The 279,899-nt window shown below is 50.6% G+C and overlaps 13 protein-coding genes, 1 long non-coding RNA gene, 1 other non-coding gene and 1 pseudogene across 30 annotated transcripts; 8 read left to right on the forward strand and 8 right to left on the reverse strand.

Moving 5' to 3' along the window:
* Positions 1-16,039: 16,039 nt before the first annotated feature.
* LOC118982101 (28S ribosomal protein S35, mitochondrial-like) lies at positions 16,040-19,948 on the forward strand (annotated as a pseudogene).
* Positions 19,949-45,914: 25,966 nt separating this feature from the next.
* On the reverse strand, positions 45,915-48,135 carry ERICH4 (glutamate rich 4). Its single transcript, XM_037038957.1, has 2 exons — positions 47,699-48,135; positions 45,915-46,637 (listed from the first exon to the last, which is right to left on the reverse strand). The coding sequence occupies exons 1-2, from the start codon at positions 48,008-48,010 to the stop codon at positions 46,410-46,412; spliced, it is 540 nt and encodes a 179-aa protein (XP_036894852.1). The 5' UTR covers positions 48,011-48,135; the 3' UTR covers positions 45,915-46,409.
* Positions 48,136-50,293: 2,158 nt separating this feature from the next.
* DMAC2 (distal membrane arm assembly component 2) lies at positions 50,294-56,043 on the forward strand. 5 transcript variants are annotated; one of them, XM_037038994.1, is made up of 5 exons: positions 50,294-50,333; positions 51,721-51,917; positions 53,555-53,635; positions 54,574-54,710; positions 54,814-56,043. In XM_037038994.1, the coding sequence occupies exons 1-5, from the start codon at positions 50,316-50,318 to the stop codon at positions 55,152-55,154; spliced, it is 774 nt and encodes a 257-aa protein (XP_036894889.1). In that variant the 5' UTR covers positions 50,294-50,315; the 3' UTR covers positions 55,155-56,043. The 5 variants fall into 5 exon arrangements, with proteins under 5 accessions (XP_036894889.1, XP_036894892.1, XP_036894891.1 ...); XM_037038997.1 differs by having other exon boundaries at positions 54,574-54,714; positions 54,978-55,101; XM_037038995.1 differs by lacking the exon at positions 50,294-50,333 and adding an exon at positions 50,628-50,741.
* Positions 56,044-58,401: 2,358 nt separating this feature from the next.
* Positions 58,402-60,294, forward strand: B3GNT8 (UDP-GlcNAc:betaGal beta-1,3-N-acetylglucosaminyltransferase 8). Its single transcript, XM_037039002.1, has one exon. The coding sequence runs from the start codon at positions 58,913-58,915 to the stop codon at positions 60,104-60,106; it is 1,194 nt and encodes a 397-aa protein (XP_036894897.1). The 5' UTR covers positions 58,402-58,912; the 3' UTR covers positions 60,107-60,294.
* A 390-nt stretch (positions 60,295-60,684) lies between these two features.
* Positions 60,685-80,831, reverse strand: BCKDHA (branched chain keto acid dehydrogenase E1 subunit alpha). 3 transcript variants are annotated; one of them, XM_037039001.1, is made up of 11 exons: positions 80,693-80,776; positions 78,325-78,418; positions 71,653-71,835; positions 71,450-71,536; positions 70,044-70,235; positions 66,625-66,733; positions 64,460-64,621; positions 62,591-62,797; positions 62,251-62,392; positions 61,926-62,097; positions 60,685-61,211 (listed from the first exon to the last, which is right to left on the reverse strand). In XM_037039001.1, exons 3-11 carry the CDS (start codon positions 71,695-71,697, stop codon positions 61,041-61,043), a joined length of 1,287 nt encoding a protein of 428 aa, XP_036894896.1. In that variant the 5' UTR covers positions 71,698-71,835; positions 78,325-78,418; positions 80,693-80,776; the 3' UTR covers positions 60,685-61,040. The 3 variants fall into 3 exon arrangements, with proteins under 3 accessions (XP_036894896.1, XP_036894894.1, XP_036894895.1); XM_037038999.1 differs by lacking the exon at positions 78,325-78,418 and having other exon boundaries at positions 80,693-80,831; XM_037039000.1 differs by lacking the exons at positions 70,044-70,235; positions 78,325-78,418 and having other exon boundaries at positions 80,693-80,827.
* LOC118982103 (U2 spliceosomal RNA) lies at positions 68,329-68,519 on the reverse strand. Its single transcript, XR_005065482.1, has one exon. It is a non-coding gene; the product is annotated as a U2 spliceosomal RNA (small nuclear RNA).
* A 386-nt stretch (positions 80,832-81,217) lies between the features above and the next one.
* On the forward strand, positions 81,218-90,731 carry EXOSC5 (exosome component 5). The gene is made up of 6 exons (XM_037039007.1): positions 81,218-81,433; positions 85,323-85,436; positions 86,524-86,645; positions 88,111-88,251; positions 89,270-89,359; positions 90,362-90,731. The coding sequence occupies exons 1-6, from the start codon at positions 81,298-81,300 to the stop codon at positions 90,452-90,454; spliced, it is 696 nt and encodes a 231-aa protein (XP_036894902.1). The 5' UTR covers positions 81,218-81,297; the 3' UTR covers positions 90,455-90,731.
* TMEM91 (transmembrane protein 91) lies at positions 88,408-96,675 on the reverse strand. Of its 4 annotated transcripts, XR_005065480.1 has the most exons (5): positions 96,497-96,675; positions 95,257-95,495; positions 93,373-93,519; positions 89,614-89,698; positions 88,408-88,781 (listed from the first exon to the last, which is right to left on the reverse strand). XR_005065480.1 is itself a non-coding variant. In XM_037039006.1 (4 exons), the coding sequence occupies exons 2-4, from the start codon at positions 95,464-95,466 to the stop codon at positions 89,669-89,671; spliced, it is 387 nt and encodes a 128-aa protein (XP_036894901.1). In that variant the 5' UTR covers positions 95,467-95,495; positions 96,497-96,675; the 3' UTR covers positions 89,367-89,668. The 4 variants fall into 4 exon arrangements, 3 of the variants coding, with proteins under 3 accessions (XP_036894901.1, XP_036894899.1, XP_036894898.1); XM_037039006.1 differs by lacking the exon at positions 88,408-88,781 and having other exon boundaries at positions 89,367-89,698; XM_037039004.1 differs by lacking the exons at positions 88,408-88,781; positions 89,614-89,698 and adding an exon at positions 90,776-91,203.
* An 8,932-nt stretch (positions 96,676-105,607) lies between these two features.
* B9D2 (B9 domain containing 2) lies at positions 105,608-112,259 on the forward strand. Its single transcript, XM_037039013.1, has 4 exons — positions 105,608-105,785; positions 106,257-106,348; positions 109,647-109,772; positions 111,653-112,259. Exons 2-4 carry the CDS (start codon positions 106,261-106,263, stop codon positions 111,964-111,966), a joined length of 528 nt encoding a protein of 175 aa, XP_036894908.1. The 5' UTR covers positions 105,608-105,785; positions 106,257-106,260; the 3' UTR covers positions 111,967-112,259.
* Positions 112,260-112,757: 498 nt separating this feature from the next.
* On the forward strand, positions 112,758-127,833 carry TGFB1 (transforming growth factor beta 1). The gene is made up of 7 exons (XM_037038959.1): positions 112,758-114,010; positions 116,974-117,134; positions 118,441-118,558; positions 120,091-120,168; positions 120,315-120,462; positions 126,895-127,048; positions 127,551-127,833. The coding sequence occupies exons 1-7, from the start codon at positions 113,653-113,655 to the stop codon at positions 127,707-127,709; spliced, it is 1,176 nt and encodes a 391-aa protein (XP_036894854.1). The 5' UTR covers positions 112,758-113,652; the 3' UTR covers positions 127,710-127,833.
* A 4,841-nt stretch (positions 127,834-132,674) lies between these two features.
* On the reverse strand, positions 132,675-142,719 carry CCDC97 (coiled-coil domain containing 97). Of its 2 annotated transcripts, XR_005065476.1 has the most exons (6): positions 142,451-142,719; positions 138,795-139,250; positions 137,015-137,293; positions 136,398-136,527; positions 134,116-134,686; positions 133,866-133,878 (listed from the first exon to the last, which is right to left on the reverse strand). XR_005065476.1 is itself a non-coding variant. In XM_037038958.1 (5 exons), exons 1-5 carry the CDS (start codon positions 142,494-142,496, stop codon positions 134,566-134,568), a joined length of 1,032 nt encoding a protein of 343 aa, XP_036894853.1. In that variant the 5' UTR covers positions 142,497-142,719; the 3' UTR covers positions 132,675-134,565. The 2 variants fall into 2 exon arrangements, 1 of the variants encoding a protein (XP_036894853.1); XM_037038958.1 differs by having other exon boundaries at positions 132,675-134,686.
* Positions 142,720-145,061: 2,342 nt separating this feature from the next.
* Positions 145,062-180,473, reverse strand: HNRNPUL1 (heterogeneous nuclear ribonucleoprotein U like 1). Of its 2 annotated transcripts, none has more exons than XM_037039019.1 (15): positions 179,954-180,473; positions 176,121-176,243; positions 173,837-173,993; positions 171,783-171,856; positions 170,355-170,494; positions 168,703-168,802; positions 166,817-166,929; positions 161,540-161,806; positions 159,325-159,447; positions 159,093-159,221; positions 150,279-150,447; positions 149,431-149,715; positions 148,122-148,411; positions 146,863-147,054; positions 145,062-146,334 (listed from the first exon to the last, which is right to left on the reverse strand). In XM_037039019.1, exons 1-15 carry the CDS (start codon positions 180,216-180,218, stop codon positions 146,218-146,220), a joined length of 2,544 nt encoding a protein of 847 aa, XP_036894914.1. In that variant the 5' UTR covers positions 180,219-180,473; the 3' UTR covers positions 145,062-146,217. The 2 variants fall into 2 exon arrangements, with proteins under 2 accessions (XP_036894914.1, XP_036894916.1); XM_037039021.1 differs by having other exon boundaries at positions 180,060-180,147.
* LOC118982092 (uncharacterized) lies at positions 175,511-183,516 on the forward strand. The gene is made up of 3 exons (XR_005065481.1): positions 175,511-175,521; positions 181,158-181,161; positions 183,463-183,516. It is a non-coding gene; the product is annotated as an uncharacterized LOC118982092 (long non-coding RNA).
* On the reverse strand, positions 182,583-211,468 carry AXL (AXL receptor tyrosine kinase). Of its 5 annotated transcripts, none has more exons than XM_037039014.1 (20): positions 211,410-211,468; positions 208,065-208,287; positions 207,635-207,735; positions 206,928-207,104; positions 201,735-201,815; positions 201,480-201,595; positions 198,901-199,111; positions 198,459-198,598; positions 197,663-197,813; positions 197,427-197,453; positions 195,501-195,633; positions 195,110-195,201; positions 193,214-193,309; positions 192,993-193,070; positions 191,313-191,405; positions 190,806-190,927; positions 190,083-190,192; positions 186,900-187,059; positions 186,364-186,500; positions 182,583-184,368 (listed from the first exon to the last, which is right to left on the reverse strand). In XM_037039014.1, exons 1-20 carry the CDS (start codon positions 211,432-211,434, stop codon positions 184,017-184,019), a joined length of 2,625 nt encoding a protein of 874 aa, XP_036894909.1. In that variant the 5' UTR covers positions 211,435-211,468; the 3' UTR covers positions 182,583-184,016. The 5 variants fall into 5 exon arrangements, with proteins under 5 accessions (XP_036894909.1, XP_036894911.1, XP_036894913.1 ...); XM_037039016.1 differs by lacking the exon at positions 211,410-211,468 and adding an exon at positions 209,453-209,809; XM_037039018.1 differs by lacking the exons at positions 197,427-197,453; positions 211,410-211,468 and adding an exon at positions 209,453-209,809.
* Positions 211,469-220,419: 8,951 nt separating this feature from the next.
* Positions 220,420-231,241, reverse strand: CYP2S1 (cytochrome P450 family 2 subfamily S member 1). Its single transcript, XM_037039011.1, is given in 10 exon segments — positions 220,420-221,630; positions 221,714-221,855; positions 223,591-223,778; positions 224,826-224,967; positions 226,453-226,632; positions 226,782-226,942; positions 227,358-227,432; positions 227,435-227,506; positions 229,527-229,692; positions 230,725-231,241. Coding segments are annotated over 10 exon segments (1,485 nt in total). The 5' UTR covers positions 230,902-231,241; the 3' UTR covers positions 220,420-221,448.
* Positions 231,242-234,632: 3,391 nt separating this feature from the next.
* LOC118982102 (ras-related protein Rab-18-like) lies at positions 234,633-247,006 on the forward strand. The gene is given in 4 exon segments (XM_037039031.1): positions 234,633-234,702; positions 246,280-246,374; positions 246,377-246,730; positions 246,788-247,006. Coding segments are annotated over 4 exon segments (738 nt in total).
* Positions 247,007-279,899: the final 32,893 nt, after the last annotated feature.

Consider the following 279,899-nt stretch of genomic DNA (forward strand, 5'->3'; position numbering starts at 1 on the left):
CCGCTTCCCCTTCTGGTACCTCTATAATTCAGATGTTGGAACATTTAAAGATGTCCTGGAGGTTCCTAAGCTTCTCCTCATTTTTTTGAATTCTTGTTTCTTCCTTCCTTTCTGTTTGGTTGCTTCTTTCTTCCTTCTGGTTCACTCCCTTGATTTGAGTCCCAGTTTCCTTTCCATCACTATTGGTTTCTTGAGCATTTCCCTTCATTTCAATCAGTTTAACCTTCATATATTCCTTTAATTTGTGGCTAAAATCAACCAATTCTGTGAGCATCCTGATCACCAGTATTTTGAAGTGTGCATCTGAAAGGCTGGCTATTTCTTGGTTGCTTAGAGTTATTGGCTCTGGGGCTTTGAGTTCTTCTTGAGCCATAATGTTTTGGTCTGTTCATGCCTGTTACATACGAGGACTGGAGCCCTAGGTGTTCACCAAGGCGGGGCAACTCAGTCACTGGGTTATGATGCTGTATGTGGGAGCGGGGTCAAAGAGGGGCAATGGCAGTCCCCTCTGCTGCTTCCTGCAAGCCGCTGGGGCCTACGTGGTCTGTCTCACTGCTTACTCCTTCACCTGGTTTATCAGTCTGGCTGAATGGTTTGTTGTTGTTGGACTTCTGTATAGTTCAATTTTCTGTGTGTTGGTTGCGTTTTTGTTACTAAAACTTTGCTGTCTTTAAACTTGGTTGTGGGAGGAGGCACAGTGTTTCCACCTACGCCTCCATCTTGGCCAGAATTCTTTTATTTTCATTTTTAAGTATATTTTATTGGAATTGCCGGGTCAAAAGGCACGCTCATTTTTAGTTTTCTTAGAAAATTGACCCAGCAATTCCACTGTTAGGAGTATATCCTAAGAACCCTGAAACACCAATCCAAAAGAACCTATGCACCCCAATGTTCATAGCAGCACAATTTATGATAGCCAAGAGTTGGAAGCAACCTAGATGCCCATTGGTAAATGACTGGATCAAAAAGCTATGGTACATTTACACAATGGAATTCTATGCTGCAGAAAGGAAGAAGGAGCTCCTACCCTTTGCAACATCATGGATGGAACTGGAAAGCATTATGCTGAGCGAAATAAGCCAGGCTGTGAAAGACAAATACCATATGATATCACCATTAACAGGAACCTAAAGAACAAAACAAACAAGCAAGCAAAATATGACCAGTGACACTCAAATACGGAACAGGCTGATAGGGTCCAAAGGGGAGAGGGGAGAGAATCATAGGGGAAAGGGGGATGGACTCACATAAACAAGTATAAAGGACACATGGACAATAACTAAGGTGGGGGGCAGAAATGGGAGGGAGGTGGGGAGCACTGGGGGGTGGGAAGGGCTGGGAATATAAGACAGAAAACTGTACTTGAACAAGAATTAAATAAAAATAAAAAATTTTTAAAGTATATTTTATTGAATATGCTATTACAGTTGTCCCATATTTTTCTCCCATTTATCTTTCTCTGCCTGGTACACCCATTCCCTCCCACATTCCCCCTGCCCTTAGTTTATATCCATGGGTTGTAAATATAAGTTCTTTCATGTAGCCTTCTCCTATAGGCTTCTTAATGGCTTCCCCATTTCCTTGACTACTCTTAACCTCCCCCTGTCTATTCTGTACCTACCATTTATACTTCTTATTTCATGTACCTTTTACCTCATTTCCCCCCTTCCCACTCCCTGTTGATAACCCTCCATGTGATCTTCATTTCTGTGGTTCTGTTCTTCTCCTACTTGTTTTTCTCAGATTGTTTTTTTTACCCTCAGTGGTTGATAGTTTTGAGTTTGTCATTTTACTGTTCATAATTTTGATCTTCTTTTTTTTAGTTATTAAATGTTAAGCCCCTTTAACATTTAATATAGTAAGTGCTCTGTGATGATGAACTCCTTTAACTTGATTTTATTTTGAAAGCATTTTATCTGCCCTTCCATTCTAAATAAAAAACTTCGGTGGATAGAGTGATCTTGGATGTAGGTCCTTGCCTTTCCTGACTTTCAATACTTCTTTCCAGCCCCTGCTTGCCTATAAGTTTTCCTTTGAGGAATCAATTAATGGTGTTTTGGGAACTCCTTTGTAAATAACTAATTTTTTTTTCTCGTGCTGCTTTTAAGATTCCTTATCTTTGATCTTGGGTGATGTAATTAGGATGTGCCTTGATGTGTACTTCCTTTAGTTCAACTTCTTGGAGACTCTCCGAGCTTCCTGGACTTCCTTGAAGTCTATTTTCTTGGCCAGATTGGGGGACTTCTCCTTCATTATTTGTTCAAATAAGTCTTCGATTTCTTGCTCTTTCTTTTCTTCTTCTTCTGGAACTCCTATGATTAGGATGATGGAACATTAAAGTTGTCCTGGAGGTTCCTAAGCCTCTCCTCATTTTTTTGAATTCTTAGTTCTTCATTCTGTTCTGATTGAATGTTTATTTCTTTCTTCTGGTCCAAAGCATTGATTTGAGTCCTGGTTTCCTTCCCTTCACTGTTGGTTCCCTGTGCATTTTCTTTTATTTCATTTTTCATAGCCTTCACTTTTTCCTCTATTTTGTGACCATACTCAACCAATTCTGTGAGCATCCTGATTAGCAATATTTTGAACTCTGCATCTGATAGGTTGGCTATGTCTTTGTCATTTAGTGATATATTTTCTGGAGCTTTGATCTGTTCTTTTACTTGGGCCAAATTCTTTAGCCTCAATGCCCCTGTTATGTATTAGGGGGCAGAGCCTTGAATATTCACCAGGGTAGAGCAACCCAGGTGGCTGTTTTGTGGCACTGGGGGGGGGGCCCAAGAGGGAACAGTGCCACTGGTTCAGCTCTCTGTTAGCTGTCAGTCGCTTCTGCCACTACCCACAAGCAAGTTGGGCCCTTCTGGTTTTGATTCCTGGGAGCGCAGGTTAGTGTACATTTTAAGGACTCTGCGGGTCACTCCAACAAACTCACCTGTGAGACTGGGGGTTTCTCCCGCTGCCTCAACTCCCATAGATATTTTTTGGTCAGATGTTTTGAGACTTTATTTCCCTGCCCTGGAAACCTGGATTGTGTAGGCTGTCTCTCTCCCCAGTTGTTCCTCCTGGTTTATCTGCTCACAAATGTGGAACCGCCTGCTCCTCCAGCCACTGCCTTGCCATGAGTCCTCTCTGCCTAGATGCCTGTCTCTGCCCCTCCCACCAGTCTGGATGAATGTTTCTTCTTTAACTCCTTGGTTGTCAGACTTCCATACAGTTTGATTTTCTGTCAGTTTTGGTAGTTTTTCATTTTTAAATTAGTTGTTGTCCATATTTTGGTTGTGTGAGTAGGCACAGTGTATCTACCTATGCCTCCGTCTTGTCCACATGGATTCATTTTTCAAGTTGACTTTGGTCCCCAGTAATGCAATGGGGCTTATTGGCCACAACACAACCATTGCCTTTTACGACATTTATCAGTTAACTAGAGTTCCGACCAAGATGGAGGTGTTGGTAGAAACCCTTTGCTACCTCACACAACCAAAAGGAGGATAACAACTAATCTAAAATCAATTAACAACCAAAAGTGCCAGAAAATCAAACTGCATGGAACTCCACCAATTAAGGAAATAAAGAAAAAATTGACCAGAACCAACCAGATCCGTAAGGCGGCAGACCACAATGGCCGATTCAGAAAAACCTCAGCTATGCAGCAGACCATGGGGGCAGGGTTGGGTACAAAATTCAGTGGGCTGCGCTAGAGGGGCTGACTTAAGGGGAAAACGGAGACTTGTAGCTGTGGGCTACGGCTGGGGTCGCTGTGGTGGGAGATACTCCCAGTATCACACAAGAGTTGGTTGAAAAGTGCACTGGAGAGCTTCCATCCAAGATGGAGGCATAGGTGGAAACACTGTGCCCCCTCCCACAAATAAATTTAAAGACAGCTAAGTTTGAGAAACAAAGACACAGCCAAAACAGTGAAAATTGAACTGTATGGAAGTCCGACAACAACGATCCACTCAGCCAAACTGGTAAGAGGGGCAGAGTCGGCAGTGGAGCGGGTCGGGCTGGAAAGATCATTTGGTCTGACTGACCCAGGAGCAGAGGCAGAGGCGGTTGGTGGATCCCAGGTGTGGGGAGGCGACGGGCGGACCCAGTGAGGGCGCAGGGCGGCTGGCTGACTGTGGTCACACATTAGCGCACAGATAAACCAAGCAAAAGAGCAAACACTGAGACAGACCCTGCAGGCTAGGGCCCCAGCAATGGGAATTAGAGCCTGAAAGCACCAACAGGAAAGACTTTCTTGGGGTCGAGGGGCCAGGAGAGGCTCCCAGGTCCACGGAGAGTTCATTGGAGAGACCCACAGGGTCCTGGAGAGTACATGGGCCCACACACCCAGGAACCAGTACCAGAGGAGCCCAATTTGCTTTTGGGAAGATGCAGAGGGGCAGAAATCTGAGACAGCAGAGCGGAGCAAAGCGTCATTTTTTTTCCCTCTCTGACCTCGCCCCCACATACGGTGTCACAACCCAATGACTGAGTTGCCCCGCCTTGTTGAACACCTAGGGCTGCACTCCTCATATGTAACAGGCATGAACAGACCAAAACATTATGGCTCAAGAAGAACTCAAAGCCCCAGAGCCAATAACTCTAAGCAACCAAGAAATAGCCAGCCTTTCAGATGCACACTTCAAAATACTGGTGATCAGGATGCTCACAGAATTGGTTGATTTTAGCCACAAATTAAAGGAATATATGAAGGTTAAACTGATTGAAATGAAGGGAAATGCTCAAGAAACCAATAGTGATGGAAAGGAAACTGGGACTCAAATCAAGGGAGTGGACCAGAAGGAAGAAAGAAGCAACCAAACAAAAAGGAAGGAAGAAACAAGAATTCAAAAAAATGAGGAGAAGCTTAGGAACCTCCAGGACATCTTCAAACGTTCCAACATCCGAATTATAGGGGTACCAGAAGGGGAAGCGGAAGAGCAACACGGGGAAAACTTATTGGAACAACCAATAAAGGAGAACTTCTCCAGTCTGGCAAAGGAAATAGACTTCCAGGAAACCCAGGAAACTCAGAGAGTCCCAAAGGTGCTGGACCCAAGAAGGAACACACCAAGGCACATCATAATTACATTAGCCAAGATTAAAATGAAGGGGAGAATCCTAGAAGCAGCAAGAGATAAGGGGTCAGTCACCTACAAAGGAGTGCCCATCAGACTGTCATTGGATTTCTCAAAAGAGACCATACAGGCAAGAAGGAGCTGGAAAGAAGTATTCCAAGTCATGAAATCCAAAGACCCACAACCAAGATTGCTCTATGTGGCAAAACTTTCTTTTTTAAAAAATATATTTTATTGATTATGCCATTACAGTTGTTCTATTTCCCCCTTCATTCCCCTCCACCCGCACACTCCCTCCCCCACTACTCTCCCCCCTTTAGTTTATAACCACGTGTCTCAAGTTCTTTAGATTCTATATTTCCCCCACTATTCTTGCCCTCCCCCCTATCTATTTTCTACCTACCATCTATGCTATTTTCTGTGCCTTCTCCCCCCTTCTCCTCCTCCCACCCCCCTGTTTCTAACCCTCCATGTGTTCTTCATTTCTATGGTTCCACTCCTGATCTAGCTGTCCTCTTGGTTTGCTTTTGTTTTAGGTGTGGTTGTTAATAACTGTGTGTTTGCTGTCCTTTCACTGTTCATATTTTTCATCTTCTTTTTCTTATATAAGTCCCTTTAGCATTTCATATAATAAGGGCTTGGTGATGATGAACTCCTTGAACTTGACCTTATCTGAGAAGCACTTTATCTGTCCTTCCATTCTAAATGAAAGTTTTGCTGGATAAAGCAATCTTGGCTGTAGGTCTTTGGATTTCATGACTTGGAATACTTCTTTCCAGCCCCTTCTTGCCTGTAAGGTCTCTTTTGAGAAATCCGCTGACAGTCTGATGGGTACTCCTTTGTAGGTGACTGTCCCCTTATCCCTTGCTGCTTCTAGGATTCTCTCCTTCATTTTAGTCTTGGCTAATGTAATTATGATGTGCCTTGGTGTGTTCCTTCTTGGGTCCAACTTCTTTGGGACTCTCTGAGCTTCCTGGATTTCCTGGAAGTCTATTTCCTTTGCCAGACTGGGGAAGTTCTCCTTTATTATTTGTTCAAATACATTTTCCACTCGTGGCTGTTTCTTTCCCCCTTCTGGTACCCCTATAATCCGGATGTTGGAACGTTTAAAGATGTCCTGGAGGTTCCTAAGCCTCTCCTCATTGTTTTGAATTCTCATTTCTTCATTCCTTTCTGGTCGGATGTTTCATTCTTCCTTCTGGTTCATTCCATTGATTTGAGTCCCAGTTTCCTTTCCATCGCTATTGGTTTCCTGGACATCTCCCTTCATTTCAATTAGTTTAGCCTTCATATGTTCCTCCAATTTGTGACTGTAATCTACCAATTCTGTGAGCATCCTGATAAATAGTGTCTTAAATTGGGCTTCTGAGAGGCTGGCAATCTGTTGGCTGCTTAGCGTTATTGGCTCTGGGACTTTGAGTTCTTCTTGAGCCATCTTTTGGGCTGTTCGTGCCTGTTAAGTAGCAGGATCAGAGCCCTAGGTTTTCACCAGAGCCGGGCAACTCAGTCACTGGGTTGTGACCTTGTATGTGGGGGCGGGGTCAAAGAGGGACAATGGCTTCCCTCTGCCGCCTGCCGCCTCGACCCCCACCGGCACCGCAGCCACCACCGTCACCAGGCCCACGCGTTTCCTTCCACTGCACGCGAGTGTGCCACCGCTGTAGCCCTCCACCACTGGGTTCGCCCCCTGGGGCCTTCGTGGTCCGTCTCACCGTGTGCGAATGTGTGACCTTGGTCAGTCTGCCCCGCACCCCGACTGGTTCCGTCCGGGCTGCCTGCACGCCTAGGTCGGGGGATCTGTCCTGCCCAACCCAGCTCCGCTGCTGGCTCCATCTCTCTTACTGTCCCCATTGAACGGTTCGTAGCTGTCGGACTTCCGTATAATTCTGTTTTCTGGTCTTTGGGTGTGTCCTAGTTCTCCAAAACTTTTGTTGTATTAAAACTTGGTTGTGGGAGAAGGCACAGTGTTTCCACCTATGCCTCCATCTTGGCGGAAGTCCCAAAACTTTCATTTAGAATGGAAGGGCAGATAAAGTGCTTCTCAGATAAGATCAAATTCAAGGAGTTCATCATCACCAAGCCCTTATTCTATGAAACGTTAAAGGGACTTATCTAAGAAAAAGAAGATAAAAATATGAATAGTGAAAGGACAGCAAACTCACAGTTATTTACAACCACACCAAAAACAAAAGCAAACCAAGAGGACAGCTAGATCAGGAGCAGAACCATAGAAATGAAGATCACATGGAGGGTTAGCAACAGGGGAGTGGGAGGAGGAGAAGGGGGGAGAAGGTACAGAGAATAAGTACCATAGACGGTAGGGAGAAAATACACAGGGGGGAGGGCAGGAATACTATGGGAAATATAGAAACTAAAGAACTTGTGACACATGGTCATGAACAAAAGTGGGAAGGGGTGGGGGAGGGGTGTGCAGGGTGGAGGGGAGTGAAGGGGTAATGGGACAACTGTAATGGCATAATCAATAAAATATATATATTTTTAAAAGTGCACTAGAGATGAGCAGGTGAGCTGCACTGGTCCCTCTCTGGCTCACCCCCCCACCCACCACCACAGGTAGCACCTCAGTTCAGTAAGGAGGGTTGCCCAGGTGAATCATAAGACCTCACCCCCTTACAACCTATCAGGTGCACCAAGATAAAGAAATATGGCCCAAATGAAATAACAGAGCATAACCTCAGAACTAAGCAACAGGGAGATTGTCAACCTATCTGATGAAGAATTTAAAGCCCTGGTAATCAAAATGCTCACAGATCTCATTGAGCTTGGTTGGAAAATTAGAAAACAAATGAAGGATACCCAAAGTGAAATAAAGCAAAATATTCAGGGAACCAACAGGGACAGGACAGAAACCAGGACTCAAAGCAATGATTTGGAACAAAAGAAAGAAATAAACATCCATCCAGAAGCAAAGGAAGAAACAAGAATCCAGAAAAATGAAGAGAGACTTAGGGACCTCTGGGACAACTTGAAACATTCCAATATCTAAATAATACAGGTGCCAGAAGAAGAACAACAGCAAGAAATTGAAAATTTATTTGAACAAATAATAAAGAAAAACTTCCTCAATCTGGCAAATGAAATAGATTTCCAGGAAGTCCAGGAGGCCCAGAGAGTCCCAAAGAAGTTGGACCCAAAGAAGAACATGTCAAGGCACATCATCATTAAGTTACCCAAGATTAAAGATAAAGAGAAAATTCTAAAAGCAGCAAGAGGAAAGGAGATAGTTACCTACAAAGGAGTGCTCATTAGACTATCAGCTGATTTCTCAAAAGAAACCCTGCAGGCAAGAAGGGGCTGGAAAGAATTATTCCAAGTTATGAAACGCAAGGAGCTACATTCAAGATTACTCTATCCAGCAAAGCTTTCATTTAGAATGGAAGGGCAGATAAAGTGCTTCCCTGATAAGGTCAAGTGAAGGAGTTTATCATCACCAAGCCCTTCTTATATGAAATGTTAAAGGAACTTATCTAAGAAAAAGAAGATAAAAAATATGAACACTAAAATGACAACAAACTCACAACTGTCAACAAATGAACCTAAAAGAAAAAAAAAACAATGAAAACAAAAACTAAGCAAACAACTAGAATGGGAACAGAACCATAGGAATGGACATCACAGGCAGGGATTTCCATGGGGAGGGAGAGGGGAGGAATGGTGGGAAGAGGTACAGAGAAGAAGCATAATTAGTAGACACGAAATAGATGGGGAGAGATAAAAATGGTGTAAGAAACAGAAGTCAAAGAACTTATATGTACAACCCATGGAGGTGAACTAAGGAGGGGGATGCTGGAGGGTTGGAGGGAGGGGGGAAGGAGGATACAAGGGGAAAAATTGGGAAAACTGTAATAGTATAATTAATTAGAAGTACTTAAAAATAACTGTTAAAATACTCTATTTTTTCATGAAAAAACAGGTTAACTAGAAAGTATATTAATTACAAGAGAAACAAAATGGACTTTGATGGCACTCCACACCCACGCACACTGGGACAAAGCAGATACTGACAGCCAAAGAAGAGGAGAGGGGAGCCCCTTAGCCTGAGGAGGGGCCCACAATGCTGCAGCACCCCCCCCCCAGATGCCCTGGAGATTCCCTGACCCACCTCACTGGTCAAGAGGGAGGGTGACTGTCTGTGCTCACCCCTCGGACTTCACTTCCTACAAGACTAACCCATGGGGACAGCTCAAGGGAAGGGTCAGAGTCACAGTCAGGCTGGTGACAGAGGCCCTGCCTGGAGTCAGAGTGTCCAGAGGCGACCTGGGCCTCAGGGCGGGCAGCTCCCTGGATGGGAAGACCAGGTTCACAGCTCAGAGCTCAGACCAAAGACAGGAGGAGCTGGTGCTGGGCCTCCAAGGGGGGAATCTCAAATAAAGGGGCCACCAAGAGACAATATTCTTGTGGCCACTTGGGGCAAACAAGGAAACCGTGAGCTTCCTGTTGGCTGTCTGGAACCAGCCAAGACCAGCAGCTCTTCTGGAGATGAATGGGGAGGGGGGGACAGGCTCCTCTCCAGTTGGGGGAAGAGCCAGGTCTGAGAGGAAGGGAGTGGCTGTACACAGTGGGGAGAGAAGGGACAGGTAAGGGGGTGACCCAATTCTCTATAACCATGTACTCACTGTCACCTCCCCCAGTGCCCACACACAGGGGAAGGCCTCTNGGGCCTCCAAGGGGGGAATCTCAAATAAAGGGGCCACCAAGAGACAATATTCTTGTGGCCACTTGGGGCAAACAAGGAAACCGTGAGCTTCCTGTTGGCTGTCTGGAACCAGCCAAGACCAGCAGCTCTTCTGGAGATGAATGGGGAGGGGGGGACAGGCTCCTCTCTAGTTGGGGGAAGAGCCAGGTCTGAGAGGAAGGGAGTGGCTGTACACAGTGGGGAGAGAAGGGACAGGTAAGGGGGTGACCCAATTCTCTATAACCATGGACTCACTGTCACCTCCCCCAGTGCCCACACACAGGGGAAGGCCTCTGGTCCATGTACGTCCAGCCTACTCCCTAGTGACTCGGGTCCTGTGGCTGATTCTGGGTTCCAGTCCATGCTGCCACACACTCCAATGTCAGGTTATCTGGGGGGATGCTGAGGTCTGTCTCAGGAGCTTCACTCTGAGAAAATCTAAAGAGTATTTGAGAGCTGGGGGCTGTGGCAGTGAAAACACTTGCAGTTACTTGTCTCAGGTGATGGCAGAGGACATCAGGGCCCCAAGCAGGAGCGTGACTGCCCTCTAGTGGATGATTGCTGCTCAAAGAGGAGTAAAATGGGACGGAATGTCGTTGAGAGGTTAGGGCTAACCTTGGACAAAGGGCATGTTCAGGGTCAGAAGGACTGGAATTGAAGAAGCAAGAGGAAGAGGGCTTGAGGGGGACAAGGTCAGGAGAGATGAGAACAACAGGGCCAGGGCAGCCTCCTGGGAACGCTGGGGGCAGGACACCCAGCAGGGATCTCCATGTCCTCAACAGGGGCCTGGGGGCTGCTGATTCTGGCTGGGGCTGTGCTGTGTGCTGTGGGGTGGTTAGCACCGCCCCAAGGACTCTGCCCCCAGATGCCATGGAACCCTCGCCCCCACCCCGAGCGTGAAGGGCATTTCCTCTGACATCACTGTGTGTCCTGGGGAAAGGGGAGAAGAGGTGGGACCATCGCCCCTGGGTGAGAACCACTGACCTGCACTGGTCTCCAACATCAACTGACCAAGGGACGCCCCGCACCTCTCTGTGAGCGAAGAAGGGAGAAATAGACTTCCTCACTATGTAAGAAAAATTCACTTTAATCCACCAGAAGTCGATGTGGCAGTTGCAGGCATATTTGGAGGTGATAAGTGACGTCTGCCCATAGCTCAGCAGCTGCAGGACTGGGGTGATCACAGGTGCGACCTCAGGTCAGAGTGACAGCACTGGGCTGTGCTGCAGGCAGATGGGGGGGTTCTGCAGACACGGGGAAGGGGAGACACATGGCAGAGGCACACACGCAGCGTCATTACACCGTCTACTCTGGTGTCCTCACCGTCTTACCAACAGTGAACACAATGAATGCAGGGTCCCGGCTGTCAGTGGGAGCAACATGTTATTTAAAAGAATACTATATTATAGGCATTTCAGGATCACACACCATGGCATCATTTATTATGTATGAACACCTCCCCACCGCCTAAATGAATTTAGTTGGTGGCTAGACATTATCAGGTCTCATTTCCATCACCTGTGGACTCACAGCACCCTGTCCCCCATCTCTGGGCCTCTCTCTAAACAAACTCTCATTAAGGACACTCAGGGGTCTTTGTAGTATCTTCACCCTTCTACCTTTCAGACTGGGAGCACCATCTGTTGCACACTCATGGATGTGATACCTAAACTGTGACTTCTACTTCTCTCCTTCATCCACCCCAACATGTGACAGGCTTATGAGGTGACTTCTGTCACCTGTGATTTTGAGAGACAAGTTCACAACAGTTGCCTTCACCCATCTTGACCAGCCCTACACCTTGAGTGCCATCTGAAAGGTTTTCTTAGGCTCTGCTGAGGAAGAAATGCCAATCAGCCACAAATTTAGGCATTATAAAGCTTTATTGGGGTTTGTGCACCCGGGCAAGGTTCTCCAGTCCACAGAGTGGGACCAGGAAGTTGCGCCCAAGCAGGGAATGTGGTGGGGTTTTATTTTGGTTGGCTCTCTTTGCGGGAGCTTGGGATTGGTCCCCTTTGAACAAAGTGGCAACATACCACTGGTGGTTGCTATGCGGATATCCGTTTTGTCAAAGCTCGCCTTTCAGCTCTCTGGTTTGACGTCAGCCGCCATTTTGGATTGTAGTCCAGCCACCATTTGGATTGTAGTGCAGCTGCCATTTTGTCCTACCCCGCCCATCCTGACACCATCATCATTACCAGCAGCATTTGGATGCCTTTCTTTCTTTCTTTCTTTCTTTCTTTCTTTCTTTCTTTCTTTCCTTCTTTCTTTTTTTCTTTTTTTACTGTAGTCAGCAATTCACAGCTCGGGGGGGGGGGAGAATGTGACTTTGTACAGAGATGAGTGACAGAAATGGACAGAGAGAAATCACATTAGTGTTCAAGGAACACAATCTATGTAAAAGCCTAAAATCATGGAAAGTCTATGTAAAATCCACATTCCTGAGCTAAAGTATGGATCATGGGTGGTTTTCACTATTTCCTTAGAGCTGAACTATAAGTGATATTAATGATGAACTAGAAAAGTGAAATGTGCATCACAGTTGCTGTTAAATTGAAAATTGTTTGTTTTCTTTAAAAGAACATTCCAGTGCATTATCTTCCTTTCACTATGTTGATGGGACTTCCCTTCTGTCGATAGGCTAGCTATAATTTTGAGACCTGGTAAAAAACATTCCCACTCTTTCCCCCTTAAACCTCAAACACAAAACTAGAGGCAGCTCTCAGGCTTGCACCCAGATCCTACCTCCTCCAGCAGGAGCAGCTGAGACCCCTGGTTCTCAAGACAGAGGGCAGTGCCTGCATGCTGTCCCTGAGCCCTTGATGTCCCTGCTGTCCCAAAGCTTGGCCGCTGATTGGCGGGTCATCCACAGCTGGAACAGTCTGGCACAGTCTCTATGGATCTGTCCCAGCCATTGGGCCAGTGCACAGACTGGGTGGGGTGGGGGCAGCTCTGGGAGCTGAGTCCCTACTGGAAAGCACCTACACCACACTCGGCTCTCAGGGCAGCTCCCAGGCACACCCAGAAGCCTCAAACAACCACCCTGCTGCCCCAATCCAAGACCCTTCAGTCCCCACAAGTGGGGGCTACAGAAACCAGGAGGCAGCCCCAATCCCATTGCTGGACTCCTTTCTGAAATACCAGGAGGGTTACTGTGGCTTGTGGACCAGTCAGTGCACACCCTGAGCACGAAGACCCTGGGTCAGAGAGGCCTTGCTGAAGCTGGAGGCCAGGCTAAGAGGTGCAAAGGGAGGTGGACCTGGAACCCACAGTGACAGCAGGAGGCAGAGCCAGGGAGCTGGCATCTGAGATGAACCCCTGTCGACAGATGAGGAGTCCAGGCCTCGTGCCCAGGCAGGGACTCTGAGCAGAAGCGCATCCCCCCACCCCAAGCCAGTGGCAATGTCTGGGAGGATGACATAGCAGCCAGGCCGGATATTCAGCTCTGCCTGTCTGCCCCTCACAGACACTCGATAAGTAGACCTTAATTGGATGATGGAAGCCACATGGAAGAATCCTGTGACCCTCTGTGTCACACATGGGGGTCAGAACATGTTCCTTTTAGACACAGGGGCACTGGTGTCAGTGTGGGCAGAACCAGCAAGTGCCCATGGCTGCCCCAGGGATGGGCCATTCCCCTCATACATTCCGGGGGAGGACAGGGGTCTCCTAACAGGGTAGGCTGGACCCCCCTTCATTCCCCCAACATCATAGCCCTGCCCACCTCCACCTGGTGGGCCTGCCCACCTCTCCCTGGGGTGGGCCTTGGGGACACATTGTGTCCTTCCTCTTCTCAAGGCCACCTGACCTGGCACAAACTCTGGACTCTCAACCCCAGGTAGAAATACTACCAGAGGAGGAAGGAGCCCAGCCTGACCACAAAGGAAGTCAGGGGACAATTCCCTGTGCCAAGGGGCCCTGGTCTGTGGGGACACCTGGCTGTGGGCCCTGAACCCATCTCACCAGCCCATGGTGTCCTGGGGGAAAAGGAGCCCTTCCTGTGCAGGACAGGAGCACCCAGGCTCTGTGGTTGCTTCCATCCCAGAGGGGCTGAGGGTCTCTCCAACCCTAACAGAGGAACCTACAGGGTCCCCCGGGTGAGTCTCCACATGGAGCTGCTCCAGCTCCTGGGCCCAGTGGGGATCCCAGAGCAGATGACAGACAGGGACACAGATGACTTGGATGCAGCACCCCTACTTTGTGATGGGGGACACATGGGACATTCTGAGCATCAGATCCCCAAGCTGGCATCATTTTTAAAGCTCCCTAAGACCCCTCACCAAGCCCTTCCTTGAATCCTTGGGAACAGAGAGCTCCTCCTGGGTGGACAGGTCTCCTGACACTGGATTAGGTCTCCCCTGGACAAACGACATCCTCTCCCTGGGCTCACCCTGCCCTGGGGTGAGGTCAGACAGTTTGTGACCCCCAGGGATAGTGCAGGTCCCTGCCCCTCAGCCTGGTGGACATAATCCACCTCTGCCAGGGCTAAGGGTCAGCTCCCACCCTCTGGAGCCTGGCAGCATCCCTGGTGCATCCCTGACTTGGCCACAGGCCTCATTATGCCCTTCAGGGGGTGACATTAGGGTACGCACAACACAGAGAAAAGGAACACATGACCCTGGCTTTGGGAAGGAGGTAGGAAAGGAGCCTGATGTACGTACCACAGACCCTTCTGGGTCCCTACCATGTGTGTGCTCTGTCCCACCCACTCCTCCCAGGGGCCTAGGGGCACCTGTTCTCTCAGGGGTCCCTGTGCACCACCTGTGGGCAGGACAGGGTGGCCTCAGGGAAGTCCCCCAGGCAGAGGACACAGGCAGCCCCAATGGTCAGAGAGCACATGGACAGGCTCAGCCAACAGACATGGGGGGTCTCCCTAAAATCATCAACTTCAACAACCAGGGAGCCCACAACCACCTGACCACCCACCACAGGCCCTTCTTCCCAGGACACTCAGGACACCTCTCCCTTCACAGCATGAGCTGCGGGTCCTACCAGGCTCCTGGTCCTCGTCTCTGTCCCTGGAAGCAAAAACCAGGCTGGTGACACCTGAAGACAGAGGGTGGGTCCCCTCACCATTCATCACCCAGCTTGTTCCTTTCTCACCCCAGAGTCACCTCTGTGACCTTCCTGCTGGGAGGACACTCACCTCCCCAGAGCATCTGAGAGCCTGGGGAAGACCTGGGGCCCAGATGGGCTTCTGTGTCACAGACGGAAACAATCTCCAGGTCTGGGAACCCCTGGGACTCTCTCTATGGTGCTGACAGAGCAAAGGCCAGGACACAGCACAGGTCAGCAGTGGTGTTCACTGGTAAGGTCGTGCCCTCGGGGATCAGGGGTCAGGGGTCAGGAGTCCCCATCACCCTTGCCACTGAGAGTACTCTGCAGACCAATAGGATCAGCACCCTGGACAGCTTGTTAGATGGAGACTGGGAGGGGCCAGACACCTGCTGGGTCAGAATCTGCATTGGAGCAAGATCTGCAGGCCCTCCCTGTGCATGGGGGAGGGAAGGAGGGGGCTTCCCCACCCCACATCATGGGGTCTCAGCCTGGCTAGGGATCCACAGCTGGACAGCTGCTCAAGCCCCATTTCTAAGGTGTCACCGGGGCACCGTAATTTTTAGAAACTTCCACCAATGATCAGATGTACTGGAGGTAACATCCCTGTGACAAGACCTCGTGGTGTAGCCCCTGGGCTCCTGCTCTGAAGAGAAAAGCCAATGGGGGTGAGAGAGGGCTGTAGGGAGGCGAATTTGCACCCCACGCAGAGCTGTGGGGATGCCCTGCACACAGACACCCCAAGCTGGAGCTTGGCTCATTGTGAGGAGAGGGACAGCCCCAGGTGTAAACTGGTGGAGTTAGAGCAGACCTCTGTTCTGCAACCTACCACATGCGTTTAGGTGAGAGAAGAATTCAGAGCCAAGAATTCAAGTTATAAGAGAAAATTTGTTTAGAAAGTCACAGAGACCAAAGCAAATCATAGAAGTAGGCTCAGGAAACAAGTTACAGAAGCAAAAGAAGTGTCCTTGGAGCTCGGGAAAAACAGAACGAAAATATGTGCCTTGAGGGAAAAAAGGGCAGGAAAGTTGTGGCTGTGCACAAAAGAGGGAGCCGCACTGGGTCCTGCCCCTTGAGGGTATTTGTCTGGGGGTCTCAGGGAAGGATTTCAATAGAATATTCATCCAATGTCCACACATGTCCTTTCAGGATCAAGGTCGTCACTGACTGGTCAGCACCAGGGCAGGAGGTCATTCATTGGTCAGTGCAGCTGGTCCTGATGTCGGCCATGGCGCTGCTGTAGGGTGTCCTGCCTTTCTGGGTCTGGAGCTGAAACACCTCTGAGGCCTCGATGCATCTGATGTGGGTCAGAGCCTCAAGGTCCTGGGGGCTCAATGCTTAAGGGCTGGTCTCTAGTCCCCTGGTTTGTTCCTTTTCTAGGGGATCTAACTGGCATAACTGCCAACATTCCAGGGGACCACAAGGAAAGGGAAGGTCTGCACCACATGACCAGTAATATGAAAGGTCAGAGGGTCTGGACCTCATGACCAAGCATTTGCTAGGGGAAGAAAGGTCACCTTGGGAGCAGAGGGCCCAGACACATATGTAAAGATGCTCAGTATCACTAGCTATCAGAGAGATGCAAATTAAAATCACAATGAGATACCACTTCACACCAGTCAGAATGGCCATCATAAACACATATATGTGTGATCTTTACCCATTACACATATACATTTACACATATAAATATTTACATATTACATGTATAAAATGTAGTAGTGTTTACACATTACATATATAAAGTGGCAGTGTAGCAATATTTACATGCTGCGTATAATGTTTACATGTTACATATTTACACATTACACACACAATGTAGTGATGTTTATATATTACATACATACACATTACATATTACACATATAAAGTGAATAATGTCTTATTCATTATAATGTACATTAAACCTCTGTGGCTTGTTTGCTACTCACTTCGAGTTTGTACTTTTCAACAGCATTGCTCCTGTCCCTGCCTCCACGCATCCCTGTGTTTTACAGATTTGACTGTGATTTCACATGTGAGGGATACCATACAGTACTTGTCTTTGTCTGACTTGGCTCATTTAACATAATGTGCTCAGGGCCCATCTATGTGGCTGACAATAAGGAGACATTTTTCTTTCTCACAGGTAAATGTCTTTCCACTGTCTACATGCACAACACCGTTTTTACCCCTCCGTCCACAGATGAGCGTCTGAGTTGCTCTCATGTCTGAAATTATCATGAACAAGGCTGCGCCAAACACGAAAGTGCGTGTATCTTGTCCAAACAGGGTCATGATGTTTTTAATTCCCTGACTGCAATGTCGAATAAACAGAGCTACCAGTCAGTGCTCATCATCTGTCAGACTGACAAAGACCCAAGATATCTGGGGTTCTCGGGTGAATCCTAATGAGGTGCGTAAGGCTCCCTCAGGGACGGCACTTCTGTTTGCAGGCAGATCATCTGCGACCCCGAGGAGACGCACTTCCACTGCTACTTACTGGCGCTGCCCATGAGGTAGTAGCTAAGAACGGGAACACTCGGCTGACTTCTTGCCATCACCAAAGCATGCACACTTCCCAGCCTTGTCTCCGCAGTCTTTTCCCAAGACTGATATTTAGTGTGGACTTTATGTCTGTTTTAGGCTATTCACATTTGATCCAACTAGCTGTGGTTTTTCCCAACCCTCTTGAACTGTGGAGTGAGACATTTCCATCTCTGAAGTGCATCACGGCTGGAGAACATTCCCTCTGTGAGCCCGGGCTTTGGAGATGAAAGTCATCGTCCCATGAGGACTGACACACAGAGTAGGAAAGGCCCAACTGCTGCCGACTGAGGTTACCCTGTGTGGTGCCGCCCTCTGGTGGCTGAAGCGCATATTGCAGCTCCTGGTGGCGTCACACCTTTCTTTTTCCACGGAGCCCAGCTTCCCAAGGGCAACCCTAAGTAAGGCCAGAACCAGCGACGTAAGTTTCAAGAAAGACCAAATATAAAATGAAAATGGAGGGCTCCATGTTGAAGACTATTTGAGAATTTAAAGATGGCCTCTGCCGAGCATTAAGCCTAACCCAGGCCCTTTTAAGTGATTGCAACTGCACAAGTTGCTAGCCTGAGACACCAGCCCTGACTCACAGGGCAAACACATGGTTAGTCCTCCGCATGAGTTACTCGTCGACGCCAGCCATGAAAACCCTCAGAAATGGCAGTCCCTGAGCGTCTTCACTCTCCCGTCGGAGGGCTCTCTTCCTTTAAAAATTCCACATGTTGGGCTCCAACAATCATTCGGTGTTTTGCTCTGACCAAAGCACTGACAAAATCTGAGATGATTTTAGCATCAACAAGAATAAATTAGACACATTGATTATATTTTTAAAAACATACTTATCTTGCAAAAAGACACCAGAAGCCATAGCCTACAGGTTCCCCATTAGAGGTGACGGGACCCACTCCTTACTCTAAAAGTCATGGCTTTTAGGAACAGTGTCCAGCCTGGGCCTGTTTGCCCAGCATGTACCAGAGCCCAGGGGTGAGGGGAGCCCCCTCTGCACAGGATGTGTCAGCATCTAAATGCAGGATGGACAAGAGAGTCAGGGACGGTCCCTGTGCACAGAAAGACACAATGAGCTCAGGCCAGGAACAAGGCGGGTGGTGCTGGGGATGTGACACCCACAGGCACTTAGGTGTCCCCGTCAGGTTCCCACAGGAAGTGAGGGGCTATGAAGTTAACACTGGGAGACTGAGCTGTCTGTCTGCACTGGGAGATGGTCTCCCTCTCCTTGACGGTGCATCCATTTCTTGTGGCTGCTCTAATGAATCTCCACAGTCAGAACAGCTTAAAATAACAGAAACTCATTCTCCGGCATTCTGGAGGTCAGAAATCTAAATCGAAGTGTGGCCAAGACCTGCTTTCCTCCCCAGGCTCTAGGAGAGAGTCTGTGCGACCTGGGTGGCTGCTGGCACTGCTGGGCGCGCAGCCACGTCACTCCCCTCTCGGCCTCTGTCTTCACGTGGCCTTCTTCTCTGCAGGGCATCTCAACTTCTGTTTTGTAAAAAGAACATATCATTGGGTTTAGGGCTCACACAGATAACCCAGCGTCATCTCAGCTTGAAATATGTAACTTAATTATATTGCCAGAGAACCTATTCCAGCTCTCTGTCTTGCCGTCTTCACAGCTAGGGTGGCTGCCTCACTCCCCACGTGGCTGTCCCTGCAGAGGGGTGGGGTGGAGGGAACCTGCGTGCCCTCTCCACCACTGTGTCTCCAGCCACTCTCGCTCAGAACCAAGCTCACGTACAACAGAAAAAGCATCCAACTCTGAAAGGTCATCGAGAAGAAAGGTACTACCTCCTAGGATGGAGAATATGGCTGCTGACCGGAGTTGGCCGAGGGGTTACCCTTTTGCAGCACCAATTGACCCTCTGCAGGGCCTCCTCCTGTTCGAAAGGGTCATCCAGTAAGGAGGGGCGTGCCCGTGGCAAAGGAGGGAAATCCAGAACTTCTAAAGTTCCCCCAATTCCCTGCATTTGACTCTTGTAACAATTAAAAGGCATGTGAGGCTTTTAAAGATGTCTGCACTGAGTGCCTGCTGCGCTGGCCGGTGATGAAAAACGTGAGAAAAATTTTCCAGTTGAAATTGACACTGCTGATTATGTTTCATCAGGACCACCTGTTTGAAATCACAAAACACAAGCAGTGACCTTAAAGGTTAAACTCTCCAGTTTGAATTTACATGATCATGCAAAGCAGAAACGTATCAAACTTGTAGGGAAGCAAGACTGTAAGACCACACACAGCTGTGCTTACCATCAAAACAGGTGAGGGCCCTTCAAAGAGACCGAATTATGATTATGCAATGTGTCTGCTAACAGCTTTCTACCATGAGTCTTGGAAAATGGAGGAATGGAACATAGGATTGAAGCAGACATGGAAGCCTACATACAGACAAACAGCTCCTCAGAAAAAAAGTACCCCAGAGACACTTCTCCAAACTAAAGCTGTGGAGAAAAACCTGGAAGTAAATAAAGAAGAGCTCCTTGGTACAAAAGAAGCTGGAGATTGCAAAAAGTCTGTTGTTAGTCTTAAGAATGAGGGGGACAATGAAACTACCCTTTCTCAGTACAAAGAATCAGTGAAGAGACTGTTAAATCTGACCTGAAGTATGTCAAAGCAAATCGATCAAATATGCTTCATTTATTAACTGTGTGATCTATATGTAATTGTTGTCTAATTTGATGTAAAGTTGAAACTGTTAATTAAAACATTGTTTTTAAAAAGGAACCTATTTCAAAATCAGGTCAAATTCACAGGTTCCAGGGGTTTGGATGTGAACATACTTCAGGGGGAACCCCCCACTCAGCCCTCTGCAGGCAGCCGGATCCTGTGCTCCAGTCCGTGGTGGGATTTGGGTGGTTCTGGGGCTTCGCTTACAGGGGCTCTCCTGGCATCTGCAACGAGCCACAAATGTGGGCTTTGTCTGCAGTTTACAGAAGTGGGGAACATGGAGGAAAAAGAGAAGGCAACCAGGAGGAAATGTCCAGCAGACCCAGACATGGACCCCCAAAGACCACGAGCCTAGGCCCTACAGAGAGTCAAGTTGGTAGAAAAAGGAGGGCTTTATAGATTGATACCACATGCTCTGTGGGACCTGTGCTTAGATCCGGGCTACAAGCACAAAAGAGAAAATACATAAATTGGACCTCATCAAAATTTTGCCCTTCAAAGAAACTCATTAAAAAAGTATAACGCCCTGGCTGGTGTAGCTCAGTGGATTGAGCGCGAGCCTGCGAACCACACGATCGCGGTTTGATTCCCAGTTGGGGCACATGCCTGGGTTGCAGGCCAGTTCCCAGCAGGGGACCCACAAGAGGCAACCATACATTGATATTTCTCTCCTTCTCTCCTTCCCTTCCCCTCTAAAGATAAATAAATAAAATATTTAAAAAATATATCTCCATTCAAATATCTGAAAAGAATATGCATAGATAGATGTCCAAAGAAGACATGCCCATGACTGATAAGCACGTGAAAAATGCTCTGATCATTAGTCATAACTGAAATGCAAGTAAAAACTACAACGAGATACCACTGCCCAGCCTCTGAAGTGGCCAGGATGGCAGACGGGTAAAGGAAGTCCTCATTCACTTCTTGAAGAGCGTTTTGTGTCATGTTCTGGCCATTCCTCAGACTGGTTAACAGAGTTGCCATGTGATCCAGCAACTCTCCCCGACCTTGGGGGATCGGCTGGTTGCTGGGATGGTGAGAGGGTGGAAGAAATTTTGCATTCGCAGAGTCTNGAGAATAGTGGGAGAAATATAGAATCCAAAGAACTTGAGACACGTGGTTATAAACTAAGGGGGGGAGAATGGTGGGGGAGGGAGGGTGTGGGTGGAGGGGATTGAAGGGGGGAATAGAACAACTGTAATGGTATAATCAATAAAATATATTTAAAAATTAAAAAATAAAAAAAAGAAAGTCTAGCACCCTGGCTGGTGTAGCTCAGTGGATTGAGCGAGAGCCTGCGAACCACAGGATCGCGGTTCGATTCCCAGTCAGGGCACATGCCTGGGTTGCAGGCCAGTTCCCAGCAGGGGACCCACAAGAGGCAACCATACATTGATATTTCTCTCCTTTTCTCCTTCCCTTCCCCTCTAAAGATAAATAAATAAAATCTTTAAAAAATATATCTCCATTCAAATATCTGAAAAGAATATGCATAGATAGATGTCCAAAGAAGACATGCCCATGACCGATAAGCACGTGAAAAATGCTCTGATCATTAGTCATAACTGAAATGCAAGTACAAACTACAACGAGATACCACCGCCCAGCCTCTGAAGTGGCCAGGATGGCAGACGGATAAAGGAAGTCCTCATTCACTTCTTGAAGAGCGTTTTGTGTCATGTTCTGGCCATTCCTCAGACTGGTCAACAGAGTTGCCATGTGATCCAGCAACTCTCCCCGACCTTGGGGGATTGGCTGGTTGCTGGGATGGTGAGAGGGTGGAAGAAATTTTGCATTCGCAGAGTCTCAGGAAAGAAAATTGAATTGTCCAAGGTCACACAGGTTCCAGAACAGTCAGAGTCAGAACTGGCACCCAAACTGGGCTGCTCCCAAGTCTTGTCTGGTGTCCTGCACCCTCACGTACCAGGACCGGTGTCAGCCTCTAGACCTGGGTTTCACATGAGGTGGAGGCAGAGCGCGTGGGGCCTGCCGATACTCAGATCTGATCTGAAAGTTCCCAGAAGCTTCTGTCCTTTCAGGAAGGGCAGGTTGCCGCTGAGGAGGAAACAGTGACTTGCCGCATGGAGCCCGGACCTTGTCACACCCTGTGTGTCCGTCTGTCCTGCTGGGTTCTGTGGACCTTATGCGTCACCTGCACCACTGGGTACCCTGGGAGGCAGCAGCACAGTGCCGACCCCCATTGACCTTCTCTGCTTTTGTGGGTTTTGGGAAAAGAGTGGTGTCCCCTCACCTCCCAGGTCCAGGACTCAGGAGGCTCAGAGGGGGCAGAAGTTCTAGGGGGAAGAGATATTTGCTCAGTCCCAGATCTGACCCCAGCACTCAGGGGCCCAGACCAGGCCTGGAATTTTGGGGGTGGGGGGCTCACTCCCATAAAGAACCCTCAGCAAGGGTCTCTCAGGGCCCATGGGACCAAGGACAAGCAGGTAAGTCCTTCCCTAGACCTTCTGCTTCAGCCAAAAGACATCCCTGGTCAGGTGGGCACACAGTGGGTCTGGGCTGATGGTGACAAGTCTGGGAAGGGCCTTGGAGTGACAGTTGGGGAAACTGAGAGGACAAGGATGCCTCTGACACTTCAGGTCTGATTCCTTTCCAGGAGTCCTCCCCAAACCCTCTGTCTGGGCTGAACATGATGGGCAGCCTTGTGACTGCCTGGTGTCAGATGTCTCCGCGGGCAGATGCCTGAAGGCTGCGTAAACAGACAGACTCAGCCCCCTGGGCTACGGAGACCCACACGACTGCAGCAGCAAGACCGCATTTCCTGTTGAACCCACGAGCTCCCACACTGCAGGGAGATGTCCGTATGGCTGCTCAGAGCGGAGTGATGCCCTGCTGCTGGTAGAAGCAGGTACGAGGGTGAAACTGAGCCCTCTTCTTAGAGGCGGAAAGAACAGGGTGTGTCCCAGCAGGGGACCCACGAGAGGCAACCATACGTTGATATCTCTCTCCCTCTCTCCTTCCCTTCCCCTCTAAAGATAAATAAATAAAATCTTTTTAAAAAATCATTGTCCTCAAGCTGAGAGAGTTACATGTTGGCTGTTGAATATGGACAAGTCATATTTTCTTTCTTAGGCACAGTGTTTGCCTCTGTTTTTAAAAATGTAAATATTATCCCACAGAGCAGTTGTGAAGCTCATATGAGGTGACACGTGGGTACAGCATACAAATATAATTACTATTACTAACTACTTGTTACTCTTGGGACAGAATCTCCCAGAACTTACCAAGAGCGAGGAGCATCAATGTATATCTGTCCCCTAAGTATGAGTTGTTTAATGGCTAAAACTTCCCTGGAAATACACAAAATAATAAATGTGCCACACTGAGGGTTGAGGGGAAACCTTGGTGGCCTCCACTTCTCACTGGCAATATTTACTTCTTTTTAAATAATGTATTTTATTGATTATGCCATTACAGTTGTCCCCTTCCCCCACTATATTCCCCTCCACCCTGCACACCCCCTCCCCCCATATTCCCCCACTTTAGTTCATGTTCATGTGTCATAAGTTCTTTAGCTTCTACATTTCCTACACTATTCCTGCCCTCCCCCCTATCTATTTTCCCCCCACTGTCTATGCTACTTATTCTCTGTACCTTCTCCCCCACCTCCTCCTCCCACTCCTGGGAGGAAGGGCAGGCTGCCGTTAGCTGTTGCTAACCCTCCATGTGATCTTCATTTCTATGGTTCCACTCCTGTCCTCTTAGTTTGCTTTTGTTTTAGGTATGGTTGTTAATAACTGTGAGTTTGCTGTCCTTTCACTATTCATATTTTTTATCTTCTTTTTCTTAGATAAGTCCCTTTAACATTTCATAGAATAAGGACTTGGTGATGATGAACTCCTTGAACTTGACCTTTTCTGAGAAGCGCTTTATTTGCCCTTCCATTCTAAATGAAAGCTTTGCTCGATAGAGCAATCTTGGATGTAGGTCTTTGGATTTCATGAGTTGGAATTCTTCTTTCCAGCCCCTTCTTGCCTGCAAGGTCTCCTTTGAGAAATCAGCTGACAGTCTTACGGAACTCCTTTGTAGGTAACTGTCCCCTTATCTCTCGCTGCTTCTAGGATTCTCTCCTTATCTTTAATCTTGGCTAATGTAATTATGATGTGCCTTGGTGTGTTCCTTCTTGGGTTCAACTTCTTTGGGACTCTCTGAGCTTCCTGGACTTCCTGGAAGTCTATTTCCTTTGCCAGATTAGGGAAGTTCTCCTTTATTATTTGTTCAAATAAGTTTTCCACTTGTCGGAAAACTCTTCTTCTTCTGGGACCCCTATAATTTGGATGTTGGAACATTTAAAGATGTCCTGGAGGTTCATAAGCCTCTCCTCATATTCTTGAATTCTTGTTTCTTATTCTTTTCTGCTTAGTTGTTTCTTTCTTCCTTCTGGTCCACTCCCTTGATTTGAGTCCCAGTTTCCTTTCCATCACTATTGGTTCCCTGTGCATTTTCCTTCATTTCCCTTAGTGTTGCTTTCATTTTTTCATCTAATATGTGACCAAAATCAACCAGTTCTGTGAGCATCCTGATCACCAGTGTATTGAACTGTGCATCTGATAGGTTGGCTATCTCTTGGTCACTTAAAAGTACTGGCTCTGGGGCTTTGAGCTGTTCCTCCATTTGAGCCTTTTTTTGCAGGGGGTCTGGTTGCACCTGTTACTTAGAGGCAGAGCCTTAGGTGTTCACCAGGGTGGGGCAACCCACTTTGCTGGGTTGTGATGCTGTATGTGGGGGCGGGGTCAGAGAGGGAACACTGGTGCTTGCACCGCTCTCTCTCTCATATTTCAGTCCCCTCTGCTGCTTCGCACAAGCAAATTGGGCCTTTCTGGTGCTGGTTCCTGGGTGGGTGGGTTTGTGTATGTTCTAGGACCCTGTGGGTCTCTCCAATGAACTCTCCTGTGAGGCTGGGAGTCTCTCCCAGCACCTCAACCCCCCACAGGTGTTTTCAATTGGTGCTTTTAGGCTTTATTTCCCAGTGCTGGGGCCCTGGGTTGCACAGTCTGTCTCGCTCCTCGTTTTCACCTGGTTTATCTGCGTGCAAATGCGTGACCACTATCAGCCAGCTGCCTTGTGTGCCTCACTGGGTCTGATTGTTGCCTCCCTGTGCCCGGGGTCTGCCAGCTGCCACCTGCACACCTGGGTCTGCCAAATGCCGCCTGCATGCCCGCGTCCACCAGCCACCGCTTTTTCCTGCTGCGACCCCTCTCCGCAGGCTGCCAACTTCACCCCCCTTACCGGTCTGCATGAATGGTTGTTGGACTTCTGTAGAGTTCAATTTTTCTGTCAGTCTGGTTGTTTTTTTGTTTCTAAATTTTTGTTGTCTTTAATTTTGGTTGTGCAAGGAGGCACAGTATGTCTACCTGTGCTTCCATCTTGACCGAAAGTCTCATTTCTCTTTTCTGCACTTATCTATGCCTACATATTTTAGAACAATTGTAAGTAGCTTTATTTTGGTATTTAGAGCAGACAGGTCTTTGAGTGGGTGCAACAGTCTTGCACTTGACTGTGGACAACTTGTGCCTCCCAAGTCCAACACACTCATGTGTTCATCTGGTCTGGAGGTTGATGTCTCCCTCCTATGAGCCCAGAACCACTGACCCCCAACAACTCTGAGGTTCAAAGTGAGGAACCTGAGGCTCAGAGATAAGCCAATACAATGCAAGGTTACACAGACATTGGGTGATGTGTATTTAAATAAATACCTGTTTTAAGTAAAAATTAGAACTCTACCTCAAACCAATGTTTCCTAAGCTTGAAAGCAAGACTGCAGGATGAGGAGGAGGCTTTAACCCAAGAAACAAGGGGCACTGAGGAGGCAGGAATGATTCAGAGGCTTGTTCCTGGGAAGGTTGGGTAGATAAGAAGAAAAGGAAGTCTGGGAGGGCAGCGGTGATAGAATGAAAACCACACCCTGGGGCCAGGAGAAAGGATATGTTTTCTTTCCTCGTTTCTCTGTATTCTTCCTTCATGCTCATTGTCACAGTGACACTCGACTTGAACTCTACAGTTAGATGGTGAACATGCATTGGCTGATGTGAGCTGTCTGGGACACAGGAGTCCATGTCTTACTGGAGCATCTCCAAGGCCTGGGTGATCAGTGTCCACAGTGAGGGCCCCACAGCAAGGTGCTGATGGATAGGCTGAGGGTAAAGGAGACCCCATGAGGGAGGCTGTTACAGGGACGTGCCCTCAGTCACCTCATCTGCAATGAACATTTCAGGAAGCCTGAGGATCTATTTACTACTCGTCATGAAAAGATCTAAGCTCCTGGAGAGGAGCTGTTCTCCTTCATGTGTGGTGGCTGATGTGACAACCCCATGACAGGGAGGGCCAGCCTCTGAATATCCATACCCTGTGTGTCTGAGGACACCGTGACCTCCTCCTTCTGCACCACTGGGTCAAGAAGGAGAGATACCACGACCCCCATGCCACAACCAGGCCCTGGTGTGTCAGGAGACCCCAGGACTCAGGAGCCTCACAGGGAAGAGGGTTCTGCTCAGGATTCAGGGCCAAATCTCCCACAAGGACTCTTTCAGGGCTGAGTGTGGGCACAAGAACCCAAGGGCTGGCAGGTGAATCTCCAGGTACCCCATGGGTCATTCCTGACTGGGGGCAAGGGGCCTCATGGGATAGAAAGCAGCAGATATGGCCTGGCTTGTGAGGACATAGATGGAGTCCTAGGGCTGAGTTCTTGGAACCGAGGTTTAGAAGTGTCTTGTGACCAAGCCTCTGATTTCTTTCCCTGAACTGACCATCTGGGCTGAGCCAAGGTCAGTGATTCCCTGAGGGACCTCTGTGATCATCTGGTGTCAGGAGACTCTGGGCGCCAAAGAGTTCAGTCTGGAGAGAGGTGGAAGCCCAGTGTTCTGGGATAGAGAGTTCCCACTGGACCCCAGGAAGAAGCCAAATCCTCCACCACACACATGATGGAGACTAATGGAGGGAGATCAGCCACAGTGGGCAGTCAGAGCACAGTCCTGGTGGTGGCTGGTGAGAGGACACTCAGGGCCCTCAGCCTCAGGCTCTGTCCTCAGAAAGGGTGTGCTCCCTGGGGCTGTCGTCCTTCTCACAGCCCCACCCTGGGGACCTGCAGAAAATGTGAGCCTCATTTAACACCCTGCCTTAATTTCTCCTAGGATCTACAGCAAACCCAGCCTCTCAGTCCTACCGAGGCCTCATGAGGGAACATGACCCTTCAGTGTGGCTCATGGCAGAGATATGACAAGCTCATTCTGACAAAGGAAGAAGAACATAATCTTTCCTGGACCCTGGACTCACAGCCACAGCCCAGTGGGCAGTTCAAGACCCCATAATCCTCAGCTGCCCATGGACATTCAGATGCTGTGGCTCTTACAGGAACAGAACGCAGGTGTGGTAACACCTGAGTGACACCCTGGGGCTCCTGGTCTCAGGTAAGTCCCATTATTGTCCCATCCATGGGTTGAGACAGCAGACACATTATCAACATCTTTGCTGTGAGGGGAGCCCCAGGAGAGAGGGTGGGGCGAGGGGAGTCGGGTGGGGGGACTCCTGGGCAGAGACACACACAGAGAGAGAAACAGTGAGACCTGGGGACCAGGACTGCAGAAGGGGGGTTATGGGAGGAGCAGCCTCTGTCATTCATGTCTGATTTCCCCGGGTGTGTCTGGGAAGCCTTCTCTTCTGACCCAGCAGGGCCCCACCGTGGCCCCTCTAGAAAGAACCTGACCCTCCAGTGTCACTCTGATGTCAGCTATAACAAATTTGCTTTGTCCAAGGAGGGGGGACAGAGTTTTCCTCAGAGCACGGTCCTGTAGCCCCAGGCTGGGCTCCCTTGGGCCGACTTTCCCCTGGACACTGTGAGCAGCTCCCATGGGGCCCAGTACAGATGCTACAGTAGACACAACTTCTCCTCCCAGTGGTCATTCCCCAGTGACCCACCAAATATCCTGGTGGCAGGTGAGGAGCCAGCGGGTTCAGTCTGGGACCAGAGTCTGCAAAGGCCCTGCAGGGGGATCTCAGAGGGTGAAGGCCAGAGAGAAAGCACAAGGCCCCAGGGAGAGAGACAGACAGAAAGATAGGAAACGGGAGGGAATAGGGGGAGGCTCAGAGGAAACAGACACACAAGCAGGAGAGTCCTCAGAGAGGCCTGGGCACTCTCAGATCAGAACAAGCAGGTGGCAGACCCTCATCCCCCTCCCCCTCCCTGAGATAGCTACCTGACAGGTCCCTCTCAGTGCAGCAGGCCCCACAGTGGCTGCAGGAGAGAAGGTGGCCCTGCTGTATCAGTCACAGAGCTCAAGACACCCTTTCCTTCTGTCCAAGGATGGAGCAGGTGATCCCTCTTTCCTTCTTCAATCACAGTACAGAGCTCAACGGTACCAGGCAGAACTGGTCCTGTGACCTCATCCCACGGGGGGGGGGGGGGACCTTCAGGTGCTACAGCGCAAACAACAGCGCCCCCTACCTGCTGTTACAGCCCAGTGGGCCCTTGGAGCTCCTGGTCTCAGGTGAGGGGCCCTGACCCTGTCTCTCTGAGCTGTTATCTAAGGGTCCAGTCCCTAGAAAAATGATGGGCTGAAAGAGGAGTGAGGGGGCTCTAGGGATGGACACCCATGAGACACCTGACCCTCAGAGACCTGCCTACCCTTGTGACCATTCCCCCTCTCCTGGGTAGAGAATGTGCCAGGTGGCCAGCAGGAGGGCCTTGAGTGGGCCACAGGACGGATGTAGGAGAAAAGTCTGAGTTATCTGGGACCCCACTGTCAACCCTAGGTCCTCACCTTTCTCTGTCTTCATTCCCAGGATCCTCTGTGGTCCCCAGCTCCCCACTCATGGGTCCCATCTCCACAGCTTATGAGTTACTGGGGCCCTTTGCTCACAGGGAGCACAGACCACCCAAGGACAGTTCTGAGTCTCTCAGGGAACCTAATGCCCTCAGACCTTAAGAACAGACAGGCTAGGTACCAGAGGGCTGGGTGTGGAGAATAGATTTCAGGAAAACGGGGGGGATGCAGGCCCTCTGAGGACTGGCCTTTTGCTCCCCGTCTCCCACAGAGTCAGGCTGGCGAACCAATAAGTGAGGGTTTCTGTGGGAGGTGGTGGGAAGGTCTGTGGTGGGTTCAGGCACCTCGGAGACACTGACGTGGACACCCCCTACCTGGTCTGGGTTCAGTGTCTCCAAGTGTCCAAGGGGCTAATCATGGCCCAGAGCCAGTATTAGATTCCAGTATTGGCTCTGGCCTCCCGGGGCGGGGGCTTCACAGGGAAACCCCACAGGACGTGATGCTATGGGGCCTGTCCCCTCCATAGCAGTGACAGAAGTAGTGTACAGGGAGGGACAGGCTGGACAGGGTGCCGGGTTCCAGGCCCTTTGCCTCAGCTCAGGTGCTCAGCCCAGAAGAGGAAACAATGGCTGGAGCCAGACCTAGTTCAGTTCCCGGGCTCTGCTCAACTTCATTCATATAGGGCTGGGGAGACCCTTCTCTTCTCTGAGTGCCAGGTCCAGGTTTGTGAGGCTCCCTGGTCTCATCCTGCTCACAGGTCTCTTGTGAGATTAAGTGAAATAAGGGCTCGGGGAGACAAAGCCCACAGCACAGCCCGACCTTCATAACAAGACACCAGGGCCCTGCAGGGTGGAGACAATCCCAGGAAAGACACAGAGTCCAGCACCCAAACCTGTGTCTCCCTGTGTTGGGTGGCAGGTTAACAGGGAGCCCTCAGCTCCAGAGGAGACACGGGCAGGCCCCCCTGCATTAAGGACCCCCAGAGTACTAGGCTCGTGCATCTAGGGGGGCAGCCTGAGGACAGCACAAGGAACCCACAGTTCCAGGTTTCAGTCCCGGCCTTGCCCAACCCAGGCTGGGTGACCCGGGGCACGTGGTTAACGTCTCTGATTCTCAGTGTAACGGGTGGGGTGGGGTGTGGTCAGGGCATGCACTGATTCCCAGTGCATGACTGTTGTGAGGCTGAGGGAGTAAATGACAGACAACCTGGCAGAGCAGTGCGACATCTTTAATGGGAATCCCTGGAGACAGAGAAAGTCAGGCTGTGCTTGCTCCCCGCCCCCCAGCAGCTAGTACTGGGGCTCCTGAGCCCAGGGCCCTGTCCCTGAGACAGTAGCAAGTGTTGGGGTCCAGGGAGGTTCCATTGGCAGGACATTCAGGAGCCCCTGACATCAATCCCTCATTCTTGGACCCTCATTCTCAACCCTAGTGGTTGAGTTAGTAGAGTCTCTCAGATGTGGGCGAATAAGCTTATGAGCTCCGTGCCTCCAACGAAACACAGAACACCTAGCTCTTAATTATTTCTCTACTAAGACCACTTTCATCCCTGATGGGTGGATCTCTTATTGGTCTGACTCAGAACAAGTTCTGAATTCAGAGATCACAGGCAGGCAGGCTAATAGTCACTCACAAGGAGACGGAGGAAACCTGGCAGAGAGGAGGCAGGGCTCATTAAACAGCTGTGTGAAAGTTATGGTCTGAGAAGTGGGCATCTGAGGGCACAGAACCCAGGAGGAAAGCTCGTGTCTTTCTAAGTTGTCCCTCCCTCCCTCATTTCATGATTCTCGACTGATACCACGGACACCAGAAGCCCATCACAGGACAACTCAGACCCCATAAGCAGTGAGGAGGAGAAATTCTCAATCTTAGGGCTGGGTGCAGAGGGGCGTGTCCTGCCAGGGAGAGGCAGGTGACAGGTGCCCTGGGTGGACATCCAGGATCCTGGGATGACTTTTGTCCGCCCTGAGCTCTGTGACCACTTTGCTCACAGTTCCTAGCCTCCTACACCTAAGACTGCCCAGTGAACAATCTCATCTGAATGGGCATGTCGGGATCGATCCCCGTGGTGCTCAGGGCCCTGAGATTTCACACTCAAAATAGTCAGAAAAGGACCCATAAGGCTGCCAGGGGGTAAACACGAGAGGAGACATGGCACTGCGTAGAGTCGTGGAGACTGGGAACATATCTGATGATCCCAGGAGGTGTTGAAAGAAAATTTGGATTACGAGTTGGGGAAACTCTCTTCCCCAGTGGAATGAGTCTGGTTTGGGTGCAGGAAATGGCTGTGTGTTCCCTATACAAGACTCTGCCCCCATTAAATGTGTATTTCCTCCCCCTACTGTGGTTGACTTTCTGTAGTGACACCGCCTCTTTTTCTCCCCTTTATGACACAAGGGCCCAACCACATAGCTGTTTGTGTCCACACATGTAAGGCCTCATGCTCTCCTCCACTGTTATGTAAGACAATTTCCTCATTTCTAATCACCGCAGTATCAGATGAGCATTATTGAGTCTTCCTCTGTTCACGTCACAGATAGTAACCATGGTTCAATAACTGTTTAAATGAACTAAGTTTGATACAGGCCTGGGAAATATATATCCAAACAGATGCCTACCATGCTGGCCGGCATGACTCAGTTGGTTGGGTTGTCCTGTGAACCAAAAGGTCTCTGATTCAATTTCCAGTCAGGGCACACGCATAGGTTGCAGGTTTGGTTCGCAGTCAGAGCACATGCAAGAGGCAACTGATCACTGCTTCTCTCTCACATCGGTGTTTCTTCCCCTCTCTTTCCTTCTCCCTTCCACTCTCTCTAAAACAATTTTTAAAAACCTGAGGCCTACCACCCTCTCCGTTCTCCACAATCCTTCCCATCTTCAGGTGCTACCTGAGCCATGTCCCCAGAAATGTCATCATCTAGGAATTGTATCTTGACCCCTTGTGGCTAAGGGTGAGGGATGACCTTTGGAATGACAGCCACAGGAGACAAAGCTTGTCTCTGGTGGCAAACGCTGCCTCAGTTTCCTCTCCCTGCCCCCAAAGCTTGGTTGGAAGTCAATGATGGGTAAGACCCCTCACAATGGGGGGCAACCTAAGCCAGACTCGATCACTTGGGAGGCCTTCATGGAAGGACTTGGGGGGGCTGCAACAAAGAGCAATGGACTCTCGCCCCCCAGCTTTGACATAGCCTGAGTCCCCATATACCCTGGGAGAAGCGTTTCCTGGCTCTAATCCCCTTAAGCCTGAATACCTGTTGGGGAGAGATGCAGCTCCTTGACTTGCTAGAGCGTGTCCTAGGGAAAAATCTGGCACCACAAAGACTTCCTGATAAACCTGTGAAATCTGCTCTGCTAAGAGTGTTTTCATTCATATGTAAAGGGTTCGAGCAGGAAACCCTAAAACTCTGTTTCTGACAGACTCTGAAGCCCTCAGATTTTTTTGAAATGTTATCTACTGTTTTATCCTTGCCGCCTTGTATTCCTCTGTATTACAATTCAACAAAAGGCCCTGGAGGAGGGTGCTTGAGGCCTTTTTTTCCTCGGAGAAACTGGCCACTGCTGGCCTTTTTCCCCTGAGAAACTGGCCACTGCCCGTGGCCTTTTTCCTCTGGGAAAATGGCCACTTCTCCTCCCTAAGCAGATCACATCATGTCTTGGTCATATTTACTCTCATCTGTGGCACTTGGGGGGACTTGCGAGGAAAGTCGCCCCCACAGTTATGCAGGGTCATTCTATTACATAACATTCAAAAAGAGACATTCATCACTTAAGTAGGCAGAGCTAAGAGAAACCCTATAAATGATGTAAAAATAGAGCCCCATGCAATTTATTTAGGGGTTCGATAAAATGCAGTGTTGGAAGGTTTGTTCAAGACAAAAACCCCAGTGGCTGCTGGAACACTGATGTTCTTCGGGACTCTCATTTGGTGACTTCTGAGTCCAGTTGTCCTTAAAGAAAAATCCATTTCTATTTGGCAACTTATCTATATTTTTCATAACATTTAGTGAGCTGTCATGAGGTAGAATAATAAAGCTCAGAGGCTAAACTAAGCAGTGAACTTCCAACAAAGCGGTTGCTGGCATGTTATAACAAATGCATCACAAATTGGCAATGTGGTTGCCTCAAAACATGACCACCACCTGCCTCGTCAGCCTCCCTAAGTCCTTGCCTGAGGGAGACGCTGAATCTCAGAAGAGAAGACATCCTTTGCAATACCACCTGACACACAACTGAAAACTTGAAACGTCCACAGCAGTTTCTGATCCCATGTCGTTCCAACAGTCTAGATGGGTGTGGAGGTCACCAATATGGACGTGGGGGTGATTTTGCAGAATGGGATTCAACTCTATTAAATAGTGGATTTTGGTATCACACAGGTTTTGTTGCAGACTTAACAATACTCAGGATGTCTGGTCCCCTCTGGGACCCCACTGAGGATGCAGAGAAAGACAGCTGCGTGTGTGGGGTGCCAGAGGTTGAGGCCAGACTTGTCTTGATATCATTTCCAGATGGCAACTCACTTGATGCCTGACCTTGAAAACCAGACACAGCATGGATAAGATTTGTTCTCTTTGACAAAGGGTGTTGGGTAACTGAATGTAAAAAAAAGTGCAAAAAATTTAAGCCAGCCCTGGCTGGTGTAGCTCAGTGGATTGAGCGTGGGCCTGCAAACCAAAGGATCATGGTTCGATTCCCAGTCAGGGCACATGCCTGGGTTGCAGGCCTGATCCCAGCAGGGGATCCATGAGGGTCAACCATACATTGGTATTTCTCTCCCTCTCTCCTTCCCTTCTCCTCTAAAGATAAATAAATAAAATCTTTAAAAAACAAAAAATAATTAAGCCATAGTCCTGACTGGTGTGGTCAGCGGGTTGAGCATAAACCTGCAAATCAACAGGTTGCTGGTTCAATTCCCAGTCAGGGCCCACGCCCTGGGTTGTGGACCCCGTCCCTGGTTGAGGGGGTGCGATGTTTCTCTCCCTCTCTTTCTCACCCCCTTATCCTCTCTTTAAAAATAAGTAAATAAAATCTTTTGAAAAAAGAATGAAGGTGGATATTTACCACACACCAAATACCAAAACAGCCTCAAAGTGGATCAGTATAACAGCTAACACTATAAAACTCAGGAGAAAATGGGTGAAATCTTCATGAGCCTGGGCTTAATTATGGTTTCTTAGAAATGACACCAATAGCACAATAAACAAAAAATAAGTATGTTAGACTTGGTCAAAATAATAATATATGTGAAGGAAAGAACACTACCAGGAGAGTGTGAAAACGACATGCAAAACTGGAGAAAATGTGTCTGATGATGATCTGGTCCAGAATACATAAAGCATATGCGTAACTCAACCACCAAAAACCCAAGAATCTGAGTTTTAAAAAGTGGTCCAAGGAATTGAGTCAATATTTCTACTGAAAAGGATATTCTGCTAAGAAGACATTTCTATAAATGGAAAATGAGCTCAGGAGAAGATGCTCACCATCCTTAGTCATTAGAGAAATGCAAATGACAATGACAATGACTAATGTGGTAAGATAAGAAGTCCCAGCTCTGCTCATCCACAGAAGCCACGATCTATCCACCATCCACAGACAAAAATACCTTCACAAACACTCTGGGGTGACGTTGTGAGGTCCCAGCACCCTGGTGGAGCATAAGCCCAAGAACAGTCACATTGAAAAGCTTGAGAAGAACAGCTTCACCTTACCCACATCAGCCTTCCTGTAGGCCTCGGCACTGTCCCTCGGAACCAGTGTTTGACCAGTTCGTCCTGCACAAGGAGGGGGACACATGGCATTCCCAGCGGTTTGTAAAGAAGCTTCGTGACAGGGACACACAAGCTCATTTCTCCCTGGGCCCCATGACATCCGCATGTGCAGGGACCTACAGGTGCTATGGCCTTCTCAGGCACTCCCCTATGAGTGGTAGGCCCCCAGTGACCCCGGAAGGTCATGATCACAGGCAAGTGTGGCCACAGCAGCCCCCATTCTCTTTGTGTTCTGGGAGCTTCAAGGGGTGAAAAGGTGTTGAGTACAAGGTTAGGACAGGGAGAGAAAGACAGACATATAGAGTGTGACAAATGTAGGAAAGGGAGCTTGTGTGTTGGGTGGGAAGTGTTAAGAGAAAAGAGGAAAAAACAGAGAACTTGTTATAACTCAAAGAAAAAGCAAATTGCACAATGACAGAGAAACAGAGAATGAAAAAGAGGCACGTGAGCATGGGGACAAGGGCTGTTTCCGCAGTGCATGAGCAGAGTGGGAGTGGAGTTGGAATGAGGTTCTCACAGACCCCGTGGGCATCCTTGCTTCCCCGTCAGCTCTTCATCCTGCCCTGTGGTCTGTGGCCCCACACCCCATGAAGGGGCCTGGTTTGGGGCCTGCAGGCCACCTCTGGGAGGAGCTGAACAGCACCCAGGGAGCTGGGCTGCTGGGCTGCCTGGTCTCCAGTGCCTGTTTGGATGGGTGTCTACCCCCCAACACTTGACATTCCTAGCAGCGACTTGGCAGGTCACCAACCAGCTGTCTTAGGATTGTTTCCTCTTCTTTAAAACCAAGTCTAAACCCGTGTCCAGAGAACATGAGAGTTATGACAATAGGCAGATGGAGGGACAAAGGGAGGGACAAACAGTGTCCCTAGGGAGGGAGTGGAAGAGGAGCAAAGAGGAAAAGAGAAAAAATCATGGGAAATAAAAGAATTCCAAGGGGGCAAATGAACTCCAGCACCCCAGCAGAATAGGTCGTTTGGTCTCTGAGCTCCTGCAGGGAGAGAAGCTGAGACATCAAATGGACAAGCAGACTTCTGATGACAAAAGGAAAAATGGTTCCTTGCAAGGAATGCTCCTCACATATTTCCTCCAAAATGCCAGGGATCAGAGAGCGACTAACTGCTGAACAAGCCCATGGACTTCCCAGTCCTTACATCAGGAAGCAAAAGTGCTGGCATAATAATGTCCAAATGTGACTCTCCAAGAGGCTTTGACCAGACTGAAAAGTGGGGAAATCAGCCCTTTGCTTTCACCGTGGGGCTAAGAGGGTGATTCTTGAATTGGATGCTCTGAGGGGAGCTGCAGAAAGGAACCCATAAGGGGCAGGATTTTTTCTCCTCCACTTCACCCCTGCTGATGAGCTGATCCTCAGCCTCTGGACCAGGTCACTCATTGGCTACTTCTCATTGGCCAAAGATTAAAAAAAAATGTTCCCTTAGCTGGCCATCCCTGTGAGAGGACCACATGTCCTGTAAGTTGATACAGTGTTTACCTGCCTCTTGCTCTGCACCTTCCCTAGCTCATGGCAGCCACCCCCACCCCACCCCACTGCCCCCACTCTTGTCCTCTCTTGACCCCTACTGTCTGCTGACATCCTCAGTGTCTTTCTGTGACTTGGCTTGTTCCTCTTCCTTTCCCACAAGACAATCTGGATGCTGACTGCTGCCTCCCCGTATCGGGGATGTGTCCCTGTGCCTCACACCCAGATGGGGCCCCCAGCCCTGTGGGAGCCTTCGTCCCTTAGGGTTGGATCCTGCCTGTGGATTCTTCTGTCCTTTTTCAAGTTGCTGGGTGTTGGGAGAAGACACACCAGAAAGTAATCTCTGGGCAGTGAATGGAAATATAGATTTTTAAAAAACTGGCTGTTGCTTGAGAATTCTTGGATTCTAGAGATGGGTGCATCTGGTCATCCACAGTTTGGAACATAGAGTGAGAGTTTAATGACCTTTGGCATCTCCACATCTGTGACCATTCAGGGATCTGTTTTATCTATTATGTTTTTGAAGCTCCAATAGTCAGGGCAGGCTGAACAACCCTCCAAAAAAGGGACACGTGTTGCACTGATGCAGACCCCGGCTTGTGGGGTCCGCGACATTGTGGATGGGGGAGAGACATTCACACGAACTAGGACTATCGAGTCTTGTGGAGGAAAAGGGACAGCAAAGGCTCCCAAGGGGAGCCGAAAGCCACAGCCTCTGCCATGACAGGCCTTCATTGGGTTTCTCCTCATACTATATGATGGTCCTCATTTACTATGCACAGATTTGATTTAGGAGGTTACCTTTTACAGAAAACAAAAGAGCCATGCTGCTAATCACAGCACAGAAGAGGGATAGTTGCAAATGAAAAGGGAAAAGTAGTTGAACCAGTTACACTCCATACTGGGGAGTTTTAGCATGAATTTTAGGAAGTTACAGTAAGCACTTGTTATCTCAATTCAGGGTGAAGGAGTTTTAGCAAAAGCAAGACTCAAAGTGGCCTAAGTACATTGTAGGTCTGATTCCCCATGGGAGAACCTATCCATGGGCGTGGGTCCTCTGCATCTTCTAGTGGGAGCTGGGCCCATGCCAAGCAGTACGGTCTCCTACATTGCACCTTGTATCTCCTCTAACCCATGTTGGAAGGATGGGAAACTCTTTGTGGAGCCTCTAGCAAGACCTCATGGCAGTAGAAGGGCCAACTCCTAGGGTTCTGGAGCAAGGCCAACCCTCTGCAACAATAGAAAAACAGCTCCTGACATGTTTCTAAGCCATGGAAGTGAGGCTGTGTGTGAATTTGAGACATAAAGTGACCTGGTAGCCAGAATTTATCATCATGATCTAGGTTCTGTCAGATACACCAAGTCACCTGGTTAGGCAGGCCCAGCACGTCCATCATAAAACAGGAGGGATACATACAGATTCAGGCATGGACAGCTGGCTCAGACCCTCTCACTCACACCTATGAGCTCCCTGTGACCATCTCTGATGGTTAACTTTATGTGTTAACCTTAACTGGGCTACTGGGTACCCAGATATTTAGTTCAATGTTATTCTTGGTGTGTCCATGAAGGTGTGTGTATGTGTCTAGATGAGATAAAATTTGAATGGGTGAACATAGTAAAGCAGATTGCTCTCTCCAATGTGGGTGGGTCATACCCAGTCACTGGAGGCATGAAGGGAAAAATTGAGCAAAACAGAGTTTGCTCTTTCTGCCTGATGGACTTTGAGCTGAGATATCTGATTCTGCCTCTGGACTCAGACTGGCACTCGCACCACTGGCTCTCTGAGCTCTTAGTCCTTCAGTCTGCAACTCTTAGGACTCCTCAGCCTCCTTGATCCAGAGAGTTAATTTTTCATAATAAATTTATATATATATATATATATATATATATATATATATATATCTCCAATTTGTTCTGCTTCTCTGGACAACCCTGACTAATACACCAGCCTATAAAGAATAAAAAAGGGCTGAACTTGTTCACAGGTACAAGCTCCATGAGTACTTCTGAGCCACAATGGGTAGAGGGAGCACAGGCAGCCAGGTGGAGAGACAATGGTGAAAGAAAATGGTCCTGAACCACACAATGGGCTCATGAGTGCAGCACAGAGGGAAGCGATGCACGGCCCCGCAGCAGGAGCTTTCCTCTGGCCAAGCTGATACAGCCACTGCCACCACTGAATATCCAACTTTACAAAAACACACCAACCCTGGGCCACTAACACGGCAGCAACCTCCACAGAGATCAACTGGCCACTTGGTGCCAAGACCAGCATGAGATCTTGACCCTCTCACCTTTCACCAGAGGCTTGTTGACAGCCCAGGATTGCAGGACCTGCTGGACTTACCTCATGTTGGTCATCAGCAGGTGTGAGTTTGACAGAGTATTGGAATGACCGCCTAGAGAGGCAACTCTTTGGAGATGACACTCCATGAGGTAGAACATGAGCCTTCACGATGTAGAATACACTTTAGGCAAATGGCCATTCAGGGGTGCTGTGTCCCCAGAAGATACAACACATGGGCCTAGCAACCAGGGGATCAATATGGGAATGTCTCCTCTCATTCATCTCTCATTCTCCTCTGATCCACTTTTACTCTCAGCAATGGCTTAGAAAATCTGTGCTTCTCATCCCCACAATTTATGGGTCTTCAGATCTAGAGAGTCTGGGTCTCAGAAAGGAACAGCTTTCACCAGGAGACCCGTTAAGAATTCCCTGCAACTTCGAGCTGTGGCTGCTGTTTCATCTCTTTGATCTCTTTGAACCAAGAGACAAGAGGGCAAGGGGAAGAACTGCCCTCCTGGCAGGAGTAACTTTCTCCCACTCATAGGAAGTGGAGATGCTGTTATAAGATGGTGGCTACTAGAATATTCTGGGCACACATGTGAGCTATTAGACACCGCTTAGTGCTTCATCACTCAGTTATGATTAGGCAAGTAGAGAAAAATCAGTCTTCCATGGCCTGAAAAATTGTGGCAACCAGAACCCCCTGCATAGACACCGAGCTACCCTAAGAGTGGGTTGTCCCATTGTCCTGCTCAGACTCTGGTGCCCTGCACCAAGCAACAACTGCATGCGGGGCTCGCCCCCTTCTGCTTGGGCTCTGACACCCACGGCTGCACCCCTCTGCATACACATGGACTTGCTGTGCTCACCTAACTAGAACAGAGTGACGGAGTTCCACCATTTTGTTCATGAGACCTTGGGCAATGTTGGCTGGGGAAAGAGGCTGACTGGAACCCACAGAATGAGTCATCCTTTCTACTTGATTGTCCAAATCCTCTGCTGATGCACCCTCGGGCAAACATTTATGTGGAATACAAATATCTTGATCTTTTCTGTCCATTCAGAAAGGTCTCTTCATATACCTTTTCTCCAGATTTCCTTGTCACCAATTTTCTGATCATGTTTCTTCCAAGTCCCTGACAATCCAGCAAAACCATTGGTCAGAGGGCATGGATAAGTATGTAATCACAAGTCTGGCCATTTCTCCTTCTAAGCAAAATGAATACCTAAGTGCACCGCTGAAGTCCTGTCCACCGAGAAGTTTTCCCAGAGAGGCGCTGTTGTGTTCTAGCTGTCCATTTAGGGTGATGCCAGCAGATCACACAGAACCATCTCTCAACCAACCTGAGTCTCTCTTATGTGTCAGCTCATCATAGGAACTTTCCACGGGTGTGACTGGGAGAGGGAAGGCAGGGTGGCAGGAGTGGGGATCGTGGACACCTAAGGCCACTTCTTCGTGCAACTTTCTTGTGCTTTCAGGGCCTGCTGGGGTCCAATCACACACACACCACCTCCACTGGATGATAGTGTGTTGCTGTGCACACCCAACTTTATGGCTTGGTCCTCTGTGAAATAGATAGCATCCCATTCATGATGGGCAGCTCAGGTTGCATGGTAACTGGGTAGCCTGTGGTCAATCTTTCAGGCTCTCCCAAGGCCCAGTAGCAGCTCCAGAGCTTTCTCACAAAGAAAATACTTACCTGCAGAGGTTGGCAGGGCTTTCCTCCAAAATCCTAAGGGCAGGTTATTTACCTATATAGGCCCTGTCAAAGGCTCAGTCAGCCTCCCCCCACCACCGACACCTCAAGCACCATTGGAACTGCTGGATCATAAGGCCCACGTAGCAGAGCAGCTTGCACAGAAGCCTGGTCCTATTGCAGAGCCTTCTCTTGTTCTGGGTGCCACTCAAAATTAGCAACCTTTTGGGTCGTTTCATGAATGGGCTGTAATAACACCCCAAATGAAGAGTATGTCACCTCCAAAATCCAAAGAGGTACCCTAGGCATTGTATCTCTGTTTCAGCGATAAAAGAGACCAGATACAACAGCTACCTTTCACCTAAGAAGGGGTATCACAACATGCCCCACATCACTGGACCCATGGAAATTTCACTGAGGTAGAAGGCCCCTGAATTCTTATAGGATTTGTTTCCCACTGACACACACACGACTTACCAACAAGTCTATTATAATAGTGGCTTCTTCTCACTTACTAGTGAGCATAAATAGGGCACATATGAGAAGCATCTGATCGACGTTTCTTTCGTATCGATGTTTTTCTCCCTCTCTTCCCTTCTCTCTAAGAATAAAAATAATAATAATTTTTAAAAGGGGGTGTTGAACAAGGAGAGGGTGTAGAACTAAGGACTCAAACCTTAGAAATTTGGTTTTGGTTCCACTGACCATGTCTGGAACACAGGGCTCTCTCTGGCGTTGACCTGATGGAAGAAGTAAGTCATCAATCTTATCTTTGCTTTACATCATTACCACCTGGAAATATTTTCCAACACAAGGGCAGGCTGACTCTACCCAGCAATCAGAGGAAGCTTTTGAAACCTAATGCATGCCCCTCCTGCTCAAACAGTGCCGCATTTGCAATTTAGAACGTGGCTTCTCAAACTGACTATGCAAAAACAGCACCTGAGAATCTTATTAAATGCAGGTTCTGATTCAGTAGGTCTGGCGTGGGACCTGGGAATCAGCATGTTTACTAAGCTCCCAGGTGATGCTGTGACAGTATGTTTTCTAAAAAGGACCACAGCAATATTTCCTGTCTCACACATGCATCTCATGAAAACCTCAAATTCATTTTTTTCTTTGACTTAAACCAGGCAGGACTTTGTGATTGCCTTAACAAATGAAATGTGGCAAGAGTGACGGCGTGACTTTTGAGGTGAGACCATTCAAGGTGATATGGCTTCACCTTGAATGTCCTGGCTCATCTTTGGGACCCTGGCCTTTGGAACCCACCGGCCACGCTGTGTGGACGCCCAATCCAGCCCACAAGGAGGGACAACATGGAGAGTGACAGAGGCCCCCAGGCAACAGCCAGCACCAACTTGCAGACTTGAGAGTTGGATGTGCCTTCGGATAATTCTAGCTGAACCTGAGATGAGCCATCCCTGCAGATTGCGGATTTGTGAGCAAAATGCATTCTGCCATTGTTTATTTTTTATAGAAAAGGCGTCTTTTTAAAAAGATTTTTTAAATTTATTTTTAGAGGGGAAGGGAGGAAGAGGTGGAGAGAAACATCAATGCGTGGTTGCCCCTCGTGTGCCCCTACTGGGGACCTGGCCGGCAACCCAGGCAGGCATGTGCCCTGACCGGGAATCACACCTGCGACTCTTTGGTTCTCAGGCCAGAGCTCAATCCACTGAGCCATACCAGCCAGGGCTGCCATTGTTTTAAAGCAACTGAGTGGGGGCTGTTTGCTAGGGATAAGTAGATAGCAGTAGCCAGGCTGCCGCTGCTGGTCCACGGACCACACTTGGGGTAGCAAGACGTTAGATCACAAGATCATCTTGTGACTTTCCTATATGCTCTTTTTTTTTTTTTTGCTTGTTATACTCTTCCTGTTCCCTTTCTCTGCTTGGCTCGTTTTTACTTATTCTTTCTGTTCTCCACTGAGGACGCTTTTCAAATGTTTCAGGCTGGGCCTATTGCCTCATCTGAGTCCCCTCAGCCAACTGTGCCTCTTCCATCCCAGCCCTGAGCATTTCCACTGTCCCTGTGTGGTGAGGGTTTCTCCCCATTCTGCTGGGTGGAGAGTCCAGGAGACCAGTCCTGAGGACTTGGGCATCGCTGGCTGTAGCTCAGTAACACCAGCCCTGGTGATTATACAGATGGAAGGGGCCACATTCACCCAAGTTCCCTGAGTGCCTCCCACATAAATGCCATCTCCATTGTCCCTGCCATGGCTAAGAAGAGCTGCCACCCAGATATCAGAAGCCATCCACCATGCTGGTCTTGCACAGTGTGCATTGCCTCCCAGTCACTCAGCACCCCTTCCCCAACCCTAGTTTCTTTACCCCAAGAGACTTCGCATCTGTGAAGCATGACCCAAGCACATTTGAACATAACTTTCAGGAGACCCCAGAGACCCCAGCCTCTTTCTGGAGTGCCAAGTCAGGAGAGAAATTTCTGTTTACCTTCATGCTCCTGGGGTGTCTTTCCCCTTCGCTAGGTACTGGGATTTGACTTTCAGCCTTCTTCCCAGCCTGCCTACTACAGCAGAGCTCCCAGAAGCTGCAGACCTGGCCACGGTTGGCTAAGGAGGACCAGGTTGGAGATGGAGCCTGAACCCCCAAAGCCCACCCAAAGCACTCAGTCTTACGAGACTCCACTGGACAAAAGGAAGCCCCTTGTTTTTAAGAAGGAAATTTCCACGGACAGGGACTCAGCACCTCTTCTGCCAGCACCTCTCTTCTCTGGGAACCTCCTCACTCTCTAAAAGAAATTGCAGACTTGCAAAACTATCTGTGTGTCTGGTCTTGTGAATGCCCAAATATTTCCCCTGAAGAAATGTCTCTCCTCAGGTTGGAGCGCTCCACCTACTGCCTTGGGCATCTTTTTTGCAACTGTGGACCAAGACGATAGTGACATTTGCAGTTAGCTTTTCCTCAGCCCCCATGGGCAGATACCTGCTTGTCTCCTGCAGGTGGAGCTGTGAGTCAATGGCATCACGTCTGAGAACATCTAGAAACCCTCACTGCTCAGCTGCTCACACCCACATTCCATTGTCAAACCTCTGAAATAGTGCTGCACAGTTGACACACATCGGGAGCTACATATGTGATTTTCAATTTCTTTCAGTCGTATTTAAAAATGTAAGGAGAGGCCCTGGCCGGGTAATTCACTTGGTTAGAGCATCATCCCAATACGCCAAGGTTGTGGGTTCAATTTCTGGTCAGGGCACATACAAGAACCAACCAATTGAATGCATAACAAAGTGGAACAACAAATTGATGTTTCTCTCCTCTGCTTTTTCTCTCTTTAAAAAATGAATAAATAATGTTGTATACTTAAAAATAAAAAGGTAAGAACAGATAAGCACTTGAAATGATGTTCAATTGGAGGGGACTGGTTTGTTTTGGTGTGGCAAACGTGACTCAGCTCTGTATGAAAATCGACAGATGCGAAGTGGTGGGCAGGAGCCAGACCTCCAAACCGAGTTTTCCCGTGGGAATCAGGCCTAGAAAATGCATACAGACTGTTATGGCTTGCTCTTGCTAAAACTTTATCACCCTGGTCTGAAACCATAAATGTGGATTGTCTATCTTCAAGGTCATTTCCAAAGCCTGTGTGAATTTTCCCAAGGACAGAGCTAATCAGCTCACCGCCATTCCCCTCTGAGTGTTATTTTCATTTTCTTGATTCTACCTAAAATGTAGACAACATTCTATGTAATAGATAATAAATCCTTCTTTGATGTAAGCCCCCCCCAAAAGAACAATAAAAGCCTGTCTAGGCAAGGGTCAACGTGTTCTCCTCTTGAGAGAGTGGCCCTGCTGTCCCCTTTTCTCCATAAGACTGCTGTCGCCTGTGCATTTATTCTTGTCTTCAGTCACAACAGGCGGACTCTGCAGGCCGGAGTCCGCCACACTCAATATCTTTAAATATTAGGGAAATACAAATCAAAACCACAATGAGATTCAAACTCACACCCATTAGGAATGTATTATGAAAAAAAAGGAAAAAAAACAAAATAATGAGCATTGGCATCCATGTGGAGAAATTAAAACTCTTAAGCACTGTTGGTGAGGATGTCAAAGGGCACGGCCACTGTGGAAAACAGTCTGCCGGCTCCTTGGAAAATTAAACATAGAATTACTATATGACCCAGAAGTCCACTTCTAGGTAGACTAAATAGAATGGTAAGCAAGAACTTGCACAGCTTTTTGTATACTCATTATCATAACAGCATTGTTCGTACTAGCCAAAATGTAGAAACAACCCAAGTCTCCATGGACAGATGAATGATAAACAAAATGTGGAATGTGCACACTTTGGGGTATTATTCAGCATAAAAAAGGAAGAAAAATTCTGATACGCATTACAACAAGGATGAATCTTTTTTTTAAATATTTTTTTAGATTTTATTTATTTATCTTTAGAGGGGAAGGGAAGGAGAGAAGGAGAGAAATACCAATGTATGGTTGCCTCTCGTGAGTCCCCTGCTGGGAACTGGCTTGCAACCCAGGCATGTGCCCTGACTGGGAATCAAACCGTGATCGTGTGGTTCACAGACCCGCGCTCAATCCACTGAGCTATACCAGCCAGGGCCCAACATGGATGAATCTTAAAGACATTATGCTGATGGAAGTAAGCTGGACACAAAAGTACAAATACAATACGATCTCGTTGCTGGTGAAAGTGGGCTGTTTTGCAGTGTTGCAACAAAGGAACTTCAAAGGGCATGGGCATGGGCATGGAGTAGTTTAACCTAAGTGATTTTATTGTGGTAAGGGAACCGATATACCACCAGGAATGCAGAGAGAGCACAGGCTCAGGCAGCAGCTATCCCAAGATTTTTGATAACCCTGCATACTGTTTCCTGGCTTTCGGTGACAATCAAGGTGCAATTCAAACCCACCAACCAAATCCCTAATTCTGCCCAAGCCTGAGTTGGGCCCTCCCCTTAACCAGCTTCTAAATCCCTTATCAAATCCAATTCTCTTCCCAGATTTTCCCAGGCTAGATTCCTCCCCTTCGTGTTGCCATTTTGGCTTCTATTGCAAATGCTTAAAAGTTCTGTTACGTCATCTCATTTTTACTACTACATTCATTTTTACTACTACATTTTACTACTACATTCCAGCAGAGGAATTTGCCCTCCACCTCCATCTGATAAGGGTACTAGGGGCAGCCCCCCCACCCCACCCCGGGAGGCTTTCCTGCCTGCTTCACTCCGGGCAGCAGGTTCTTGGAGTGTATAAACAGTCTGTGAAAGCTGTAGCTTCCTACTAGAAGCAGGGCAAATATTTGATTCATCTCCCTAGTTTATTAAGCTCAATGTCTGATTTCCTTTGTTCTCCCTCTTTATTAATAACTAGCTAACTACGTATGCCAACAATCCCACTTACATGAGGTTCCTACCGTAGTCAAATTCATAAAGACACAAAGTAGAATGGAGGTTGCCGGAGCTGGTGGAAGGGGAACGTAGAGAGCTGTTTAATGAGTACAGTTTCTTTTTTTTTTTTTAAGATTTTATTTATTTATCTTTAGAGAGGAAGGGAAGGAGAGAAGGAGAGAAATATCAGTGTATGGCTGCCTTTCATGAGTCCCCCGCTGGGAACTGGCCTGCAACCCAGGCACGTGCCCTGACTGGGAATCGAACCACGATCGTGTGATTCACAGGCCCGCGCTCAATCCACTGAGCTACACCAGCCAGGGCTAATGGGTACAGTTTCTGTTCTGCAAGAGTGAATGAGCTCTAGAGATGGATGGTGGTGATGGTTGCCCAAGAGTGGGAATGTACTTGACACTACTGATCTGTACACTTGGCAATAATTAAAATGGTTCATTTTAACGTACACTTTACCATCACAAAATCTTAAATAAACAAGTAAAATTCGTTTTAGTAATATTTTATCACAATATACTTCAAATATTATTTCAATATGTAATTAATTTTTAAGATTCTTGAAATGTTTCATATTCTTGCTATCATATTAAGTCTTTGAAAGTTCATTATTTAGCATGTGTTACACTTGGTATGCCCCTCAGTTAGGGCTAGCGAATTTCAAATGCTACGTGGGGCCAGTGGAGGGCCTTGATCTAAAACCTCAGCTGCAAGAATTTCCATTCAACTTGCAAAGACCCTCACCGCCCCTGCAACACTCCCGCAGCTCACCTGCAAATACACCTACAGTCACCCTGCAGGCTTCCCACCTCGTCCTCAACATGCCCACAGCTCACGGGCCAATCCCCAATCTCATCACACATGTTTTGTGTCAGAGAAAGCACTTGCTCAGGAGCATGTGTTGATTCCAAATCAACATTTGCAGGTTGACCTGACCAGCAAATCACCCCTCTTTTACATAAATTTGCATAACATTCCACATGCCCATGGGAAACACGCTGGCCTCAGATAGTCATCTCGAAGTCTGGCAGGCAGTAGCCTGGGACTGAACCGGAGACCCCCAGACGTCCTTCCTCTTGTTTCCCCTCAGGCTCTTCATCCTCCTCCTCTTCCTTGAGGGTCTCATCTTCCCCTTCCAGCTTGACAACCAGCTCCTCCTGAAGCACCCCCATCTCCAGTCCCAGGCTACACAGCTGGCCCAGCAGCTGGATGTCCACTCTGCGGAGGTTCCCCTGCCAGAGAGAAGTGGGGCATGGACATTGCACTCCAGAGAGTGCACCACCACCACCACCTGAGTGGGAGTAGGTCTCAGCTCAAAACCTGACAAAGACCCTTTGTTTGACGGAACTTTAGTCAGGCTCCTGAACCTTTTCCTAAGCCCATCTGTGCACCTCCTTGCGAAATTCACTTTTAACAAGAATCCCCATCCTCCACACCAGAACGCTCTCCATATCTTATCTAATCAGGTTCTTCATGCCTCCCCGCCCACGGGCGGATGTCTGATCATCCTGGCCTGCCTTCCACAGGAATCCTGCTGAGTCAGTTTACCCCCAAACCCCCCTTCCAGCTGATGTAACTTTCCATCTACTGACCCTCAGCTGCTCCCAGGCTGTAAGTTTCCACTCGCCCATGCTTTACTTGGAGTCGAGCCCGATCTGTCTCTTCTACTGCAAAATCCCATTGCAGTGGCCCCTATACCAGTCACCTTACTACCTGTAACGTGTTCCTGGGCAGGTTCTGTCTGTGTCCCTGGGTCCTCACTGCCATTCTGCTTCTCACAGTGTCTCTTGATCTCTCTCTCTCTCTCTGTCTCTCCATTTCACTGTCCCTCATGGTGTCTACATCTGTGTGTGAGTGTGTCTGATTCTTACTATCTTTCTCTTGTTTCCCTCTTATGTTATCTACCTCCCTGTCTCCACCTGTGTCTATGTCTTCCCCTGTCTTTCTCTGTCTCTATTTTTCTGCCTTTCTCTCCGTCTCTCTGTCTTTCATACTTAATCTCAGTTTCCCTGTCTTTGTTGCTATTCTCGATCTCATTTCCATCTCTGTCTCTCTTGCTGGGTCTCTCTGTTTCTGTCTGTATTCCCGTCTCTACTCTTCGGGTCTATCTATGTCTCTGTCTCTCTCTCCTTTCTCTCTAGCTCTCTCGCTGTCTGTCTCTGCCTCTATTTCTCTATTCATGCCTCTCAATTTTGTCCCTCAATCTCTGGCCCATTATATTTCCATGCATTCCATTCATTCATTCAGTTCTCACCCCACACTCTACCTCTTGTCCCTCAAAGCCCCTACTCACCAGCTCCTCCCAGATCCACAGCAAACTCTCCCTAGCGCCTTCAGTGTGTGCCTGTGGAAACACAAGGGTCTGGCCAGCTCTCCTTGATGGGGGGACATCCCTCAAGGCCCTGGGGGGTGAGCCCAGCCCTGGGGGCAGCAGTCCAGCCTGCCTCAGCTGCCTCCACAGCTCCATAATCTCTGAGCTGTGGCTCCCAGGAGCAGGAAGTTTCAAGGTCCAGAATGACCCAGCCCCCTGGGAATCTGGGGGTGGGGGGACTAAAGGGCAATGGAAGGGGGGTGGGGGGACCTGACATGGCATCCCAAAGTCCATTCTCCAGCGGGAATCTGCATTTTTTCTTTCTGAAGTCTGTCTTCAACTCTGCTCACAGGGTGTGACTCTACCCCTCCCTGCCCCCTCTCAGGACTAACCCCTTCCTGTGTTTTGTGTCTATTGATGCCTGGCCTCCTCCTGTCTGGCCTTCTGGGTCCTACCCTCCACTCACCCTCAACCCTGAGCTTGGTTTTGCCTTTCTCCACTCCGCCCATCCCAGGGCTTCCCAACCAGCGTGCCTGAGGAGTCAGGAGCAGCTTCCAAGAGAGTGATCCCTCAGCTGGGGTGTCTCAGTGTCCAGGCTGCTGCCTTACACCAAGCAGCCAATGCTGTTGACTCTAGATTTGCCCAGAGACATTATCACTATTGAGTACTGGGCTCTGCCAGGGAAGAGGTTGGAACACACTGCAGACCTCCCTCGGTTGGGACTGGAGGTTCAAATTCCATCAACCTGTCAAGGACTCCTAAGCCCCTGACTCCAGTCCTGACCTCCCTCCTGGGCTTCTCCACCTGGATGTCTCAACATGAATATGGTCAAAGCACAATTCTTAATTGGGACCCATAGCACTACTAGTTTTGCGGAGCTACTGTAACAAATTGCCACAAAGTTGGTAGCTTAAAACAGCATCAAGTTATTCTCTTACAGCCCTAGGGGTCAGAAGCCTCAAGTGGGTTCACAGGGCTGGGTTCCTTCTGAGGGTCCTAGGGGAGAATGTATTTCCCACCCTTGCCCAAGTTTACAAAGGCCACTGAATTCCTTGGCTCATAGCCCCCTCCTTGCATTACCCCTATCTTTAGGACGCTCCAGCCTCCATTTTATTTTATTTTTTAAAAGATTTTATTTATTTATCTTTAGAGGGAAGGGAAGGAGAGAGGGAGAGAAATATCAATGTATGGTTGCCTCTCCTGCGTCCCCTGCTGGGAGCTGGCCTGCAATCCAGGCATGTGCCCTGATTGGGAATCGAACCGTGTTCCTCCAGTTTGCAGGCCAGTGCTCAATCCACTGAGCGACACCAGCCAGGGCAGCCTCCATTTTATAATACCCTTGTGGTTACACTGGGCCTACTCTAATTACCCAGGATAATTTCCCCATTTTAAGATTATTACCTTAAACACACCTTCTGTATACCATAGAAAGTAACATAGTCAGTTTCCAGGGATCAGAATGAGGACACTGGTGCAGGGGAGGGGGGCGTTTTCAGCCTACCACACCTGTCTGTCCAAACACCTGCCGCTCCCCCAGTTTCCCCATCTCTATCAGTGGCATCAGCATCTTTTTAGTTTCTCCAGCTGTCGGCTCAGCCTTCCAAACAAACTCATCATCTGAGCACCTCTCACCATTTCCTTTGCCCCATCTCTGCTCCCGTCCCCATTCATCTCTGGTCTGGATGATTCCTGTGGCCTCATTATTGCCCCCCTGCTTCCACCCTTGCCCTATAGGATCTGTTTTCAGCCTGGCAGAAATGATCTTTACAACATCTAAATCAAATGACACTGTCCTGTGAATGCAATAAACTCCTACCAGGCCTGCACAGTCAGCCCCCTGCCCACCTCTCTGACCCAGGCTTCTACCTCTCTCTGCAAGATGGCGTCCACCTCTGGGCCCTTGCACTGGCTGTTACCGCTGCCTGGAGAGTTTCCTCCTAAATGTGATCTCCTCAGAGAGGCTTTTCCCAATGGCCCCATACCGCAGTCATTTGTGTTACTTGGTTACTCTATTGTGTCACTGAGTTTTATTTGCCTCTTATCAAATACTATCTGAAATTATCTTGCTGATTCATTTTTTCTTATCCATCCTCTGCTTGCCTGGAATATTTATTTCACATTGAATCTTCACTCTGAGATCTAGTCTTGAACTCTAAACTAAAATCACAAACACAGCACTAATCTTGAGAATTTACCTCCATCTCTTACCCTGAAGGCTAACCTTGCCACCCACTCTACCTTTTTCTTTTCCGGGGGAAAAAAATGCTAGTACGCTTTTTGTAAGGAGGTAGCTAGTGAGAGCTGGAGAACAGGGAAGCTCCAGGGAGCTGTGACTGCAGTCAGAGGAAAGGAAAGTAATCAAACTGGAAGGACTGCTCACCCTTTCCTAGGGAAAGCCTAGAGACCCATTATAAGGCCTACAGAAAAGGTAGTTGGAGAAATCCCTAAATCCGGTCACAGTACTTAAAGGCGCACTTGAAGCGCGTGCGCCTTTAAGACGAAGGTGCGACCATTTAAAAAAAAAAAAGACGGCAAAGACAGGGCCAAGTGGGTGGGACGAGAAAAGACCGGCCCCTTCCGGTTATGTAATCCCAAGGAGATGGCGGCGCCCAGGGCGGTAGGTGACCGGAGTTCCTAGAGTTCCCAAATTGAAGGCCACCTTGCTGCCCCTGCCTTCGGGGCCTCTGTCAGCGCGCAGGGATTAGTAGCGAAGCTGCTGGAGGTTTCCGTTCCCGGGCCTCCCGCTAGCAGCGTAGAAATCGTAGCTCCTCTGGCCCTGGAAGGACGCGTGCGGGTGGCAGGCTACTGAGAAGCTTCAGCGAGGGAGAGGGGGGCGGGCATTTCGCAGAGAGGAACCAATTCGGAAGCAGGGAGTGCGTTGGGATGCTGGCGCACCCAGCTAATCAGAGGGAGGGATTGGACTGCGAGCTAAAGGAGCGGATGGCAGGCGAGAGTGGGACTTGCAAGGGAAAGAGGGCTGGGAAGGCATTGGCCGGGGCCAAGTGGAGGATGCCGAAGGATGCAGGTGAGGGAAGCTCATGGGAATTTTGATGGAAAACCACAGTGATTATGGGGGCAGGAGCACCAACAGGTAAATTTGGTAGTTCCAAGGAACGAACGTGGGGGGCATTAAGGGGAAAATTTGCAGCAATCATGGAGAGGCTTTTAGGAAGAATTGGGTAAACTCAGGAATGAACTTAGAGAAAATTAAAGTAAGAGTTTGGGAGCTTACAAGGAATTTTGAGGGCAAGTAGGATTGGGGGAAGACAATTTTGATTATAGGAAAAATTGGGGCAAACTAAGGTAAGACTGGGGGGAAGTCGAAGGAAGAGTTTGAGGGTTTTATGAGGTAAGTTAAGGGTGATTTGGAAAGAAATTGAGATTATATTTGGGGGAAAGAAATAGGTTATTCAAGAAGACTCCAGAGAGAATTGGGTAAAATTAAGGGGAGAATTTGTGGGAAATTAAGAGGTCAGATCATGGAGATTTTAAGAGAAAATAAGGATTGAGGGGGACAGGAAGAGAATTTGAGCCCTGGCTGGTGTAGCTCAGTGGATTGAGCACGGGCCTGCGAACCAGAGGATCGCGGTTCGATTCCCAGTCAGGGCACATGCCTGGGTTGTAGTCCAGTTCCCTGCAGGCCAACTCCCAGCAGGGGATGCACAAAAGGCAACCATACATTGATGTTTCATTCTCTCTCTCCTTCCCCTCTAAAGATAAATAAATAAAATTAAAAAAAAAAAAAGAGAATTTGGGAAACCCAAGACAGTTTGGGTAAATCAAAGAGAGAATTTAGGGCTACTTAAGGGGAAGAATTGGGGGATACATGGAGGGAAAGTTGGGAATCCCAAATGTAGAATTAGGAAGTTCTGAAAGGAGAATTTAGTGAATCAGGAAGCACTGGGCTGGGGGGAGGTGAGTTCACAGACTAAGAACAGAACAGAGGGGTGCAGCTCTCACATAGAAGGCTCTCCAGGCTCAGCCTCTCCTCTCTTCATCCCCAGTCCTTGAACCTGGTGCCCCCGGTGTGGAGTGGGGTTACCAAGGGCATCCGTGGTCTGAGCAGTGCAGTGGCCCCAGAGGGAAATCAGAGGAAGGGGAGAAGGCTGCTCCAGTTCCTGGCTGACCGCTTCTATGATGTGGAGGCTCTGCGGGAGTACTTGCTCCAAAAGCAGCTGTCAAAGGTACACCAGGAAAACCGGTGAGAACCCCCTGGCCTGCAAGACCTTGTGGCTCTGGCCTCACTGGTCAGAGTGCCGACCTCGCCCTTGCCACTCCCAAGTAGCCCTGTGGCTTCCAATGCTGGCCATGCCGACTTACATCTTCATCTCTAGCTCATACCCTTTCCAAGAACTCCAGTTCATATAGGCAACCTGCTGCCCACCATCTCCTCTTGGTCTAGCTGCCACCTCAGACCTAACATAGTTTACAGTGAACTCTGATTTCCGCCGCCCCAAAAAGTCTGCTCCCCCCCAAGCCTTCCCCATCACAGTAAACAGCACCACTCCCCACCCAGTTGTTCAGACCAAATTCCAAGAAGTCATCCCTGATTCCTGTCTTTGTTTCTCTGACTTCTGCATCTGGTCCACCGATGAACTACTAGACTATCCCATATTTGACCACTTCTTACCTCCTTCACTGTTTGTAGGTAGGACTGAGCCCCTCCCTTTTATGGTTGGATTACTGCCGTAACCTAACTGGTCACTTTCTTCCTCCTGTAGTCTATTAAATACTTTACGAAGTACTCAAAAGAGCTCTTAAGAAAGTAAAATAGAGAGCATTACCACCATGTTTGAAACCCTCAAATGTTTGGTTTCCAGTTTCAACGAAAACAAAAGCCAAACTCCAAAGCCTAAAACCTGCTATGTGCTGAGCTTTGAGAGGCCTACCAGGCACTCCCCGCATCCCTGCAGCATGGCATCTTCATTGCTGTTTGTTCAACCATCCTGAGTCTTTTTTAAGTTTTTACTTATTTAAATATTTTATTTATCTTTAGAGGGGAAGGGAAGGAGAGAGGGAGAGAAATACCAATGTATGGTTGCCTCTCCTGTGTCCCCTGCTAGGAACTGGCTTCCAACCCAGGCATGGGAATCGAACCTCGATCCTTTGGTTTGAAGGCCCACGTTCAATCCACTGAGCTATACCTGCCAGGGCAGTTTTTACTTATTTTTAGAGAGGGGGGAAGGGAGGGAGAAAGAGAAGGAGAGGAACATCAGTGTGCAAGAGAAACATCCATCGGTACCCTCTCACACACCCCTCTACTGGGGATCCGGCTTGCAGCCCAGGCGTGTGCCCTGACTGGGAATAGAACTGGTGACCTTGCAGTTCGCAGGCCAGCGCTCAATCCACTGAGCCACAGCAGCCAGGGCTTGAGCCTCCGAGTCTTGCACTGGCTGTTCTTTGGCCTGGCAGGCTTTTGCCTTCCCCTCTTCATTCCTTCCCACCACTCAGCTCCCTGCCCTCTCATGTCACCTCCTCCAAGAAGTTTTTCTTCTCAGCCAAACCAGATCCACCTCCATTCCCACCCCTGACGCAAGCCACTCGATCCGTGTTACATTTTCATCCTGAAATTGATACTGTCTGAAATTCACTTTTATTTCCTAGTTTGTTTCTCCCCATAAAAATAACTTCAGAAGGGCAGGGACAGTTATCTGCCTTGGTGACCACTGTCCCGCCCCCCTGGGTGCCCAGCTTAATAGGCACTCAGTAAATATTTGCAGCCTGACTCTGTCTGTCTGTCTGTCGGTCCTGATGCTGTGGACTCCGACCCTCGACTGGGGCATGGCAATGGGTGTGGTGCTCCTCAGCCCTCACCCTCAGCTACTGTTCTCTTGGCAGATCCTTCACCTACATCAAGGAGCGATACGGCCCGTACGTCGCAGGTGCCTATTTCGTCCTGAAGCAGGGAGGCGCAGTCAAGTATGACAGCAAAGGTGTCAAAATGGGGGTTGGGGGAGGCCCCACAGATCATCTCAGCCTCAGGCTCTTCAGTCAGGCAGGCTTCCCTGAGTCCCCCAAGTCTGTGCCGCCTCCATTGGCTGTGTGGCTCGGGGCTTGGTGCCAGGCTTCAGGTTTGTCATCTGTAAAATGGAATGGTAGTTGTATCTAATCTACAAACACATTTTGCAGTGTAAACACTTGTAGCCAGGTCTGGGGCTACACATGTGCTCAATAAATACTAGTTTCTTTTTCCTCCTCCCTTCTTTTTTTTTCTTTTCAAGATTTTATTTATTTTTAGGGAGAGGGGAAGAGAGGGAGGAGAGGGAGAGAAACATCTATTGGTTGCCTCTCACATGCCCCCAACTTGGGACCTGGCCTGCAACCCAGTCATGTGCCCTGACTGGGAATAGAACCCTTTGGTTTGCAGGCCAGTGCTTAGTCCACTGAGCCACACCAGCCAGGGCCCCCTTACTTCTTCCTCCAACCTCTGGGGATTCCCCCCGCTTTTCCTTCTTTTTTGAAAAGCACAATGTATGTAGACTTCATCTACGTCTCATCTTTATTCTAACTAAAATTTTTACTTTGTTTGAGCACCTCCTCCAGGACCTTCCTTGGAAGTGGTGTACATTTCTGAAACTCTCAACTTTTGCTCATACAAAGATTCATATATTGTAGCTCTTTTCTCTCACATTATCAGTAGTATCTCTAGCTCTGAGTTTCCAGGTACATGAAGCTGGCCAAACAGTCCAACTCCAATGGGACTATCAGGGGATCTAATGTGACCTACGTGCCTTAGAACAGGGCCACAGAACACGTGAGCGGACACAAAATAAGGGGCTGCAGAGTGGTCTCCAGCGGCTGGAGGCTTGGGGACGGGCAGGGTACCCACTGGCACTCCTTTTCTCCCTGCTTTCCAGGTTCCAGGGCAAGGAGTGGATTCGGTCCAGTGGGCGTCGCCCCTTGTCTCTTGAGTTGTTGAATTTCCAGGCTGTACCTGTGGAGTCCGTGGATGCCAGCGACTGTGCCATCAACTATGAAGGCCTGGACAACCTCTGTGAGTGGGGTGGGTGAGGCAGAGAAGGGCAAGGCTCTGCATGTTCCCTTTCGTGGTGGGCTCCAGAAAGGCTGCGGTGCCATCCGCTCTGTCCCCCTCACAGTGGCCCTGAAGGAGCTGCAGTCCCTGTCGCTGCAGCGCTGTCCCCATGTGGATGACTGGTGTCTCAGCCGTCTCTACCAGCTGGCTGACTCTCTGCAGGAGCTCTCGCTGGCAGGTTGCCCCCGAGTATCCGAACGGGGCCTCGCCTGCCTCCACCACCTCCAGAACCTCCGCAGGCTGGACATCTCAGACCTGCCTGCTGTGTCCAACCCAGGCCTCACTCAGATCCTGGTGGAGGAGATGCTGCCCAACTGTGAGGTTCTGGGGACTGACTGGGCCCAGGGCCTGAAGTCGAGGCTGGAGGAGCAGTCTCAGGACGCAGCCAGCCCCACCCCTGCGTAGGCTACGGCCCCCACCCCATCTGGTTGGATCTCAGCTGGGCTGTGTTGAGTGTCTTAGGGTTTTCTCTCCTTCTGGCTTCCAGCTGGGCTCACTCATCATGGGGGCTGGACTGGGGTGAGGGGAGTGGCACTAGCAGATCAGGGACAGTATGTGGTCCCTACCCGGTGGGGGCCTAGCTGCAGGTCACAGCTCCTGTCATCCTGTCAGGCAGCCCTTCCCACACAGTTCTCCTCGTTCCCATATAACCTCCTCCTGCCCCTCCAGGCCTGGGGCCAGTGAGGACCCCCGGCTGCAAGTAGCCCCAGGAAGCTGCATCGCCCACTACTGTGTCGAGACTGCTCTCAGATTATCCCCATTTAGGTGTGACACCCTGATACAGGGAGTGCTCCTGGCATTCTGTAGGGATGACTGTTCCATGTCAGACTGGTCAGCTCACCGCAGGGTGCAGCGCCCCGAGCCCACACTCACTGGTCAGTAGCACTCCAAGTCCTCTTGCATTCCGGCTTATTGAAGTCAAATTCAACTCTGTGTCTGCACTGTGAAAACTGATTGGGGCCTTTGAAATGTTTTTCCTTCACTAACTGCCCTAAGTTTTGTCAGTAGGGGGCGCTCAAGAGACATCTCAGGAGTTCCAGGTCACTCCGTGGCTCCTGCAGTGCCTGTAGCTTCTCCAGTTCCAGGAGGTCGGTCACAGCTTGCCCTGGCACCCTGCCCCAGCCCAGCAGTTGCCTAGAGGAGTGTCTCTACTGGGGTACCTCCCTGTGAATGACTCTACCACAGCCCAGAATTTCCAGTAGATTCCAAGGCACCTTACCAATGAATCCCTCGTCATTGCAATTTGCTGTTGAAGTGAATAATTCTTTATATTAAACTTTCCCTGTTCAAACTACTGTGGTTTTTTTCCCTCCCCTGATTGGATCCAGACTGATACTGCATTGATATCGAGAGTGTTCCAGGAGATAGGCTCGCAGAGAGGGATTTGGGGGTGAGGTGTGAAAAGTCCATGGCACTCAGTAGCCTCACGTCAGGTCATCACAGGTTTCCTGTGCGGAGGTGCCAGCTGAGGCCCGTGTCCCTGCAGCCCTTCTGGCTGCAGCACTTAACCTGGTGACAGTAAGGAGCATCTGAAGGTAGGCTTTGGACAGGTTCCTTGCAGCGCCCTGGAGTGCTTACAGACACACAAGGACAGGCTCAGGTCTGTCATCTCAGCCCAAGTCACAGCCTGAGAACCGGACGACCCCCAAAAGTTCTAGCCACAGGGCTGGTAGTACTGAAAGAACAATGCAGCATTTAAGTTTGCAGGTTGACGATGGTTGAATCCCCAATTTCCTTCCTAATAGAATATTAGTGCCCTGTACCAAGGATCCCATAAATACCTGGGGTCAGATCTCAGCACGCCCCAGGATCCAGGTATTCACTACAACCCAGGAGACAACAGCTTGTACACTGAAAGAACTGCCAGACTTTCAAATACACGTACAGCCAGAAACCTGGGGATATGGGTGGGTTTGAAGGGTGTGAGACCAGTGAGGGTGGACGTAAACTGGGGCGGGGTTCACTGGTACAGGTACTTACCAGAACTTCTGGATTTAATGAGTTCTAACAGCTTTCTTGGATGGGTGACTTGGACTCGACAGTGGCCTGCAGTTAGTGAGGCAAGAGGCCAGAAGGGGTCCAAAGGCTTAGGGGGGATGTTGGGTTGGTTGATAATGATCTGCATTATCTTGCCCACCCCCAACTCTTCCAAAAGAAGGCACCTCCCAAAAGAAGGTGCCTCTTAAGTCTGAGTCATTAATATTCAGCTTTCCCTGTTCCCACTGCGGTGTGCTTTCTCACCTGACTGGACTCAGACTAATGCACTTAACAACTAAAATTGTACCCTCCAAAATTTGCAAACACCCCCAGGAGGGGCAGTGTGACCCCTGTGGAGAACCTCTGCAGTCCTAGGAGTACCTAGCTGAGCCAGGAGAGCTCAGGGGGTCAGAACCCCTCTCCCCCAGCCCTGGAGGATGTGGGCTTGGATGCCCACCATGGGTGCCCAGGCCCTGGGCCCCAGCCCCTGGTTGTAATTTCCCACTAGTTTTTATTCCACTAATATTCCCTACTTCCTCCACATTGTCTTCCAACTGGTTCCATGGGCTCCATTATTCAAACTTAGGAGGAGACAATCAGCACTGGACAGATAATCAGGTGCTGCTAAAGGTCTCTAAGACAGTTGTCCCCAACTTCAAGTCAGGTGAAGGGTCAGGCCAGGCTTGGTGCCACCCCAGGCTCCAGGCGGCCTGGGATGAGGAGGCTCCACCTGTCCGCCTCCCCAGATAGCAAAAACCATGGGAGGGCATCAGTGTAAATACAGGCAGACCCTCTCATGTCCCATGGGGGCTGGACATGAGTGTTCCCAAGTCCCTGTGCATCTCGGGCAGGGCAGCAGTGGGGGCTGGGTTAGGAATGGCTTCCCGCCCTGCTGGTCAGGCAGCCAGGCTGCAAAGGGGATGGATGTGTAGGGGGTGGGTGTGGTCCAAGACTCCCTCTGTGCCTGCCCTTTTTCCATCTGGTCCTCACCCATTCCTCCCTGGCTCCAGCTCTGTTCACAGACTCCCTCCTCTGCCCACATTTGAGCCCCTCCACCTGCCTCTCTAAATCTTCCCATCCATTCTCCCCCACAAGGAGTGGCTTCCTGTCCACCTCTTACCTCTCTCCATTTCTCTCTCCTCATCCTCTCTCCTGCAGTGCTCTCCTCTGCATCCCTGAGTCTCCCATCTCCAGTCTCTTCTCTGCCTGCCCCTGAGGGTCTCCGTCTCTCCTCCTCACCAGCCCCCTTCCCCCACCAACCCTGACTCTGGGTAGCAACACTCCCCACTTGCACTACCTCTGGCAGGCTGACCTCAGTACATTCTCTGATGCCTCCTGTGATCAGGCACCAGTGCCTTAGGCTTTTCCACTTGGGGACTGTGCCTGTCCCTGGGCCACTCCAACACCACCCAGCTCAGGCCTGGCTCTTGGTCTCACCCTTTCTCAGACTCTCTCCCAGGCCTCACCCGGTGCCCCTCTGGACGGGCTGGGCAGTCTGTATCTATGGCCAACCCTGCACCTTTCCCCCTCTCACCAGAAAACCAGCTCCAACATGCCAGAGCCCCATCTCTCAAGTCAGCCTCCTGCTCTCCCGCTCCTTCCCCCACCCTCTTCCCCCCCCTCCTCGGCACCGCCCAGGCCCCTGGGGCCTTCCCTTCTCCCCTCCCCTCCCCGCCCCGCCCCTCCGGACGGGCTGGGCTGGAGAACAACGACACAGCCACAGCTGCCGGACCAGAGCACAAGGCAGGGAGCTAGAAGGGCCTGACCAGAGACCTGGGGCGCCAGAGCCAGGCCCAGAGGTAAAGGGGAGGGAGCAGATCCCTGGCTCCCCAGTCCCCAGGGTGGGGACAAGTAGGGCAAAGGAGGTTGGATTTCTGCAACACAAAGGAGCTGACCCCAGTGATCCTGACTTCGGGTGAGGGGGATGAATAGGGGTGAGGGGAACAGGCAAGTGGAAGGGGTTGTGCTGAGCGAAAAGAGCAGCCTTTGGAATGGGATTGGAGCAGTGATTCCAGGTCCAGGAATAGGGAAAGGGAAGAGCTGGGTCTTTGGTGGGGGCCCAGTCTAGGGTCTGGGACTAAGAGGCTACCACAGGGATTGGTGGGGACTGTGAAGGCCCGTCCTGAACCCCAAAGCGCTCTGTGACTCCTGTGCAGCTCCAGCAGCCACCGTCTCTGGGCTGGGTCATGCGCTGCCCCAAGTGCCTTCTCTGCCTGTCAGCACTGCTCACGCTCCTGGGCCTCAAAGTGTACATCGAGTGGACATCAGAGTCTCAGCTGAGCAAGGCCTACCCAGGACCCCAGGGCACCTTGCCGGTCCTCACGCCTGCCAGTCCCGAGCCCACCCTGCCGGCTAACCTCTCAGCCCGTCTGGGCCAGACTGGCCCACTGGCCTCAGCTTACTGGAACCAGCAACAGTGGCGGTTGAGAGCTCTGCCCAGTGGGGACAGCACTGAGACGGGGGGCTGTGGGGCTTGGGGAGCTGCTGCCGCCGCTGAAATACCTGATTTCACGTCCTACCCCACGGACCTTCGCCGCTTCTTGCTGTCAGCAGCCTGCCGGAGCTTCCCTCGGTGGCTGCCTGAAGGTGACAGTGGCCAAGTCCCCAGCTGTGGGGAAACCGACATCCCCTACCTGCTGTTGGCTGTCAAGTCGGAACCAGGGCACTTTGCTGAACGACAGGCTGTGAGGGAGACCTGGGGTAGTCCCGCCCCTGGAATTCGGCTGCTCTTCCTTCTGGGGTCTCCAGTGGGCGAGGGAGGCCCTGACCTAGGCCCGCTGGTGGCCTGGGAGAGCCGCCGTTATAGTGACCTGCTGCTCTGGGACTTCTTGGATGTTCCCTTCAATGAGACACTCAAGGACCTGCTGCTGCTATCCTGGCTTGCCCACCACTGCCCCAGCGTGAGCTTTATCCTACAAGCACAAGATGATGCCTTTGTGCACACTCCTGCCCTGCTTGACTACCTACGGACCCTGCCACCCAGCTCGGCTCGAGTCCTCTACCTGGGTGAGGTCTTTACCCAGGCCAAGCCCCTCCGGAAACCTGGAGGCCCCTTCTATGTGCCTGGGTCGTTCTTTGAAGGTGACTACCCAGCTTACGCCAGTGGGGGTGGCTACATCATCTCTGGGCGCCTGGCACCCTGGCTGCTGCAGGCGGCAGCCCGTGTGGCACCGTTCCCCTTCAACGACGTCTACATTGGCCTGTGCATCCGTGCTCTGGGCCTGGTGCCCAGGGCCCACAGAGGCTTTCTCACGGCCTGGCCAGCAGACCGCACAACTGACCCCTGCACTCTCCGGGACCTGCTGCTGGTGCGGCCCCTCAGACCCCAGGACAGCATTGGGCTCTGGAAACACCTGCAGGACCCGCAGCTCCACTGCTGAGCCTGGGTGGGGTCATCAGGGGATGACCTGGTGCCTGCCCCTTGCTCAGCCTCTGAGGCCTTGGTGTGAGGGAGGTCCTGGAAACATGGCTGCTTGAGCTCCTCCTGGGCCAGCTCGGGCTATGGGACTGGGCAGCAGGGGGCAGAGGACTGTTTTTGTTTTTGAAAAACATGCATTCTCCACTCTGAGGCCTGGAGTTGTCCTTGCGCCTGGGGGGCCCAAGAAGTTACAAGGGCAGAGCTCAGCCAATCACGCGCAGCATACCCTGCCCTTTATACCAGACACCCCCCACCCAACCTTACTAGACAGGGCCAGCTCCAACAGCCTCCTGGCCACCTTGCTGGACACCAGGTTTGCCTCACCCTGTGGGAGAGCCGCAGTCCATCTCTGGAACACCTCCACCCCCAGCCTGTCTGCTGAGGCCAGCCCTCCACCTTGCACAAGTTTCCAGGGGAAGTAGACATCTCAACGGCCTTGGTCTTACAGATGAGTAAGCATCTGACTGAAGGGGCGGGGTCCCAAACCAGTCATGCAGGACTCACCTCCCACCCCCAAAACTCCAGGAAACAGACCAAAAATGGCACAGTGCCAAATGCAGAGACAGTTTATTCAATGCCTGCTGCCCACCTCTCACTCTGAGTAAGTTCCACAGGCTGACCTGCCATTCCTGCCCTCAGCCCAGAGGGGCTTCCAGTCATGGAGACACCCTTGTCTAGCCCCTGGGAGAAGGCACTGTAACCACAGTCAAAGTGGGGGCCACCAGGCCCCTCCCAGTGTAACAGCGGAAAGGAGCGGGGATGGTGAGCGGAAGCCCTGCCCCTTATCTCAGTTCTACCCCGAGTATCCTGGAGGGCGCTGGCTGCCAGCTCTCCAGCCCTCAGTCTGGGGCTGCCTCTCAGGGTACCTGAGACGGGTGGGGTGGGGTGGGCAGGGCTCACTTCTCGAAGTGGTCCAGGGGGTAGTGCTCCCCATAGGTCTGGAGGTGACGGGTCAGGGACTCTTGTTGCTTACGGAGCTGGGCAGGCATCTCCTGATACACATCGGAGAAGAGCAGGCTGGGATTGGGTTTCAGCTTCCGCTCAGCCTCCTCAAAGGCCTCCATCACCTAGGAGACATGGGACAGTAAGCAAGTAGCCAGCCTCCCACCCAGGACCCTGCCTCCTGCATGTGGGACCTTGGTGAGGTGTTAACCCACTTGAGCCTCTGTGCTCCCATCTATCTGGACAATGGAAATGACCACCGTGGTCACAGTGGGTACAGCTAACACCCCCATCAAGGACCCTGATCCCAGCATCTCCCTCCTTCGCAGGACCAGGCACTAAGACTAAGCCTGTGGAGTGGTTTAAGACCCAGCAGCCCTAAGAAGCAGGTAGCTTATAGTGGGGAAACCAAGGCACGGTGAAGGGACTGCCCATGACCATGTAGCTGGGGGCAGCAGTGCTGCCTGAGGCCAGGGTCTGCCCTCACCAACAGCCTGCATGGCCTCTGGCTGCTGAGGACCAGGGACAGGGAAGACAGCAGGCTGGCTGTGGGCGGGACACTCACACCGCATGCGGATTAAGTCACCTCGTCCTCAACCTTCTGAAGTAGGTACCCCAGGATCCCTCATGCCAAGGGCATGGCTAGGATGCAGCTGAGGTACATGTGCCCAGGCAGCATAGCTCTACATGCCACAGTCAGACATCACCAGGGCGTTCCCCGAGTCTCCTAGTTCAATATCCCCCAAATCCCAGCCTCTGCCCTTCCAGGGTTCCCCATGATGTACCACCTCAGGACATGCCCCTGAGGTGTCAGGTCTGCAACAGAAGGAGGCCCTCACCTTCTTGCGTGACTGCTTCCTCCAGGCCTTCTCCTGCTCATCATCCCACCAGCTGCGGTTCTGCATGTAGTGCCTCAGCCGGGAGATCGGGTGGTCCTGCTTGTCCCAGTAATTGACCTCGTCCACTGAGCGGTAGGCTGAGCTGTCGTCACTGGTGCTGTGGTGCCCAATCCTGCCCGGGGGAGGGCCATGGGCAAGGAATAAAGGCAAAGAAGGGGACACGACATGGGGTAATGAGGGTAGGCTTTAGGGATCCCAGCAATGGATGTAGGGAAGATGGTAGATGGCTGTCAAGGCTGGTGAGGGGGTCAGGGGAGGCAGGCACCTATAGGTCATGGCCTCAATGAGGAAGGGCTGATTCTCTGCCACAGCCCGTCGCCGGGCCTCCTTGGTGGCATTGTACACAGCGAACACGTCATTGCCATCCACACGGATTGACAGGATGCCGTACCCGGGGCCTCGAGCCGCTGTGGGGACAGAGAAACGCAGCTCAGACCCCACGGGTCAGATGAGGACAATGAGCAGGGAATGGGGGAGGGGAGGACAGCAAACAAAGCAGCGCTCCATTCACTGTCTCTTGCGACCTCCCCTGTGCCAGACCCGGCAGGCAGAGACCAGGAGAGCGGGGCTGGCAGGAAGGGAGAAGAGGCAGTACGGGCCCATACCGATGCCATCCCCGCGGTACTGCTCAGAGGTGGGCGTGGAGATGGCGTAGCCATTGTTTCGGCAGAAGAAGATGATGGGGCACTCCAGGGTAGCAGCAAAGTTGAAGCCAGCGTGGGCATCCCCCTCGCTGGCCGCCCCCTCCCCGAAGTAACAGATGACGATCCTGTTGGCATTGGCCCGCTTGGCCGCATAGGCTGCACCCACCGCTGCAGGGAGAGTGTGGTGAGCAGGGGCAGAGCCCCACACATTCTCATCTCTCCCCCTCACGAGACACACAGATGCAGATAGACACACACATGCATCACCCCAGCCCCAGGGGACAGAAAACGCCTGATACCCCGACAGTCCCCTTATACCCTGCCCACCCTGTCTTCTCCCCTCAGCTGACAGCAGCTCCATCCTTCCAACTCCTCAGGCCCAAAACTTCAGTACCATCTTTGACTCCTAACTCTGTCATCCCCACACCTACTCCACCTTCAACAGAGCCAGAACCTGATCCTTCACCTCACTGGCCCGAGCTAGGCCCCTCCTGTTGCCTTGAGGCAGCCAGAGGGCTGTTTAATGGTGAGCCAGGCCAAGTCACTGCACAGCTGACCACTCCCCCCACCCCCAGGGTCCCCATTCCACTCTGGGTTAAAGTAAAGGCCCTGAGGCCCTGCAGATCTGCACTCTCACATACACCTCTGATACCCTCCACCCCCATGCACAGCTGCCCCACTGGGCTCCTCCCTGCCCCCCAAGCACCTCAAACACAACAGGAAGGCCCCACCTCAAGATCCCAGCTGGCTCCGCCCACCCCACCTCCTGGTCTGTACTGAAATGTCACCCCGCCCTCCCCATCACACAGCACTCCCTCCCAGCCTCATCTTTCCCTGTAGGACCCCTGACGTGCTCCATGGGTCACATTTCATCTTGTTTATTGTCTCTCTCCCCTACCCCCATGTCAGCACCAGGAGGGCTGAGGATTTTGTCTCGTCTCTTTTTCACTCTATCTAGGGGGGTGCCCACACAGCAGGTACTCTGTATGTTTGGAACTGAGTGAATTAATAGTCACTCCAAAAGAAGGTGAGGGCCAGGGCCCCACCTTATGGAAACCCTACCTACCTTCAGCAAAAATGCCACCTCTACCCAGAAGGCTCCCCTGCGCACCTCCCACCTCCAAGACATGAACTGCTCACTGGTTTCCAAACAGAACGACATGCATGGATGCACATGGGGCCTTCCGGTGTGCTAGGCACTCTGCTCACCTAGCAGACACAGCAACTCATGTATCTGGGGGTGCCCCGAGCAGAGAAAGCCAAAGCCCAGTCGGAGCCTCGACCAAGGGCAGGCTCCAGAGGGCAGGGAGGGCAGCCCGCTTCCACGGACTGCCCTTCCTTGGCCCCCACGCTCTCCTTCCCAAGCAGTCATCTTGAACGGAAGCCACACCAACTGCTTGAAGTACTACGGGCTTCCAGAGTAAGCTGTAGGGGAGCTGGACTCTGAGGACTGAGGCAAAACGGGGCTGGGAGCAAGAAACCAGACTCTGTAGTCACAGTCCCCTACTTAAGTCCTGCTTTCCTCCCACCTGCTGGGTGACCTTTATCAAGGAACCTGGCATTTGCTCCTCCACATGCAGTGGGTTGTGTGTGTGTGGACAAACGGGGTAGGCACAAGTTTCGGAAACCAAAAATGTGGTCATGCTGGCTGAAGCCTGACAGACAGGCGAGGGCGACACCACAGTCCTCCTCCGAAGGGTCCCAGACAAGAGGGGTCTTGCTCTGACCATGTCACCAACCAGAAAGCTCCCCCCGATGGAGAAGGGCTGGGGCCTGCTCAGGGGTACAGCACTGGTCCTTGTCATCCAGGCCCAAGATGTGCATCCTCACCCTGAGGAATCTGTGTGGCCAGGGGAGAGGAGATGGTGACGAAGTGGCGCTCCTTGCAGCCATAGTGAACGGGCATCTGGCGCCCCTTGCTTGAGTCGCTCGCGTTGCCGTAGCACTGGGCCATGAACTGTTCCAGGGGGTAGTCCCGATACATCAGCACACCTGTGAGGGGCGGAGGCAGCAGTTGTTGGGAGAGAGGATCTCGGGGTGCAGAGCCCCGTGGGGGTCCCAAGGCAAGGCCCTTCCTGCCCGGGCTTCCAATTCCCCGTCTGTACAGTAAGGGAGCTGGATGAGACCAAGGGAAGCACACTGGGAGGCTAAGGGGACCAGCGAGTGCAGGACCCAGGTGGGCAGGCCAGTAAGCACAGGTCTGTCTCAAGAGAAAGGCCACTCTTCAGACCAACTGACTGCTACCCAGGAAGGCTAAACTGTCGAGTTTTTCAAAAAAAGAAACCTAGCTTGCTTTTTTTTTTTAATGAGAAACTACTTAAATTTTAAGTGTTTTAACTAATTACTTTGAAAAATCATCATATGAACCAACAAAAGTACAAGCCACTAGCTAACAACTTCTAGACTAACAAGAAAAACATTCAAACCTACTTATGACAGTAAAACCCTTGTTTAAACAAAATCTCTGGTGAATGCCCACCCACCACCATCAAAGAGCAGCTCACCACCAGGCTCTCTCACATGGCTGGTGGGCGGTCCCGGAGATGGCACAATCCGGTTGGGTACCCTTGTTCTCCCCTCCACAGTTGGGAGACAAAGAGTTGAGGACAGGGCACAGGGTCGGCCTCACCTCACCTAGCACAAGTGCTCTCAGCAGCTGTCCAGACACGGAGCTATGTGCTGACCAGTGGTGCCAAAGGGCCCCTCCGGCAGGGCAGCCAAGGCCCAAACAGCCCTGTGTGGACTGCCCAGCTGCCACCAGGATTCTGGGGCCCTCACTTGGCCCTTCCTGGAGCCCTCACCAGGAACCCCTTCAGCAAAACAGGCAGGAAGCACTCAGAAAACCTGGTGAGGGCCTCGTGTGCCACCTAGTGTCTGGGGAAATCTTCCTTGCTAACGATGCTGATCCACAGACCATCAGTGGGCACCTGTTGTCCTACAGCAAGTGGGGCAGGGGGTTCTGGTGCAGCAGAGGGGAGTAGGTAGTCCAGGAGTAGACCGCACCACTGCACCAGTCCGGGGAGGGCTCTGCACAGCCAGCCTGGCCAGGCCCTGCCTCCTTCCTGAAGAGCTGTCCCAGGACGAGAGGCCCCGGTCAAGACCTCACCTCTGACACTGCTTACCCCATGCCGGGTCCTGTACTAATGGGCTTTGCATCATCTGTCCCATGAAACCCCTCAACAGCCATGTTAAGTAACTGAGGAGCAATTCAGCAACTTGCCCACAGTCACAAACTACCCAAGAAGAAGGCTCAAGATTTGCCTCTCCGGCAGCCCCAGAGGGAGGCTGCTTTGCAAGGCCCCCAAGCCAAGCACCATTCTGGAACCAGCCCCTCAGCTCCCTGGGCTAGCTTCTTCACCCCAGTCACCCTTTCACGCACACTGATTTTCTTCAGTCCTAGCCTTTGATCCTTCTTTGCACTCAGAAGTGAGCCGGCTCCCTGGCTGGAACCTGCCAGGCCCTCCCATTTGCTTCTGTTCCCTGAAGGCTGCGGTGCCTGGAGAGAGGCCAGCAGAGCTCACACTGGGCAGAGGGGGGCCCACGGTACATGCCACACCTGCAGCTCAGCCTGCGCACACCGCATGGTCCCAGCAAGCCCACAGTGCAGAGATCATAATACCATCATCATCATCCTGATTCTGGAGAAGACTGACGTTCAGAGAAGGGAAGTGATTTGCCCCAAACCTGACAGCCAGTAGCCATGGACCGGTCAAGAGAAAACACTCTGAACCACAACAGTGCCCACCCTCCACAGAGGGGAAGCCCACCCCCTCTAAACTCTGGACCTGGCTTGGTTCTTTCTTACTTGAAAAGTTCTTCATCCAGCTCCTTGGACCCCCCACTGGCATCGTGCCACTCCTCCAAGAGCACACAGGGTAACTAATGAGGGCCTCGCCTTCATACCAGGAGGGACTGGACTTGACCTGCCTCGATGGGGACCCCAAACCCAGGCCTCTGGCACGTACTCCACAGGGCCAGGACATGGGCAGATGTACCTGCCTCCCGGTACTGGCCAAACACCAGGTCCGTGTTGTCCAGGGCTGCTGCGCTTCCCACATGCGTCCCCTCTTCACCATAGTTAGTCATGTAGAAGGAGATCCGGCCCTGTGGGTAGAGGGGAGTCCAGAAGCCCAGGCCTAGTTATGCTGGGCAACCAGTAAGAACTGTACAAATAGTGACCAACTTCTGATGACTCCACTGATCAGCAGATACTTCCTGAAGGCTGCTCTGGGCCAGGCCACGCTGGAGTCTCTGACTTCAGGGAGGAGCTGCCGGACTGATTAGAGCCAGAGTGAAGGGCCTGTGCGCAGGGGCTGTAAGGACGGACCCACCCCACCAAGGGGGGCACCAGGGAGGTGGGGGTGGATGGAGGTTCCCAGACAGAGAGAACAATAAAGGCCACGAGGCTGGAAGGAATGGGACAGGAAGTGGGTGGGGAAGGACGAGGCAGGAGTGACAGGCAGGACCCACGTCCTGCAGGGACTGAGATGTCCGAACTTTACCTGGAGAACAATGGGAACCTGGCCACGGCTGTCTTTGGGGAGTGACGTTTTAGAGACGTCTCTCAGGCTGCTACGTGGGAAATGGATACAAGAAACGGGACTGAGGACAGCAAGCCACACAAGAAGGGCGGCGGCCTGGCCTGGCAGTGCTGCCAGGCAGGGAGAGGAGCGGCTGGCTGACAGCCTCAGGCAGCAGTCCGCGTGCTCACTTCGGCAGCACATGTACTAAAAATGGACTGATGCAAACGTTAACATGGCCCTTACGCAAAGATGACGCGCAAATTCGTGGAGCACTCTCTGCATTTTTTATTTACAGTAGCCTAGATATGGAAGCAATCCCAAGTACCCATCAATAGACAACAGATAAAGAAGGTGTGGTAGAGCCCTGACCGATGTCACTCAGTTGGTTAGAGTGTCATCCCAATATGTCAGGGTTGTAGGTTCAATCCCTGGTCAAGCACATGAAGAAGCAACAAATGAATGCATCAACAGGTGGAATAACAAGTCAATCTCTCTAAATATCAATAAATTAAAAAAATAAGCCCTGGCTGGTGTGGCTCAGTGGACTGAGTGCCGACCTGCAAACCAAAGAGATGCTGGTACAATTCCCAATCAAGGCACATACCTGGGTTTCAGGCCAAGTCCCCAGTATGAGGCACGTGAGAGGCAATCACACACTGATGTTTCTGTCTCTCTCTTACTCTCTCCCTTCTCCTCTCTAAAAATAAATAAATAAAATCTTTAAAAAAAAATAACATGGAATGTCAACTATAATCAAAAACTAAAATTTCTGCGAACATTTTATTTATTTATTTTTAGAGAGAAGAGAAGGGAGGAAGAAAGAGAGGGAGAGAAAAATCAACGTGTGGTTGCCTCTTGCACATCCCCTACTGGGGCCCCGCAACCCAGGCATGTGCTGTGACTGGGAATCGGCCCTTTGCTTTGCAGACCCCACACTCAATCCACTGAGCTACACCAGCCAGGGCTGAAAACTAAAAAATTATTTTAATTAAATTTAAAAAAATTAAAAAGCACCAGCAGCAGCACCAGGGAGTGGCATACCCTCCTGGCTGGCTGTAAGCCTGGAACCAGAGCCTGGAAAAGCGAAACATTAGGTTCCCAGCCACCCTCACAGGATACAGCTCTAGCCATAGACTTAAATGGAAGTCTGATTTTGCATTGGAGGTTTTTTTTTTTTTTTAATGCACTGTTCCTGGAAGTACTGCAATACTGGGTGGATGCACTGAGTGGACAGAGCAAGCTCCTATTCCATATTCCAGCTCCAAAAACCCATTTAATATAATGTCCTCAGATAAAGGATGTATCAGGTACTAAACTGGTAAAAACAGATACTACACTTGACCTTAGCCAAAATGCTGAAAAGTGATGATTTTGCTTTCTTGAGTAAAAACAAGAAAAACAAACAAAAAAAACCCCTGCAGCTGGTGCCAGCCTTCCCCCTTCCTTTCCTCCTGCCCGGCACACACCGCGATGCCTGGAGCTGTGGCAGCTGTCTTGGAGCACGAGACAACAAGCACATGATGAAGGCCAACTCAACCGCGTTGGTGCTGCTGAGCAGCAGAAAAGATTTCTAACTAACTATACACGGACAGAGATGGGTGGGGGAAATGTAAACAGACAAATACCCAGGGACAGAGTGAATGCGAAAGTGATAGTGAGGGGTAAGGAGACAGAAATGAAATGCAGGTCTCCAGTGTGGGCAAATGGGTGGATGGTGGAACCCTTCACTGAGAACTGGCCTAACGGAGGAAGAGAAGTGGGCCTGGGAGCAAGATGCAGACAGGGAGTTTGGACAGGCTGAAGGTGGTGTAGGACATCAGGGTGAGAAGCCAAGCAGATCTGGGGCTAAGAGGTTAAGTCAGGTTGGAGATTTGGGGCACCCCTGGCATAGAAATAGAAATGAGCTCCCCAGAACTACGTGTAAAGTGAAACAGAGGGAGCTCGAACTGGCACCTGTGGGTGCTTGCGGCACAGTCACGTGTTCTACAGGACCGGCTCTCTATCACGGTGGGGGAACCAGATGGATAATGCTTTCTTCTAAGTGGGAAGCCAATTAAAAGCTAATTGACCTCTCAGAACAGAGTGAATGGGTAGAGGCCAGGTGCTGAGCACCTGGCAGGGCTGTGACACTGGCAAGGGTTAATGGCCTTAGGGGGCCCCTGAGCAAACAGCACCTGGGTTATTGGCCGAGGTCACTGGTTCCCACCCAGTATCCTATGCCTCTTCCTCTTTGCTAACAGATCTCTCATTCCACCACAGGTACCAACTGCCTAGACTAAAATACTACATTTCTTATTCTTCCTTGTACTAGGAGTGGCGGATAAAATGTGAAATTTTATTGGGACTACCTGGAAAGTTCTATAAAGATGGCTGTGGAGATACCTGGAATGCACCATATCTGACCTTCTACCTTCCTTCCACTTCCTTCCTGGAATGAGATGTGAGGGAGGGAGCCCCAGCAGCCATTAGGTTTCTGAGGGATCCTCAAGGCTAAAAGCCAACACTGGGTATCCAATGACACTGTGATGCCACTACACCCTCCTCAGACCACCTGTTTCCAGATTTCTTCTATGCAAGGGGAAAAACTATTAATCTGTTGAAACTACTGCTTTTGTTTTGTTAGGATTTTGGGGGGGGGAGGACGGGAGGAGGTCTGTTATTGCAGGTGAAAGTAGTCCCAGCTGACAGGATGAACCCTGATGGATGAGTTGACCTCACTGAGGGCTTCCTGTATCAGCTGATGGGCAGCAAGGGACTTTATATGCTGGTCCTCACAGAACTCCTACCCCGACCCTGTAAGGTGGATTCTCTTTTTATCCCCGTTTTTTTTTTAATATACTAAATAAACTGAGACAAAGACAAGAAAAATCAACTGCCCGGCCCAAACTCACAGCTCTGACTAGATCCACACCCGGGGGATTCCACAGCCATTTGTGCAGCCAATGCAGGGGCAGGAAGGAGCCCGGCTCGTATGAGGGTGGGCAGATGGCCTGGCCTGGCGCTGGGACTGTGGAGAAGGGAGTGAACTGCCAAGGCCACAGAGGAATAGGAGACAGGATGGACAGGAAGGGCCAGATGTGATCCTGTGGACACGGGAGCCAAAGAAAATGGCTGGGCAGGGTGGAGACCAGACCATCACCTGGAGAGCCACTGTGGAGTGTTCCTGGGAGCCAGGGTCCAGGAGTAGGCTTCCTGCCTGATCTGCTCAGTCCTGTCACCCAGGGGCTTCATGCAAATGCAAATTTCCTAGCCAATCCCCATGTGAGGGCCTGCCTACCCAGTATTCCTCCCCCTTTTCTAACAGAAAAAGGGGGCAGAATACTGCTCTGGGCCTGCTACTCTATTCCCTTGGTTCCTGGAGACAGGCACGTGGCCCCAGCCTGGCCTGTCACGGGATGGCTCAGGGAGGGGTCTGTGATCAAAGCGTGGCCAATCAGTATCAGCCCTGGGCTTCTGCTGCAACACTGGAGACCAATTTCTTTCCACCACTAAGGAGAAGGTTTAATTATTACAAGGCTGGTAGCCTCATGGCAAATAATAGCTAATATTTATCATGGACTAACTAAATGCCAAGTTCACTGTCCCTAAAGCCATTACATGCCACCATCAATCCTCATGACAACCCCACGCAGACCAGAAAACTGAAGCACTGAGAGGTCAAGCAGCTTTCCCAGGCCCACAAAGCCCAAAAGTGGCAGATGAGGACTTCAATCGTATGTTGAACCCTTTCTCTGCCACCTCTCCAGGAGCGTGGAGCTTCCAGAGCCCAAAGCTGCGTGAGAATGAAGGAAGCCAAGGCAAAGGAGAGAAGAAAAGACACTCAAAAGAGAGGAAAAGGTCTGGCGACATCTTTCAATTTCTGGACACAGCTGTGCCTGAAGACAGGGCCCTCTGAACTTGAAGTTACTTGAGTCCATACATTTCCTTCTTTGACTGGGTCTCTGTCTACTGAGGATCCCAGCATGTCTGCCATGGGGGCTCCGGGAAGCACCAAGGGTCTCCCTATTTCTCAGGACTGTGAGCTCCCAAAGAGAAGGACCCTCATGACTCCTACCTGCCCTCTCCTAGCACAGCTAAGCCCCCAGCCCAGCACACAATAGGTGTTTCCAGTGATCTGGTCCATCCTTCTGCCCCTGGCCAGGGTCCTTCCCACACTCTCCCTGTAGCGGCCCAAGAACTCTTGGAGAGTGGATCTCCATTCCACTCTTTCCTCCTTGGGGGCTACCTTTTGGCCCACGCACAGGCAGAGGGACCTCAGGTGATTCCCAGCTCCCCTCCCCAGCCTGTCCCCACGCACCTGCCGCTGGGACTCATAGAGGATGCGGTCCATGGTGTTGAGCAGCGTCATGCTCTTGTAGAACTTGAGTACCTTCTCCTGCGGCAGCTGCAGATGAAGGCACAGAGAGACATAGAGCCACTGGGACCAGAGAGGACACGGGCGAGGACATGGTCAAGGGGCCTGGGCATGGGAGGCAGGGGGTGAGGGAGGCGGCCTCTCACGTGGGGATCCTCGCTGGGATTGAGGATCTGGCCCTGCCGATCCATGACGCGGTAGATGGGGATCCCAGAGATGACATTGGGCTGGATGAATTCCAGCTTGTCTACGAACTCCGCCGAGGCCCCTGGGAACTGAGGCTTGTCGTCCAGGGATGAGAAGTGCTGCTGCTGCTGCCTCTGGGGGTGCTGGGAGGGGAGGGCAGACACCTGAGTAGAACAGCACTCAGGTTCGCACTGGCTCAACCCCGAGGGGCCAAGCAGTGGCCTGGTGGTTACGCCAACACAGACACAGAGGGTGTGAATTCCAGCTTCACCAAGTTCCCATTGTGTAACCTCAGGCAAGTTACTAGAATGTCTTTGAGTCTCAGTTCCTCATCCAATTGGGGTAAAAATAACATCTATCTCACAGGACTGTTGCAAAGGTTAAATATCTCAAAAAAGTGGCAGGCAGCTCAAGAACTGCCAGCTGTTACCACTATCAGAGGCCCAAACTCTTCACTCCGGCATTCAAAGCCTCCTCATTCTGGCTGCAGAGACCCCTGTCTGTCCATTTTGCACAGCTACGACAAGCACAGACGCTCCCACACAGAGCCCTCAAGTCACCTGGATGGGCTCTTTACTGCCCCCTGTGCCCAGCAGGGAGGTCACTCAGAACAGACCTCAGGCTGGGAGCTCCTGAGTCAGTCTGCCTGGGTTCAAATCCCTTGTTGGGTGACTATGGGAAAGCAACTTCCTGTTTGAAACAAGCCACCCCTTTCCCATCCCTAAAATGGAGAAAACTTCATAGAAATGTGGCAAGGCTAGAATGAGATCACGCACATAAAACGTCAGCGAAGCATTTGTAAGTCACACAGTAAATGCTCAGATAAATACTATGATTTCCACCATCTCATCACTGATGACATCTCTCTTCTACCTCTTCCCCTCGCCCCGGTGAAACCGCTCCACATGCATCACGCCCTCTCCGGGCCTGGCCTGACTCCCTCCACAAGCCCAGCCCGACTCACTCAATAAATATTTGAGCACCTGCTTTGTTCCAAGCCCTGAGCTGGGTTCTGGGGACCTAAAAGACACAAGACATCTGTCCCTCCTGCTAGAATGAAAGACAGATGCTGAACAAGTCCCGATGGGGTGAGCCATGTTCTCCTAGGGGAAGCCATAGAGCTCCGTGGAGTGGAGTGGAGTGCAAAGGAGGCCAGGCTTCTCTGAGAAATTGTCATGAGAGCTGAGCCCTGAAAAATACCCAGGGGCCAGAATAGCATTCGATGCCAGAAGAACGCAACATGAAAAGGCAAAATATGAAGAACAGTGTACCTCCCCCGTGGAACGTGGGAGGAGCTCAGAGTGGCTGGAGGAGACCTGTGGGGAGCACCACACCTGCTCAGATTAGAGGTCGCCTGGCAGGGAAAGCCCGTGAGAAGCCTCCATGTGTGGCAGAATATGAACCAATTCAATTTCTTAACTCTTGAGATAACCTTGAACTGGTCTCAGTATTCCAACAGCGCCCCTTGATTAAGCACTTACTGAGTACCAGGCTGAGCTCTGCATGCACAATTTTACTACTGTCCTTGAGTAAATGAGAAACCTATGGTTCAGGGAGGCAAAATAACCTGCCCTGTCCTGGCCCACAGGGCTAAAACTAAATAAATAAGTCAGGACTGGATTTAAACCTGGGCAGGACTGACACTCAGACCCCAAAACCCATGCTTCCTAACCCAACTGCCATTGCTGGCCTGGTTTCTACACACCTACATCTGTACTTCCCACTGGTCGCCAGAGTCCTCTTAGCTCATAGCGGTGGCTTCACTTCCAGCAGGAGCTGAAGAACGACTGAGCGTGCCATGAGCTGGACCTCACACATGGGGCGCAAGTGTGTTCCTCTCCTCCTCTCCTTTAATTACAGTGAAGAAGCCATCCAAGGTTCCGGGGGCACATGAACATGTGTGCATTTATCTGCAATTATACTTGTGAGGAAATTACACTCCCAGCAGCAAGGCAGGTCTGGGCCTCACATCACGGCAGACTCCCCTCCGCCTGCAAGCGCAGCAGCTAAACTCTGCAGACTGCACTCCCCCCCAGGGTCACACCTCCAAGCACTCCCACAGCCAGACCTTCCCGTCCACCTAAAGGGTCCTTTTGTGTCGTGTCTGTCTCCCACACACATCACAAGTTCCCCAAAGGTAGGGATTATGTCCAGGTTGATTACGGAGCAGGCGATGAATGAGTGGTTACATTCAAGGGCTCTGGAGTCCCACTGGCCTGGACTTCAATTTCTTAGCTCACTGTGTGGCCCTCTGCTACTACACACAGTCTCTTTGGATCTCCCCTCTGTAAAACGGCCATAGACCGCTGCTGCAAAAAATTCCTAAAATAAGACACCCAAAGAATTTGGTACAGGCACAGGACACACTGTGTGCCCGAAAACTGGTAGAAGGGAAAAACAAAATCCAGAGGATCAGGAGATGGGAAAAGGGAAACAACTGCACCTCAAGAGGCAGATGGGGCAAAGAGGAGCTAGGGAGAAGGACCGGCTGCACCTCACACTGAAGAGCGATGCAGGCCCCGGCAGACACTCCAGACCCGGACAGAGGCCCGGGGAGACACAGATGGAACAAGGGCTACAACCCTAAGGGAGTAGTCCAGAGGCCAGCAGGGGTTGGGAGGATAGGACCTCAGGGCTCCGCACAAGCCAGGATGTCAGGACAGGACTCTGCCTACAGAGACCAAAGAACTACTGAGAGGGTGTTGTGGTGCACCCCACACATTGGGGGTGAGCCTTGGGAGTGCCGTTCTCTCCTGGGCCACCCCAGGGCTCTGTACTGAGTCTGTGCGCTCTGAGAAAGGTTCAGCAGCGCCAGGTGCCAAGGAAATGCTCTACTACTGGAGTGGGTGGTAAATGCCTGCAGGGAAAGGATGCGACTCCACCCACTTTTTCTTTTGTTTTTGGTGAGGGGGTGGGTTTGCCCTGATGGCCAGTGATTTACAATGGCAGAGGCCACACAGATTTACACAGAGCCCTGAAACCACATGCTCTCCCAACACACAGGGAACAGGGAGGCCTGCCCTGGATGGTCTGATCTGCCTGGCAGGTCAGTGTCAAGGTGGCCCCTTGTGGAGCCACTCCCTAGGGCACCAAGATTAAGGGCGTGGACTGGAGCAGACCACTGCCCCTGGCTGTGCAACTAAGCCTCCCTGAGCTTCGGCTTCCTCATTCGTAAACAGACAGTAGGAACACCTATCTTACAGATGGTCATGAGGATTAATGACTCGATGGTGTAACTGCTCAGCCCAGTGTGAGAATGAACACTCAGTACACACAAGTAGCTGACTAGTGTATTTGACAACTGCTGTCAAAACAGGAAGGTACTGAATACTGGCTCCAAGTCACACCTGAACCGAGGGCTGCGACACTCAACATACGGGTTACAATCAAGAGGCAGGCAAGCTCAGAGGAGGCAGGGTGTTTAGTGGTAAATGCAGGGCAGAATGAGAGACACTAGAGCTAAACTGTCTGTGTCTGAATCCTGACTTTGTCCCTTTCCAGCCATGTCATTTGGGCAGGAGAGTTGCCCTGACCCTGGGCCCCCCTGTGGATAAAATAAGAATTGCTGCTCCACAGGAGTGGTGGTGGGGTAGGTACGACACCCTGCAGTAGCTCTGGGGGAACCTCCAGGACCAGCATCAGGTGGAGGATGAGGACAAGCTTCCAGGAGAAGGGGTGAAGCTGAGGCCTGCTGGGCAAGCCAGGGTGAGCCGGGCAAAGGCTGAGGGAAGAAACACTTCCGTCTCGGGGAACAACAACGGCTCTAAGCCAAAAGAACAGAGCCTGGGACTCTGGCACCAGGCCACCAGCTGCAGCACATTAATAATAACAGCTGGCAATGTGCTGGGCACGTTGCATTTTCTTTTGACCTATGTGCTCAATGAGCTCGCACAGCAGCCAGGGGAGGCAGGACCTATTATCACGTGGCAGTAAAACAGAGGTGGCCCCGAGGCCCGGAAGGGTTAAGTGACTGGACCAAGGCCACAGAGCTCATGAGTGGTGATGTCAGCACACGAAGCAAGGCAGCTGGACCACTACTGCCTAGGGAGGCTGGTGGGGCCCAGCCACGGAAGGCACTGCAGATGAGCCAATTAACCGAGCCCTCTGTACGCAGGACACTAAGGCCACCCAAACCTGCTCCCTCCCGGGGTCTGAGGCACTCTACCCTCAGGCACTCTACCCTCAAACAGCCCAAAGTTCTTCCAGGTCAGAAATGTCAGCGGCTTCATCAGTGGCCTGCCTCCTGGGGAGAGGCGGTTGCGGACACCAGGGAAGTGTGACTAATCAGCCTTTCTCTGGCCTCAGGGACCTGGGACCTGGGGGCTGGAGCAGCACTATGCTCTCCCAGGCACTGGAGTGTGAAGTGCTACGGGAGGCCGTCCTTTCCCAGCATTCATCAGGGTCACCCCAGACTTGCTGTCCCTGGAGGAAAACAACAGCCATTTCTTGAGCCCTTACTGAGCACATGGTATATGCAGTAAGTGCTTCATAAGAACCATTTCCTTTCTTCCTCACACCTCTCTGAAAGGGCACTCCCACGGTCCCTATTTCACAGATAGGGACTGCTGTTGAGATCAGGAAAGCTTCTCTGAGGAAGCAGCCTGCCCGCTGAAACCTTAAGGACCTGACACCTGAAGGACCGTATCCCCACAGAGGCTTCTGGGTAGCTTCTGTGGCTACCTGGCTATCCAAGGCGGGGGAAAAATGGCCAGCGGGGTTGAGGCCAGCTCTGTCACCCAGCTTTCCACCAGCCGGCCTGGGCAGAGGCTGGTGATGACAGCCAAGCCCAGACTGAGCTGGAAGTTGCAAGACCTAAACAAAGCCCTAATGCTCTCCTCCTGGCAGCCTGGTACTAGGAAAAGAAACTGGGCTATGGGCTCCAGGGCTCCAAGTTCACACCTCACCTCTCTGAGCCTCAGTTTCCTCACCTGTAATGAGAGAAAACTACCAGTAGGTACCTTGCAGTGTAGCTGTGTTAAATGTAACAAATGGGTACTATAAATTACAAAGTGTTTCATGATGTGAAAAGAAGCTGGGTTCCTTTGAAAAGAGACCAGGTTCCTTAAGACAAAGGCAAAAGGGAGATGGATACAAACGAATCAATAGTGACCATCCCCAATCACTCCACAATACACACTGGGCACCGGCCACTCAGAGACACTGCACAGGACACTGGAGCCCTTGGACTGGCTGCCCGAACAGCTGGGCCAGAGAAATAACATCACTGCTGATTTGCACAAACCAAGCTCCAGGTACTCCCTGACTTCCAACATGGCAGGGACTCTAGTCACCCACCTGCTACACTCAGAGAAGTGAAATGACCTGGCCGAGGTCCCATTTGTTTCTTGGGGTGCTGGCTGAGAAACTGACTCAGAACACCTTGACAAACTAGTTTTCCTTCCTCCTCTTCACCCTGAGCACTAATACATCTGCCAGCAACTGGAGGGGGAGAAAGGGAGGCAGAACCAGGCAAACGCCTCCGGGTGAAAGGACGGGCAAGCAGACAGGAAGAAGTCCGGTAGCCCAGCAGTCCTCCCGACCCAGCCTGTGCCAATAGCCCCACCTGTCCACCGCAACACAGCCTCCCAACCTTCCCTCAAGGCACTGACTGTCTGTCTCCTGGTTCCGCTGAAAATGCACTATCCAATTCGGCAGCCAGTGGCTATTCAAATTTAAATTCATTAAATACAGTCGTGGTCAGGTAGCTCAACTGGTTAGTGTCATCGGGATACGCCAAGGTGGCAGGTTTGATCCCCAGTTTCAGCACATATAAGAATTGACCAGTGAATGCATAAAGAGGTAGAACAATAAATCGTTGTCTCTCTCTCTCTCAAATCAATCAATTAAAACTTTAAAAAAATTAAATACAGGCCTGGCTGGTGTGGCTCAGTGGGTTGAGCACCAGCCTGTGAACCAAAGAGTCACTGGTTCGATTCCCCATCAGGGCACATGCCTGGGTTGCAGGCCAGGTCCCCAGTTGGGGGAATGCAAAAGGCAACCACATATTAATGTTTCTCTCTCTTTCTCCCTCCCTAAAAATAAACAAATTTTAAAACAGTTAAATATAGATGCTCCTTGACTTACAGTGGGGTTAAGTACTGATAAACCCACCACAAGCTGAAAATATCATAAATCAAAAATGTATTTAATGAGAGCTTTTTAAAAAAAAAATTTATTTATTTATCTTTAGAGAGGAAGGGAAGGAGAGAAGGAGAGAAATATCAATGTATGGTTGCCTCTCATGGGTCCCCTGCTGGGAACTGGCCTGCAACCCAGGCATGTGCCCTGACTGGGAATCAAACCGCGATCCTGTGGTTTGCAGGCCCGCACTCAATCCACTGAGCTAAACCAGCCAGGGCTCAAAAATGTATTTAAAACACCTAACCTGCCATGACCAGTATGGTTCAGTTAGTTGGGTGTCCTCCTATAAAGCAAAAGGTCACTGGTTCAAGTCCTAATCAGGGCACATGCCTAGGTATCTGGTTCAGTCCCCAGGCAGGGTGTGGACAAAAGGCAACAGCAAGAAGTTTCTCTCCTCTTTCTCCCTCCCTTCCCCTCTCTCAAACTGCCCCCCCAAAAACCCTAACCTACTGAACATCACAGCCTACCTTAAATGCGCTCAGAACACTTACATTGGCCTACAGCTGAGCGATTATCTTGAATTTCATCTCAAAGTAGTTGCCTTCTTCTTTTTCCTCTCACCAGAAGCAGAAGACACAGACGGGCCTTTTGCAGACATAAGATGTGAAAACACAAAGCACAATATCCAAAAATGCTGGCCACACAATGCACTGTGGTTGTTCGCCCTGAGGATCATGTGGCTGACTGGGAGCTGTGGCCCACTGCCTCTGCCTAGCACAACTTTTCTGGGAAAAGTTCAAAATCAAAGTCAGATTTCTAATGGATGTATATCACTTTCGCACCATTGTTAAAGCTAAAAGTTAAGACAACCATCTTAAGTTGGAAACTGTCTGTAAAGTGACAATTTCAGTTCCTCAGCAGCCACGTGTGGTTGGTGGCTATTATACTGGAGAGCCCAGATAAAGAACGCTTCCACCATCTCCAGAAGTTCTATAGGACAGCCCTGGCCTAAAATCTTCTTTGACTAATGCTACTATTCCTTCCCTCCACTCATAAACACAAAAGTACCATTTTTGATTTTAAAAGAACAAGTTGGAGAAATAAACGTGGGAAAGAAAAACGAGGACTCCAAAAATATGTAAAATTTTAAATTTTATGTATGTACTATACACACATAAAAAGGACTCTGGGAGACCTTCTCCTCCTCTCCACCCAAAAAAACAAAGGAGGGAAGTCAAGAGGGAAAGGAAGGGCAGCAGGGAGACTGGGCCAGAAGAAAGCTGATTTAATCAGTCCTAAATGACCTTTGCCCACTGCAGCCCTAGTGCAACCCAAGTGCAGCCCGAGTCCAGCCCACCTCCCGCCCCACTGGCCCAGCCAATGGGCTCCTGGGACTGAGATCCGCTATGGAGGATCTGACTGCACCCCTGACCCCAACCAAAAAAAAGGCGGATCCAAACCAGTCCAAAAAGCCCAAATATAGGAGACTGCCCTACCCCCATCCAGCTCCAGCAACCCTTCTCTTCCTCAGACCCTCCCCTCATTCAGCTCCATCCCCTTCACCCTCCTCCCCCGTTTCTCCTCCCAGCTACAGCTTCCACCTACATCTTTAAGCTTCCCTTCTTTCTGGATTGGAGGGTCAAAGGGTCAGAGAGTCAGAGGGTCAGAGGGTCAGGCCCAACCCCACAAGATCTCGACAGATTCCCTCCAGGGCCCTCATCAATCCATGCCTTCCCAAAGTCACATTTCTCCTCCCTCCTTCCCTCCACCCTCACTTTCAAAACCGGCCAACACTCCTACCGCCCTTAGCATAATGCCAGGCCCCGTTCTTAGCATTCCACACATTTAACTTTCACAACAACCCTATGAGGTGTCACTGGTAACATTTTACAGAGAAGAAAATTAGGTACAGAGAACAGCAGACCCTTACCCAAGGCTGTACAGCTAGAAAACAGCAGATTAGGGATATGAACCAATGGGATCCAGCTTCATATCCTTCTAAAAACTATTTTCTTATTGTGAGATTTTAGTTCCTAGCTCTCCTGCAACCTACAGGGCCTTCCAGCAAGAAGAAATGTGTGCAAAGTCCCCTGTGGATCTCTCTCTCTCTCCTTTTCTCCTCTCATAAATTCCATGTTTATTTATTGGTCTTTCCTGCAGCGTAACCATAAAAAACAAGGTCCCTGCCTTGGCATCTCATTAAGGGACACACATTCAAACGACTTTTTTGTGCAATTCATTTTAAAGATAATTTATTTATTTTTAAAGAGAGGGAGAAAGAGAAGGAAAGACCGATCGGTTGCCTCTCCCACGCCCCCACGCCCCCAAATGGGAACCTGGCTCCCAACCCAGCCATGGGCTCTGACCGGGAATCGAACCAGCAACCCCTCGGTCTGCATACTGGCTCTGAATCCAATGAGCTACACCAGTCGAGGCTATACAATTCATTTTAAAATCAGAATTGTAGCAAAGGAGCAAAGAAGTACAGGGCACTATTTTTTTTTTTAAATCCGTGATGGAAGACTTGATCTCTCGTTTCTCCTATTTGATGGGGAGGGGTCTCTATCGAAAACAAACTTACTAAAGCAGTTTTACTCCCCAACCCCTAAAGCAAAGGTCTCGCCTTTTTCCCAGGTCCCTCCAAGCAGTCATCGCCCCCGGCAACTAATGAGGAACCCCCCTCCGCTCCCTCTCTCCAAGTTTTCTCCGTCTCAAGAGGCCCCCAAAAAAGCTGCCTCACTTCTCCCCTAAGGAAGTCGAAGTTCTTCCGCTGAATGTTCTCTCCAAGTGGTTCTCCTAACACTTGTCACTTCTGTGACAGCCCTTCCTTCACTCTTTGCAGGAACCCCACACTCTGAAGATGGCGTTGACATCCCTATTCTCTGCTGGGGATAACCCCCTGGGACCCCAGGTACTCACAGATATAGCCATCCCCCGAACCCCAAGCCGCTGCAGGAGCAGGAAGCCAGCCTGGCCCCAATCTCGACGTGGTCTCCAGACCCGAGCCGCACCAGCCGCTAACGCCATCTTGACTAACAACTTCTAGACGAGACGCCCCTCTCCCTGTCGCTGTTGGAGGCTGCCCCTTCACTAGCCTGACTCAAGTACCAGCATCACTTTGCAAAGAAAGCATTTGCTATAGTCCTGAGGTTCCTAGGACACACATATGTGTGGATAAAACAACGTGGTTTCCAAAACAAATTACTCTGATAGCCTCACTGTCATTGTTTTTGTAACAGGCAAAGAAGAGGGCAACCTGACCAGAGCCTCAGCCATTTAGGGCCCGGGGCCTCGGGTGGGACAAGCCCTTGCCAAGAACCACCCCTTATTCGCTACTGTCCAATGGCTTTTCTGGAATTTAGAGGCCGGAGCGGGCGGGGTCAAATTGTTAGTAAACGGGGAGCCACGTGGGACCCTGTCGAACCTGGATCCGCGCGTTGCGCCCTGGGTACGCTGTCTGTGCGCCCGCGCGCGCTGCGGTGCGGAAACGACTGAGCTCGTGGAGTTGGCGGATCGAGGAAGCAATGCAGGCTGACGCCAAATCCTGCACGGAGGATGGAACGGATTCCAGCTCTCGGGGCCCAGGCTGCAGTCTCCGGCACTTTGCTTGCGAACAGAACCTGCTCTCCCGGCCGGATGGCTCTGCCTCCTTCCTGCAAGGTGAGAAATTACCCAAGTAGATAGTGCCGCGGCCGCGTTCACCCAAGTCGTATTTATTTTAGGGAGTGGCTACGGTGTACCGGGCGAAGGTGTGCCCACCTCCTCTGATACTAGCCGGTAAATATCCCTCCCGGACTCATACAGAACTTCTTGCCCCGGTGGGTATTACTAGATACTGTAGGGTAAGTATATATCTCCCAACTAGAAGGGAAAGATACCTCCATCCTGGTAAATACTTACCAAGAGAGAGGCGCAGACCTCCCCATAAGCATCAATGCTCTGCAGTAGGGAAAATCTCACCACAGTGAATAACCCCCTTAATTAGATGCCTCCTCAGCCTCCCACAGACATACCCTGGGTCCATACATCCCAGACTGAGGCAAACCTGCCTATTTGCATAACTACCTCGAAGGCTGGCAGAGCTCTATTACCGGCTTCATTACCCCCTGCTAGGGAAGACCTTTCACCCAAATACATACTTTTCAGATTAAGGTTGATGTCCGCACTCTGGATTGAAATTTTCCCCATCCCCACCATTTAGGTAAATATCCCTGAGATTGGGATATTGCTTACTTATTGTAAATTCTAGCTAAATACCTTTCAAACTCCTTGACCCAGGTAAATATTCCTCTGGAGGTAAGCCTAAGGACCACGCTCATAGGTGCTTCAGTCCCCTCTCTAAGGGCACTACCTTCTACCCGGTTACAAACCTGCTTTCATTCATTCCTTCTCATTGAACAGGTATGTATTTCTTCTAGGCATTGGGAATACAGCAATAAAGAATTTTTTAATCCCTCACCTGACCAAGAAGACAGGCAGTAAAGCAGATAACTAAGTAAGGTGCTACAGAGCAAAGCTACAGTGTGGAAGGGGAATAGGCTGTGCCAGAGAAGGCTGCAGTCTTAAATAGGACGGTTAGGAAGGGACTCAGTGAGATGATAACATTTGAATAAAGACCTAAAGGTAAGAGAACAAACCCTGAAAATATCAGGAGAGGAAGTGTATCAAGCAGTTGCCCAGGCCATGCAGCGAGAAGGTATCTGGTATGTTTGAGGAAGTCAGGAGACCAACATGGCTGGAGTAGTGAGAGGGGGTTTTGGAGAGAGTTAAGGATGGCCCATCACATAAGGCATAGTAAATGCGATGGGAGCCATTGGAAGTTTTGCTCAGAGGAGGGATATGATCTGAATATATTTCTTTAACAGAATCTCTCTGGCTTCAGTGTTGCCTCTAGTGGGTTATGGGGGCAACAGGCAGATGAGGGTGGCTCAGACCAGTGTGGAAGCAATGGAGGTGGCGAGATTCTGGATGTATTTTGAAGGTAAAACTGACACAATTTGTAGATGGTTTGGTCTGGGGATATGAGAAGAGAGGGACAGAGCTAAGATCTTTGCCTGTTTGCAATGCCCAGTAGGCATCACAGTGGCAAATTGTACATAGAATCTGGGATTCAGAAGTGAGACCCAGTATGGACATACCGTTTTAAATCCTCTGGCTATAGATGGTATTTTAAGCTCTTGATTGAATGAAATTGCCAAGAAAACGAGTGTAGATGGGAAAGAGAACAGGTCCTAGGACTAAGGCCTGAGTCTTCTCACTTGTGAGGAGCTAGCAGAAAGACACCGAGAAGGAGCAAGACAAGAGGAAAATCGAGAGAGGGAGGTGGCCTGGAGGAGCCCAGAGATGTAAGAGCCGACCAGCTGCCTCAGTCCTTGTGAGGTTGCATCACAGGAGGATAGAGCAGACCTGTGGGTTGATAATTTGGACATATGTCACTGGTGATGCTGCCAAGAGCTGCTCCAGTGGAACAGTGGGTCACAGAGGAGAGGAGAAGGAGATAGCTCTTCGGGACCTTGGCTGTTAGAGGGTCAGATCAGTGGGGCCGGTGTTGAAGCTGGATGTGGGCCCAGAGAGGAGAGAGTTGCTCCACAGAACTGTTGGAGCTGTGTCCTCGAGAAGGTGATGGGGAGTGATTCCCGTGTTCAGGCAGGTCAGAGACAGCTCATCTGGACTAACAAGAATGACCACCCCAGTGCAGGTCTAACTCTTCCGGTGACCTCCCCGCCCCCAGGCAGGTTCTCCTGGAACACAGAGAAGCCCTCAGTTGTGCGACAGCCCCTCCTCCCAACCCCGGGAATAACAGCCCAACCAGGGGCCTTCTCAGGCCTGCCCCCAGGCTTAGCTCTTGTGCTGAACTTAGCTTTCTTAGCTCTCTTGCCTCAGGGTTCTTAGAACTTAGCAATACTGAGAAGGGTGGCTTCTTCCATGTTCTAAAACCCCAAAGCCTCAGGCCTCTGCAATGACAAGTCTTCGAGGACCCTTAAAAGCATGTTCCAGGTGCTTCTGGCCTCAGAATCTACAGTAAAATGCAGAGGCTGAGGCCCTGGCCAGTGTGGCTCAGTTGGTTGGAGCAAAAGGTGGCAGGTTCAGTTTGCAGTCAGGGCACATACCTAGGTTACAGGTTCCAATCCCAGGTCTGGACGTGCAGGATTCTCCGCATCCAAGCACATATGAGAGTTAGCGGATGGATATTTCTATCTCCTTTCCTCTCTAAAAAATAATGAAAAACTGTCCTCAGGTGAGGATTTAAAAAACAGCCCTGGCTGGTGTAGCTCAGTGGATTGAGTGCGGGCCTGCAAATCACACGATCGCGGTTCGATTCCCAGTCAGAGCACATGCCTGGGTTGCAAGCCAGTTCCCAGCAGGGGACCCATGAGAGGCAACCATACATTGACATTTCTCTCCCTCTCTCCTTCCCTTCTCCTCTAAAGGTAAATAAATAATAATATCTAAAAACAAAAACCAAAAACGCGTAGCCCCAGAACCTGCCCCACTGCCCTCCACATTTTCCATTCCACGCTGCAGTGGTTCTGATTTCAGAACCGTGCTTGGGAGCTGCACTCCAGCTCCCTTCTTCACACTGCAGGTCGCAGGCTCCCCTTCCCTCCCCGCACACAGCGCCCACTCCCGATGCCCCAACCCCTCCCTGAGTAGCTGAGTTACCGTCTCTGGAGGAGGACCTGGGCCTCAGTGTCTTTTAAAGCTTTGGGGTGATTTTAGTGTGCAGTCAGGCTTGAGAACCACTGCGGTCACTGTTTTTCACTGGAATTGAGTAGAAAATAATCCGAGCCTGCCAAGGCAGTGACGGTAAGATTTTGTCATGCCTTTGTTCCATTGACACACACACACACACACACACACACGGATCTGCAGGCGTTTTGAGGCCCGTTGCAAAATGTATTTCTTGGGGTTGTGGTCAGAAAAGTGTGGAAGCCACTGCGGGAGTCCAGTCTCCATTTTGCACGTGGTAAAACTAAAGCCCAGAGACGTGAGCAAAATCAACCAAAGGTGCATCGCCTGGAGGAGGCAGGCCGGACTAGAAGCCAGGCTTTTTTTCCTCAGGTCTTGCTTCCCCCTCTCTGGTCCATACCCTCTCTGGAAAATAACTGGGAGTCAGGACCCACACCCAGAGATACATCCCTGTCTCAGGTGTCCTGACTGCTGCAAGATTGGGAATCAAGAGTTTGAGTGAGGGAAGTGAATGGGGCTGGGGGAAGCTTTGGGACAGGTTGAGAGCAGCTGCAGTAAGAGAGAGGAAGGTTAGCTCTCAGGAAGAACTTCTTGTTAAAGTTAGTAACATTGACTAAAGTCTTTTATGTACGCAGCGTGTTCCAGGCAGTGTCGTGCATTATCTCATTTATAGTGAGGGGGGTACTGTTACTGTCCCCATTCCACAGATGAAGAAGTGAAGGGAGAGAAACAGAGCGAGTACCCCCAAAATCACTGCCAACGATTTGTGGGCCAGACTGATGCCCACACTGTTAAGTACCTCCCAGTGCGCTCCAGAGGCAGGGCACATATGGCTGAGGCCTCTATGCTCTCTCTGCAGGGGATACCTCTGTCCTGGCGGGGGTGTATGGGCCGGCCGAGGTGAAGGTCAGCAAAGAGATCTTCAACAAGGCCACACTGGAAGTGATCCTGAGGCCGAAAATCGGGCTGCCTGGTAATTGAGTCTGCAGTTGTCCCTGCTATCGAGAACCCCTGCCGGGCTCCTCCCTCACTGCTGTCCCCAGCCTGCACTGTCCCCTTGTTTCCCCTCAGCAACTTCTATCTCTTCCTCTGAGTCTCTGTTTCTTTTCTCTTTGCCTCTCTCTGTCTCTCTGAGCCTTCCCTTCCCCCTCCTCTTTCCTGGCTCCATCTCCCCTTCTTTCCATTAACATGTTTTTCCATTCTCCCTCACTCCTGGGGACCGGGCCCACTGGGTTGGGCTTGGGCAGCAGCATGGGACATGGGAACTCTGGGATTTTCCTCCCCCAGGCGGCTCCCTTGACATTGGCAGGGGTGGGGTGGGTGGTATCGGGAACCAATCTGCCTGGCAATGGCAATTTTAGCTCAGCCCTATTGAAAAGCCCATAGGCATGTGGCAGCACACAGGAGCCAAACCCATGGATCATTTCTCCTGTGGGAAATCAGGCCTGCGTTATACCCAGCCTGCTTTGTGACTTGCTCTTGCTAAAACTCCCTCACCCTGAGTTGAAGCAGAAAATGCTTACTGCGTATCTTTAACTCCCTGAAGTCTGTGCTAATTCTCGCAAGGACTAAAGTTTAACCAGACCAATTACTCTTATCGTTCGCTTGCATTCGCAACAATTTTTTCCTTGTTAATCTGTAAGAAGTAATCAATAACATCCCTTCTGTTGCTCTGTAAGAAGTAATGACCTAAAGCAAACCTAAATATAATAAATGAAAACCTTGATATATGCTATTAGAAAGCCAATAAAAGCCTGTCAAGGCAAGAGTTAGGGCGCCCTCCCCTTAAGAGAGTGGCTGTGCCGTCCCTTTCCCTCCACAGGACTCAGTAGTCCATGTGAATATGTCTCCTCTCCTCTATAACACCGAGGACAGGTGGCCGGTGGCCGCGGCAGGGTGGCAGCCAGGCCCTACCTCCTGCCCATTGGGAATCCTGTGCCATCCGCGGAGGGTCCTGCACCAACCCAGGCTGAGACTGCAGGCCCTTTCCAGAGACTGGGGTGACACGTGGGGAGGAGGAGAAAAGCCTGACCCCTTCCTTCCCACCCCTATTTCCCCAGGCGTTGCAGAGAAGAGCCGGGAGCGGCTGATCAGGAACACGTGTGAAGCAGTGGTGCTGGGGGCACTGCACCCCCGCACCTCCATCACCATCGTGCTGCAGGTCATCAGTGATGCTGGCTCTGTATCCTTTCCCTCAGGCTGCCTCCTCCAAGAAGTCCTCCAGAATCTCCTTAATTTCCCTAATTTGCTCCCTTGGTGATGGCCCTACATATCCTCTGCTAGCCAGAAGACCTCCAAACACTTGACAGGCACCAAATCAACTGAAAAAGAACAGCAAATATCTTGAGTGCTTACTGTGTGTCGAGCACTGTTCTAAGTGCCTTACACGTGCCAACTCATTAAATCTGCACAGCAAACTCAACTCACATAAGTAGTAATTGGCACAGCCAGGACTTGAACCCACACTGTTTGGTTGCAGAGCCCAAGGCCCCTGGCAGATTGATGTTCTTATGTCCCCATGTTTCAGGTGAGGAGGCTGAGGCCCAGAGAGGGGAAGTCACTTGTCCAAGGTCACATAGCTGAAGGCAGCAGAGACAAAACTCAGGCCTGTCTCACTCCAAAGCTTGTGCCACTGACCTCCACTCAGACCCTGAGGTGTTTTTGTTTTGTTTTGTTTTGTTTAAGGTTTTATTTATTTTCAGAGAAAAGGGAAGAGAGAGAGAAACATCAATTGGTTACTTCTAGTACATGCCCCAGCTGGGGACCAAACCTGCATCCTCGGCCTGTGCCCTGCCCAGGACCCAGCCAGTGATCTTTGCGGGATGATGCCCAACCAACTGAGCCACAACAGGGCTGACCTGGGGGAGCCCTGAGCTAGCAGAGTAGGGCCAACAGCTCATCCCTGAAAGACCCCGATGGTTTGGGTGACGGGTTGAGGCTGAGGACCTCTAGAAATGGGCATTTCTTAGAGGGCCTCACTGGGGCAGGCACTTCCTAGATAGGAGGAGGGATGGGCTGTTGTAGTCCCATTGCACCTGGGAAGTGAGACTCGGTAGGAGGTCACAGAGGGTGGGTGGCAGAGGTGGGATGGGTCCCACAGTTGGGCCCTTACCCTCTGTGCTAGACCTGGGCAGCCAACTGGGGTCAGGCCAGGTGTCTGGCTCGGCCCTGTGCTCACCTTCCACCGTGCCAGGGCCTCACTTCTCCCCTGGATGGCCGGCCCCCTGAGGCAGTGGTAATGCCTCCTCCCACCACCTCCCCGCCAGTCTGTCACTGGCAGCAGCTGCCAGATTCCCAGGCTCCAGGCCTGGCTCTGCCAGTACCTCCCATGTGATCTGGAGGTTTTCTTCCCCTCTCTGCCCTTGGTTTCCCTAGAGGTTCCTGGCACCTGCCAGTGTGTATCTGTTGAATATCCTGATCCCTGATTGAGCCTCAGAGAGAGTAACTCACCTGCTTAAGGTCACAAAGTCAGTTCTGAAACCCAAGGTTACATGATCCCAGAACCACTTAGAAAACATTGCTGTACTGCTTCCTGTGGTCAGTCAGTGAGGCTGCCACTGCACAGGCTGGGGGGATGGAGGAGCCCAGGACCCGTCTGCTGGCCAGCTTTGCAGTGGAAACTCTTAACTGCTCCCTGTGGCGCTCAGCTCCTGGCCTGTTGCCTCAACGCCGCCTGCATGGCGTTAGTCGATGCAGGTGTGCCCATGCAGGCCCTCTTCTGTGGGGTCACCTGTGCCCTGGACGCTGATGGGACCCTCATGCTGGACCCCACAGCCAAGCAAGAAAAGGTAGGTGTGGAGGCCACGGTAGTGAAGGGCAGTGGCAGAACCTGACCATCTCGTGTAGGCCACACTTTCCCACCACAGTTGGCTCGTACCACCCCAGTCCCAGGTGACCGGTTCTGCTCTGTTCATCAGGGCAAGTGCTGGAAACCCAACTCAAACTGCGTGAGCAAACGGGGAATTTATTGACATTCAGAACCAAACTCAGAACAGAGATCGAGCCAGGGCCTCGGACGCCTTCAGGATTTCCTTTGCATTTCTTAGTGCCTGTACTTTCCTACACTCCGGCTCCATTATCTCTGGCCAGTATCTCTTCTGAGGCTGTGATTGGCTGCTTAAGCTCTGCTTATATCTCAAGAGGCGCAGAGGCACAGGAAGAGAGAGCATTCCTCATCGGCTCAAGTTCACAGTATCCTGGGGCTGTGGTTACTCTGAGTTACTTGCCCACTCACATCCAGTCAGGAAAGCAGAAACCACTGGGGGATTTCCAACGGAGAGTTGAATGCGGGGAACTGGTTACAACAGTGTTGGAAGAGCTGAAGGAGCAAAAGGGAAAAGTCATCAGGAACCTATAGCTCCTGCCTGTGCTATTGGAGGCATTGCTGCAGTCACTTGTGGCTGCCTAGACCTGGCTTTGCCCTGGGTGCTGGTCTCCCTCCGGTCAGTCTCCCACCAGAGTACAGGTGGAACCTAACTTTAAGGGGCATCTGGAAAATGCATTTTGCCAGCTTCGTGCCTCAGGAGTACAGAGCACAGAAGCTAGGAGGCACCAGGTAAATGAGGTGTACTACGGCTCCCCCTGCAGGGCAGGAATACTGCCTGGAAGCCCAACAGAACCCTGTGGTTGGAATCCGTGTAGAATCTAGGGGAAAGGCCTGGAAAACTGGAAGGGGTGGTCCCTAGGTAGACAACCACACTGGATGCTGGGGGACTTGGCTTTGGGAAAGGCAAGTCCTTCAGGATCAGCCGACATTGTATCTGAAGGGAGAGCCCAGGTCCCCCACCTTCTATTCCTCATCCCTAGGAGGCCCGGGCAGTCCTGACCTTTGCACTCGACAGCGTGGAGCAGAAGCTACTCATGTCCACCACTAAGGGACTCTTCTCTGATGCTGAGGTACCAGCATGTGGATGTGGGGGAACCCTAGATCTGCCCTCCCCCCGACATGTCCCAACTCTGCCCTGCCCTCAGAGGTTCCAGGAGAGCCCCTCCTTGAGCCCTCTGTGAACAGGGGTTTGTGGGCTTTGTAGCCAAGAAACCTTCATGGGAATTTTAAAGGGGAAGCCTGCCCTGGCCGGTGGGGCTCAGTGGACAGCGTTGTCCTGTGGACCAAAAAGTCACAGGTTTCATTCTGGGTTAGGGTTACATACCCAGGTTGCGGGTCGGATCCCCGGTCGGGGCACATGCGAAAAGACAGCCAGCCAGTCAGTATTCCTCTTTTACGTCAATGTTCCTCTAAAAGCAATGAAAAAATGTCCTCAGGTGAGGATAAAAAAATTTTTTTAGGGAAGCCCAGTTAGGAGATAGGAAAAGAGAAGAGTTCAGGTTGAAATCAGGAGGGGGGGGGGCACCAGAAAGGGGGAATCCCTGTTCCAGGTCTGAAGAGTTCAGAAAAATTGCTGACTCAAATGGTCTCCAAGAACATTTCCAATCTGGACCTCCCAAGAATCTAGTGACACGTGGCAGTTAAGATTTGGGGTCTCAGATTCTGTGGCTCCTAACGTCATCTGGAGTCACAGGGCCCGTGGCTCTAAAATTCCAGGATATCTCCAATTTTGTGAGCTCTGAAGTTCCCAGAGCTCAGGTCTATTCCACCTGTCAGGATGCCTGATCCTGTTGGTTTGAGGACCTGGAGTTGATGGAAGCTGGTCCCTGCATCCCTCACCTTTTCTTTTTTTCCTTCTCATCCCCTCTAAGAGGCCCTGAAGTGGGGAAGGAGATGCATTTGGAATAATCCCTTCCCCGTCTGTCTCACCTGGAGGATGGCAGGGGGTGGGTGGGGGGGTTGCCCAGGTGAAAAGGGAGGTGGTAGGTTTGGGGGCCCTAAAAACCAGGTGAGCCCACTGGCCTTGCAGCGGTGCAGGGATGGGCCTGCACTGACCAGTCTCTCCCACGCAGCTCCAGCAGTGCCTGGCTGCAGCCCAAGCTGCCTCGCAGCACGTCTTCCGCTTCTACCGGGAATCGCTGCACAGGCGGTACTCCAAGAGCTGAGGCAAGCTGGGGCAGGGCGCCCCTCCCACTGCCGCCACCCACCACTACCTCCAGCGCAAAATAAACCAGCCGCCCAGCCTCGCCTCTCTGCCCTCATGTGCCCGGAGAGCTCGTGGGCCTGTAGCTGCAGGGCCACCTGAAGAATGCTCCCAACTGCAGCCCCTGGGGTTCGGGGTGAGGGGACATGGATACCCCACACCCACCAGGAAAACATTACTAGGATGGCACATTTATTGAATGAATTCATTTCGTCTAATAAATGTCTGTTGAGCACCTACTTGTGCGGTCCCTGCTAGGGAAGAGGGTTTTGAGCACCTTTGTTTGGGGAAGGCAAGTTTAGTCCATCAGTCAGGGACGCCTTCACCGAGAGGGAGACACCCGAGGGAAGCCAGGAGGAGGCCAGGGAGTGAGCTCACAGACATATGGGGGACAAGCCCCAGAAAGAGACCTGTTGAGGACCAGCAGGGTGGTCAGCATGGCTGGAGCTCTGCCTGTGAAGGCAGGAGAAAGATGGTCAGGGCAAGGATGGGGGCTCAGGGGCTGCTGTCTGAACCTGACGACCCAGTGAGGTGGGGCTGTTAACTGTAGTCCACATTTTTTGAGATGAGAAAACAAGGTCAGAGGCCACTAAGCTGTCAGAGGTCCCCAGCTAGTCAGCAATGCAGCGTGTGTCCCACTTAGCCCAGTTCAGGCCCTCGCAGTTTGGGCAAACCAGGGAGAGGCCAGCACATTGGACTGCGGTTCGCCATCTGCACACAGAAGTTGGTTTTCAGGGCTGGTAGCACCTCCTAGGGGCCATTTTTGCCATTTGGTTGCTACTCCACCCTTTTTTGTGTAATGGGCAGATACCAAGAATGTGTGAGCATCAGCAAGGATTAACCCACTTCTGAGCCACATGGTTGCGGGTTCCAGCAGCCGGTGGTGTTTTGTCGGGGGAGGGGGGGGCGACGGGCCAATGCCATGTGCTTCACGTGCCTGAACTAGCTTGCCAAATTCCCGTGGCTGCCCCTCTGGGCGGTGTCATTTTCATCCCAGGAAATGAAAGGAAATGCATGAATATCTTTAGCTTGCAATTGCGCTCCATGGAGTACCAAATGGGGAAGGGTGTTCAGGAAGACCCACTGGGATGACATTCAACGGAGTGAGAAAACCAAACCGTCACCCCATTACTGGGTAATGCTGAGCCCCATTTAGTGAGCACATTGGCCCGTCTGCTAGCACCGCTTTTAGTGAACACTCCTTTCCACCAGCACCTTGCTGCGACCTAAAGGCTCCGTCCGTGCATGCCCCCAGCCCCTCACCGGCAGGCTGTATGACTCGTTTGGGGCTGCCCTTGAGGGCTGCTGAGGTGGTCTTAGTTGGCTAGGGCCAGTTTCTGTCCCCACAAGGGGGAGCCTGCGTGGAATGAAGCCAAAAGGAAAGGAGGTTGGAGAGATGGGGCCAGACCATTTCTCTTGAGCCCCCAAATCCTGCTGTACCTCAGCTTTCTCCTGTGTGTGTGTGTGTGTGTGTGTGTGTGTGTGTGTGTGTGTGTGTGTGGTGATCGGAGTTGAGTTTCTCCTACTTGCTATACAAAGAGCTCAGAAGATTTCCTTTTACATGTGTGACCCATTTCCCAGGTGGGGAAAAATGAGTCCCACTTTGCAACTGAGAAAAAGGGAGGCTCAAAGAATATGGCCTTGGACGCCCTGGCTGGTGTAGCTCAGTGGATTGAGCGCAGGCCTGCGAACCACACGATCGTGGTTCGATTCCCAGTCAGGGCACATGCCTGGGTTGCAGGCCAGTTCCCAGCAGAGGACTCACCAGAGGCAGCCATACATTGATATTTCTCCTCTCCTTCTCTTCCCCTCTAAAGATAAATAAATTAAAAAATAAAAAAAAAAAAGATGGCCTTGGGCCAAGGTCATAGAGCTGCCACGTGGAGGAGTAAGTCCTTGGCACCCAGCTCTATAATTCTCTGCTGACCACCCTCAGTTGTGAAGAGATCATTCTGGAACTGGGAAACCCCCCACCCCTCAGGTTCCCCCCTTCTCCAGCTCTGAGGTGTCTGGGATAGCCTGCCAGGTGCCCCCAGCCCCACCTGCCCCCACAGACTGACACAGATCTGACTACAAGAGTGTCCGGTGTTTAATCTCATGGTGTAGCAGCCGGGAAGGGTAGAGGGCTGTACGGTTGGGTCCCACTGCTGGATGCCGACGCCACCCCATCCACCTGGGTTCTCCACTTTGCCTGCACACGCTCTGGACCACCAGCCTCTGGTTCACAGTGAGGGCCACAGGGGCAGCTAGGGCGGGTCTCGGGAGGCCAAGTAGGCAGCCAGGGTCACCAGGGCTGCTGTGTATGTGCACACACCCAGCCCGATGGCCAGAACCCCCAGCAGGAAGGTGCGGCGGGAGGCGGCCCCTGCGCCCTGGACGTCCCCCTTGGCCCAAGCCTTGTTGGTCTGTGGAGGTGTTGGGCATCCGTGAGTCAGGCATCCATCCCTTCCACCCGCCCTGCTTCCTGAAGCCCCAGCTCCATCCCCACAGGACACACCCATGCATTCATTCCTACATCCCCCCAGACGGGGAGCATCTCCTGGGCACTGGGGGTACCGGGTGACTAGTAAGGGGTTAGTGTCTGCCACCCTCTGTTCTAACTCATTTGATCCACACAGTGACCACGAGGCACAGAGAATGGTCACTTCTCTGGCTTGCTCACAGAGAGTGGCAGGCCTTGGATTTAAGTTCGGGTTTTTAACCACCGCCTGGCAGCTTTCTGTGTAACAAGCCTCACTTTACCCCTGAATGTTTCCATGTGGATCCTCTCCAGGTCTTCCCCTAGCCCCAGGCAGAGCTGCTCTGTTTTGTTTTCTTGTACCTTGAGTGCATTTTTCTCTTTTGCCTCCAGTCCCCTCCCAGCCCCACACACGGACTGACCTTTTGGGCCAGGCAGAAGGCCGCAATGCCCACAGGCCAGAAACAGCACAGCACGGAGAAAACAGCCAAGCCCAGGTGGTCATGGGGTAGGAGCGGGGAGAGAAGGCTGTCCCTGTCCCAGTCCGAGTCGCTGTCACTTGACGCATCCTAGAAGCAGGAGAGAACCTGGGTGAGCAGCTCCCACCTCCTCTGCCCCAGGGCTGTGCTCTGCACAGCCCCCTAAGACCGACACCAGGGCTGCCCCAGAAACACCAAGGCAGAAAATGTTTCAGGAGACAGGCTCTTGACTTTCCTGTATCTTTGAGCCCTTTGAGGGAAGCTGTGAAGCTGGTCTCCAGAGAAGAGCCCCGCCCACCCCCAAGGCTCGGAGTTCCGTGCCCCTGGGGTGGAGACAGACACCAGTAAGGGCAGGAGCCTGCAAAAACATGGAGATTCGGAGAAACAACTCTGGTGGCCTAAGTTACTCGGACAAACCTGTCTCCTAAAACTACTGATTCTACATTTTTTAAAAAATTGTTTTAATCTTGCATCACACAGCTCATAAGAGTAAGGAGTCACTGTAAGGCCGAAACTGAAATGAAAAAGGTAACAGGTCAAATGAACACAGAAGGCCTCTTTTGCCCTTCCTGGGAAGGTACATGCCAATCCCAGAAAAAGGAACCTTTCAATCAGACCTTGAAATGAAAAATGACCTGCCAATGCCCGCAGGCAGCTCTCAGAAGTAAAGCAAGTCCTCTCTGGAGGATGGTACCTTCATTCTAGACCTCAAAATAATTTTTCAAATATGATGACCAGCATGCAGTCAAAGATAACCAGGAACAGAAGGAGCTGCGAATGAGAATGAGCAGAAATAATTAGACCTTCAAAATCTTCAAACAATGGAAGTATCGAGCACATACAATGTCGGCGTGATGCCTGTTGAGGACAATGTGGCCGATTTTTCCAAAAATGACTCCGACCATCTCTCCTATCCCATATACTCTTCTTGGGGTGACAACCTTTTCCCATCAAAGGTGACTTTTGGGTACCGGTTCCTGGAATCTGGAGAGGCTGTGACTCACTCATAATTGATGGAATGTAGTGGAAGTAATGTTACGTGACTCCCTACTCAGAAAAGGTGAGGCGGCTCCCGCTTTGCTGAGACACTCATGCTGGAGACCGAGGGCACGTGAGTCCAACTGCCCTCCAGCTGCCCCCGTGCTGGAGGGAAGCCCAAACCAGCCCACGTGGGGAGACGTGTGGAAACCCCAAGACTACATGAAGAGAGAGAGATACCAGCCAGCCCCCAGCTGCTTCAGCGCCCTGACTGCTCCAGATCTCGGCCGCTGGCTCCACCGCAACCTTATGAAAAACACGGAGGCAGAACCACTCAACGGAATGCTTCCCAAATTCCTGACCCAAAGAAACCATGAGTGCTAACAGTGACTGCTGTTGTTTTAAACTACGAAGTTTTGCAGCGATTTCTTATACCGCAATAGGAACTGGAAAACCATGTTTACGAAATAAAAGACATGGAATAAGAAATGACAAAAGTGACAGTTTTCAAAAAAGAGACCAGGGCAGACAGAGGCCACAGGTGAGGTGGCTCTGGAGAGAGATGGACAGATAGGAAGCAGGGGTCAGAAATCAGAGGAAAGCCAGACAGCCAAAGGTTAGGGAACAAAGATGAGAGGCAAATAAGAGAAAAAGCTATGGAATCCAGGGGCGAGGGAGAATAGGATAAACAACAGCCGGAGATGTAGGAAACCCACTCTCTCTGCCCAGAAGTGAAACCCCAGGCCAAAGGCAGTACCTCAGCTGCCAGCCAGCCCATCAAATGTTGACCGTGGCTGGAATCTCCCCCAGCCCCCTCCCCGTGCTCCCTCTAAGGCCTGTTTCTCCTACCTCAAGGTCAGGGTGCCCTGGCTGCCCCAGACCAGTGCTCACAGAGGGAAGAGGTGGTGGCAGAAACTGCCAACCCCCTAGGGACTCTGCAAAAGCGGTCTCTCCAAAGAGGGGATCCGGCTCAGGCTCTCCGGGCTTCTGGACAGGGCAGGTGGAGCCTACCCCTGCCAGCAGAGGCTGCTGAAGTTCTGGAAGACTGGGGCTGTCCATGGCTGGGGAGGGGTTCCCCGAGGTGCTTCCTTGGGTAGGGGAAAGAAAAGGACAAGTTGTGAAAGTCTCGCCTTCATCCTTCCCCTGACTCCTGTCTCTAGCGAGACTCCAGGCAGAGACTTGATAGGTCGACAACCCTCAGACCCCCTTTACGGAGGGTAAAACTGAGGCCCAGAGAGTAAAAGAGGCTGGCCCAAGTTGTAATGAGAATTCAGGGGCCTGGACATTAAACTCTGGGCCTCTCTGCCCTCAGCCAAAAACCACATAACTGTGGCACACTGATTCCAAACCATGTCTTACCCATTTACTTGCCCAAGTGAACTACACAGTCATCCTGGCTTCACTCACCATCCCTCTCCCTCACACCCCTCCCCGGGGGCACTTTGCATTTTACTCTGGGTCACACCCCCTGTGCCCCCCAAGCCTACACACTCAATTCCCAAGTCCCTGGCCTCACGTACCATCCAGGCAAGCCCAACCCCCCACCTCCATCTACAGGAATTCATCTCCCAAGGGGCTCCTCGCATACTTAGCCCCAGCAACGGCTTCCAGAAAACACCCTCTGGAGCCCCAAACCTTCTTACACACTCATCCTATGTGACTCCTTGCACACTCGTAATCTCTCCAGAAGAAATCCCCCCATATGTTAACATACACACAAGTATCCAACACTCTCCCCTGTTCCCACCACTTCCCTTGCACACCTGCCCGCACCCCTGCCTGCTCCATCCACATCCGTAACCCCCCACACAGCCTCTCGAGTTCCCACCAGCTCCCCAGGCACCTCCTGTGTGACTAGAATCCGCCTAAGCTCACCTACCCCACAACACCCCCTACTCACCACACACTCGCACATACTCAACAAAGACCCTTCTCCTCGCCCCACGGCCCCCTTGGGGGTCCTCCTAAGCCTCCTCCTCTCACTCCACACCTGGTTTAAGCCGACTTCCTCGCCAAGGGTTTGCCTCTCCACCCCCAATGCTAGGACCCGGGGAAGGGGAGGTGTCCCTTAACTGCGCCTCTCACTCACCGTTCAGGGCCAGATGCTCGGACCTCCTGGGCCCCTGAACCGACACCTGCCCCGACTCTACCGGTCGGGTATGCGGACGTCAGTAAGCCCCACGCTGCCCGGGTAGAGCTTGGAGTTGCGGGGTCTGCAAGTCCCACTCAGCTGCTGTCTCCTGCCCGGGTCCGCAGCGCACGGGGGCGGGGCGGCAACCTCCGGGCTCCGCCCTCGGCGGCGGCGGGAAGGGGGCCTTGAAGGTCGACGTCAGCGCAGGAGGCGGCAGCTGGCGGGGTCGACAGGACGGGGAAGTATGAGCCCCGGGGCCCACGCCCCACCGCTTCGGGGCAGAGGAGAGGAGCCTGGATCTTCCAGGGTGTTCCTGACTTGGCCTTGCCTTTCCCCACCTCCACCACCCCCTGCTCAATGATAACAGCTACCCAAACCAACTGTAGGCACAGAACACAGATGCACATGTATGTATCCTCAGAACGACCTAAGAGGCACTCTCATTTATTGTCCTGTTGTACACAGGAGGAAACCGGCACAGAGAGCTTCCAGGTCACAGAGTGCAGACATCATCGCATTGATTCCTCTCAGTAAGTAGCTCTATTTCCATCCCCATTTTGCAGATCAAAAAACTGAGGCTCAGAGATGTGTGCTCCCATTGGCCTGGCAGCTTGTAACCCAGAGCTGTATTCCTTGCTGGTCAAGGTAAGGGGAGGAAGCAGAGACCAAAGGTGGGGTGGGGGCTTCTGAGGAAAGGGGCTGAGCTGGGAGTGAGCTGGGGATGAGGCGGTGTGATGGTTATCAGACAGTACAGGTGGTGGTTGAGTCAGCATTTGGATCCACAGGGACCTGAGTTTCTTTCCAGGTTCTTCACAGCACTGGCTGTGTGACCTCTGGAAAATAGAATCACTTCTCTGAACACCACTTTCTTCATCTGTAAAATGATGTAAAGATTCCCTGTCTCTTAGAGGCAATAATACACATAAATCACTAACCACAAATTAGGTGAGATAAAAATGTCCAACATTTACCCAAAACCTGGCAAGGTAAGCACTGGAAACATGTTTGTGTGTATGGATATTATTATTTATATCCATCTCCATCAGTCTGACTAGGGAACTTGCTTTATACTGCCTACCTCCACCGCCTTCAGGGAGTCCACCAGGCTTGCACTGGCTTCCCCTTCCCAGAAGCCCTCCATTTCACCAGTGCCAGTCAGACAAACTGGAGGCTTCCCCTGCCTGACGTGGGGCCAGCCAGAGTTCCCTCGCTCCAGGGCTCCGGGGCTCTTTGCCAAGAGTCCAGACACTGGAACTGGCACCGGCCCCACTCCCAGGGGGAACACTTGAATAAGCCAGAGTTTCTGGCAAACGACAGACAGGCAGGGAAATCCACGGGAGGGTAGATGAGAGGGAAGAGGGAGCAGGACTGTTTTATCTGGGAGAGATACCCTATTATTCTATCTCCTTAACCCCTCTGGTTTTCCACCTCATTTATTACTGTGAAACATATCACAGTAGTCCCTTATCCACAGGGGACACGTTCCAAGACCTAGGATGGCCTAGGGGGAGGAGGGTGGGTGCCTGAGACTATGAGCAATACCAAAACCTACATCTACAGGGTTTCTTCCGATGTGGACATACCTACCTATTATAAGGTTTCATTTTTAAAATTAAGCAAAGTAAGAGACTCACAGCAACAACTAATAAGAAAATAGAACGCATGACAGTATGCTGTCATTGAAGTTACGTGAATGTAGCTCTCAAAACATCTTGTGCAGAGCTCATCCCCGTGATGACGTGAGACGGTGCAACGCCTGCGTGATGAGGTGAAGGGAGGTCAACGGCGAAGGCGTTGTGACTCAGCGTCAGGCTGCTATTGACCCTCTGAGGAGAAGGGTCCTGTGGACACTAGCACTTCAATGTGTGACGATCGAGCTGATGAGAGAGAGGCCTACTGAGTGGCCAATGGGAGGGCAGGGTCCACAGCGTGGACAGGCTGGACAAAGGGATGATTCACATCCTGGGTGGCACGGAGCCGGAAGAAGTGAGATTTCATGGCCGTTCAAAACGGCGCGCAATTTAAAACGTAGGAATTGTCTCTTTCTGGAATTTTCCACTTAATATTTTCAGACAGTGATTGACCTTAAGTAACTGAAACAGCGGAAAGCAAAACCAGGGATGGGAGGTGGAGGGTACTGTATGTTTCTGTTGTTTGTAGTTTGAATCTCCCCACATCATTGTCAGCTCCAGCAGGCCTGAAGTTTGATCGATTTTGTTTACCGCTGTGCCTCAGGGCCTGGAACGGTGCCTGGCACACAGCAGGCCTTCGTACATGTTTGTGGGATTGGTGCACGAATTCCCACCAGCCTCACTGACTCTCTACACTCTGTGGGTCAATCCCTCGTCCCCCTAGGCCACTCACACCATCTATTCAGTTCCATTTAGATGTCTCTGGCCACCGTCAGCCTTGTACGTCACCCAACCCCATCCCTTTCACAAGATGACGAGAGACTCAGGCCTCTTAGGGTTTGCAGTGATCCTAGAATATTAAACATGAGATTCCACCCAGAATCATCAATGGAGGCTTAAACCATTGATGAAAGTTCAATGAGAAACAGGACATGTGTCTAGTCTCCAAGTATCTCCCCACAGCTTACTTATTTATTACAAAGGGAAAATACTGTGTTAGTGCAGAATACGGGCAGATATCACCTTAACCAGGTGATACGGGCAGGTTAAACAGGGCAGAGTGATCGGATCCGATGTGCCACTCGAAGACCTAGAAAAGTAGAACAACAACATGCCTCCATTCTGTCAGTTTGATTTCATTGTACTGGGCACCTTGGCAGGCATTATGGACCGTGATGAAGCAAGAGGAAAAACAGGAGGGAAAATCTGGGATTCTTTTCCTAGGGATGTAATACGTACATGCAAAATTTAAAAAATTTTTATTTTATTTATTTATTTTTAGAGAGAGTAGAAGGGGGGGGCAGAAAGAGAGGGAGAGAAACATCAGTCATACATCCCGTATTGGCTAACTGGCCTGCAACACAGACATGTGCCCTGACTGGGAATCGAACCGGCGACCCTTGGGTTCTCAGGCCCGCACTCAATGCATTGAGCTACCTCAGCATGGGCTGTACATGCAAATTTTAAAAAGTATATTAACCAATGCCACTCCAAGACATTTAATAAAAAAGTAAAATAAAGAGCTTGATTAAGGCTGTAAAAACATGTCAATGTAATAAAAAAAATCTAAAACCTGGCAGGCCCGTTCTAGATTCAACGTGACTTAGGAAATGTGACAACTAAGAACAAAGTTTGATCCTGGATGGAGGGCAGATAGTGGTAAAATATGTTATTGGAACAATGGGGGAATTTGAACATAAACTGAATTAGATAACAGTTTTGTATCAATGTTACATTGGTACAGTAGAAAATATTAAATTGGCATTATGATTATATAGGAGAATTTCCCACCCCCACCTTGCTCTTAGGACAACTTGACTTCCGAAAATAAAGTTTCCCGGGCTGGTGTGGCTCACTGTTTGAGTGCCGGCCTGTGAACCCAAGGGTCGCCAGTTCAATTCCCAGTCAGGGCACATGCCTGGGTTGCAGGCCAGTTCCCAGCAGGGGACGCACGAGAGGCAACCATACATTGATGTTTCTCTCCCTCTCTCCTTCCCCTCTAAAGATAAATAAATAAATAAAATCTTTAAAAATATTTTTTTAATTTAATCCAGCTCTTCATTTATGATATGTGTACTTTTCTGTACATATATTACACTCCAAAACAGTTACTTTTTTAAAAAAAAGAATGAGCCCTGGCTGGTGTGGCTCAGTGGATTGAGCACAGGCCTGCGAACCAGAGGATCGCGGTTCGATTCCCAGTCAGGGCACGTGCCTGGGTTGCGGGCCAGTTCCCAGCAGGGGACGCGTGAGGGGCGGCCATGCAGTGATATTTCTCTCCCTCTCTCCTTCCCTTCCCCTCTGAAGATAAATAAATAAAATCTTTTTTTAAAAAAAAGAATGAGTTAGATATTTACACATAGACATGAATTCCCCTGATGTATCACGGAGTGAAAAAAGCAAACTGTAAAACAAGATATACACTCACTATGGAAGACAGTCTGGCAGTTCCTCAAAACATTAAAAATAGAATAAACATATGACCCAGCAATTCCACTTCTGGGTATGAGCCCAAAGAACTGAAAGCAGGGCCTTGAAGAGATACTTGTTCATCCATGTTCATAGCAGCTTTGCTCGCAACAGCCGAAGGGTGAAAGTAACCCAACTGCTCACCGACAGGTGAATGGACAAAGTGGGGCACATACACGGGAGTATTACTCAGCCTTGAAAAGGCAGGGAAATCTGATATGCATGATCACATGGATGATTCCTGAAATGTAATGCTAAATAAAATAAGCAGCAATAAAAGGACAAAAACTAAGTGATTCTATGCATATGAGGTACTTAGAGTAAACCAGTTCATAGAGACAGAAAGTAGAATGGTGGTTACCAGGGGCCGGAGGAAGGGAGAAGGGGAGTCTCTGTTTCATGGGTACAGAGTTTCAATTTTACAAAAAAAAAATAGTTCTAGAGATTGGTTGCATAGTTACACGCATACACTTAATGCCACTCATCTGTATACTTAAAAATGATTCATGTGGTGCCCTGGCTGGTGTAGCTCGGTGGATTGAACATGGGCCTGCAAACCAAAGGGTTGCGAGTTCGAATCCCAGTCAGGGCACATGCCTGGGTTGCAGGCCAGATCCCCTGTAGTGGGGCACGTGAGAGGCAACCACATGTTGCTGTTTCTCTCCCTCTCTTTCTCCCACCCTTCCCCTCTTTCTAAAAATAAATAAATAAAATCTTTTAAAAAATGATTCATGTGGTAAATTTTGTTGTGTTTTTTTAACAATTTTTAAAAGTTAAAAATAAAAAGTACATAAATATTCAGTATCCTTCTTTAAAATATATGGAAATATAGCCCTGGCTGGCGTAGCTCAGTGGATTGAGTGTAGGCCTGCGAACCAGAGTATTGCGGTTCGATTCCCAGTCAGGGCACATGCCTGGGTTGCTGGCCAGTCCCCAGCAGGGGACACACAATACATTGTGTGTCCTCGGCAGAGGCAACCATACATTGATACTTCTCTCCTTCCCTTCCCCTCTAAAGATAAATAAATAAAATCTTTAAAAAAATTAAAAAAATATGGAATGCCCTGGCTGGTGTAGCTCAGTGGATTGAGCATGGGCCTGCGAACCAGAGGCTCGAGGTTCGATTCCCAGTCAGGGCACATACCTGGGTTGCAGCCAGTTCCCGGCAGGGGACACACAATACATTGTGTGTCCTCGGCAGAGGCAACCATACATTGATATTTCTCTCCGTCTCTCCTTCCCTTCCCCTCTAAAGATAAATAAAAATATTTAAAAAAATAAAAATAAAAAATATGGAAATATATACCATTTCAGTAACAACAATAAACACAATCAATAATAGCAAACATTTTGCCAGGCACTGTCCTAAATTCATTACAAATTTATGTAAATAATCTATTGCTGGGTGACAAAGCATGCCCCCAAACTTAGTGGTTAGTTAAAACAGCAAATATTTATATTGCTGACACCGTTTCTGTAGGTCAGTAATCTGGTGATGGGGTAACTCAGTACTTCCGGTTCAGGATGTCTAACGAAGCTACAGTCCACATGTTGGCCAGGTGTGATGGTTCTTTGACGATCTGAGGCTGGAAGGTCTGCTTCCAAGATGGGTCATTCACCTGGTGCTGATGGTCGGCAGGGCGCCTCCATTCTTCCCCATTTGTGTCTTTCCACTGACAGCTTTACTGTTGTTACATCAGGATGGCTGACCTCTCTCAAAGTAAACCAACCAAGAGAAACAAGGTGGATGCTTTTTATGGCCTGGTTTTGGAAGTCACATGGTAACATTTCTGCCACTTTCTATTAGCTAGAAGTTAGTAGTTACCAAGTGCAATCTATACTCAAGGAATTAGGCTCCACCTAGTGAAAGGAGTGTCAAAGAACCTGTGGACATCCTGATATTTTATTTTATTCAAATATTTTATTTATTTCCTTTTAGAAACGGGAAATGAGGGAGAGAGGAAAACATCAATGTGGGGTTGCCTCTTGTGCCCCCTACTGGGGACTTGGCCTGCAACCCAGGCATGTGCCCTGACTGGGAATGGAACCAGGGACCCTTTGGTTTACAGGCTGGCACTGGTCCACTGATCCACACCAGCCAGGGCGACATATTGATATTTTAAAACAGCTTCATACATTCTTTAAATCCTGACAATCCAACAAGGTGGAGACCGTCACTCATATATCACAGATGAGGGAACTGAGGCACTGAAGGTCAGAATCAAGGTAAAGAAGGGGCAGAATCAAGACTAAAATTCAGGCAGTAAAACAGGGGAGTGTTTTCTTAATCACTAATACCAACCAGTAGGAAAAAAACTAACTGAAGAAAAAATATTTAAGAAAGAGAATTGACAGGCTTGGTAACAGGTTGGATACGGGAAGTGACAGCACCCAGGATGACACCCAAGCACAACTTCCATATTCCTTGAATCTGGGACGCCTGTATCCAGGAGTGGCAGGAGAGAGTGAGTAAAGTTTACAGAGTGAGGAAAAACTATGGTCACTTTGGCAAGGCAAATGATTTTTGTACTGATTTCTTCATTTTAAATAAAGCAGGTAATATTACCTACCTGGTGGGATGTCTGTGAGGATTAAAGGAGATTGTATGAGCAAAACAATGTTTCCGGGGCACTGGTACAAAGTAATAACTCAATAAACAGCAGTGTTGAAATATATCTATTAGTAAAATAGACCATTGAATTTTTTTTTTAAAGATTTCATTTATTGCCCTGGCTGGTGTGGCTCAGTGGATTGAGCACGGGCCTGTGAAGCAGAGGCTCATGGTTCGATTCCCGGTCGGGGCGCGTGCCTGGGTTGCAGGCCAGTTTCCAGTGGGGGNGGCTGGAAGGTCTGCTTCCAAGACGGGTCATTCACCTGGTGCTGATGGTCGGCAGGGCGCCTCCATTCTTCCCCATTTGTGTCTTTCCACTGACAGCTTTACTGTTGTTACATCAGGATGGCTGACCTCTCTCAAAGTAAACCAACCAAGAGAAACAAGGTGGATGCTTTTTATGGCCTGGTTTTGGAAGTCACATGGTAACATTTCTGCCACTTTCTATTAGCTAGAAGTTAGTAGTTACCAAGTGCAATCTATACTCAAGGAATTAGGCTCCACCTAGTGAAAGGAGTGTCAAAGAACCTGTGGACATCCTGATATTTTATTTTATTCAAATATTTTATTTATTTCCTTTTAGAAACGGGAAATGAGGGAGAGAGGAAAACATCAATGTGGGGTTGCCTCTTGTGCCCCCTACTGGGGACTTGGCCTGCAACCCAGGCATGTGCCCTGACTGGGAATGGAACCAGGGACCCTTTGGTTTACAGGCTGGCACTGGTTCACTGGTCCACACCAGCCAGGGCGACATATTGATATTTTAAAACAACTTCATACATTCTTTAAATCCTGACAATCCAACAAGGTGGAGACTGTCACCCATACATCACAGATGAGGGAACTGAGGCACTGAAGGTCAGAATCAAGGTAAAGAAGGGGCAGAATCAAGACTAAAATTCAGGCAGTAAAACAGGGGAGCGTTTTCTTAATCACTAATACCAACCAGTAGGAAAAAAACCAACTGAAGAAAAAATATTTAAGAAAGAGAATCGACAGGCTTGGTAACAGGTTGGATACGGGAAGTGACAGCACCCAGGATGACACCCAAGCACAACTTCCATATTCCTTGAATCTGGGAGGCCTGTATCCAGGAGTGGCAGGAGAGAGTGAGTAAAGTTTACAGAGGAAGAACTATGGTCACTTTGGCAAGGCAAATGATTTTTGTCCCGATTTCTTCATTTTAAATAAAGCTGGTAATATTACCTATCTGGTGGGATGTCTGTGAGGATTAAAGGAGATCGTACGAGCAAAACGATGTTTCCGGGGCACTGGTACAAAGTAATAACTCAATAAACAGCAGCGTTGAAGTATATCTATTAGTAAAATAGACCATTTAATTTTTTTTTAAGATTTCATTTATTTACCTTTAGAAGGGAAGGGAAGGGGAGAAGGAGAGAAACATCAATGCATGGTTGCCTCTAGTGAGTCCCCTGCTGGGAACTGGCCTGCAACCCAGGCATGTGCCCTGACTGGGAATCGAACCGCGATTGTGTGGTTCACAGGCCTGTGCTCAAGCCACTAAGCTATACCAGCCAGGGCTAACTTTTTATTTATATAAATATCATACTATTGAAATGTTGCCCCTCTCTATAACTTTGAGTTGTTGACTAACTTTCACAGTCCCATTTTGCAAAAAAGAAAGAGAATGCGTCCCCTTCCATCTCCTGCGCTGGGCGGGAGGAGTAAGGGACTAAGGCACTGCTCAGTTCATCAGAATGTGTGAGTGCCGCTGACTGAGTCTCTCTCCTTGTGCCCATTACATGGATGAGGAAACTGAAACCTAGAGCCAAGCAAGGTCACGAGACAGGTTCCTGGCAGAATCCAGTTTTTAAGAACCGGATTTTCTACAGATAAGGAGGTCTCACTTCCTCATTTCTCATCTCTCCCACGCCCTCACCCTTGCTCAGAATCTGCACCGTGAAGAACTGGGCAGTTTTTCTGAGAAGGAAGTTGGATGATCAGTCCCTTCAAGCCGGAGGAACTCTTAAAAAGGGGAAGGAAAACTCCCTCCTCAACTTCTTGAGTACCTCGGAATGAGGAAGGATTTTTTTTCTAGTTATGAGGCAGGAGGATGCACTCTAAGGGAAAGTGTTTGCGGCCCACGTTGGGAGAGACCTGAGGGTAATGGGGTATCGGTAGGTTTATTTATTTTGTGAAGAGGATATCTGGCAGAAATAGCTGCACTCAAACTTCGTCAACCACACGGCAGATGGCGGCTGCTGGGTCACGCCCCAAATGATTGAACCTTGAGTCGTCGCTGGACAGACCTTTCCCAAAATGGAGAGAGGATAGAGAACGTCCATCAGAGTTTAGCCCCGCCCCCCGCAGGCAGCTGGGGCCAATTAGCGGCCCGCAGGGCGGGTACAAGGCCAGGGGAGGAGGCTGCTGTTGCCCCAGCAACAACCAGACGAGAGAGCGTAGGCGGGCGCGGCCTCGGAGGGATCGTGGCGCCTCGCATCTCTCGCTGCCGGGAAGATCCGGGGAGAAGCTCGAGCCGGACCTTGGAAGTGGGCGCCCGCGGAGAGACGGACAGGTCAGCCCCATGAACTCCAATCTCGGTGCCGCTTTCGCCCATCCTAACCGTTAGCTGTTCTGAGGTGTGAATAGCGCATGCGTACGGTTAGAGGCGGGGCTTTGGCGCCTGCTCTTAAAACGCATGCTCCTCGCGGAGCTGAGGGGGAGGGAGGAGCTGAGGCTAGGGGGCGGGGCTTTTAGTGTTTGTGGGCGGAGCCACTGGCCTCTGGGGCGGGGCTTTCTGTGCGCTGAGCAAGAAGGTTGTCTTTGAGTCAGGGGTCAACCCTTCAGCCCCGTCCTCTCTAATCCCTTAATTTTTTGGCGCTCTCCTAGAGAGGCATTTAGGATCATGGTTAAGACCGCAGTGGTTTGACGAAGCTACTTTGAAATCCTAGTACTGTCCCTTATTTGGAGGGCCTCAGTTTCCTCCTCCCTCAGGTGGAAATAATAGTACACTTACAGGGTTGTGATTCTATTTTTACCCCCTCAGGGTCATGGCTGAGGTGCACGTGATTGGGCAGATCGTAGGGGCCACCGGTTTCTCAGAAAATAGCCTCTTCTGCAAGTGGGGCGTCCACACAGGTATTCCTGGACCTGGTTCATTTCCCCAGTCTGGTTCAAGACTCCCAGGCCAGAGGTTCCTCGCTCCTTCCTTGACCCCGCGGCCCAGTCCCTGATCCTTATTTTCCATCAGCTCCCAGGACAGCTAGCCATGTACCACACTGTCCATGTGTCTCATGCGCCTTTCTTATCACTTCCCATCCCATCTCTGGGGACTCTGGCTTCTACTCTCTGAACACACAGCCCCTAAGGATTTGGGGCTGTAGGCTAGACCCCACACCCACTCCCAACCCTCAGAACACTGCACAGCCTTAACCCTCCAGTCTGGAATGCATTCACTGCCTTAGGGGTGTCCTGGGTCTCTCTCCCATCTCAGTTCTTTGCTTAATGGTCTCCATTTATTGAGTTCTTATTGTAAAATGGAAGTTTCCATTCCAAACTTACCGAGGAAAGGCTACCCGACTGTATTCATAATTCTGTGTGAGAAAGTAGGAACGAAGTTCTGATAATCATCCAAGTCCATCGTCATGGCCCAGGAGGGATCTCAGAGGCCCCAGTTTCATGCCTCGCCATGTGAAGCAGAATAGTGTGGTGGTGTGGTATAATGGGTTAGGGCTGTCAGGTCTGAGCTCAAATACTAACTCTCTCACCTAATAAATTAGGGAGCCTCTTTGAGCCTCAGTTTCCTGATTTGAAAATTAAGCTAATAACAGAGGCAGCACAGTATTGAGGTTAGGAGTACAGACTGCCTGGGTTCAAAGCCAGTTGTTTATTATGTGGTCTTGGGCACTTGTCTTTGCCTCGATTTCCCTGTCTGTAAAATGGCAATAATAACAGCACCTACATCATGGGGTGGTTGTGTGAGCTAAATGAGTAACAACAGCACTTAGGAGGGGACCTGGCCCCCTAGTAATTGTTTAGTAAGTGTTCACCCTGCTCAGGTAAAAGTTGGATGGGGTCTTGTTGGTAAAGCCCGGGGTACACTGCCCAGCACACATAAATGCCTGTGTGATGAGTGCAGCTAATTGCCATTGCAATATCTTCAGGCCCCGGGCCCTTAGCGATTTCACTGGTGGTAGGTGGTTGAGATTCCCTGGGAAGTTGTGGCCCTCCGGCTGAGCAGATAAAGAGACAGGCTCTGGAGTCGGACTTGGTTTCCAGTCTGTGCCGCACCTGCTCTGTGATCCTGGGCAGGTGCTGTCTCCTTTCTGAGCCTCAATTTCCTTGTCTGTAAAGTGGGATGTTTGTCCTCCATAGGGGTGTTGGGAAATACTGTATGTGAAAAACCAGGCTCAAGGCCTGGTGCTTTCTTTGCCTGGACCAGAGGCAACAATAACTCATATGGTTTTTACAACTTCAGGGGACTGTTGAGGGAGCAGTTAATCCCGCAGAGAGCTCAGAGGTAGTCAGATAAAGGGCTTGGGCCCTGCAGTCCAACAGAGCTCAGTCTGAACCCAACTCCACCACAGCACCCAGATCTGCTGCAGTCCCGCTGCACCTTTCATGGAGAACAGTGCTTGGCACACAGTAGGTGTTCAATAAATATTTGTGGAATGAATGGGCAAGTGACTCTCCTTCCCAGAGTCTGCTTCTTTTTTTTTAAATTTTATTTATTTATATTTAGAGGGGAAGGGAAGGAGAGAGGGAGAGAAATATCAATGTGTGGTTGCCTCTCGTGCATCCCCTGCTGGGAACTGGCCTGCAACCCAGGCATGTGCCCTGACTGGGAATCGAACCACAATTGTGTGGTTCACAGGCCCACACTCAATCCACTGAGCTACACCAGCCAGGACCCAGAGTCTGCTTCTTTACATGTGAAGTGGGGGTTACATTAGCACACCTCCCAGGCTCACTTATTTGTCCAACAAACATTTATTGAGCATCTTCTGTATACTAAAATCTGGGTTTGATGTGGGGATCCAGCAGTGTACAAGATCCGTGATCTCCTGGGGTTCATAGGAGGAGAGACTAAATAAGCAGATAAAGAAATGAGTGTACCTGGCTGGTGTAGCTCAGTGGTTTGAGTGCGGGCCTGCGAACCAGACGATCGTGGTCGATTCCCAGTCAGGGCACATGCCTGGGTTGCAGGCTAGTTCCCAGCAGGGGGCGCATACACTGATACTTCTCTCCCTCTCCCCTTCCCTCCCCGTCTAAAATAAATAAATAAAATCTAAAAAAAAAAAAAAGAAAGAAAAAAGAAATGAGTATAATGCCCTGGTGTAGTGCTGGCTTGTGAACCAAAAGGTCACCAGTTTGATTCCCAGTCAAGGCACATGCCTGGGTTGGGGGCCCATCCCCAGTTGGGGGTGAGTGAGAGACAAGCACACGTTGATGTTTCTCTCCCTCTCTTTCTCCCTTCCTTCCCCTCCCTCCAAAAATAAATAAAGCAAATCTCTAAAAAAAAAGAAAGAAATGAGTGTAATGATTACAGATGGTGGTAGGATGGTGGTAGATATAAAGTAATAGGGGCTAATTTTGGATTGGAGGGTGAGGGAGAACCCCTCTCTAAAAGTGGCACTTGAGCTGATCCCTGAAGGATGAACAGAAGCCAGGCATGGAGCCATCCAGGACCACGGCTTTGTAGGCAGAGGGAACAGCCAGTGCAAATGCCCTGAGGAGGGAAACAAATATAGGACCAGTGAGGCTAGAGGTGGTGATGGGACGTGAGTTCAGGGGGTGAACACAGGCCAGATACAGGGCTTCGTGGGCTCTGGGGAGAGTGTGTAGACTGGGGGTGGGGTGGGGATTCATAGTCCTAGAGGGAGGATTAAATGAATTCATCACTAAAGTGCTTAGCACAGCATCTGGCATCTGGTAAGCATGCAGTGCATTTTTGCTCTTAGGTTCACCCTCAGTAGGACTGGTATTACTACGTGCCTCTCGCACTGCACTCATGCTCTTCATTGAGGTGCACCCTTGCTTCCGTCTTACTGCTTGGACCAGGATAGTGAATGCAGGGTGAGAATAGTAACTCTGACTCCCAACACTTACCCAGCCCTCACTGTGCCCCAGGCACTCTTCTAAGTACTCAGTCTGTGTTAGCTCATTTAATCTGCTCACAACGTGACAAGGAGTGCATTATTACACCCACTTGACTGATGGGGAGACCAAGGCAGGGAAAGGTAACCTGCCCAAGGGTGCACAGGCAGGAAGAAGTGCCAGGGATTTGAACCCAGACATTTGGCTCCAGAGTCCATGCTTTGTATCCCCTGTCCCCCAATACCAGGGAGGAACGGCTCTTACAGCCACAATGGCATCCCCTCCCTGATGGCTGCCTCCCACCCTTCCCTGCCCATCAGTGACCTGCTTCTCATTTCAGGAGCAGCGTGGAAGCTCCTGTCAGGTGTTCGGGAGGGCCAAACACAGGTGGATACCCCCCAAATAGGGGACATGGCCTACTGGTCTCACCCCATTGATCTGCATTTCGCCACCAAAGGCCTCCAAGGTGGGTTCCTGGCCTGGGCCCAAGGATGGGGGTGAGCAGTACCCAATGGGGCTGGTCCTGGGAACACCAAGTCCTGACCCTGCCCCTCTGCCCTTTGAGTCCCTTTCCCAGCCAGGCCTGGCCCTGGAGAGACTGAGCCGAGGCCTCCCATGGCTGGCTTTGGAGTGTGCCAGAGGCCAGGGGTGGGGGGGGAGAGGGGAGATGCCTTTCAAAGAGAGAAACCAAGAGAGTCTGCAATCAGGAGGAAGCTGGAGGAGTTATGTGAGAGAGAGGCAGGGCTCCCCAGCTGTTCAGAGGAGAAATGAGTATTCGGGGGAGGAAGGTATCAGCAAATCTTTTTTCTGGTGGAAAATTTGGGTCATTGGAACGCAGTGGATTCCAGGAAATAGCCTGGGTAAATATGCCATATATTTCAACAATATAAATAATATTTACTGAGTCCTGCCCTGAGCCTGACCTGTGATGCCAGGGAGATGTCAGTGACTGAGACTGCCCCCAGCCCTGTCCTCACGGGGGAGACAGACCTGTTCCTGGACAGTGGCAGCCCAGAGTAGGCAGGGATGGGATAGGGAATGGCAGTGGGAGCCAGGGATGGGAGGCTCCAGACTCTGCTGGGGAGTTCAAGGGGGGCTTCCTGGAGGAGGGGATGTTTGAGCTTTGCTGTGAGGGGCCAGTAGGAGCTAATAAGGCAGAGAGAAGGAAGAAGGTTCAAGGCAGAGGTCTGTGTATGGAAGGCTCAAAGGGTAAAGTGAGCCAGGACATTCAGAAGATGGAGAGAAAGCAGGAGGACTGCAGGGGGTGAGGGGACAGGGGATGGGCCATACAGGGCCTCGAATGCCAGGCTGCAGAGCTGGGGCCATCCCCTGAAGTGGGGGAGCCCACCGGTGACCGACAAGTCGGATCTTGCTTCTAAAATGCCCTCTGGCTGCTTATGGGTGGTGGATTGGAGGGTGAGGCAGGCAATTGTCCTTCCATTCTTCAGACCTGAAGTCCTCCACGGGTCCCACCGGGCAGCTCCCACCTGTGCAAAGGCACAGGCTATTCCCTCTGCTGGGAATGCTCTTCCCTAGATGTCCTCATGGCCCACTCCCTTCCTTCCTTTAAACATTCCCTCAAATGTCCCCTTCTTAGTGAAGATTTTCTTGATCACCCCCTTAAACTACATTCCACCCCCACCCTACCTAGCTTTATTTTCCTCCAGAGCAGTTATCACCATCTGACATACCCTATAATTTGCTTATTTACTCTGTTCGTTGTCTAGGATGTCAGCTACACAAGGGCAGGAGTTCTGGTCTGCTCTGTTTACCTCTGTGACCCCAGCTTCTAGGACAGAGCCTGAGCACAAAGGGGCTCAGAAAGGAAGGCAGAATGGAGCTGGATCTCCAAAGGCTTTGCCCACTAGGCTAAGGAACTGAACTGTATTCTTAGGACAGTGGGAAACCTATGGGAGGAGAAAGATGCTTCCAGGTGCCAGGTGGAGGATGGATTGGAGGGGGCAAGAAGGAAGGCCCTGAGCCCAGAGAGGACAGGGTGGGAATGGGAGAGCTTACTCTCCTCTGGGCTAGGCTGTCCTGAGATGGGGACACAGAAGATGCCACAGAGAGGGAAGTCAGCTGAGGCCAGTCTCAAAGAGCCTTGAATGCTGAAGTTGGATTTTATCCTGAGGGCACTAGGGAGCCATGGAAGGGTTTTGAGCAGGGGAGGGACACGGACTCAGAAATATCCCTTTGGCTGCTGTGTGGGAGTGGAGATCTGGAGAGGAGGCTGGGGCAGAAACCCAGGGGGGAAAGGACTGAGCCTGGAGTCTCTAGTGGGAATCAAGGAGGTGGGGGCCCAGGATGAGGAGCTACGCCCATTCCTCCCTCCCTCCTGTCTTGCAGGCTGGCCCCGGCTCCATCTCCAAGTGTGGTCCCAGGATAGCTTCGGCCGCTGCCAGCTTGCTGGCTACGGCTTTTGCCATGTGCCCAGCAGTCCGGGCACCCACAAGCTGGACTGCCCCACATGGCGGCCCCTGGGCAGCTGGCGGGAGCAGCTGGCACGGGCCTTTGTGGGTGGCGGGCCTCAGCTGCTACATGGGGACGCCATCTACAGTGGGGCCGACCGCTACCGCCTGCACACAGCTGCTGGCGGCACTGTGCACCTCGACCTGGGCCTGCTGCTGCGCCACTTTGACCGCTATGGTGTGGAATGCTGAAGGACCCTGCCTCCACAGCTCCCATCCACATCCCTGGACACCCATGAGGGGCGGAACTCTACAGTGGTCAGAAGTGTGGGCCCTGGAGACTGCCAGACCTGACCCCGAGTCAAGGCATGAGTCAAGGCATGCAGCAGCTTCTGTCCTGGCTAGCACCTCGTCTCCCAGCTGTCCCTCTGAAGTCCGGTTTCCCCGTCTGTGAAATGGGGGTAGCAAGTGTGTGGGGTCCCAGGGATTTGGGAAAGAGGCTGCCTCCTACATCGAATGCTAAATAAAAGACAGCTGTTCTGACAGGTGTGGGTGCCTTCCTGATTCCTGACCTGTCAGGTGGCCTGTGCCCCATCCTCCTACTGATCCCCACCTTCTTCCATCAGATTCGCCTCCCCCATCCTTTGCCGAAAGCTCTGACCCCCTTCCCACTTGGCGCCCCGTTATGAGCCCCTCTCCTCGGGGGTGTTCCCTTACTCTGTGCCCCTCTCCCTCCGTCTCTCACTTTGCTCCCATCCTCCCATGGAGCCCTCCCCGCCAGGTCTGCATGCTCTCGGTGACCTCCGCACAGCCATCAAAGCCACATGCATCCGGGTCGCCCGTTTTGGTAGCTCTTAGCCGCCAGGAGGCAGCACCCTGTTCGTGGGGCGGGGCCGAGGTGCCAGTGGCTTAAAAGACCCCCCTCAGAGCCCGCCCACGCGAGCCGAGGACGGTGGCCCGGCCCCCCCCATGCCCTCCCTCTGGGGGCCGCCCCCGCCCCGCGCGCTTCCTGGGTGGGGCCGGGCGGCTTCAAAACCCCCTCGCCGCCGCGGCCGGTCCTCGCGCCGCCGCCCTTCGCGCCCCGGGCCGTCCCACTCCCTCCTCCCAACGCGCTCCACTAGACAGGGAGGCCTACGGCCCCGGGCAGGGGGGACGCCCCCTCTGGGGCACCCCCCCGGCTCGGAGCCACCCGCGGGGCCGGCCTGGGCCGGGAGCGGAGGAAGGCGCAGCCCGAGGCCCCAGAGTCTGCGACTGGCCGCCACCGCCCCCGCCGCCGCCGCCGCCACTGTGGGGAGGAGGGGGAGGAGGAGCGGGAGGAGGGACGATCTGGTTGGGAGAAGAGGAAAAAAGTTTTGAGACTTTCCGCTGCTGCCGGGAGCCGGAGGCTCGGGGACGGCGCGGCGCGGCGCTGCCCGGCGAGGAGACAGGACTTGGGGGCCCCAGATCGCTACCCTCTCGCTGCCTGGGACGCTTCTTCTCTCCCTGACCCCCTTCACGGCGCCCCGGAGGCGCCCTCGTTCCGGACCAGCCCTCGGGAAACGCAAACCCGATTCCCACGGAGACTTGAGTGAAGACTTCGGGCGCATCCCCCTGCACGCTCCCCACCCCCAGCCTCTCTCTTGAGCCCCCACGCATCCAAGGTCCTTCCTCCCCGGGGTCCGGGTGACTGAATCTCTCATACCTGCCTCAGCGCCCTTTTTCAGGACCACTCACCTCCGGTACCAGGTCGCTCCCACCTCGGGTGTTTCCGTGGAATAACCCGAAGCCACCCACCAGAGCCTCCCCTGCACTCTCCCCGAGGACCTTAACTCTCCCTACCGCCCCCCGACCCCCCTTCCTTCCTTCCGAAGACCCCTCAGCCCCAGGAGGGGTGGGGCCTCCCTTTTCCCACCTAACCCGGCTCGCGCTCTCGGCGGTGCCGGGAGCGCTGCCTCCCCCATGCCGCCCTCCGGGCTGCGGCTGTTGCCGCTGCTGCTGCTGCCTCTGCTGTGGCTCCTAGTGCTCACGCCTGGCCGGCCGGCCGCCGGACTATCCACCTGCAAGACCATCGACATGGAGCTGGTGAAGCGGAAGCGCATCGAGGCCATCCGCGGCCAGATCCTGTCCAAGCTGCGGCTCGCCAGCCCCCCGAGCCAGGCGGAGGTGCCGCCCGGCCCGCTGCCGGAGGCCGTGCTGGCCCTTTACAACAGTACCCGCGACCGGGTGGCTGGGGAGAGCGCGGAACCGGAGCCCGAGCCGGAGACGGACTACTACGCCAAGGAGGTCACCCGTGTGCTAACGGTGGAAAACAGCCACGGTGAGCTCCGAGGGGCAGGGGACCCCGGGGGCGAGCCCCCAGGGGGCGCCGGCGCGCTGGGGGCAGGGGAGGAAATTACCGGAGGAAGAGAACCCCTGGGGGCGTGGGGAACGTGGGAAGGGGTCCCAAAAAGGATAGAGCTGAGCTTTCCTCTCCCCTCAGGTATCTGGTCTTGAAGAGGAGGAGAGAGTGAGCAAAGTGGACCTCTAGAAGAGGGCGTTCTAGAGGGCCGACGGGAGCGTGCGGGGTCGTGGGGGAAGTCCCCTGGAGGGAGCGGAGCGATCGGGGGAAGGGGTAGAACCAGACTTTCCGCTCCAGGGTGCGCTCGAGTGCAGGGGTCTCAGGGTGGGGCCTGCAGAGAGGGAGGCCGCTCTGGGAGAAGCGACGACCCCGGTTTCGGGCAAGGAGAGGCCAAGGAGAGAGCTGACCCGGAGCTCAGGGGTCCTGAGGCGGGAAGATTCAAGAAGGACGGAAAAGCGAGGTGGAGGAGCTCCCCGGGTGCTCTCAGGATAGAGCCCAACCTCCACATTCAAGGCCCTTCGGAGGTGACAGGGAAATGGAGAGAAGACCGGCTTGCAGAGGGCGCGGGGAACGTGCAGGATTTGGGGATGGGGTGCGGAGAGAGAGGGGTGGCGAGGGGGTGAGAAATTTGGGGAAGAAAGGGGCACGAGTTCGCAGGGAGGGCGAAGCTAGCCGGAGATGAACCGAGACCGCAGAGGGTGCCCGGGATGCGCGGGGAGGCGCCCGGAGTTTTCGCGGATGGACGTGCGAGGAGGAAGCTAACCCCCAAGAAACCTAGAGCACTGGGGTCGTGGGAAGGGGTGTTACGGAGGGGGGGGGGCGAGCGTGGGAAAGGTGGACCTGGAGGGGGGCGGAGGAGAGAGAAACGGCATTCGGCCGGGCGCAGCGACCCTCGCGCCGCAAGCTGGAGGGAGTGGGCTGAGTGAGGCCTCCAGCCGCAGGGGGTGAGGTGGTGGGTGCGACGCTGCAAGCTCGCGGTAAGGAAGCCCCACGTGGGTGCCACGCGCGGGGGGAGGAGCTGCGCGCCCGGAAGGGAGGAGGAGGACCCCACAGAGCTAAAGGCTGAGAATCTGGACCCCGAAGTGCCAGTTCCTCTCCTGGAGGCTGGGGAAACCCCAGCGTCCGGCCGCCTCGCCCGCCCCCCTCCCTTCCCTTTCCTTTCCGTGCCCCTGGGGGGCGGGGATCGCGCGCGCGGAGCCTGGGGCGAGACGAGGCAGGTCCGGTCCCCGCCCTCGCGGCGGCTGCGCCTCGCGTCCTCTTCGCCCCAGTTCCGGGCGGAGCCACTGCGGGCCCGCCCCGTTGGCGCCCACGCGGGAACCCAGGAGTCCCAAGAAGCCCAGTGGCTTGGGGCCGTCCCCTCCCCCCGTCTCACTTTCCCTATTGGGCGGTGGACTTGTGGGTCCCCAGCCCACTCCTTTGCCCAGTTGATGGCTCCGGCCAAAGAACGCCCACCCCCACCCGCATTTCCATCTCACCTTTCCCGTCATGGCCTCACCTTCGTTGTAGAGATTCAGCACTTAGGCCTTCCATCCGCTCCACCTGGCCCCCAAACCCTGTGTCTCTCCCCCGTGGCTCCCATCTCTGTCTTCGCGTCTCTCCCGCATCCCCAGTGGTCTCCACCTCTTTCCTCCCTTCCGCTCTTCCTCTTCCACACTTCCTCTCCCTGTCTCTGCAGTGTCTCCCCACACCCTCCGCGGTCCCCGCCCCTCCTTTCTCTCTTCCCTATCTGTCTCCCCACCCAGGCTCTATCCTTCCTCCGGGGGTTGCTGAGTAACCCCTGGGCCAAGATAGCGCTTGTTTGCAGGGGACGCGGACTGGCCTGGCTAGAGTGAGGAGGAGTGGAGCAAGGCGGACCACAGAAGGGGATCTCTCAGATCCGGCCTCTGTTTCCACTTCCCACCTCCCCACTGCAGAGACCTAAAGCAGATGCCCCGCTTGATCCAGGAGTTCATAGCCTGTCCCCTCAACCCCAACCCCAAACTTTCCCTAGTCTGGAAAACTCTTCCTAATTCCGCTCCCCCCCCCCCACCAGTCCATTCCTACCTGGAATGAATTCTGCCTTTTCTAACCAGTTGAGGGAGGAAGCAATTAATAATGATAGCAATGGTAATAGTAATAGTAATAGTAATGACATCACATTAGCTAGGAGGTGGCATAGCCTAGGGTTTGTCTCTGGACCCAGACTGCCTAAGTTTGAATTCCCATCCTGCAGCTTCTTAGCTGTGTGACCTTGGGACAAAGTACTTGATCTCTATATTGCCTCAGTTTCACCACCTATAAAATGGGTGTGATAGTATCTTCCTTATAGGGTTGTTGTGAATGTTAAATGCAAAGCGCTTTAGTACACACAGTAGGGGGTCTCCTGTGGGCAGGCTGTGCTTTACCCGCATCACTCACTTCACACCCTCACCCTGCAGTGTGCTAGGGTTTTACAGGCGAGGAGCTGGCCCAGAGGTACTCCCTTGTCCACAGTTACACAGTGCTTCTGTTAGGAGAACCTGGGTTGGAAGACAGGGAGCTTGATGTCGTTGTTATTTTTCAAAGAATAGAAAGAAACTGAGGCTCTGAGAGGGGATGTGACTTGCCAAGGTCCCAGAGCTGGAAGTCCGCAGGCAGAGGCATGGTCTGCTCCAAATGCCCTTGACCGCACACCGCCATGTCATTGCATTTGAGGCTCCAAGTGCTGGAAAGGTCTGAGCAAGCGAGCAGATTGATACCTTTGGTGCCAGCCTGTACTAAGTGGGCCCTTTACAGGTGATGGGAGAGAAGAGTTTTACAGAAGAGAGATGAACCCAGAGAGGGCAAGCCACTTGCCCAAGGTCAGGGTCGGACTCCAACCCAGAGCTGTCAGCTCTGGAGCCCACCCTCCTATATTTGGGGTGCCTCAGCTCCCCGTCCCTGCCACGCCGCTGACACTCCGCTTCTCCACTCCTTCTGCCTAGAAATCTATGAGACGTTCAAGCATAACTCACACAGCATATATATGTTCTTCAACACGTCGGAGCTCCGGGAAGCAGTCCCCGAACCCCAGTTGCTCTCTCGGGCAGAACTGCGCCTGCTGAGGCACAAGTTGAAAGTGGAGCAGCACGTGGAGCTGTACCAGGTGGGGGAACGGGCCAGGTGCGGCAGCTGGGCCACAGGTGGCTGCAAGGTCCGCATAGATGAACCCTGAAGGGTGGAGGAGTGCAGACTGTGCAATCACAGGGCTCTTTGAAACCTTCAGACTCCTAACACCCTAGAATGTCAACCACTTAGAAGGCTGGAATCTTAGCAATTGGATTCTAGAACACAGGGCCCTTGAAAGTTGAAATCTCTGGAGAGGTTGGTGGTTCTCAACCTGCTCTGTCCCATACGGAAGGCACTAGTCGCATATGGCCATTTAAAAGACTGTACTTTCAAGGGACCATTTCTATAGTTACATACGGACGTTGAGGTTGAGGGCAATGAAATAAAAGCAAAAATTCAGTTCCTCAGTCTCGCTGGCCATATTTTCAGTGGCCGTAGTCACATGTGGTCCGCGGCGGTCTTGGATGCCTCAGATCAAGAACACGGCCATCATCACAGACAGGTCTCTTAGAGAGCTCTGTCCTAGGACATGTGCAGTCTTCAGGAGGTTTGGGGCATCTGGAAGGGCTGGAATCTCTAGAGGGTCAAGGGGCCTAGAATCCACGTCCAAGGGGCCTAGAATCTAGCATTAGACTCAACAACAGATGGCAGACTCTTACAACCAGGGAACTCTGTCTGAGGTTAGCTTCTTGGTGTCTCGAGAACCCAGCTTTAGAGCACCCAGCTTTTGGTGTTCTGTCCAGCCCCAGGGGGTCATTCTACACACTGAAGACACCTGTGAGCCTCCTGCCAGGTGTCTGTAGCTTCTGGGTTTCTGGATTCCTGGACTTGTAGAATGTTAGTTCCTTAGAACTCCTTAGGCTCGTGGCCTGTGTAATTCTTGGGGTGCTGCCAAACCCCGGAGTTATAGAATGACTTCTAACATAGGCCCCTAGAAAATTATAGACTCAGAATACAGGGTGTCAAATTTGCAGAACAGTGTGCTGAGTGAAGCCCAGGGTGTCTGCAAGAAAATCTGAGTGCTGTGGGCTGTCCAGGCTCAAAGGGACCTGGCATTTCCTGGCCAGCAAGGAAACCGAGGCCTAGAGAGAGAAAGGAATCTCCACAGCCCCAAAGGGTCAAGGGCCAAGGCTGAGCCTCTTAGGTAGCTTGACTCTCAGCCTGGGGCTTGCTGTTCCTGCAGGGTCCCTGAGCATGGATGTCTGGGAGGGGACTGGACTGTCCAGGGGACTCTTGGAAGGTCCATTTAGGGGAGCGGATAGAGTGGGGGTGCAGGCCGTGGACATGGGGCCGTGTGGCAGCATCCCCCCAACATCTCTCTCCTTCCATTCACCACCCCCCAGAAATACAGCAACAATTCCTGGCGCTACCTCAGCAACCAGCTGCTGGCCCCCAGCGACACACCTGAGTGGCTGTCCTTTGAGGTCACTGGAGTCGTGCGGCAGTGGCTGAGCCACAGAGGTGAGGACCGCTTGTCTGTCCCATCCTGTTTCGTGATGGGGTCGACCCCATCGAGTATCCCCTAGGGGATACTCTGCCTAGCACCCCCCAACCCTAGGGCGGTGCCAGAGAACCAAGACCTGGCCCTCCTCCCAGACACTCAAACCTGAGTGAGTAATGGATCGATCCATTTCCTGAGCACCTGGCCTGTGCTGGGTGATCCCGGGGACACAGCAGTGACAAAAACAGCCCAGACCTTGCCCTCACAGCTCTCATGGTCCATTGCTGGAGTGGGGAAGGGGATGAAAGACCTGTAAATCAAGCAGGAATGACCCAGAGGGAGCAGGCCTGGAATGGGGAGCCCAGAGGAGGTGGCTGTGCAGTCTGCCATCAAGGAGAGCTTCCTGGAGGAGGGGGCATCAGAGCTGATGTCTGAGGGATGAGTGGAACCATCCCAGAAAAGAAGGAGGAGCAAGACTGTTAGAGGCAGAGGGACAGGCCCGGCACAGCCTGTCTATCTTTGTGGAACAGGATGGTGTCTGTCTGTCCTGTCCTGGCTGAGTCCACAGGCCCACATCTCCTTTCCTAATCTCCCCCTTATTCACACATCCACTCAGTAATTGCCAGAACGTCCCTGCTCTGTGCCTGACCCTGTGCTGGTGGTGTGGGCCAGAGAGTGCTACCAGAGTCCTAGCGGGCAGTGATGCCCAGAGTGATGAGGGCCGGGGTGGGCGGCCCAGAGCAGATGCCCAAACCCATCTGGAGGAGGGGGCCTGGGAGGGCTCCCTGAGGGTCAGGGTGACTGGGTCGAGACTCATGGGATGAGTGCTGCTTTGGCCAGATGGAAAGATGTGGGTTAGGGAACATTTGGGCGCTGAGACAGTATCTAGGGCCACTGGACAAAGGCCTGTCTTGGTCACTGCTGAGTCCAGAGCACCTGCTATAGGGTCCAGCACATAGTAGGCAGCTTAGAAAATCCACTCACTCATTTAAGAGGCTGGATGGACTGTGTGTGAATCCCAGCCCTGCCTTTTCCCACTTTGGGCAGGCTACCCCCGGTCTGTACGCCTGGGCACCCTCTCCTGGAAAATGGGTGGCTTTGGTGAGGATTAAGGGGGATAGTGCCCACAGAGTGTTAAGAACAGGCCTGTGCACTCCTGCACTCTGTAGATGTTTGTTTTCATGATGGTGGGCCAGGCCCGCAGGGAACAAGAAAACAAGGTTCCCTTCCCCTGTTCATCCTGCTCTCCCCTGAGAACAATGGGGGAAATAAGGAGCCACATACAAAGGAACCATAGGGTCAGTGCTATGGAGAAAATAAGGTGATGTCACAGTGGGAGTGGGGCCTGCATCCTGGAGAGCTTCTTGGAGGAGGTGACATTTGCACTGAGACCTGAAGGTAGAGAAGGAGGCAGCAAGGCAAAGAACTGTAGCAAGAAGGTGCAGGAAGAGGGACAGTAAGGAGTCCCAAGAGGTTTGCTCCTTCCTTCTCTCCCCCAGGGGCTGGGTGAGCCGCAGCCTCACACTGGGCTCCCCTGTCCTCACTCCTACAGGTGAAATCCAGGGCTTTCGCCTCAGTGCCCACTGCTCCTGTGACAGCAAAGATGACATCCTCCATGTGGAAATCAACGGTGAGGCCCACCCCTCTGTCCTGGCACCATGTGCAATGTGTGTGTGTGTGTGTGTCCAGCCTCCTCCCCCTGCCCATCACCCATTCACCATCTGAGAGTGTGTATGTCTCTCCACCCCCCACCCGCTGGCTCCCAAACTCAAACAGGAATCAGTGTCGGCCGCCGGGGCGACCTGGCCACCATTCATGGCATAAACCGGCCCTTCCTGCTTCTCATGGCCACCCCACTGGAGAGAGCCCAGCACCTGCACAGCCCCCGGCACCGCCGAGCCCTGGACACCAACTATTGCTTCAGGTGAAGACCGAGGCCTTCCAGCCTGGGGGGGGGCGGCTGACCCAGCGCCGCAGGGTGGGCGCCTGGCCGGTTCTCTGCTTGCTTGGGCTGGCGTCTCCTTTGGCCTGGAAAGCTCAGAGGATGAGGCTTGAGTCCTAGCATGCAGGCCTGTGTGACCTGGGAGTCCTCGAAGGCTGAGAGCAGGTTGCTTTCTTGCTGGTGTGTGGGAGTCAGAGACCATTAGAATGCTGAGCGCTGTGAATGGGAATTCAATGTTGGGAGGCCACGGCGTCCAATTTTGATGTTATTGACAAGTTGGGGTCCTAGAACGTGGGGACCCTAGGATGCCAGACTTCACTGTTAATTGTTGAAATCTGGCAGTGTTGGATTCAAGGACTGCTGGGATCCTCATTTGGGAAATTCGGGGTTGGAAAGGTTGCCCTTGTTGGGTTCCTGCACCATTGACAGGTTGGAGTCCTCGAATCTTCTGCTCAGAATGGTCCAATCACGTGTGAAAATATTAGCACTCACAGGTAGAGCTGGAGGAAGCCAGAATGTTGGTATCCTAGTGTTGGGGCTCCGTGTCAGAAGGCTGCATTCTTGGAAGGCTGGGATCTTAGAAAGCGGAAGCTTGGACCTCTTGAGTGACAGGCTCAGGACTGTGGAATGCTGGAATGTTGTGTTGAAATGTTGGAATTCAGGAATGCCAGGATCCTTGAGAGTTGGAATGTGGGACTCCTAGAAAGCTGAAGATGCTGTCGGAGGGTTAGAGTCTTCAGATGCTGGTGTATTGCAGTCTAAGAAAGTTGAAAAGTTGGATTGCTAGAATGTTAAAATTCAGAGTTAGAATATTGCTAATTTAGAGTGATAATGCAACCCTGTCCCTCCCCTGCTGAATATTTTTTAAAGATTTTATTTATTTATCTTTAGAGGGGAAGGGAAGGGGAGAAGGAGAGAAATATCAGTGTATGGTTGCCTCTTGTGAGTCCCCTGCTGGGAACTGGCCTGCAACCCAGGCATGTGCCCTGACTGGGAATCGAACTGCGATCGTGTGGTTCACAGGCCTGTGCTCAATCCACTGAGCAACACCAGCCAGGGCCTCTGCTTAATATTTTGATGGTGCCTCTGGGCTTTGTCTCATGCTAGTCCCCCGATGAAAAGTTAGCTTTTCTCCCAAGCTCCTTCCAGACCCTACCCTCTACCCGGCCACTCTGTGAATGAAGAACAGACTGAGGTCTTGGGTGCTAACAGCTAGTAACCATACAAAGACAGGCAACCATGTGAGCCTCTGTTGAGAGGGACACAATCTCACCTTGGAAGTGTTGCAAAAAAAGTTGATCCTGAAGCTGATCAAGATGGTAGATCCGACTAACAATTTTCCAGAAATAGAGGGATGGTGGGCCGAGTTAAACACCGCCCCAGGCGCGCCGCGAGCAGCATCAGGACTGTGGGAAATCTGACTCATCTTCTTCCACAGAGACAACGCCAAGGCAGGAGATAGACAGAAAGAGGGTTCTGTGGATTTTAAATGGAATCTTGGGAGGTATACTGACCGACTGTGATGTGTGGACCTTATTTGGATCTTTATTTGGGCAGACTCAAACAAGAAAAGGTGTTTATGAGACAGTTGGGGAAATATGAACTCTAACCAGATATTTGATGATATCAAGGAATTGTTGTTACTTTTGTAATTTGGTGTTGTGGTTATGTTTTAAAATAGTCCTGAAATTTCTTGGAGATACATATGGAAATATTTATGGGTGAAATGATATGGGAGAGAGGAAGTGGGTAGGGTAGTGATATGAGGCAGGACCAAAAAAAAAAAAACTGAAACGGAATTATCTTCTGGAGGGCAGGCCCCTTGTAGTACAGGCTTCCTTCACTGGGTGAGTGCTCTAGGCTTCCCTCACTGGGTGAGCCCGTCTGTGCCAGCGCGCCAGCTGGCGTTGTTGTGAGAGGCTGCTTTCGGCTCCAGTGAATGTTTTTGAAGACTCTTTCACCGAGTTGCCCATTTCACAATGTGTAATTTTTTAAAAATATTTTATGTATTTATTTTTAGAGAGGGGACAGGAAGGAGAAAGAGTGGAGGAGAAACATCAATGTGTGGCTGCCTCTCGTGTATGCCCCACTGGGGACCCAGCCTGCAACCCAGGCATGTGCCCCGACCGGGAATCGAACCAGCGACCCTTTGCTTCACAGGCCCACGCTCAGTCCACTGAGCCACACCAGCCAGGGCTCACAATGTGTAATTTATGAGTGCACCTGCCCACCCTGTGCTGAGTGTTCAGCAGTTTTTGACCAAAACAGCGGGACCCCTGAGCCCCACCCTCCCTATTCACCTGATCTCACCCTGAGTGACTTTTTTTGTTTCCCTGGGTGAAAAAAAGTTCTCAAAGGGAAACGGTTTGCTGAAGTGAAAGAGGTGAGACAAAAAAAATGGCAGAAGCACTAAGCAATTTTTTATAAGTGAGTTCTGGGTGTTTTGGGTCCCCTCTTGTGCAGTGAGGGTGGGTCTGCTTCGTTGAGTGTTGAAGCTGGGTGATAGAGGCATTAGAGTTCAAGGTAATAGTCTCTGCTTCTGTGCATGTTTGAGGTTCACGCACCCTCTTGTTGTTCTTAGCTGAAACCCCATCTCCACTGGGAAGCTTCCCTGACTCCCTGGCCAGCATCCAAGGTGAATGTGATTTCCCTTGGCCTGCCCTGGGGCCCCAAGTGGGCTTCTTGTGCTCCTCAGGCCCTGTTGAGCCCTGATGGACCGACTGGATCAGGGAGAGCTCTGCAGGGCCGGAAATGCAGCAAGCCCCAGAACTGTGCGTGCCTGGGGGTCCCTTGGCAGGGCTGTTGAATCTGGCCTGCTCTGTCCCGCCCCACCCCGTTTCTGGTTCAGGAAGTCCAGGGCCGAGCTCGAGAATTTGCATTCCGCACAAGTTCCCAGGTGATACTGCTACTGGACCCCACGTGGAGAATAGCTGAGTTGGATAATAGGATGACAGACCATTCAAATCTCAGAACCTCAGAACCTCAGCCAGAGTTGTTCCAGAAATGAAAGATTATTCTGGACAGTGGGTCTTCTGCTTCTGTGGGTCCAGGACCCCCTTGAGAAGCCAAAAGTCAGGAACCTTTTCCCCCAGAAGAATGTGCATGGGTACACATATATGTTCATATGGTTTGGGGGCCTCAGGACCCTCCCCAAGCCCATACACAGACTTCCTGACACCTCCTTGGACCACGGGATATGGACACCTTATTTGCTTCAATATCCCCTGCATTTTTGATGGGGAAACTGAGGGACTGGCAGAGCTGAAGGACCTCAGTTTCCTGACTCCCTTCTTAGGGCTCTGTGGCTCTTAGAAAGATCTTGCCCCAGGAGATGCCGTGTTATCCCTTCTTTCTCCTCTGTTAGAGTCCACACGGTTGTTCTGGGCAGCTGAGGCCACAAGCTCTGGGGCAGCACAGAGCTGGCTGTGAGCCGGGCTGAGAACCTGGCTCCACCCCTTACCCGCTGTATGTGAGCAGGCAACATCCTTCTCATGTTGGATGAGGCTCAGCTTTTCATCCTTCAGATGGGAGTAACAGCCCTGGCCAGGTACTCAGCTGGTTAGAGCATCATCCCAACACACCAGGGTTGCGGGTTCGATCCCTGGTCGGGGCACACACAGAAAATCAACGTTTCTTTCTCTCTCTCCTTCTCTCTTTTCCCTCTCTCTATCTCAAATCACTAAGTAAAAATTAATTTTAAAATGGGAATAATAAGAAGGCTCGCCTCGCAGGGCTTTGAAGTTACTTGATGAATTCTCTGTTGATTACTGTTTGGATAGATACATCCATGCATGTGGACCCAGCCCAGATATGATCTCAGAGAACCTCCAGCTCTGACCCCCAACCTCTCTCTGAAGAAGCACCCACTCTGACTGTATCTGTGTCTCCTTCCGGAGAGTGTCTGCGTGAGGCACTTGTATGTGTTTGTGTGTTTTGTCCAAATGGTGGAGTCTTCTTTGGTGGGGCAGGGGTGGGGATGCAGGGCTGCGTTTTCATTCTTTTCATTTCTTTTCTGATTCTAAAAGTAACACATGTCCACTGCTGAGAATTTGGAAAGGACAGAAGGATATCATCCATCATGCTAAATACCAATGTCATAGAAATAGAAATAGAAACAATATTACCCATCATACCATCAGCATGTTAATATATCTCCTTCCAGTTGCCTTGTGCAAAATAGAATTCGGATCATACTGTGCCTTCAGCTTTGCACAGTGTTTCTTTCACATATTACGACTGTGGAACACATAGTGGTCCTGGCTGCCCACGAGCCAAGCTATTTAGCCAAGCTCCCTGCCCTTCTCAGCCATGGCCTCGGGGGCCATTAATGCCCAGGTCCTTTGAAACAAGCAGAAGCCTAGGCCCCAGCTCTGGACGACTGGTCTCTGGATCTGAACATGGGACAGAGATTATAAGTCCAGAATGGTAGCATCTTATACACCACTATTCTTCAATGTGATTTTTAAAAAAATCTAACATACTAAGCAATTGATTTATATGTCCAATATTTGCAGGGTGCCTACTGTGTGCCAGGCACTGCTGTAGGCACCAGGGATACATTAGGGGACAAAGAGAAAAAAAGTCCTGTCCTGCCCTGGCTGGTATGGCTCTGGATTAAGCGCTGGCCTGCAAACCACATGGTCACCGGTTCGATTCCCAGTCAGGGCACATGCCTGGGTTGTGGGCCAGGTCCCCAGTTTGGGGTGTGTAAGAGGCAACCGATCAATGTCTCTCTCCCTCCCTTCCTCTCTCTCCAAAAATAGATAAATAAAATCTTTAAAGAAGAAAAGAAAAATGTCCTTTCCTCAAGAGGAAGGCAGATAAGGAATACATCCCGCAAATCAATCCCTAACAAATAAAAGAGCAGGTGGCTATAAGTTCTAAGAAGAAAACTAAATTAGAAAAAAGAAACAGAAAGAAAGGTATTGGAGACTATTTTCCCTGTTCTGATTAATTTTCATTATGAACAATTTCAAATGTATATAAAAGCAACTAGCGTCGCATAATGAATTCTCATGCAGCTTCCACAGGTTTTAAGATTTTGTCCCATTTCAAATACGGTCATTTTAAAAAAGATTTTATTTATTTATTTTTGGAGAGAAGAGAAGGGAGGGAGAGAAACATTGATCGGTTGCCTCTCACACACCCCGAACTGGGGACCCGGCCTGCAGCCCAGGCAGGTGCCCTGACTGGGATCAAACAGGGGACCTTTCAGTTTGTGGGAAGACGCCCAACCCACTGGACCACACCGGTCGGAACCAGACATTTTCATGTTTTCCTGCATATCTGCAATGCTTTTGTTACACTGAACGGAACTGTATCTAGATGTGTATTTTGGATGAGATGGTCCAGGATGGACTCTCTGAAGAGCTGACATTCATTGGTTCCACTATTTACTGGGCAGCGGCTGCATGCCAGGCAGCGTTCTAGGAGTGGGGCTCCCTGAGTGGAGGGCATTCGAGTGTGCATTTAGAGGAAGTGAAGAAACAAGCCCGAGCAGGTATCTGTGGGAACAGCAAGCCAGAGGGAACAGCAAGTGCAAAGACCCTGGGGTAGGACTGTTTGAGGAACAGTGAGGACACCAGTGTGGCTGGAGTGAGAATGGAGGGGGGTTGAGAGTAGTCTGATCCAGTAGTGGCTTGTGGTGCATGGTGAAGGCTTCCAGTGTTTGTCCTTAGTGAGACGGAGCCATGTTTGGAGCAGAGGAGCAACATGACAGTCTCTCGCATGTGACCCCAGAAGGCAGGTATTTCTGTCTGTTTTCTGTGTGCTAAGTCCCCTGTAGACCCTGGCCCAGCACACAATAGTTCAGTAAACACTTGCACACGTGGAAGTATCAGTACCCATGGAGCTGCACTATGCTTCTTTAAATTTTTTTTTTTTAATTTTTAGAGAAAGGGGAAGGGAGGGAGAAAGAGAGGAAGAGAAACATCCATGTGTGGTTGCCTCTTGTGCGCCCCCTATTGGTGACCTGGCCTGCAGCCCAGGCGTGTGCCCTGCCTGGGAATCAAACTGGAGACCCTTTGGTTTGCAGCCCATGCTCAATCCACTGAGCTGTAGCAGCCAGGGCTGCACTGTATTTTTAATGTCCCAGTGTGTTGTAGATGTTCCACTTGGAGGGTCACTGGGCTTCTTACAAGGTTTGTTTTGAGCACCTCATGAGCTAGTTTATTATGATGCTCTGAGCGCAGTGCCTGACTAGAGGAAGTATTTTATCAGCGTTGGTGATTATCAGTACTGTTGCTGCTGTTATCACGGGTGCAAGGAAGACCAAGATGGGGGTGGAGCTGGGGCAGGGACTCTCTCTCTCTCTCTCTCTCATGTGCGCACACGCCCCTGCGGGGAGAGGGGGCATGGTCAGCTCCCCTGGGCTCCTCTGCCCTCCTGACCTGGGTTCCTCATCCATGCCCGCAGCTCCACAGAGAAAAACTGCTGCGTGCGGCAGCTCTACATTGACTTCCGCAAAGATCTGGGTTGGAAATGGATCCACGAGCCCAAGGGCTACCACGCCAACTTCTGCCTGGGGCCCTGCCCCTACATTTGGAGCCTGGACACGCAGTACAGCAAGGTGCGTCTGGCCCACAGGCTGGAGGGAGCAGGGACGGAGGGAGAGAGGTACAACTGGAGACGAAGTGAGGAGAGAAGGAGGAAAAGGGAGGAGAGACTGGGAGACTGGAGGAGGGGATGATAAGGAGATGGGAGAGGAGCTACAGATGGTTCTGCGCAGTTAGAGACACAGGGCGCGGAGGGAGCTACAGATGTGGCCAGACCGCGGGGACAGAGTAACCCGTAGGGGGTGAGGGGAGAAGTGAGAATTGGAGGGAGAAAGGGAAACTCAGAGGCGGAACGAGAGAGAAAAAAGCAGGAGGGCACCGGTTGATACAGGGAGACAGAGTTAGGAAGACGGAAGAAGACAGAAAGATTGAGTTACTAGCCAAGAGCGGGAAATGGGGAGAGGCAGAGATTGAGACCTAACTGGTGAGGTGACACTAGGGAGATGGGGAGCGGCGGGCAGGGCGAGGGGCACTCTCCCAGAGACCTCGGCCCTGACCCCGCCCGCCCACCCGCAGGTCCTGGCCCTGTACAACCAGCACAACCCGGGCGCGTCGGCGGCGCCGTGCTGCGTGCCGCAGGCGCTGGAGCCGCTGCCCATCGTGTACTACGTGGGCCGCAAGCCCAAGGTGGAGCAGCTGTCGAACATGATCGTGCGCTCCTGCAAGTGCAGCTGAGGCTCCGCCCCCAGGCGCCGCCCACCGGCAGGCCCGGCCCCGACCCCTGCCCGCCCTGACGGGCTGTATTTAAGGACACCGACCCCCAAGCACACCAGGGGGCCCATTAAAGGTGGAGAGAGGACTAGGGGGTCTCTGTGTCATTGGGCGCCTGACCAGGTCTCTCACTACCGTTTCGGGACTCCCGCGCCACCTGCCTCCTCCAGTCTCTCTCCACCGTTCATTTGCCCCTCCTCAGACACTCGCCAAGCACTCCTTATGTTGCATGTACTCCTGGTAAACATTAGATTTATTTATTGAGCATCTTGGGTCTTGTTCTAAGTGCCTACGTTCATTAACTCATTCAACCACCATAACAAAGCCCTGAGACACTGGGAACTCTAATAACACCCACTTGAAAGGTGAGGAAACTGAAGCCCAGAGAAGTTAAGGGAATAATTCCTGCCCACCAGGAACCTGCCTTCTGGGGAAGAGACTGACATGGCGAGTGGCAGGCTGACAGGAGAGCAGGATGGAGTGTGAGATGGAGGAGGGAGGGCTTCTTGGAGAAGGTGGCAGTTGGGACTTGAAGGTAGCTGCGGGGAGAGTGTTCTTGGTAGAAGGAAGAAAAGGCCTGGAAGTGAGGATAAACTTGGGGTGAGGGAGGAAGGAACAGGCCAGAGTGGTTGGAAGGGAGGGGCAAGGAGAAGGGTGTTGGGAGCTGAGTCAGATGGTTACACTCCCAGGCCAGAGAGTAATAACAATCCTCCATGCCAGGTATGAATCTACCAGCTCCCTGTATTCCCCCCACAGCACAGCTCAGAGGCAGGGGCTGGCAAACTGTGGCCTGCAGGCAAATTCTGACCTGCTGCCTGTTTCTGTAAATAAAGACTGGAGCACAGCCACGAATCAGATCATCTCGGGCTGTTTGAGCGCTACAAGGCCCAAGTCAAGTAGAAACTATGCAAAGTCAAAAATATTTGCTATCTGGCCCTTTAGAGAAGAACCTTGCCAACCGCTGCTTTAGAGACGTGTTCCAGGTGGGAACACTGAGGCACAGAAGGGTCACTTGGGAGCTAACAACACAAGCAGCAGAGAGAGGAGTCAAGCCAGGCAGCCGGAGTTGGAGGCTCAGCACTGCTGCTGACCTGACCGCTTCCCAGACCACAGCGGCCCTGTAGGGCATACGAACCTGTGAGAACCTGTACCAGGGTCGGGCGGAGGGGCGGGGGGGGGGGGGAGAGAAGGTGGCAGCGGTGGCANAACCTGTACCAGGGTCGGGCGGCGGGGCGGGGGGGGGGGGGGAGAGAAGGTGGCAGCTGTGGCAGGGTTCTGTGTAGAGGAGGGGTGTGATTTCACTCAGGTGCTCACAGGAGCCCTCTGGCTGATGGCTGACAGTAGGTCGATGAGAGAGAACATGGTCCAGGCGAGGGGCGCTGGTGCCTGCACCAGGGTGGGTTTCCCTGTGGGCCTCGTTTCTTCCCACGCGCTGTGGTCTTGCTGGTGAATTCTCCCTGGTTCCTCTTTCTCTGGCCTCTTGGTTTCCCCTCTTCCTCCTGGGTTTCAATTCCTCCATCTCTCCCCTCCCCTCCCCTCCCCAGGTCCTGGGCCCTGAACTGCTCCCCGGTCCACAGGTGCCCTGGGGGAGGCCTGTGTCAGGGTGAGGCTCCTTTGCCCGTGTGTAGCCCCAGGTCTGGGTGAGAGGGCCCAGGGTGCTTACTCCTCCTGCCACAGGTCTGGGAGCCATACAGGGTGGGGTGGGGAGGGAGCAGGAGGTGCTGACTATGCAAGGACATGGAGCCATTGTCACTGGCCCCCTGTGTGGAGACATTTGAAAGGAGGACACCATGACCCACTGCAGCCCCATGGCACACGTGCGCAAATATTCACACACACGGGTTGAAGTACAGACAGCCACGCAAACACACCAACCTCTCGGAGCCACGGTGAGCACACCGAAACTCCTGCAGGACACCTGGCAGCAGACACAGCCACTGAGTGCCACCCCTTTACCCCCACACAGCCCACCTGGAGCTTTACTGGGACCCTACACAAGCAGAGACTTTAGTAGGGATGTGGCAAAACACACTCACATAAACGCATTCTGCAGGGTCACGCTCGCAACCACCACACACCACAGAGTGAGAGACAGTGCCACCCCCCACCCCCCCTCACAGCACGAGGAAATGAAACAGCCTCTGGCAGAGACCCATCAGCAGTTACACAAACATCCTCCTTCGCTGGGGTCAGTCACAGGCACACACACACACACAGGACCTGACCCGTCCGTCCCCCCGGCACACACCACACACAGGGATCTGACACGTCGCGGTCGCACAGACTGCCAGGCGGTCGTGCCCACTCGGTCTGACATTTCAGGGCCCCGTACACTCAGGCCTGGGGCGTCCCACGCGACCTGGCAGGCAGCAGCCAGCCCGTCATAGCCAGACACTCGGTCACGCCCCGGGTCCCAGACGGAGCAGTCCCACACACCCGGACACACCCCCAGGGTCGCAGCCCTCACACGCCCAGCTCGTGCCTGGGCCCCAGGACAAGTCCTGGCCGCGTACTAGGATTCAGTCCCACTCCTGGTGCCCGAGCGCTGGCCACTCCCTTGTGACACACCCGCCCACCTGCCTGCTGCCGTGGAGGAAACTTGCAGGCTCAGCACCTTCTCACCACGTGAGTGCCGCTCCGGCCCTCCCCTTGCTCCCCAGGGTGGCCAGGCGCCAGAGGGACAGGCAGCTCAGGCCCCCAACCAGCCGCAAGGGCCTGACGGGGGTGGGGGGGCGGTTCAGAGGGCCCCCGCTCGCCTCCCCTGCCTCTGGGCAGGCCGGGAAGTTGTGGGGGGAGCCTGGGTTCCGGCTGGAGCCCCGGTTTCCTATCCAGCCCCCACAGGGCAGGAAGCGGGGTGGGGGGAGGCCAGCTCAGGCCTTCCTGCCCCTCCCCCAGACAGGCCTGGGACTGGGGTCAGTGGGTGAGAGACAGAGAGAGAAGGGGGGCACACACACAGACAACAGCCCCCTGTCCCCTAAATCTCTAGACATCCTGAGTGTTGGTCTGTTTTAATGTGAATTAGACTGTGTTCAGGACACCCGTGTGTGTGTGTCCCCAAGCTTTGTGGTGCGAGTTGTGTGTGCCTAGCATGGGGGTCTCTACACACACTAGCTGGGTACCTGGAAGCTGTGTGTTGGGAGTTTCCAGCATGTGTTCAAATGCGTGGGTTGGTGACTGCCGCGTTCCTAGTGTGTGTGCCTGCTGCACAAGTTGGTGTGCTCACTGGGCTCTGTGTCCTGATGTGTGTGATTTGGGAGGTCTGTGTGCAAAGTGGGTCGTCTGCCTGGGGTGTGCAATGTGTCTGAATTTTTTCTTAATGTTTTGCTGCTCTTCTCCGGGCGCATCCCTAGCTAAGTTTGACTTGAAACGTGGGTGTTCTCTGTGTATGTTTGTGCATCTGTGAGAAAGGTGTTTCCAGGAGGTGGTGTGTTTTCTCACAAGAGCTGTGTTTTCCGTGGGAGTGACAGGCCCCCCAAGGCTGCGGGCGAGCTGGTCCTGGGCCGCACTGTGACCAGCATGTGTGTCTGGTGTTCTGAGCATGTTGTGTCCACGGGGTGTGTGTCCAGCCTGCTTGCTGTCACTCCCAGTGTGTGTGTGCGCACGCGCGTGTGTGTCCATCTCAGGGACTGGTGTGCGCAGCCTGTGAGCAGGTGGCGTCTGCACTGGGCTGGTTGCTTCAGTGCGTGAGTGGTGGGGCGCTGTTTTGCCCTGCCCCCGGGGGCATTTGAGCTCTCGGTGGGGTGTGTACGCGCGTTCGTGAGCATTTTGTGCTGGTGTTTCCAGGCGAGGGGGCATCACGAGTCCTCAGTGAAGCCACTGGCATCCGGGGCAGCACGCCTGGTGGCCTCCACACTGAGTGGAGGCCGCATCTGCGGCGTGTCCCCTCACCGACTGGTGCCACGCTGGCTTGGGGCTGGCTAGGGCGGGCAGGGCAGGGCAGGGCAGGGGCTGCGGTGGGCACTGGACCCGCGCCCGGCCCTCGGTATAAATATCCCCGGCTGCCGGCAGCAGTGTTTACTCTGTCCCGGTCTGGGGGCGGCGGCAGCCCGGCAGGTCCTGGGGGCCAGTTTGGGGGGTGGTGACCAGGCCACAGCACAGACACTTCCTTCTGGCCAGACAGGCCGCAACCTCACTGCCCCTTCCCGTCCCCTTTCTGGGTGGGGGCGACCTCTGGTTCTGGGCTCCCAGGGGCCATCAGTGAACCTCTAACCTGGACATCCCCTCTGGGCTTCCCAGGGTTTGGGAGCCAGAGAAAAGGGGACAGAGACTGAGACGGGGCGAGGGGGCTGGGCCAAGGGAGACAGCAGGGAGAGAAACAGGAAAAAATGAGGGTGAAGAGGTGCACGAGTGACAGTGAGGGGAGGCCCTGACAGAAAGGCAGGGGAAATGGGGTCACCAGACAGTGACAGAAACTCCCGCTCAAGATGCAGGGAATGACGAGGAGGGAGAGAAGGGCCTGAAGGGAAACACTGACAGCCAGAGGCAGAGACGCTGCGAGGGTGACAGAGAGGAGCGTGGGGGGCAGAGGAAGGGGAGAAGCGGCCAAAGGACAGAGCCCGCAGGTCATGGGAGGGGCGGGGAGTCGCCGTGTCGGCGTTGGCAGGACCCACAGAGGTGTCAGCCATGGGGGTGAGGAGCGGGGGCGGTGGCTAGCAGGACAGACGGGAGACTGGGGGTGGGGGCCCTCCCTCCCTGACTCAGCCTCTCCGCCCACCCCAACCCGACCTGGGAGAGAGGGGCAGGCCACTCGGGCACCTCCAGGTCCCAGCCGCTCTGAGGCTGTGACCTGGGGGATGTGTCTGTCCTCGTCCCTCTTGACCAGCTCCACCTCTGTCTCAGCTACTGACGCTCGCATCTCACCATCTGACTCACCCTACTTCTTACTCAACTGTGGTCTCTCATCGCTTAAAATAAACAAACAAATCTATGTATGGCAAAGTATATCACAAATTTAATGACTGAATGATAGACTGCTGAGAAATGTGCACTGATGCCCGTAACAGGGGCTGCTCCTAGCCGAGTGCCCATCCAGGAGACAAAGGTCTCTCCTGTGACCGGCCCGCGGTCCCATTGGGCCTCCTCTGGGAGGTGGGTTAGCGACAGCATGCAGCCCACAGGACCCTGTGACGTCTGTGATTCGAGCGCTGCCTTCTCCTCCCGGATGGCTCCCTCACGTCTGCGTGGAAGATGGCCTGGTGCCAGAGGAGGCCCCCAGACCATTAGCTGCTGTCACCCCCACAGCTGGCCTCCACTTCCCATCTGAGGGTGACTGTGTCACCTGTCCACCCTGAGGGGCCTGACAGCAGGCAGGCAGGCAGGCCCCAGAGAGCTCTCTCGGACTTGTGGTTCTAGACCAGCATTTCCATCGCTGATGGCCACCCTCCTTGCCGGGGCTTCCCAGTCCCCTCTAGGAGCTGAGTCCCTAATTTCAAGGGACGTCTGGGGTACTCAGTGCAGCCTCAGGCACCTTGCTGGGGCCTGGCACCAAGTAAACTGCTCAGAAACCGCAACTTTCCTTCGCTGAAGTCTCACTGAACAGCCTGAATGTCCCTTGGCCCCTTCTAGCTTTCACTTTCCGTGTCTGGCTCCAACTCTGGTTGACCCAGAGGGCAGAGCTGAGACCCAGGGGTGAACAGCCATGGCCCCAGGATGCCTTGGGATCTCTGCTTACTCTGGACCTCGTGCTCGGAGGCAGCTTGGAGGCCCCTCAGGCTTGGCCTCGAAAGGACGCTGATGCTGCCGTACCCAGGACCAAGTCCCCAGATCCTGCCTCCCTAACCCTTGGCCATGCCCTCCCGCAGACAGTCCTTTTCCATGTGTCTACTAGGGGAGCATGAGCTGGGTGTGGGGGCATGGGAAGGCGGGACGCCTGGGTTCCCACAGGCCAGCGGCTGAGTCACCAGGCGGCCATCTGGCTCTCATTAGCCTGGGGAGGCAGGGGGCTCTGTGGGGCGGGCCCTGTGGCTGGCTGGGGGCAGAGACGAGGGGCAGCCTGTGTGTGTGGGATGACTCAGGACCCATGATAACAGCCTGTGAGTATTTGGAGAGTGTAAACAGGAGAGGGAGGCGAAGGAAGTGAAGGAAGGGAAAACTGTGGCTGGGCAGAGGGGGGCCATGGGCCGGGAGGGGAGAGCTCCCCTTCCCTATGCCCCTCCCCCCACACCTAAGCTGGCAGGCCCAGGGTGCCCAGTGCTGCCCCTGCCCACTCCTCCCAGGCCAAGGTCCTGATGGAGAGGTGACACCTGTGGCCACCTCTGGTCCTCCCCTGTCTGCAGTGAGGTCCCACTCAAGGGGCACACTGGGAATGACACTGAAACCCAGAGGGAGAAAGGCTGCGAGACCAAGACGGCACAAGGGCTGGGAGTTAGACGGTGGGCTGCTCTGGGGCCCAGGGGCCAGAGGACCCCAAGGTGGGTACTGGTGTCAGCCTGGCTGGCTCCAGCCACAGAGTCCTGCTGCCTTGTGAGGGAAGGGCCTGCGCCCTGCACCGGGGACAGAGGCCACAGCACAGGGAAAGGGGGAGAAGCAGGAAGGCAGAGGAGAGAATAAGGTGGAGAGAGGGAGGCTCCGACAGCAGGACACAGAAAGGCAGGAGAAAGTGACCCAACGACAGAGAAGGAAACCCAGAGACAGCAGTGGAGACAGGGAGGCGGGGCGGGGCTCGGGGGCAGGCAGGGAACTGCAGACACAGGCGGAGGGGCAGCCTTAGATGGGACCAGAGACCGAGGGGCCGGCTGTGTGGGGCCCCTGAAGAAAGTCTCTGAGCCAGCCTCCCATCAGCTGCCTCGTTTGGGTCGGGGCAGGGGGGGCGGCCGGGCCATCAGTCCCCATCTGGCTCCGGGCTGGGGGCGTCCTCAGGCTCCTCCTCATCGAAGTATCTCTCCTCCTCATCCCGGGCCACGATGTCCAGGTTGTCGAAGTCGGGGTTATCGTCCACTGCGCTGTAGAAGGAGGGTGCTGTCAGGAGCTGGCTCCGCCTGGGCCCCAGTCCCCGCCTCTGCCCCTCAACCTCCAGAGAAGCAGGGGACTTGGTCCTGTAGTCAGAGGCCACACGCTGCAGCTCCAAGTCCCAGCTAACCCTTCCTTGGAGGGGCACGTTGGGTCTCTCAGGGCTTCCAACAAAAGGCAACATTTTCCAAATCAGAGAGTTTACACAAAAACTTCTGGTTTCTCCCGAAAAGCTGGCAGATGTGATGTGATAACGATGGGGCCCACATTGTCAAGGCACCGGTTCTCACCCAGAAGGGCAATGTCCCCCCAGAGAACATCTGGTTGCCACAACTGGGGAGGTGCTGCCCGCTGCCAGTGGGTGGGCCAGGGGCACTATTCAGCACGCTGCTACACACAGAATGGCCCCCCCAAAGAATTATGCAGCCCCAAGATCAACAGTGCTGAGGCCCAGAAACTGCCCTAAGGTGACAAGTGACCCTAACCTGTGAGGAGCCTGGCTCTACCACAAATACCCCCTAGGTCAAGCTCACTCCCGCGCAGGACGCCCCATTCCCTGTGATGAGACCTCCTGCCCCTCCAGCAGCCTCACCAGGAACGCTCTTCCCCCAGGTGTCTGTGCTCAGAGAGCCTTCCCCAGCCACCGTCTCACCCGCCTCCCTGCACTGTTCTTCGTGGCCCAAGATCACTGAACGCTTGATGCTTCTTTGTTTTCCTCACTACAGTGGGACCCCCCTTCAGGGCAGGCAACCCCTCATCAATTTTGTCCCCTGCTTTAGTCTCAGAGCCTGGGCGGAGCAGGCTTGAAGGACTGCTTGGCGCTCTGCCCAGCAGTGCCCTCTGGAGGGGGCAGGCTTCGGTCCCCACCGTTCTCCATTCCTCGGGACAGGCCCGGGTTCTCACGGGTTTTACAATGGCAATAGTGTCCTCACTGAGGGCGCCCATGGCCCAGGCACTCTGCTCGCTGCTCTGTGGGCACTCGGGCCGCAAGGCTGGCCCCAGGGGGACATGGACCCGCCAGGCCCAACTCCGGAGCTGGGCGAGTCTGTGCTGCTGCTGTGTGCCCAGAGGGCCGCTTGTTCACGTGGCATCAGAGCTGGGTTTCAAACCAGAGCCCCTGCGGCCATGCTGGCGTTCAGGCCACAGGTGAGGGACTGCCTTGCCAACAAAACCGCTCACTTCGATTTTGATGTCTCACCCTCCTGTGTCCTCCCTGATGGCAAAGTCCTTTTCAAGTCAGGCGGCCCATGTGTCTTGCCCTGGCGTCACACTGGAGGAATTACCCACCAGCACTGCAGGGGCAGCCACCACAGGCCCTTCCCTGCCACACAGTACTCTGCCAGGGGTCACGCCCTGCAGCGCAAGGTCTGGGGTCCTGGGGCACTTGTGAGGCCTGGAGGTAGTGGCATCTTCCAGGCCACCCCACTTGCCAGAGTGGAAGTGTTTCAACACTGTGTCAATGCTGAGCTGCATGTCAGCCCTGCTCATTCCCTCCTTACGCTTGGGGAGAGGACTGAGGCTCTCAGATGGACAACCAAGGCCAGGGTCACCCTCTGATCTGTGGCTGATCTGCAACCCTGAGGCTGGTGGGCCTGGACCTGTTCTGAGGCCCCACAGAGGTACAGAGGTGCCTCAGGTCGCGCATGTGGCTGAGGCCTATGAAGTGCTAGCCTGGGGGACAGGGAGGTAGGGGCACGGGAGCACCTGTAGTCAAAGTCCCCGTCCTTGCCGTCCAGGAAGCGCTGGTGCATCCGGCTGGTGAACTCCTCCCGCAAGATCAGCCTCTCTTCTGAGTCAGGGACCCAGGCCTCCGAGTCTTGGCCGGAGCTCTCGTCTGTAGGGGGAGACATCCACAGTGGAGGTGTCTGAAGGACGCACTGAGGCAGACGCTGGATGCAGCCTCGAGAGAGCTGCTTCTTGGTGCTGGGCAGCACCGGGAACACAGCAGTGACCAAAAAGCCTCCAGCCCCTGCCCTCCGGGAGCATACACTGAACACACAATAACAAGCCAGTGCTCTGGGGGCTGCAGAGTAGGGCCAGGACTGGGCACCCGAAAGGTGGTGGAGGGAAGGCATTCCCAGCAGGGGAGAAGACATGTGCAAAGGCTTGGAAGCGAGGGATTGGTGCTTTTGAGGAGTGGGGACATAGATGCTGGAAAGGCTGGGAAGGGCCAGGGCTCAGAGGGCATTTGGGTCAGGTGGGGGAGGGACTCGCTGTCTGCTCTTGCAGGTGGGGCCCAGCCTGGGCCATGGAATGGGGAGGTGTGCAAGCCCAGGACTGTGGAGTTCAGATACTGGGGCCTACCTGCCGCTGGCCCTTACCTTCCTTGTCGCTGTCCTCCACCTCCTCCTCCTCCTCCAGGCAGGCCTCTTCCTCCTCCTGCTGCTGGAGCAGCCGTTGCTGCAGCTCCCGCTCCTGGTAGGACTGGAGCAGCAGGTCAGACAGCGGGCAAGCGGGCACACCGTGGGAGCCGGGCCTGGGTGGTTGGTGGGCTGGGGTGCGGGCACTGAGCTCCTCCTGGGTGAGGTACTGCCCAATGTACTGCTCGTACAGCAGTGGGGCCCGCAACCGCATCTCCTCGTCGCTGAAGTACTCGCCTCCTGCAAGGAGGGGGCAGGGTGGGTGTGGGGTTGGGGGCTGAGTGTGAGTGAGCATACTGGTAGGGAGGTGTGAGCATGTGTGCGAGTGTGTACGAGTTCAGATATGTAGGAAAATAAGCAGATGCCTGAGGTCGTGTGGCCACCAGTACTCACGCACGCATCTGAGGACCTGTACTCGTGTGTCCTAGCATGTCTGTGCACAGTCAGACTCATAAACACCCTGGCTCCCAGCATCGGTGGCCTGGGGCCTGTGGACAAACGCCTGCCTGCACCCTCCCACGTGAGTCAGGGTACTGCCACAGGCACGTACAGCTGGCATGCGGGGTGTGCGGGCAGGTGTACGCACAGGCTATAGGCTGTGTACCTGTTTGCTGAGCCCCATCTGGCTGTGGTACACACACCTGGAGACCCCTGCACTGCTGGGCACATAAGTGTACATCTGTGCGGAGCCGGCATGTGTGTGCACAAGACCAGGTAGGGCAGGGCCTCTGCCCAGGTGTGGTGTGCCTGCTGGCCTTCCAGAGCCTGGCTCACCTCTCCCTAGTGTTCCTCTCTGCAGCTACCCCCAGGGAGGCCCGGCACCCTCTCCACCCCAGACCCAGTCCTCTGCATCTCTCCTGGCTGCCTGTTTCTGCAGGGCAACTCTGTCCCTCACGTAACAGTTAAACTGAGCCGGGCCCCTCCCACCTACTGGCCCTAGCCCAACCTTCAAAGCGTAGGGTAGAAATCTGCCAAAATCCTGGCTTCAGGTGTGACCCCCCTGTCCTGCCTTGCATCTTGCCTTCTCTCTTACCCCTGGCTTTGGTGTTTCCCACCAGATTCTATTCTCTCCCTCCTTCTCCCTGGCTGACTGCTGCCCCATTTCTGGGTCTCAGTTTCTCCCCCTCCTTCTCTGACCCCAGTTTCTGTCACCCAACCCCCTTCACTCATCATCTCTCCTGTTGTCATCTTGCTCATCTGTCACTGTGTCCTGCTCTTTCCACTTCCCTCAGCCTGTGCCGTCTCCCTAACCAGAAACTTTCTTACTCTCTGCTTCATTCACTCTCTAGTTCTGGGGTCCTTGGTCACAGAACACTTGTCATGCTGTGGCCAAACATACTGATGTTTGCCTTCATGCTTTTCACCTGTCTTGTTTTCAAGGGCCTTTGTGTCCTCGGGGTCACAAACACCCCCCCCCCCCGTTTTCCAACAACGTCTTTGTGTCCAGTGGGAGGGAGGGATCTGATTTTCCTGAGACAACCAGTCACCACGGTGAGAGGTGCTGCACCCTCGGCCCACAGACCTGCAGCAGTACCTCTGCCATTCCCACTCTCTTCCCCCACATCTCTGTTTATCTAGTCTGTCGGCCTCACCCCATCACTTCACATGTGTATCAGTCCTCCCCTGCGTCCCCTGTCGCAACACTTCTCTCCCAGGATCTCTGTCTGTGTTTCTGCTTTTGCATCCTCCTTATTCGCTCTGCCTCAGTTTCCCTTCCCATCCAGCCCATCTGCCCCCACACCTTGGATGAGCTCACGCAGGGCAGCGTAGCGCCGGTTACGCAGGCGGGTGCGCAGGGTGCGGGGTCGGGCAGTGCCCTGCCGGGCCACTTCGGCACAGTAGAAGTCTGCACGATGGTCACCACGCAAATGGTCAAAGCAGGTCAGGTGTTCTTCGCGGAGGCCTGTTCGGAAACGCTCCAGGAACACCAGTGGCTTCTCGTGGTAGAGCTGGCCCAGGATGGCCACCTTCTCCTGCTCAGTCAGGTCAGGCTCCCCCTGCTGCTGGCTGCACACGGGCAGGGGGCTGGCAGCCACAGCCCGCAGCATAGCGCTCACTTCCGTGTTCTCGGCCCCAGAGGGGACGTCATCCAGGGCCCTGGGCTCTCCTGCTGCTGCTCCCTCCTTGTCCAGGGGTCTGGATGGAACCGGCACCCAGCTCAGCTCTCCCCAATGCCTAGGACTGGGACCCGTGCAGCCTGTGGGGAAAGGGGAGATTTCTTAATCCGGGGGCAGGAGCAGGGGAGGGGGAGTGGGTGCTCAGACCCTCACTCACTTCACATTTATTGAGCGCCTACTCTAATCTGGGCACAGTGTTAGGCCCTCGAGGTACCACAGTAGACAAGAAGTTGACATTTTAGTGGGGGACACAGATAATTAAAAACATAACTACTAAAAACATAGTATGTGTTAGAAAACATACAGTGTGTCTGGTGGTTCCAAGAGCTGTGCAAAAAAAAAAAATACAGGTGGAAGGAGGGGTGATGGGGAGAGGGGCTGCAATTTTGAGAGAGAAAGCTTGCGGAAAAGAGTGACATTTTAGTAGAGGTGTGAGGTGGTGAGGGACTGAGCCATGAGATTTCTGGGGGAGAAGAGTCCAGGCAGAGGGAACAGCCAGTGCGAAGGCCCTGAGGCAGGAGTGCATTTGGGGTGGTTACCTGTTCCTCTACCACCTCATTCACAGATTCACTCGATTCTTTGTCTTTTCATTTGTTCAGGAAATTTAATGTTCACTCACTCACTCATTCGTCCTCTCCTACTCATTTACAATTCATCCGACTGCTCTTTGGGAATTGTAAATCTCTTCAAGGCCCTGAGCTGGGTAATGTGGAGGAGTCACAGGAGGAATCCAGTCCAGCTCCTGCCCGGGAGAAGCCTCCAGGCGATGGGGGAAATAGGCAAGATCAAAGACAATACAGGCACCGGAAAGAAGGCAGCGGAGCCCTAGGCAAACCTGGGTGAGAGCTGCTTCTCCAAAGCAGTGGGAAGTGGTGCTAGGCTGCAGCAAGCAGGAGCCAAGTGAAGCCAAAAAGTACAGACAACTCCTTTAGGTGGCTTGGCTGGGGTGGGGAAGAGCAAGGGGGTGAGAGTTGCAGGTGCACAGGTTTCAGGCAGGGCTTTACTCACTGGCAACACAAGAGTGCGCTGGACCAGGGCAGGGCCTGCCGAGGAGGGGACAGGAGGGGTGGTGGTCAGACAGACGCCTGGGAGGCCAAGTAGATAAGCCCTGGGCTGAAGGGCTGGGAGGTGAGGGAGGCATCCAGTTAAGATTGGGACTCTGGCTCCTGGCCTAGTCAAGCTGTGACTTAGATAGAGATGTGGATGAGGAGCAGGTGAGAGGGAAGATGTTGAATGCTGAGGCCAGGTTGGGACATGTATCAGGGGACACCCAAGGGGAGGCATCTAAGAGACCAGTGGTACCTGGGACTAGACTTCTCAGGAGAGAAGTGCTGGGCTGGGGACAGAGTTGTGAGAGTTACAGAAAACAATTAAAGCTGAAGGAAACAAGAGGTCATGGGGAGGACAGGGGCAGGGCGTGTGTGTGAGGGATGAGAAAAGGGGCTAGGAGAGAGCCCTGACCGAATTGAGAGAAGCTATGCCTGTGAAAAGCTAAAAAATGGCCCCCTAAAAGATAGCCATGTTTTAGTTCCTCGAACCTGGAATGTAACCTTATATAGGCAATGACAACAACAAAAGGATCTTGCAGATGTGACTAAGTTAAGCATCCCAAGATGGGGAGACTCTCTTGCATTATCCAGGTGGGTCCTAAGTGCCATCCCAAGTGTCCCATAAGAAAGAGCCCAAGATTTGACACACATGGAGGAGATGGCAGTGTGAAGACAGACGGAAGCAGAGATTGGAGTGACGTGGCCACAATCCAAGGAATTCCAGGAGCTGCCAGAAAGTGGAAGAGACAAGGAATGGGTTCTCCCCTAGAGCCTTTGAGGTTCCCGTCTGCGGTCTTGCTGACACCTAAGTATCAGCTCAGTGATACCGATTTCAGACTGCTGGCCCCCAGAACTGTCAAGAGAATAAATTTCTGTTGGTTTAACCACCTAGTTTGTGATAATTCACTACAGCAGCCATAGCAAACTAATAGAGGCTGACAAGAAAACAATTGGAAAGAAGGGTGTCAGAGAAACCAAGGGAAAACGTTAAAGAACACCCTGGCTGGTGTGGCCCAGTGGACTGAGTGCGGCCTGTGAGCCAAAAGGTCGCCAATTCAATTACCAGTCAGGGCACATGCCTGGGTTGTGAGTCATGTCCTGGTTGGGGGCGTGTGAGAGGCAACCGATCAATGGATCTCTGGCGCATTGATGTTTCTCTCCCTCTCTTTCTCCCTCCCTTCCCGTCTCTAAAAAATAAATACAATCTTTAAAAAACACGTTAAAGAAGGACGGAAAGGTAAATGGCATTGGATTCTCCATGTCTTCTAATGAGAAAAAATTGAACAGGGTGACACAGGGAGGTCACGGGGCACCCTAAGCAGAGCAGTTTCAGAAGGTAAAAGCCAGACTGCAGTGGGTGGGAGGTGAGCAAGTGGAAGCAAGTACCGGGGACTCTTGGGAGAGACAGATGGTTTCTGGAAGAGAACATGAGATCAAGGGACAGATTTTCTTTTTAGGTCAAAAGATTTTATTATGTAAAATTTCAAACATGCACAAAAGTAGAGTTCAACCCTTCACTCTTCCATCGTTCAGCTTCAACAATGACCAATTCTTGGCCAGTGATGTTTCTGCCTGCCAACCACACCTCACTTTACATGGGATTATTCTGAAGAGGCAGGATGGAATTTTAAGATGAGTGAAACAAAAGCAGTTTAGATATACATGGGAAGGCATCAGAAGCCTCAAAATGCAAAGGAGACAGAATGGGGGAGCACAGAAATAGATTAAGGACCCCGAGGTGGCAGAGGAGACGTGACCTTTGGGGGAAGAGGAAGTGGAATGAAATGGGGGAAGCCGCTAGTCTGGGATAAGTAGAGTTTGCATGGGTCAGGAGGAGGGTTAGTCTAGGGAGAGGGAAGGGTCAGTTTGACAAAACGAAGGAGGCAACTTGAGAAAGCAAGGCTGGCTGAGACAATGGTAGAGGAAGCCCGAGGCAGGAGAGAAGTTCACGTTACCTGCGAATTAGCCTATCAAGGAATCGGCTTAGAGTGGGACATGGAAAAGGCTAGACTGGAACGCGAAAGAGGTTAATTTCGCGGAAGGGGATGGGGTAAAGGAGGCCGAATTCAGCCCGCAACGAGAGGGGTGAATCTGAACAAAGTGGTGAAGGGACAGGTGAGCCTTGGGGCAGGTGTATCTCCATAAAGAGTCCTCCTTCGCGCTTTGGGAATCACTTCACAAAGACATCGCAGCCCCATCCTCCCGCCGCCTCAGAGTCGCCTGGAGCTCACCTTCATCGGGCTCTCTAGTGGCCGCTGCAGTCGCCACAGCTTCCATCCTAATTTTTTACGCTCATTTAACCGCCACCGTACGTTTAGCACAAAATAGTCCAACCCATGCCCTCAGCGGCTACTTCCGGCTGAGCACACTACGCAGTCCCGATGTTCCGCTGCTCCCGTAACCAAAGTTCCGGGCCAAAAACGGACCTTCCTATGCGCATGCGTGCCTCGCTCCGCAGCCAGCAAGAAAAAGGGCCCTTGTTAGAGGTGCCCTTCCGTTCCGCACCCTTCAACCGCACCCCACACTCTGAGAAATTGCAGGATCAGGAGGGAGATGAACCATTGTTCAACCTGTTCACTGCTGGGACTCTAGAGCCCGGCTCGCTTTATTTTAGGGTGGATGAATTGTTAGTTGGATGAGAAAGCCTTCAGGGCTTCAAAGGGTTTGTGCTCTAGTTTAGGTCTCAGTGTATCCACTTCTCTCATTTCAGAGAATATTTACTAAGCTTTGTCTTTGCTCTGTCATCACACCCATCCCCTGGCTAGCATGAGATAGGTGGTGAGGACCAGGACAATTTGCGGATGTGGAGGAAGAAAACCGTGGCCTTAGAAAACTGACTTGCCTTAGATAGGGATTCAGTGTGTTACCACAGTAGACCAACATGTCACCAGTGAGTGTCAGGGCTCTGATGGATCGAGGGGCCTAAGAGAGCTGCCATTCCGGGGGCCCAGGGAAGTCTTCTTTTGGGAGGACGAGATGCCCAAGCTACCTGAAAGATTAATCAGGACAAGAGATAGGGAGGTAGGGATTGGTCTCATGCAGGGGTATGGGTCAGGCAAAGACCCAGAGGAGAGGACACATATGGACAGTTCTGGTTGCTGCAAAGACTTCGTATGGCCCGGGAATAGTAACGAGTTCTAATTGAAGGCCTTGATTGGGATGCACTGAATTGAGAACCTCGCAAACCTTTATGCAAAATTCTACAAACATGTAGATTTGAGTCATGACATTTACAGATTCTTCAAGGAACTTGTGACTCCTGGGAACGAACCACTAACCCGAACCACTAACCCGGAGTTCAGAGGAGCAGCAAAAGATGAAGCCAGTGAGGTCATGAGGGGTCACGCACGGGGCCTCATAAACCCTATAAAGTAACTTCAGTGCCTCTGTATCCTGTGGGGAAGGGGCAGGAGTATGGGGTGAGAGACTCGCGGTAAGGGAGATCTGTGAGGAGGCCGGTGCAGTAACGCAGACACTCGCTAGGAGCAGTTTGCATTCCCAGGATATTTGCCACATGGGATAGGTAGGGACTGCAGTTAGACGTATCACCAGGCGGCCAGCAGAGGGGGTGGTTGCCCAGCATATGGACCAGAGTCCCTAAGGGGATTCCCAGACTAGCGGACTGGATGGAGGCCCTCCCTGAGCAGGGAGAGGGGGCACTTAGTCCCGAGTCCTTTAATACAACTAGCCACCCATCTCGACTCTTGTTACTTCAGATATCCCACCCACCCTGACCTGAAAACGAGTTGGCCTTTCTCCTTTTTTTTTGGTAACCTGTGTCCCCTTCACAAAGTTTAGACTTCCTGTGCAGGAGTGGCTGAACCGTCCACTCCTGTGCCTCTAGCACTGTCCCCTCAAAAGGGGCTGGGAACACAGCTTCTCCAGAGGGAATGAATGAATGACCCAAGTTGCTGGGGAAGGATGATAGGCTGTGAGAATACCACCAGAATGTCCTTTACCCTGACTTACTCCTATTTAAAAATATTTCCTTCTTTCCCCATTGGTGTAGTAGGTGTCATCCTATCAGGCAAGTTTGCCAGTTTGCTTCTGGGTCAAGGCACATGCTTGGGTTGCATGTTTGGTCTCCAGTTAGGGTATACACAGGAAGCAAATGATCAATGTTTTCCTCTCACACTGTTTGTCTCCCACTCTTAGAAAGAAAAAGATCCTTTGTCCTGACTGGTGTGGCTCAGTGGACCGAGTGCGAACCTAAGGGTTGCCGGTTCCATTCCCAGTCAGGCCCCCAGTAGCAGGTGTGGGAGAGGCAATTCCACACTGATACTTCTTTCCCTGTCTTAAAAACAAACAAACCCCTCCCCCCTCAGGAAGCCCGCACCTCACACCATCCCCCCTCACCCCAGGCTTGGTGCCATCATCACAGTTACTTCTGGGCTGGGAGCCCAGGGTCCAGGACTGTCTTGGTCATGCTGTGTACCCTAGCACCATCCAGACCAGGTAAGGAACTGAGCAAGTACCTAACCTATTGATTGCCTGGATAAAGAGGCTTCTGGTATCTCCACTAGACTGGATCCAGGTGCAAAGGCAGACTATCCTATGTGCAGCTCACAGGCCAGGGTTGAAGTGGAAAAGCCATTGCACCCAGTGATGACCCCCAAGAGACCAACCAGCCTCAGTGTCCAACCCACTGGTCTTACCTCACCCTTCACACCGAAGGACCTGGTTCCGTGCCTTCTATACTGATTCCTGGAGATCTGGGGCTGTGAGTGGACTGGAAAGGGCAGGGATCAGAGAACAACTTCAAAAAGAAGCTAGTGGGTTTTAAACTGAGCCCCAAGTTTAAGGGGGCAGCCCCAGCACCAAAAACAGGGCCAGGCACATGAATCCCTCAACAAGAGTTTAATGAATGAGTAGATAAATTCCCCTTGAAAAGGCCCCACCACAATTAAAGGCCAACTGCAGTAATGCTTCAAGGTTTCAACCCTTCTTCCTTCCTGCTAGGAGGTGCCATGTTTTATTGAAACAGAACAAAACAAAACAAAACAAAACAGGGCAAACACATTTCTTAATAAGTGCAGTTTGTTAAAATCCTGTTAAAAACAAATGGGTCAAGGGGAAGTAAAAATAATCAGAGGATCACTGTAGGAGAAATGTTTAGGTCTGGCACGTGGGAGATCTCTGGAGAGGAGGCAGTGGGAGAAATTTCATACTCTAAAGGGAAGGAGTCCCGTCCCTGCACCTCCCCTTTTTCCCTCTTGCCCGATTTATCCCACCAGAAACTACCAAGACGCCTGGAATAAAAGGTTTCAAGTTCAATAGTCACACTCTCTCCAAATACAAAAAGCAGTTACAATTCAACTCAACACAGAAGCTTGTGTGCAAAGTTACGTACGGGGAAACTGAGACATCGTATAAAAAGTTAGGTTAAAGATGATTTTGTGGTTTTGTTTTGAGGGTGTGGCTCTTTGTTGGTTGCTTGAACTCAAGTAACGGTTATCCTGATGAAATATCAACAGCCGACCCACAGTAAAAACAGACAAATTCTAAAAATTAAAAAAAGCATAATTACCAAAAAAATGTCACTGCTTCCTCCCTCCACACTTTGCTTTTTTAAATTTTTTTTTAAATTTTTGATTTTTTTTTAATCCTGAAAAGTAGACAGTAAAACAGCTCCTGGAAGAATTTACAACCAACTGCATGAGGGCCTGGGAAGCTGAGAGGCTGGAGCAGGGCTGGGACAGTGGACAGGAAGTTCCCCCCAGTCACCATATGACCAGAGGAGGGGAAGGGAGGGGTGCCTTTAGTCAAAAAGGAGGGAGAAAGAGGAGGAGGGAGGAGGTAGGGAGAGAAAGAGAAAATAAAAGGTCACTGTTGTTTGAATCCAGAGAAAAATGCCCAGCCCTCTGGGGGAAGAAGCCCCTCAGAAGGGAGGCAGCCCTGGGTTGACCTGTCCCCCAGCACCACAGGACCCTGTGGGGCAGACGAGGGATCGAGGTGGGCGCTGGTGGAGGAAGCCGGCAGGGGCCTCCGGGTCACACTGCTACTGAGTGCTCGTGCCCCCCTGTGTGTTCCCGGTGTAGCTCCCGTAGTCGTAGTTCCCGTAGTAGGGTGGCCACTGGCCCTGGTTCTGATAGTACTGGTTCCACTGCTGGGCATACTGAGGAGAAACCAAGAGTACCAAGTTGACTCTCATCTAGACCTGTACACGGCCCCTCCCCACCCCCCTCACCCAGGGCACAGATGGGCGCAGCAACAATAGCTGACGCACAGGTCCCCTGACAGAATTCAAGGTGCCTAGGGAGAACAAGGGGGATTGGCCCGATGTTGGTCTGATCAGCGGGCACTGAGGGACTGAAACCCAGTCTCCTGGCCTGCCAGTCTAAGCCCTCACAGGTGTAGGTGAATTCCACATTCAAAATACTTAACCACAGAATGGTGGCCTAACACCAATCATCAGAATGGACACAGCAACGGGGCTGAGACAGGACCAGGAAGCTTCACTGCACTGGGGGGCGGGGCTCAGATACCAGCTGTTTAGCAGCTAGGGCAGAAGTGGTCTCCACACGAACTGACTACATCAGATGGACGCCTTCCGGCTGCCCCTCTTTGGATAAGCAGGGACTCAAGTCTGGGAATACACATCCACAAGTCTCTCCATTCCTCTTCAACCCTGCCCGGCACCTACCTGCTGATACTGGTTATAGCTGGGCTGAGGGTAGGTCTGTGCGGTGGGTGGCGGCGGCGGGGTATATGGGGCTGGGGTGTAGGCGCCGTAGCTCCCGTAGTTGTAGGCAGGTGGTGGTGGAGGTGGAGGCGGTGGAGCTGTATAGCCCTGGCTGTAACCTCCCTGGTTGTAGGGTGGCTGGCTGTAACTTGGCTGGAAAGCAGGAAAAAAACCCCAGAGCTGTGAAATGGCCAGCTCAGCTAAGATGAAGGGCCTTTGTAAGCAGTGGGCCCACAAAAAGACTTCCCTGGTGGAGGTAGAGGACGGAGAGGGAGGTGGGTTAGCCATAGGCATCTCCTGAAAGCCCAGGTTGTTTAACCCTTGTAAAAAGAAATTACAAAAGAACTACCCTTCGATTGCCTTGTGTATCCAATAAGCTTGTGTGCACGAACCACTGAGTGCTCAGTAAACTGGCAGTCGTTATGAGAACAGCTGCTGAGAAAAACAGTCGTAGCTGTTTCCTCAGGGTGTCCGGCGTGCAGGCTGGATCACCAACCCAGCCCACCCACCCCCACCAGCCTCACTGTACTGAGGGAGGAAGCTGAGAGCCGGGGAAGTGAGGTCACTGACTGGGTCGAGTCACACAGCTGAGAGGTAGCAGGACCAGGCCCTGACCGCAGGTCTGTCCACCTCCACAGCCCGTCTCCTGGAGCTGTAAGGCCACCACCCACCTCCACAACAAACCCAGGATGTGAGTTCTATTAATAACCCCAGTCCCCCATGAGAAAAGTGAAGACCAGAGAGGTGAGGCTGTCTGTCCAAGGTCACAAAACCAGAATGTTTGAGGTCTGGGGTTTGAACTTGTGCCTGCTCAACTCCTGTTCTACGAAATATTCTGGTTAGGTCAGGAATAGAGAACCATTCATCTGTCTCCTGGCAGCTGTTCCCAGGCCTGGCCTGTGAAAGGGATCCAGGGAACGGCTGCGCAATGAAAGGGGACTGCTCTGATTGACAGGGCCTGTCAGGGCTCCCCGTGAAGGCCTTCCAGCAGAGGGCAAGTCCTCTCCAACCTCAGGGCCTGCCGCCTCACCCTGAAGACAAGGGGATTAGCCCATTCCGGCCTGGACAAGGGACAGCTCCCACTAGGTGCTCTCTTGGGGACTCAGAGAACCAGTGACAATGCCAAGAGAAATGCACTTGCTGCAGGGACCTGCAGGCGGCTGGCAGCAGACATGGGCTGAAGCAGGTGCTGGTGACTTCCCCGTCCCACCCCCTCTCACCTGTGGAGGGCTGTAGCTGCTGACAGTGGGGGTGCTGGTACTGGCAATCGAGCCAGGGATGCTGCTGTTCTTGCTGTAGCTGCCAGCCCCTGGTGGGTTCCGGGCAGGGCTGTAGCTGGGTGGTGGCGGTGGCTGCTGTGGTGGTGGCTGTGGCGGTGGCGGCTGCTGAGGAGGTGGTTGCTGCTGCGGAGCTCGGTTGTAGCTGCCTCGGTTGTTGGAGTTGTTGTTATCCCGGCTATTGTTACCCCAGCGGTTCTGGTTGTAGCCACCACCTCCGCTGCGGTTGAAACCTGCGGTGGAGAAACCAGATGACAGGCCTGTCATTCTCGAGTGGGACCCACAGGAGCTGGGCTGACCTGGTGACTGCTGCAGCCACAGGGTGCCCAGGCACAGAGCAGAAGCTCCATCCAATGAACAAACAAAGCACCCCCTCTGGGAGCCCCCAGACCCCCAGACAAACTCCCCCATCCTGCCTTGGTTAACAGTCATCACTGTCGGCTCAAGGTCCGTCTTGGTTTCTACTGTGTCCTGAGCATCTCAATAGTTAATTAACAAGTTGGAAGAGATGTTCTGGAAGACGGGCCGCTAAGCACAGAAGACCGTCCTTGGAAGGCTTGTCCCAACGGGCCAGTCTCTTCTGAGCCCTTGTGCAGTAGTGTCTCAAGCCTGAGACCCTTCCCTCTTCCAACTCCTGCCAGCCTCTGGACCTTAGCTCAGGCATCAGCATCTCAGGAGACCTTTCTTGAGCCCTGCTCCCCCACCGACTGGCTCCTTGGGCTTTCCTATTAAGCCCAGAAACCCTGTGGACTGTCACTACAGGGTGGTGTGTGTGTCTAGGTCAGGAGTGACCCCAAACTATCCACTATGAGACCGAAACGTGGTTGCACATGCCTGTTAAATTATGATTATATACTTTATTGCAGAGACAGCCTAACTTAGTCACAAAGAACTCAGGCTTCTGGTCACCTGATCCCAACTCTAGTTTAGCTGGACAAATTAACCTCTCTCAGCGCCCTCCTACATTTGTTTGAGCTGGGACCCAGGACTGACAGTAAACTCAGTCTGGCCCTTTGTCTCAAGGTCAGATGGGAAGATTCACAAAAATGACAGCAATGAGATATACAGATGGGCAAGCGCCTGGGGAAGCAGGACAGTGGGAACAGCGCCCTGGGGCCCCAGGGTCTGACTCATTCTGGCTCTCTCCTAGAGCACAGCCCAGGGCTGGTGCTGGGGAAGCTGCACCTACTGCCTAAGTTCGAAGTCACAGAACCCAGCTCTGACCCAGCAACCAGACGTGCGGAGAACTCACCTCCTCGGTAGTTGTTTCCTCCACCACTGCCTCCCCCTCGGTTCTGGAAGCCTCCTCGGTTGCCCCCGGGTGGACCTCGGTTGTCGTAGCGCTGGAAACCGCCGCCACCCCCGCGGCCCCGGAAGCCACCGCCGCCTCGGTTGTCAAAGCGCTTTTCGGGGGGTGGCCCGGCCTTGCGACCCTCCTCGTTGTATTGCCTCACCAGCTTGTCTGCCTCGTCCCGCTGCAGCTCAATGAACAGCACCTCATCCAGGAAGTCGCCAACGTCCGGCAACGTGAAGTTGGCTAGGAGGAGCGGAGGGCCCCAGAGGGAACAAGTAGGTCAGTACCTTTTGAGGTGTGGTGCCCTCCACAACCAGGACACTGGAGTAGTCAGCAAGAGAGGTGAGAAAGGACCCCAACCTCAGCCTCTGACAATGGCCAGCGGCTAACAAAGACCTCTTCTCCCTTTCCTGAAGGGGTAGTCAAGCGCGCCGAAAGTGTTGATAAATGCTTCCTCCGGCCTCACCCCAGGGAGCAGGCCAGGCAGGTGGAATCTGGGAAGCGAACCAAGGCTTGCTCAGTCAGCCCGCCCAGTGGGGGCCAGCAGGTGCCCATACAGGCCTCTAGCATGTGCCCCCACACATGCCCTTCCTCACCCTGCTCCAGGCCCATCTAGTCTGAAAACCTTGCCACAAGAGAGATATAGGCAGTGTTCCCATCCACAGCTGTACTAGGCGGGGGAGACCAAGCAGAAGCAAAGAGAGGTGCAAACACAAATCAAGGAGCGGGGCAGGGAAAAACTGCGTGAGGAGCTTTTTCCCCAAGGACCCACTGAGATGCTCCCCTGGGAATCGCTCATCGCCTACCTTTCATTTCCAAGACTGCATGATCTGGGACATCTTTCCCTTCCTCATCAGTTCGCTTTATTGTTCGGTCTTTTAGGTCCTCGTCAGTGGGACAAATGACAATAGCTTTGCGCTGGAAGCCTTCAAATGGTCTCATTTTTCGTCTCTGAGCTGACCCATAAACATTTGTCTAGGGGTAGGTAACAGAAGAGGCAAGAGATGGTACATTACAGGGTGGTTTCCTCACCTATGAGGCATTATGCAGGCCAAGGATAAGAAAAGGGCACCAGTTCTTTTAAGCAGAGAAACCCAGGAAACTGACCTGACTAGGAAAGCGACCGCTGACACTCACAGGGACTTCAATGGTTGGCCTTTGCGCTTTAATCCTTGTTCTAGGTGCTGCACCTGACAGTTCCCCCACCCCAAAGGAATACAGCCCTTGTTTCATTAACTTCATAGACGTGTGTGTTACGAATTGAAGGCAAGACCCTCCCCCGGCAAAAATATCACAACTCACTCCACCACAGTGGTCTGGAACTGGGCCTGCCGTATCTTCAAAGAATGCCTGCACGTACTCACCGAAAAATCCAGAGTACAAACCTGAGAATACCTTCACCCACCCACTGCCGGTCTTATAGGCTGGGGAGAAATTGTATTAAACTTACATCCTTCTAAAAACATCTGTTATTTTTAACATGAGCTCAGCCATACTAATGATACTTTTCTGCAGCCTTTTTTCACTTAATAGTTCTGATATTTTTCTGTGCCACTGTTTCTCTTTTTAATGGCTACATAGTATTTACAGAATGGCTATAGTAACTAAGCAGCCCCCTCCAATAGTTGTGTAGACTGCTTTTCTCAACTCTGATTCTTTCATTCCCTTGGCGCTTCTCTGAAACATCAGTCTCACCCACAAATTTCTAACCAGGAGGACCCACAAGGCAACAGCCCCTGCTTTTCACAAGTGTAGTTTTAAAAAAAAGTATTTATTTATTTTCAGAGAGAGGGGGAAGGAGGGAGAAACAGGTAAGAGATACATCGACGTGAGAAAGAAACATCTGTTGGCTGCCTCTTGCAGGCCTCCAACTAGGGACCTGGTCCCAAACCCAGGCATGTGCCCTGACTGGGAATCGAACTAGCGACCTTTCAAGCTGGCGCTTAATCCACTGGGCAACACCAGCCAGGGCACAAATGCAGTTTTGCTTTGAAGGTTCTTTTCCCTTCCTCTAGGTGATGGGCAGGTGTGTCCTGGGCTGGTGCTGGCACAGAGCAGTGCCCCAGGACATGTCTGATTAAGAGCAGCAGTAAGGACGACTTCCACTTGTGAACACCCCCTGTACGCTAGGCTCCTTGGGAATACATACATGCATTTAAACAACTTTTGGTGGCATGACAGGGAATCAAGAGAGAGGCCACAAAGGGGACAAATAGTTTGCAAAAGGGAGTAAAACAAATGAACAAAAAAAGGTGCATTTTGAAGATGCAGCCTGGCAAAGTGGAAAAAGCCCAGGATCAAGTCTTGGTGTGAGTATAAACTCACTCTGGCCAGTCCCTACAGTTGCTTTGCCCGTACGATGGGGACAGGAAGCCTCCCTCCTGGGCTGGTGAAGACTGAGCAGGAAGCAGACCACGAAGCACTGGCCCAGAGCGGAAGCCATCTTGACCAAGGCAGGCCTTCTGGAGGGGATGTCCTGGCTCACCCTGGTTCTAACCTGATTTGGCCATGTCATACGCGTGTGGCCTGGGGTGAGTGACTTCCACTCAAAGCCTCCAGCCTCCTTGTCTGTAAAGTCAACCCACTGTGCATTTACTGAGTTGCAAGCCCCAGATGGGGACAACAATAGGCATGTCATATGGTTGCTGTTAAGACTGAAGGAGTTCATGTGAGTAAAAGCTCCTGGTTAGCCCAGGGCCTGGCACACAGCCAACACTCAATAGGAACCACCGTTGGCACTGGGTGGGGCACTGCTGACGTTCTCACTGCAACGCTGATGAGGCAAGTCAGACTCAGGGAAGGTCAAGCTACAGTGTCTTCTCATCAGAAAGGCAGGAACAATGAGACAAGGTACAAAGAACATAGGTTTGGCGAAGAAGCTCACACCCAAAAGTCCCAGCTGTGCCCTTTACTATTTGTCAGACTGCAGACAAGTCCCCCAATTAGTCTGAGTCTCAAATTTCTTCATCTGAAAGACAGAGATTGTATCGCTTTCCTCCCAGCTGCGGCGAGGATTTGTAGGCGTGAAATGCCTGGTACGTGGCAGGGAAAACAGTCACACACAGGGTGGATCTGGAAAAATGGCTAACAGGACTGACACTGTCCTAAGAGAAGACCGAGCAAAGTTAAGTCGAGGGAAAGATAGGGCACAAGGGCTCCTCTTCTAAGACAAAAAGAACAGGGCTGGGTTGTGGGTCGGCACGAGGCCAGGCACCCAGTGCGCCCCCAATGAGAGAGCGAGGCCCTGGGTACCGCGGTCCTCAAAACCAGAGGTCTCCCACCTCCGAGCCAAGGACTGCTACCGGTCCAGGCCTGTTCAGAACTGGGCCATACAGCAGGAGGTGAGCCTAAAAGCAATGTGCGTGAATCATCCCAAAACCAGCCCCTCCATCCCGGTCTGTGAAAAACCGTCTTCTATAAAACCAGTCCCTGGCGCTAAAAAAAAGTGGGGGATGGCAGCTCTAAACCAGTCCCTCCACGGCCCTGACATACACACCAGGCAAAGACATTCTTCCCTATTCCCCAGGGCAAGTGTCTCAACATTCAGGAAGGGGAGTGAGAGGGTGTGGGGCGGGGCACACAAACGCTGTGTGATCCGGGCTTTGGGCACTGGCCCACGTGGTTAAAAAGCACATCAGGTTACATGTAGGACAGAAGTCCAGTCCCTCTCCCTATGGCTCTTTCTGGATTCTATTCCTAAAAGCAGAGCGAAGGTGGCATCTGGTCACAGGAAGATAGAATTTGGGTTTCTCCAAGCTAAATAATAAGGTTTTCTCCCGATGCAAAAGCCTGAATGGACGGGTGCCTAAAAAATGTGGCTCTAGCCCATTCTATGAACAACGGATTCCACAGTTTATGTGCCCATAGGAGGTGATCCTATTTTGATTCTTCTGAACCCGAGAGATAAACACCTCCTGGAGGGTTTCATGGGGCAGAACTGCTCTACCAATGTCCTGATGAGGGGGCAGAGAAGAGAACACTGCCTAGGGTTAGTCCCTGCAGCTTCATGGGATGGGAGGAAGGGGCGGAGAGCTGGCCTCTGTCCTGGGAAGTGGCTCGACTCAGGGATGCCTTGTCAGACACTCTGGAGCTGAGGTGCGGAAACCCTCTCAGTGAGAGTTTCCAAGACTGCGCCTCCCTCCCCGTACTCCTTGGCTTGGGGAAGGCAGGAGTGTCTAAACCACACTAGCAGAAATGCAAATACTTGCCTTTTCCTGGAGGAAAGGGAGTTAGCTGCTGGTGGCTGTTGCCACAGCAAACATAGTGAGGTCAGAGACCCCGGGCTGGTCGGGGACTGCTGTGGCCACTGGGGGATGCTGGTGTCTGTTGCTAAGAGACCAGCACAACAGCTAGATCAGCTTTTCCAGCTGTGTGAGCTCCCTCTGCCTAGCTCGTACTTCCCCCAGTTCCACCCTGCTTGAAAATGCTGGCTCTAAAAAGATCTGCTAAGGCTGGGTCCCCTGACCCCCGGCAACCCCCAATCGCTAGGAATGTGGGCCAAAGGACAGGAGAGGTTTCTCAGAGGAGCCGTATGGGTAGTTTTGGTGTGTAACAGTCTGGGGTGGGGCGGGGGTAAGGTAGGAACACAGCAGGAGCCCCACTGTTCCACTTCATCTCTTTGTCCCCCGCCTCCTCCCTATCCATAGCTCAATGGGAGACGCCTGGATAGATGCCAGAGGAGCAAACTTAAAGCTGGTGATAAGAGTGTACTCTGGCCCTTACTGGTGTAAGCTCAGTGGACTGAGTGTGGGTTTGTAAACCAAGTGGTTGCTGGTTTGATTCCCGGTCAGGGCACATGCCTGACTTGTGGGCCAAGTCCCTGGCTGGGGGAATGTGAGGGGCAACCACACATTGATGTTTCTCCTTCCCTTCCCCTCTCTCTAAAAAATAAATAAATAAAATCTTAAGGGGAAAAAAAAGTGCACTCTGGGCTCACCATGAGGTATACCCAGTGGGAGGAACCCACGTGCAGGGAGAGAGTTCGCTGGTGTCAAAATGAAACTGGCTGAGGTTCTGGGGACAGAGAATGTAGAGGAGAGGAACACCCCTTTCTCCCAACATCTGCCAGTAAGAGGTGGCTGGGCCTTCCCCTCTAGCCCCGGGTTTGTGGTAGGCAAAGGCATGGCACCTGTCAACAAGGATGCAAAGCAGGACTAGAACCACACATTCTGAGCCTAGGTTGGTGAAACTGTCACACCCAGTCCTGCCTCTGATCACTGCCTGGCCTGGCAGGCTGTTAGAGCCCTAAGGGAGCTCCTAGCCTGTGGCCCTCAGCGCAGCAGTGGCCCCGCAAAGGCCCTCTCAGCTGCCTCCTGAAGGGCACCTGTTGCCTCAGAGGGCCAGCTCCTCCTCCAAACCCGCTCTCGAGGCTCCTTGTTAGGCCAGGGCCAGCCTGGGCAGCATCTCCTTCTAGAGAGGTTTTTCATCAGCAAGAGGACCACAAGAGCCACTTCAAGCAATGTAGCCTACTTCCCCTTTTTCCTTTCTCTTTATCTTTTTAGTAGGCAGGCAAATTGAGCATGTCCCTCCCTCATTAAAACATGACTGTGGTTCCCCATTGCCCACAGGACAAAGCCTCAACACTTTTCCCCATGAATCCCACCTCCCAACCTCCCACCACAGCTCCAACCATTTTGAGTCATAGCCACCTGGGAAGTGGTTAGAGGCAAGTTCTACTAGTAAACCAACAGCATAACTTTGACCAGGGTCCTTTCCTGAGGCCTGTTTCACTTGTGGTTTATCTCTTTTCCTTTTCTCCTCAATGCCCCATAGCTGTAATACCCACATGATCTGAAGAGGATGCTCAGACCATCATGGAATGCAGGTCAAAGTCCCGACAAACCCAAGAGCTTGTACCCAATGAGACATATTCGGGGGCAGGACCTGGGGCCCTAACCAGACAGACGTATAGTTCACCACATGGCCTCACCTGCCTTCTGCAGGCACATTTTTCTTCCCTCTCAAAAATAGGCATTTCTGCCCTGGCTGCTGTTGCTCAGTGGGCTGAGTGCTGGTCTGTGGACCGACAGGTCGCCAGCTCCATTCCCAGTCAGGCACATGCCTGGGCTGCAGGCCAGGTCCCCAGTGGGGGCGTGTAAGAGGCAACTAATCAGTGTTTCTACGGCACATCAATGTTTCTCTCCCTCTCTTTCTCCCTCCCCTCTCCTCTCCCTAAAAATTAAATAAAGTCTTTAAAAAAGGTAAACTACTGGCTTTAGATGTCTTCCCAGACCTGAGTAACCTCTGGTTTGAGGCCCCATGTCAATCTATTGACATGGTTCTCTTAACAGAGAACCAACCCTCCTCCCCCACCTTCAGAGTTCAGATACTTCTGTCTCACTGTTGGCCTGGATCACTTGGCCCAATCTGCTCCCTCCATTAGGAGGCCCACGGCCCTGAAGACCACAGGTGTGTCTGGTTGGGCCCTGGACCCCACCTCTGAACCAGCAAGCACACACTCCAAAGACCACCAGTGTGTCTCTACAGAGCTCAGCCGTACTGTGCCCGGCTAAGGAGCCGAGGCCCGACCTCCAGGAAGGTCCACTCTGAAATGTTGGACAGAGATGTTAAGATGATCTTCCCCCAGAAAGATCCTTCTACAATCCTTCTCCATGGAGCCATGTATCTGAAGTGGGTTTCACAGCTGATTTAACCAGCACACTGACAAAATGACTGGCAGGGATTACTTGCTGGGAATCTGCAGGGCGCTGAAACAACACTCGCCACCTCCCCCCCCTCCGTGTAGGACACTGAGTCCCACTGATGCCAAGTCACACTACAGCCCCAAATTCCCCGACAAGAATGAGTGAAGCAAGGTCAGGGCTCAAAAACAAAGTGTGTGAAGGGCGGTAAGGCTGGCTGTATGCGTTACTGATGGGGCCGAGCGGCAGCAGTAACCCTGGGTGTCTCTTGGAGTATCCTGTGCTCAACAGTTCCCCTACCCCCAGAAATAAATATGCTGAACATTAGCCCAATTAGTTGTTTCCATCAAAATGTAGTAGTGGGGGATCATGTGCTGTCTTCTTCATAATGTGAGGGTCTTCAGGCTCAATCCAAGTTTCAGAACCCAGAGCGTATCTCACAGGCCCACCATCCCAGATGAGGGCCAGGGTATGGCTGAGCCTTGACCAACGCTCGGTTTTCCTAGCATGGCTGTTCCATCAGCAAAGAGCAGGCTTCTACTCCCAACACCTAACTGCCTGGAAAGATCATTTAAATTAACTTGTCTATCAAGAACTAGAACCAGCCAGCAGCCTTTCCTTTTAAATGCTGAATGTAATGAATCATTTCTTCAACTGTAAATACTAGATTACCAGTTTAATATGAAAGGATGTAACTCAGGATCAAGCACTTGGAACAGATGCATGGGGCAAGGTTGTGTGGGAAGGGGCACAGAGCTTCCTCCATGCTCTCTGAGCACATCACTCTCTCACATCTCCACGTGTTCGTGACCTGACATGCTCACTCAGTTGTTTTGTGAAGATGCTATGCTCACTCCCATGCACAAGCAACTTGGTCCCCTAAGCTGCCAGCCACCATCGCCAACTCCACTCTCATCAGGAGCCCTCTGAACTCCCGGTAACCAAGCATCTGAGGCTACGTGTATGGAAGGCACTCACCTGATGTACCTGCACATTCACAGGTTTTTAAGAAAACAAGAATGCAAGGCTTAGGAGAAAAGCAGTTTGTTCACAGACCCCAAATACAGGATCTGCTACTTGAAACCCTCAGGACACATGGGAAGAATGACGTCTCATAGGGAGTAAACATGAGGGAACTCATTACCCTGAAACAGAAATCCTTAACTATGTTTGGGTTACTTACATTTTTGAGAATGTTGAAAGCCACAAGTGATCTTCCTATCTTAACTCAAAGCTAATTTTTTTTAAAAATATTTTATTTATTTATTTATCTTTAGAGGGGAAGGAGAGAGGGAGAGAAACATCAATGTATGGTTGCCTTTTGTGCGACCCCTGCTGGGAGTTAGCCTGCAAGGAACCGGCCTGCAACCCAGGCATGTGCCCTGACTGGGAATCGAACCGCGATACTCTGGTTTGCAGGCCCGTGCTCAATCCACTGAGATACGCCAGCCAGGGCTTAAATTTTTTTTTAAAAAAGGATATAACTGCATACAAAACTGTGTTTAATTTCAAAGTATCCCACATCACCCAATGTGAACAACGCTCCTCTTAATTTAAAAATGGGTACAAAAATGTGACTTAGCGATGTACCTGATAGCCGTAAAAATGTGCTTGCTAAGTGCTGGGAACTGCCCTGCCTGGTTTCAGAAGCTGTAATCCCCTGGTGACTAAGGCTGAGTAACAGATCATGGGACCACAAACACTTAGAGGAGACAAAGGCTATCTTCCTTGCAGGGGCACCACCTCTGCCCCCCTTTCCCTTTACCCTGCTTGGCCCCGGGTAGATGACTGGTTAGCCAATGCCAGGTAAGATTCCTCAAAAGAGGGATGACCTAAGACAGGCACGGTCGTGAAGGGGCCCTCAGGGAAGGACTTGGGGGGCTACAGAAAAAGGGGGTGATGGACCTTCACCCCTCAGCTTTGACATAGCCTGAATCATTCTGTTTGCAAGAAGTCTCCTAATCTTTTGGCTGCCTTACTTCCCCTGCTGGACTTAAGCCTTAAGCAATGCTGGAAGTGGGTGTGGCCCTGTGCTGGAAAGGGCAGGTTCCCTAGGGGGATCAGGCCTAAGAAAGAATGCATAAAATCCTGTGAAACCTGCTTTGCAAATACCCTCAATTTAAATGATAAGGGTCTGAGTTTGTTCCCCCAAAGTTTTATGGCCCTGTAACTCTCTGACCCTGACTCGGAATAAGCCCTCAGAGTTCTTTGAATGTTATCTAGTGTTCAATCATTTCTGCCTGAGAATGACTGATGAGCTTTACATATACACCCTATATTCCTGTGCAAACTGAACCCAATAAAAGCCTGTCAAGGCAAGGGTGGAGGCACTGTCCTCTTGAGAGAGTGGCCGAGGTGCTCCAAGGTGCTCTCCCCTTGAGAGGGAAGCCGCGCCGTCCCTTTTCCCTCCAAAGGACTCGGTAGTCCGTGTGAATTTCTCATCTCGTCCACAATACCACAGACCCTAGGAGTCGGGATCTGCATCACTAAGAGAACCTGGGACATACTTATTGTACAGAGTAATTAGTAACAATCTGCAGCTGCTGTGTGCCAGGCCTGTGCTAGGTATGTGGGCACCATTAAGACCTCCATTTTACAGACCAGGAAGCTGGGATTTGAAAGACGGAGGGGACTGGCTGTAGGCATGCAGCTAGAAAGTAGCAGAGGTGGGATTAGAGCCCAGGTCTGCCCACCTCAGAAATCCATGCCCTTTCCATTTCACTCCACAGCTCTCACCTGAGGATGCTCTGTTAGGCTGCTGAGGGCCTCTGCTGGACCACGGCCCCAGATGCCACTCGCTGACAGGGCTCAGAGAGCTGTGCTAAGAGCCCGAGACTGTGCCACTATGGGTGGCTGACCCCCTTACCAGCACTACTGCCTAAGACCATTATGGTGAAAAAAGAGAAGGGTAAGAGGGAATATCCAGGCACCCAGCAGGACCCTTCCCTCTCCAGGAGCATGATGGTCACCAGTAAATACCTGGTCTAGGATATAGTTGCGTTTCTTGCGGGCAGCGATCTGGATGAGGCGGTTGAGGCACTGGGTGGCCTGCTGGATCAGGACGTCCCAGCGGCCAGCATAGTTCCGCTGTCGACGTAGGCCCATCACCTGTGGGCAGGGGGTAGTAAGAGGTGGGTGGCCCTGGCTGTAGGGTGGCAATGGGGGGTGGGGTGAGGGCAATGGCGAAGAAAAGACCAGGGGCTGTCCTTACCCGCATCTTGTCCATGATGGCATTGGTACCCAGGATGTTGTACTTCTTGGAAGGGTTGGAGGCTGCATGTTTGATGGCCCATGTGGTCTTCCCGGCAGCGGGTAGGCCCACCATCATCAGAATCTGGAGAAACAGGGCAGGGAGGAGCACTGAAGCAGCAGCAGGGTGCAGCCTGGCACCTCCCTGACTTGCTGGTGACCGTGAGAGTGACTCTAAACCTCATGGCCACCTCTGGGAAATGAAAACAATAACTTCTGCCTCACAGTGTTGTTGCCGGGATTCAAAGAGATGAAGCCCCTCAAACCATCAGTAGATGACCTGGCCTGGGATGAGCACAAACCAGGGGCTGTTATATATCTTTACATTTTTGTTTAGCATCATTCAATGGCCTCTGACAGGGCATACCCAAGGAGGGCCAGGCACTGGGACTGGCCCACAGAGTGGGCACGACTTTCTTCGAGTCTGAGATGGAGACAAATTGCACGTACAAGGACAACCATTGTATACAGTCAGTACACTTAGAATCTGTACAACAGACACAACCTCAATGCCAGTAAGAGGGAAATGGTTAGTTTGTGGGGCTATTAAAAATGACATTATTCCTGGGCAGGATGGCTCACTCGGTTGGAGTGTCGTCATGTAAACTGAAAAGGGTTGTGGGTTTGGTCCCTGGTTGGGGCATGTACAAGAGGCAACTAATAAGTTTCTTTCTCACATCAATGTTTCTTTCCCACTCTCCTCTCCTTTCTCTCTCTCTAAAATCAATAAGCATGCCCTTGCCTTTTTTTTTAAATCTTGGGTAAAGATTAAAATGAAAAAAGAATTAAAAAATAGGTGTTCAAGCCCTGGCTGGCGTAGCTCAATGGATTGAGCGCGGGCCTGCGAACCAGATGATCGCGGTTCGATTCCCAGTCAGGGCACATGCCTGGGTTGCAAACCGGTTCCTTGCAGGCTAACTACCAGCAGGGGATGCACAAAAGGCAACCATACATTGATGTTTCTCTCCCTCTCTCCTTCCCCTCTAAAAATAAATAAATAAATAAAATCTTAAAAAAAAAAAAAATAGGTGTTCACAAAATAATATTAAGTAAGAAGGATCGGATATCAAAATGCTTAAACCATGAGGTCACAATGGTAACATGTCTGTGTATGAAACAAGCATTTAGTTCAGCCACAGGATAAAAATCTAAAACTTTAAGCCCTGGCTGGTGTAGTTCAGTGGACTGAGCACCAGCCTGCGAACCAAGGGGTCCCCAAATTGATTCCCAGTCAGGGCACATGCCTGGGTTGTGGGCCAGGTCCCCGGCGTGGTGCACAGGAGAGGAAACCACACATTTTTTCTTTCTGTCTTTTTCTCCCTCCCTTCCCTCTCTCTAAAAATAAGTAAATAAAATCTTTAAAAGTAAACTTTTTGCAAATGGTGGAATAATGAGAAACTTTTAATTAATCTATTTATGTTTGTATGTATTTTATTTTTTAGAAATAGGAGAAGGGAGGGAGAGAAACGTCAACGTGTGATGCCCCTCATGTGCCCCTCATTGGGGACCCGGCCCACAACCCAGGCATGTGCCCTACACTGGGAATTGAACCAGCGGTACTTGGGTTCACAGGCTGGCTCTCAGTTCACTGAGCCACACCAGCCAAGGCAGAAACTTGCATTTTCTTTGTATTTCTTATTTCTTAAACAATAAAATTACTTATATATCAAAAAACAAATGAGCACAAAGACCACCAGTACTGCTTTTGCAGCTAAAGCATCCCCAAGGCCAGCTGTCATTTTTGTTCTTAAACAGCTTTGTGTGAGAGTATGAAGCTGTGCAACCTCCTTGAAAAACACACACACCAGGAAGCACCTTCATATCCTTTTCTGCTGGAAGGAAAGCTTCCTGTTCCAAGATGCTAACTTCACCCAAGGAGCAGTGTGGCAACTTCCTTTTGGAAACTTTACAGGATTTTTAGGCCTCTCGCTCTATCCCCCCCCCACCCCGCCCCTTTGGCCTAAGCCATACCCATGGCTCTCATCTCACACACAGCAGCTTTCAACTCAGGCCAGCCCCCAGGAGTCAGGAAGAAGAGGGCCCTTTCTCGAAGGCTGCACACACGAGGAGGTGGTGCGGCTTTCCCCACACCCAGCTGCCATGCGTCTCCCTTCTGCCTCAGCGCTTAGGTGGCCCAGCAGAGAGAACCACCAATTCCATCCTCCAGGCTCACTCACCTCACACTCTGCCTTGGTCTTTGGTCCGACAGTGCCCCGGGTGCGCTCACTCAAGGGAAGGTGCTGGATGAAGGTAAAGCCAGGAAGGACAGAGCAGTAGGGCTCCGCCCTCTGCCCAAAGTTGAACTCCACTGCACAATTCTTCACCAGAACATGCGGGTAGAGGGCCTGACCCCCCAAGGCTTCCTTCTGAATTCGGAAAGCAATGCCCATCCACTTCCCGTTCTTGGTGAAGGAAAGTTCCACGTCATTTCCACATTCGAAGTCCTGGAGAAAAAAGCCAAAGAAAGAAAATCTTAAGCCAACACTCAGCCAAAGGCACCAGGGATCCCAAGTTGGAGACAGCAGATGCAGAGCAGACACACAACTGGCCTCCCAGATTTGGCCGTAACCCTACCCCATGCCACACAGACACAATGGGTGGCGCTGACGAACAACTTGGAGTCTAAGTGCAGACCACAGCCCTCCTTGCCCAAGATCCAAAGGCTGGTAGATGTGAATCATGTAATTTGAGGGAGGTCTAAGTATCTGAGCCATGTGCCTAGCCTGAGAGGAAGACAAAGGAAAAGGCAATTTGTCCAGCCTCAACCCCAGCGAGGGCAGTCTGTGAAGGTAACAGATGGAAAGAACATCATGGCAGGGCCTTTTAAGTCAAGTCCAACTCCACAAACACATTCATTTGTGTGACACATGTTGCCGAGCTCCTGTTCTCCCTGGTGCAACTATCTATGGTGATCTGGGCCTGACAGAGGTCAAGGCCTCCTGGGGAACCAGATAAGGACACATCCTAATTCAGTAACAATACCTACATAGAAGCAAGATTCCCTGGGGGTGGGCGGAGGGAACCTGTAAGCCAAGTCTTAAATAACAAAATGAGCCAAGTTTGGGGCAGGAGGATAGAGTTCTGGAGAGAAGTATTATTTATGCACAATTACGGCAACAGGAGAACAGAGGATTAGACAGGCTGAATGGTAAAGGAAGAGGGGGAATTTCAGGTACAGCTGGAGAGCCTGGCAGGGACCACATACATTCATTAACTATTCATTTGCGTTCCTACCAAGCAGTTGAAGTTTAGTGGTTAAGATCCTGTTTTGGGCCCTGGCTGGTGTGGCTCAGAGGATTGAAAGCCAGCCTGAAAACTGAAAGGTCACCAGTTCAACTCCCAGTCAGGGCACATGCCTGGGTTGCAGGCCAGGTCCCTACTTGGTGGCGTGCAACAGGCAACCAATAGATGTATCTCTCGAACACTGATGTTTCTCTTCCTCTCTTTCTCCCTCCTTTACACTCTATAAAAATAAATAAAATCTTTAAAACAATTTCTTAAAATCTCATTTTATTTTTTTTATAAATATTTTATTTATTTATCTTTAGAGGGGAAGGAGAGAGGGAGAGAAACATCAGTGTATGGTTGCCTTTCCTGCACCCCCTGCTGGGAGTTGGCCTGTAGGGAACTGGCCTGCAACCCAGGCATGTGCCCTGACTGGGAATCGAACCGCGATTGTCTGATTCGCAGGCCCGCGCTCAATAAAATCTCCTTTTAGAAGGCCAGCTGCTTTAGCTCTGCCATTCACTATCAAAACAGGGAGGCCGTAAGATTCTATAGTGCACAGCATTCTTCTGAGGAGTAAGTGGATTAGTGCGCTGCCCCCACAGTGATCCTACAATGAATGGGGGCTCCCACCCCAAGATGCCAGGCACCGTGCAGGGCTTAAGTGTGGGGAGGAGACATGGCCCCTGCCCTTAGTATGTGACTCTCTCTGTCACTTCAGGAGTTAGCACTTTGTGCTGATGACAGAGAAGAGTCCCTGACTTGTTTTGAACAGGGAAGTGGTGTGGTCAAACTGCTTCAGAAAGATCACTTTGGGTGCAGGGTAAAGAGGCTGAGCTCAAAACCTGCAATCAGACAGCAGACCAAAGCAAAATGCACGTTCAGTGCCTGATTTGAAAGTAAAACGTGGTATTCCTTCTCTCGAATGAGAAGACCACCTTGGGATTTGCTCCTCAAGGAACAGTGAGAGACCCTTCTCCCAAGGAGCTTCTCCACACCCTCCTCAGTGCTCAGGGGTGCAGCTCAGTAGAGTCGTTTATATCTGTTTGCCTCCGAGTGCCCACACAGTTCAATACTACGCAGGGCAGACATGTAGACGTTTGCCAGACTGAATCCTAATCCCTGCAGTATGGCCCTTGCTGGGACTTCTCACCTGAGCAGAAGTGGCCCAGGTCCCCTTTGCTCCAACGTGGAAACGAATGTCATGGGGATTAGCCTTCATTACAGCCACCAGCTTTCCTATGGGAACTTACCGTACTATACAGAAACCACCTGGCAAAGCTGTAACAGCAGGGCCATCTGTCCAAGAGGCAGGTATAGTCCTGTTACTCTGCCTAACAACCCCGAGTCCTTAGGCCTGGCTTTGTTCACAGTGTGTCGTTTTTGTAGCCTCACCTGCGCTGTCTCCTTGTGGCATCCCCAGCGCTCCTCATGTTGTAACTGTAATGCATTATCTTGTTCTCTCTACCTGCAAAGCCATTTTGTTCTTTTTGTTTTGTGAATGTTGAAAACTCAAGATCTGACATAGGTTCTTTGCCTCAGCTTCCCTCAGGCCACTGATTTTTACACCTCCCCCAACCTGCCACCCTGAGCCTTTTAAAAATTTGTAGCCTTCTTCGAACAGAGGAAATTGCATGTGGAATCTTAATAGAAGCAGAGATGATGTGGTTGAAGCAAGAGGTAAGGTTTGACACCCAAAACTGCCGCACAGACGGCACCTCACACGAAGACAGGACAGAGTTTGGGGGACACTGTCACCCCCAATGCCATGTTAAACTGCTGCAGCCTCTGGGCAGTGCACTCCTGGTGTTACCCAGCAAATATATACCTTTGACCCAGAAGTTACGCTTTTGGAAATAAACACAACTATATTCCTACAAAAACGTACAGATGTGCAAGTCGCTCACCCCAGCATTGCTGAATGTGTTCCAGTGGGGAAGGGGACACAAAAAGATCTCGAAGACTTTCTAGCAAGTGGGAAAACGATAAGCTGTCACTGAAGCATCAACCACCTGAGCAAGTAACTCTTGAGGCCCACCAACAGAAGCCTGGTCAACCGAGCCAGGGCAGACTGATGCGGGCCTCAGAATTCCGGGCAGGCATGAGGCAAGAAACTAACTGAATGTCTGCTAACAGAAGGCTGATTACAAAACACGGATGAGGCTCACAATGGCTACAGATGATCTAAAAGAACAGAGAAGTCCTGTGGGCACTGATGGAGAGATCTCTAAGAGGTATGGGTAAGCAAAAAAAGATGTAGAGTAACAGATATAAATATGCTACCTTTTGTGTTAAAGTCAGTGGATCCATGTGTGGAGAAAGGTATTATGTAAACCGTGGGTGGAAGAGGAAGGTCTGAAAAGGATGTTATGCTGCACACCTTTTTGTATTTCCGGATGTTTTTGCAAACCGTGTGACTTTAGTAACTACTGAAAAATGTTTTTTAACTCAGTTACACCTATATAATCTATATAATCTGTATAGACAGGGAGAGACAGCTAAAATGAAATTAACATTTCATTTAATGTTAAATGAAAAAATTCAAGGTTTAGAATAGAGTATAAACATGGTTAATTTTTGTTTAAGAAAACATGCTTTTTATTAGAAAGACAAAGGAAGACTGAGAAACTGTCTTAGACTAAAAAAACATGACACAAAAATGCAATAAGCAATCCTGCATTGGATCCTGAACCAGAAACAAAATTGCTCCAAATAATATTGTCGGGACAATTTACAAAATTTAAATGTGAAGCCCTGGCCAGGTAGTTCCCAGTTGGTTGGAGCCTCATCCCAACATGATAGGGTTGTGGGTTCGATTCCCAGTCAGGGCACATACTGGAATCAACCAATAGATGCATAAATAAGTGGAAGAACAAACAGATGTTTCTCTCCGCCCCCCCTTCCTTTCTCTCTAAAACACAGGGGGCAAACACAAGGCCTGCGGCCTGAATCCAGCCCTCTACCTTGTTTCTACCTGGTGCAGCACCGAGCTCTTTGTCCCTAGTTAAGGAGCAGTTACATTTATACAGACCTAAAATCACATTCAGCCCTTTGAAGGCAACCCTCTGAAAATGAGTTTGACACCCCTGCTCTAAAATCAGTAAAAATTTAAAAAGTGAATGTGGACTGAGGAGTAGATAATAGCATTACATCCATGTTAAATTTAGTAACTGTACTATAGTACAAGTTAATTAGAAATGGGTGCTGAAGTTTTAAGAAATAAAGACATGATGTAGGCAACCCACTCTCGATAGCCACTCCCTGCCAGGGTCTCGTGGCACGTTTTACAAACACCTGTAACTCCCAACAATAACAGTACTACTAAGTAGGATGTATCGAGTACACATCATGCACCAAGCATTATTCTAAGTGCTTCTAACAGAGGGACTTAATGACCCCACACAAAACTCTGAAGTAGGCGCCAAGAGTCTCTACAGTAGACAGAAGAACAGGGAGGGTATGCTGCCCATGGCTGGAAGTGGAATGGCAGGGACTGGGTTGAGGGAGTCTGGCAGCAGCTCAGGCACCGATTATCTTGTTCGGGTTTACACCCACCCCTGCCCCCCGAGAAGGCAGTGCACTGTAGGAAGCCTGGCTCAACCAACGTGGGGTGAAGGAAGAGACAAGCGTACGGATGAGATAAAACCAAAGTGAGGCAGGAGCTAACAGCATTGCCTTTGAGAGCAGACAAGCTATTTGGTAGCAGACAAAGGTAACAAATTCCTGGGTTTGCTTAAAAATGTTACTCTGGCCCTGGCTAGTGTAGCTCAGCTGATTGAGTGCAGGCCTGCCTTCGAACCAAATACAGTCGTTCAATTCCCATCAGGGCACATGCCTGGGTTGCAGGCCAGTCTCCAGTGGGGGATGAATGAGAGGCAACCATACATTGATGTTTCTCTCTCTCTCTCCTTCCCTTCCCCTCTAAAGATACATAAATAAAATCTTTTAAAAAAACGGTTACTCTGACAGGAAGGGTACACACACCTGACAACCCCAAACCCCTTCAAGGTGCCATCCGACACATTTACACAAAAGACCAGGCAGGTGGAATGGTTTTTGCATAAAATGACACCAAGTGTTCCAGTCTGTCAAAGAGACAAAGAGGTATGGCGACAGCGGCTGGGCATGGTGCAGACAGTGAACAGAGGTTTCAGCAAGAAACATCTGCAGGTCCACCTGACAAGACCAACATTCGGTTCTGCCAACTCCCACAGGCTGCCAGCACTCACCGCAAAGCAGCCAATCACATCATTCTCTGCAAACTTGTCTCCGTAGTTTTCGAAACGGCTATTGGTGGACTTCTTCCCAGTGCCGCCATAGCCGTAGGAGAAAGGCTCTTCACCTGAAGAAAGAAACAGGCAAAGTCAGGTTAAACTTGTGAGAGTCACAATGGCCTTTATGGTTGTCATGTTTTTTTTAAAAGAAAAAGAAATAATTTTCTTCCCTATTTTATGAATCGGAAGTTTTTGGGGGAGAAAAGGGAGGAAGTTTCCATAGAAAGGAAGCTCTTCACTGCATATGCAGAACTCCTGCGGGCCTGATGGGCTTAGGTGTTAAGTCTGGGAGGAGGAGCTGAACCGCTCTGCACGGAAAGGGGGATCTGGGAAGAAAGGGAGGGGAAGAGAGGGGCTGGGACAGAGGAAGGCTGTCTGCTGATACGCAACCCTTCCCTGCGACGCTCAAAATCAGTCAAATCTACTAATGGCACCACTTTTTCATGCTAAGGGTTTTTTTTGTTTGTTTGTTTTTTTGGCAGCAATCAACAAAGAGACTAGGTTTTCTTTCTGGAGACCATGGCATCTAACCCCTAGGAAAGACTCTGGATTTCCTCAGGCTACAAAACTGGGGGGCTAAAGCAACCTGAGATCCCAACAGTCCTGGCTGACACCTGGATTATATAGAAATCCTTGGCCAGGAACCCAAAGAACATCCTGTCAGAAAAGCAGGAGCCAGCAAGCACGAGTTCCAGGCCCAGCTCTTCTCCGAAACGTGTGTGTGCGGCCCTGGACCTCTGCTTGACCACCCTGAGCTTTTTATCTGCATCTGTGCCAACTGCCCACTACTCACATCTCAAAACAGAAAAAGATAAAATGAGATGACTTGTAAGTCTTGAAAAAAGCATTAACCTGTATCAGAACTGTACATTGCTTTTGAGATGCCATTTTTACTTTCAGGAATCAGTCTTAAGTGGTCAGAACAATTACGTACAAGGACAGCTTAACTGTTTAACAGCAAAAAACTGCAATGAACTCAAATCATCTACAAAACATTTACAAGTGCTACAACTATCAAGTGGAAAATTGTAAAGTGGCCAAAAGCTATACTGATTTATAGCTTTTAATTTACAAAAACATACTGACTGTATATCAAGTGGGGAAAAGAAACCAGGCTTCAAACTAGTCTCCGTGGTGAGACCCCGTGTGAGATACACAAAGGACAAAAGAACTGTCCAGAAGACGGTGGGTCAAAGTGCTAACACTGGTCAGCTCTCAGGACTAGGAGGCTTTTATTTTTGTAATTTCCTCTCTGTATGGCCTGACTTTTTACAAGCAGCATGCGCGTATTACTTCCATACTCAGAATATTCGACTGAGGCAGAAGGAAACCAGCCCTGGTCACTGAAATCAGTCACTTGGGGACAGAAGGTCATGGAGGCCAGGGGTCCTGGGAGAATTCAAAACCTCTCACTGGACAGCCCCTGCTTCCGCCAACCAGCCCTGCAGGGACCCTCTGTTCTCTGCTTCTCCTTTTACTTTGGGTTAGGGTATGGACAAAAAAAATCCTAGCCAGAACGTGCGGGCCTTAAAAATTTATTTTTATTTTTGGCATTGTTTGAGGACAGGAGAAAACTAATCTTTTTTAAAGAAAGAAAAAAGTTTTCTAAAGAGAACTCTGGAACCCCTCCTAAAAGATGAAGGATAAGAAGTTGTCATAAAACCGTGGTCTATCTGGACGAACCCTGTTTGCCCAGCTGGGCGGAGGCATACATGTAATCCTCCTGTCTGTTCCACCCCAGCCTAGCTGCGTCCAACCCTGGATAGAGAAGTTTCGGAAGCTCAAGAATCCAGGGACAGAGGCAAGTGCTCTCACTGGGCTGCTTGGCCGCCCTCCCTTACCTAGCTGGGTGCTGCAGGAATCAAGGGACCAGCCGATGCGGACGACGTGTGGGTCAGGCTCCGTGGACGGAAGGTGTTTCACAGAGATTTCCTCATTGATCTGGGGACAGAGAACAGGAGAGCTCAGAATTGATTCATTCTCTGGAAGTGGTGGGTTATGAGGCAATACAGGAGGGAGGCACATATGCATTAAGAACAGCAATGACTTTTATTGCCAGGGAAAAGGTATATAAGCAGCTCTGAAAGGCCTGCTGCACCGAAACCAGGGCCTCCAAAGGGCTAAGGAGAGTGCAGGGCCAGAGATAGGTATTTCAAAATACAGTTATTTTTAGTCATAACACTTGCTGCAGGGAAAACAAGGACTCATAATATTTGGCGTACAAGGGTAAATTAGTGCAGTATCTTTGGAGGGAAATATGGGGGTCTGTATTAAAACTGCAAGTGCACAATGCTACACAACCCAGCAATTTAATGTGGCACTGTTTGTATACTAGAAATAAACAGAAAAAATCTCCCATAAGGCACTGGTCACATTATGGCACATTCACACCACAGAATATGATGCCGCTGTTTAAAAAAGAATGTAATGCACTGAAATTTTTCAAAGTCCTAGATATAGTATTAGGTAAAATAAGCAGAAAAAAAAGGATTAAAAAAAAAGAGCACCTTTGACTTAATGTCTAATTAGGTTAGAAGTTATACTGCCTAATAAACGTGTCTATGTGAAGTTGTTTGTGACCTCTGAAAAGGCACCCTATGTCACTGACTTTCAGATGCCCATTTCCCACACATCGACAGCTTCAAAACCAGGACGTATATTACAACTGATGTGATAAGAAAGCACTCTGTCAATTTCATCGGCAGTGCTTCTCTGTAAGTAGCACACAAAACACATTTAACTTAAATTCGATGATGTCTTATCCACGACAAATGATACCTCTAAGTCTCAGCCTCTACCTCGAAGAAATGGGGTAACAGTTCTTACTTCCTGACGGCTCTGTGAGGACTAGTGGAGGCACCCAATTTCATGCACGCGAAGCGCTCTATAAATACTAGCTATCACAAAAGTTTTGACAGGCAAAGGAGGCTGCACAAGAAACTGTTAATACAAGTTACCTCTGGAGGGCACACCGGGGAGGGGCGCTGGGAGTGCCTGAGCAGGACTTTTCTACCCTCTGCTGTTCTGTCATCTGAACTTCTATTCAACGCAAACGTGCTATTTTCATAAACATAATCTGACCTGGAACTGGGGACATGAAGGTGGCCTGATGACAGAAACTTTCTTTGCCCTGCTCTCCCTCTACTGTCCCTCTAATTGGTGATGTCCGAGTCCATTCTTTCTAGCTCACTTTTCTTCCAAACAACTGTTTCTCAGTTCTATAAACGGGTCACCCCTGGAGTGGTTGGCTGTGTAATACCCAAGTCAAACCCCACCAAGGAAAAGTCTGCTTGGTGCAGCAGCGTATGGTTGGCCTGCTCTTCTGATACGGCGAACTGCTTAAGTTCATTTCATTACACTTTTTGCTTGGACATGAAGTCTATGCTCAATCAAATCCCTCAAAATTGTGGGTCTGACCACGGTGGCTGATGATAAGCTATTCCAAAGGACAGACCTGCTTTCTGTCCCTATGCCCTCTGTTGTTGCCACTCACCTTCATCTCGAAGCACACACGACCCCTTCTGACCCCATAGCTGGCACGGGCTCCAGACCACAGGTACGCAAAGCCCTCGATTGTAAGTGGGTAGCCACTACTCCGGTCTCGGGCCACCTTAAAGTGGAGGTCACAGTTATCTGTGGAGGAAAAAGCTGGGAGTTGGCTGATGTTTTAAAGGTCCCAGAGAGACAGGCACAAGAAAAGATTAAGTCCCCAAGAGTGCTGACCAGCAGACACAAGCTGACACACTGTGGGGACAGGTTCATGAACAGCCAGCCGCACTGCCCAACCAATCTCCCTTCCAGTAGAAAGGGTATGGACTACTGCGAACCGCCTGCATAGAGCTGAAGCAACCATTTCACACAGAAAGTGATGTTCCTCACCTGGAAGAGGTCTGAGGATAGCCATCGAGGGGCACTGTTGAAAATTACGCACAAACGTGTAATTTTATTACACATAAAAGGCATTTTATTACACAATGCCTATTACACTTACTTGCTAGGGTTAGGGTCCATAGCCTTACCAGCTTCAAAGGATTTTATAATTTTGAGAAAGGCTAATGCCCAATGCCATTCATTTCAACCACCTCCCCGAGCTAACTCTATCAGACACCGACCACCAACAGCTGCACAAACACCAGACTCACATTCACACTCGCCACCCGGGCCACCGGGGCCACCCAGGCCCCACCTCCTCTTGTAAGCCTAAGACTCTGCATGTAGCCACTGCTGTATAAACATGAGCTATACAACAAAATACACGAAACAACTGCTGTTTACTTTCTGCTCTGTTGAAAAGTGTAGTATTTTTAGACTGGATTTGGCTCCTGGGTGCATTTAAAAATTCAGACTCACAGGCTCTACCACTCTGCTCCTGTCTCAGGAGGTCTGCAGGACAGGACCCCAACAATCATCCCACTAAGTGCTCAGCTCAGAGTTGAGGGGAAAGCCACTCATCCAGTGGAAAGAAAACTGAACTGGAGGACAGAGAGCAGGAGGGGCCAGGTTAATGCTTCAGAGGACATAGTGGCATTGGTTTCACCAGGAACGTGAGCAGCTAATGGAAACTGGGGACCTGGTCGTCAAAGAGTTAAGTTTCCCCAGTAGCACTCAGGTTCCCTTCCTGATTAGATGACAACCCCCCGTGTGTACAGGGTGTTCACGTTTTTCCAGATTGCTCTCATATCCATTCTCTGCTGAGTGTCACTGAAAGTCCTCTGAGGCATTAGGGCAAGATTACTCCTCTGAGCAGCGGAACGACGGGCCCAGGATCCCACGGTTTGAGTGGGGAGCAGACCTCCTGCTCCAAACCGGCGCCGTATCTGGACTAGCACTGGCTCCGGACGGTGCCGGGCAGACTCTGTGAAGGTCAAGGCAGTTCCCAAGCACTAACTAGAAGGCAGAATCAGAGAGGCACAGGACTCACATGTGTCGATGGCAACAAGAGTGTCGTCAAAGTCATCTTCATCCTCTTCGGCGGGAGGCTGAGGAGAGCGACCCCTGCGTCGGAAACAGGAGTTACATCACACGAGAACGGCTGGACGAGCAGAGGAAGGGAAATGAAGATTCTGCTGGACTTTACAAGTGGCTTCGAGACTGATTCCTGGATTTCAATTTGTTCCCGCAGAAGCCAGGAAAAAGACAAAAAAACTGCCCAAACCCAAACACCTCTGTAACCCTACAACCTTGTGAAAACAGCAATGACTGTTAACTCCTGGGGTGGGGACAGGGACCAGAGAGGGTATGCTTTGCTAAAGGTGGCCATTAGCATCATTTGGAGAACTTTTAATTTATTTTTTATTCATTTATTTTTAAAAAATATTGTATTTATTTTCAGAGAGAGGGAAAGGGAGGGAGAAAGAGAGGGAGAGAAACAATATGTGGCTGCCTCTTGCGTGCCCCCTACTGGGGATCGGGCCCACCACCCAGGCATGTGCCCTGACTGGGAATTGAACCCCATCACGCAGGCCAGCACTCAACCCACTAAGCCACACCAGCCAGGGTGAGAGCTTTTTAAAGAGGACTTTTCTCTCTCACCCCAAGATTCTGACCAACACCCTCTGCATGCCGAGAGCTGCCTCCACACGGAACTCTGTTACTGACGGGAAGCTGTGGTAGCCCGAAGGGTACCAGGCCAGGGACGGGGATGTGCAAAGGCTTAGAATAAACTAATTATAATCTGACTACATAACAGGCTTCCTAAAACTCCACATCTGAAAGGATATGAAATGACCCATTTTTTCAGTCTCCTCTTTCAAAAGTGTCCTGAATTATGAATAAGATTCATCTTCCTACCAAAACACTAAAAAAAGACTAATTTAAATACCGCTGGTTCCTAACATATGGGAAGAAGGGGGTGTGGTAGAAGGGTGGGGTCTGATGCCCAGGGTCTGGCCTGGGACAGTCGGGACCACCCTAATCTACCGTGTGCCCACACCAGGTGCTCCATGCCCATCTCGCTATTGGCACTCCGTGGGCAGCAGGCTCCTCTCCGGTGAAGTGCCCCCCAGGCCTGCAGGTGCAGGGTTAGTGCAGAGCCCGATGCATGGACCTTATCACACTGGGAGTCCCCCCATGAAGCTTCCCCTGCCAGCCTGGATCAGAGCAGGCATTCCTCCTCTGCCCTCCATCCATCGGCAAGTAGCTCTAGGCCTCTGCTCTGTGGGGGGTGGGGGGGGCAGTGGGAGAAACTCAGAAAAGGCAGGTACCATGTCCTGACTTTAGTCACAGCCCATGAGACCCAGGCCTTATCCGAAAAGAGTCACAGATAGTTAGAGGATAAACTCTCCCAGGTTAGAAAAAAATGTGTCATATGACTAGTAGAGGAATGGTCATTCCGTGATCAGAAGGCTTCACACAGGAGCTGAAGGAGGGAGGGAGGAGGGGTAGGATAAGACCTGGGGTAAAGGGAGGGAGGGCTTGTTAGAAAAGAGAAAAAGCAAACAACCAGGGCAGAGAAGTCCCCCGTCCTGTGAGCTCCCGACACCCTGACTACTGTGGCTTACTTGTGTCTATGTTCGAGTCCCCGTATTGTCAACAACAAAAAGACAAATCCATCGCCCAACTCATCTGTCCCCTGTCCAGCCCAAGGGTGAAAGCACTATGAGAACTGACAATGAATGAATGAATGAATGAGTAGATGGGTGGAGGGGGGGGTGTTTCAGAGAAGGGTCAGGAAATAAGTCTTTTTTCAATCAAGGGCTATTGAGCAGACATAAATAGGACACTACACTGGAGTGCCGGGCAGGCGGGCAAAGGACTGAAAAGGCAGGCTAACATCTTCCATGTGAAGGCTGTTTGGACTTGAACCTGCAGCTAATGGTGGGGGGGATCAAAAGTTTTGCAAAGTTGACTCTGACAAGTGAGTGCAGGGAGAACCCTGCTCTGCTGCCCCCCTCGGTCAGTACAAAGGCCCCAGCAAGCACTGGGCTCCAGACAGAGACCTACTGGAACAAGGGCGACTGCTCCCCACACACCTACCTCCTGTCCTCTCGGTGCTCGAAGTACCCCCTTCCCCGGTTTTCTTCGTAAGGCCTCTTGCGACTCTGGAATTGTTGCCGGTCTGCCTTGAGCTGAGATGCATCAGGGGGAAGGAAGCTGGTGGGTGTTTCTTGCTTCATCTCTGTCTTCACTTCCACTGTCGGGACAATTCCAGATGGTCAAGACACTCGAAAACTCCTCAGTTATAAGTTTTCTGGGTCCCTTTACCTGAGATGTTGCCAGGATCCTGACTATAGTGAGGAAGGGCTGGGCACAGGAGGCCGGCTGGGTTCAGTAGACGCCTGCTGAGGGAGCTAGAAGGCTGCAGTGGAGAATGGGTTAGGACAAAGGGAGGCCGGGGTGGCCAGCCAGGCCTACCAGCAGATGTGACAGATGTCAGATAACTCTCGGGCTTCCTGGGGAGGGTGGCCAGCCAGGCCTACCAGCAGATGTGACAGATGTCAGATAACTCTCGGGCTTCCTGGGGAGGCAGGCCGGTTTTCAGCACTAAATTAAGGACCAGCTGTCTAAGAACCAACCTAAAGGTGGTGTGCCCGCCTTTGGCTAATTTGCCAAAGAGCTCATGAAAGTCGGCAACGACTTTAGTCTGTACCCAGTGGGAGAGAACCCTGGAAGACTTCTAAGATCCCTTTAAACTGAGATTTCACAAGCCTACCTTCTCCAATTTCTCTTCCCAAAGAATCTCTCCACCTCAGTTCCTAGAAACCTTCAGTCTTACAAGGAGGGGAAAGGTCAAATCAACAGCATATTCTCATCCTGCAGTTACCTCCACTGGCTTTACTCACTCTACCACAAAGCCCAAAATCACTCCAGGAGGAGGGGTCTTCACTTAAGCCAGCCCACAGGTGCGATCACACTACGAATAGGAAGTCAGGACAGGATAACACACTGTGGACCACAGGAATGTCCTGGTCTCAGGCAGACTCCAAGAATCAGTGCCTAACCAAGAGCAAACCGTGGGTTCAGCCTAACCTCACTGCTCCCACGGCACCTACGCCCGATGCTATGGATCCCTGAGATCTACTCATCTCAGTACTCAACCCAAGACCACCCTGGGCCACTGCCCAGCTTTGGCACGCGGACCAAATTTCTCAGAGTTCTCCAGGACAGGCACGGTGCTCACCCACCTGAAGAGGGCCTCCCTGGCTCCCAGCACAGCGCTGAGCTCACAGGAGGCCCTGATAAGTGTCTGTTGACAACAGCACAGGAAACACTTTCCTTGGGCCAAATGATCCCACAAGGCTCCCAGAGCCTGACATAAATCTACAGTTTAACCTACATTTATTAAAATCCTAACCGACCCATAAGAAATGTCTGGGGATTTCACTCTGTGGATGAACCAGAATGGAACTAGACAGAATCAACTAGATTCACTAAGAAAAGGCACTAGGGCCACAATGCAGTGACAGGAGCAGGAGCCTAGGAGTCAGTCCAGGCTCTGTCATCACTCCAGAGTGGGACCCTGCCTTCCAAACAGTGGGACACAGTGGTGAGGAATGCGGTGCCCCAGGAGCCAGTTTCTCGTGTTCCAACCTCAGCTCTGCCATCAGAGAAGCCACCTCCCCAGGGGACACAACAGGGAGAGAACGAGATCACATCTGCGTTCCCTGAACTGGCGTAACGAGGAACTTTGTCCGGCAAGGGCATATGTGCATGTAGAGCTTGTTCTCAATCCAGGACTTTGCAGAGTTTTTAATGCTCTCGGGCACAGTGACTCTCGCAGAGATGGCAAAGCACGTGTGGCACCTCCAGGTATGTTTAGCCAAGGAACCCTCTCCTGAGAAGTCCCTAGTAACATCTCCTGAGCAATATTCTTCAGAGCACGGAAAAGACCTGACTGGATTTAGAGGGTCCCTTCTGGCTTCCACATTCTAAGATTCTAAGCAAGACCCTTCGGGTCTAAACTCTCCAGGGCGCTGAAACTAACACCTGAAAACAGGTAACCAGGAAGACTCTCCTCTCCCAACACCTGGAGGCGGGACTAAGTTCTTTCTTTCAGAAGAACTCTGCCCGAGTGACAGAGCCCAAGTGAAAGATGAGAAGTCTTTTCGGGAAGATGGGACCTAAGTAGACGGGTAACGGCCACACACAGAGGATGTGGCAAAAGTGGGTTTACAGTTGTGTACACAAAGTAGAGTATATTCTTATATTATTATTTATTAACTACTCTATTATTTCCCATAGGAACAACTGTAAACCTGCTTTTGCCCACCCTGTAGATCCCAGTTCCCTCCGAAGAGCCGAGCCGCGTATACTTTCCTACCTGGGCGATAGGCCTGCTGCTGCTCCATCTCCAGCGGTCTCCTCTCATAGGCTGACTCGTTCTCCTGTTTGATGACCTGTGTCTCATAGAATTGGTTCTGCCTGGCAATATTGTCCATGACATCTTAAAACAAACAAACAAAAAAAGCCCCCAGCCAGTTAGAAGGGTCCTTCTTGGGACTAGAGGTGGCTTTTTTATGCTACCCCGGGGACAGATGGTCTGCCAGACAGATGGTGGGACAACACCTTCAGATGAAAACCTATCTGCGCAGTCAGTAGCCCCAGCTGCCTGAGGACATGTCTTCTTGCCCCTCAAAAGGTTGAAGATCCACCCGTGACAAGGTTCTACGGAATCCCAACACGCAAAACCAACTGAGGTAGAACTGCTCTGGTAGAAGCGAGCAGATGGGAGATCAGAGAAGGGGCCCAACTTGACCTTGCCCTCTAAGACCCCACCCCAGGGTGGGAGGCTGCTACTCTCCATACACACAGGACCCTGCAGAGCAGTTAAAAAACACCAGCCTGGCTATTCTGACAAACTACGCTGCTTAGGAGGCTGCCTTCAGGGCACAACCTTTAAGACTGTCCAGAGCACCAATCAGTCAGTCCCCTGTTCAGCCCAATTCATTATTCCCACCTACACAGCCAACCCTCTTAAAGACTGTCTTCCACACAACAGCTGAAGATAAGGGGTAACCGTCTCAGATGAAGGAGAAACGAGGAGAAAGGAAATAAATTGTTAAAATAGGAATCATGATAACAGTGGCCTTCATTTATCTCCATTAGAGATAAATCCTAAAATATATGGAGCTAGGCGGGAAGGGTTCTGGGAAGGGTTCTCCTGGTGCAGGAGCAGCTTCACTGAAGGGTGGTAAAAATAACAATATTAACTATTCATGGAGTGGGTATTACACACCAGACCCTGGGATACAGCTGAGAATAAACTGACCCCACCGCAGCCTTTCGTTTACAGACAGACCCACATTAAACAAATACACACACACACACACACAACTAATCACGACTGTGTTAAGAGCTACGGAGAAGTACCAGGAGCTAAGACGGGGACCAATAAGTAAAGAGAAGTGATGAGGACGGAGTAAACATTCCTGGGGGTGGGATAACTTATGTGGAAACTCAGGGGCGGGACTAAAACCAGAGTACCAAACTTGAAATTCCCTTAAGAAGAATCTTGCAGCCAAACCCAGGAAGAAGTTTGGAAACCTGGGATGAACAGCAAGCAGGCTCTCCACCTCAGGGGCAAGCTTGGCTAGGAACCTCTAGAGCCCTAAGGGGCTGTGTGAGGACCAGTGAGGCAGAACCACAGGGAAGGAGAGGCTATTTTGCCATCTGCTAACTGACTGGATCCTTTCTCAGAGGACAACTACATCTGGGCGCGGACCAGGTACAGCCCAAAGGGAGGAAAGTCACAGATCACATGATCCGCAATAGGTCTGTTTACTAGAGCTGAAGGAAACGCTAGAGGGTGGCACAAAGGGGGCTCAAAGGATTTTGTTGTAGGGAAGAAACAGAGTATCTCCTTAACTGGACCACACGGTGCCCTTACAAACCGTTCTGTTTCTCCCTGATTCCAAGCATAGTACCCTTCCACAAAGCCTCACATCTCTATTGCCAGTGACTCTCTCCTGGGCCCACCCAGGAAGCCTCGCCCACAGGAGCTGTGATTCTGGGGTCCTCTCCACTCTCTAAAACGTCCACCTCCTAATAACAGGCAGATCCAATGCTAGGCCCCTTAGACACGTGATCTCATTCAAAACTATCCAGTGGGCACTATTATTATCCCTACTTTATGCACAAGGAGACCAAGGTTCACAGAGGCGACTTTCGCCCAAGTCATGGAGCCATATTCAAAACGATGCCTGAGTCTGGAGCCTGTGCTGAAGCAGCATCTCAGTCACTTTCCTGAGACGCCCCTAGATCTTCTTCCTAGGCACTCCTGCCAGGGCCTCTCCTGCCCTAAACCTGCACAGTGGGCCACTTGCTCCTCCTTCCTTCGCAGGTCTCTGCAACGGGAAGTATGCTTCCCAGCACCTGGGTCCTGGGCCATCCCCAGGCCATCTTCTACCCCAAATCTACACTCAACTTGCCCCCCTCCAGGAGATCCCATCTCTTATGAACAAGAAAGTACCTAATACTAACCCCAAATCTTGTCTTTTCCCTGACCTCCTTGTTCTCCTCATTCCCTTAGTACCAAGGCCCAGGGTGCCCTCTGTTCAGAGAAACCCACAAACCCTGGATGCCAGAGTCCTTTCTTATTCCTTAACCTCTCTGATCTCCTGTTCCCAGGTCCTGCTAGAAAGCCACCTTTTTCTTTTCTTTTCTTTTTTTTAGTATTTTATTTATTTATCTTTAGAGGGGAAGGGAAGGAGAGAAATATCAATGTATGGTTGCCTCTCTTGTATCCCATGCTGGGAACTGGCCTGCAACCCAGGCATGTGCCCTGACTGAGAATCGAACTACGATCCTCTGGTTCGCAGGCCTGCGCTCAATCCTGAGCTACACCAGCCAGGGCAAAAGCCACCTTTTTCTAACTCCAGATTTACTCCCTTCCATCTCCTCAAGCTCTCCAGACAATCACAGATCTACCCCAACTGCTCGTTCCCAGCCACACCTTCTGGGTGATGCAGAAGTTCCCTGATACCTTTCAGCGCGCCCCCTGCCCCCATTTCTAGGCACACAAATGGCTTTGGGGAGACAAAAGAACCCTCTCGGGGAGAAGCTCAGCCACAGAAACACTCCCCCCACTCCACCCTGAGTACCCGGCACCCCACCTGGGGTTTTCTTTCTCCTTTCACACTGTGTACTCTCCCTCACATGTACTAGAGCAGCTACACACACCTGCGGGGGACACAAGAATACTGCCCCCAGACATGCAAACAACTTCAAACTCTAACTTGTTATCTGCCCTCCCCAACCCACCCGTTTTCCACACTGATAATCCAAGATCATTCAGCAGCAGCCACTGAGTTATTTGTTCTCAGAGCCTTGCCAGTGCTAGACCTCTGGGTCCCTTGTCCAGGGAAACATCCTCTCCCTTGCCAGCTTCCGGACACCAGCGCTCCCTATGCCTCCTCTAGAAGTCAACTGGAAGGTCCCCAGATTCCCCAGCACCAAACGCCCCTGCCACAAGGTTGGCCTTCAGCTCTGGATCTCAGAGTCCCCCAGGCCATCCTCAGACAAATGTGGGTCTCTCATATCCCCTAAATGCTCATCAGCTAAATACCACAGCACCCAGTCCATCAGACCCTCTCCGGCCAGACACCAGCACCCATCCCAGTAGGAAATATGAGAAGACTTCCCGTTGCCCCATCCGGCAGCAAACTCCAGGATCCTCCATCCTCAAAACACTCCCATCCCTGGACACCTGGTCATTCTTTCCCCAGCTGTGAAAACTCGGCTCCCAACGCCCAACCCACAAGCTGGGCTAGCACAGCCCCTAAGCCCACCCAGCTCCAAACCCTAGGATCGCCGTTTCCAAGACCCCCCTCAGTCCCCAAGAGAAAACCTCTTATTCTTCCGACTCTCTTCGGCTCCAGAAATCACGGCTTCCGGTCTCTGAGCCCCGGGCTCCAGAATCCTCTACACCCGCCCCCACCCCTGGACTTTCCTCATCTCTCAAACCGAGAGCCCCCAATTCCAGTATCTCCACTGCACCAAATGCCAGGATCCACCTTCCAGTCCTCCCGAAGCCCCTGTACCCAGATCCTTTTCAGCGGCGGTTAGCGGGATCCGCCAGGCGCCAGACTCCCGCGTCCCACAACCCTTTCTCCGCCCGGACTCCGGGCTCCCGGCCCCCGCCCCGCGCACTCTCACAGTGTCCGTCCGGCCCCGAGTAGCCGCCAGGTTCCGAGTGCGGTTGCAGCCCCGACGGCGGCTGCTGCGAGGTCCCCTCCAGCTCGGAGCCCCCCTCGGTCTCGACCTCCTCGTTGTTGTGCCCGGGTCGCCCCTGTTTGGGCTCTTCGGCCTCCAGCGTCTCCTGCAGCCGCTCAGCAAGCTCGGCCTTAAGGCCGCGAGTGTCCAGGCCGCGGCGCTGCAGCTCTTCGCGAAGTTCGTTCACCTTCAGACGGCGCACATCCATGGCCCGGGCCCCCGGGGGCCCCCGAGCCCGGCCCGGCCTCCCAGGGCCCTGTCCCCCTTAAACCTTTACTGTCAGAAGGCAAAGGGGGAAGAGGGGGGGGCCCCAACCCAATGGCGGCGGCAACTCAAAATGGCCGCCGCCACCTCCCCCTCCTCCGTGGTTCCATGCTATGCAACAAGGGTGCCAATTGGCCACCGCATGGGGGCAACGGGCGCGGGCTGGAGACTCAGTCAATCAGAGAGTGGCTTTCAAAAGACCGTCATTGTAAGGACTCAGGAGCTGCCGGGGAGGAAGCGTTGGCCTACGTCGATACAGCGGCCCCAGCGGAGGGCGGGAAAAGGCGGAAGGCGGAGCGTGCGGTGATTGGGTAGCGACCGTGCGCTCTCTCCCGTAGGGTCAAATGAGGGAACGGGAGTAAGGACTCGGGCCAACCAGCGATGAGATCCAGAATGAGCGCGCCCCACTGCCTTTCCTGCGCAGCCTCTACCCTAAACTAGCGTCTCTGTAACACATATCCTGGTTGGTCTAGATCTCCCGCCCCTGGGAGCCCGAGCGGGTAACTCCACTAGAACCAATCAAACGGAGGGTAGGGACCCCCTCCTTTCACTATTGCCTTTAGGAAACTGGAAAAGAAGTGAATTCACGAAGGACCCAACCCCTTGCCGTTAGGGCGGTTTCAAAAACAAAATACCCACCAATCGCTATTATTGTCTTATCTCACTAAAACTCGTACAGTTTGATCGCTTCAGGAAAAGCTAAGCAGATAGGCCATTCTTCAGCGGACGGTCTCACAAATTTCACTGGAAGGAGGTATATGAAATAGTTATTAAAGAAATAAATCATTCATCTGGAAGATACTCAGTTGGCCTTATACAAAAAGCAACCCCCAGACTTCAGAGAGTCCTGAAGGTTTGATAGAGACTAGACTAACAACGGGAGAAAAGTTGTAAAGGAAAACGTACCCTCCCCTTAATAGTGCAACAGTAGGGTGCCTCTTTCCACGATCATAGCTTGCCCGCCGTCTTCCTCTCTAGTTGGTATTTTAACGTAGAATAGGCGCTGTGCACGCGACCTTAGGGGAAGGCCTCCAGAAGTTTGCGAGTCTATAGCCCCATTCCTCTAAATTGCTATTCAGTATATCTGGTTGTTTGACGTCCGTACTGACAAGCTCAAACAAACACACAGGTCGGTAGCTAAGTCTCACGCTACTAAATACAAACACCACAGTTTCACAGTGTCTAACCCTGCACCACCTGTCGCCTCTAACTGAAAAGACACAAAACTCCCCGTAAGGTACAGAATCGATATACACACGCAAACGCCGGCTGTCCACTGAGCCTTACCTTAAACTCACACACACAAAAAAACAACAACACAAAAAACAAAACACAACCACTATGAAGCCAAAGGCACACACAACACAGGTAAGCAAATGACCGTGAGATCAGATCACACGCATTAATCCAGGGGACAATACACCAAACTGCACTGTAGGTGCGCCCACTAAAGTGTGCACGGGCAGGCGGCATCAAATGATAGACACACAGGGTAGTTACACAACAAGCTTACACTACGGCAACCTAGATACACAGCACCCACTCAGAAGCGGGACAGACACTCACGTGGGCCCGGAGGTTCCAGTCCAGACACCCCGCCCCTCGCCCACGTTCGACTTCCTTTCTCCTCCCAGCTTCCCACAAAGATTTATCCTAAAAAAGTTTGTGGCCCGGATTGAACTGTTCTCGGTTCTCAGGAGCCGCCACCGGGGGGCGTCCGGGCGCTGCCACATCTGGTGCAGACAAACCCAGGAGTGCCAAACCCAGCGTGGTCTCCTCTTGGCAAGAGTTCCTTTGGGGGGGGGGGGGGGGGTTATTGGCGGTGTTCTATGCCTGTGTTTCTATGTGAATCTGAACGTTTGGGTTTGTGAGTACCTGTTGCATTCTATGTGTCTCCAAGTATTCGTGTAACTTTGTCTATTTGTGTTACTCTCTTCCTGTTTCTGGTGAATATCCACCTGTGTATATGTTTGTATCTGTAATTTTGTGTCTGTTACTCTGTGTGTCTGAATTTTAGTGTCGCGATGTTTGTGACTAGGGGTGCCTGAGTATGCCCATGAATTCATGTGTTTGCTACTTTAGGGGATGGTGTCTCTGTGTGATCCTGTATTTATGTGCCTATTCCTTATGGGGTGTGGAGAATCTGCATTTCTTTCCTTGCATTAGTTTTTGTCTATGTGTATGTTCATTTCTACCTTCTTTATAGAGGGGAGAACTCCTACAACCCATCATATCCTTCTTTTTACTGATGGGGAAGCTGAGTTCCCAGGGAGACCACATGACTGCTGAATCCAAACAAGAACAGGCGTAAGTGTTTACAAAGTTTTATGTGACCTAAGCCCCTCTGGAGGTGCCAGAGTCCACACTCTGTACACGGGGTATGAGGGACTGGCTCAGGGGGGCAGCATGGCCCAAAAAGAGAAAGATTATCCCCTGGAGAAAGGAGACATCCCTAATGCATTGCACAGGCTTCAGGGGAGCACACCCCCACACGAGGGTAGGAGGAAGCAGAGGTGGCTTGGGGATGGTCAAACAGAAGAATATAAAGTTAGAACCTTGGAAACTTGGAGTTCTAGACCTGCAGACTTTTAAAATCTTGCAGCATTTGAATCTTAAAACTAGAGTGCTTAGAGTCTTAAGATCTAGAACTGTGGATTCTTGGACTCTTAACTAAAATCATAGAAAGGTAAAATGCAGCATAGAACCTAAAGGTGTCCAACATTAGAAATGATTAGAACTTTGGTGTCTAGTTAGTCATGACTGACTGTAGAGCCTTATACCTTCGATGCTGAAGATCCAGAATCTTGGACCGATGGAATCTGGAATGCCTCAGAATATGAAAGTGAACATTCGAATCTCCCAGTTTGATGATCTAGACCTTGGAAGCATATGATCTTGAATCTTAGGCACAGAGACTCTAGGTTCTTAGACTAAGTCTTAGAACATCACCTCAGAATCCCCATCTGTAGATTCTTAGAACTTTTGAATTGCAGATTCTAGAATCTTAGACCTTTAGAATCCAGAGTCTCATAACAAGAGCTTGGAGGATCATAAAGCCTTAGACCCTGTAATTGACCATAACTATAATTTTAGAACTTGAAAAGATAACATTTTGAAGCTTTATGCTCTAGAATCTAGAGTCAGCCAAAGGATTTATACTCTAAGAGGCCTAGAACATCAAAGTTTAGAACCTCCACATTTAGAATTGTAGAATTTTAGAATCTAGAATCTTATACCCTAAGGAAAATAAAATCTAGCATCGCAGAGTCTTAGTGCCTAGCCCTAGAATCTTAGAACTTTAAAAGCCCAAAACTTACAGGTTTTACCAAGAATCTTAAAACCAGAAGAATCTAGTGCCATAGAATCTCAGAACTTTAGAACCGAGGTCTTAGAACTTCCATGCCTAGAACCTTAGCATTTTAGAATTAGAGACTTTGGAATTTCTGGTCCTTAGAGCCACAGATTCAGAGTATCTTTGAAACCTAGAACCTAAACTCTTTAAACCTTAGAAACCAGAATCTTGGAATGTAAGACCTAGGGGACCCTTAGGGATTGCAGTCCAACCCTCATGGGGACACTGAGGTGTGGAAAGGGAGAAGATCTTGGGGGGTGGAAGTGGAACTGGCAGGAAAGGAGGGCTGCAGGTGGAGGTAAGGCCCGGAATGAGAATGTGGCGGGGGAGGTCCCCCAGTGGCAGTGCCTAGCTTGGGTCCTGAGAGGAAGTCTCAGTTGGAGGGTTGTCTCAGGCTCCATCCTCCTGCCCTGGGGGTGCTGGGGAGCCCCTGTCAGCAGGCAGGGTGGGGCCAGGGGCTGTGGAAGGGCAGAGGACATAGCGTCCGGCGGGATGGACCTCGGCGGCAGTGAGGCAGCTGCAGGAATCCTTAGGATCGGGCTGAGTTGGGAGGTCAGCTCCTCCGGCAGCTCCGGGCGGCTCAGCGTGACTCCCACCCTCGTCCATGTTGACGTAGAGGATTTCATCAGGCTCCTGGGCCGTGGGCAGGGCCTTCAGCGTGTTCTCCAGATCTTCCCGCAGCTCTGCAAAACTCGGCCGGTCCTGGGGATTCAGCTCCCAGCACCGGGACATTAGGGCATACCTAGGACAGCAAAATGAGGGGTGGGGAACTGAGCAGGGCCTTAGAAGGGGAGTATTCTGGGCGTCTGGGGGCAAATCGAGGATACTCAGGGGACCAAAGACATTTCATGAGACTGGAGGAAACTATAGCAGTTGAGGGGCATAAAGGGGGCTGAGAAATTCCCGAGTTTCTGAGGGGTTCCTGGGATACTCGGGAGCTGGGAAGGGTCTTGGGGAACCTCTCTGGGTATGGGGTGGTGGTCTGGCGAGGGTTTGCTAGACCAGAGCTTTCCAGTATGGCTCCCCAGAACAGACTGGTATCGAAGATTTGTAAGCGGTGTTGGTTTAAAACATGTGCTCAAATTCCCCGACATTCCTCTCTTCAAAAGATGGAGCCTAGCCCTGGCCAGTGCGGCTCAGTTGGTTGGAACATCGTCCTGTACATGGAAAGGTCACGGTTCCATTCCCGGTCAGGGCACACGCCTAGGTTGCTGGTTCGATCCCTGGTTGGGGAGCCTACAGGAGGCAACCAATGGATGTTTCTCTCTCACATCAGTGTTTTCCCCTGTCTCTGTCTCTGTCTCTCTCCCCCACTCTCTCCCCTTTGCTCTCTCTCTAAAAATCAGTGGAAAAATGTCCTCAGGTGAGGATTAAAAAAAATGGAGCCTAATTATTCTCCCCTCGAGTGTGGGCTGGACCTCTTGACTCGATTCTTGACTCGATTCGGCAGCTATGGGTGTGTGTGTGTGTGTGTGTGAGAGAGAGAGAGAGACAGAGAGAGAGAGAGACTTCTGAGACTATAAAAGGCACTGTGCTTTTCCTCCTTGCTCTTTCTCTTAGAATGCTCATCTCGGGGAGGCCAGCCGCCATGCAGTGAGGAAGCTCAAGCCGTCCTACAGCCGGGTCTGTGTAGCAAGGGACTGAGGCCTTGCGCCATAGCCACACGAGTGGACCGCCTTGAAAACCATCTCTAGTCCCAGTGTCCAGGCGGCTGCCGCCCCATCGGACTCTAATGTCATTAGACACCCTGACTGAGACTCGCCCTGAATCTTGGCTTCAGCCTCACGAGAAACCCTAATTCAGAATCACCCTGCTAAGCTGTTCCCAGACTCCGATCTTCAGAAACCGTGAGGTAATAAATACTTGTTGTTTTAAGCTCCTGGATTTAGGGGTCTAGATAACTAATACACCAGCTCGGCAGCCTCTGGCAGGTGATTTACCTCTCGGTGGGCCTCAGTTCCTTCACCTGAAAATGGGAATAATAATGGTACTAGCCTACCTCATGTGGCCGTTGTAAGGACCAAATGAATGAATACATGCAAAGCACCCAAGACAGTGCGTTCTAGTAAGTTCTATAGAAACAGTAGCTGTTATTCTTACTCCCCTGTGCTCCTGGAAACTCGAGGAGGACCTGGGGAGTCTGCAGCCCCGGGCTGGCCTCTCCTGACCCAAGGGCATCATCTCCTTACCCCCTGAGTACTGGATAAATGTTCTGCTCTTCTGGGTGTCAAGAGATGACAAAGTTTGATAAGCACTATCTCCAAGGAGCCTGAGAACTTCTCAGAGGAGATTCGAAAGTTTGGAGAAGCTCAATGTAACAACACAAAGGGTTTTGCAGAGGGTCCTGGGTATCGGAGAGCATCTGGGGAAAGCGTCGGGGATCAGGAGTTTGGGGTGGATTAGAATTCTGTGAGAGTGGGGGGCTCAGAGGCAGGCCCCCCCCCCCAGGAAGGTTGTGCAGTTATTCACTGCTCATGCGTGACTGGCGGAGGGGGCGGATCCAGCCCACACCCCACGCACAAGGCAGAGGAGCAAAGGGTGCCTACTTCTCATTCATACCCTCTCACGCCTTTTGTTAATTCACACTGTGGTGAGCAGGCAGGTGGCCTCCTCAACAGTCTGAGGGATTCTGTACAGGTCCTAGAGGGTTCTGGACAAATCGGGGCCAGGTGGGGTGCTCAAGGTTTCGGAATGAAATCTGAGATTGGGTGGGGCTGGGGGTCCCAAGGGTTCTCACAGTCCATCCAGGCAGTCCACAGGCTGCTTCAGGCGGTTCCCCTGACGCAGGTAGTCATAAATCTCGCTGTTCTCCACTCCCGGGTACGGGGTTTGGCCCCGGGTGGCGATCTCCCACATTGTCACCCCAAAGGACCACTGTGGAGGGCAGAGGGGAGAGAATTAAAGTGTCTCTGCTGCACAAAGACACCCCCAACGCACCTTCATGTGCACATTCAGGTAACTTTTGTGCACACACAGACTCGCTCACCAGGCACACATTTACACACTTAACGGACAGGTGGTCTCCTGTGCCACCCTCCACACTCTGGCTGCTAACCCGCACTGTCCACACGTCCCATGTAGAACCTGCCACCAGGCACACATGGCCTGCACATATCCGGGGCACGTCCATACCACTGTTCACAGCCACCCACCACACCCCAGGCGAGGGTAGCCCGTGAGGACCTGGTACAGTGTGCCCTGTGAGCCCAGGGACGGTGTGAGATGACCGGGCACCATCCTGCTGCTCCCCCCTCCTGTCCCAGGTGCACGTACCACGTCGCTCTTGCTGGTGTAGACACGGTCAGCCAGGCTCTCAATGGCGATCCACTTGACTGGCATCTTGGCAATGCGTCCCTGGCGGTAGTAGTCCCCGTTGTAGATCTTCTTAGAGAGTCCAAAGTCCGCCACACACACGGACATGTTCTCGTTCAGCCTGCCAGGATTGGAGTCGGGGACAGGGTCATTGCACGTGGTATCAGCTGCCTCCACCAGGAAGCCTGCCTTTGTTCTCAGGCATATCTTTATCTCCCAACCTGGCTCCTGCTCGTGGGTAGGGGTCTGTCTCCCTTCCTTCCCCCAGAGGCAGAGAGAACTGTGTTACTTCTTGTTTCCTCAATAGAATGAGGGCAGGACAAAAAGCTACTGAGGGCCTTCTCAGCTCTGGCTTTTTGCCAGATCCTAAGGGCCTTCATAAGCTCCTTGGGTTTGATTCCTTGATTTAAAAACAAACCAAAACTGTTCTCTTAATGTCTAATATATATATAGAAACATGTACACATCTTTAGTGAGGAGCGCGCTGAATTTTCACAAACACACCATGGACCCTGTACCCAGATGAAGAAACAGGATATTGTAGCATATCCATACAAGGAATATTACACAGCAAAGAAAAAGAACAAACTACTGATACACACACCACACACACACACACACACACGCATGACACGGACTCATCTCAAAAACATCATGCCGAGCGAAGGAAGCCAGACATGAAGGTCTACAAGTTTCATGATTCCATTTATATGACATTTTAAGGACATGTACCAGAAGCTGGTGTGACAGAAGTCTAGAAGAGGGGTTATCCCTTGTGTCCCTTAGGGACAGCTACTGGGAAGGGCGTCAGGGAGCCGGCTGGGGCCCTGAAGTGCTTTTTATGTCGATCCAGTGGTGGCTGTTTAACCATGGGGCCACAGGCATGTAAATATTCATTGAGCCGCACACGTAAGACGTGTGTATTTTTATATCTAAAATAAACATTTTTTTGAAGAAGGAAAGTGTATTCAAACAGCTCAATTATGTACATCAATTTGTTTTTAAGTCTCACCTGAGGATATGTTTACTGATTTGAGAGAGAGAGAGAGAGAGAGATCAATGTGAGAGACAGACATTGGTTGGTTGCCTTCTATCTGTACCCCAACCCAGATATGTGTCCTGACTGGGAATTGAACCTGCAACTTTTGCTTTATGGGATGAAGCTCCAGCCAACTGAGGCGCCCAGCCAGGGCTCTTTGTTGATTTTTTTTAAGTAGGAAATAGAAAGAAACACATTACCAGTGCTCCCTTCCTGTAACTCTCTCTCCAAGGGTCACCATGATCTTTACTTCTAACAGCCTGGATTATTTTTTCCTTGTTTTGTACTTTATGTAGATAGAAGTTTCCCTGACTCTTACAGCTGCGTTGCTGGGATTCTATTTTTTTAAGGGTTGGTGGTTTCTAGCCAGGGTGATGGGCTTTGGGCAGTGATCAATCATTTGGGCCTCAGGAGAGACCCTGGAGGCCCCGACAGGCCAGGAGTTAGGTGATGCCTGACCACCAACCTGCAGATGGGCCAGGGGGGCTCCAAGGGTCATGGGATGGGGTGGAGAGGGATGGTGGTCAGGCATCTAGGCTGCTGGCTGTGGAGCACCTGGATGGCTTGTGGTAGTGGCCAGTCGCCAGCTACGTCAGGAAGCAGTCCCATATTTCAACTTAAAAGTCACAGGTGCACCACAATTTTCACTCTGATTTTCAGGGTCATTGTTACATTGAGAGCTTGACTTGGATCAGCCCAAGTCACAGAAATAAAGGAATTGCCATTGCGACTGAGTCCATTCGGGCTTTCAGAGCTACTTTCCCCTGAACAGGAAACACAGGGAACAGAGGGACAAGGCAAATGCCACCACAAGGAAACACATATTTTATATACAGGACACCTTAAAAGACATCCAGCCTGGTCAATTCCAAAGGGATATGTCATAAAAATACAGACGGGTGGTGGTGAGGAGACCACGCCAGATTAAAAGAAACCTAAGGGGCAAGTCAACCAAACACAACGTGGGAAGCTTTAACAGGGTCCTGATTCAGGGGGAAATAGACCTAAAGACATTTCAGAAGGCAGTTGGAAGAATTTGAATAGGGATAGGCCCTGGCTGGTGTAGCTCAGTGGATTGAGCACGGGCCTGCGAACCAGACGATCGCGGTTCGATTCCCAGTCAGAGCACACGCCTGGGTTGCAGGCCAGTTCCCGGCAGGGGCAAGTTCCCAGCAGGGGATGCATGAGAAGCAACCATACATTGATGTTTCTCTTCCTCTCTCCTTCCCTTCACCTCTAAAGATAAATAAATAAAATATTAAAAAAATAATTTGAATAGGGATGGGATATTAGGTTGGGTTAAGTACTTATTGATAATTCTTAGGTGTGATAACAGAGTTGCGATTATTTAGGCATAATTCCTTGTTCTTAGGCATGCCTACGGGAGGTTCAGGGACAAAGGGCCACCATGTGGCACCTCACTTTCCGATGGCCGAGGGGAGGGAAAGGCCGGGAAGAGAGGAGAGTCTCAACAAGGCGGGTACAGGGGTGTTTGCTGTGCGGTTCTTTACACTTTTCTGTAGGGTTGGGATTTTTAAAATGAAAAGGGGAGGGATAAAGAAATGTTCATATTTCTGACAGTTGTGAACAATTTACATATTTTATAGAAGATTCTCTGATTGTCTAGCTCCAATTTCGAGGAGCCCAACACTGTTATGAGTCTAATATTCCGAGCCTGTGTTTACACATGCACGCGCACACACATTCATTGATTTGGAGGGGGGCGTCTAATCTCCTTATGCAACAGGGCTCCTCCCAAGGGCAGCCTCAGGCAAAACACTCGGAGTGGAGGGGGACAGGCATGAGGTTTAACTGTCACCACTCTCGTTGGTCCCCTCGTCCCCTTTACTCCCCTCACGCTGCCCACTGAATCCACTCTCTTGCTTCTTCTCTCTCCACATTTAAATATTCCTTTAAGATGTCAGTTCATGGCCCACCTCCTCCAGGAAGCCTTCCCCAACCTCCTTGCTCACCTGTCTATTCCTGTTCTGACTTCTGACCTGCACCAGGGGTATATGTGCGCCTAGCCCCCTCTTCCATCCTGGACAGGAGGGAAGGAGGTCCCTGAAGGGGCAATGGGGGTCCCTGGAAGGCTCAACACTCACATGCAGTTCCTGGCAGCCAGGTCACGATGTATGAATCTCTTGGTACTCAAATACTCCATGCCGCTGGCAATGTCTGCCATGAACTTCACCAGCATCTGCGTGGGCAGGAACTGGGGAGCCAGGGCAGGAGGGGGTGGAACAGAGGTCAGCAAAGTCCCCAAGATCCATCCCTTCTCCCTTCCCGTGTGTGCCTAGCTCTGCCCAGCAACGGTTTCCCGTGACTCCAAGAATTCAACCCTTTTCAACAAGACCCTACATAATCCCATCCTGCCTTCCTCCTTACCTCAATCTCTTCCCAGTCTCACCCTCAATTTATACTCCTCCCAAGGGCCTCCTTTCTGGTCTTCAGACGAGTCATGCTTCCTCCCAGCACTGAGCCTTTACCAACGCTGTTCCCTCCAGGGTTGTTTCCTCCCCGATCTCCTCGCCTCCTACCAGCTGACCCCTCCTTCAAGGCTACCTCCTTAGTGAGACCTCCTTGTCCATCCAGACTAATTGCCTGGCCTGCTATCCTTCATCCTCCTCTATAATTTCTTACTAGCACTCAAATTACCTTGCTTATGTACTTGTTACCTGGCTTACTGATGCCTCCCATCCCCCCGCCCCAGCAGACTGCTCCACGAGAGCCAGCGGTGGGTCACCATCGTCTTCCCAGCGTCTGAGGAGCACCAGGTCCCTGGTGGGTACTCCATCCACACATGGAGACAGTTAAAGGCCCCTCACCACTGGCTGGTCCCCAAGGCGAGAATAGAGAAGGAAGCTGTGTAGGTCTCCGTGTTTCATGAAAGGTAAGATGACCACTGGTGCCGGAAAGCCTTCTAGCTCAGAACCCTGGAAGCAGACACCTGAGCCCCCAAGGCGGCCCTGTCACCCCAGCTGGATAGAAAGTGAAGCCGCCCCCCCTCGCCCAGCTCTGCGGGTCCCTCTCCCTCAAATCTGGCCTCCAAATTGTCGGTGGGGCCGGAGCGGCAAGGACCCAGCTTCAGAGAAGCGATTTCTAGCACTGTTCCCGGGAATGTTTCCCCAGCCCTCCTGAGGACCTCAGCTATTTCTGGGAAAGGTCAGAGGTCACATTCCAGGCTGAGGAGGGAAGGAGGGGAGAGCTTGCTGACCCTGAGGGAGGGGGAACAGGGAGCCTGGAGGTTTGATCTTTTCAGTGCCAGAGGGGTCCTCCCTCCAGTGTTGCTTCCACATGGCCTCTAGGCCCCCCCGAAATCCACCACTCCTCACCGATGAGCCTCATGACATTTGGGTGGTCAAATTCCTTCATGCAGACAGCTTCGCTGAGGAAATCCTCCAGCTCTGACCTTGTGCAGATAGCAACTTGGGGGAGAGAGGAAGGGGGGTAAGAAGGAGGGGATGGGAGAGGAAAGGGGGAGGGGAGTATGCCTCCCTCCTTCTTCCCCATCATCACCATCGTCATCATCTTCTTCACCAAACGTGATTGCTAAGTGCCAGGCGTTATATTCGGGGGCTTTACACGGATTAACTCATTGAACCCTCCGAGGTGTTCCTATTGTGCTCTCCATTTGGAAGGCTGGGAAACCAAGCCTGGAAGGTTAAGGAACCTGTCTGAGGGCACACACAGCTTGCCAGTGGCATAGGCAGAATTTAAAGTCAGGTTAAATCCTCCAGGTCCATGTGCACCCACCACGCTAACCACAACAGGCTGAGTCCCAACACATTTCCAACAGCCGTGGGTGGGGGGAGGGGAGGCACATGAGTTTTCTTGTTTTACAGCTCAGGACAGTGGCTCATCCCGAAAAGTCGCTGGTTCAATTCCCAGTCACGGTGTGTGCCTGGGTTGTGGGCCAGTCCCCAGTTAGGGGTGCGCAAGCAAGCAACAGATCCCTGTTTCTCTCCTTCTCTTTCTCCCTTCCTTCTCTTCTCTCTGAAGATTAATAAATATAATCTTTTTTTAAAAAAAAATGAACGAGCGAGTGAGTAACTGAGTGATGACTCCATAGCCCAAGCTTTTAGCCCCTGTGATTCAGAAAGGGTGGTTCCTCCCTCACCTCCAGCCCCAGCCTGACCCTGGATGCTTCCCCCCTCCCCCACCCTGTGGAAAGCCTACTTGCTGTGGACTTCCTGTGCTGTGTGACCCTGGACTGGCTCCCACCTTCTCTGATGATATAAATAATATAGGCACAGTCCATGTTAACTGCCTGTGCTACATTCTACCCCAGGATTAATGCTTTGCCTCACAACATCTTAGGAGGCAGGGCCATCACGATTCTGTTTCCACGTGAGGAATGGAGGGCTCCAAGAGGGATAGTCACTTGCCTGCGACAACAGCTGGTAAATGACGAAGCCAGTTGTACCTCATTTCAGACCTTCCCTGCTCTGCTATATGTCACAGGGGGCTGGTCTCTGAAAACTACATTAGCAGGCTCCCTTTCCTGCTGGTTTCCTGTTGGAGTTTGCCAATGGGAGGCACTCGTGGGAGGTGGAGGAGAGAAGCCAGGGTACTTCACCTCGTCTGTTTCTGCTTCCAGTATTGCGCGCTGGTGGCTGGGTCTCCTTTGTGTTTTAAGCTCCCACAAGGTTGCCCCTAACTCTGTGATCCCCAAATCCTGCCGAGCATCCCTGGACATGGGCTCTGGTAACACCACTCCCTCTCTCTGCCCTTCAGGCCCAGAGGTGGAAGGGACTGCTGCTGCTCATCTGCAGGTTGTCTCATGGTCTCAGGCGTTCCTTCAGTCAGTCCTTCCTACACCTTTGCCGTAATCTCCCCATATCCACTGTCTTCCGTTGAAGTCCCTGGCATGAACTTCATTTCCTGCCTGGAAACACGGAGGTCCTGTGGTGGGGCTAATTTGCTGCTACCTTTTCTGTTCTCCTGCCTCCTCCAGGGCACAGGGAAAAGGTCTAGGCTGGGGGACGGGGTCCCTCACATGTGCACATACTCACTCTTCATCGTCTTCACAGCCACCTTGAGGATGGAGTCATCCTGGTTGAGCTGGCCCTCCATCACAGCTCCAAACTCTCCTACAGGGGACCAGAGAGAGGGAGACCCTGACTTCAGGGCGGCGCATGGGGACTGCATTTCTTGTGGTTGGGTAGGTGTGGGGAAGTGAAAGACGCCAGGGTGCAAGGGTGTGTATGTGTGCTGGGCGGGGGGGGGGGCTCACCTTCTCCCAAGGTCTTCCCTAGGGCCACCTTGTGCCGGTCCACCATCACGTCCCGCAGCTTCTCCTTCAGCTCCTCGCTGACACCCAGGCTGTTCACTGCGTGGGGGGTGGGGGCGGACAGACCCACAGAGCTGGGCTGACATTCAGGTGCCGCTCACCAGTGGGCACATACCCATTGTTACAATACTGAGATGCTTCTGCATCCATTCAAAATGAGCTAGTGCCCTGAGCACCCCCACCCTCGCTCCTCCTCTAGGCCCCCCAGAATCTCCTGCAAGAGGGGCAGCTAACGGGTTGGAGCCTGTCACATAATCTCACACCAGTGGGCGCCCTGATTGGTCAGCATCCCGCCATACCAGTTGTTAAAAATATATATGAACGTTGTATTGAGGTATATAGTCTGCACAAATCATAAGAGAGCAAGCAGCTCGATGAATTCGCACAAACCAACACAACAGTTAACCAGCACCCAGATGAAGGGCAGACTAGGACCTGCCCTCTCGGGGATGGCCACTTCCTTGACCTCTCTTTCCACAGCTCAGCCTTCTCTCTCTCTCTGGGGATGTGACAAACATGCAGTCACATATTATGCTCTCATTTGTGTCCAGCTTCTTTTGTCTGTGAGGCAGCTGATCGTACTTGTTGTGTGCCGTTGTAATGAATCCACTTCCGTGTGCCGGATAGAAACAGTTCCTAAACTCAGTGGCCTCCGGACCCCTTTACATTCTCACAATTACTGAGAACTGCAGAGAGCTCTTGTGTATTGATATTCACTGTGTTCCAAATGAAAATGCATAGGTTTCTGGAACACAAAATACACGGAAGCCCACACTCTGTCAAGCAACAGAGGGATGACATCATCATGTATCAGTGAGCTTCTGGAAAACTCCACGGAATCCTCGTGAGAGAATGAGAGGGCAAAAGGGCAGAAAGTGTCTTGAAAATAGTTTTGACCTCACGGGCCCCCTGCAAAGATCTCGGGGACCCCCAGGGACTGGATCTCACTTTGAGAATGGCCGCTGACTGTGAATCCATTAGATCAGGGTGACCTGCTTCCTTCTCCTCTTAAATTAATGGCTTTCCCAGCCCCTTCTGATGTATCCCTGGGGCCTGGCAGCCCTCTCACTGTGTGCTAGGAGGAGACCTAACTCTGTCCTCTCCCCCCCCACCCCGGATTAAAGTTTCCCTAAAGTGAAAGATGAAGGGATTTGACTGGGTGCCCTCTGAGGTCCTTCCTTAGCTGGGACACTCCATCACTCAACAATCCTCCAACACAGAGCCTATGGTTTTTAAGAGTCTATGATTTCCAAGATCCTCAGGGTCTACAATGCTGAGCTTATAATTTTTTCAGGCCAAGGTCTAGTCTACTTCGCTAACATTGGAGGATTTCAAGAGGCATAAAGAGGATGGACTTTAGAGTCAAACTGCCTGGGTGAGAATCCCAGCTGAACCGTGTTGGTTCAGTTTCTGAACCATGGTAGGCCACAGTTTCCTAATCTCGGAAATGGGGGGGGTGTGTGCAAATCACCTACCTATCTCCCTGGGTTGCTCTGAGGATTAAGCGGTAGGTGTAGAGCACTTAGAACGGTGTTGGTCACACAGGAAATACTTGGGTTGGCTGTCGTCATCAGCACCATAATCATATCATCATCACCACCACATTGTTCTAAGACCCTGTTGCGCTGAGGTCTGGTCTTCCGCGATTGACCGTGTCTAAGATTCTATTATTCTGAGGTTGTGTGTGGTTCCTCAATTCTGTTGGTCTTTGGGTCTGTGGTTCTAACATCCTAGTATTCCAAGGCCTTCGGAAACGTTTGGTTTACACATGCACAGAACCCTAAATCTCTACAGTCATTTATCCCCAAACCAGGGCAGAGAGGCATGGGGTTCACTTACAGGTGGCTTCAGTGGTCCGGCGACTGTAGGACTTGCGAACGCGGTACCTGACCACCAGCTCACCCCTCTCCACTGTTGGTTCAAACACCTCTCTGGGGGGATGGGGAGGAGGTGAGGGCAGGGCAGAGCCACGTGGAACCCCTTTTTCCATCAGCAGTGAAGGCGAGCACCATCCCGACCCCGAGCCCTGCCTGCTCTGTGCTCCAGCATTTGTTGAGCATGCCTTGGACTTCTCTGCTACTTTCTTCCTTCCATTCATTCCCCAGACCCTTGCCCTCATTCTAATTCTTGGCGATCTCTCCTCCTGCACCAGCCTCTTCATGGTCTCCCTGCCTCCAGGTTCTCCACCTTAGTCCACATGGGCCTCCCTACCCATGGAGTTCCAACTCACCCGTAGCGTGTCTCCTTCTTCCGTCGGTGGATGAGGAACAGGGCCAAGATGAAGACACAGGCAGCAGCCACAACTACTCCCAGGAGTACATACCACCAGGGCCACGAGAAGGAGGGGGCTGGAGTTTCACTCACTGTCAGGGGCACGGGGGACAGGTCATGGCTGAGGCCCTGGGACCATCTCCCTGGGACCCAAAGGGGCGATGTTGGAGGGAGGCAGACGTGGACATATTTGATGAGGCCCGTGATAGGAGCATTCACATATCTGGGGAGGCTGGGCAGGGCTGGGCAGGGCATGCAATGGATGTGACATGAGTGAGCGTTCCAGTAGGAGTTTGACACTTTCAGGGTGGGTAAGGTCAGTGGAGAGTGGGATAGACATTTGAGGAGTGTGTGATGAGTGTGGGATGGGAGTGAGAGACTTGTGCAGGATGGGTTATAACAATGCAAGGATGGCTGGATGAACATGAGATGGGCGTGAGTAAATCACAAATTGTATAGAAATGTGTGATCATTGTGCAAGGAGGGAGAACTTGGGCGTGGAAAATCCGGTGAGTGGGGGAGAGAATGCAGGCAATATAAAATGGGTGCACGAGGCACGGGCAATAAACGTGCAAGGGCTGTGAGGCTCCTGAGATAAATGACCAAGAAGTATTTGGGGGGAGCATGCAATGACTACGGAAGCACCCTCACAAAGCGAGGATGAGAGTTAAGCAAATAAATGTACAAAGGGGGTGTGATGTGCAAAGGAGTGTGTACAGAGTACAATGGGTGTTGGAGGAACTCAGGTCATGCAAGTGGGCAATATTCAAGGAGTTTTAGATACAGGGAGTGAGGAGTGATTTATAAGAATTAACTTTGGTGTGAGAAGAGTGTGCAATGAGGATGTTAATAAAAATGTGGAAAGGGCCCTGACTGGCATGGCACAGTGGGTTGGACATCATGCCACAAAACAGAAGGTCACCAGTTCGATTCCTGGTCAAGGCACATACTTGGAGTGTGGGCCAGGTTCCAGGTTGGGGCTGTGCAAGAAGCAACCCATCAATGTTTCTCTCACACATTGACATTTCCCTCCCTCCCTCCCCCCTTCTCTAAAACTAAATAAATAAATATAATTTAAAAAATTAAAAAAAATGTGAGATGGGCAGATAAGGAGCAGACGATGTGCCAAAAAAGTGGGAGTGGGTGTGTAAGAAATGGAGAATGGGTGTGTGCTAAGTGTACTAGGAGTTGGTATGGATATGTGAGAGGGTGAAAGTAGGTTAGGATTGCCTAGGAGTGATGGAGTAACATATAAGGAGTTGGATGAGTGAGGAAGAAGACGTATAGAATGTGGGGTAGTGTAGACTGAAAGTTTTCCAGTGTTTGCGATGTGAGGCACAGTGACTGAGTGTGTTAAAAACATACAGAGTTTGTGAATGAGACGTGTGGGCATGCACTGGGTTTGGGAGCCGTGTGTGTGAGGTGTGAAGGATTATGATGGGATGCACAGAAAGAGAGGTGCATTAGTGTGCAAGGGTGTGCAGATGAATGCAGGAAGGCATGTGAGAGCTATTCAAGGACAGCGGGATGAGTTATAAGAGGTGGACTGGAACAGGGCTAGGCGGGTACAGTGAGTATAGGAGGAATGTTTGAGAATTGTTGAGAAATATTTGAGAGGGATGAATGTGAGGGGGATAACTCATCTGTTTATCCATCCATCCAACCATCCGTTTTTTCCATTCATCCATCCACCTACCGACCACCTACAGTATGCTGGGCTTTGCCAGGCACCCCCATCAGGGACCACACAAACCCAAGAAACAGAGGGTCAGAGTGATGAGTTTGAGAAACATGAAAGGGATGTGCAAAAGTATGTGCGTGGTGATGGAGTCCTCACTGGGTGTGGAAGGAAGGGAAGGAGGAGAGGGAGCGTGAGAGCCCTTACCCAGCTGGTGCACTGGCTGTCCTTGTCCTGTGAGAAGAGAGGACAGAGGGAAGGCGTGCTCAGGGAGAGCAAGACCCGTGTGACGCGTGAGGGTGTGAGGCTCAGCAAGGTTCTGGGGAGGAACGGAGCCTGGATTGGGGTAGCACTGAAAGTTGCCGAGCGCAAGTCAGGGGCATCTGGAAGGCACAAGGTCCCTGTGGGTAGTTTGAAGGGGGCTGACGTGGCTTTGGAGTTACCTGGGCGCCAAGGCTCCAGGGACACAGGGAGGCTCCAGGGTCCATCCCCAGAGGCGGTATAGGCCGCCACGCACACTGTCAGGTTGGGCACCGTCCTGTCCCCCCGCAGCTCCAGGGTCACCTCCTGCTTTAGCCCTATGTCCATCAGTACCTAGGACATGCAGATGTGGAATCAGGTTCCTAACTCTTCAGCCTTCACCCTTGGCCTTAACTCCCCAAGCCTTCTGGAAACCTCATCTCTAGCACCTCCTCCCTTCCTCGTCCTGTCCTTCATCCCTATCCCTTTCATTTCCGTTTCTCTATCCCCGGCCCACGAAAGCATCCGCTCCTTCAGGACAGGACTTCATCTCATTCACTGCTGTGTCCTCATGTCCCACAGCAGTGCTCTTGCACACAGGACTTTTGTTGGAGATCTGAATTCTCACCTCTTTGTCCTCATCGCTCCATTCCCTTCTAAGTCCCACCCTCTCTCTCCACACCAGGGAGGCTGTTTGCACAGACAGCACCTTTGTGCAAATGAGAAAAGGCAGTGCTTCCACAAAATGCTATATACAACTACCTGCTATAAAATCATCCTAGTAACAAGTGTCTGCTAGACTGCTTTTGACAATGACTCATAAATAACGATGCCCTGACCCTCACCTGGAGCTCTCTGACCTCCCCACAATGTGCTCTCTTGGGCATGGGATGATCAGGCATCCCCCAGCCTGCACAACTGTCCGCGGCTGCCCTGTCGTCTTCTCCCCACTCCCCTCCTCCCCAGCTCCTCCACCCCACCCCAGCCAGCAGCACCCACCTCGGGGGTGTCTTGGCCTCGATAGGCCAAGCGGTACCCTAACAGGGTGCCCTGCAGGGGTGCCACTGGCTCCTGCCAACGCACGATGGCTTGGCTCCCATTCCGCATGGCACTAACGTTCCCGGGGGGGCCCAGGGGCACTGGAGGACAGGAAAGAGGGGACGTTGGCATCCCTGCCTCTTCCTGAACACCCCTGTCCCCAGGAAGTAGAGGCAAGGAGCAAAGGGCATGCGCGGGGCCACTCATGCAGGTGCCCCAGAGCAGAGAAGCACAGCGAGGAGGTCTGGGAGAGGTGCTAGCGCAGTGCTGAGTGGTGGGGACTGGATGGGAAGGAGATGGAAGCCACGTGGGTAAATGGGTGAGAGGAGGTGCTGGGGGTAATACTGACGTGAGCAAAGCCCAGAGGGGCAGCAGGCAACATCTCCCCTCACCAGCTACTTACCTCCCTCAGGGGTCTCCAAAGGAAGCCAGTGGGTCCAGAGCGAGGAGCCCTGGCTACTGGCACACGCCAGCCGGATGTGATAAGTGCTGTGAGGACGGAGGCTGTCCAGCCATAGTTGGTGAGGGGGAACGAATGCTTGAAAGGCGAGGGGCTCCTCTGGGGGGTCTGGCTCTCCCAGCCTGACGTCCACTCCGTCGTCTGACAGCATAGCCTGGGAGAGGAATATGGGGACAGGGCATGAGGGCATGAGGACAGGACAGGCACACAATCACACCAGCAGTCAGACAAGGCCCAATGGTGGTCCTCGTTGTTACACAGCTTTGCAAAGCTGGATGTATGCCTGTGTGTACGTATGTCACAGCTTCATTCTCATGCTCCATGGGCACCTGCATTTGCAAAGCGAAGAGGCCACCCAGCTGTACCATGTGGTTCTCTCATCACTTGCAAAAGCCACCTCTGGCAAGACGTTCCCTGTCTGAGCCTCAGTCTTCTCATCTGTAATATGGGGTACAACAATGGCTCCCTACTTCTCAGGGTGGCCTGGAATGTCACTCCTAGGTATTTAGAAGAGTGACCAAATGTATTGAGTGTTTGCCATTATTAGCATCGTGTGTGTGTGTGTGTGTGTGTGAGAGAGAGAGAGAGAGAGGTTGCCTGGCAACAAGGGTCCAACTCCGTCCACCCTGCACGGTGGCACAGGCTGGCATGCCCACATGGTTCCTAGGACCAGCACAGTCAGGATGGTGGGGCCACAGCTGGGGAGTACACCCTGTTTTGTACATCATATCAGCAGCTAACATTTCTTGAGAGCTAACTGTGTGCCAAGCACCCTGTCCAGTGCATGCTTGGGTGAACTCAGTGACTTCTTACCACCATCCTATGAGGTCAATTTCTTTGTTCATTCCCATTTTACAGATGAGGAAACAGAAGCCCAGAGAGGTTCGACCACTTGCTCAAAGTCACACAGCCCCCACATGTGGAGACAATACCACCCTAAGGCCTGAGGAGAAGGTGGGCAGATGGTGGATAGCAGGATGGGGGGAGGCGGTCCCCATGCCTGTTCTCTGACCTAGTGGCAGACGGGAAGAGGAACCTCCGCTAGGACAAAAGGATGCAGAGAGTCAGCTCCCCCGTGCCCACCCCCACTTCTCTTTTCCCTGATGCCTGTGACCTTCCCATGTGAACCCTTAAGCCCCAGTCCGTGCACAGCAGGAAGTGAGACCCGCAGAGGGAAGAAGACATACTTCTGCTTTCCTGTGGACACTGGATGGGTACAGGGTGGGGGTACAGCTGATGCTTGACCTGACATTTGAGGTCTCCCAGACTGGCTTGGCCTTTGGGATTGAACCAGTTTCATCCTCTTTAGCTACTGGGGCTGATCATTTACCCTCCTTGGGCCTCTCATCCCTTTCCTTGAAAACAGGAAGATTAACAGCCACTACTTTCTAGGGTTGAAATGACAAGTGAATGAGGTTGTTTCCAGGGCACACAATTGTAGGAAAGACAGCTGCTGTCTAATCAAGCACTGTCTCTAAAGGGTCTCTAAGGAGATAAGAAGCATGGTTTGGGTCTAGCGAGACAAGGGTTCGAATCCCACCTCTGCCATTTCCTAGCTGTGACCTTGGGCAAGTTGCTTAAATACTCTGAGCCTATTTCTTGATCTGAAAAATGGGTGTGAACATAGACCATATGTCACGAACACACAAGGGGGTGTGCATAGGGCCATCACACAAGGCCTAACGCATAGATGGCGCTCAATGAAAGTTAGCCATTATAAATTATTGTCACCTCCCATCACGGTCACTGTTCCACTGACTTCCAAATCACAGAGAACTTTGGGCCAGAACTGGATCTCAGATTCAGAGATCTGTGCATTTGTTCTCCTTATTCTACAGCGGAAGCAACTTGGGTGAAGAAGACTGGGTCTGGGCCATCTGAGCTGGGTCACGCAGTCTTCAGCAGAAATTCCCTACTGTGACTGGCCCTGAGCCAGGCGATAATGAGGACCTAGTGGTGACTGGGACAGCCGGGCCCTGCCCTCCCTGGGCTCACAATCCAGTGGGGAGACAGACTCATCCCCACCCAGTGACAGCCCGGCGTGATCAGGGCTGAGGTGGGAGAAGCAGTGTTGAGCGTACCCAGTGGACACAGGGGTGGCTCTTGGCCTTGCTGTCTCAGGGTTCCCAATCAGCTAGAGTCAAGACCACTAATATGATAAGAAACTGCAAACAGCTAATGGTTTATCGCACATTTCCTATGTTCCAGATACAATTTTAAGTTTGTTACTTGCGTTTACTCATTGAATTCTCACAACAAGCCTTTTGGGTAGGTGCTACCATTATGCCCATTTTCTAGATGAGAGAACTGAGACCCAGAGCATTTAAGTCACCTGCCAAGCTCATGCAGCCAGAAGCTGGTGGAGCCAGGATTTGAAGCTGGGACAACTGGCTTAACCCAAGGCTGTATTGCCTCTCAACACACATGGCTGGGAAGGGCTGGTTACCCAGGGAGAGGCGGAGGGCTTGTATTTGTGGGTGGAAGGGGGTCTTAAACTGAGGCTAGCAAAATCTGAGACTCACCTGCAGGGTGCAGTGGGTGAGGGGGTAGGTGCCGCTCAGGCCTGGAGTCCAAGCCACTTCCAGCTCTGTGGGCCGGCTGGAAACCAAGCGGAGGTCACGGGGCCGCTGTGGGAGCACTGTGGAGATGAGAGAAAGGGCTGATCTGAGGGGGGTCTCTGTCCAGAGCTCCCCAGCCTACCTTCTAGCCCCAGCTCTGATCTTTGACCCCAGCCCCACACCACCTGACACCCAGCTCCCAGCTCCCTTTTCCGTCACCTGTGATGATAGCTGTTCGGGATGTGGTGACCCCCTTGGCGTTATAGGCCTCACAGGAGAAAAAAGATGTCTTGTTCAGTCCTGGGGAGTCAGATGAGGGTGGGGACCCGTGTCAGAGAGGCAGGCAGGAGTTCTTGGGCCGTGCTGGCCAACTCCTACCATGCCTGTTCTGACAGGGTCAGTCCAGTCTACAGGGCACCTGCTTGGAGGGAGACTATGGGAAGGAGAAGCAATGCACTGGGAGCATAGGCCTCCATCCCTAACACGAGGCCTCAGCCTGGAGGCCCCACCCCACAGACACACACGCACAGGCAGAAACCCACATACATATACACACAAACACACACTGATACGCACAGACACTCATGCACAGAGATGCAAGTGTGTACTCGTTCAAACACACAGAAACACACACCAAGACATACATACTCATGCTTACACACACAGACATGCAAATGTATGGAGTTGCACATAGGCACACCCAGAAACACACATACTCATACAGAAGACACCTACACTGATACACATAGTTATACCCATGGGCACACAAAGAAACACACTTATGCACAGAAACGCACATGCACATAGCTGGACACACTGACATGCACACTCACACAGATGCAGAAACACAGACATGACCACACCGAGCCACAGAGAGACACGCAGAGGCAACACGCACCTCATGACCACACACCTTAGAAGCAGGCCCTTGTGGGTGTGTGTAAATGTGGAGGCATTTATTTGTTTACACGCTTGGTTCCTAGCAACTTCACTCCCCCCTGCTCACTCACACGCTCCCTCTGTTCTGCTCTGGCCGCACGGCCACCTGCTGTTCCTGGAAGGCACACACCGAGCACATTCCCGACTCAGGAGCTTGGTACTTCTGATCCCTCTGCTCCAACAGTCTCCCCACAGATGGCCAAGCAGCTCACTCTCCCCTCCTTCCCATTTGCTACCTCGATCCACCTAGTCAGTGACTCTGTCCCCTGACTCTGTCACCTTGTTTAAAATTGGAGCCCTGGCTAGTGTAGCTCAGTGGATTGAGCGTGGGCCTGTGAACCACACGATAGCAGTTCGATTCCCAGTCAGGGCACCTGCCTGGGTTGCAGGCCGGTTCCCCGCAGGCCAACTCCCAGCAGGGGACGCACAAAAGGCAACCATACATTGATATTTTGCCCTGGCTGGTGTAGCTCAGTGGATTGAGCGCGGGCCTGCGAACCAGACGATCACGGTTCAATTCCCAGTCAGGGCACATGCTTGGGTTGCAGGCCAGTTTCCGGCAGGGGCCAGTTCCCTGCAGGGGATGCACGAGAAGCAACCATACATTGATGTTTCTTTCCTCTCTCCTTCCCTTCCCCTCTAAAAAAAAGATAAATAAATAAAAAGTATTTTTAAAAAATAAAATAAAATTGGAACCTCCCTCCACATCTAGCCTTCGTCCTGCTTTGCTTTTCTCTTTGGCTCTTCTTGTCACCATGTACTTATTCGCTGCCCGTCAGGTCCATTAGCATGTTGGCTCCAGGAAGGCAGGTGTTTCTGTGTGTCTTGTCCCCTGCTGTGCCCGCTGCGTCTCAGAGGGCCTGGCACACAGCAGGTGCTCTATAAATGCTTGTCAAATGAGTGAGTGCATTTGTGTGTACACATTTCTGCACTGATGAGCGTTTCTGGTTGTATATGCACAACGGTGAGCATGGGCAGTTCTGTGGGTGACTTAATGTGTGTGTCATGAACAACTGTTCTGAGTGTGTGGGAGCGGGTTTCCTCCCCTCCCCATTGTGGGGACTGTGGGAACACAGGCAGACACACACATTCACACACAAGTGCAGAGACAGAAAAGGCACCGACACAGACACACAACACACACAGCCGCAGCGTGCACACACAGAGGCTCGCACAGAAATGCAGACACACACACACTGTCTGGGCGACTGGACCTGAGGCGGACGGTCTCCAGTCTGCGTGTGTGACCGCCGGTCTGTGCCTCTGTTTCTGTGCCTGTGTGTGAGCAGCCCTGTGCCTCTTGTGCTTGTTCTGTGCGTGTGTGCCTTCGTTCCCACCACCATCTACCCGCAGACACAAAGTTTCCTTTTCTTAGTCAGCACGGGGAGTGGAAGGAGGGAAAGTCGCTGGCCAGGCCGGAAGGGGTGGGCAGGGAAGCTCCTCAGCTCCGGGGCCCAGTCACCAGTTCCCAGCCAAGGTCAGGTGCCCGCCTGCCAGCCCACAGCCCCCGCATCTCCGCCGCAGGGGTGGGGGGTAGGGCAGTCCTGGGCTATGGGCAGTGGGGCGGGGACTGGGAGCTGGGTCCCCTCCAGCCACCTGGCACGTGGGGGCCCCGCCAGGGTCACTGCGCGGGAGCCGGCGCGCCCCGCCAGAGGAGCCCTGGGGCGGAATGGGGTTCTGGAGACCGGTGCTGTTCCGACCGCAGCATTCCTGCCCCCGCGCGAGTGAGTCACCCAGCCCCCCCTCCCCTGTACTTCCGGCTGGCCCTGGGGGGCTCGGCTCAGGATCCCCTTTCCAAGCTGTGGATCCAACCCCTTCAGAGAGGAGGAGAGTAGGCCCAAAGGGTCCCGGACCTCTTAGCTCCAGCCGGCTCTCCCTCAGGACTGGAGGAGCCCACTCCAGATGCGCTTTCCAGATGCATCGTCCACCTCCCGACCGCTCCTGCTCCTCCCCCTAACCCTGCGCTTTTTCCGAGGGAATGAGAGGGATGCAAGGAGAGAGGGGGCAGGCTCTGAGTCAGCTCAAGGGACCGATGCACACAAACGGGCTAAAATTCCTTCATACGCCCCCCCAGCACCACTCAATGAATCACACTTAACACACAAGGACCGTTACTGGCACAAAACCAGAAAACGCATCCCTCAGTAAGCGACACATAGGGATGACGCTTTGGCAAACAAGCAGTGACACAAATACACACTCGGTGACTTACATGGATACACACGAGGGTGGATACACACATTTATGTGTGCAGGGGACACACATAAACACAATCCAACGTGCACACACTGACTGCAAACACCTAGCAAGACCACGCACACCCAGGCTGTGGCTGACAGACACACAAACCAAGTTAAGGTGTTACCATGTTAAGGTGCACACACCAAGCCACGATCATACACTGAGGTGGCGCTGGACAAGCAGATACACACCAGAACCTGAAGAAGTTAACATGGACTTGTTCACACACAAACACAGCCAAACCTTCAAAACACAGCTGGACATACTCAAGTTGCTTAAGACATTTACGGAGATGCAGACTGATACAAAAACACACACTTGCGTAGGCAGGCAGGGCTGCAGCAGACACCAAGAGGGGACACGTGCACACAGGATGCACAGGCAGACATTTACACACTGGCTGCTAAGCACCCGATTCTCATCCAGTAAGAGGGCACTGGGGCTAGGCTGGTACACAGGGGCAGAAGGGTGCTGTCACTGCCTGTTGTGAGTCACACACACAGACACACACTGATACAGGGGTCCCTGTGACAAGAGTCACGTACCCACAGGCTCACCCTGTGACACATAGACAGACACCACAGACATCTGCGGACACAGACCTGTGGACACACAGACAGCCACAGTCAGTGGAAGCCCACTGGAAACACACCGAGTTGTCTGTTGTCCATTGACATAGTCTAACTCCACAAGGAAATGGAGACCTGCACCAACACATCCCCCTACAGCTGGACACCTGTCAGCTGACATTGTCACTTCTGTATAGGGAGGGATAGGAAATAGCCACAAAATTCCGCCATCCCTCACTCCACCATGGTCTCGCCCACCACACACACTTACACACTTTACCTTCACACAGTGCGTCACAGCTGTGAGCATGCAAACCCGAAGGACAGACACAGGCTGGCGCCGGTACACTTAGTCACATGCGCACACACACACATGCACAGACAGCCCCCAGGAAACTTGCCGAGACAAACTATAAAGACCCAAACACACAGTGGGACAGATTCTCAAGCTGACTGAGACGTACTACCTACTGACACGCACGTATTGAGGCAGCCTTCGGTGCAAGAAACTGGCCATTGCTAAGACACACCCCATACAAAGGGGTTGATGTTGACAGACACTGAGACACAGGTCCAGAGGGACAGGGACACACACCCAACCCCCCCCCCCCCGCCTCCACCAACACACACACACTGATACACACACACACACACACACAGGTCCACCCTCACAGCTGCACTACGAACTGATAAATGCACAGACCCCGTGGTCCCCCAATTTCTCCTTCTTCCTGGGATGGGGTGGGGGAAACTGTCTCTTCTCCCTCTCCGGGGTCCTGCCAGGCTGACTCAGGCCCCACAGCCACGGGCCTGAGTCAGCCCTCTGGGGCTGGCATGCTCACCACCTCTTCCTTGCACACTCAGGGCCCCCGGAATGCTGGGAATGTGGGCACCTCCCTGCACCCTGGGAGACACTCAGGCAGGAGTCCCTTCCCCAGCCCAGCAGGTGCAAGGGCAGGTTGGGGTGCTGGAAGCTGACACCCTACAGGGTCCGGCCACCTCCCTTTGACTGATTGAACCCCCCTTCTGTGTTCCCCTCTCTCCTTCCAGCGAGAGGGAACCCCCTCTGTCTGTGGTCTCCCAACACTGCCACTGACCACGAGGTCCTGCCCCATCTTGTGTCACATCTGTGGTCAGTCCCTGTCTGTTCTCTGGCTTTCTCTCTCTCTCTGTAACTGTCGTTCTCTGTCTCCCATGCTCTCCTTATTTCTTAGCTTCAGGTGCTGTCCCCATCAGTGGGGCCCTTCAGTGACAGAGGTGGGCAGGACGGGGGAAGTGAGGGAAAGGAAGGTACAGTTGATCCCGGTGTGTTGCTTGGGGTCAAGGACTGACAAAGGGCTATCGGGCCCACATACACTTGGCTTACGGAATAGCTCCGAGGAAACCCCGGACAATGAATTCTATTCAGAGTCTGGCTGGGGTAGATGGAGGGGGAAAGAGCAGAGAGACAGAAGGACACAGAGAAACAGAGAACGATGGAAAACAGAGACAGAGAGAGATGAAGAAAGCATCCAGGCAGGAGTGTGGAGATAGGAGCAAAGACGCGAGGAGAGAGGACAGAGGGACAGACAGACACTCACACCAGGGCATGGAGGGCGCCCTTGCTCCCCACTCCCCTCCTGATAGGGCCTCTGCACTGAGCTGGCCACATCCGTGGACTCACCTGGAACACGAAGTATGTGCTGGGGGGTGTGGCCCGTGGCCGGAGGCAGGGGGACAGCGTCCTGGAGCCAGAGTAGGTCCACGGGCTCTGGGGGACCCTGTGCTCGGCAGCTCAGGTTGAAGGGGGTATTGGCGGCAACAGTCCTGTCCTCAGGTTCCTCCAGGAAGTAGGGCAAGCCTGGGTGCAAGGCGGTGGTGGAGGCTGGGGTCGCTCTGAGCACTCCAGGTATCTGACTCACTGCCTGGCTGTGGGGGGGGCTGCAGGGTCTTCCACCCCCATGTCTGTCCTCTGGGGCCTCTACCCCTAGGATGCATGATCCCAGTATCTGTTTCCCCCAACCAGTGTCAGGCCCCCAGGACATCTAAGCCCCTCATATCTCTACTCCAGAATGTCTGACTTCTCATCTCATTTTACGAACAGGGACGCAAGACCCCTGAAGATGGGGGAGAGGGTCAGGTCATGCCTCTGACTCCTTATCTGATCCCAGAATGTCCTACCCTGACCATGGCTGACCCCATGACAAACCCCCAAGATGTCTTCCTCCCCAGGACATAGAACCCCAATAATTTATGGGCCCAAGCTTCCTGATTCACTAAGATCTCTGTCACTTGGAGGGCGTGTGTCCCTGGGAGATGTCCTGAATCTCCCAGCGCCCTCTGGCCCCTTGGGATTCCTGGCCTCCCATGACCTCGGAGCCCAGGGCTCACCCTCCAGCCCGATGTAGCCAGGCTGGGACACGAAGGTCCTTCCTCCCAGGACCACTGCACACTGGTACCATCCCACGTCTGAGAGCTGAAGGGATGAGATCCTGACAGGGACAGAGGAGGGACAGAGAGGTTGGGGATCAGAGCTGGACACTTGGAAGGGCATCATCGGAACTGAAAGAGGGGAGTCTGGACTGGAAACACGTAAAAGCCGAGAAGTGGGCACTTATTAATCCCTTTTACGGAAGAGGAAAGTGAGCCCCAGGGCTACGTCACGTGCTGAAAGCCACCCAGCCAGCGAGGGGCCAGGCTGGGCTTCCAACCCAGGTGCAGCTCCCACAGGTGACCCTTTACCCACCATGTGGTGCAGGTGGCGGGGGACAGGGGTTGGGAGGAACGTAGGGCTGTGGCTGGTTGGGGAGAGGCTGGTCACCTGAGTTGGCTGACCACTTTCCAGTCATCCTGTTCATCTTCACCCAGGGGCACCTGGATCTGGGTGCTGTCCGCCAGCTCTAGGGCCTGTCCATCCCGAAGCCAGGTCACCTCAGGGGGTTCCCCATGAACCAGAAGCTCACACTGAAGGGTCCCCATGAGTTCCCGGGCACCGGTGATGTTCCTTGGGCTCCCCACAAAGGGGTCTGTCTGAGCCCGCGAACCTGCAGGGAGATGGGGAAGAATTGGCTTAGGAAACCCGACTTCCCTCCAACTCTTCCATTGCACCCCTCCTGGCCTGCCTATGGCTGCCAGGACCCTGCCAGGCCTTTAGGCCCACATAGTTAGAGAGTGACCTCAGCAAGGCTGGAGGGAGGAGGCTTTGAAAGGAGGATGGAAGCCTTCCCAGGGGACTGGGGTCCGGCTTCCATCCTTCATCGTTGGGAAGTAGGCTCAGATCTGGCAGCCTCCCACGCCCTGGCCTGCCCGGCAGGGCCAGCCCTTGCCCCCTGCCTTCTCCTAGGGTCTCTGGGGACTTGACAGATCACGCTGGTGGATAGTGGGGAAGAAAAGAGGAGGAAGAGGAGAGAGGGAGAGAAGAAGAAGCCAGAGAAAAGTTGAGCGTGGGGAGTCAGAGACAGAGAGGGACGGAGATCCAGAGAGAGATGGAGGATGAGAAATGAAGAAAGAGATCCCCCAGAGGGGGGAGATTGGGGAGAGAGACACACAGGGGAGAACAGAGACATTGATGGAGAAACCTAGGGAACAGGGAGAGACAAAGACAGAGACAGGGAGAGAGAGAGACAAAAGGAGACCCACAGAGGGGGTAGAGCTGCAGCCCGAGACAGGTCAGGGCTGTCTATCTCCATCCAGAGATGGAGCCAACAGACAGACAGACAGACAGACAGACAGACATGGGGCAGGGACAAGTGCCTGTGTGTGTGGTGGGGCGGGTGACTGTGCTGAGGGTTTTTCCCTAAGGCTCCTGATCCTCCGCATCCTGCTGCCTGACTGCGTGCTCCCTTCTGGAACATTCTTCCCCTGGCAGCCCCCATCTCAGCCTCTCTGCCCAGGGACCCCACTCAGGTCCAGCCCCCACTCCCGCCCCCAGCTTCCCTGGGGTGTCTGTGTCTCTGTGGGCAGGTCTCTCCCCACCTCTGACCCTCCTAGTTTCTGTTTCTTAGCCCTCTGTTCCGCGCGGAGCCCCTTTCTGTTCCCCTGTCCTCTCTGAGCCTGTCCCTGTGTCTCTCTGTCTCCCTCTCCGTTGTCCCAAGAAAACTCCCTGAGCCAAGTTCGGACTCACCCCAACACCTGCCACCCATCCCCCCCAGCTCCCACCTGCCCCAGCCCCTCCACGGGGGTTCTGCCCCGAAGGCCCCCATCACTCACCCTCGGGGGCCACGCACCCCCAGCAGCACAGCGCCAGCCACCAGGCCAGTGGGACCCTGCCCATCCTCGGGGCACCACGCGATCTCTGCCAAACTTTCCTCAGAAGTTGCTGGGCACACGGCGGGGGAGGGGGCAGGGCCGGGCGGTCCCGGCCCTCCCCCCAGCTCCAGGCTCCCCGGCTTTGGCACCGTCTGCCTGACACGGGGAGGGCTCCTTGCCGCCCCGCTCGGTGGCCGCCTTCCCTGCTCCCGGGCCTCCTCCTCTCCCTCCCGGACCACGGCAGCTCTTTCCCCGCCCCTGGCGCCCCCTGCCTCCACCCTCCCGGCTGGGAGCCGAGGGGGGCCACCGGGACTTCGAGGAGTTAACTCAAGGAGGAGAGGACCGGCCCTGTCTTAAAGGGACCCTGGAGGGAGGCTGAGGAGGGCAAGGGGCCCTGGTGGCTTCGCCTTTAAGCCTGGGCCAGCGAGGCGGGGAGGCTGTGGGTCTCTCTACCAGACTCTGGGAACTGTCGCCCTGGGCTCACTTGGTGTCGGGTAAACATTCCTCCCGAACTCCACTCCCTCCGCAGTCTGTGCCGATGCCGCCCTCCCGGCCTCCACCCCCAGCCCAGCCCCAGCTAGGCACTCCTCACACTCACAGCTCCTCCTCCTCTGACAAGGACACACACACACACACACACACTCTGAGATGTCATCCACACGCAGGGCTGGGACAGGAGGAGACACGCAGGGGCATGTTGCCAGCCCACGGGACACGCTCCGAAGACAAGTCAGGTCAGGAACTCCATTCCTGCAGAAACCTCAGGAGCCAGAACCCGGAGGGCACCTGCTGGGTGCACATCCCCCTACACTCCTCCGGGCCCAGAGAGAGGACCCCAGTGTATCCTGCGGGGGTGCCCCAGGGGGTGCCTGAAGACCTGGTTGGGACTCCCAGCCCTAGCAGGAACTGGTAGTTTCAGAAGTGACTGGTCTCTGGGCCTCAGTGTGTCCGTCTGTAAGATGGGAATAAGAATCGAACCCGCTTGGCAAGCCAGAGGGAAGATGCCCTGGTCAGTGTACGTGCAGTTCTTTGCATGCGGTGACGCCAGCTGACCAGGTGCCCTTGACTGTTTGCATGCCATCTGCTCGCTGCTCTGTGTACTTGCATACCAGTCTCCCTCTGGTGGGCTGTGTATGTGGGTCCTCGCAGGCCTGGGACCTGTGTGCTGGTTCTGCTGCGCGTCCATTTCCACACCCTTGTGTGTTCTGCACATGGGGTTCTCTATAAGCCTGTGCGTCTGTGTGGGGGACGGGGAGCTGGACACCCGTCTCTCTGCTGTTGATCGTTCTGTTCGTGTCTTGTTGTCCCCACAGCTCCTCACAAAGTCCTGTCTTTTCAGCCTCCACATGTCTCTCCCACCTGCCCCTTCTATCCCAGAGTCCAGCCCCATCCTTTCCTGCCAGCCTCCTTCCCTGGCCTCCTCCCTGACCCCCATGCCTCCACTCTTGCTCCCTCCACGCTTATTCCATCCAGAGGGATGTCTCTGAAATTCACATCTGACCCTGTCCCTCCTCTGCCTGACCTTAGCTCTTTTTAAAAAATTATCTATCTATCCATCTATCTATAGAGAGAGAGGGGAAGGGAGGGAGAGAAATATTGATGTGTAGGAGATACACTCACCAATCAGTTGCCTTTCCAATATCCCCAACTGGGAACCTGGCCCAAAACCCTGACCAGGAATTGAACTGGTAACTCTTCGGTTTGCAGGCCGGTTCTCAGTCCACTGAGACATACCAGCCAGGACTTGACCTTGGCTTTTATTGCTCTCAGGGTGAGCTCCCAGCTCTCTAGCCTGGCACTCGGGGACTCTTCACTAGCAGCTCCCAGAGCCGGCTCATTTGTGTCCCATTTCAGTGGTGGCCTCAGCACCCACGCTGCCACCCAAACCTGACCCTCAGGGTCTTCTGGGACCCCTCACCTGACAGTAAGTTACCTAGTCCCATGGAGGACTCAGCTTCAAAACCTCTCTTCCTCCCTGCTCTGGCCTCCTCCCCCCCCACCATCTCCCAGCCTCCACCCACCCTTCCTTTAACCTGCTCACAGCAAGATGAATGTTTCTCAATCCCAAATCACCCTTTCCCTCCTTTGCCCCAAATTTTTCAAGATAAAAAAAGCTCAGACAGACAGCTTGCCTCACATCCCCTCACATCCACTCGACCCACCCCTCCCTGTCCCGAGGCTTTTCCCCCGGCTAGTGAGCCTGTAAATAAGCAGGGGACTGCGGTACTTTCACCGCGGTGACTGTCACATTGGTCTCCTCTCCCGGGGCTCTGCCTTCCCACTGCCTTATAAAAGGCCTGCCGTAAGCAGCCAAGTCACTATTGTGGCATTTGGGGCGTGTGCAAATATGGGTAGAGCTCTACCCCCTTGTCTGAGTGTGTTAGGGAGGCCGACATATCCAGGGCTCGTGGACCTGGCTCGGAGCATGGCCAGCATGATCTGTGTTTGTCTTGTTTGATCAAGAACAAAGGGCTAGCAATCTGCTGCCCTTTGCCCCCACCTGCGGCCCATGCCTCAGCCTGATCTGGACGTCCCCTCTCTGTTGCGTCACGGTCTGGCCTTTCCCAGTCTAATCTAGGTCCCGTCCCGTTATTCACTCCCCAAACTCTTGTCGACTGCACCCAAAAATATTAAATGAAAAATTCCAGAAATAAACAATGGATAAGTTTTAAATTGCACGCTGTTCTGAGTAGAGTGATGAAATCTTGTGTGGTCACTGGGGCATGAATCATCCTTTGTCTGGTTATCCATGCCTGCAAGTACGCCCCACCCATCAGTCACTTAATAGCCTGGGGTATCAGCTCCATTATCAGGAAAAAGGAAGACAGAGAGGGAGAGATTGGTGAGAGACGGAATAGTCCCATAACTTTTATCACAGTATATGTAATAATTGCTCTATCTCATTATTAATTGTTGTTCATCTCTCACTGTGCCTAATTTATAAATTCAACTTTCTCATAGGTATGGATGAGGGTCACCCATGAAAAACAAGAATTATCTTCTGGAGGGTGGGCCTCTTGTAGTACAGGCTTTCCCCGATGGGTGAGTGTTCTAGGAACCCATCTGTGCCAGCACACCAGCTGGCGTTGTTGTGAGAGGCTGCGTTTGGCTTTGGTGAATTTTTTGAAGACTCTTTCAGTGAATTGGGTGAATTATGAGCACACCTGCCCACATTGCTCTGAGTGTTCACCAGTTTTGGACCAAAAACGGCATGCCCCTCATGCCTCACCCCTTCTTACTCACCTGGTCTCTCCCCTAGTGACGTTTTTTTGTTTCCCTGGGTGAAAAAATCCCTCATAGCGAAATATTTTGCCGAGGTGGAAGAGGTGAAACAAAAACGTCAGGGCCGCCAAAAGGGCTCAAAATCGATGCGTTCAAACGCTGTTCTGAGCAGTGGAAAAACCATCTTGATAGGTGCACCGCGTCAAATGGAGAGCACTCGGAAGGTGACCTAAGTTTAAACATGTAAGAATAAATACATGATTTTTTAAAAAATACATCCCTGGATTTGGGCGGACCCCCTTGTATGTAGAGGGAAAAGCACAGTATGTATAGGGCTCAGTGCTGCTGACAGTTTCAGGCACTGACTGGGAGTCTTGGAACGTATCCGCTGTGGATGAGGGGGACAGCGGTACATTCACCGCTGTGACTGTGTCACATCTGTCTCTTCTCCCTGGGCTCTGGACTCTGGGCTCTGGAAGGGCAGGACTGGGTCTGCCTTGTCACAGCCTTCCCACTGCCTTATAAAAGGCCTGCCGTAAGCAGCCAACTCCCTATTGTGGCACTGAGGGGTGTGCAAATATGTGTAAAGATCTACCCCCTTGTCTGAGTGTGTTGGGGGGCGGGGCTCATGGACCTGGCCCTGAGCATGGCCAGAGTGGTCTGTGTTTGTTCACTCAAGAACTATTTGCTGAGCACTCACGATGTGCTTGCAATTTACTTTCTAATGCATTTGAAAAAATGAGATGGACAGGTAGATGGAAATGTTACCCGCGGCAGGGGGTGGGGATTCCACATCGAGCAAGACAAGCCTCTGCCCCCATGGGGCTCCTATCTCAAGGGGAAGAGAGACAACCACCAGATAAGCACTTACGAGGATGTAACACGGGCAGTGAATAAAGCAGGGCAGGGGAGAGCAAAGGGTGGGAATGCTGAGTTAGAGAGGGTGGTCAGGGAAGGCCTCCCTGAGGTCATGATCAGGATCTGAGGTAATGTAGCAAGTGAGTCCTGTAAGGAAGGTCTTTCCAGGCAGAGGGAGCCGACGGGGCAAGGTCAGACCCACATGGCTGGAACGAATGGAGGTCAGAGAGAAGGTAAAGCCAGGGAGGACCTTGACCCGGAGAGAACTTTGGCTTGCAGGCCAGCACTCAATCCACTGAGCCACACCAGCCAGGGCAGGATTTTCCTTTTTCATGGTTGAATAATGTTCCACTTTGTATATAGACAGTTGACCCTCAAACAACACAGTTTGAACTGTGCGGGCTCCCTTATACGCTCATTGTTTCTTTCGATAAATATTATAAAAGTACTTTCTCTTCCTCATGGTTCCCTTCAGAACATTTTTTCCTCTGATTTATTTTAAGAATACAGTACATAATATGTGTAACGTGCAAAATACATGTTAATCAAGTGTTAATGTTATCAATAAAGTTTCTGATCAACGGTAGGCTATCAGCAGCTAAGTTTTCAGGGAGGCAATAGTTGTAGGAGGATTTTTGCCTGCGTGGGCAGAGGTCCATGCACTGGAAACCCCCGTGCTGTTCAAGGGTCAACTGTATGTCACATTTTCTTTATCTATGCACCTGCTGAGGGTACTTGAGTTGCTTCTGTGTCTTGGCTATTGTGCATACAGCTGCCGTGAATGGGGGGGGGGGGTGCAGATATCTCTTTGAGGTACTGATTTCTTTCCCTTTAGGTACATACCCAAAAGTGAGATTGCTAGGTCATATTGTAATTCCACATTTATTTTTTTTGAAGACTTCCACACTGTTTTTTGTCGTGGCCATACCGTTGTGTATCCCCACCAACAGGGCACCCGGCTTCCCCAACTGGCTGGCTCTGAGCAGGGACAGACCTGAGGTGGCTTGATTTTAAAGGGCGAGCAGGTAAAAAGTTGACTGGAAACTTTCTACCAGAAGGGTCAGAACCTGGATGCCCCGTGTGGGACCCTCGTTTATTGTGAAGTGATGTTCCGAGAATGGGCCGGCACCTCCAGGTGAGGAGCTCTTGCCAGAATGAACCTGAGTCTGACCTAGTTCCCAGTTTATAGGGCATCCCTGGGAGTGGAAGGATAGCCCGAGTGCCACCACAAAGATGCCCTCAGCCAAGTTCAAGACATGAAAAAGTGTACAGGGCAAAGGACCCAGTTTCTTCAAGAAATAAATGGCACACCAAAGGCTAGGGAATGGTTGAAGATTTAAAAGACTTAAGATGCCCTGGGCCCTGGCTGGTATAGCTCAGTGGATTGAGCGCGGGCCTGCGAACCCCACGATCGCGGTTCGATTCCCAGTCAGGGCACGTGCCTGGGTTGCAAGCCAGTTCCCAGCAGGGGATGCATGAGAGGCAACCACACATTGATATTTCTCTCTTTCTCTTCCCGTCTAAGGATAAATAAATTATTTATTTAAAAATAATTTTTAAAGATTATTTATTTATTTACCTTTAGAAGGGAAGGGGAGAGGGAGAGAAACATCAATGTATGGTTGCCTTTTGTGCGTCCCCTGCTGAGAGTTGGCCTGCAGGGAACCGGCCTGCAACCCAGGCATGTGCCCTGACTGGGAATCGAACCATTATCCTCTGATTCGCAGGCCTGTGCTTAATCCACTGAGCTACACCAGCCAGGGCTAGGATAAATAAATTTTAAAAAATCTTTAAAAAAAAAGACCTAAGATGCCCTGGCTGGTGTGGCTCAGTGGATGGAGTGCCAGCCTGCAAACCAAAAGGTCACTGGTTTGATTCCCAATCAGGACACGTGCCTGGGTTTCAGGCCAGCTCTCCAGTTGGGGGCGTGCGAGAGGCAATTGATGGGTGTGTCTCTTGCCCATTGATGTTTCTCTTTCTCCCTCTCTCCCTCTCTTAAAAATAAATAAATAAATAAATAAATAACATTAAAAAAAAAAAAAGACCTAAAGTGATTTAAACGAAGGCACTGTGTGGTGAGGCTTTGGGTCCTTGTCTGAACAAACCTCATTATGAACCCCATTTGTGAGACTGTTGCGGGGAGTCGTGACCATTGACTGACACTGCAGAACTGCTCGTGGCAGCAGGCGTGACATGGGCGTTGGGGCTGCAACTTTGTAGAAAGCAAATTTCAAAAGGGGAGTTATTGTTTTAAGAAGTTAAGAGTCTTCTGTTGTGGGTGATGAAAATCTGGGGTATTGATACACTGTGAACGTATTTGGTGGCACTGAGCTTACGAATTTGGTGCCACTTACGGTTAAAATGATAAATATCGGTACGTCTGTTTAGCGCGCACGCACAAACCGAAGACTAATTTAGCGCGCGCACACAAACGACACTAATTCTAACACTTTAATTTGGGGCCCAATTATTCTTCATTGTTTAATCCATTTTGAGTTTGTATCTTCTTTTGCGTGTGCCGGAAATCATTCTGACACCTGTCGTCTCTCGCACGGATGCAGTGCAAGGCCCTTCCCTAGAGAAATGGGTTTGCGGGCATCGCCGATCCCACGTTTCTCTGAGTGTGAGTTTTAAGCCTCAAGGAAGGACAATCGTTGTCTTAATATAAAAGAAGGAAACCTTAAACATCAGCATTTCCTTTTCACATCACACTGTTGACATAAGAAACGTTCAAACCTGTAGAGAGAGAATTTTTACGAGCTTGTTTGCGCCAATGGACGGCAATTGCCGGGCAACGAAATCTCAACAGATTGAGAGCAGCTCCAGAGACGGGCCGTTTTGCAGCTTATTTTATGCCTTAGAATCAGAGGAGGAGGAGAGGTAGGGAGGGACCCTTGAAATCCACTGGTGGCAGATTTAGGGGGCGGGAGAAAGCAAGTCAAGGATGGCAGGGTGGGGGTGGTGGGGGAGGGGCAGGGGGCATCTCTGAGACTCGGTGAGACACACACTTCTTTCTCAGGGTAGTTAACATTTACAGCACAGAGAGATGGTATGTGGGAGAAGAAGATAACAACGAGGGACTCTGTGGTTTCTGCTCTGGAGCCTTGGGTGTGCCCTGAGGGTCTGGCAAAGCCGATCACTCTGATATTTCAAAGGTATGTTATCTCAGATGGGAAAACAGAATAGACAGGCTCACTTATGGTAAGGACTGACCTTTGTCAGTACGACTATGGGCCGGGACCTGCCAGGACCTGCTGGTTTTTTTAAAAAAATGTAATCTTTATCATGTTTTTCCATTTCCATTTAGTCCCCTTCTCCCCGCAGCAATTACCACACTGTTGTCCATGTTCATGAGTCCTTTTTCCTTTTTCCTCAGTTCCTCCACCCCCTACCCTCACCCCCACTAGCTGTCATCTGCTCTCTATGAATCTGTCTCTATTTTGCTTGTTAGATCATTTTGTTTGTTAGATTCCAAACATGAGTGAAATCATACGGTATTTGTCTTCCTCTGACTGGCTTATTTCAGTTAGCTTAATGTTCTCCAGGCCCATACATACTGTTGCAAAGGGTAAAATTTTCTTCTTTTTTACAGCCTAGTAGAATTCCATTGTGTAAATGTCCTATAGTTGTTTATCCACTCATCTGTTGATGGACGCTTGGGCTGCTTCCATATCTTGGTGATTGTAAGTAATGCTGCGATGAACAGAGGGGTGCTTATGTTCTTTCAAATTAGTGTTTTGGGTTCTTTGGATATATTCCCCAAAGTGGGATCACTGGGTCAAAAGGCAGATCCATTTTTAATTTTATGGAGATATGTCCATACTGTTTGCCACAGTGGCTGCACCAGTCTGCATTCCCACCAACAGAGCGTAAGGGTCCCCTCTCCCCACATCCTCACCAGCACTTGTTTGTTGATTGATTGATGATAACCATTCTGACAGGTGTGAGGTGATAGCTCATTGTGGTTTCAATTTGCATTTCCCCGATGATTTAGTGACGTTGAGCATCTTTTCATCTGTCTGTTGGCCATCTGTGTGTCCTCTTAGGAAAAGTATCTACTCAGGTCCTTTAACTATTTTTTAAATGGGTTGTTTGTTTTTTTGGTGTTGAGTTCTGTGAATACTTTATTAATTTTGGATATTAACCCCTTACAGATGTATTGGTAAACATGTTCTCCCGTTCTGTGGGTTATTTTTAAATTTTATTTTTCATTTTTTATTTTGTTGATTTCCTTTGCTGTGCAAAACCTTTTTAGTTTGATGAAGTCCCATTTTTTTCTTTTGTTTTCCTTTCCTGGGTAGATATAAAATTTCTTTTTTTAAAAATTTTTATTTATTTATCTTTAGAGAGGAAGGGAAGGAGAGAAATATCAATGTATGGTTGCTTCTTGTGAGTGCCCCACTGGGAACTGGCCTACAACCCAGGCATGTGCCCTGACTGGGACTCGAACCACGATCGTGTGGTTCGTAGCCCGCGCTCAGTCCACTGAGCTACACCAGCCAGGGCGGTAGATATAAAATTTCTATGAGCAATGTCCAAGAGTTTGCTGCCTGTTTTCTTCTAGGATTTTTATGGTTTTGGGTCTAACATTTAAGTCTTTGATCCATTTTGAATTTATTCTTGTGCGTGGTGTAAGAAGATGATCTGGTTTCACTTTTCTGCATGTATCTGTGCAATTTTCCCAATACTGTTTATTGAATAAACTACCTTTAGCCTGCTGTATATGCTTGCTCCTTCTATCAAATATTAATTGACTATAATGGTGCAGGTTCATTTCTGGGCTCTCTATTCTGTTCCATCGATCTATGTGTCTGTTTTTTATGCCAGTACCAGGCTGTTTTGATTACTATGGCCTTGTAGTATAGTTTGATATTAGGTTGCAGGATTCCTCCAACTTCGTTCTTTTTCAGGATCTCTGTTGCTAGGCGGGACCTTTTGTGGTTGCATATAAACTTTCGAAACATTTGTTCTAGCTCTGTGAAATAAACACGACCCACTTTTAGTTAGGAATTTTTATGTTCAGGCCATCCTATGTGGTTACTTTCCGTCTGAGTGCATAAGGCCTGTCATGTGGGCTTCCTCTGTGCTTGTCGGGTTTAGTATGTGGCCCCTTTTGTGTCCCTAGCACTGACATATATGGAAAGAAAAAATAGTATAGTAAATCCAAGAACTTAGATTGTATTTTTAAGTCCCAAAATTTTTCACATTTATTTTTTTAAAGATTTTATTTATTTATCTTCAGAGGGGAAGGGAAGGAGAGAGGGAGAGAAATATCAATGCATAGTTGCCTCTCGTGAGTCCCCTGCTGGGAACTGGCCTGCAACCCAGGCATGTGCCCTGGACTGGGAATCGAACCGCGATCGTGTGGTTCACAGGCCTGCGCTCAATCCACTGAGCTATACCAGCCAGGGCTCACATTTATTTTTTGAAATATTTTATTTATTTACTTTTAGACAGAGGAGAAGGGAAGGAGAAAGAGAGGGAGAGAAACATCAATGTGTGGTTGCCTCTTGCGCAGCCCCCGCCAGGCACCTGGCTGCAACCCAGGCCTGTGCCCTAACTGGGAATCGAACCGGCAACCCCTTGGATTGCAGACCAGCACTGGATCCACTGAGGCACACCAGCCAGGGCTATTCTTTTTAAACTTTTAAGTCTTTCACATGCCATATTGGTTTCACACGCCCCAACTGGGGACTGAACCCGCAACCTAGGCATGTGCCCTGACTGGGAATGGAACTGGCGACCTTTCGCTTTGCAAGATGCCCAGTCAGCTGAGCCACACATTCAGGGCTCAACAGTTCTTTATCTTTGTCATGGACAGTCCCTCCCTGGGACACAGTGGCTCACGTACCACCTTGATTGCTTGCACACCCTCTGCAGCACAAAGGTCGAATTTCTCCTTAGCTTCCTGGAGTCACGTAGGTCATGTGTTCCAGTTCCTGGAACAACAGCTTCCCAGGTACATCAAATCACGTCAGCCACTCAACTATAGTTAAAGCTGACATCTTTAATTCTTGCGTTCCCTGATCAATCACATCATGGAAAATGAAAGAAAAAACTTCAGTGATACACGTATTGCTGAAGCATTCAGGGGCAGAGAAATGGATGTCTGCAAGTTTCTTTGAAACTCCCGGAAAAGTGAGCTGGATGGACAGGTGGACCGAAATGTGCTGAAGCAAACTGAACCCACTGGCACACGGGGTTCCCAAACCACTCCCTCACTTTGGTGCAGGTTTGAAAATTGTCATTAAACATGGGAGGAGGGATGCGTTTTACTCTTAGAAATGAATTTTCGGTTATTTTCTGGGGTTTGCTTTAGAATAATGGTGAAGGAGTGATAGATAAAATAGAACTCGCAGGAAAGGGAATAGATGAAATAAAAATAGCAGGAAGTTAATGGTTACCAAACGAAGCTGGTGATTGAACTATTTTTGAGTTTGAAAATTTTCTTACTAGGTAATTAACAAATAAAAGAATGCTTCTGGTTTCTTTTCTGAGAGAAGGCAGGAGGAAAAGGGTGAGAAAAGCGGGAGTAGGATTCCTGTTTCAGCGTCTGCTTTCGGATTGGGAGAGTCCGGGCGTCACTTTCAGGCTTTCTCTGGCCGAGGGCCCCCGTCCAGGTCAGCAATGCGTCCGCTACCTTCTCCCCGCTATCCCGCCCCCTCCCAGACTCACCGGAAGTGAGTGCAGGACAGGCCCCTCCCCCCCACATCTGGTACTGATGTCAACAGCTGGGGTGGGTGGGGGCCATGTTTTTCAGCTCCCGCCCAGCCTCCAGGGAGGGGTGGGCCCCCCATCCTTACTCCTTACTCACAAGGTCCGACACTGTCACACACATCAGGCACTGCCACGGGCCTGGACCAGAGGCCAGGAGCAAACTTTTATTGCAAATCAGGGACCTTCGTCGAGACACACCGCCGAAAGACCTGGCCCCTTCCCTGACACAGGGAGTTGGAGTCTGGCCCCTATTTGGTCGTCTAGCCCTTTCCTCTAAGTCACTTGAGACAGCAGGCCACTGGGTTTGTCGTGGGGGCAGGGAATGTTTTCGATGTGGTTGTGTAGGCTGCAGTGTTTACGGCAGGGGTTCTTCTGGTCTGAGTATCCTTGTGTCCTAGTTTACTTGGTTCCCAGGCCTGTGTTTACAACTGCACAACAGGGGTGTATCCATATTTGGGAGAATTTGGGGACCAGGGTGCTTGGAGAGGGGTGTCCTTGAACGCTGAAGGTGCGGAGGAGGCTGGGCTTGGACTCTGAGTAGGAAGATAGTCAGGACAAGGTCACGTGTGAGCTGGCTGTGTTGTCCAGTGCTTGGGGGCGTGTGGCTGGTGATGGCCATGGGCCTGGACAGTGGTGTGGTCCCTCGAGGGCTGAGGACAGTCTCTCTGTGAGGCGACACGACCCAGGAAGGTGTGTGCTCTTTGCACCAGGCTCCCAGAGACAACGGCACTGGTAAGTCTGAGAGTGAAGAGGGTGTGTTGCCCATGCGTATGGTGGCTATTGCTGTGGCAGCTGAACTCCCACAGGTGGGTTGTGAGTCCAGGGCAGTTATGTTGTGCACACGTTGCTGGGTTATCTGGGCATGTGATTCCAGACAGACTAGACTGTAGCAAGCTGGTGTGGCTGAGTTGCCCCGTGGCTGTGTATGGGTATGTGGTTGCGTGTCCCAACAGCTGTGTGGCCAGTGAACGTGGCCCTGTGGACAAGTAGGCTGAACATCTGTGTGACTGACCCTAGAAAACAACTACAGATGTGTGAATGTGGTTTCCTGTGGTGTCAACTTGTGGCTGTGGACACAGCCCTGTCCATGCCCATGGTCAAGGCCACTACCTCCCAACGCCCCTCATTCATTTGGTCAATACCAAACGAAGGGGTGGAGGTCAGTAGGGCCGAAGTTGCAGCTGGAAGTGGGGGGGGATGTTGAAAAGGCCACTGACAGATGGCTGGAGGCTCAGGGTGCTGGGCGGGCAGGGGCTCTCCAGGGAGCCGGCCTGCAGGATGGCGGTGACAAAGAGGAACAGCTCCGCTCGAGCCAGGCCCTCCCCGAGGCAGACACGCTTACCTGGAGGGAAGAGGATTATAGGGCTGGGCCAGCCCTCCTGGCACGGAGGCCAGCGGGTGGGGAGGGACAGGCCCAGCAGTTACCTAAGGAGAAGGGCAGGAATGCCTCTTGCTTCTTGAACCTTCCGTCTGCATCCAAAAATCGGCCTGGGTTAAACTCCTCAGGCTGCTCAAAGACGTTCGGGTCATGCAGGACAGAGCCCAGGAGGGGGAAGACCTCAGTGCCCTGAGGGGAAATCGTAACAGAACCACAAATGTGCCTCACTGCCCAGGTTCCCCAGGGCAGAGCATGAGGGTCTGTCATAGCATCAACATGCACAAGCTACATACAGGCCAAGCAGTTTATTTCACATTTTGTGTATGAGTACACACTTGTGTGTTCTAGGCACACATCTTCCACTTACCCAAATACATGCGTAAACTCACGGAATATTTTAAGAAGCCTAGGAAATGGCTACTAATGTGGTCCTCGTTTTATTTTATTTTATTATTTTTTAAAAATATTTTATTTATTTATCTTTAGAGGGGGAGGGAAGGAGAGAGGAAGAGAAACATTAATATATGGTTGCTTTTTGTGCATCCCCTGCTGGGAACTGGTCCCTGCCGGGAACCGGCCTGCAACCCAGGCATGTGCCCTGACTGGGAATCGAACCGCAATCGTCTGGTTCGCAGGCCCGCGCTCAATTTACTGAGCTACACCAGCCAGGGGTGGTCCTCATTTTAAAGATAGGAAAACTGAGGCTCCGAGACCTTAAGAAACCTGCCCCAGGCAACATTTAACATAGCAGAAGCTATTATTTTTCACATTTTGTTTTTAAAATTTGAGATATGCTGTGACTCAGCTGTGGCTGTCCTAAGTCACCTGGTGACCCAGAGCCCAGCTCTTTGCCTCTCAGGTCACCTGAAGGTGAAGGCAAGAGTGGGCCGGCAAGGGCTGTCCACCAAGACTCCCCCTGCCCAGGTTCAGGGAGCGCAGCAGCCTCGGCAATCGAGATTGGAGTCATTGAGTTCCCAGGGCTGTGGTGGAGGGTGAGGGAAGGTGGGGAGGGAGGAGAGGGAGAGGGACCTCCATTGCTAGGGACTCTGGCTAACAGGCTCTGCGTTGGGGAGGTGAGAGGACTCCAGAAAAGTCAGGGTCATGTTACTGCCATTCAAGTAAGAGAAGGGCAGATGGCAGCGGTTAGGTTGGGTGAACGTGGCAAGTCTTCTAACCTATGGGGGCCTCAGTTTTCTCATCTGTAAAGTGGGCATGTTCATGGTGTGAACATGAAGACTAAACATGGGCACAGAGCAGGCCCTCAGTCACAGGTGCCTGTTATTACTGTTGCTACCATCGGTAGCAGCTGTCATGCATAATCACTCATTAGCAAGTGTCCCTGCTGCCCCCCACCCCCAGGGCTGATTGCCTCATGGATTCCTTACAATCCTGGTTGATAGTATTATCTTTCCCAGTTTAGAAGAGGGGTAGATGGAGGCTCAGACTGGGAAGTGATTTGCCAAAGGTCCCAGCTGGAAGACAATTCTAACTGCCATGGGTTTGCTTTTATGCTCCGGTGAAGCTCAAGGAGGGAGCAGCTTGTGAGAAGGTGCTCTGGGTTTCTGGGGAGACATCGCCCCCTGGTGGTGCTGGCTCTGAGTTGCTCTCCAGTCAAGGGGAGGGTGCTCAGGCAGGCAGAGAAAGTGTGAGGAAGTGAAGGGACTGCGTGTTTGCAGCAGGTGTTGAGGGTGAAGGCCTCTGCTAGCCCTCGGTTCTCAAACTGACATACGGGGAAGCTGAGGCTCAGAATCAAACAGTAAGAGAAATGCAGAGAGAGAAAGAGGGAGAGGGGTATGAGAGAAGAGGGCGGATGATGCCGCAAGCGAGAGAAACCAAGATCCACAAGAAGTCTTAGAGACACAGATAGCAACAGACTCAGGCCCAGGCAGAGACCCTGCTGGGCACGGCTCCACTGCGGACCCACCTGGGGCAGGGTGTACCCTCGGAAGCAGGTGGTCTTCGTGACAGCGCGGGGTATCCCCATGGGCACCAGTGCCAGCAGCCGCTGCGCCTCATGCAGAACCGCGTCCGTGTACGGGAGACGGGCTCGGTCCCCCAGGCCTGGTGCCCGGCCAGCCCCCAGCTCTCTTGTCAGCTCCTCCCGCACGCGCTCTGCCCCCAAGAAGAGGAGGATTGGAGGTCAGACGTGAGGTGGGGACCTCTTCTTGGAAGCCCCCTTTTCTTGAGCAGCTGTGGTTAGGGGTGAGGCTAGTGGGGAGGCAGAGCCCCCCAGCCCTTGCTGAGCTTGGGTGCCTCATATCCTGTGAGTTGGGCACTACACCTTTCCTCTCTTAACTCTCTCAGCGATCCTGTGAGATAGGTACCAGTAACTATCCAAATGAGGAAACTGCGGCCCAGAGAGCCGAGGTCACAGCTGACTCCGTTCCACCAAGGCCACCAGACCCCGAGTCCCATATGCCAGGCCAGCCCACACCGCTGGCTCGACGTGAGACGCCGGAGTTCCTTACCAGCCCTGCACTGTCCCACACCATCTCAGCTTCAGTTCCTGCCCAATTTGGTTTTTTATCTCTATCCTGCCCTTCCTGGATGCGTCCTCACAGGTGGCTCCAGGCACGTCACACTCGAAGTGTCCCAAATGGGCCTCAGTGTCTCCCCTGAAACAGCCTCTCATTCCTCCTGTCTCCATCTCAGGGGAGCCCCATTGTCCCCAGCCCCCTGTGTGGAGCCCTGGACCTGTCCCCAGATGCCTCCCTCCCCCTCATTCCCTACCAGCTGCTTACTTGGTTGCTTGTTTTCTCCTCATGGCTTGACCCAGCCCTGTCCTCTCCCACCCACACCCCTACCCAGCCTTCCCTCCTTGGGCGACCTGTCCTCCCTTACAATCTACCCCTTCGTGGCAGCCCAAACATTTTTTCTAAAATGCTAATTTGACCCTGCCCTCCCCTGCCTAACATCCTTCCATGGCTCCCCATTGCTCAGATGAAGTGACAAGGCCCTGAGACAACTCCTGCCCCATTTCTCACTATGCCTCATGTGGCGACCAGCAGTCTCCCCGCCTCTTGCTCCTCAGACACCCCAGATGCCAGGCTCATGGTCGCCTCCAGGCTCTGGCTCAGATGGTCCATCCCCCTGAAATCCTTCCTCTCCAGCCTCGCTTCTGTTTTCCGGGCCTGGCTGGTGGAAAAGGCTCCTTCCTACCTTGGACCTGAGGGTATTTCAGCAGGAGCAACAGGGTGTAGCGGACCGTGGCGCTGGCCGTCGCTGTCCCGGCGAACAGCAGATAAATGACCGTCATCAGCAAGTTCTTGTCAGTGAATTCCGTGTTTGGATCCTGTTCCTCCTGGGAGACACCGGGCAAAGGGTGCTCAGAGGACACGATATGCAGGGAGCGGCAGCCCGGCCCGGCCTGGGGCAAGTTCAAGTTTTGTCAAGGAGCTTAAGTAAATGTTTGGGAAAGTCGGAAAGTGGCCTCTTGATATTATTCTTTCTGGCTGAAATATTTTTAAAAACGAAAGAGAACGGCCATCGTAAACAAACAAAACGACAAGTGTGGGTGAGGATGTGAGACCACTAGTCGCAACCACGGCCACTGTTGACCAGGATGCAAAATGGTGCCGCTGCCCTGGGGAGCAGGGGGGCAATTCCTCAAGGAGTGAGCGCAGAATTCCCACGCGACCCAGCCGCACCGTCCCTGGGCTTGTCTCCAAGGCAGGGTCTGGGAGAGGCATTCGTACACTCGCCTTCACAGGGGCGTCAGACACAACGGCTGGAAGGTGGGAGCCACCCAAGTGCCTATCGATGGATGAACGGATGCGTGATATAGGGGCTATCCATCCGATGGAATATGATTCAGCCTTAAAAAGACAGAAAATCCGCCACGTGCTACAATACACAGGAACTTTGAGGACAGTACGCTAAATGATGGATGCTGTACAGTTGCCCGTTACCAGGCACCTAGAGTTGGCAAATTCGTGAAGACAGAAACTGGAAGGGTGCTGGCCCCTGGGGTGGGTGGAGGGGCATGGGGACTCTTTTGGAGAGTGTGGAATTCCCGCTGTGCCAGGTGGAAAGGGCAGCGAGGATGGCTTGCACAACGATGCGAGCACACGTCACACTATTGAACTGGGCACTCGGAAATGGTTAAGATGGTGAGTTCTACAGTATGCGTCGTTTACTACAGTTAAGTTTTTTTATGAAAAAAAATAAAAGAGAAAAGGCATGGGGCCACAGCAGTAAGAAAAAATCCTCTCTCTCCACAAACAAGGTGGCCGCATTTATTCAACGGATTTGGCCCTGAATATCTCCCATAATTCTGAAATTCCTACAGTCCAGGACTCGTTGTTTCCACAGGAGCCCCCTTAATTCTCATTTTCTCATACACTAAATTGTTCTTGTATAATCAGCAAAGCAGGCTTTATCACTATAATTTGTTATTGCTAGGTTTCATAAGGCCATGGCTGTACGTCACAGAAAGGCCCCGTGTGGATGGGGGGAGCAGGGGGTGGGGTGAGGCCGTGGTGGCATTGCCTGTGGCAGGTCCCCGGGCACGGGGTTGAGGCTGCATCGAGGAAAGAGAAGGGAGATGCAAGAGACTCAGACACGGGTGAGGTGGCGGTGGGGAGGGGCAGAGAGAACAAAGGGCCAGAGAGAAGAGAGAAGCACACACGGGCACAGATGCCAATTCATGGAGATGTGGGGAGAGAGAGAGGGAGGAAAAGAGAGAGGAAGAGGCATGGCCTGACAGATTCCCAGCCACACCTGCGGGGCAGGCGGCCAGGCCACCAGCCCCATTCGGGAGACTCCCTCAACTGCAGCCTTCCCCTACCTTTGCCATCTTCAGCAGAAAGGCATCCACAACATCGCCTGCAGGGCCCGAGGTGTCCAGACTCCCCCGGTGCCGCTGCACCTGCTCAATGGCGAAGGCGGCCAAGGTATCCACGTGGCGGAGGAGCTGGGTATGGGGGCCTGGAAGGGGCTGCAGGAGCCAGGAGAACATCTCGTAGGCCTGTGGGGAGAAGGGCAGCTGTTCCCACTGGGGGCCTGGCCCTGCACCAGGGTGAAGGGGCAGGTGGATGGGGTGGCCTGGGGGTTACTTGGAACAGGTAGGCAGGAGCCTTTGGGGAAGGGAGCTGGAGAGGGGTCACATCTGCTTACCTGGCCCCATGGAGAGCTGATCCCCAGCAGGATGCCACCAGCCGCCTGGACCACAGCCTTGAACTCCTCATCCTCATAGGGGAAACGAAGGCCCAAGGTGAGGGAGCAAATGACATTGGAGGTGGCCTGGGCCAGCAGCAGGGAGGGGTCAAATGGCTGTCCTGGTGCAGATGAGGCAAGAAGTGTTGGGGTGGTGTCAGAGAGGACCAACTCTGTGGGGGTCAGATGCCGCCACGAAGAGGCCCGGAGAGAGAGAGAGAGAGAGACAGACAGACAGACAGACAGACACACAGAAACAGACAAGGAAGAGAGAAAGAGATGGACAGGGAGACAGACAGACAGACAAAGAAAGAGGCAGAGACAAACTTACAGGAGAGAAAGGCAATAGAGAGAGAAAAAAGAAGCAGAAAGGGATGTAAACATACCAGGAACACAGAGACCCTGGGGAGACAGAGACGGAGGTGAAGGAGGAGCTGGAGGTGGAGGTGAATGGAGCCCCCAGCCTGGGCATTGCGGGAGGGCCCTTCCACACTCGCAGAGAGCCCGGGGACCCTGGGCTGACCCTGCCCTGCCCACCTGCTGTCCTCTGGAACGCCTCCACCAGACACTGGGCCTCCGCCTGGATCAGCTCCTCGCCTTGCCGCTTCCCATGCCCAGGTCCCGCAGAGCAAGTGTGGTGAATTTCCTCAGCTGCCTCCACCGCTCCCCGTTGGAAAAGAAAACCCCTACACAGAAGGCGAAGTTCAAGGGGAAACTGGCTCCTCTCCCCATTCCCCAGGACCACCCCCTTCCTCCCCAAGAGGTGCCCTGAGGAGGCTCTTCTGGGCCTGTCCTGAGTCTACATCAACCTAGCCCAGGGATGAGGACGCAGAAGGTGCTTAATAAATACCTAACCTCGGGTCAGAGAGTGACATTCTCCTGAGCAGTGGGCAAGTGGGATCACGCAGGCGCCTTCTGTTCTGTGATTAACCAGAGCCAGGGAAGGTTCCTTCCTTCTTCCATTCATCTTTTCATTCTTTTTTACCCACTTACACTTTAATCCTTTTTTCCCCATCCTTCCATCCATCTCAACATTTATGGAGCACTATTTGGTCCTAGGTATGCACCCACCCCAACATTTATGGAAGTCCATCCATCCATCCATCCATCCCATTTATGGAGAACTATTTGGACCCCTTGCCCCCTGTTGTTTGGAGGTTGAACAGCAGCGGAGGAGAATGCAGCTGCCGTGCCCTCCTCCTTCATCTGAGACTTGCCCTGGACAGAGCCTTCGCTGCTCTGAGCTCAGTATTCCCGCCCATAGAATGCTTCCTGGATGCCTCCCACTGAATGTCCTCTGCCCACCTAGCCCTCTACTGTGTCCTCAGCTGGCCTCAGCAGCTCTCCTGCTCCCTATTCTCAGCCCACTATCCCCCACCCGTGTTCTATGACCTGGATTCCTCTCCCAAGCACCCCCAATTCCAACCCCGAGATCCTAACCCTGGTCAGACCCCATTCCCTCCCTGGGCTCCCACACAGAAACCCAGGGGATCCTTCGAACTCTGTACCCTTTTCCAGCTTAAAATCTACTGCTCCCTCCCCAAAACCCAAAGCCCGAACACTCTGGTGTGACTCAGGCCCTGCATGACTCGGCTCTGCCAACTTCTTCAGCTTTATTACTCCTCCCACTATGATCCCACTGTGTTCTCTCACTTCTCCAAAGGTGTCCGGATCCTGCACCTCTAGGATCCCGCCTGTTCCCCTGCTGTTCTCTCTGCATGGATTGCTCACCTCTCCATCCTCCCTGAACTAATTTCATTCATCCTTCACATCTCAACTCAAATGTCATCTCTGCGAAGCCTTCCTAGCTTCCTCCCATTCTCCCTCAACCCTCTACAGGTTCTGTGTCCTGCTCTCAAGGCTGTCCCTCTCATTTTGGAATTCTATTCTGTCCCCCCCTTGGGACAGAATGCCCCGTTGCCCCCCATTGCCTTATTGCAAGCCTACCTCTCCCACAGTAGGACAGGACACCACATTTGTCTCAGGCACCTCTGGGTCCCCGGCACCCAGTGCAGGGCCAGGGATAACGAAAGCTTGTCAGTTGAGTGAATGAATGCTTCTTTCACCTCCACACCTCTGTACTCGCCACTCCCCCTGGAACACCCTTCCCGCTCACCCTGTGAGTCTCAGCTCAGACACCCGCCTTTCAGGAAGGCCTTCTGGACGTCCTCCAGCAAATGGGTAGGGTCAGGAACCTCCTCCTATTCCCGCTTCCCCCACCCTGGCCCTGAGCCCTCTGCCAGGGATGCCCACTTCCCCATTCCTGACCTCTCTGTACTGTCACTGTCTGGTGACAAGTCTGTCTTCCCACTGGCCAAGGCACTGTGGGGGGAGCCGGATGGGGCTGTGTAGCCCCTGCTGTGCCGAGACTCTGGCTTTCAGTCTTAGCACAGGCAACGGTACATTTCTGCATGTCGTGTTTCCACGTCAGTTAATGCCCAGTGCCTTGAAAGCTCACCCCTTCCCCCCCAGCCCTAGGGGTTTCTGCTGGACCAGCTGGACCATTACCGCACCTGGTCACTGCTAAGCATGCGCTTTGTGCAGCCCTCATTCCACCTTCACTACAACCCAATGTGCAGGCACCGGTATCACCCCATTTTGTGGATGAGGATACAGAGGCATGAAGCCAGCCTGAAGGTCACGTACCAGTAAGTGGAAGCAGGATCCGAGGGAAGGGGGGCAGCCTCCACTCCACCCACGACTCACCATGGCCGTCAAAGGTCCGGTCCAGCGTCGCCAACATCCCCCGTCCGCTGAACTCCTCAGCCTGACCTCCCAGGGCCTCCTGCACAGCCTGGTGCCCAACCAGGACCACCACACGCCGCCTGGGTCCCAGGTGCACGGTGAACACCGGTCCGTACTTCTTACTCAGCTGGGGACAGGCAGGGAGAAGGGGGAGATGCCTCTTCCGGTCTTCATGTCTCCTTCACGACCCCTGTCACTGTAGGAGCCACCTGCCAGGAACCACCCCCAGGTTCCCAGACTCCCTCACCAACAAGCTCTCGTCCCCTCTTCTCACTTCCATAGCCCGTCCATACCCACCCAATTCTCCCAGGCGCCAGCAAAAGTGGGCAGCCGCAGCTTTGGCCTCCCCTCATTCCTCAACTCCCCCACCCCCACACTGGCCACCCTTTTCAATCACGGCTGGACCCTCAAATTCTGGAGCACACACTGCAGGGCACCTGCCACAGCCCTCCCCAAGACCCCCACCCCTCGCCATGTCCTGGAAACGCCCCAGACTCTTCTTACCCGTGGGGCACCTCTGGTCTCTTCTCACTTCCTCGTCCCACAAAAGTTGGGGCTGCTTCCCCTTCTCTGCCGCAGGAGCGCCCAGCTCTACCTACTCCCCCCCCCCCCCCCAGATTCTCTGCAGACAGATTCCTGGAATCCTCTGGCCTCTGCCTCCACTTCCCCCCCAGGGACACCTCCGTTTTCTTCTTCGCCCGTCCTCTGAGGAGCTCACCTGTATCTCCCCAGTTACCGCTCCCTTGAGACAGCCCATCACCACCTCCCGCTCCTCTCCTGCTTGACAACTGCCTTCTCTCTCTGCTTTCCTCCCCCGCCCTCGCCACCGTCCCAGGATTCCGAGGGCTCCTCTGCCCCGGGACCCTTGCCACTGGATCCGGCGCCCGGCTCTCGCCCCGCTCCAGGATTCCCTGGGGGAGACGTCTCAGCTCCTCCTAGTCCTGCCCCCACCTCGTCCTCGCTCCCCAGCCGCCCCCACTCCAGACCCGGCCCTAGACACCCCCCACCTCCGCTTTGCCCGGGACCCCGAGCTTGCCTCCTCCTTAGGACTCACGAGGACCCCTCTGCCCGGCACTGCCGTTTCTCTCCCCGCAGTCCCCTTCCTCCCTCCTGGACCTGGGCTCCTGCCTCCAGCAGGGGCGTTCCCGCAGCTCCTTACCCGCAAGAGCCCCGGGTACAGCTTCCCGGGCCAGAGCTGCAGCAGGTTCCCCAGCAGCGGCAGCGGCGCGGGCCCAGGGGGCAGGTGGCTTCGGGTCCGCGTCCGGGACAGCGCCAGGGGCAGCAGCAACAGCAGCAGCAGCAGCAGCAGCAGCGCCCAGCTGCTTGTCGCCTCCATCGCCGCAGGTTGGTCCCTCCCCTGTTCCGAGGCTCTCCACCCGGCTGGGACGGTCGGGGCAGCTCCCTTCCCAACGAAATCAGGTGGAGAGAGGCAGGGCAGACCGCCCCTTGCCCTGCCTCCAGAAAAACGCTCCCCGCCGCCCGATTTCTTTTTTCTAGACCCTCGCCGCCGCCTCGTGTTGAGGACACTCGCTCCAGTAGTTTTCTGTCCAGTTGCCCAGGTTGGGGGGAGGAGGATGGGGGGGGCGGAGACAGCTCCTGGGGCCGAAGTAGGGCGTGGGCAAACTGAAGGAACCTGGAAGCCGGAGACTTGGGCAGCCTCCAGGAGGCCACACCCCGAACTTGGCGGTGACCCGCGCGGCCCTTCCCAGCTCCCACCTCCCCACTCTTTGCAGTCCGGGTGCGCGCACGTTCACCTGTGCGTGCCTGCGTGGTGTCTTTGGGCCAATTTCCTCTAGCATCTGACATCTTTGCTACAAACTAGGAGGAGAAATTGACCTTTGACAATAAAGAATCTGAGGTTCAGAAAGTTAAGTCGGTTGGTCCTGGGCCACCCAGCTAACCAGAGACAGCGCTGGACTTTAAACTCAGGCCAATCGGAATGACTGGCTGAATCATTCGCGTAGGCAGCAGTGTGCATATGGGCGAGGGACACCCTGTCTGAGGCCGGGCTACCTGACTGAGTTCACAGCCTGGCTTCTCTGGGCCACTGTCAACTCTTGGAGAATAGGGGTTGATTTCAGGATTGTATGGATACGGGTGAGTGCACAATTTAAAACAGGGCCAAGTGAATGTGTTAAATAAATGTTAGTTACCATTTTTTCAACTAATCGTTATTGAGGTCTAACTAGAGACAAGACTTTCTTCTAGACTTGGGGATGCAGCCTTGAGTAACAGCGGATTGGGGCCCTGCTCCCTCCCTGAACTCTTATCCACATGCAAATAAAGTAGTAAGTTAAGATAATTTTCAGGTAGTGCAAAAGCCTACCAGGGGGGTGGGCTTGTGGGAGAAGTGACAGCGTCCCAGTTTAAGCTGTTTGGTTCAAAGCCGCCCGCCCAGTGTCTAGAGCAGCGCCTGGCACACAGTAGGTGCTCAGTAAATATCTGTTGCATCAGAGGTTGAATGTAGGAGACAAGGTAAGTGAGGGCAGCAGGGGCATCTTGCAGGGCCCTGGAAAACTCTTTGCATTTTATTTCTAGTGCGAAATGAAGCAGATTGTCAGTATACAAAATGTCCAGCCCTGGCTGATGTGGCTCAGTGGATTGAGGGCTTCCCTGGAAACCAAAGGGTCACCAGTTCTATTCCCAGTCAAGGCACAGGCCTGGGTTGTGGGCCAGGTCCCCAGTAGGGGGCGAGCATGAGGCAACCACACGCTGTCTCTCCCTCTCTCCCTTCCCTCCTCTCTAAAAAGTAAATAAATAAAATCTAAAAAAAAGAAAGAAAGAAAGAAAGAAACATCTAAACCTGTAAGAATTTTTATGAGTTTATCTCAGCCAAACTGACAATTGCCAGGAAGCAAAATCTCAGGGGATTGAGAAAATGCTCTGCAAAGTGGCAGTTTTACTATTTATTTTGTACATCAAAATAAAAGGGGAAGACATACGGGGTGTTAGGGTGGTCAGCTACAAAAGAACTCACAAAGAGAAGAAAATACAAAGTGGAATTTATTTTACTTCTCCAAGAAAGAAAAAGGGTTGGGTGCAGAGATGTGGGCCAGCACTGAGGGGTGGGGGCTTCGAGCTTTTATTGGATTATAATGAAATCATAAGTGGGTGGGGGAGGTTGCTGTTGTGTGGCCCCTGGGCTGTTGGGGGCACCTCCCCTCAGGAGGTTAGGGGTGGTTTTGCATAAGCTGCTGTTTGCTCCCATGTTATCTTTTGCCCGTGGCTGTGGGGAGTTGGGGGTGGGGTGGGCAGATAACCACATTCTGTTCTTCCTCTCTAGTAGTTTTCAGTCCTGGGGACGTAAGTTCAGAAACGTATACAGTGGCAGTCGTGTTGAGCAAGGTCATGGGCCTGCTCAGCTGATGGTGACAGGACAGCAAATGGCACTGGCTTTGTCCTTTCATTTCCTCTCTGGTTTTAAAATGGATTTATTCTTAATTTTGGTTCTGAGGAGTAGGGACAGAGATCTCTTCTTCTATAACTACCTCTGGTGGGTGAGGGGTGTAGAGCTGTCCCTGTCTGTGGGTCTGGGAGTGGGTCATTAATGAGAAGAGGATGGAATTGTGAAACTGGGGGGAAAAAAAAACCCAAAGCCCGGCATTCCTGCTGCCTGTTACATACCGAACCCAATAAGCAGAGACAGGGATTGAATCTCTCTGGGCACTTTATTCAGATGGCTGGTGATCTGAGAAGATGGCAGGTTCACACCCTAATGGACCATCTTACATTTCCTTCCAAGCCAGCCTTTTTATAAGGAGAACAAAGTGTAGGTAAGGGGTTTGGAATTCAGGGAAAAGTTAATTGGATTAAAAACTGCAGCATTCTCACTCTGGGCGGTGGTCTCTATCTGTGTCCTGGGCAGTGGTCCTCACACCCTGGAGTACAGTGGCTCAGATACCATCTATCTTCTTGGCCTGCAGTCCTCCTGAGGCACAAAGGTGGAACTGCTTGTGGTTTTCTGGAGTCAGGGTGGGTCATACCTTCAGTTCCTGGAGCAATACCTTTTACGTGCATTGATTACTAAGCTTATTAGCTATTACTTAAACTAAAAATTTCCAACTCTTGAGTCCTTTATCAATTGAACAGTCAGAAAAGCGAGAGCTGTGGCCAGAGGCCATTTGTGACGGGAATGTCCAGAGCCTGGACCCTCTGGTGAATGAAGGAATGAAGGATATTGAGGACACAAGGTCTAAAAATAAGAATGAAGAAAAAGCTCTGGCTGGTGTGACTCAGTGGATTGTGTGCTGGCCCACAAACCAAAGGGTCACCAGTTCGATTCCCAGTCCAGGCACATGCCTGGGTTGTGGGGCCGGGTCCTCAGTGGGGGGCAACCACACATTGATGTTTCTCTCTCTCTCTCTTTCTCCCTTCCTTCCCCTCTCTAAAAATAAGTAAATAAATAAAATATTTAAAAGTAAATACATAAATAAAATATTTAGAAAAAAAGAATAAAGAAAAACGCTGCTGTCCTAGGAAGGGAGATAGCCAGGAAAACCAGGACTAGATATCGGCTTTAAAATTCCAAACAGGGAGAGGCAGGGCAGGTAAATTCGGCATGGCTGACACTGCATTAGTAGTTCTCAATAATTTTAAGTCAAAGGACGAAAGAAAATGTAAAACATTAACTTGGGAGAAAGCTAGAAAAATTAGGATTCAATTCAGTTTGTGGGTGACAACTAGACACAGCGATTTCCATTGAAACACAGTTTCTCTCCTGTCAGCGTAAGAAACAATTCAAACCCGTGGAGAATTTTTGGTGAGTTTATTTGAGCCAAACTGATGAGAATTGCCAGGAAGCAAGATCTCAATGGTCTGAGAAATGCTCCGGAGCCAGCAGTTTAGCATCTTATTTGCTACATTAGAATCAAAGAAGGAGCCCTCAGGGGGAGGGTTACATGAAGTCCATTGGGGATAGATTAGGGATGCAGGAGAAAGCAAATTAGGGGGTGGGGGGGGCACCTCTGGGATTGCATAAAAGGTAAAAGGATAGACACATGGGTGGGTTCTTTCCATAGATGGGTAAGGGATAGTTCGCAGTCAAAAGCTAACGTGATAACAGTCACAATGAGGGGCTTTGTGGTCACCGCTTGTGCCCAAGAACTTTGGGAAGAAAAGTCACGTTGGCATTGCGAAGGTATGGCACAGATGCAAAGAGACACTAGACAGGCTCCGTTAAGGTAAAGGTTGACCTTTGTCGGGGGAAAGTATTGGCCTAGGCCATGACTACCTGCCATGGACTGCTCTTAGTTAATAAGGTTTCATGTTAGACCATCCTGTGTGGCTGCTTTAGGTCTCTGAGTTTGAAAGGCTGCGTCACAGACCTCTCCTGAGCGTGTCTGGTTGATATGTGGCTCCTTTTCCACACTCCCTAAGTCACCCTCGTTTTATCAAAGCGACTGCATTAAGTCTGGTTTCAATTTGGCCGGATGATTTTAACACAACAAGAATAGTAGTTGATCACATAACCTCTTTCAAGTCTGCTTTGCTGGAATTTTCACAGGAACCCTTAAACTGCCATTTAGTCAACCCTTCAGGGCACAGAAGCCAAGCCACACAGCTGCTGTCTGGTTTTGCCTGCAGTGCCTACAGGTTTGGGCGAATTCCTCAAGTTCTTGGGGTCCCTGAAATGTCTTCAGATTCCTTCCTTGCCATCTTTCAGGAAAGCAATCTTTGTTTCTTACCCGGAAAGATTGCCGTGAACCACGCGACAAATCAAGGTACCAGGTCGTTTCTCCAAGGGGTTCTTACTGGCTTTAGAAGTCAAAACTAGTTCCTTAAGGCTTTCTCATGACATCCAGAGTCCAGGTGAGGCAGGAGACAGCACAGGAAGAACCCTGAGACTGCAATATTGTTACTGGCCAGCGTTTGGCAGGAAACGCCTTTTACCAATTAGGTAGATTAAATAGTAAACTGAGGCAGGGGGGAGGAAAAACACAGGTCTCACATCTTAACTCAGCAGTCCTGAGCCTGGTCTGATAATATTGCCAGCTGTTCCAACATCACAAGAAACACTATGTTAGCAAGAAAGAAGGGAGTCCTTGGAATTCTATGTAGCGTTCCCACCATCTGGGAAAGAAAGCCTTGGAACTGCTTTAATCCCAGAGCTTGGAATGCGGGAGAGGGTCCCCGGTGCCCAAAAAGGAGCCCATAAAACAACTTTGGTTAATTGCCTACCCCTGGTCACGATCTGTTTTACGAGGGAGTCCCTGATGCTTATAGAAAGAGCCCGTGAATAACTCTGGGAAGTGCCCCAATTTTAATCAACTGTCTCCTGTCACGGATTTGTTTTACAAGATGAACAAATGGGGTCTGGAGCAAGATAAGGATTCAAGCTAACAGACCCCCACGCATACCTGAGTTTGGGTAGTCACATTCCCCCAGGAAGCTGGCACCACATTTACCCATTAATCAATATGTAACTTTTTTTCTCCTATCCCAACTATATAAGTCCTCAGAACAAAGGACGCTCTCTCTCTCTCTCTGGCCCAGGGTGCTCTTGGCTCTCAGAGCATTGGGCCTCTGGCCACCCTGATACAGGGTGCAGCCAAGGGGGAGCCCAGAAAAGATTTGGAATGGTGTCCAGAATGCAAAGTGTACAGGAATATTGGAGGAAATATTAAGATATCCTCACCCCCCCCCCCCAAGGTGTCAGTTGGGGGAAGGGATGAAGGGATGAATGGAGCAGGGCCATTGAGAGCTGTTTTGCATAGCAACAGTCTTGCAGGTAACCTCTGGAATGGTCATTTAACATATCTATAACCTTTAACTGGTTTCATAGATATGTTAAATAGCTGTGGCCAAGTTTTGGGCCAGGGAGAAGTGAGTGGCTGCTACCCAGGCTGGAATTGGGAGCTGCTTCTCGGAGAGAGTGCCTGCGAGAGAGCCATGTGGCTTTAGCAGAGTGAGGACCCCCTCTTGGCCAGGTGAGGGGGAGAGCCACGCTGTTTTGGAAAGATGTAGACCCCTGTAGCCATTAGGAGGGAGAGCCATGCGGTTTCAGCAGAGTGCAGACCCCCTCTTGGCCAGGTGAAAGGGAAGACCACGCAGCTTTGCCAGAATGGAGATCCCTGCGGCCAGGTGAAGAAGAAAGACGCGGCTTTGGTAGAAGAGGCCCACACGGCTTTGGCGTGCTCCCTTTGGCTGAGTAGCCTGGAAAGCAGGAGAGACTTTGACTAGAACTTGGTACAAAGAACTCTTGCCAGTGGAAGGTGCCGCATGACTTTGGATTAATTGGAGATCCTGCCTGGACAGGCAGGCGACACAGCTCACGTGCCAGCGACCTGAAAAACGGACGTGTGCTCTTTTCCTGATTTACGGTACCCGGAGTTGGGACAGTGGGAGAAGGGAGCGCTGTGTGTGTGTGTGTAGGTGTATATCCTTAAAGACTTTAATATTTTAAGGAAGGCATTAGGCCTGAATAGCATTAAATAAACATTTTGTTTCCTTTTCACAAATCTCTGGCATTGAGAGATGTGTTTCCAATTGGCGGCGGACAGAAGAACCCTATAGATATTAGAGTATCCTCCTTGGGAGGGGCCCCTGTTTTCTGTAGCAGTGTTTGGCATCCCTCGGTGGGCCAAGTATTGCCCCCCCCTCAGACCCTTGTTCGGTAACAACCCGGCCTCGGGCTGCCCAGGGGCTTGCCACCCTGGTCTTCAGCCACTCTTGCTTATGTCTCCCTGCTTTGCCCTGAAACTTTGCCTTTTACCCCCTACCCTACCCAGTTCTGTTCTCTTCCATGGGAACAGGCCACTGATAAACTGATTACATGCTAATAGATGTGCTGATATGTAATTCTCTACATGCGTCAGCAAGAACCAGGTCTCTCCTGTCAACATTTGTACAGAGCTTATCCTGAGGGAAGGTGATGGTTGCCAAAGATAAAGGGGAGTTAAGTGGCCCTGGCTGGTGTAGCTCAGTGGATTGAGCGTGAGCCTGCGAACCACACGATCGCGGTTCGATTCCCAGTCAGGGCACATGCCTGGGTTGCAGGCCAGTTCTCAGCAGGGGACTCACGAGAGGCAACTATACATTGATGTTTCTCTCCCTCTCTCCTTGCCTTCCCCTCTAAAGATACATAAATAAAATCTTTAAAAAAGGCGGGGGGAGTTTAAGTGAGCAAGGCAAAGGGATGAAGAAGCACACATCAGCAGTTACAAAACAGTCACATAGATGTCATCCGAGAAGGTGGGACATTCAAACTCCTTTGTACATTTGATGAAGTTGCTGAAAAACTGCCAAGTTCTGACCTCAATTTGGGAGGGGTTGGACATTGGCAAGGGAGCCTGGGCCCAAATAATGCTCTCCGATCCAGCCACCTCACAGGGAGGGGGCTGGGTCGCAGGTTTAGGGGTTACTGAGGGGATGGCCAGATCAGGAATGGCTGGAAGAAACTGATCTGAAGGGGGCGCAGGGGGAGAGGGTGGAGGAAGAGAAGCAGGGAGAAGAGATGGGGGGATGCTAGAGAGTTAGGCAAAGGGGTGGAAAAGCGGCTGGAGTTTAAAAATGCCACCCTTTTCTCTGCATTGAGAGGCAGGCCCCGTTGTTCCCTGGGCTGCTGGAGGTTTCGGGTGGTTTTGTATAAGCTGCAGTTTGCTCCAATGTTGTCTTTTTGATACAGGGTGCAGCCAAGGCAGGGCCGGGGGGCAAAAAAAAAAGATTTGGAATGGTGTCCAGAACTCAAAGTGTATAGGAATATGGGAGAGACATAGAAGATGTCCTCACCCCTCCCCCACGGATGTGAGTTGGGGGAAGGGACACATGGAGCAGGAACATTGCAGGGCTGTTTTGCACAGCCACAGCCTTGCAGCTAATCCATGGCAGGGTCATTTAACATATCTATAGCCTTTGGCCGGTCACTTGGGTATGTTAAATGGCTGTGGCCAGGCTTGGAGCCAGGGGGATGAAGTCACTTCCCCCCAAGATGTAACTGGGCGGCGGCAGGTCCCCTGAGTTACAGCGCCTGCGTGGGAGCTTGGAGAAGATTGGCTCCAGGACATGGGGCCGTACCTGCCCAGACTCACGATGGCAGCCCAGTAAACTTGGAATAATACAGAAATACTGGCAGGTGTAACTGATTGTGGGAGGAGTTGGAAATAGGGGTACAGAGGAAGATGGGCATGGGGATTTAAAACCCAGACGCGGCAGCCGTTAGAGAGAGCTACGCGGTTTCAGCAGAGTGTGGACCCCCCTCTTGGCCAGGTGAGGGAGAGCCACGCTGTTTTGGAAGGATGTAGACCCCTGCAGCCAGAACGGGAGAGCCACGCGTTTTCAGCAGAGTGAAAGGGAAAACCACGCAGCTTTGCCAGAATGGAGATCCCTGCGGCCAGGTGAAGAAGAAAGACATGTGCTTTTGGTGGAGTGCGGACCCCTGCAGCTTTGGTAGAACAGGCCCACACGGCTTTGGGGCGCTCCCTTTGACTGAGTGGCCTGGAAAGCAGGAGAGACTCCGACTGGAACTTGGTACAAAGAACTCTTGCCAGTGGAAGGTGCCGCATGACTTTGGATTAATTGGAGATCCTGCCTGGACAGTCAACACAGCTGACAATACCAGCGGCCTGGGAAAATGGACGTGTGCTCTTTTCCTAATTTCCAGTACCCAGAATTAGGACAGGGGGAGAAGGTAGCGAGCGCTGTGTGTGTGTGTGTGTGTGTGTGTGTAGATGTATACCCTTAAAGACTTTGATATTTTAATGAAGGCATTAGGCCTGAATAGCATTAAATAAACATTTCGTTTCCTTTTCACAAATCTCTGGCACTGAGAGATGTCTTTCCAATTGGCGAAGGACAGACCAGCCCAGTAGGTATTAGTATACCATCCTTGGGAGGGGCCCCTGTTGTTCTGTAGCAGTTTTTTGGCATCCCTCGGTGGGCCAAGTGTTGCCCCCACCTTGGACCTCTGTTCAGTAACCTTTTGCCTGCGGCTGGGGGGGCATTTAGTTTTGTTTTGTTCCCACTCTCCGGTAACTTCCAGTTGTGGGGACAGAAGCTCAGAAGAATAAAGTGGCATTTGTGTTTAACGAGGTCGTAGGCCTGCTCGGCAGATAGCGCCACAATAGGAAATGGAACAGGCTTTGTCCTTTCGAGGAGGGTGACGTAAAATTCTTTGGCGATAAAGGCTATACTTTCAGGGATCATTTCTATAGTCTGTTAAAATTCTTTGGTGATAGATTAGGGAGGTGGGAGAAAGCACAGCAGGGGAGCCTCTGGGATTAGATGAAAAGTAAAATGAATAGACATGTATTTCTTTTATGTTTATTATTATTATTTATTTTTTTATAATTTTTAAAAACTATGTAGTTAATTTTTTAAAAGATTTTATTTATTTATGTATCTTTAGAGGGGAAGGAGAGAGAGATACATCAATGTATGGTTGCCTTTTGTGCATCCCCCGCTGGGAGTTGGCCTGCAGGGAACCAGCCTGCAACCCAGGCATGTGCCCTGACTGGGAATCGAACCGCGATCCTCTGCTTCGAAGGCCTGTGCTCAATCCACTGAGCTACACCAGCCAGGGCTCTTGTTTATTATTATTTTAATCACCTGGGGGTATGTTATTGATTTTAGAGTGATGGAAAGGGAGAGAAGGAGTGAAACGTCAGTGTGAGGAACATCAATCAGTTGCCCGCCCCCCCACCCCCAACTGTGTGCCCTGACAGGATGGAACCTGTAACTTAGGCATGTGCTCTGACAAGCTTGGAACCTGCAACCTCCTGGTGTATGGGACGGCGCTCCAACCACCCGAGCCACCTGTCAGGGTGACACATACTTCTTTTACATAGGTGGGTACAAAGTGCAGGAAATCATGAACGTGACAATAATAATGAGGGATTTTGTGTACCGTGGTTGTGAATTGCTGGGTGGAGGTAGAATATTACTTTGATAGTTTAAAAACATTTTATCATATCTGTTATCCTAGATGCAAACAGCCATGGGCAGGCTCAGTTAAGGTGACCATTGACCTTTGTTAGAGAAAAAAACTGCCCTGGGAGTTGTCTGTCTCACTTTTCTATATTTTGTGTGTGGTATAAAATATTTTCTTATAGAGACTTCCGCCAAGATGGAGGCATAGGTGGAAACACTGTGCCTTCTCCCACAACTAAGTTTGACTACAACAAAGATTTGGAGAAACAAAGACACAACCAAAGGACAGAAAATTGAATTATACGGAAGTCCGACTACATCTAACCGTTCAACGGGGACGGTAAGAGGGGCGGAGCCAGCAGCGAGCAGGGCCCCCAACCCAAGCGCGCAGGCAGACGGGAACCAGTTGGGGTGTGGGGCAGACCGCGGGCGCATATTCGCGCACAGTGAGACAGACCACGCAGGCCCCAGGGGGCGAGGGCTGACGGCGGTGGCATACTCGCGTGCAGTGGGACGAAACGCCTGGGCCCCGTGATGGCAGCAACTGTGGCACCGGTGAGGGCCGTGGCGGACAGGACACCATAGTCCCTCTTTGACCCCGCCCCCACATATAGCGTCACAACCCAGCAACTTAGTTGCCCTACAATACCAGTGAGAGCCATTGTCCCTCTTTGACCCCGCCCCCACATACAACGTCACAACCCAGCCACTTAGTTGCCCTGTTCTAGTGAACACTTTAGGGCTCTGATCCTGCTATGGAACAGGCACGAACAACCCGAAAGATGGCACAAGAAGAACTCAAAGTCCCAGAGCCAATAACTCTAAGCGACCAAGAAATTGCCAGCCTCTCAGAAGCACAATTCAGGACACTATTTATCAGGATGCTCACAGAACTGGTAGATTATAGTCACAAATTAGAGGAACAAAGTCACAAATTAGAGGAACATATGAAGGCTAAACTAATTGAAATGAAGGGAGATGCACAGGAAACCAATAGTGATGGAAAGGAAACTGGGACTAAAATCAATGGAATGGACCAGAAGGAAGAACAAAACATCCCACCAGAAAGGAATGAAGAAATGAGAATTCAAAAAAATGAGGAGAGGCTTAGGAACCTCCAGGACATCTTTAAACGTTCCAACATCCGGATTATAGGGGTACCAGAAGGGGGAAAGAAACAGCCACGAGTGGAAAACGTATTTGAACAAATAATAAAGGAGAACTTCCCCAGTCTGGCAAAGGAAATAGACTTCCAGGAAATCCAGGAAGCTCAGAGAGTGCCAAAGAAGTTGGACCCAAGAAGGAACACACCAAGGCACATCATAATTACATTAGCCAAGACCAAAATGAAGGAGAGAATCCTAGAAGCAGCAAGGGATAAGGGGACAGTCACCTACAAAGGAGTACCCATCAGACTGTCAGCGGATTTCTCAAAAGAGACCTTACAGGCAAGAAGGGGCTGGAAAGAAGTATTCCAAGTCATGAAATCCAAAGACCTACAGCCAAGATTGCTTTATCCAGCAAAACTTTCATTTAGAATGGAAGGACAGATAAAGTGCTTCTCAGATAAGGTCAAGTTCAAGGAGTTCATCATCACCAAGCCCTTATTATATGAAATGCTAAAGGGACTTATATAAGAAAAAGAAGATGAAAAATATGAACAGTGAAAGGACAGCAAACACACAGTTATTAACAACCACACCTAAAACAAAAGCAAACCAAGAGGACAGCTAGATCAGGAGTGGAACCATAGAAATGAAGAACACATGGAGGGTTAGAAATAGGGGGTGGGAGGGGGAGAAGGGGGGAGAAGGCACAGAAAATAGCATAGATGGTAGGTAGAAAATAGATAGGGGGAGGGCGAGAATAGTGGGGGAAATATAGAATCCAAAGAACTTGAGACACATGGTTATAAACTAAGGGGGGGAGAATGGTGGGGGAGGGAGGGTGCGGGTGGAGGGGAATGAAGGGGGGAATAGAACAACTGTAATGGTATAATCAATAAAATATATTAAAAAAAGAAAATTTGCTTGAACCCAGTTTTTCCTATTAACATTTATTATAACTAATAAACTAATATTGATACTTCAAAAAAATATTTTCTTATAGTTGGAGGGCGCCATACACCCTCCCAGTTTCCATAATCTGACCCCGAGGTGGGTTTGTTTTTACCATGGCCCACTTACTTCCCACTGTGGGCACTCAGGTGCTGTTATTAACATAATTCCCTCTGGTTGTGCAACTGGGGTTTGTGACCTCAAGGTTCAGTCGGGCCAAGGCCGTAAGAACATGATGCTCCATAAATCCAGAGTCCAGAAAGAAAGAATGGTATAAGTAAACATTTTTTTTTCCTCAGCAGTTAGAGAGGGCCATGTTTTTATAGCCACTTCAGCTCCCATCTAAATTAACGTAGTTAGTGGACCTTGTAGGGGGTGAGCACATTCCCATAATTAGATTCTGGTGTTTATACATAAAATTCCTTTCTCAATATTCCTTTTCCACTAATTTCTACAACTTCCATTGGTTTTTTGTTTGTCTTTTTATTCATTTAGCAATAATTAAGTTATCAGGACAAACTATTTTCTTTTAACTTCTCTTTTACACAATGGAATATTATGCAGCAGAAAGAAAGAAGGAGCTCCTACCCTTCACGACAGCATGGATGGAACTAGAGAGCATTATGTCATGTGAAATAAGCCAGGTGGTGAAAGACAAATACTATATGATCTCACTTATAAGTAGAACCTAATCAACAAAACAAACAAGTGAACAAAATAGAACCAGAGACACTAAAATTAAGACCAAACTGACAGTGACCAGAGGGAGGAGGGAGGGGGTAACGGGGAAAGAAAGGGAAGGATGAATCAAGGAACAGCTATAAAGGACACATGGACAAGGACAGTGGGGGTGCAGAGTTAATGTGGGAGGTGGGGTGGGCAGGGCAGGGGAGATTAATGGGAGAAAAAAGGGGACAACTGTAATTAAATAATAAAAAATTTAAAAAATGTATACACCTCTTTCCTTACTTTTGCAATAGCATTCTGAGGAAGAAGAATAGCTGAGGAACCATAAAAATAGTTTTATTGATAATACAAAAGTTTTCTTGTACACCTTAAGTGATTATTGACAACTGGGCTATGTACACAAGGTTTGATAAAAGCCTAAAAAACAAATATAATAATAATAATAATAGAAATAAAATTATTATTGTTAATATTAGCAGGCAGGTAAAGGCAATCAAACAAGGCTCACCATGGATTTGCAGGCACACCAGCTTGGGATGGCTGCCTCTCTCTGATGCCGGCAGCTTCTCATCCTGGAGAGACTTCAGTCTCCACCAGAGGTGGAGGCAGGCGTCAGAGCCAGGGGCAGATGTCCGGGCTCTGTCAGGCATCTGATGAGATCCCTTCCAACAATGTTGGAGAGAGTCTTAAATTAATGTATTCTCTAACGGACAAAAATCTCCTTGTTGTAAGTTATGGTCTTTGAAGTCTTTGTCTTCCAGCAGCACAGTGTGAAATTGTTACTATTGGTATTTAGTGAATTATTGATGGGAAAGGGGAACAAAGGGATTTAGATATTGACCTTAATAAACTAGGAAGCATAAGCCTGTCTGCCTCACCAGGAAGCTACAGCTCTTTACACTCCCGGGGACTGTAGCATTGCTCTGCCAAGGGAATTAACGCTCTTCCCTCCCCACTTTGGTACCAGATTGTTGGGGAGGGGAGTTCAGGGGGAGATGATGGACCATAGAGGCCTGCCAGCCTAAATAGGTGTGGACCCATCTAAAGCCCATGACAACTTGGGAAGTCAATTAGTCATTTTGAGAAAGCACCTGGTTTGTTCCAAACCCAAGCTCCCGGTTGAAAGCCGAGGGGAACAAAGAATGCTCTGTCTTGCCTGACCACCTGCACTTGCATGGTGCATGCACCTGTTCTGTCTATGGCCCTGTGGCCCTAGTAGCTTGAATACCACAGCACAACAATGGGCCACAGCTGGGAACACACACTAAGCCAGCAGGATGTTGGACTGGACTGGACTTTGACATAAAGCAGAAACTGGACACTGGCTTTTGCCTTGGTCTTATTGAAGACAAGATCAAGCCTTTTCCATGGTGGGACAGGTGGAGAGGGGACAGTGGGAAGTCAGTAGGGGAACCCCCTTCATTTTATATCATCAACAAAACTCACCATGGAGCCACATTCCCCCATGCTGGTCTCAGGGAATTCTTTTCCTCAACATACCACTAGAATTCGTTCTCCACCAATAACAAAATGTATGTTACTAACTTATCATTCCCTCCAAGCTGGTTAATGAGCCCTTGATATCAATGCAGAATGTCTCCTTTTAGTAGTTGATTCATGTGTCCCTTCACCCAGATTCACAGGGCAGCTGGTGACTATTTCATAACAAGAAAGACTATGTTTACCATAGATTCCAGGTTGAGGAGCAGTATAGGGAGACCTTTTGGCCAAGAGAGATTAAAAGCTTCTGAAAATATACCTAGTTAAGTTTTAGTTGTACCAATTTATGTGTTTCACCAATCCAGAGGATTGGGGGTGATAGGCACAATGAAAATTCTGTAGAATAGGCCAAATATTACAAACGGATGGCATTATCTGTCTAGTAAAAGGAGTCCCTCAGTCATTGTAGCTCAGAGGGAGTTCCCCAGCCAGGAATTCATTTTCTCTATGATAATAATTTACCTACCATTAAGGCTTTGCTTTTCTCCGAGGAAATGCCTCAACCCATGCATCATAACTGACACATATTTGTATTTTTGAAATGGTAGCATTTGGATAAAATCTGATCACCATAGCTCAGATGGAGCTAGAGGAAGTGGGAAAGGAGCCACAAAGTGATTTGAACATATGAACACCTACTATACACTCTATGAGCTAAAGCAGTGGTGATATTATTCACTCCATGAAATCTTTTAGAGCTCTAATGTTTTAGTTCTTGGACATGTGAAAATATAGGGAATTAAGCTCCCATAGATAAGATTGGTTTCTGGTTGGGTCCAAGCCATACCTGTTTGCCTTGGGACAATAGTTTCCTCTTTTTGTTGCCATATTTTCTTTGGCAGCTTTCTGGCGGAACTGTATAAGAGATTTTAAAAGTTAATTTAGAAGGAAGTAAGGAGGATTCTCAGGTGGATACTTTGGTGGTTTAACGCTGCCTGTCTAGCTGTTGCATCAGCTAAGTAATCTCCTTTCGCTTCTATGGCGACAGTTATAGAATGTCTTGGAATTTTAATAATTGCCAATTGTTTCAATTTCCATATGATATCTAATAATTCTATAATTATTAGAATCTAATAATTCTAATAATTCTATAATTCTATTTTCCATTCTTTGTGGGCTGTCCTGAGAAAGTTAAGAAGGCTTACTGCTTTAACAATATTCTGAAGTTGTGAGTTGCACCAAAGGTGTAGCTGTTATCAATGTAAATACTGGCTATTTGATCTTTGGCCAGTTGAGAAGCCTGAGTTAGTACCATTAATCAGGCTAGTGGTGCAGATCTCACTCAGGCAAATAAGAACCTTCACTTACGTCTGCATGGAAGTTATTGTATATCCGGCTGGGTAACATCCCTGTTTATTTTTTTGAAAATCCATCTGTAAACCAAATTAAATCGGTATTATCAATAGAAATCTGCTGTAAACTATTTGTAGGAACAAGAAGGTGGTCAGTAAGCACAACACAATTGTGGATGTCCTCACCCTGCAAAGAAGGAAGCAAAGGTGCTGGGTTAACACTGTTGCTTTGACTTCAAGTAAGATTAGGTGCAGAAGGCAAGAGCCCGTTGGCTGACGGAAGTGCTGAGGCACATGCACGGCACCTCTTCTCAGGGAAGTTTTCGGAGCCAGACAGTGGTGGCTGGGCTCAGGGCGGACAAGGGTTGAGGAGGGTTGAGGCTGTGTTGACCACCCTGAAGAGCCTCATTGACACCTCATTGACATTGGTGCGGGCAAGTCTAGTCTGCTCTTGAGGTTGACAGCTGATACTTTTGATCCAGAACTTGCAGCAACGGTAGGTGTTGACTTTAAGGTGAAGACAGTTTCAGTGCACGGAAACAAGGCTAAACTTGCAATATGGGATAGTGCTGGTGAAGAGAGGTTTAGAACTCGAACCCCCGGTTATTGTGGAGGTGCTCAGGGTGTTCTGTCAGTACATGATATCACAAGAAGAGACGCCTTTGTTATGCTGGGTAATTGGTTAAATGGATTGGAAACATACTGCATGAGACATGACATAGTAAACATGCTAGTTGGAAATAAAACTGAGAAGGAAAATCATGAAGTTCATATTTAAATGAGGGCCTGCAATTTGCATGAAAGCATTTGCATGTTGTTAGAGAGGCAAGTGGGAACACCTGTGATGGTCTACATGGTGCCTTTGAGGAACTTGTTGAAAGGATCATTCGGACGCCTGGACGGTGGGGAAGGGAGAACCGGAGCAAAGGAGCCAGACTGTCACACTGGGGAGAAGGCCATGGAGCAGGAGCCTGCAGAGGTTATTCCTCTGTGTCATAAACTCTGGGAAATGCCTTCTCTTGTATATCTGATCAGATACTGATATCTTTCTGTACATATACAGGGACCTTGCAGTTTGCACATATTTGTTCTGTATCATGCAAGTAAATATTTGCAGGAAACCCCACTTACTGGCTTTCCCAGGTAAAATGTTATCATCAACACACACAGTTTGCAGTCTAAGGTTTTTTTATGTAACATAAAATCAGTGTACCTTTCTAAGTGCACTTGATTTTTTTTACTTATTTTTAGAGAGGGAAAAGGAGGGAGAAAGAGAGGGAGAGAAACATTAATGTGTGGTTGCCTCTTGTGCACCCACATCAGGGACCTGGCCCCCAACCCAGGCATGTGTCCTGACTGGGAATTGAACCAGTGACCCTTTGGTTCACAGACTGGCACTCAGTCCACTGAGCCGCCACACCAGCCAGGGTGCTTGATTTTATGATTTTACACTTATCATGTGATTTTTAAAAATCCACCTATCTAATATATGTCGAGAACAAGGCCTACTTTGGTCTTCTTTTTTGCTTAAATACTCCTGTCAATTACTGAATTAATTGGTAAGTAGAATTCCTGGAAATACTGGGAGATTACAGGTATCATCTGGTGAATTTCTTTAGGAATAAAAAAGAGCATGATTCCACAGCTTTCCTAGGATGCCTGTTGACAGATTCTCTTTTAGTACTAAGCAAAATTCTCTTTACAGCATACAGTCCAGGCCAATTTATAATTAAATCTCTGTTCTGATGTTTCTAAAACAGCATTGATATGTCTTTCTAACTTACTTCAATGAGTAGCTCAATTGCTTAACTGGAGTTTTAATTCTGTTATACGTGTGCATTGGATTCATGAGCCTTTGCACAGCATTTTCAGTTACGTGATGTTTGGCACAATGGCAGTAAGGTTTTTCCTCACTCTGGTTTCAGAAGGACATGAATAGTGTATTTATGTGGTTCATGTTAGCACCTAACACTTGTTAGAACAACACCTTTTGCTGTAAGCATTGGTGGTGTTTGTCTAGGTACCTCTCTCCATTGAAGTCTGTGTAATGTTTATGAATAGCTGTTATCTTATGACTTCCCTAAATTGCCTGTTGATATTAAAAAACCTATGCCTTTGTTTTGAGGGTTGGAAAGAAACCCCACAAAAATGACAATTTGAGAAAGACGCGTAGCTTCCAGATTTTGACTGTGTATGGGAAAACACTGTTGCAGTAAAAATCTTGGTAATTTATTGCAACAAGTAGTCAGTATTTTATCAAAACCGACTTGTATGGACTAATATATCTTCACCGCAGTATTCAAGTTTCTAACCTCTTGCTCTTGTACATTGTGTATATTTTTTTACTCATACATTATTTAATTCACATTGAACTCTGCTATTTAAGCCTCCAAATAAGTAATTTGTCTTTTCAGGCAGGTCACTATAATACCAGAAATAAAACAAGTTCCTGGGAAGTTTGTTCTGTGTATGTGGTTGCAAAGGATAAGCGTTTTTGTGGGCCCTCTTTATAATATCTGTGATAATGGATTTACTTTAAGTTGGGTTCTTTCTGAAATGACTTCAGAAAGATTTCACATGTCCATCTTCACATAAGAAAACCTTATATTCTACTTGGTTCACACTTGTTAGACCTCATTACACGCAATTAAAGGTTTTAGGCAGTATGTATGTTTTTACCAAGTACAGAAACATTTGCCCTGGCTGGTGTGACTCAGTGGATTGAGTGCCAACCCATGAACCAAAGGGTTGGGGGTAGGATTCCCAGTCAGGGCCCATGACTGAGTTGCAGGCCAGGTCCCCAGTAGGGGGCATGCAAAAGGCAACCACACATTGATGTTTCCTTCTGTTTCTCCCTCTCTTCCGATCTCTCTAAAAATACATAAAATTTTTAGCCCTGGCTGGTGTGGCTCAATGGATTGAGCGCCAGCCTGAGAATCAAAGGGTCACAGGTTTGATTCTCAAAGGACCTGGGTTGTGGGCCAGGTCCCCAGTGGGGGGCACATGAGATGCAATCACACGTTGATGCTTCGCTCCCTCTCTTTCTCTCTTCCTTTCCCTCTCTAAAAAATAAATAAACAACTCAAATTAAAACCTAAAAAAATTTACTGATTTTATGTTGGAAAAAGTTAGCCAACACATGTACTTAAGATTTATTTGTGTTACACTAACACTGTAGATTTGTCTATTCATGTAATGTCTATATTGACAAGACATTTGTGTTTATTGCTTTTTGCTTTTGGGGCTATATAATAACCTGTCTGCACATTGGATTATTGCCCTGATTTGGTCAGAATTTGGATACATATTAGTCACTTAAGTTTTAAAAATGAATTGTGTTTGATTTATATTGTAAATCAAACACAATTTGATTCCTTTTATAGTTTTTGAATACATAGGGCCTGCTTTCCTTAGATGCAAAAAGAAGTGTAGAATGTGATGAGAATCCAACGGAGACCCATCGGAATGGGGAACATAAACGAAGGAGAGCCCACACTGTCTTTCCTGTTCGCGCACACTGCACGTCTGCGGAGAGATGGCTGTCACACAGGGCGGAAGCCCTTTGCCTACCGAGTCTCATTGCTGACTATAATATGATCTGTATGTTTTGGACTTAAAACTTCTTTCTAAAAGTCTTTCCTTCATTTTTTTTAATGCATAAAAAGTTAAAAGTTTATAATTAAGCTGTCCCAGAGTGGGAGCTTTAGATAAATCTCTAAAGATTTGTGCCCTGGCTGGTGTGCTTTAGTGGACTGAGTGCTGGCCTGTGGACTGCAAGGTCTCCGGTAGATTCCCAGTCAGGGCACATGCCTGGGCTGTGGGCCAGGTCGCCAGCTGGAGGCGCACAAGAGACAACTGATCAATGTTTCTTTTACACCACAGTATTTCTCTTCCTTTCTTTCTCCCTCCTCTCTCTCTAAAAATAAATAAAGTCTTTAAAAATATGTTTTAAAAAAGCACATCAATGTGATAGGAGACTCAAAAACTTGGAAAATTTTAGCTTAAGGTAGAAAGTTATGTCTATCGAGTAATGTGGATGTTAAAGCTTTTGTTTCAGAAACTGCTGATAAAGCCCATCCTGGCTCCTGGGAAAAACAACTGACCTCCAGGGGCACTGGCTAGAGATTACCACCTGGGGACAAGTTGGAGGTATCCGGGCCTTTTGTCTTCCAGAGGAACAGACAACCAGCCCCAACCACCATCGGCCCCTGCCCCCCCCCCCACACCCCCCCTAGGAGTGTTGCAGCTTCTGAATCTCAAAGCCCTCACCGCACCTTGTTTGTCCTTCCCCACTCCCCTTATGAAAGATCTGGCCAGGAAGAGAGGGAAAGATGGTTTGTTAGTGTATGAACCCGTCATCTTCTTGGATCTCTGGCCATCTGAATAAAGCGCCCATAAAAGATTCCATCACAGTCATTGCTTATTGGATTTGGTAGTGACAGGCAGTCCCAATGCCGGTGTCTTTTCTGGTTACAATGTGAGAGAAGCATTGATTCGTTGCCTCCTGTATGTACCCAGGTCGGGAATTGTACACGACTGGAGCAGAAATCAAACCAGCAACCCAGGCACGTGCCCTGACTGACAATCAAACCTGTAACTTTTCAGTTACAGGAGGATGTCTCAACCAATGAGCCCTCCCAGCCAGGGCAGCAGCCTGTCGGTAGACAGCCAAGAGCCAAAGTATTTTACCTGGGGCAAGCAGAATCAGAGCCTGCCCTTTGATATCTTTTGTCTCTTTATAGCTGGCTCTTGTAATATGTTAATTGTGTTCTTCAGGGAGTCTAGTAACTTCCTAGATCATAAAACTAAACCCACATATTGGATGACAGTGGAATCTCTAGGAAATTTCACGTCATTTAAATCAGCTTTTAGTATCTAAGACAATGGGTGGGGACTCTATATGCCCCTGGGGGATTACCATCCAAGAAAACTTGTAATCTTCCAGGTGAAGACAAAGAGGTATTTCTCTCGGGTTTTTTTTTAAACGGTAAAGCTGAAAAGGCACTACATAGATCTATACTTGAAAAGTATAGGCAGTGTTGCATTCACCAACTGCGAGAACAAATGTCGGAGACTTTCAGGGTTCCAAAGATGTTACTTTATTGGCCAAGTTTAACCTGCGCAGGGGCGAACTCTCCAAAGTGTCCGGAGACACGGTGCCCGCAAGGGCTGCAAATGAGAGTCGCGCCAAACGCTTACAGGCTTAGGGTTTTATGGAGGCGCGCAAGCAAGCTGGATACAGAAGCAGATGTGGCGGTTAGCGGTTGGCTCAGGGGCACAATAGGGTTACTCATTATTGGTGAGTTAACTCGTGCACTGGCTCGTGCTCCTTTACTTGATTGGTCAGTTGAGCTCGTGCACAGGGGTAAAATTTTTCCCCCTAGTGACTGTCTATCTGCCTGACTGACCGTTGTTCTGGCACACCCTGTTCTTCGGGTGTGTCTCGGAGCCTCTTTGCGTTAGTTAGTAAAACAACCTTTTGCTTCCTTACAGCTATGTTCTGGCTAGTTCCCCTTTGCCCTCAACAGGCAGTCCACAGGAATACCTGATAACAGATTATGTGGATTTGGAACCACATTATGTTTGGGAAGAACTACTTATAGCCATGAGACTCTGAGCAAATCTCCATCCTTTCCCACTGAGGGTTTGTTTATTTATTTATTTATTTATTTTATTTTTTCAGTGCCATTTTTTAAAGATTTTATTTATTCATCTTTAGAGGGGAAGGGAAGGAGAGAAGGAGAGAAATATCAATGTATGGTTGCTTCTTGTGGGTCCCCTGCTGGGAACTGGTCTGCAACCCAGGCATGTGCCCTGACTGGGAATCGAACCGCGATCGTGTGGTTTGCAGGCCCGCGCTCAATCCACTGAGCTACACCAGCCGGGGCTCTATTTATTTATTTTTACTGGAAGAGTAGAAGAATTACAGTGACTTGTACATGGACTTATAAGCCAATATTTAAAAAGTAATCTTGCATATTGGGCTTTACTCCAGCTACTGCATAGAGGTAATCAGTGGCTGGAAAGGCCTGAGGTTACATTAGAACATCCTGTAACAACCCTTCAGGCTCAAGGCTACTTTCCTCTTGTAGACGTTCCTTTACAACAATTATTTTCTCTATGGGTTAAGTATCTGATTCACTTACTGAGAGGTTTTCTTAGGCTCCGCGAAGAAAGAAATGCCAATCAGCCATAAAATAGGCAATAAAGAGCTTTATTGGGGTTTGGACCCCGGGGTGAAGTTCTCCTGGTCTGCAGGATGAGGTGGGGAGAAGTCACGCCCAAGCAGGGAATGCAGTGGGGTTTTATTTTCGTTGGCTCCCCGTGGGAGCTGGGGATTGGTGCCCTCTGAACAAAGAAGCAATACAGCATTGGTGGTCTCTTTCTCGGACTCAGGTTACTGTGAGGATGTCCGTCTTGGCAAAGTCCAGCCGGAACTTCCTCCTATCCCCGCCCACCCTAACACTTACTTCCAAATGCATTTCACCCTATTGGAAAAAGTATAAGTGGGTGTCACTGGTTTAGAAGAAATCTTGCCCTATCAGGTGAATTGGAGTATATATTGCCCCCGAACATTCCCTTGTTGAAAGGGGACAGGTTCTGATATAAAACAGTCATTGTTTGACAAAATATCAAACAATGTTACTTCCTGTTACCAAAAAGAGTAGGATTCAGACGCTTGCCACGGAATACAGGAATAACACTTTAAAGACTGATGGGGAAAGAAAAAGATCTTATTAATTAAAGCGTTGCCCAATTTGGGGTAGCAGGGGATCCTTTGGCCTCAGGCTGCTCTTTTTTGCAAAACGTAGAAAGAATCCAATCACCCCGGAACTAGAGAGAGAGTCCAGAAATCTCACTTCATTTTTTAAGATTAATTAATTCTCTTATTGTTCTATTACCATTGTCCCAATTTCCCCCCACTGCTCTCCCCTGCCCCACCCCCACAGTCAGTCTCCACCCTGCTATCCACATCCATGAGTCATTTACCCAGGTCATTCTTATGTCTTTTTGTTTGGGGGCTTGAGGCTGGTGCGTGAATGGCTCTTCAGCCTCAGGCTCCACTCTTGGAGCGTGCATTGGTGGGGCTGGCACTGCCAGCACCTCACTGCAGCCTTTTTTCCACTCTGTGGCCTGGGGCCACTGCTGACTGCTGCATGCAGAGGCTCCGGCTGTGGGGCCCAGTGTCTGAAGCTGCTCGCACTGCCGAACAAATGAGTGTCCTGGCCTGTATGTTCATGCATTGACGTCAGAGTGAGAGAAGGGGTGCAGTCTAGGACCCATGGGGCACGGAGCTGCAGCGGCCAGCAGGCTGCCACCAGGGCACGTGTTCCTGGGGTGTGGCCCAGTGTGTAGTACTTGGCCTGCAAGCTGCTTCCCCATCCAGGCAAGGAAGGGGGTGCAGAGGGGCAAAAAGGGGGCCAAGTCTTTGCCTGCCTTTTGTTCAAATCTTCAGGCCCCGAATCCTATGCACTCCAGAAGTACCCTACTCATCTAGCCAATCCCAGCTAGACTGGCAGGCATGCCCCTCCTCTTGTTACCGAACAAGGGTCCGAGGGGGGGGCAATACTTGGCCCACCGAGGGATGCCAAACACTGCTACAGAAAATAGGGACCCCTCCCAAGGACGATACACTAAAATCTTAAGGTCCTTCTGTCCGCCGCCAATTGGAAACACATCTCTCAATGCCAGAGATTTGTGAAAAGGAAACAAAATGTTTATTTAATGCTATTCAGGCCTAATGCCTTCCTTAAAATATTAAAGTCTTTAAGGGTATACACCTACACACACACACACAGCGCTCCCTTCTCCCACTGTCCCAACTCCGGGTACCGTAAATCAGGAAAAGAGCACACGTCCGTTTTCAGGTCGCTGGCACGTGAGCTGCGTCGTCTGCCTGTCCAGGCAGGATCTCCAAGTAATCCAAAGTCATGCGGCACCTTCCACTGGCAAGAGTTCTTTGTACCAAGTTCTAGTCAAAGTCTCTCCTAGTTTCCAGGCTACTCAGCCAAAGGGAGCACGCCAAAGTTGCGTGGGCCTCTTCTACCAAAGCCGCACTCCACCAAAAGTGCGCGTCTTTCTTCTTCACCTGGCCGCAGGGATCTCCATTCTGGCAAAGCTGCGTGGTCTTCCCTTTCACCTGGCCAAGAGGGGGTCTGCACTCTGCTGAAACCGCATGGCTCTCCCTCCTAATGGCTACAGGGGTCTACATCTTTCTAAATAGCATGGCTCTCCCCCTCATCTGGCCAAGAGGGGGTCCTCACTCTGCTAAAGCCACATGGCTCTCTAGCAGGCACTCTCTCCGAGAAGCAGCCCCAGTTCCAGCCTGGTTAGCCCCCACTCTGCTAAAGCCACATGGCTCTCAAGCAGACCCTCTCTCAGAGAAGCAGCTCCCAATTCTAGCCTGGGTTTTTTTCCACCACTCACTTCTCCCTGGCCCAAAACTTGGCCACAGCTATTTAACATATCTATGCAACCAGTTAAAGGTTATAGATCTGTTAAATAACCATTCCAGAGGTTAGCTGCAAAACTGTTGCTATGCAACACAGCTCTCAATGGCCCTGCTCCATTCATCCCTTCCCCCAACTGACACCTTGAGGGGGGGGTGGGTGAGGACATCTCAATATTTCCTCCAATATTCCTGTACACCTTGAGTTCTGGACACCATTACAAATCTTTTCTGGGCCCCCCCTTGGCTGCACCCTGTATCACTCTTGTTGCCAAGTTGATTTCCACAGCACTCGTGTGTTCCGAACTTTTTAGCCTGTGCACATTCTGTGCAAGCTTCCTGCTGCTCTGTCACGAGTTGTGCTTTTTTGTTTACCTCTATCTACAGGTACAGAAATTTATCATACACTGGCTGCAGCGTTAGTCCTGCCGCCTTTGGCCCTTAGTCCTGCACCTCTGGCCCTTCTCGATGTCTCCCAGCTTCCCAGCAATCTCACCAGATGCCCTGTGACACCGCCATTTTCACAGAAGCTTTACTCTAGGGAGGAGGCAGTTTAGTTGGGCGCGGTTAAGAACACATAAAGTAGCCCCAGGATCTACAAGGGTCTTGGTCGTTTCCTGTTTTCATGGTAATTTTCATTTCTACTAAACTGTTAGTAAGAAGAAAGGGGAACACCCTTTTATAGCCCTTGGAGCAACCACATTCTTGCTTCTGATTCTTTTCTCCTGAGTTACATTTCGGTTTCCTACAGTCCTTCTTGAGGTGAACAGGCTCCTCCACAGGAGTTTCCCAGTGAACTTGATTTACTTACCTGCTGCTTCTGCTCCCAGAAACCGGTAGGTATATTAATTGGAACAGGTCAACATAGCCAGGGTTACATGTTCTAACAGTTACACTAATTTTCTTTGTGAATGAACCATCAGGGACTTGGAGAAAATCAGAAAAGTCTTTAGGTCGATTCCTTAACTTCCTTCTAGATGAAGGAACATACACCATTTGCTTATTCCCTGCCTCCTGACCAGCTTTTCTCCAAAGGGAGCTGCTAGAATTCCTGCATTATCTTTGTCTGAATTCCTGTTCTAGTTTTTCCCCTACGTCAATAGGGAGTAGCAGTGGATGGATGAGATAGAAGGAGAAAGAAGAAGGGGGGTGGGGTGGGAAGGGCAAGTCTAGACAAGGAAACTCCAGGAGCAAAGAAGCAGCAGAGAAACAGGGAAGGAATAGGGTGTGGGTATTTATTAGCTTCAGAAGTTTTTAGTTCAGAGACAGTCTCTAAAGATTTTTATTAACCTCTTTAAAAAAATCTATCTAAGCTCCTTCTAGATGCTTCTAATTTCCAATCAAGATATGCTTCTCATTCATTCAGTTTAATTGTAGAGCTGACATTTTAAATTTTGCATGCAAAAAAATTAATTTAGGCACAACGCCCCCACAAAAATCCCCTCCAGCATTCCCCCTGCTTAGTTCATGTCCGTGGGTCATACGTACAAGTTCTTTGGCTTCTATATTTCTTATACTGTTCCTAACCTCCCCATTTATTTTGTGCCCACCATTTATGCTTCTTATTCCCCATACCTTTTTCCTCCATGATCCCTTCTCCCCCTCCTCACTGATAACCCCTGACTAGATCTCCATTTTTGTGATTCTGTTCCTGTTCTAGTTGTTTGTTTATTTTGTTTTTTGTATTTTGGGGGTTTTAAGGTCCAGTTGTTGATGGTTGTGAGTTTGTTGTCATTTTACTGTTCATAGTTTTGATCTTCTTTTTCTTAGGCAAGTCCCTTTAACATTTCATATACTAAGGGTTGGGTGATGATGAACTTCTTTAACTTGACCTTATCTGGGAAGCACTTTATCTGCCCTTCCATTCTTAAATGAAAGCTTTGCTGGATAGAGCAACCTTGGAAGGAAGTTCTTGGCTTTCATGACTTTAAATGCTTCTTTCCAGTAAAGTTTCTTTTGAGAAACCAGCTGACAGTCTGATAGGAACTCCTTTGCAGATAACGGTCTCATTTTCTCTTGCTGCTTTTAGGTTTCTCTCCTTAACTTTAATCTTGGGTAATGTGATTATGATGTGCCTTGGTGTGTGCTTCTTTGGGTCCAATTTCTTTGGGGCTCTCTGAGCTTCCTGGACTTCCTGGAAGTCTATTTCATTTCCAGATTGGGGAAGTTTTCCTTCATTATTTTTTTAAATAAGATTTCAATTTCTTGCTCTTCCTCTTCTTCTTCTAGTATCCCTATGATTTGGTTGTTGGGACATTTAAAGTTGTCCTGGAGGTTCCTAAACCTTTCCTCATATTTTTGAATTCTTATTTCTTCATTCTGTTCTGGTTGAATGTTTATTTCTTTCTTTTGGTCCAAATTGTTGATATGAACCCAGGTTTCCTTCCTGTCACTGTTGGTTCCCTGTATATTTTTCTTTATTTCACTATTCATAGCCTCCACTTCTTCCTCTATTTTGCGACCATACTCAACCATTTCTGTGAGCATCTTGATTACCAGTGTTTTGAACAGTGAATCTGATAGGTTGGCTATCTCTTCATTGCTTAGTCTTATTTTTGGAGTTTTAATCTGTTCTTTCATTTGGGCCGCATATCTTTGCTTGGCGTGCCTGTTACATTATACTGTGTTGTGACTCTGTATGTGAGGGAGGGGTCCAAGAGGGAACAGTGCTGTTTGCTTGGCTCTTGGCTGGCTTTCAGTCACTTCCCCCACTACCCATAAGCAAATTGAGCCCTTCTGGTGCTGATTCCCGGGTGGGTGGTGTTGTGTAGTTCTAGGATCCTGTGGGTCTTTCTAGTGAACTCTCCTGTGAGGCTAGGTGTTTCTCCCACCAGCACAACATCCTCAGGTTTTATAGGCAAAGATTTTGAGGCTTTATTTCCCCATATTGGAACTCTGGGTTGTGCTGTCTGTCTTGCTCCCCAGTTGTTCCTCCAGTTTATCTGCATGCAAGCCTGGGCCTCCTCGTCCAGTCCATTAGCCACAGCCTCACCCATCTTGGTCCTCTAGTTACCTCCTTGCCTCTAGTCCTCTCCACTCTGGCTGCCTATCTCCACACCTCCTACTGTTCTGGATGAATGTTTCTTCTTTCACTCCTTGGTTGTAGGACTTCCATACAGTTCGATTTTCTGGCAGTTCTGCTTATTTTTATCTTTATTATTTATTAATTTATTTTAAAATATTTTATCTGTTTATTTTTGGACAGAGGGGAAGAGAGGGAGAATGTGAGGGAAAGAAACAGCAATGTGTGGTTGCCTCTTGCATGCCCCAGACTGGGGACCTGGACCACAACCCAGGCATATGGCCTGACTGAGAATTGAACTGGCGACCCTTTGCTTCCCAGACTGGTGCTCAATCCACTGAGCCACACCAGCCAGGGCTTATTTTTTGTTTTTAAATATGTTGTTGTCCTTCTTTTGGTTGTGTGAGGAGAAAAAGTGTATCTACCTATGCCTCCTCCATCTTGGCCAGAACTAAGTTGATATTATTTCTAATTAAATCTTCCCATTTCTGTAAGTACTTGCAAGTAAAGGCTTCCTATTAATTGTACACCTGCAGGAGTATTAATGGGGGATGGGACATGGGAGTTTCTGGCCTTGGAGGCACAATTTCCCACTTTGATTTCAGTTTCACCTTGGAATTTTGGAGTCTGAACAAATTTCTAAGGATATTGTGTAGTGGGCTGAAGGGTGGTACATGAGGGTGGAGCTCCAAGGGGCTGTCACCATCTGAATCATTGCAAACCCTCTCATCCATCTTAGTTTGCCTCCCTACCTGTGTAATACAGCTGTGAGGACTTGGAGTGCTGAGTAACCAACCTTTATGTGCGTGTCCCCAGATGAATCAAGTTAATTACGGTTGAGTTGAAATTCCCTATGGGGCTCTTGCACATTGGGGGATGCCCCGGACACCTCCACGAGGATTCTGAGACACCTAACAACACCCAAGATTTCTGTTGGAGGGAGGAAGTGTCCCTTATTTTTGAGGCCAAAGGAGTTCAGGTTCTCTTTTGTTTAAAAAAAAAAAGACTTTTGTTTAGATTTTCAAAAAGCAATTCCCATTGAAAAGCCAAAATTAAAAATCAGCCACCCATTTTCCTCCTGCTCCACTTTAGTCTTGGTTCTCTCAACCCTTAACCTTTAGCTTGTACCTCAAGGACTTTAAGAAATACAGCTCAAATAAAATTAAGGTATTTTACCTCATAACAGGGAGGTCTTGAATTCCAACGGAAACTTACACAAGTTCACCTGATTCAAGGAGCTGGAGGGGCACAATGGGACCCTCCTGGTACCCAGCATAAATCTGGGTCTGCAAGGTAACCCTGGGTGGGCTTCTTTGTAATCCTGCCACACTGTGCTGAGTAATAGCAACATAACAAACATGTCTGTAAGAATTTCTAGAGTTTTTTGAGCCATACTTACAATTGCCAGAAAGCAAGATATCAAGGGATTGAGAAAATGCTCCAGAGACTGGCAGTTTTACCACTTACTTTACTTAATTTTAAAAACAACAATAATTTTTAAAAATTGATGACAGAGAGAGACGGACATCAATTGTTGATGGAGCACCGGGGCAGTCTCCTCACCCCTGGCCAAGATGGAGGCAGGGGGAGGTTCTAACACTGAGCACATGCAAGACAGTTGGATAGGGGAAAAAGCCCTCCTACTCACTCATTCTGGTACCAGATTAGGGGTGGGGCAGTGGGAGGCAGGTAAATGTGCCATAGAGGCCAGAATGGTGGCAGGGGGAGGTGCTAGGCCAAAAAGTCGTGTTAGTCTAGCCTGGGGATAGGAGGGATTGGTTGGAAGATAGGCCCATGCAAAGCACACGAATGTTTGAAAAGTTAATTGGTCATTCTGAGAAAGCAGCTGGCTGTTTACACACCCAATACAAATATAGTCCCAAGGGAACAAAGAAATGGGCTCTTGCTTATTGTTCACTGCTCAGGGTCTACACTTGAAAGATGCTGTGGCCTGTCCTCTCTATGGGCCACGTGGCCTTTGCAGTCATGTGGCTCATGGCCTCCAGGAGGGAGCATCTTTCTGTTTCTGTCTCTTGTTCCGCTCTCTCTCTCTCTCTCTCTCTCTCTCTGACCTGATGGAGCATTTGCTGGTGCATTTTTGTGTTCTCCCACCCAGGAGCATTCAATCCTACGTCCCTAGTTGCTTCATGGCCATGGCTGCTCAGGCTCTACACTCAGCCTCCAGGAGGGAGCCTGGAGCTAGAAAGCATCTGGGAACAAGCTAAGCTATCTAAATGACCACTTAGCAGCTGCCTCAAAGCTCCAAAGAGTGATACTTTAAAATGGAGCAGGAACTCTGGGTACTGCCTTTTGTTCTAGTCCTGCTGAGGATGGCTGGGTTTTGGATGGCAAAGGAGATGAGCTATGAGTTGGGGAATCCTCCATTCTCCCAGATCATGTAGCATCCAAATAAAAACTTCTTTTCTTTTTCACCAAGCTCTTGCCCTTGAGTTTGCCTTTTGTAGCAGCAGTCAGATGAACCCCTTTTTTTCATTTAGTCACACTCTTTGGTTACTTTTGGTCTTTTAATTTATAAGGTAGGCCTCCCCTGAGCTTGCCTAGTTTAGTATGTAGTTCCTTTTCAGTCCACAGACCAGTCTCTAGGTTGTTTCATTTATTCTGTCAGAGACAACACTGCATCTTTTTCTGGTTGAGAACTTCTTCATTTCAAGTGCCTGAGTCATAGGGCTTCTGGCTTCAAAGCTCCGTCCTGCCCTCCACTGGGCTGCAGCCCAGTCTCTCCCCACCTGGGCTGACCCTGTCTCTCCCAGGAGCTCCTAGTCCCGAGGTCTGCAGGCTCACCACCCCCATTCACTCTCCCCTGCAGCCAGCAAGGTCTTTCAACTGTGCCTCTCTGATCCTTTTGAGACAGGCCAGTAAGCCAGGACAAGAGGAGTAGAAATCGAGACAGTTAAATGGCCAAGCAGCTTGTGACCATCCAGTAAATCACAAAATCCTATCTTCCATAACCAAGGACACTTAAGAGTAAATGATTTAGACCTGGTTGGCGTGGCTCAGTGGACTGTGTGTTGGCCTGTGAACCAAAGGGTCGCTGGGTCAATTCCCAGTCAGCACATGCCTGGGTTTCAAGCCATGTCCTGGGTTGGGAGAGTATGAGAGGCAAGCATATATTGATGTTTCTCTCCCTCCCGTCTCCTCTTATAACTGTGGGGGCGACTTTCCTCGCATGTCCCCCTGTGTGCCACGAATGAGAGTGAACATGACTGAGACATGATGTGATCTGCTTGGGGAGGAGAGGTGGCCAGTTTCCCAGAGGAAAAAGGCCTTGAGCAGTGGCCAGTTTCTCAGGGGAAAAAGGCATTGAGCCCCTTCCCCCAAGGGCTTTTATTGGGTTGTAATACACAGGAATACAGGGCAGCAAGGATCAAACAATAGATAACATTTCAAAGAGATCTGAGGGCTTAGTCCAAGTCAGAGTCTGTCAGGAAGAGTTTTAGGGTTTCCTGCTTGAACCCTTAACATATGAATGAAAGCACTCTTAACAGAGCAGATTTCACAGGTTTATCAGGAAGTCTTTGGGATGCCAGATTTTTCCCCAGGACACGCTGTAGCAAGGCAAGGAGCTGCACCTCTCTCTATCAGGTATTCAGGTTTAAGGGATTAGAGCCAGCAAATGCTTTTCCCAGAGAACATGGGGACTCTGGCTTTGTCAAAGCTGGGGGGCAAGAGTCCATTGCTCTTTGTTGCAGCCCCCCGAGTCCTTCCATGCTGGCCTCCCAAGTGATTGTATCTGTCCTAGGTTGCCCCTCCTCTGAGGGGTCTTACTCGTCAAGAACTTTTGACCGTGCTTTGGGGGCAGGGAGAGGAAACTGAGGCAGCATTTGCTACCAGAGACAGGCTTTGTCTCCTATGGCTCGCATTCCAGAGGTCGTCGCTCGCCCTTAGCCACAGGGGGTCGAGTTACAATTCCTAGAACCAGGCAGAGTGGCCACAACATTCTAACTAACTAACTAACTAACTAATGAACTAACTTACACTTTGCCTTTTCAACCAGAGGGTAAATAGCTATAGCTTAAATCACCATACTCAGGATGATAGCAGAAATGCATTCAGGACCATTTGTGCCAATCACACACAAGGATGGATGAAGTTAAGGAAACAAATCTCATTTTGTTGCATCAGCATAAAGGTGATGAACATTCTTTTGAGATCCACTCCCTAAGGCTTCCCTTATATTCCCAGCTTGTAAGACCCTTAAAACATAGGACTCAGCACACTCTCCTTCCTGGGTGACGTGCTCAAGCCGTCTCTCCCCTTTTTTCCTCCACAGGCATGCATCTCCTAAACCCTAAGGGACCCCATGAGACTTGCAACCAGGGGAGCAATGGGCACTGGTAGCTCACCCTGAACTTGTTCCCAAGGCCCTTCTTTCTGTGACTCTGTAGTGAGCTGACGGTGGCCCCACCTTGGCTCACTGTTTCTACAACATTTCTAAAGAGCCAAAGCAGCTCCACCTAGGCTCTCTCCTGTTGCTTCTTCTATCCTAGGCCTGTCCTTGTCTCACGGTCCTCAGCTTTAAAAACGTACTTTCAAAACCACCCGGACTTGTATTGTAAAAGCTTTCCTGCGCAAAGTCAAGAGCCCACACACCATAGGCTGGGCCGAGACAGATCCTCTCCTAGCCAGGTCATGTCTGGTAACACTCTGATGCTGGTTGCAGCTCTAAGCCCGGAGCTAGATGTCTGTCTTCCTCACCCCTGCATGCCAGTGCCCCAAACCACACCTTGGATGACATGGACATTAAGTGGAGTGAAAATGTACCAGTCTTAGCAGCTGGCTTTGGAATTCTCACAGGGCAAGACTTGTCTTGTTTAATAAAAATATACAGCTTAGCTGGCTGGTGGAGTTGAAGAAGGGTGGTGGGTAGCATCTTAGGAAATAATTGGCAAAAGCCAGGGCAGCTTGTTGAAATGCAACAGAAAAAGTTTGGGAAATGGAGGAAGAGGCGTGGGAGGTCCAAGTTTGAGCTTTGGAGGATGCTGCCTTGGGTTGGAACCAACGATGATCCGAATTTAACTCTGCCTTGCCACTGCTACAACTCCTAGAGTGACTCTGGCCATTAGGCAATGTCTCAGTTTTACCCATCTGTAAATGGGGCTCCTATCTGCCTCTCCGAACACAGTAACGATCAAATATGGTAATGCCAATACTGCTGCGTAATGCTGCTTATTCCAGTTCTTCTCATCAGTGGGATGGGAAGGTATATTAGTATACCCCCTGGGAGATTGACAGGCATCAATGTTCAATGCCCAGTCCTGGCAGGTAATCAGAGTGCACCCACCCGCTACTGTTTGCCGAAGTGGTGATATGGATGCCTGTTCCGTGGCAGACATGGCACCCACACCTCGAATAGCCTGAAGTCAGTATTATCATCTCCACTATAGGTTTTCATAGAGACTTAATTATCAAGGAGTAGATGATTATGAGCTCCTTAAAAATTTCGAAGACCACCGAGAAATTATTCCCTTTTTCCTTTCAACTCCTTATTTCCTGGTTCTGCCAGTTCCTGCCCTCACCACGAGCCCTCCATTCTGAGCAACTAAGGTTACTAATGTCTTTGTTTTGCTGCTGGAACCAGTCTGGACTGGTTCTGTTATGTTATATATTTCTACAGAATGAGCCCCACCCTTGGAGAGCCAAAAGGCCCTACCCACATTCAGGGTGTTACTTTGGGGAAGTCACACTCCCTTTTATGCATTCTTTTCTCTAAGTCTAAAGTAAATGTCTTCTTCATTTATTTTTTTTAAATATATTTTATTGATTATACCATTACAGTTGTTCTATTCCCCCCTTCATTCCCCTCCACCCACACACTCCCTCCCCCACCATTCTCCCCCCCTTAGTTTATAACCACGTGTCTCAAGTTCTTTAGATTCTATATTTCCCCCACTATTCTTGCCCTCCCCCTATCTACTTTCTACCTACCATCTATGCTATTTTCTGTGCCTTCTCCCCCCTTCTCCTCCTCCCACCCCCCTGTTGCTAACCCTCCATGCGTTCTTCATTTCTATGGTTCCACTCTTGATCTAGCTGTCCTCTTGGTTTGCTTTTGTTTTAGGTGTGGTTGTTAATAACCGTGAGTTTGCTGTCCTTTCACTGTTCATATTTTTCATCTTCTTTTTCTTATATAAATCCCTTTAGCATTTCATATAATAAGGGCTTGGTGATGATGAACTCCTTGAACTTGACCTTATCTGAGAAGCACTTTATCTGTCCTTCCATTCTAAATGAAAGTTTTGCTGGATAAAGCAATCTTGGCTGTAGGTCTTTGGATTTCATGACTTGGAATACTTCTTTCCAGCCCCTTCTTGCCTGTAAGGTCTCTTTTGAGAAATCCGCTGACAGTCTGATGGGTACTCCTTTGTAGGTGACTGTCCCCTTATCCCTTGCTGCTTCTAGGATTCTCTCCTTCATTTTAGTCTTGGCTAATGTAATTATGATGTGCCTTGGTGTGTTCCTTCTTGGGTCCAACTTCTTTGGCACTCTCTGAGCTTCCTGGATTTCCTGGAAGTCTATTTCCTTTGCCAGACTGGGGAAGTTCTCCTTTATTATTTGTTCAAATAAGTTTTCCACTCGTGGCTGTTTCTTTCCCCCTTCTGGTACCCCTATAATCCGGATGTTGGAACGTTTAAAGATGTCCTGGAGGTTCCTAAGCCTCTCCTCATTTTTTTGAATTCTCATTTCTTCATTCCTTTCTGGTGGGATGTTTTGTTCTTCCTTCTGGTCCATTCCATTGATTTGAGTCCCAGTTTCCTTTCCATCACTATTGGTTTCCTGTGCATCTCCCTTCATTTCAATTAGTTTAGCCTTCATATGTTCCTCTAATTTGTGACTATAATCAACCAGTTCTGTGAGCATCCTGATAAACAGTGTCTTGAATTGTGCTTCTGAGAGGCTGGCAATTTCTTGGTCACTGAGAGTTATTGGCTCTGGGACTTTGAGTTCTTCTTGCACCATCTTTTGGGCTGTTCGTGCCTGTTCCATAGCAGGATCCGATCCTTAGGTGTTCACCAGAGCAGGGCAACTCAGTTGCTGGGTTGTGACACTGTATGTGGGGGCGGAGTCAAAGAGGAACAATGGCGACTCGTCTGCCGCCTCCCTCGACGCAGCCACAGGTGCGGCAGCTGCCACCGTCACCGGGTCCACGCGTTTCGTCCCACTGCACGGGAGTGTGCCATGCCGTCAGCCCTCGCCCCCTGGTGCCTGCGTGGTCTGTCTCACTGTGTGTGAATGTGTGACCGCGGTCAGTCCGCCCCACACCCTGACTGGGTCTGGGCCTCTTGCGTGCCTAGGTCTGGGGATCTGTCCTGCCCTACCCTGCTCTGCTGCTGGCTCCGCCCCTCTTACCGTCCCCTTTGAACGGTTCGTCATTGTCGGACTTCAGTATAATTCAATTTTCTGTTCTTTGGCTGTGTCTTTGTTCTCCAAACCTTTGTTGTATTCAAACTTGGTTGTGGGAGAAGGCACAGTGTTTCCACCTATGCCTCCATCTTGGCAGAAGTCTGTCTTCTTCATTTAATTCCACATTTTATTTCAACATGCTCCAACTTCCAGAATAAGGAGTGGCTGCTTGGGGGAGCCACAGAACAAGGGTGCCAGAGGGCCCACCTGCCCGTTCCAAGTGCTGGTGGTCCCAGGGCACCTGGGCCTCAGCTCCTTACATCCAGAGTTGATGCCAGCAAGTTGTGCGGCCAGGCCTGGCAGGGCAATGCTGAGGTCACAGTGAAGACAAAGGTGACTCCGCCTCACAGCCCTGTGGGGTAAGCAGATCAGTCACTGCTGACTGCCCAGCATGGTCTGGGTTGGGAACTGTGGGAACTCATAGTAAGTGTCTGCCCCAGCCTGGAAATTGTGGGTCCTGAGGGGAGGGCTTCCTGGAGAAGGGCATGTGTCATCCTGAAGAATGAGTAGAGGAAGGACATGAGGAACAGCCTGTTGGGAGGAATAGCCTGTTGGGAGCTCAGAGAGTAGCATCGGGTATTCGGAGGAATTCAGGTTGATGATGATTCCATCACGTAGTGCTGGGCATTTGAGGGAGTTGGTTTCTCATTCCAAGGAGGGGCATGACCTGGGAGGAAAGAGTGATAGTACACTCTACAGAACAGGAGAGTGGGCCAACTCCAAGCAGAGATTGACCTCTGGGGCTGGAGGGATTCTATTCTTATAGGGCGGATCCTTCCTGGCTAGTTTTGATGGGCTTTTGTTGCACATATACCAGTAGCTGTATTACTTTAAAGCTACTGCACACGTGGTCTCCCATGATTTTCCTTGATTGGCCACCAGAGAAGGGGGTTGCATAATGTTAATTTATTATAATGCTATTATAATGAAGCAGGGGTCCTGTAGCATCTTTTGCACTGGTGCATTCATGAGTCACCAGGATGCAGTGCTTTTCCAGAAAGTGGGAACTCTCTCCTGTATCAATGTCCTTAATCTTACTCCTGGGGCACCTCCGGAGTGTCCTCCTTCCTGACTATCTCCTGCCTCAGGAGGAGGACAAAGGAGGGGGAATCAAGGAGGCAAAGGAGGGGCCAAGGAGAAAGAAAGCTTGCTATCCCCAAACAGATGGAAGAGGGTCTCAGCCAACTTTCTACCAGAATTTGTATTTTATAATACTTTTCAAAAATGATATGCAGCTAATATAGATTTTGCATTAAAATGGGTCATTTTAGAATTTTGTGCCAGTCATGAAGATCCCTGGAGATGCTTCCACTCTCATCTACTCCTTTCTAGGCAGTTTTCACTAATATCGTAAATTATATAAACCGAGGTGAATATTTTAAAAAATCATAGCTTTGCAAACCCCTGAATTTGGGGGCCACAATTTTGACTAAATTCCTTTTCAGTTACTTGAAGAAGAGCAATCTTTGGACTATTTTGCTTATGCAAAATAAATTGTTTTTTGAAAACTTCTGTCTCTCCGTACATTGTAAGTTGATGGCAAAGTTTTTTTCAGGAGTTTAAGTTGTTGTGATTTCTGGTGTATTGTAAATATTGACCTTTAAGAATAAAAGGTACACTACTCTTTTAAGTATATCCAGCGGCATCTTTGAGACCTGAGATCCACTATTAACCATTTAAGAAAAGACATAAGTACCTTTTTCTTTAATTTTACATTTTAGTTTTTCCCTTTTAACTTGTATTTTATTCTAATTCTGCCACAGAATTTTATCCTAATATATTTTTATGCTTAGATAATTTTTAGAGATCATTCTATCATATTTCTGCCCAAGAAACTTAAGTAAATAAATATAAATTAAACAAAGTTTGTTTCCTGTGACCATTAGGCTAAGAAATTATCATTTTTCTTTTTTTTAATGTTTTTAAATTTTAAAAAAGATTTTATTTATTTTATTTTTAGAAAGGGGAAAGGAGGGAGAAAGAGAGAGAGAGAGAGATATTAGTGTGTGGTTGCCTCTCATGTGGCCCCCACTGGGGACCTGGCCCACAACCCAGGCATGTGTCCTGACTGGGAATCAAACTGGCAACCCTTTGGTTTGCAGCCCACGCCCAATCCACTGAACCATGACAGCCAGGGCAATATTTTTCTTCCTGAATTGAGTTTTTATGGCAACTATTATTTGTATGCAAGTGATGAAAACATAAATCATTGCATCATTTGATGTGCAATTATTGAATATAAGAAGCTAAATTATATTTGATTCATTTCTTAAGGAGATGAATGGACTTTTTCCCTAATTAGTTCTTGGATCTGTGGATAAACAGTCCTCATTGTACCAATAGAATTTTGCTCAGTATGAGTATTTGCTGCTACCATGAGCATTTAAAAAAAGTTTTAAAAAGAGTTTATTTATTTATTTTTAGAGAGAGGGGAAGGCAAGGAGAGAGAGGGAGAGAAACATCAATGTGTGGCTGTTTTGCCACCTGCTGGGGACCTGTCCCACAACCCAGGCATGCTCCCCAACTGGGAATCGAACCACTATCCTTTGGTTCTCAGGCCCTCACTCAACCCACTGAGCTACACCAGCCAGGGCCCACAAACATTTAAAATACATATCTCTTGCTATACAAGTATGTTTATGTATTTCTGCTGAGAATATACCCAGAAGGAAGACAGTGGGTCATTGGATGTAAATGAACAAGGAAAACATGGGGGAAGGATTAAATGTGGGGCAGGGCAAGGCAGTGGAAATAGTGGGAGGAAAATAAAAACAATTGTAATTGAAAATAGTAATTTTTTAATTAAAAAATTTTTTTAAATGTACTAGGGAAACAAAAAAATTTCTTTCATTTTACTACTGTGGTCACTACCCAGTTTCCTAAGTGTTCATACTAATCAGCAGCTTATGAGATCTGTTCCACCTTTGAATTTTGGCAAATCCGTGAATGTGCAGTTGTGTTGTGTTACGGTTTTAATTTGCCTTCTCTGACAAATAATGGGTTGAGCATCTTTCAGTATGTTTATTGGACATTTGAAATTCTTTTGTGAATGCTTGTAAATTTTGACCATTTTGGAGGGGTTGTCTATCTTTTTATGACTGTTTCTAGGTATTCTTCGTATTTACTGGATATGAGCTCTTTGATGTTATTGAGAATATGTTCTCCACTCTCAGGCTTGCCTTTTCACTCCTTTCCTGGTGTCTTTGGATGAACTATTATTGACTGTAGTCCCATTTATCAATATTTTCCATTAAAGTTGGTGATTTTTGGTATCCTGTTGATGAACATTTTCCCTTCCTTGATATGATCCTGTATTATCTTCTGAAAATTTTCTTGTTTTGCCTTTCACATTAAAAATTAAATTTAATGAAGTAGCATTAGCTAATACTATTATATGTTTCAGATGTACAATTCTATGACACATCAGCTGTATATTGTGTTGTGTTCATCGTCCAAAGTCTAGTCTCCTTCTGTCCCCATATATTTGACCCCCATTACCCTCTTCATCCTCATCCTCCCCTCACCCTCCTTCCCCTCTGGTGGCCACTATACTGCTGTCTGTGTCTATGAGTTTGGTTGTTTGCTTTGTTGCTTTCTGTTCTGTGTCCCACATATTATTGAAATTATAGGGCTCTTATTTTTATTTTTTATAGGGTTCTTATTTTTAAATAATTATTTTATTGTTGTTCAATTACAGTTGTCTACATTTCCCCCCAACCACTCCCCCCACTCCAGTCAAATTCACCTTCCTTCCTTGCTTCCATTCCCTCCACTGATTTTGTCCATGTGCCCCTCATAGTAGTTCCTGAAAACCCTTCCCCTCATTATTCCCTCCCACCTCCCCTCTGATTATTGTCAAATTGTTCATAATTTCTATGTCTCTGGTTATATTTTGCTTGTTTTTTTCTTTTGTTCATTATGTTCCAGTTAAAGATGAGATCATATGGTATTTGTCCCTCACCGCCTGGCTTATTTCACTTAGCATAACCTATTTCGCTTAGCATGGTATTGTCAAGATCTATCCATGCTGTTGCAACATTCCATCATTTCTTATGCTGAGTAGTATTCCACTGTACATATAGAAATACACAGTGTTAGGATGTAGAGAAAAGGGAACACTTGTGCGTTGTTGGTTGGATTATGAATTGCAGAAAACAATATGGAGGTTTCTCAAAAAATTAAGAATAGAATCTAATGACCCAGCAATTCCACTTCTGGATATTCACTTGAAAAACATGAAAACACTTATTCATAGAGCTATACGTACCCTTATGTTCATTGCACAATAACTAAGACATGGAAACAACCCAAGTGTCCTTCGATGAATGATTGGAAAAGAAAATGTATCTTTCACATTTAGGTCTACAATCTAGGGTTGGTATTTGGTGTCATGTCAGGTAGGTGACAAATTTCCTTTATTCTCCATGTACTCAATCATCTCAATCCCATTATTGGGAAACCATCTTTTCCCCACTGCTCTGTATTGCCATCTTTAGAATCATCCCAGCGTGCATCCCTATTTGGGGCTCTGTTTTCTTCCATTGGTCTTTGCTCATGTTTGTGGCACTTTTGCACCAAAATAATTACTATAGCTTCAAATAAATTTTGATATCAAGTAGTGTAAATTGTCTCACTTTGTTCTGATTTAGGTATATCTTGGCTTTTTTCTTGATGTTTTGCATTTGTACATGCATTTTTATTTCCCAGCTTTCTTAGGGTACAATGGGTATATAGCATTGTGTAGATTTAAGGTGTACTGTTCATGTACATTTNCAGCGTGCATCCCTATTTGGGGCTCTGTTTTCTTCCATTGGTCTTTGCTCATGTTTGTGGCACTTTTGCACCAAAATAATTACTATAGCTTCAAATAAATTTTGATATCAAGTAGTGTAAATTGTCTCACTTTGTTCTGATTTAGGTGTATCTTGGCTTTTTTCTTGATGTTTTGCATTTGTACATGCATTTTTATTTCCCAGCTTTCTTAGGGTACAATGGGTATATAGCATTGTGTAGGTTTAAGGTGTACTGTTCATGTACATTTTAGGATAAGCTTATTAAATTCTACAAAGTAACCGTTTGGAATTTTGGTTTGGTTTAGAGTGAATCTGTAGATCCATTTGGGGAGAACTGGCATGTTTAAAGTATTAAATCTGCCAATTTAGGAACATGGTTTCTCTCTTAATTTACTTGCTTTTAAAAATCGATCTCAATAAGATTTCATCATATTTCTCTGTAGTGTTTTTGCATATCTTTTGTTAGATTTATTCTCAGGTATTTGGTCTTTTTAAATTTTTTAAAATGCCATTTACTTATTGTTGCTTTCCACTACAAACTTAAGTACCAGCATATAATTTTTTTCCAGCAACCTTTCTATGCTTACTTATTAATTTTTAGGTCACAACCACAAATTGTGTCATCTGCTGGTAATGGCAGGTTCATTTTTCCCTCACCAACCCTTATGCCACTTATTTATTTTTTCTTTTCTTTTTTTTAAGATTTTTTATTAATTTATCTTTAGAGGGGAAAGGAAGGAGAGAAGGAGAGAAATATCAATGTATGGTTGCCTCTCGTGAGTCCCCTGCTGGGAACTGGCCCGCATGTGCCCTGACTGGGAATCGAACTGCGATCGTGTGGTTCGCAGGCCCACACTCAATCTACTGAGCTACATCAGCCAGGGCTATTTTTTCATTTCTCTTTTTCTTTCTTTGCCTTAGTGCAAAGGCTAAGTCCTGTACTGAAGAAATAAGAGTAAGGTTCTTACAGCTTACTGTGATTGTCTTGTTGCCAATCTCAAAGGGAAAACTACTATGGTATGATTCACTATTAGGCACAAAGTTTGCTGAAAACTTTATCAGATGAAGGCATTTTATTCTTAGTTTGCTAGGAGATTTTCTTTAAACCATGATAGGTACTAAATTTTGTTGAGTTGTTTTCATATCCATTGAGATCATCATATAAATTTCTCTTTTAAATTTAATTTTTAATACTTATTTGATTTTAGAGAGAGGATGGGAGAGAGAGAGAAACATTGATTTGTTGTTCCACTTCTTTATGGATCATTGGTTGACTCCTATATGTACCCTGACTGGGCATCAAACCCACAACTTTGGCGTATAGGGGTAATGCTCCAACCAACTGGTCTACCTGGCCAGGGCCGTACATTTTCTCTTTTTATCTGTTAATTACATTGAATGATTTTCTAATGTTAAGCCATTCTTCCTGCGATAAAGGCAACTGAACTGTGCAAAACTTTTTATGTTTCTCAAGATTGTGTTTGCTGATATTTGACTTATGATTTTTACGTCTAAGTTCATTAGTAAGATTGGCCTGTAATTTTATTGTCAAAGGCAGATTTTAGTATCAAGTTTCTGCTGGCTTCCTTTTTTTTCTATTCCCTGAAAGAGTTTGTATAAGATTGACATTATTTCTTCCTTAATTGTTTTGTAAAAGTCACTAGTGAAGCTTTCAGAGACTTTGGAGGGGAAAGTGTTTAATCATAGATTCAATTTCCTTAATTGTTATAGGACTATTCATGTTTATTATTTCTCCCTGTGTAAATTTTGGCAAGTTGTATTATTTTTGTTTTCAAAAAAATACCTTATTTTGTACTTTTTAAATTCTAGAGATAGGGAAAGGGAAGGAGAAAGAGAGGGAAAGAAACATTTATTGAGAAAGAAACATTGATCAGTTGCCTTCCACATGCACCCTGGCCTGGGACTGAACCTGCAACCCAGGCACATACCCTGACTAGTAATTGAACCTGTGGCCTTTTGGTTTGTGGGATGATGTCCAACAAAATGAGCCACACTGTCTGGGGCATGTATTATTATTTTTTAAATTAAGAATTCATCCACTTAATTTATTTTTTAAAAAACTTTGGCATAAAATAGTCTGGTAGTCTCTTTCTTATGTATATCTTTGTTTTAAAAATTTATTCCTTTTTCTCTGCCACTCTCATTTTCTCCCTCCCTCTCTCCCTCTCTCTTTAAATGAGAGGAAAACAAACAAAGGTTTATTAACATGTGTATCTTCTGTATACACAGGGGATACCCAGGGAAAAATGAGTAAGTCTCCTCTCTCTTTTTTCATCAAGCTTGGAGAAAATGGTGAGGACCTAACAAATACCAGGATAAAGATGTTCTTTAATCCTTTGAAATCCTTCAAAACTCTGCTAAAAATCAGTTGTGATGTATCTCCAGAAACTAGTTTAGTGATTTCTCAGCTGATAAGTCATCTAGATTCTCCTTCAACTTTGTTGAATGCAAAGTATTGGAAACAAAAACTTGAAAAGCAGAGACCGGGGAAAGGATTCGTTGTCCAGTCGTCAGAGTGCCTCCCTTTGTCAGCACCGATATTAATGTTCTAGATGTCTCTTTGTTCACCAGAGGACTTTGTACCTCGAGAGCAAAAAATGAGAATGGAGAGGGGTAGGGTGTTTTGTTTTTTAAACAAACACAGGAAGGGTGGCACTGGGAAATGGATGATTCATTCCTCTAGAACCAGGAATATTCTCAGGCAGGTTTAATTAGGTAATTGCATATGGGGAAGATGAGGATCTGGGCATTAATTTCCTTTACTTAACCCCTGTGTCTGCCTGTCCAGTGGAATATCTTCCCAGACCCTTCTAAGTGCACATATCCTGGACTATAGACTAGTCCCCACCTTAAGAGCAGTGCATGTTTTCTGTTTTGCATTCTGTGATCCACTGTGCCCTGAATTAATAAAGGAGTTGGCTATAGCTACTTTATACCAACTCCGTGTCCAGAACTGTGTGTTTTGGATGCTTGACCCTAAGTCACTGGGCACAGACCTAATTTTAAGTAACTGTTACAAATTGAACAACAAAGACATGGAGTGTGTGGTGTCAGGAGCTATGCCTGGCACTAAAGAGACATTTCCTTACTTAATCTCCATTTTACAGGTGAGGAGGGTAAGGCTCAAGAGTGTTGCCATTAGTCACTTTCCCAGGACCAAAAATTTTGGAATAATGTCTTTTGAAGGTAAACACCTATGGCAACAGTCTTAGTGTTTTGCTCAATTTCTCCAAGAGGGCTGAGATGACTTCAAGGGAAGCCCAAACCAGATGCTACTGCAGTTTGGATTCTCTCCCAGGGCCCCGTGGGCAGGGGTTGGATAATCTCATGTAATTAGTGGACATTTCAGGAGAGTACAAATCAGCAGACTCCTGACCCCAGGTACAGACTGACTGGTGATCCAGGCCTCAGAATGAATCTGAACCCTGGGTCTACACTGACCTAAATCCAACCATGGAGGGAAACCCAGCGGGGTGGGGAGAGTTTGGATAAACACCAGAAGGGGAGACATACGTGGTCTGGTTGGGGGAACTGGGCTGTTTAAGCCAGAGGGACTCACCAACTCTTTGTTGCCACAAACCCACTGTAAAAGTGTGGAAGGGAGGAGGCTGAGGCCAGGGCTCATGGCAGGACAGCCTCCCTTTCCTCCCAGGTCTCAGGAACTTGATACTTGGCTGTGTTAGTTTTCCGCTGCTGCTATGAAAGAACGAAATCAACCCGATTAAATGAGAAGATCTACTCGGCTTAATTGAGCAATTCATGAATTGGGCAGCATCCCAATTGGCAGCTGGAAGGACGCTGGAAGGATTGCAAAAAGGGAAGGATGGTATAGGAAGAAGGGTGGGGCAAGGGAGCTGTGAACAAGAACAAAAGGATTATTTTTAGACCAGGGTATCTTTTGGGGGAAAGGGAATGGTGAGAGTTTTTTAAAAATATATTTTATTGATTATGCCATTACAGTTGTCCCATTCCCCCCATCATTCCCCTCCACCCTGCACACCCCCTCCCACCCACATTCCCCCCTTTAGTTCATGTCCATGTGTCATAAGTTCTTTAGCTTCTACATTTCCCGCACTACTCTTGCCCTCCCCCTGTCTATTTTCTACCTACCGTCTATGCTACTTATTCTCTGTACCTTCTCCCCCTCTCTCCTCCTCCCACTCCCCCATTGTTAACTTTCCATGTGATCTCTACTTCTGTGGCTCCACTCCTGATCTAGCTGTCCTCTTGGTTTGCTTTTGTTTTAGGTGTGGTTGTTAGTAACTGTGAATTTGCTGTCCTTTCACTGTTCATATTTTTCATCTTCTTTTTCTTAGATAAGTCCCTTTAGCATTTCATATAATAAGGGCTTGGTGATGATGAACTCCTTGAACTTGACCTTATCTGAGAAGCACTTTATCTGTCCTTCCATTCTAAATGAAAGCTTTGCTGGATAGAGCAATCTTGGATGTAGGTTTTTGCCTTTCATGACTTGATATATTTCTTTCCAGCCCCTTCTTGCCTGTAAGGTCTCTTTTGAGAAATCAGCTGACAGTCTGATGGACACTCCTTTGTAGGTGACTGTCCCCTTATGTCTTGCTGCTTCTAGGATTCTCTCCTTCATTTTCATCTTGGCTAATGTAACTATGATGTGCCTTGGTGTGTTCCTACTTGAGTCCAACTTCTTTGAGACTCTCTGAGCTTCCTGGACTTCCTGGAAGTCTATTTCCTTTGCCAGATTGGGGAAGTTCTCCTTTATTATTTGTTCAAATAAGTTTTCCACTTGTTGCTGTTCCTCTTCCCCTGCTGGTACCCTTATAATTCAGATGTTGGAATGTTTAAAGATGTTCTGGAGGTTCCTAAGCCTCTCCTCATTATTTTGAATTCTTGTTTCTTCATTCTTTTCTGGTTGGTTGTTTCTTTCTTCCTTCTGGTCCACTCCATTGATTTGAGTCCCAGTTTTCTTTCCATCACTATTGGTTCCCTGTGCATTTTGCTTCATTTCACTTAATGTAGCCTTCATTTTTTCATCTAATTTGTGACTAAAATCAACCAGTTCTCTGAGCATCCTTATCACCAGTGTTTTCAGCTGTGCATCTGATAAGTTGGCTATCTCTTTGTCACTTAGAAGTATTGGCTCTGGGGCTTTGAGTTGTTCTTCTGCTTGAGCCATAATGTTTTGGTCTGTTCGTGCCTGTTACGTATGAGGGGTAAAAGCTTAGGTGTTCACCAAGGTGGGTCAATCCAGTCACTGGGTCATGACTGGGGGTGGGGTCAGAGAAGAAGAAATGGTGTTTGTTCCACTCTCTTTTGGATTTTAGTCCCCTCTGCTGCTTCCCACAAGCAAATTGGGCCCTGGTGGGTGGGCTTGTGTACGTACTAGGACCCTGTGGGTCTCTCCAACAAACTCTCCTGTGAGGCTGGGAGCCTCTCCAGGCACCTCAACCCCTGAAATTTATTTGAATTGGTGCTTTTAGGCTTATTTCCCAGCACTGGGGCCCTGCGTTGCGCGGTCTTTCTCACTGTCTGTTTTTTCACCTGGTTTATCTGCACGTGAATGTGTGACTGTGGTCAGCCAGCCACCTTGCACCCTCACTGGGTCTGCCTGTTGCCACCCACACCTGGGATCTGCCAACTGCCATCTGTGCACCTGGGTTGGTCTGGCAGCCACTGCTTTTCCCTGCCTCGACCCCTCTCTGCCGGCCGCCGACTTTGCCCCTCTTATTCGTCTGGGTGAATGGTTTGTGGTCGTCGGACTTCTGTACAGTTCAATTTTCTGTCTGTTTTGGTTGCATTTTTGTTTCTAGATCTTTGTTGTCCTTAAATTTGGTTGTGCGAGGAGGTTCAGTGTTTCCACCTATGCCTCCATCTTGGCCGGAAGTCAGAAAACTGTAGTTTTTTAAATCTAATTTTCCCTCAATTTCAAAACCCCTCACTGCACTTTGTTCTCCATTACAGAAAGGCTGGCTTGGAAAGAAAAATGTAAGATTGTCTGTTAGGGTATGAACCCTAAGGAAAGCATCTTCTCGGATCGTTGGCCATCTGAATAAAGCACCCATAAAGATTCAATCGCTGTCATTGCTTATTGAGTTTGGTAGTGACAGGCAGCCTGAACACCGGTGTCTTTTCTGGTTTCATATTATGTTACTGATGGAAGTGGGTTTTTTACAGTATTGCAAGAAAAAGAATTCCCTGAGAACTGCATTGGAGGATGAAGCTCTGTGTTAGACTTTATCGATGATGTGAAATAAAGGGGTTCCCCTCCTGACTTCTGAATGTCCCATCTCCATCTGTCCCACCATGGAAAAGGCTTAATCTTGTCTTCAGCAAGGCCAAGACAAAAGCCGGAGTCCAGAGTTTCTGCTCCACGTTAAAGTCCAGTCCAGTCCAACATCCTGTTCACTTAGTGTGTGTTCCCAGCTGCAGCTTCTTGTTGTGCTGTGGTATTTAGGTTTCCTCCAGGAGCCTGTGTGTGGAGTCACATGGCTGTGGGCCAAGTGGTGCTAAAACCACATGGTTGTGGAGCACAGACTCACCAGTATGGGGCAAGTGCAGGACCCCAGCCAGAGAGAGAGAGCTGTCCTTTTGGAGCCCACACCATCTGCTGGGGGCCCTGGTAGCTGCTAGACTCACATGGTTGAGTGCTCCCAGCTAAAAGACAGTGTGCAAACGGGGTGAGTGCATCACCAAGGTTCCGGGGGTTGGGGGTGTTGGCATGGGGGTGGGAGGACAGAGAGAGAAAGAGAAAGAGCTTCTTTGTTCCCCTAGGATCATATTAGCGTGGGCTTGAGACAGACCAAGTGTTTCTGCAAAACGACCAATCAACTTCACAAGATTTTGCAGCCTTGAGATGGCTCCACACCCACTAGTTAGACGGACAGATCTCCGTGGTCCAGAACCCCTGCAACCCCAACAATCTGGTACTGAAGAGGGGAATGGAAGGGTTACTGGTAATTCCCTTGGCAGAGCACAGTGCTGTGTCCCTGAAGTGTGGAAAGCTGTAGCTTTTTGGCGAAGCAAACAGTCTCATGCTTCCCATTTTATTAAGCTCGATGTCGACTTCCCTTTGCTCTCCTTTCTAGAATATATATTGTATATATTCTATATGTCCTAATATGATTGGTATGCTATATGTGAATACTGATGATAACATTCATATCTACTTTTGTGTGTGCTTAAAGTCTTCCACAGTAAAAAAAAAATTCAAAGACAGAAAAGGAAAATAAAATAAAAAATAGGGAGACAATGAATTATTATCTGTCTTACAAGTCTGTTAGGAGGAGAGATTAAACAAATTAGTTTAGATTAAACCTAAGGAAAGCATTTAGAACAGTGCCTGGCACATGGTCAATGCTGTGTGTTAGCTATTCCTGTTTTGTTTTGTTTTTAGTCCAGAAGTAGCTCAGACAAGTTACCACCAGGTGGCGATGTCTCCCAGCTTCATAAAGAGCCCGGCTCCGGTAATTATCCACGTTATCCCTGTTCTGCCTCTTCCTTCCTAGTCGTGGTTTACTAACTCTGAGCCTTAGTTTATGCATTTCTAAAATGAGGACAGCAACAGGATAAACTGAGTTGTTAGGATGATTCAGACACAATGATGTAACGCTGTCTGGGCCCAGTGTTCCTCTTATTTCCTGTGGGGATTCTCCCACCTGCCCAAGTAATTGTGAAAAGCCAGAGTGGCCACAGAGAGGAAGCTTTCTTGCCTAGCTCAGCCTCATCCAAACCTATCAAAGGTCAGCCTCTACCCACTAGATGGTGCAGTCTACCTAGAAGACAGAGAAGGTACTAGAAATCCAGCTTCCTTGAGATGTGATTACGATTTGAGCTATGTGAATCAAACCCAAGTTAGAGTTCCTGGTCTATCCCCTATAATCTATATGACTTTATTGGTCTAACTCTGTTTCCTCCTTTATAAAATGAAGTCACCCAGTGTTGCTCATCTGGTTGGAGTGTCCTCCCATACACTGAAAGGTTGTGTGGGTTCAGTTCTGGTCTGGGCACATACCTGGGTTGTGGGCCTGATCCCCAGTCTGGGTGAGTATGGGAGGCAACTGGTCAATATTTTACTCTCACATCAATGTCTTCCTCTCAATCACTTTCTCTCCTGTCCCCTCCCTTTAAAAATTGGTGAGGGTGTCCTCAGGTGAGGATTAAAAACAAAACACTGTGAATTCTCATAGAAACACCATGAAATGGATAGAGTAATGATCTCCATATTATAGGAGAGGGAACTGAGCTTAGAGAGCAGTTACTTGTTGAGAGTCACAAAGCTGGAATATGGCAAGTTGGTGATTTAAATTCAGGCAAACTCTCTTCAGAATCTATACCACTAACTCTTATGCTAGACTGGACTCTCTCACCCTCTTAAACTGTGGTGTATGCCCAGACTTCAAGTTTCTTCTGTGCCTGAGGTCTTTGAACAGTTAGAGGACTTCCATCCTGACCACTTCTTGGATAAGAAGGGATGATTCAAGAAGGACAAATTGTAACTGAGCAACCCAGGGCTCGTGCACATGGTACCTTGATGCATGACACAACAATTAGCATTGAGGGAAACAGGCTTTTTAAAGATTTTATTTATTTATCTTTAGAGGGGAAGGGAAGGAGAGAGGGAGAGAAATATCAATGTATGGTTGCCTCTCTTGAGTCCCCTGCTGGGAACTGGCCCGCAACCCAGGCATGTGCCCTGACGGAATTGAACTGTGATTGTCTGGTTCACAAGCCTGTGCTCAATCCACTGAGCTACACCAGCCAGGGCGGAAAGAGGTTTTTATTTACAGGATTCCCACCTTAGTGGGTGGGGGGTGGGGTGCTGGGAGCACTCCTGCTCAGAACACTGTTCTCCCATGAAACCTGGCACTTCCCTTACTCCCCACCAGGCTAAGCCAAAAGCATGCTCCAAATCAGAAGTTCCCCATATCCTTATCTGTTCTTAAGCCAGCTGCATAAGCAGATCTCCATCCTTCGAGAAATGTGCATTTGTGGATTTCAGCGTTGCCATCCTCTTGAAGCAGCTCTCTCCTCCAGGATCTCGGCTACGTTGTCCTCAGCCACCATGTAGTAGTCCAGGAATACTTGTGCCATGTTACACTGGATTACAGTGAAGTCCAGAGAGGCACACATCCCAAGAGGGTGGCCTCTCTGTATGTCCTTCAGAGAAGCAGAAGTCAGCATTCCCTGTTCACAGTTCAGCATTCCAAGCATCTCTCATGAATTTGTGCTTGGTTAGGCAGGTTCCCGCAATTCCCAGCTCCATCAGCTTTTCTGGATCCCTGCACATCTGCATCAGCTTTCTCCTTTCACCCTTTCCTCTGCCCACGTGGCTGCCTCCCTACTCTTTCAGCCCTCATGGCAGAGTTCTCAGAGAAGCAGAAGTAGCTTCTTTCTCACTACAGACAGCATGGTGGAATCCTGACTCCTGTCCTGCATGGCTTCTACCTCATGGCTCCCCTCCGCACGGTGCCACCTACACTCTCAGCCCTGATGGTGGGCCAGCCCTCCTTTCTCTGCCTGCCCTGGTTTTATTTAATTAATTAACTAACTAACCAATTAATTAATTTATAGAGAGAGGGGAAAGGAGGGAGAAAAAGAGGGAGAGAAACATCAATTGCTTTCCTCTTGCATGCCCCCTACTAGGGAACTGCCTTGAAACCTAGGCATGTGCCCTGACTGGAAATCCAACTGGCGACCTTTCAGTTCACAGGCCAATGCTAAATCCACAGAGCCACACTAGCTAGGGCACCCCCAGCCCTTATTTAAATGCTGGTCCAGAGCTTTTCTTTTTTTTTAAAGATTTTATTTATTTATTTTGGGGGAGAGGGGAAGGGAAGGAGAAAGAGAGGGAGAGAAACATCAATGTGTGGTTGCCTCTTATGCACCCCCAACTGGGCACTTGACCCACAACCCTGTCACATGCAGTGATTGGGAATTGAACCGGCGACCCTTTGGTTCTCAGGTCACACTCAATCCACTGAGCTATACCAGCCAGGGAAGAACCTTCCTTTTTATTTAAGACACTGTATTAGGATCTATAGTTTACAGCAAGTCAGTCTTCACTTGTACATTAATGAGCACAGACATTTCCCAGGCTCTCTTCTTGGAGAAGCCCTGATGGACAATATTGGTTCCACCAGCTGTTAGTAACTTGAACAACATCTGTCACTAAGTCCAGCTCTGTTGACTCCCCTCAGGGCTCTAGAGCTCTGACAACTGTTGCAGACAGGCAGACTTTTGAGATTGGGTCCAA

The sequence above is a fragment of the Sturnira hondurensis genome, unplaced genomic scaffold (assembly GCF_014824575.4).
Source record: "Sturnira hondurensis isolate 20B ecotype Veracruz unplaced genomic scaffold, ASM1482457v3 Scaffold0024912, whole genome shotgun sequence".
Classification (NCBI taxonomy): Eukaryota; Metazoa; Chordata; class Mammalia; order Chiroptera; family Phyllostomidae; genus Sturnira; species Sturnira hondurensis.

Excerpts from the sequence above, each read along its gene's own strand:
- ERICH4 (XM_037038957.1), bottom strand. The coding sequence starts at position 48,010 with ATGGACTTTGGGATGCCATGTCAGGTCCCCCCACCCCCCTTCCATTGC. Across the intron at positions 46,638-47,698 it reads TGTGGATCTGGGAGGAGCTG|GGGAACCTCCGCAGAGTGGA; the intron begins GTGAGTAGGGGC and ends TCTCTCTGGCAG.
- DMAC2 (XM_037038994.1), top strand. Across the intron at positions 53,636-54,573 it reads AAGCAGGGAGGCGCAGTCAA|GTTCCAGGGCAAGGAGTGGA; the intron begins GTATGACAGCAA and ends CCTGCTTTCCAG. Across the intron at positions 54,711-54,813 it reads TGAAGGCCTGGACAACCTCT|TGGCCCTGAAGGAGCTGCAG; the intron begins GTGAGTGGGGTG and ends TCCCCCTCACAG.
- B3GNT8 (XM_037039002.1), top strand. The coding sequence starts at position 58,913 with ATGCGCTGCCCCAAGTGCCTTCTCTGCCTGTCAGCACTGCTCACGCTC.
- BCKDHA (XM_037038999.1), bottom strand. The coding sequence starts at position 80,800 with ATGGCGTTAGCGGCTGGTGCGGCTCGGGTCTGGAGACCACGTCGAGAT. Across the intron at positions 70,236-71,449 it reads TCTATGAGTCCCAGCGGCAG|GATCACATCTGGCCCTTCCT; the intron begins GTGCGTGGGGAC and ends CCGTGTCCACAG. Across the intron at positions 62,098-62,250 it reads ATTGAGGCCATGACCTATAG|GATTGGGCACCACAGCACCA; the intron begins GTGCCTGCCTCC and ends TCCCCCGGGCAG.
- EXOSC5 (XM_037039007.1), top strand. The coding sequence starts at position 81,298 with ATGCAGGCTGACGCCAAATCCTGCACGGAGGATGGAACGGATTCCAGC. Across the intron at positions 81,434-85,322 it reads CTCTGCCTCCTTCCTGCAAG|GGGATACCTCTGTCCTGGCG; the intron begins GTGAGAAATTAC and ends CTCTCTCTGCAG. Across the intron at positions 85,437-86,523 it reads GCCGAAAATCGGGCTGCCTG|GCGTTGCAGAGAAGAGCCGG; the intron begins GTAATTGAGTCT and ends CTATTTCCCCAG.
- TMEM91 (XM_037039003.1), bottom strand. The coding sequence starts at position 95,466 with ATGGACAGCCCCAGTCTTCCAGAACTTCAGCAGCCTCTGCTGGCAGGG. Across the intron at positions 93,520-95,256 it reads CAGGGCACCCTGACCTTGAG|GATGCGTCAAGTGACAGCGA; the intron begins GTAGGAGAAACA and ends TCCTGCTTCTAG. Across the intron at positions 92,898-93,372 it reads CCTTCTGCCTGGCCCAAAAG|ACCAACAAGGCTTGGGCCAA; the intron begins GTCAGTCCGTGT and ends ACACCTCCACAG.
- B9D2 (XM_037039013.1), top strand. The coding sequence starts at position 106,261 with ATGGCTGAGGTGCACGTGATTGGGCAGATCGTAGGGGCCACCGGTTTC. Across the intron at positions 106,349-109,646 it reads CAAGTGGGGCGTCCACACAG|GAGCAGCGTGGAAGCTCCTG; the intron begins GTATTCCTGGAC and ends TTCTCATTTCAG. Across the intron at positions 109,773-111,652 it reads CGCCACCAAAGGCCTCCAAG|GCTGGCCCCGGCTCCATCTC; the intron begins GTGGGTTCCTGG and ends CCTGTCTTGCAG.
- TGFB1 (XM_037038959.1), top strand. The coding sequence starts at position 113,653 with ATGCCGCCCTCCGGGCTGCGGCTGTTGCCGCTGCTGCTGCTGCCTCTG. Across the intron at positions 114,011-116,973 it reads AACGGTGGAAAACAGCCACG|AAATCTATGAGACGTTCAAG; the intron begins GTGAGCTCCGAG and ends CCTTCTGCCTAG. Across the intron at positions 127,049-127,550 it reads TGGACACGCAGTACAGCAAG|GTCCTGGCCCTGTACAACCA; the intron begins GTGCGTCTGGCC and ends GCCCACCCGCAG.
- CCDC97 (XM_037038958.1), bottom strand. The coding sequence starts at position 142,496 with ATGGAAGCTGTGGCGACTGCAGCGGCCACTAGAGAGCCCGATGAAG. Across the intron at positions 137,294-138,794 it reads CCTGCGTGAGCTCATCCAAG|GAGGCGAGTACTTCAGCGAC; the intron begins GTGTGGGGGCAG and ends CCCTCCTTGCAG. Across the intron at positions 136,528-137,014 it reads GGAGGACAGCGACAAGGAAG|ACGAGAGCTCCGGCCAAGAC; the intron begins GTAAGGGCCAGC and ends CTCCCCCTACAG.
- HNRNPUL1 (XM_037039019.1), bottom strand. The coding sequence starts at position 180,218 with ATGGATGTGCGCCGTCTGAAGGTGAACGAACTTCGCGAAGAGCTGCAG. Across the intron at positions 168,803-170,354 it reads GTGTGTGCTTCGAGATGAAG|ATCAATGAGGAAATCTCTGT; the intron begins GTGAGTGGCAAC and ends CTCTGTCCCCAG. Across the intron at positions 146,335-146,862 it reads GCTATAACCAGTATCAGCAG|TATGCCCAGCAGTGGAACCA; the intron begins GTAGGTGCCGGG and ends GTTTCTCCTCAG.
- AXL (XM_037039016.1), bottom strand. The coding sequence starts at position 209,516 with ATGGGCAGGGTCCCACTGGCCTGGTGGCTGGCGCTGTGCTGCTGGGGG. Across the intron at positions 207,736-208,064 it reads AAAGTGGTCAGCCAACTCAG|GATCTCATCCCTTCAGCTCT; the intron begins GTGACCAGCCTC and ends TGTCCCTGTCAG. Across the intron at positions 197,454-197,662 it reads CCTGGAGCCTTGGCGCCCAG|GACAAGGACAGCCAGTGCAC; the intron begins GTAACTCCAAAG and ends CTCTTCTCACAG.